The 211,286-nt window shown below is 60.3% G+C and overlaps 9 protein-coding genes across 10 annotated transcripts; 6 read left to right on the top strand and 3 right to left on the bottom strand.

The window, feature by feature from the left end:
• The first annotated feature begins 28,503 nt into the window (after nucleotides 1-28,503).
• Nucleotides 28,504-40,183, top strand: LOC117651347 (carbonic anhydrase-related protein 10-like). 2 transcript variants are annotated; one of them, XM_034395308.1, is made up of 10 exons: nucleotides 28,504-28,549; nucleotides 30,716-30,787; nucleotides 33,169-33,216; nucleotides 34,986-35,122; nucleotides 35,193-35,384; nucleotides 36,566-36,661; nucleotides 38,842-39,063; nucleotides 39,140-39,271; nucleotides 39,349-39,391; nucleotides 39,464-40,183. In XM_034395308.1, exons 2-10 carry the CDS (start codon nucleotides 30,739-30,741, stop codon nucleotides 39,520-39,522), a joined length of 978 nt encoding a protein of 325 aa, XP_034251199.1. In that variant the 5' UTR covers nucleotides 28,504-28,549; nucleotides 30,716-30,738; the 3' UTR covers nucleotides 39,523-40,183. The 2 variants fall into 2 exon arrangements, with proteins under 2 accessions (XP_034251199.1, XP_034251198.1); XM_034395307.1 differs by lacking the exon at nucleotides 28,504-28,549 and adding an exon at nucleotides 28,559-28,647.
• A 22,593-nt stretch (nucleotides 40,184-62,776) lies between these two features.
• LOC117651205 (anionic trypsin-1-like) lies at nucleotides 62,777-64,220 on the top strand (the record flags this gene model as incomplete). Its single annotated transcript, XM_034395017.1, has 5 exons — nucleotides 62,777-62,949; nucleotides 63,025-63,185; nucleotides 63,596-63,697; nucleotides 63,773-63,918; nucleotides 64,044-64,220. Coding segments are annotated over 5 exons (759 nt in total), but the record flags the coding sequence as incomplete, so codon positions are not given.
• Nucleotides 64,221-82,156: 17,936 nt separating this feature from the next.
• Nucleotides 82,157-85,907, bottom strand: LOC117651349 (carbonic anhydrase-related protein 10-like). The gene is made up of 9 exons (XM_034395310.1): nucleotides 85,674-85,907; nucleotides 85,546-85,593; nucleotides 85,212-85,348; nucleotides 84,830-85,117; nucleotides 83,104-83,170; nucleotides 82,849-83,003; nucleotides 82,651-82,782; nucleotides 82,535-82,577; nucleotides 82,157-82,453 (listed from the first exon to the last, which is right to left on the bottom strand). Exons 1-9 carry the CDS (start codon nucleotides 85,714-85,716, stop codon nucleotides 82,422-82,424), a joined length of 945 nt encoding a protein of 314 aa, XP_034251201.1. The 5' UTR covers nucleotides 85,717-85,907; the 3' UTR covers nucleotides 82,157-82,421.
• Nucleotides 85,908-93,666: 7,759 nt separating this feature from the next.
• LOC117651204 (paired mesoderm homeobox protein 2B-like) lies at nucleotides 93,667-122,978 on the top strand. The gene is made up of 9 exons (XM_034395016.1): nucleotides 93,667-93,763; nucleotides 102,892-102,982; nucleotides 106,745-106,845; nucleotides 106,951-107,052; nucleotides 113,171-113,272; nucleotides 113,873-113,933; nucleotides 122,543-122,559; nucleotides 122,652-122,738; nucleotides 122,955-122,978. Exons 2-9 carry the CDS (start codon nucleotides 102,910-102,912, stop codon nucleotides 122,976-122,978), a joined length of 567 nt encoding a protein of 188 aa, XP_034250907.1. The 5' UTR covers nucleotides 93,667-93,763; nucleotides 102,892-102,909.
• Nucleotides 122,979-134,375: 11,397 nt separating this feature from the next.
• LOC117651203 lies at nucleotides 134,376-137,670 on the top strand. Its single transcript, XM_034395015.1, has 8 exons — nucleotides 134,376-134,450; nucleotides 134,533-134,648; nucleotides 134,781-134,859; nucleotides 134,937-135,037; nucleotides 135,116-135,393; nucleotides 135,502-135,710; nucleotides 135,896-136,176; nucleotides 137,382-137,670. The coding sequence occupies exons 1-8, from the start codon at nucleotides 134,448-134,450 to the stop codon at nucleotides 137,668-137,670; spliced, it is 1,356 nt and encodes a 451-aa protein (XP_034250906.1). The 5' UTR covers nucleotides 134,376-134,447.
• Nucleotides 137,671-150,229: 12,559 nt separating this feature from the next.
• On the top strand, nucleotides 150,230-183,522 carry LOC117651342 (ras association domain-containing protein 10-like). The gene is made up of 7 exons (XM_034395293.1): nucleotides 150,230-150,382; nucleotides 168,507-168,556; nucleotides 180,525-180,861; nucleotides 180,955-181,238; nucleotides 181,361-181,555; nucleotides 181,828-182,260; nucleotides 182,346-183,522. The coding sequence occupies exons 3-7, from the start codon at nucleotides 180,577-180,579 to the stop codon at nucleotides 182,781-182,783; spliced, it is 1,635 nt and encodes a 544-aa protein (XP_034251184.1). The 5' UTR covers nucleotides 150,230-150,382; nucleotides 168,507-168,556; nucleotides 180,525-180,576; the 3' UTR covers nucleotides 182,784-183,522.
• On the bottom strand, nucleotides 183,514-184,907 carry LOC117651350 (39S ribosomal protein S18a, mitochondrial). Its single transcript, XM_034395311.1, has 4 exons — nucleotides 184,701-184,907; nucleotides 184,151-184,290; nucleotides 183,947-184,070; nucleotides 183,514-183,854 (listed from the first exon to the last, which is right to left on the bottom strand). The coding sequence occupies exons 1-4, from the start codon at nucleotides 184,807-184,809 to the stop codon at nucleotides 183,604-183,606; spliced, it is 624 nt and encodes a 207-aa protein (XP_034251202.1). The 5' UTR covers nucleotides 184,810-184,907; the 3' UTR covers nucleotides 183,514-183,603.
• Nucleotides 184,908-185,078: 171 nt separating this feature from the next.
• Nucleotides 185,079-187,976, top strand: LOC117651202 (DNA topoisomerase 2-binding protein 1). Its single transcript, XM_034395014.1, has 10 exons — nucleotides 185,079-185,250; nucleotides 185,382-185,659; nucleotides 185,799-185,934; nucleotides 186,008-186,115; nucleotides 186,218-186,419; nucleotides 186,503-186,718; nucleotides 186,833-187,119; nucleotides 187,203-187,366; nucleotides 187,444-187,576; nucleotides 187,668-187,976. Exons 2-10 carry the CDS (start codon nucleotides 185,397-185,399, stop codon nucleotides 187,974-187,976), a joined length of 1,818 nt encoding a protein of 605 aa, XP_034250905.1. The 5' UTR covers nucleotides 185,079-185,250; nucleotides 185,382-185,396.
• A 612-nt stretch (nucleotides 187,977-188,588) lies between these two features.
• LOC117651348 (paired box protein Pax-1) lies at nucleotides 188,589-204,362 on the bottom strand. The gene is made up of 3 exons (XM_034395309.1): nucleotides 203,982-204,362; nucleotides 190,420-190,688; nucleotides 188,589-190,113 (listed from the first exon to the last, which is right to left on the bottom strand). Exons 1-3 carry the CDS (start codon nucleotides 203,989-203,991, stop codon nucleotides 189,394-189,396), a joined length of 999 nt encoding a protein of 332 aa, XP_034251200.1. The 5' UTR covers nucleotides 203,992-204,362; the 3' UTR covers nucleotides 188,589-189,393.
• Nucleotides 204,363-211,286: the final 6,924 nt, after the last annotated feature.

Here is a 211,286-nt window from a genome sequence, read left to right as displayed (position 1 = left end):
CAACAGCGAGGCTGTGCCAGCGTCAAACAGCGAGGCTGTGCCAGCGTCAAACAGCGAGGCTGTGCCCCCTCAAACAGCGAGGCTGTGCCAGCGTCAAACAGCGAGGCTGTGCCAGCGTCAAAGCGAGGCTGTGCCGGGTAAACAGCGGGGGCCCAGCGTCAAACAGCGAGGCTGTGCCAGCGTCAAACAGCGAGGCTGTGCCACCCTCAAACAGCGAGGCTGTGCCAGCGTAAAACAGCGAGGCTGTGCCACCCTCAACAGCGAGGCTGTGCCACCCTCAAACAGCGAGGCTGTGCCAGCGTCAAACAAAAAAGGCTGTGCCAGCGTCAAACAGCGAGGCTGTGCCAGCGTCAAACGCGAGGCTGTGCCACCCTCACACAGCGAGGCTGTGCCAGCGTCAAACAGCGAGGCTGTGCCAGCGTCAAACAGCGAGGCTGTGCCACCCTCAAAACAGCGAGGCTGTGCCAGCGTCAAACAGCGAGGCTGTGCCAGCGTCAAACAGCGAGGCTGTGCCAGCGTCAAACAGCGAGGCTGTGCCAGCGTCAAACAGCGAGGCTGTGCCAGCGTAAAACAGCGAGGCTGTGCCACCCTAAAACCAGCGAGGCTGTGCCACCCTAAAACAGCGAGGCTGTGCCAGCTCAAACAGCGAGGCTGTGCCAGCGTAAACAGCGAGGCTGTGCCAGCGTCAAACAGCGAGGCTGTGCCACCCTCAAACAGCGAGGCTGTGCCAGCGTCAAACAGCGAGGCTGTGCCAGCGTCAAACAGCGAGGCTGTGCCACCCTCAAACAGCGAGGCTGTGCCAGCGTCAAACAGCGAGGCTGTGCCCCCTCAACAGCGAGGCTGTGCCACCCTCAAACAGCGAGGCTGTGCCAGCGTAAAACAGCGAGGCTGTCCCAGCGTCAAACAGCGAGGCTGTGCCACCCTCAAACAGCGAGGCTGTGCCACCCTCAAACAGCGAGGCTGGGGCCAAAGGGGTCAAACAGCGAGGCTGTGCCAGCGTAAAACCAGCGAGGCTGTGCCACCCTCAAACAGCGAGGCTGTGCCAGCGTCAAACAGCGAGGCTGTGCCAGCGTCAAACAGCGAGGCTGTGCCACCTCAAACAGCGAGGCTGTGCCAGCGTCAAACAGCGAGGCTGTGCCAGCGTCAAACAGCGAGGCTGTGCCACCCTCAAACAGCGAGGCTGTGCCACCCTCAAACAGCGAGGCTGTGCCAGCGTCAAACAGCGAGGCTGTGCCAGCGTAAAACAGCGAGGCTGTGCCAGCCTCACACAGCGAGGCTGGGGCCAGCGTCAAACAGCGAGGCTGGGGAGCGTCAAACAGCGAGGCTGTGCCACCCTCACACAGCGAGGCTGTGCCAGCGTCAAACAGCGAGGCTGTGCCAGCGTCAAACAGCGAGGCTGTGCCACCCTCAAACAGCGAGGCTGTGCCAGCTCACACAGCGAGGCTGTGCCAGCGTCAAACAGCGAGGCTGTGCCAGCGTAAAACAGCGAGGCTGTGCCAGCGTAAAACAGCGAGGCTGTGCCAGCGTCAAACAGCGAGGCTGTGCCAGCGTCAAACAGCGAGGCTGTGCCAGCGTCAAACAGCGAGGCTGTCCAGCGTCAAACAGCGAGGCTGTGGCAGCGTCAAACAGCGAGGCTGTGCCAGCGTCAAACAGCGAGGCTGGGGCCAGCGTCAAACAGCGAGGCTGTGCCAGCGTCAAACAGCGGGGCTGTGCCAGCGTCAAACAGCGAGGCTGTGCCAGCGTCAAACAGCGAGGCTGTGCCAGCCTCACACAGCGAGGCTGTGCCAGCGTCAAACAGCGAGGCTGTGCCAGCCTCAACAGCGAGGCTGTGCCAGCGTCAAACAGCGAGGCTGTGCCAGCGTCAAACAGCGAGGCTGTGCCAGCGTCAAACAGCGAGGCTGTGCCAGCGTCAAACAGCGAGGCTGTGCCAGCGTCAAACAGCGAGGCTGTGCCAGCTTTCAAACAGCGAGGCTGGGGGGGCCAGCTCAAACAGCGAGGCTGTGCCAGCGTAAAACAGCGAGGCTGTGCCACCCTAAAACCAGCGAGGCTGTGCCAGCTCAAACAGCGAGGCTGTGCCGCGTAAAACAGCGAGGCTGTGCCAGCGTAAAACAGCGAGGCTGTGCCGGGCTAAAACAGCGAGGCTGTGCCAGCGTAAAACAGCGAGGCTGTGCCAGCGTAAAACAGCGAGGCTGTGCCAGCGTCAAACAGCGAGGCTGTGCCAGCGTCAAACAGCGAGGCTGTGCCAGCGTCAAACAGCGAGGCTGTGCCAGCGTCAAACAGCGAGGCTGTGCCAGCGTCAAACAGCGAGGCTGTGCCAGCGTCAAACGGCGAGGCTGTGCCAGCCTCACACAGCGAGGCTGTGCCAGCGTCAAACAGCGAGGCTGTGCCAGCGTCAAACAGCGAGGCTGTGCCACCCCGGTTCAACAGCGAGGCTGGGCCAGGGTCAAACAGGAGGCGTGCCAGCGTCCGCGGCGGGGGAAAGCGCGAGGGCCCCTCGCGGAAAGGAAAGCGCGGCAGTGCGCGGCAAAGGAAGCGCGACAGTGTCGCGGCGGGGGAAGCGCGACAGTGTCGCGGCAGGGGAAGCGCGACAGTGTCGCGGAAAAGGAAGCGCGACAGTGTCGCGTCAGGGGAAGCGCGACAGTGTCGCGGCGGGGGAAGGGGGCGCGACAGTGTCGCGGCAAAGGAAGTGCGACAGTGTCGCGGCGGGGGAAGCGCGACAGGGGGCCGGGGGGGCCCCCCGGGGGGGGAAGCGCGACGGCCTCGCGGCAGGGGAAGCGCGACAGTGTCGCGTCGGGGGAAGCGCGACAGTGTCGCGGCGGGGGAAGCGCGACAGTGTCGCGGCAAAGGAAGTGCGACAGTGTCGCGGCAGGGGAAGCGCGACAGTGTCGCGGCAGGGGAAGCGCGACGGCTTCGCAGCAGGGGAAGCGCGACAGTGTCGCGGCAGGGGAAGAGCGACAGTGTCACGGCAGGGGAAGCGCGATGACGTCGCGGCAGGTGAAGCGTGACAGTGTCCCAGTGTCAGTAGACGATACTTCAAAAAAATTTATAATAAAAATATGGGGTAGGTCAACTGTGGGGTAGGTCAACCTTTTTTGTTAATATTTATTACACTATTATTTAAAGTCCCATATTTTTATTCAAATATTTATATTTATATTTTTTATTAGAAATATTGGTATGTCAACTGTGAGGTAGGTCTAATGAACAGCCCCGAAAACGCGGAGCCCTGAGTCCTCGCGGTGTATGGTATCTGCCGCCTTGGATAGCATTGCAGGTAGCCCTCGACCGCGAGGACCCAGGGCTCTTCGTTTTCTGGTCAAAGTATAGTGAGTGGAAGGAAAAACTGGGTGAAAAAAAACGCTGTCCAGGTATTATTCACAGACACCACGCGAGGCGCGTGGAGCTGGAAGCGTTGGGCGTGGATGCTGGAGCTGGGCCGCGACCAGGCCCGCCAGGCCAGTGCACTACATCAGCCCATTCCGAAGTTGTGACACTCCCCTCGCCTCCCCTGCCGGCCATCTGATGGAGTGGCTGTGGACACTGAAGACCAGCCGGCCCACCATAACCCCGCGCCAGAGCTGCCTCAGCCACTGGAGTGGTGCTGGTCTACTGCGCTGCGCGTTGCTGCGCGTTGCTGCGCGTTGCTGCGCGTTGCTGCGCGTTGCTGCGCGCTGCCTCCACTTCGGCCGCCGCCCCCACATCCATAATAAACGCAACCGTATCAATTTATCCGTGCGATTTCGGGAACAACTACTCAAGAAAGGAAAGCGGTCGTCGTTTCGGAGCGGCGAAACAACAGTGGCCCGGCGGCCCCGCGGCGCAGCTCCCCGACAACAACGAGGGCGAGGACGAGGGCCTCTCGCTGTCCACTCCGCGCCACTCCAGGCCAGGGCGCTGCAATGGTTGTTTACCTCAACGCGTCACCCCGGCCGATTTGAAAGGGCGTCTGGGAGGCCGAGGCTGGCGGAGGCCTGGCGAGGCCGCCCCCCTCGCCGAGGGCCTGGCGAGGGCCCCGCTCGAGGAGGGGGAGGCCGGCGAGTGTTACAGATTACGCGCCAAAAGGCCCTCCGTATTGTCCCCGGCGGAGGGGAGGGGGAGTGAGAGGGGCGGCACAACGCTCTTTGCTATATCCCCGAAGGCCTCCCTGGAGTGACTAATTCCGCGATAGCCAACGCCTGCGAAGGTGAGCGGCGGCACGCTGGGCGCGTCAGCCAGCGGCAGCGGTGCGGCAAAACGGAAAACAATCTGCGAGCGAGATCGAGGATCGAACGGTCAATTATATCAATTCTGTCAGTTGTAATCGACTGAAAACGGGGGCGCATGGTGACTTTGGAGCATCATCATCGCATACGCAAATTTCTGGGGTCACGCCCAACCCTCGTTACGCCACATCATCATCATCCACTCAAAATCTATCGGCGTGACTTCGTGCCGCTGCAGGGGCGTGAATAAAGTGTCACGCCCATAAACGGCATGACAGAAAAGTCACGCCAAAAATCGGCGTGACTCAAAAATTCGCGCCAATTTTTGGTGTGAATTTCTTGTCATCATCACATCATCATCATCATCACCACCACTATAATCACTATCATTATCATCATCGCTGTAAGCCCTGCAGACCCTTAGCGGTTCGAGTCGGCCGCGGCCCCTTTTTGCGGCCAAGCCGCGTCTCAGGGCCTTGCGGCCAGGGACGAGGACGAGGGCCCGTGGCCGAAGCCGCGGCACCCTCGGGAAGAAGCGCGAAGCAGTGAGTCCTATCAATTCATGACGACGATCTCGGCCTCGGCCGGGTGGGGCGGTGCGGGCGGCGCGGGCCTACACCAACAACAACAATCGGTGCGACATCTGCGTCGCTGCGTCGCTGTGTCGCCGCGTTGCTGTGTCGCCGCGTCGCTGGCGCACCCCGCGCTGCCGCCTGCCGCTCATAAATAAATATGAGGCTTTGCGAGCGAGGCAGCCACGTCAGGCCTCGGCCCCGGCGTGGCCCGGCCTCGCCGGAAGTGCCGCTTTTCATGTCAATCATTTGCTTGTTTCCGGCTGCTGCTGGATGCCGTAAGACGCTGCGCCGTGCCGTGCCGTGCCGCGTCGTGCCACGCCTCTCTCCCGGCGGGGATTTGTCTCCTCGCTGCTCTCCCCGCCGCCGAGTCGTCGAGTTAAGTAAGCGAGGGGCGCTTCCTCGAGATGCAGCGCGGTCCTTGGCGTGGCGTGGCGTGGCGTGGCGTGCCGTGGCGTGCCGTGCCGTGCCGTACCCGGGAGTGCCCCATCCCGCAGCGCGCAGCGGGTGCACCTGTCAGGGAAAACAATAAACGCCGCCCCCCGGCCCCCGGTTCCTCCGGTCGCCCCCGGCCTTGGCGCGCTAAGAAAGAATAAATTGAAGGGGAGGGGGAAAGTTTAGGTCGCACAGATGGGGAAGATGTTGCTGCCTCTTGACGAGTACCTTCGTAATGAGGGCTGGGCGCGCCGGAGAGGGGGAAAGGGGGGGGGGGCTGTTGGTCAGGACAATTGTTCATCCGAGCACTCCGAGCGCGGGGCTGGGAGGGGACCCTTGATTCAGCCACTCCGGGAACATCAGAGGCCCCGTGCAAAACAGAATCGCGACGATCACGGAGTGGGAAATAAAGAATTCTTTTTTTCGGGAAGTGCAGCTGTGAATAAAACTATTGCATTCCGGGTGTGAAAATGTGCCGAGACCATGACATCCACAAACATTTTGGATCATTAAGATTTAGGAGGTTGAGCGCGAGACAGCGACGCGAATAATGTGGTGCCTAACCGAGCCGATCCGTGACCATTTGATTGTTTGTGAGCCAAAGTTTGGTGCCGAATCTTTTTGTGACCGTGGCCCGCCCCGGCCACCGCCTGTCTGGTTAACGTTTCACGGCACCGCGTAAATGTTGCGTGCTTCGGAACCCGCGTTCCTTGGCAACGACTCCGTTCGACTTCTCGGCCTTTCGGTTCGTCGGGGCTGTCTCCGACGCGGCGGGCCCGGGCCCAGGCGCCAGACCGCCAGACCGGCCGCCCGACGCCGAGGGCAGTCGAGAGGGCGGCGGGGAGGCTGTGGCGGGGAGGCTGTGGCGGGGGAGGGGGAGAGAGATCACGCTCCGTGGCCGAGGCGCGGCTGAGGCGGAAAGTAAGAAGAAGAGAAAAACTTTGGAGTTGTGATTAGGGCGTGGCGGCGCGTGGCGGCGCGTTTGATGGGGGCCGACGGCAAACACGAGGCCGAAGGGAAGGCCGAAGGGAAGGCCGAAGGGAAGACCGAAGGGAGGCCGAAGGGAAGGCCGCAGGGCGCAGGGCGCGCGGCCTCTCGAAGCGGACCGCCAGTGCGGTGGTTGCGGCCAGTGCGGCGGACCATCCCGGGGCTAATGATTGAGTTGGCCGGTTCAGAGTAGGCCGCAGCGACGCGGCAAGGCTGCCGGCCCCGCCAGCCCCGCCAGCCCCGCCATAGAGCATGGCCGACTGTCACGGCGGCGTGCCGCTTGCGTGCTGACTGTCGGAGCACGTCGGATGAAGCTTATAGGTACAAGGCCCGATGCAAGGTTTCTCCATTTGCTGGCCTCCTGGTCCGCCCGTCAGCGCACTCAGCAATGCAGTTCCTTCAACGCAAATTAGACTTTTTTCAGTTCCGGCAAAAAAAAGTTTCTGGAATGAACGATGTTTTGTTGATTTAAAAAAACTGTATTGCTGAGCTGAGAGAAATTTCTCGGAGTCAATACAAAAATTCAGAGAAAAGCGTGACGAAGAAATGGTTTCATGGGGGAAGACGGCCAGCAGAAACTTAGGAACGGAATGGTGCGGTCCAAGGTCAAAGTAAACAGCAGGGAGGCAGGGGCAGTCGCGGCGGGCTTGCTCGGCGACACTCCCGGCGTGGTTGTCACGCTGCGCGGAGACCACGGGGGAGAGAGAGGGAGAGAGGGGTGGGCGGCAGTCTCTCCACGCTCTCCAACGGCCCTCGCGCTCATAACGGCGTCCATTCATCAGGAAAAGGGAAATGATAGAAAAAACTTTTGGTTAACTCCCTCATCTTTCGCAGCCGTGCACTGGATCCCCCCTCCCTCGGCGCGCGCGGCCACACGCACACACCACACAGCCGAATGTCGGTGTGCTGTGAACGCTGTGAAAGGCAGGGCGCGAGAGGGCAGTCCTTTCTTTGGCGTGCTTTGGCGGCAGTTTGAAGTTGATCCTGTCCGCTCTGCCTGGCCCGCCCAGTGGGAATGGAGGCGGGGCAGCGGCCTTTCATTTGAATTGATGGCGCGAACACGCGTCAATCGGCGCTCTCGCATTGTGGTTTCGACCCCCGCTGCAGGGTGGCTCCGAACCGCCGCCCGCCTCTCTCACGCTGCCGGGCACTCCCGGCGCGCAGCACGGGTGCGAGAGAGACGGCGGAGCGGCGGCTCGGCCTGCTCGGCCTGCTCGGCCTGCTGGCCGTGACACCCGCCGTCATCAATAAAGCCATCCCCTTTGACCGTCAGTCAGTTAAATACAGCGGCGCATTATCGGCGGGAAAGCGAAAACCGCTGCGCTGCGGACGGGACGAACACGAACCACCCCGCTGAGGGGCCGGCCGAGCGCCCGGAGGTAGGCCACCGAGCGAGCGCGGCGCAGCGCTGTGCAGCGGGACGGCCCGCCCGCCGTACTGCAGGCGCGAGGCGTGTGGACGCACGGCACTCCAGTAGCCTCGCGGCCTCGACCATGTCGGCGTCGTCGACCACCTCGGCGTCGACCACCTCGGCGTCAACCACCTTGGGCGTCCGTGCAGTCGGCTTTGTTCCGGAATACCGCCGTTTAACGGCGGCGCCAGCCCGGCCGCCACGCCACTCGGGCGGCGCGGCAAGAGGCGGCACGGCGGCAGCGGCACGGCGGCTGGCCGCGCGGCATGCTCCAGGTGTGCGGTATAAATCTGGAGGCAGGCTGCGCCGGGGCGGCCGGGGCGGCCGGAGGGCCCCGGAGGAGAAGATTGGGGTCGAGCACCACGGGGGTGGGGGTCAGCGCGAGATTTAGTGCAGCGCCGAGCAGTGCAGCAGCTTGATGGACCCTCCGGCCGGCAGCCCCGCAGTGGAGAGCGTGCGTGGCGCGGCGTGCGTGTTGGCGCGCTCGGCACGGCCCGGCCGCCACGGCCGCCACGACCCCAGTCCGCGCACGTAGCCGCACGGAGCTCGGCATGCCTCTCTCGGCGGCCAGCAAGGCTGTTGCTGTTGTTGTTGGGGCTGGTGTTGTTGATGTGGAAGCGCGCGCCGTCCTGCCAGACACGCCGGTCCATTGTCTGGTGTCATTATGCTAATTAGCAAGTGCGGGGGCGTTTGTCTGGTGTTTGCACACGCACGCCCGCACACACACACACACACACACACACACATCAGGGGATCATCTTGGAGGAAAGGGGGAAATGTAAGCGGGTTACGGGTTGTAGTTTGAGGGTTGTGGTTCGCATAACTACTTGTGCCATCGGAGGGAGGGGGAAAGAATAAGAAGGAGACGAAGGAGAAAGGAGAAAAGAAGAAGAAGAGAGAGAAGAAGAAGAAGAGAGAAGAAGAAGAAGAAGAAGAAGAAGAAGAAGAAGAAGAAGAAGAAGAAGAAGAAGAAGAAGAAGAAGTCGTAAAGGAGCAGGCCGGGTCGAACCGCACTGCAATCAGACCTTATCAGCGGTAGGCGCACCTTTGTGACTCCCTCTCTATCAGCACCCCGCCCCACCCCGCCCCGCGCCGCCCCGCGCCGCCCCAGCGCACCTCACACACGTGCCTGCCCGTGACGCGCGGTGCGGTGTGAGGCGCCATCCTGGGCGGGCAACTCGGCCAATAAAACCGGCCTGCATATTAGCCGCGCTTCCTGCCGCGACTTGGTGACTTGGGCGCAGCTGGCGTCGTCACGGAGGCCCCCTCCCCCCTCCCACTCCTCCGCGGCCCAAGCTTTCTTTGGCGTGTTCGGCGTCTGCGTGCAATTTCCGGCGCGGCCTCTCCGAGTCTTCCCTTCCGTCTCGACGGCCTCTCCAGTCTCTACCGTCTAGTCCCGCATGTCTCTCCAGTCACCTCTCTAGTCTCTCTTCCTAATCTTTGCAATCCTTTCCGTCTCTCTAAGTCCACCAGTTTCTCTAGTTCCTCATTCGGGGTAAAGTCCATTGGCGGGGTCACACGTTCGTTTTGAGCCCCGTTTAGTGACCCTGGAGCTCGAAACGCGCCTGGTGTTTTTCCGGCCTTCTGGCCCACAGTGCGTCGGCAGGCGAGGCGTGTGGAATCATTCCGCTGGATTGGCAAGCACTGCCTCCGGTGCAGCCACAGCGCAGCCACTCGCTCGAGGCCGCCCGATCAGTGGAGGCGCCTGGCGGGGGCCGCGCTGCTTGGGACCATTGCCTCGCCTTTGTTCACGAGAGTAGCGGGTGCGGCGGGGCGCGGCGGGGCGCGGCGGGCTCCATTCCACCTGTCGGCGGGAAGCACCCTGCACCGCGCGGCCCGCGACGCGAAGTCAGCCCGCATGTGAGTGGCACGCCACTGGCATGCCACTGGCACGCCAGCCTGCTGGCCCCGCAAAAAAAAATTCCCGAGCATTAAAAAATAACTGATTGCAGGGATACCAATTGCTTATCGAGTGTAAATATGACGCACATTTCCGAAAACAAATCCACAAAAAAAAAGAATGATAGCAAAAAGAACGTGCCACCTTTCCTCTTTCATTTTCTTTCGCAAAAAAAATCCCTGTAACGTGCGCGGCAAACTGGGCGGCGAATGTCTCACCAACTCTCCGAATACATCTGAATTGTCTCCCCGCGCGGTGCGCGCGGTAACGGGGCCTATCTCTGCGGGGCGGGGAGGGGCGGGCGGCGGTCGCATTACGGCTAAAAGGGAGTTTACAAAGAGGTGCTCGCCGTTTATCAGGTGGAGGAGGCCGGGCGGGGCGCAGATAAAGACAGGTGGGGAACCGGCGAGGGAACCGCCGGGCGACCGCCGCCTCCCCTCGCCGTGTTGCTCAGCGGGGCGGGGCGGGCACCGGGCTGACGGTGTGAACGCCGCCGAGAAAATGACACGCGAGCACAGGCGTGCCTCACACGGATCGCATTAGGCGCCGCTCTCCCCGCTGTCGCCTTTCCACGGTGGCTGAGGGTGACGCTCGCTACACCGCAAGCGGTGAAATCTTTTTCTTCCCGGCGGACGAGGACCTCCTCAATACCAAAGACTCCCCAGCCGCCCCTCGGCCTCGGCACGCTCATCCCCAATTCAACGGCCGATTTCCCAATCGCCTTTGACACCCCCACCCCTTCCGGTGATCGGCTCGCCCGGATTCATTCCCCGTGTGATTCTGTCCGCAGAGATATCCCGAGATGTAATTAACGGTGGCGCCTCCGAGCTCTGGGGCAGGCAGGCAGGCAGGCAGGCAGGCAGGCAGGCAGGCCCCTCCGCAGCTGGGACCCCGGTGGCAAGCCCAGCGCCGGCCGCCCCGGCCAAAAATGTCTTTCTTCCAGCGAAGGCGGCGAGGCTCGAGGCAAGCCTTGGCAAGCCTTGTCCCCTCCAGGGCTGTCCTCGCCGCGCCGATGATTGCACCGCTATGCCGACAATCCGCGCCAGTCGCAATCACTGCCGAGGTCGTCGAGGTTTCCTCCGTGCCCCTGCAGGCTGATTCCGAGAGTCGTTTTCGTCGCTCTGTTTCGCTTGCACGACGCACTGTGGGCCAGAAAGACCGGTGGAGGTGGCCAATATTTTAAACGCGTTGTGAGCTCCAGAGTGCTAGAGAGACAGTGCGACACTGCAGGGGCACGTTTCCCTGAAGCGAAACTGGAGCACGGGCTCGGCCTGGCAAGGCCGTGGGCCGAGACGGCCGCCACGCCTCCCCGCGGATGTCGCCGACTTGGCCGCGGATGCAGATGCGGGTCGGGCCGCCGTCGGCCGCCGTCGGCCGCCGTCACGGCAAGACGTTTCCAATCCTGCCGAGTAATTCATCTGCTGCATTTTGCAGGCCAGGTGCTGTCGAGCCGTCTCACCCGGCCTTGCCCACGTCCAGCGTGGCGGCGGGCCGAGGCGGGCCGAGGCGGGCCAGCCACTCCGGGCTGCTCATCGACAGCTATCAAATATTCAACGTTGATTTATTAAGACGTCAGAGAAGCTGGGCAGCCTGACGAATCACCTGGGAGGGGCGGGGGCTACTCGCCCTGCCGCGCCCTGCCGTGCCCTGCCGTGCCCTGCCCTGCCCTGCCCTGCCCTGCCCTGCCCTGCCCTGCCGTGCCCTGCCCTGCCCTGCCCTGCCGTGCCCTGCCCTGCCCTGCCGTGCCCTGCCCTGCCGTGCCCTGCCCTGCCCTGCCCTGCCGTGCCCTGCCCTGCCCTGCCGTGCCATGCCGTGCCCTGCCTTGCGGCTGGGGCCGTACTTCTGGGCTGCCGTTCCGTCCCCGCGGGAAACGACGGCCACGGCCACAACCTAGGCCCACAGCCCCACCGCCTCGGCTCGGCCGGCCGGGGCTCTGGGCCGGGGCTCTGGGCCGAGCGGGGAGGGGCGGGGCGAGGTCTGCGAAGCGAGTGACGCACTGACTCGGACACGCGGGTATCGGTCACTCGTGTTTTTTCAGATTGTCAGAAAGTCTACTAGCCAGGGGAAGGCCTTCGGCCTCGATGCTGAGCTGGATTCTGCTGGAGATGGAAATGCATTTTCATCAGTAGTAAATTTGGATGTGTTTATTTTGAAAATGAGCCTCTTTTCTTTTTGGGGGGTGATAGCCAGGAAGTATGCTTTTGCGCAAAGGATTGTGATTCGGCAATGGTTGGTTTCGCCTTGAATCGACGGAAGGCTATTTAATAATCTAAAACTAAATGTTCCAACCAATCCTAACCTAACCTAACGGGCTCGTGACAGATCTTACTCTACTCGTGACAGATCTTACCCTACTCTCGACAGATTTTATTCTCAAACTAAATGGTCCAACCAAACCTAACCTAACGGGCTCGTGACAGATCTTTCTCTACTCGTGACAGATCTTACCCTACTCTCGACAGATTTTATTCTCAAACTAAATGGTCCAACCAAACCTAACCTAACGGGCTCGTGACAGATCTTTCTCTACTCGTGACAGATCTTTCCCTACTCTCGACCGATCTTATTCTCAAACTAAATGATCCAACCAATCCTAACCTAACCTAACGGGCTCGTGACAGATCTTACTCTACTCGTGACAGATCTTACCCTACTCTCGACAGATCTTATTCTCAAACTAAATGGTCCAACCAATCCTAACCTAACCTAACGGGCTCGTGACAGATCTTTCTCTACTCGTGACAGATCTTTCCCTACTCTCGACCGATCTTATTCTCAAACTAAATGGTCCAACCAATCCTAACCTAACCTAACGGGCTCGTGACAGATCTTCCTCTACTCGCGAAAGATCATACCCTACTCGCGACAGATCTTATTCTCAAACTAAATGGCCTATGAAGCTTGGCGTACGACTATGGAGCTTGGAATATGGACTATGGAGCTTAGACTATGGAGCTTAGACTATGGAGCTTGGAATATGGAGCTTGGACTATGGAGCTTGGACTATAGAGTTTGGACTATGGAGCTTGGACTATGGAGCTTCGACTATGTATACGCATATGAATATAGTAAAAATAAACAGAGGAAGATACCTCTTGTAAACTAAAGGTATCAGGGGGGGGGGGGGTCGGACAAATGAGCTATTCAAAATCCCAAACAGGGTGCTTCGCTTCGCTCAGCAAAAATCCTGTCCAAAATTCGCGCACATTTAAAAGCTTAAATTTTGAAAACTTATTATGATACTGATTGCCTGAATTCTGAAGAATGTCAGAATAAGTTTTCAGCATTTAGAGGTGCGTGAAATTTGATAAGGATTTCAAACACTTTTCTGCTCGGTTTTCTGACACTGACAAAATTTGCACGAGTGGTCCTCCAGCGGGGCATGGCTTGCGGTGCACTCTTAAAACCTTACGAAGTATTTTGAGCATACATATAACAAACTAAAATACTTTGTTAAACGAAGAAATAGTTCGTAAATTACGAAGTATTTTCTTTGTAAGCTTACGTATGCTCAAAATACTTTGTTATACAAACTACTTTTCTTTGTAAGGCCCAAAATAGTTTGTAAGGTTTTCTCAGTGTGCCGCCATGGGCCTGGCGATGCACTGCGTGACCTTGTCAGGCTGCTTGCAGCACTTGCAGTGTGAGGCCCGAAGAGTGCGGCATTCCTGGGGCCGTGGTCGGCCGCGGGTGGCGCGCCAGTCGTCCTCAATTCACTTAGGCACTGCGTGTCGGGCGGCTCGCCCGCCCCGCCCCAGTGACCCCCGGAGGAGCGCTTAGACACAACAAGGGACCGCTTTCCCCTTAAATCACAGAGCAAATAAAGCGCCCTCTTTATTATGCCACTTTGTCCGGTGTTCCAGCGCCGTCCCAGAGTTTTCCAGTGCTCCCTCGGCCGATGCTTATCTGGCCAGTGCTGCGCGGTGCTGCGCGGTGGAGCGTCGCGGACTTGAGGCTGTCCTGGACGACCGGCAGGGCAGCAGGGCCAGCAGGGCCGGGATCGTCCCCGCGAGATGAGGAGATGAGCCTGATGCCTCGCCAAATTAAACGGTGCTGCTTGCCCCACTGCAAGGCGGGCCCCACTCCACCGGCCCCGCATCGCACGCTCCGCAGCTTTTCCCCTTTTTCGCTTTCCCGACGCGAGGAATTTTCCACACCATTTAATAAACCGGCCTGCGCGCTGCGCGTGTGGCTGTGCGGCCTGCTGCAGGCTGCAGACTGATCCCGAGAACCGTTTTCTTCGCACCCGTGTGGGACGCCCCGAGAGTGCGAGAGAGACGGGGCGACGACCGCTGCAGCGCGCTGGACGCGATACCGACGGCCTCCATCAGCGCGGCCAGCGCGGCGTCAGATTGAACGCGTCTCGGCCTGCCTCGGGGCCTCGGCCTGGATTCCGAACTGAACCGCCACACTGTCTCTCTCGCACTCGTGGAGCAGCGCGTGAAGGTGCGAGAGAGACACCGTACCGCTCGCAGTCTGCCTGCGGCCGGCCCTAGGGCCTCGACCCAAGGCGGCCTCCGGCTCGCCATTTCAGCCGATTCCGGTGGAACGATTCCACTCCGTCCGTCCGTCTCCCTCGCACCACGGACCACGCGGAGGGTGTGCGAGGGAGACGGGCAGCACTCCGCACGCGGCACGCCAAACGGGGAATGACAGTGCGGCACTTCACTTTGAAAAGGCGCAACCTGCTTTCTAACTTCGCGCGTCAGCTGGCCGTCGGGTGAAAAGGACCCAAAACGCCGTCAATATTCACCTCACGGCGGGGGGACTTGTGCCTTCCCAGTATACCTGGAAGACACTTGCGGGGGCATCTCGTCCATTGGCCCGTTTAACACGGTTTAACACTGCAGCGGTGCTTCGTGGACAATTGCGCTCATTACTGCATGAAAACTGTCCCCTGGGGGGAGAGAGAGAGAGAGAGAGAGAGAGAGAGAGAGAGAGAGAGAGAGAGAGAGAGAGAGAGAGAGGGACGCCTGGAAGAGCGAGAGAGAAGTGAAAGCGAGAAAAAAAGGGCAAGAGGAAAACCGCGCGGCGCGAGGGGCGGAGAGAGTTTTTGGGAGTCGGGCAGCTAGCCACATTCCCTGCCCTGCCCTGGCCCTGCCCTGCCCTGCCGGGCTGCGGGCAACGAGGCGTTGTAAAACATGGCATGCCGACACACGTCCCCGGCCGTTATCACCCGCCGTCTCGCCCAGAGGATAAAAGCTCAGCGCTTTTTCTGCAGCGAGGAGCGCACCCAGCTTTATTAATCACTCTGCGCTCTCTCTCTCTCTCTCTCTCTCTCTCTCTCTCTCTCTCTCTCTCTCTCTCTCTCTCTCTCTCTCTCTCTCTCAGCGCCCATCTCAGCGTCAAGCAGCGGCGGCGGCGTGGCACGCGCTGCACGCGCCAGGAACCGCCGGGAGTCCTTTCAGCACGCAGCAGATCGTCGGAAAGGCCAAGCCGGCGACCGAACACCCCAAAACTTCCTTGTGGTTGTAGCAACGGCCCGACCTCGAGGGACTGCCTGAAAGGTGCAACCACTAGCCAAATGAGCCTTATTTTGAATTGAATTGCTGTGGGGACAACAAATGTTCCAAATTTACCAAACTGAGTAAGACGGGAAAAATTGTTGTATCCATGTCGGTTGGTACCCATGCCTGTAACAGTTAATCAAGAACTTGGAGTGTCGATTACACCTCAAGTAACTTCAGCAGCTCTCGAGTCTCGCAGCGCACACTCACTAAAACAGTGAGAGGGAACCAGTAAGGGAGGTCACCGTCCCAGCGGGATCTTTTTTTCCCCCGTCTCTTTTTCTGTTGGACCAGTTTCCCTCTTGGTGTGGTGCGCAGTCTTCCTCCAGCCCGCGAATCTCCCTCTCTCTCCCTCCCCCTCCCTCTCTCTTCTCCCTCCCTAATAAGCCCTTCGCAAGAAGAATTCCTCTTAATTGTGGAATTTGCGGGGGTCGCGACCACAGGTGGGGGAGGGGCCGCAAGATGTTTGACAGTTGAAAGCAGGAAGCGGGATGCTTGGGGCGGCTGCGGCCGGGCCTCGGCCAGGGCCGCCAGGGCCGCCAGGGCCGCCAGCCCAGCGTGTGTTTAATTTGGCCGACCCGTTTAATATCCGAGAGCTGCGTGGAGCGCCGGCACCGCGCTGTAGCCCGCCCCAGCCCGCCAAATGACACCGCGTCCCGCCCGGCACGGCCCGCCTAGTGCTTAGTGTCCTTCTTGTTTTAAATGAAGTCTCTACGCGCTTTATTAAAAACGCGCGTCACCGGGTCACTGTGGCGTCACCGCGTCACCGCGGCACAGTGGATTTGCCACAAGACTGGCGGAGGCGGCCAAAATTGGAGATGCCTTTCGAGCTCTATGCAGAGTCGCTTAATAGGACGCGAACTAAACGTGTGACCCCACCAATGGATTCCTCTCCGAACGAGGAATTCATTGGTGGGGTCACACGTTCGGTTCGAGTCCTGTTTAGCGACTCTGGGGCTCAAAACGCGTCTAGAATTCTGGCCGCCTCCGCCAGTCTTCTGGCCCACTGTGCGCGGGCCGCTGGGTAGACTGGCGCGGGCGAGGGGGATGGGGAGGCGGGGACCGACCTTACCAACTTGACGTCGTCTGGCGGCGTGGCGGCCAGAGGGAAAGGCCTTGGTTGGCAGCGGATCGCAGCGCATCGCGGCTCGCAACAACCGTCGCACTCTCTTCGACGGTGTTCGGCAGGCCCGGCCTCGCGATTGACGAATCAATTAGAAAGTTGCCGCCAGACACAAGCCGAAGGGCCCCATCGACCCCTCGGCGTCGAGGGCCGCGTGCGTGCATCCCGCCCATCGGCCCGCCCGGCCCGCCCGGCTCTAGTGGGCCCGCACCGCAGCGCGGAGCAGCGTCTAATTATTTACAGCGCCCTGGTCGAGAAGCCGAAAAGCCGTAAACGCGGAAGCAACAACGAGACTTCTCGCAGAAATAATTTGGGGCATCCCGCGTCGCACGGAGAAATCGTCACATACAGGCCAGATAGAGACAACACTCTGGAGCGAAAGGCCTGCTGCTGGACCAGTGCAGAATTTTTAAAGAGCATTGATGTTTTGCAAGAAAGTCTTAGTGCACCGCAGAGGAGCAGCGCACCGACGGCCGAGCCTACACGGTAAAGCCATCTTCTCTGCTTTCCGGTTTATTTCCGGATGACGCGTCCCGGCGAGTGAGCAGCGCGCCACGTGGCAACTGGCTCACGGGGTCGAATGTCGCCCTCGTAAAACGAACAAATTAAAACTTGTATAGTTTTTATTAGTTTTTTTTTAGTAAATTTTGTTAAATTTTAAAAATTGAATTAAATTTGACTAAACTTAAGTATTTTTAATTAATTTTCATTTGCAAAACTAGAATTTGTTAATCTTTGTAAGCTGCTTTGATTAAATCTTAAATTAAATTGAATAAATGCAGCTTACAAAGATTAACAAATTCTAGTTTTGCAAATGAAAATTAATTAAAAATACTTAAGTTTAGTCAAATTTAATTCAATTTTTAAAATTTAACAAAATTTACTAAAAAACTAATAAAAAATATACAAGTTTTAATTTGTTTGTTTTACGAGGGCGAACAGGTGCGAGAGAGACCGAGACACAACGAGGGACACGACAACCGCGCCAGCAGGCAGATTCCATTTCGAGAGTACATTCCTGCAGTACCTTGTCCAAACTTTTCGAACGACGAGGAACGAAGAATCATCTTCGACTTTGCCGACTGCAACGCACGGCTGCGCGTGAAAGTCGCTCCCGTTTTTGTCGCTCGGTCTCTCTTGCACCTATGGGATGCCTGATGTGTGCAAGAGAGACAGAGCGACGGAAACGACTCACCAGTCTGTAGCCACGGTGTATGCGGCAGTGCCTCGGCACTGTACAGACGTGGCGCGCGGGGAGGGAGGGGAAGGGGGGAAAGGGAAGGGACTTCCAAAATCCGACGAGAAAAAGAGTTTGCTTGAGTTGACTTCTCGCTGCGCTGTGGCGACATCCAAGTGGATTACCGTGTATAAGTGTGTTCCGAAGTTGTTTCGCGAGGCGAGGGACGGCGGAGGGGGTGGGCCGGCCGTGGCCTCGCCAAGGGCCTCGCCCAAGCCGAGGGGAAAACCTTGCAGTACCTTGTCCAAACTTTTCGAACGACGAGGAGCGAATCATCTTCGACTTTGCCGACTGCACCGCACGGCGCGCACGGCTACGCGCGACAGTCAAGCAGGGCCAATTACAACGAAACACCCTGCCGCTCCAAACCAAATGAAAACAACTCACTTGCATTCCTTCTTTTGCTGTGAGTTTGGCGTTCGTTTTCTGTGTTTTTGTGCAGCGTCATTTGGAGCGAATTTGCAAGATGCGCTGCTTGGGGGTGCTCGGCGCTGCTCGGCGCGGCGATGGCGGAAGGGGCGGGGGCCGCTTTTGTGTGAGTGCAGCTCGACTTTCAATCGCCCCTCGGCCTCGGCGCGCGCTGCCCTGTGCCCCCGGGCTTGACGGCGGTCTACCGGCCCGGCCCGGCCGGCCCAGCGGCCCCGTCCCTCCTTCTTCAGGCCCTGCTCGAGGTGCTCGAGGCGCTCGAGGCGGGCACCGCGTCGGCACACGGCAAGTATGCCGAGCATGCAAAGCTCAGTGGCTGTCACGCCCCCCGGCCGCATACTGATGAAGTGTGCTGTCGTCAAAGACAGGCCGTGCGTCGCGTGGCCTGGCCCTGCCCGCCCTGCCCGCCCCGGCCCTATGCTGGCCCACACAGTTTTCGGCTGGCTGCGTCTCAACAAGTCGTGCTTTTCAAACTACCAAGTCACCATGCTACAGAGTCGTTGGTCGCTTCCCGCGCTCTCGTGGGCCGAGAGAGACGGGACGACGAAATGAGAGGCCAGTGAGTGGCCCGAGAGGCGCGGACAAGTGGAGTGGGCCGGGGCCGAGGCCGGGGCACAGCCGTGGGCTGAGCCACCGCCAAGCCGTGCGCGGGGCACGCGGAGCAGCAGGTCGCAAAGAAAGGGTCGCCGATACGCCTCACTCTTTCGGCTCCGTTTTTTAATCAACGTCCCCGGCGATAGAGGGCACTTTTTATCACTGCTGAAAGTTAAATTGGATGCGCGGCCCACGCCGAGGCGCACGCCGAGCCGCGGCACGGCCCTGCCGATGGGTTGGTACGGGAAACGGCGGCAAACCGAGGAAGCCTCTCGAGGGGAGTGGAGTAGAGGACGATCCACGGGCCGGAAAGTTGGTCCGGAAGAAAGCGAGAGACGGCCTTTTTTGAAACAGTGCCAAAATGACTCGTAAAACAGCATTCGGGGTGGAGGGCCCGCGCCAGCCCTGGCTGCCCTGGCTGCCCTGCAGCCCCGACCTGATTGGTCCGGGCCTATCACTTTCATTACCGCCCCTCAATCCGCCCGAGCAGCCTTGGCAGCCTTGAGCAGCCGAGCCAGAGCAGCCAGCGGGCAGCCCTCTCACCTCGATCCGCTTTTAGATGCAGATTTTCCGTCCCGGCTTTTTGCGTCGAGGGGGTCATTGGAGCCGATACGATAGCGGGGGATGAGTTCCGGAGAGGAGCCTGCCCCGCCCCGCCCCGCCACGCCCCGCCCTGCCCCACCCCGCCACGCCCCGCCACGCCCCGCCACGCCACGCCGCTCCCCGGACATCGGCCGCGGTGGTGATTCCTTCAAAGTTTTAATGGCGCCGAGTGTTTGATTGCTGGTGGCGTGGCGACGCGTGCAAGAGAGAGAGAGAGAGAGAGAGAGAGAGAGAGAGAGAGAGAGAGAGAGAGAGAGAGAGAGAGAGAGAGAGAGAGCAGCCGTTCCGGTTAATTAAAACAGTGGAGCAGGAGGCGGACAGGCCCTAACGACTCGTCGCGGCTTCGACTTCCGCGGCCCACCGCGGCTCGTCGTCTGTCTCTCTCGCACACACACGCGTCGCCGGATGAGGGAGAGAGACAGCGATGAAAGCATGGTGCGGAATCAATCAGCAGCGGCCTTGACGCGACGGTGGCGACCAGCGGACTGCGTGGGGGATGTCTCTCTCTCCCGCACTCATGGAGCGCTTCGTACGGGTGCGAGAGAGAGAGAGGACCTTCCGCGTCACTTCCCCGGTGTTTCTTTATCCTGTCAGGCCGCGTCGCGCGCAGCCGGCTGCTCCCTCTCTCTCTCCGGAGCCGGCCGACAGGGAGGGACAGAGAGGGACAGAGCGTTGAGGCGAGACCTCACCTGCCTGCGGAGTGTGCCTGACAGCGCTTTGCCGTCGGCCTTGCGCGGCTCTGCCGTCCGCGACGTCCGCGTCGTCAGCGAGGCCGTCGTCGTCGTGGCCCCGGATCACCACTGTCATTTTCGTCGCTCTGTCTTTGTCGACCTGCACGGGACGCCCCACGAGTGCGAGAGAGACGGGACGACGAAACACTCCACAAAAAATGTCCTGTCAACGCCGTTAATTTATTACCAATGTTTGCTGTTATGCAATTCACGGCGTTTGCTGTGAACTTGTTCACGGCGTTCATTGTGATCTCGGTTACAGTGGCCACAGTAAACGCCGTGAATTGGGGCCTGATTTGCAGTACTTCGGTGCTCAGCGGCGTCAAACTCACAGTGTTTACTGTAGACCAGATCACAGTGAACACCGTGAACGAGATCCCAGTGAATCACGTGAGCAGATCACAGTAAACGCCGTGAATGGACCTACAGTGGAAACTGGTAATAAATTAACGGCATTGACAGGACATTTTTGGTAGAGTGAAGCGACCCTCGACCCTCAGTCAGGCGCCGCGCCGTCCTGCCGCGCCGCCCCGACGCCGCGTGCGTCAGAAGGAGGAGCAGCGTGGCGCGGCAGACGGAGACGGCATGAAAAAGGAAGGCGACCCCGTCTCGCCGCCCCTCGCCGCCGTGAGTGAACCCCACCTGCCGCCGCAACCACACTACGCCTCGAAGGGCACGCAGCAGGTTTGCGTCACGCGGCTGCCCAGTGTACTGATCCGAGCCGCTGTCCCTCTCACACTCTACGGGATGCTCCAGGAGTGCGTGAGAGAGATAGAAAGAGAGAAAGGGGGGGGGGCGACGGGTACGGAGTACGGAGTGCAATTTGTGGGCTGCGCCAAGGCTGCGCTCCCAATGCGCTTCCAATGCGCTCCCCGGGCCGATACTGATAGTGGCCCGGATGTTACGACGGACGGAGGGGAGGGAGGGGCGGGGAAGGCGGGCTGCACGCGGGGCCGATACGCGCTGTCTCAAGTATTCCCCGAGGCCTTCTTCTCCTGGCCGGGCGGTCCGGGTGGTCCGGGCGGTCCGGGCGGTCCGGCGGTCCACCGGGGCCAGCCTCTCTCCGCGAAGCCCTCGGCGAAGCCCTCGGCGAAGCCCCAGCCCAGAGGCAGCGCCGAGTCTGTCTTGGCCCAGCCCGGCCAGCCCGGCCAGCCCACGGGGACGATCGACTTTTTGTATCTCTCGACCTTATGCTCTTGTCTGGGTTCCGAGTCCTCTCTGGCGACCGGGCGGCGCGCTTTGGCCTCGGCCAGTCCTCGGACAAGTCATCCCGCGCCACTGTCACCCGGGCCGGGGCGGCCGAGACCAAAGCCTGCCGACGAGGCCGAGGAGGCGGTGCGCGGCGTGTCCAGCCCGGCCAGCCTGGCAGAGGGGACGGAGCGGCCTGCCAAGCCTGCCACTAACCCTCAGCCCGGCCAGAAAAAAATTTGGCCCCGCAGTCATAAAGGTTCAAGAGTGGTGTAAGCTCAACTGACTCAGTCACCCTCCCTCGCCGGCCAGAGTCCCTGGCCCCTGGTCCCTGGCCCCTGGTCCCCGGTCCCCAGTCCGGCTGCGGCCCTTGGCTGCGACTCGGGCCCTGTTTACATTGGACGATCTTGATTTTTGTTGCCGGGGGAAAAACGGTGGTCTCGGTCCATGGAGAGAGCGTGTGTATGGGCGCGGGGAGAGGGGACGGGCGGCCCATCAGGCGTGGAGGGGGGGGGGGGAACTTCCGCCATCCTCGCGCTCCTCCTTCTTCCTGTCCCTGCAGTGGTCGCGGGCAAAGTGCTGCTGGTGAAGCCGGCACGGAAAAAAAAAGAAAAATGCACCGTACTTAGTAGAGTATGGACCAAAACATGGACGGTCTTAGACGAATCCTCGAACGAACCAGTACGAAGAGAGACAAAAGCGCTGCAGGAGTTCATTCAAATCGCTAGACAGTTCAGCATTAAAATCCTCTTCGGTGGTAAAAATAAAGCATGAACAAAAATGAAAATCAATCGCTGCTTGTTTCCGTTCCTTTCGTCGTTTGCAGATCTTCCATCATGGCCGTCCACTGCACCGCGTATTCCTCAAGTGCTTCGGCGCACTACCTCCAAGCCGTTCCTTCTCTGAAAAAAATAATAAGAGAAGTAAAGAGAGGATCACCGTGTTGGTGGCGGCGCGGGGTGACGGGTTGGCGGGGCCCAGGGCGTTGGGTCGCGGTTGCGAGTCTAGCCGCTGTCTGCGCGGCGTCAAACTGAGGGGGAGGGGGCGGGGCACTGCTGCATTAGTTAGACTCGTGTTTGCTGATTTATAACCAGTATAGCGGACTGTCACCGGGCGGCGCCACTACCTTGCCGTGCGTGCGGTGCGGCGTGCCGGAAGGTGGCGGCTCAAGCTGCCACGCCACGGGGCGGGCAAAGGGCGCACCACAGTGGGCCAGCAGGCGGCCAAAACTCTAGACGCGTTCAGCTCCAGAGTCACCCGCGGCGAGGAGTCTCAATCGGCGTGAGGCAACGGTTTTCGATGACAGTTGGCCCTTGGCCCGGGGACAGCAACTTGCCAAACGCCCGCAGGCTGAGCGGCAACCGAAGCGGCAACCGAAGCGGCAACCGAAGCGGCGCGGCAGGCCCGGAAGGCAGCGGGGCGGCGGGGCCGACGGCGCACCCGGATTGCATTCCGACCTTGGCGGCGGCGGCGGCGGCGCGGGAACGGTTTTCCCCGGCAGGGCAGCGGGGTGCGGGCCACCGTGTCGCCGCTGCGCGCCGCCAGATACGATTGAACGGCAGCAAGCCAGCCGCGCTCCATGGGGATGAGTGGCGAGGCGTGCTGGCTGCCTCTGGCCGCCTTTGGCCGCCTTTGGCCGCCTTTCGCCTCGGCCGTTAATTGTTTCCACTGGCCGATAATGCACGGATTTATCTTCGTTCGTCCCGGCGCCACGCGACCCCCTCCCCTCCCCCTCCCCTCCACTAATCTCCATCGTTCTGCATTTTGGCCGCTTCCTCCCCTCCCCGCTCGCCCCGCTCCCGGCCGAGATTCGGTGGGCCGTCGCCCCGCGGAAGTCAAAATGTGATATTTCTGCACAGATAAATATTTTAATGAAAGGCTCTTTCTGACACCAGAGTCGCCGGGATGAGATGAAAAGAGAATGAGAGAGAGAGAGAGAGAGAGTGAGAGAGAGAGAGAGAGAGAGAGAATTGGGGAGGGGGGGGGGGTCGTGGACCTCGCAGTGGGGTGGGGATGGAGTTCGAGGGGATAACCTTAGTCGAGCCCGAGGCCTGCAGCCACAGGACGTACCTTTGCTGTCAACACGATCCAAAACAGGATGGATATGAAATGCACCTGAGCGACAACTTTCTCTTTGTCGAACGAAACATTTAAAATTTTTATCCCCCGTTTTCTACTGGGCAAAACCAGTATGCCCCCCCCCCCTCAAAAAAAATTCTTTGCTCAATCTGCAATAAAGTTTTCTGTCGCACTTTCTGGGGCCTCGATGTAACACATTCATGTCGACGTCCTGGGCCCCAGCACCCCAGCGCCCCCCGGCCCGACGCCCCGACGCCCTCCACGCCCCGAGGCCCCACGCGAGCCCCCGGCCTTGTGGTGCATCCAGACGACTGGCTTTTTACATCCCGGGGATGCTAAGAAGTTGGCGCCCTTTGGGGGAGGGGGCGGAAAGTGAAAGGGGGAGGGGGGGCAGTGAAAGCGGCGGAGGTGTAATAGTGCTGTAAACTAGGGGCGTGTTTTATTGAGTCGTTCCAGTTTTACACAATATCGGAAAACACTTCTTTGGCGGCGCGGGGTCGCGGGTTGTAGGCCTAGAGGGTCGCCGCGGACGTCGTCGCCTAGCCGGCCTCGTATCGTCCGCCCCGCCGGCAGTGTGGCCACATGCAAAAACTGCCGCGATGCACCGACGGGCTCGGCAACATCCTCAGCCTTGTTGTCGACAAGGCAACTCCTGAGGGCGGGGGCCAGATAGTGCCTTGTGCCACTCGGCCCAGTTTGAAACGTGTTGACGCGTTTACAAACCGCGAACAAGGTTTCCTCTAAAAACGGCGTAAGAATCCCGAATACATTTCACGACGGCCTCCGGCGCCACCGCGCGCTCCTTCGAAGAGAGAGAGAGAGAGAGAGAGAGAGAGAGAGTGAAAGTGCGTGAGAGAGAGAGATTGGGGAGGGAGAGAGAGAGGGGGAGGGAGGGGGGTCGTCTGGCCGTGCTGCAGCAGCGCGTCGTGCGAGTGCGGCGACGGCATCCGTCTCGCGAATCCCTGCACCGCCACTTTGCAGGGCAAACAACGCCCCGGACGGACGGACAGACAGACGGACAGACAGACGGGCGGACAGAGGGGTATCAATTGGGGAGAGGGGGTTGGGGTCGTCCCGCACCCCGCCCCGCCCCGCCCCGCCCCGCCCCGGCCGGCGGTAGCGAGCGGGGCGCCGCCCGAGGCCCGAGGGGCAGTTCCCCGACAATACATAAAAATCCGCCGCCAGAGCACTAGCGGCACTAGCACGGCGGCTCGGCTCCGGAGCTAGGCGTCGTCGGGAAGGCGGCGCGACACGCGAAGCACGCGAAGGGAGGGACAGAGATAGATGAGCGCGACTGCAGATAAACAGTGATAGCGCGGGAGGGGGTGGTTGTCCGCCGCGTCCGCCGCGTCGCCGGGCTTCCTTCCCGGCCCGCCAGCCTGCCAGCCCCGCCAGGCCCGAGGCCAGGCCCCAACAAGGCTGGCTTTACCGCGCCGATCAGATTACGGCGGGACAAGCTAATATGTGCGGAGTGGATGTCACGCCGTGTCGCGCACCGTGTGCTGAGCCGTGTCGCGCCGTGCCGCGCCGTGCCGCGCCGTGCCGCGCCGTGCCGCGCCGTGCCGCGCCGCGCTGTGCAAGGTGGACGACGATTCACGAACATACATCATCGCAAGGTGGAACGCGTTCACCGCGGCCTGACGGCCGTACGCTCCACGCTTTCTCGGGCAATATCGCGGTTCCCGACGACGGTGACTCCGGGAATGCTTTTTATTACACACGGGCGCAGCCACCAACAACCAGGAAGCAGTGGCAACCAACACGACGTGCTGTCACTTTGTTCACCCCGTTGGGGTGGCCTCCCCCGTGCATCGGCAGGCAAAGTGTTGGACGTCGACGATGCTTCCAAGGCTTTCGAGTTTCGGACGTAGTAAGGCAGTGTGGGCGATTCGGGCTTGCCTCCGATTCCCTCCCTTCACCGACGCCATGCAGTGTGTTGGCGCGGCGCCTCGTCGCGGGCCGCCTCCGGAGCGACACGCCCCGGAGCGCCCTGACACACCCCGCAACGCCCCGGAGCGCCCCGCCGCTGCGCCAGCCAGGCTGCCCCGAACGCGGCCCGGCGGCGCGGCGGCCCGGCGCCAGTCTGGCTGGCGCCTCTGAGTCATAACCATCCCGGATCCACCCTCCGCCCGGGCCAACCGCCCGCCTGCCCGCCTCGCCCGGTCCAGCGTCCCCGAGAGCGTCCCCGCTCCGAATCGATCCGCATTGGCGGAGCAGCGGAGCACGCGGTACGGCCCGCCAGTGCCTGGTTCGAACCCAGATCAGCGAGTGGCAAACGAGTGCTGCCCCAGGAGGCCCTCGCCTTCGGGAAAGCCCCACCACCAAACCAGCGCTGAAGGCACAAGCTTCTTACGCTTGTCGGCAGCCTCAATGCACTTGTACAGAATGCACACCTTCAAGTAAGCTTTAAGTGGCACATCCGGTTTCTTTCTTTTTTTCGCCTTTTAGTTTGGGCTTGAAGTGCGCGAGAAATTGACGCATTCCAACACGGGAGCTCTTGGGGAGTGCCCCAAGAGCCACGCTGCCTTCATTTAGTTCATGTCACATTTCACCTGGATTCGGAGCTTCCTGAAGCCCTGCCCGCCAATCATCCTACACGTAGGTATTGCTCGGCAGGGAAAGGCAGAAGGCGGGTGAGTGGCAGCAGGGGTAGCGCCTGAGAGGAAGGCAACGGCTCTCTGAGATCCACTCCAGTGTAGCGGGCTTGCCTACCCGACCGCGGGTAGCACTCCCATCCTAAACCGAAAGACGTTTTCAGACTTGGGCACAATGAAGTCAGTCTCGTGTTGTCAGTGTTGAATAAAGGGTAGACTTCCACAACGATCACCGTGATCAATTTTATTTTGCCGGCGTGGCAGTGCAGCAGAGTGTCTGTTTTGCTTTCTCGGCGTTCGGGTCGCGAGTGACGCCCCCTGGGGCCGCGGCGTGGCCGAGGCAGGGCCCAGGCATGGACACGCCGGCCACTCGGATGCCTAATGGGGATGGATGATGAAGGAGCGAACTGGCCTGCCAGCCCTGGCTGCCGGCTGACCCAGACCGACCAGTCAGGGCTGCCAGCTCGGGCTGGCTACCGAGGAACCACCACGGCCTTGCCACAGGGCCTGTGTGGCCGTGCTGTGCGCGCACTGCCTCAACTTTGACCTGCCAGGAGCAGGTAGTTGTTGAGCATAGCACGCACTGGTCAGTCGGGTCAGTGGCGGGCAGGGTCTGTCCACGAGCTTCTTGCTAGCCGCCACGAAGTAGAAAACACATAATCATCTATCAATGCCCAATACTTCTATCGCGCAGGCCGTACTCGCGTTGCCCACGCTGGGGGCGCATTCACACGCATTCACACGCATTCGCACGTTATGGCGCGCTCACACACGGTGCCCACACTGCGGCAGCAATAGCACACTACAAGTTCTTTATTAAAGTTGTCGTCGATACTTTTGAAAGTAGCGGTGAAGTATTGAGCTAACCACTTGCAAAATGTATCAGTACAGTAATGCGATACCGAAAATTTCGATTGTGGTAGGTAACGTGACGCGATTTTAGCGGCCTTGGGCATGCCTGCCCGTACCGCACTGACACAAAACCCTTCCCTTTTTAGGAGTCTGGGGCCAACGCCTGCCTCCACGGCGTAAGTCATACACTCAGGTCGGTAAACGGGTTGGGTGGGGGGCAAGGAGGGAGGCCGGGTGAAGTGATTCCGAAAAAAAGGGACCAAACCAGCGAGAGGCACGGGAAAGTGCGGGTGAGGAAAATGTAGGTGGAGAGAGAGAGAGAGAGAGAGAGAGTGTTGCCAGATAAGAAGGCCGGAAAAGAGAGAGGGAGAGAGGGAGAGGGGGAGCTCGGCTGCAAACAGAGAAGAAGTGTCGCTGACAGAACACATAGGGAACTAAATTGCCCACAAACTCGTTCGGAGTGGTTTTTAACTTGGTGGCGCGGTCCCGCGTGCCGCCACACGGGGCAGGAGGCAGGAAAAGGGGGTGGGTTGGAGTTGACACGGCGGGTTTGTTTGCGTGGGTCCAGCAGGGTCCAGCCACTCAACTTCACCGACCCACCCGGCCGGCCCCCGAGGGCATTCACGTGTACACGACCTATTCCTGAGAATCCTGGAATATTGTAATATTCTGATACTCTCTAAGATTGCGATTTTTGCACCAAGTTTAAATATTTTGAACCCATTGAGAGTATTTGCGACAAGACTTTTCCCAAACCAAAGGGGGTAGAAGCACTTTGCAGAAAAGATATGCCAACGTCTCTAGATTTCAATAACCACACAACAATACGTGCTCTTTGAAATTCATCAGTATTTAGACAAACATGTGGATATTCGTATTCAGTAGAACTCTTAGTGGTATTCATGATACCAACACAAAAAGTAACGAGTGATTTTTCCCTCGTCCCACCGTTTGCCCTACCCTCAGTTTTTTCCGAGTAAAGTGGTCTTCAGTGAATTGATGATATGCTTGCGTCATATAGATTGAGAGGAAACCAAAGGATTTTCGCTCAAAATCAAATTCCACAAGTTTTTCGAATTCCTCAGTCACAGTGGCACCTTAAATTCTGAAGCACGCCGAACGACCTCGGCGTGTCTATGAGAGGGCGACGCCCCCGTTCTTCTACCCGCCGGTACCGAGATGGCATCGACAACAAGACGCTGAACACTTCCTGGACCGCCAGGACCGCCAGGGACACCCATTCATTTTACCTCGCCACTTTTTGTCCTCGAAAATGAGGCGGATTTGCGTGGCGTCTCCTTCCTCCGCAAAGAACGACCGCCAGAGACCGTCTGGCCGTCCGCCTGCCAGGAAGTCCCACATCGGGGAGGGAAGGGGGCGTCCAAGGACAACGCCTTTCATTTCCTGGCAGCGCCTAAACCCGGCCCGGCCCGGCCCGGGCCGCCACCGCACTGCATGATGGATGGCAGGTGGCGATCGGCTTCGAGGCCGTCATTAGGCGCTGGAGTGGCTCAGCGTTCCCGACAGTGCTTCCGTGGCCCCGCGCCCCTCGCACTCGCGGAGAGGGCCGCAGAGTGCGGAGCGAGGTGCCCGGCAGGGTGCCGGTAGCACTGAACCCGAAAAGGAGCAGCTACCCTCGGGGCCTTGAGGTCCGCGAGGCGACGGCCAGCTCTGCAACGGCACTGTGACGGCAGTGCGACAGCACGCAGGGTACCCGCGACGGCCCACGCTGGCCCAGGCTGGCCGTGGCGGCGCCGGTCCCGAACGGCGATAGGGTGCAGGGAGCGCAGGCCACTCCCCCGCTTGCTCGGGGGGGCCAGTGGCTGCCTCCGGCGGGGCCCGGCGTGCCCCTGGTTTGGCGTGGTGGGGGGCGGGGGCGGCGCCACGGGGCCTGGCTGCTGCCGGCGTCGCGTCGCGGCGCCAGTCTCCGCGGAACCGGCGGCCCGCGAGCCACTGCGAGCACCACCCCGTCGCCCCGCCGCGCGCCGCCGCCCAGTACGAGAGAGAGCTCGCCGGCAGCGGACGCGCTGCGCCGCGCAGCGCAGCACGCGCACCGGCATGCTGTAGGAGCCAGCGCAGAAACAGCGCGGAGACAGCGCGCCGCAGCGGTGGGTGTCGCCAGAGTGTCCACCGACGTGAATGTCGCGTGTCGGCCCCGAGTTCCCGACCTCCTCTTCACCGAATTCACTTTTGGGCCAGAAGATGCGTGCGTGTATCGGCCGTCATCTGCCCTCGCAGGAGGCGGCGAGCAGTGCAAACATGCACGGCAAAAGTACCGCCTGGGATTCCCAGGCGGTGCCTGGAAAATAGGCCCTTTTCCCCATGATGCGCCTGGGAATCCCAGGCGGTACTTTTGCCGTGATGGTGCATCGGTCCGGGCAGCCTCCAGCGGTCCCTCGGCCAGCATTCCTCCGTCAACAATGAAAATGGCGCCAAACGAATCCTGTCAGCGGGACCGCCGCTCGCGGGACCGCCACCGCTCTCGGCTGCCCGGACCGATGCACCATGTTTGCGTGCATTCTAGGCACAACGCTCCGCAGGACGTAGTCCTTGGTGGCGGCGCACTGCCATTTATAAGCAAAATCCACAAGCAGCGTGTCGTTAAGGATTTGAATTTTGAAATTTTCAACTAGATTTTTTTTTAAATTAAATTTTTATTAATTTTTTTTTTAAATAATTAATTTTTGGTCATTGCTTAGTAAACAATTAACGGGAGGGAAAAAGGGCGTGGAAAATAGGGGGGCAGGGTAGTTGCAGTTTACAGTTAATTAAAAAAAGGAAGACCTGTGTGCTTCCACGTTGACGTCAACGTTTGGTTAAAGAAACAAAGTTGAGTGTGCTATTTTCTGTGTAATTTCTCTGAAAATTGCCATAGTAGCTTTATTGTTTTCACGCGTCGGCCGCTGGGTGACAGTAATTTGATTAAAAACTATTATTGTCGGTGCTGCTTGTGGGTTTGGCATGATCAGCAACGCCAGAGCATCCAGTCTTGTTTTAAGATACTGAAAGTACTGAAACCCTTGGCACTGGCACGAAATTTTCCAACATAGTTGTTACTAGTTTTGTGGGTTCTGTTCACAACGCGTGTGGGTACTGACGGACTTCGACAGCGGAAAGCCCGGACGGGAACGTACACCATCTCCCTCAAGGCAAGCAGGTGGCATTGCATTCAGATTGCGTTCCCTAACGAACGGGGAGGAAATTAACTAGAGGCACATCTGAAACATGTTTTAGAATTGAGTCACCAAAGGGTGTTTTTTTAACAGAAGTGGGTACCTAAACTTTCTTTATGCTCGTTAAAATTTTGGGCGTGTAGCATTTAAAATGTAGTCCAGGAGAGGAGGAGAAATATCAAAACTTATCGGCGGTCTTTTGAGGTTCCGTATCGAGTTGCTAAAATACACGAATGATGTGTGCAATGAGCAAAGTGGCGACCCGCCGCCCCTGCGACCGACTGAAAGTCCTTCCTCGGCACGCAATCAATCGCGAAAACAAGGCGCCTTTACGGCGGCGCGCCGCGGCGGGGCGGCCGGGCGGCGCAGCGGCGCCATACAGCCAATACACGAAACTGCACAGCGACGCACAGCGGGGCACTTGTTCAGAAATATCACTCTGCCGTAAAATCACGGCTCTTTTTATGGCGGGACGCGGGATCGTCGCCGACGTGCTCGAGGGATAGAGGGGGAGAGAGAAGAGAGGGGGGAGGGAGGAGGAGGGCCTTTGTCGGGGAGTGGCAGCGCGGCAGCGAAGCGCAAGGGAAAAGTCCGAGCATGATAATCCCAAATCGCGCGGGAGACGGGGAACAGAGAGGAGAAGAAAGGATCGGAACATGTCTGGCTTTATGATTTACCTGGACCGTCCGCGCCTTGCCCGCCCCGGAGGTTTCAAAACGTGTTTTCCGAGCAGTTTACTCGTTTACACGCAATCCTCACGGGGACTACCAAAGGACCAGTGCCGAGGTGCGTTCTTATTTTTCCGGACCCTTCCGTACATTTTCCGAATTTTCCAAACCAAACTACAAACATGCACCGATACGCTGCACCAACATGGCGAGGAATTTTTTCACGAAACATGTAGATTTCGCTGTAAATGCCCGTCGAGAAACAGATGCTGAGTCGCGTTACCGGAAAGTTTTCAGACAAACTGTATTCGATGATAAAGGACATGGGTATACAGCCGCAAGCTGTGGATGGATCCCAATCCGATGCACGAGGAAAAGACTTGCCCCTTCACCACACCAGTGTTTGCGTCTAAGCCCCTGTTTTGCTCTGCAGGTCCGCCGCTCGTCGCCGCCAGGATGAGGCTGCCGCTCGTCGCCGTCGTCGCGCTGCTGGCCTTCATCCCAGGTAGGCAGTACCGAGGCTCGTGAATTCGCATTAAAAGTACGACTGGGCTGGGGCGAGGTCCGCGGCAGGGCAGTGCCGGCTCGCCCTCCACGCCCCTTGGCAGTCTCCTCACGTGCCTGGCGGCGGCCTGCGGAGCCTGCGGAGCCTGCGCCACAGTCCGGAGTGACCCCGCGAGTAAATAACTTCTCGGGCCACCTGCTCCCCCCTCCCGCACTAACATGCGGGCAGCAGCGCGGCTTTGGCGAGGGGGAGGGGGCTGTAAGCAGATATTCAAAGTCTTGCGGAGAAACTAGTCCGCGGCGCCGCGGGCACCGCGAGCTAGGCGACGAGGGAGTCGCTAAGCGCATTGTCCAGGCCGTTTGTCTCTCCACCGCGAGAGCCCCGCCCCGCTTACCCCTCGCAGCCATCCCGCCCCACCCCGCCCTGCCCAGCCGGCCCGCAGATTGTTTGCGACTTGCTAATTTCTTGCGAAAACAACAAAAGTCGCCTCAGAGACTCACAGCTTCACAGACGGCGTGCGGCTCCCCTCGTCAGTGGCCGAGGGCACGCCGAAGGCACGCCGAGGGCCGAAGCACTGGCCTCGGGGAATCCACTCCCCGCCGCCGGACCGCCATGCGGACACCCTAGCTGCCGGCACGCCTAGTCCCGCCTAGTCTCACAATTGCTTTCGCAGACAAACTTTTTCACTCCAAAAGGAATTTGAGGGATTTTTGGAAAACGGCCAGCCTTGTCTGGGGGGGGGGGAGGGGGATGCAGCTCGTGTGGCTTGGGGGGGGGCATTAGTGCGGCGGAATAATAACTCGGGGTTCATCAACGTCTTGCGGATTAATTACCCCCAGGCCGGGGCTGGGCCTGATCCCCCCGACACCCTGGAGCCCCACGCGGCACGGCGCGGCACGGCACGGCACGGCCCGCCGGGCCGCCTCCTCGTGTCACTTTCCCACACGTCGCCTGGAGCAACGGCCTCGTTCGCCTCTTTGCATGAGTGGCGCGCGCGGTGCGTCGGGGGAAGCGGGTTCGTTGTAGCCACGCTGGGGGACAGCCGCGCGTCGGTGGTGAGGGAACTCTATCCAGTCCCCCGAATGAGAATGGGGTTTTAAAAGTAACAACGTGAAGCAAAATAAGTATCGTGAACTAAAAGCATTGCCGGCCGACGGAGAGTAACTCTCGTTGCACTTTGTTTGTAACCTTTTCATTACGTTTGAGTCTTAAAGTTGTTTTCATATTTCCTTGTGGAAAGAAAGCAAAAAAAAAAAATTAAAAAAAAAATGGCCGCGTAATTTTTGTGCTGGCTTGTCTTGCTACTTTCCAAGCTGCGTAAGGCCAAAAGACCAGCGTCGGGGTCAAAACTCTCGACGCGTTTTGAGCTCTAAAATCGCTGAATGAGACTCGAAAGAGCACGTTCGATTCGAGTTTCATTTAGCGACTCTAAAGCTCGAAACGCGTCTGGAGTTTTGGCCGCCGACGTCGGCCTTCTGGCCCACTGCGCGGCGTCCACGAGGTCGGACGCATGGCCGCGTGCACCCGGGCCGGCCGAGGCCAAGCCGTGCCCGAAGCCATCCATAACGTCATTACGCCATTTGGGCGTGCCTGGAGGCGGAGGTCGCGGTGGTGGCCGTGGTGGCGGCGGGGTCGGCGGGGTCGGCACGCCACGCACCCCACTGTCACTTTGGGCACCTCCTTGACCCCGCGCCCCGTGTGAATGATGAAGTTGTAATGACAGGCGCCCTTCCTTGCTTTGCTTCGCTTTGCTTAAACCTCCCCCTCGCCTCCACTGCCTTCCTTCCTCGTTTTCTGCGCCCTCCTCGTCCTGCCTCTGATGTCGCCAAGACACGCGTCCGTGGGGCCGTGGGCGGGGCGCGGCGGCCGTCGCGCAGGGGCAGGGGCAGCCCCGCGGCCGCGCCCCGCAGAGTCGTTTCGTCTTATCTCTTTGCGGGTCTCGGCCGGGCATTTGCACTCCAATTGGTGTTGATGAAAGCCCCCGCGTCGACCTGACGTCGCGCCGACGTGGCCGCCAAAGTTTCGCGCCAATTAGAAGTGGGCGGGGAAATATGCGCCACGCCATGGTGCTGCCGTGCTGCACTGGCGAACCATGGGCACGCCGACGAACCATGGGCATGCCGGCGAACTATGGGCTGGCTGACGAACCATGGGCAGGCTGACGAACCATGGGCAGGTGACGAACCATGGACACGCTGACGAACCATTGGCAGGTGACGAACCATGGACACGCTGACGAACCATTGGCAGGTGACGAACCATGGACACGCTGACGAACCATTGGCAGGTGACGAACCATGGGCACGCTGCTGAACCAAGGGTACACTAACAAACCTTGGCTGCTCTACCGCTGGACTCAACACGTCTGATTTCTGTTGCAGAGAGCCTCACGAGCTGGGAGGAGTGGTGGACCTACGATGGCATCTCAGGTAAGGCTACACATGGTTACATTCCCGCTTGAGTGGCGGCGCGTGGCCATGGCTGTCGCGGCCGGCGCACCGCGTGCCTCGCTCTGTGTGCCTGGCCGTCTCCGGCCTTCCCTGGCAATCCCTAGGTCCTCTCCTGGATTCACCTTGATGTTTCTGATTTCCTTCAAGTCCGCACAGACGCTTGCGCTTGCGTCTCGAGGAAGAAGGGAATAAGGCATGAGTGGGGGCAGCGCCTGGGCGAGCGCCTGGGCAGTGTCCTTTGTCCCTGCCCGCCCCTCGCTCGTCCTTCGCGGAGCGGCGACGGCTCTTTCCCCTTTCGCGTGTTCGCGTTCCGGCATGAGTCTCGTGGTTCCGGAATGCCTGAATTTCCTGCGGAAAGTTGGCAACATAGAAGGAAATCAACGCGCAACAGAGGGATCTTCCCACCTTGACAACATCCTTCCCAGGTAAAAATGGGCTTTATAAAGGCCATTATAAGGTTTTTTATGATTTTATAAGGATTTTTTATCCAATTTTATAAATTTTAATAATGTCATATGAATAAAGATTTATACAATCACACGGAAGTTTTATAAAGGGATATGTGTGCAGTTATATAAAGTTTTATGCAGAAGGATGTATATGGCCGTATAAAACATAATGGATTCCCATATAATCATAGCTAAAGAGCTTCTCCTTATAGAGATATATATGGACACATATAAACAGTTTTATATAACTATATAAGGCCATCCCTATAAAACATTATATTTCCTTATAAAAGTTCATAAAATCATATGTATGAACGTATATATATACTTATAAGTTTTTATAAGCCTTTTGATATGGTTTTATAAATGTGTATAAAAACTCCCGTCTGACTTTATAAAACTCATTTTTACCTGGGTTGTTGCGTGATGATGTACACCTTTTTGGAGGGATATTCTGGTTCATTTACTTGGAAGAGCAGAACGTTGAGAGTAAGCATGGAGGAAGTAAATCAGAATGTGTCATTTGTTGACAACGAATGTTTTCGCTCTGGTGAGCGTTGGTTGCTTCGAATCCAAAATCAAAATAGTTTGACGTGGTGTACTTATTAAAAACCCACTATCTGTTGGGTGCCGCGCTGGAGTAGAGAAAAAAAAGAGAAAAAGCTCGAGAGACTGCAAAGAAGAAGGCATTAGGCTGGGCCGGTGAAGTCAAAGATCCGTGGGTGTGTTTCGTTTTATTGAAAGCATGTCTGATTGGAGAGGGCCGGAGGTAAACAACCCTTCCAGCGGGACCCTCCGCCCTTCCCGGCCCTTGCAGGGGACTCGATTCCCGCAGGAGTCGACGGCGCGAGTCCTGACTCACTGCCTGGCTGACTCGCCGTGACGGGGTGCACGAGCGCGGCGCCGCGTGGCACAGTGGGCCAGAAGACCGGTGGAGGCGGCAAGAATTCTAGACGCGTTTTGAGCTCGAGAGTCGCCAAATCGGACTTAAACCAAACGTGTTTCCCCACCGGTGGATTGCTCTCTAAACGAGCAGTCCATTGGTGGGGTCACACGTTTGGTCCGAGTCCTGCTTGGCAACTGGATCGCAAACCGCGTCTAGAATTTTTGCCGCCTCTGCCGGTCCTCTCGCTCACTGTGCGTGGCGCGGCGTAGAGGCCCCTGCACTTCAGGGAGAGGGTGGCAGCCTGGGAGGCTTCTTCAAAAAGAACGCCTTGCCACATTTGATTGGGAGCTACTGTCGACTGCAGAGCCCAGATGATCGCCACTGATTTGCCATTCACGCTCCGCTCGTTGCAGGGCCCAGCTTCTGGGGGCTCATCAACCCCCAGTGGGGCCTCTGCAGCAAGGGCCGCCGCCAGTCGCCCGTCAACATCGAGGCCGAGAAGCTGCTGTTCGACCCGCGGCTGCGGCCGCTGCACGTCGACAAGCACATGGTGGGTGGAAAGCTTGTCGAAGGAGCCTCTGTCGTCCGAGGAGAGAAACACAACTGAACCCACCTTCCAGATAAGCGGCTCGCTGCACAACACGGGCCAGTCGCTAGTGCTGCGCGTCAACCAGGACTCCAAGCACCACGTCAACATCTCGGGCGGGCCGCTGGACTACCGCTACCAGCTGCAGGAGGGCTACATCCACTACGGCAACACCGACGGCCAAGGCTCCGAGCACCGCGTCAACGGCTACCAGTTCCCCGCAGAGGTAACAGTCGTCGGTGTTTGAGGGCCACGGGCCACCTGGCATGCGCACCGGGCACTGAGAACTAAAACCCTTGATCAATACCAAATTTTGCGTCGTGTGAATCATTTATTTTTAGCAGATGATACCTTTACTTAAAAACATACCTGAAACTACAACTACAAGATACATAAAGGTGTCAGCTAGCTTTTACTCGAGAGTCCAAAAACCAAGTACATATCCTAACAATATAATAGGGGCTGGCTGCCGGGGCGGGATGGTGCGGCTGTCTGTGGCTGGCTGCGGCGCAGCCTGCGCGGAATTCGCGACAATGGCACCCCCCTCGCGCGCGACGGCCTGCGAGCAACATTGACAATCCCTCCCTGCTACAGCCCAGGGGCACCGGGTGCTCGCAATCCAACGGACACGCCGCGGCGGTGCAGGCCAAGGCACAAAGGGCTCAGTTTTTAAATAATATCTTTGGAATGAGCCCATACTACCCCGTAGAAGAAAACCAAACGAGTATCATCTGCTTTCATTAACGTTCGTTGAATGAGATTTTTTCTCCTCAAGTCGGGTGAGAAAGGTTTCCTCGCCCAAATTTGAGCGATGACAGGTGCATCGGCCACCTATCGCCCAAATTTACGTGACATAGAAAGGAAGATCCAGTTGCAGCGGCCCGTCCGAGAAAGACTTTGATAGCAGCAGCTGAGTCGTTCTCGAGCGGGCCGCTGCAGCAACTCAGCTTCGTTAGTTATCGATTTCAGTCCTGACCATGACTCTTTCATTCTCACTGGACAACCCAGTGTATGCTAGCAATGCCACTTTCCTCGGTGTCCACCTACTGCGCTGCTGTCGAATACGCTTAATGCTTGATGAGGGGATCTGGTTGTGGCCTGACCCAGTTCCGAGAGCGTCACACCTCCAGGTCGACACACAGGCCGAGCCACACCGCGGCACAACTCGTGAATCAGTCGAGTTCTTGTCAGGAAGTCAGAAACATGCCTGGAAATCCTGATCAAAATTCGCACACCTCTGGACGCTGGGATTCCGAACATTTATTCTGATATTGATGGCCTGAGTTCCTTAGAATGTCAGAATAAGTTTTCAGAGCTTTCAGAAGTGCGTGAACGTTTAGAGAAGTTTTCAGATAGGTTTCTGACATTTTGCCAAAGCTAACAAGAGTCTACCGCTGTCTGTTGCAGATCCAGCTGTACGGCTTTAACGCCGAGCTGTACCACAACATGTCGGAGGCGCAGCACAAGTCGCAGGGCATCGTGGCCATCTCCCTCATGCTGCAGGTCAGTGGTCCGACGAGCTGGCTCCAAGCGAAAGCGCGGTCATGGACAGAAAGAACCTAACCTAATCAGCTCCTAGCGGCCCCAACCTAAGGAACAGATTTGTTGATACTACTAAAAGCTAGTTGGTTTAACCAATCGTTTAGTTGTGGAAACTTAAGCGTTTTTCTTACGAGAAATAATTTTTGGATGTCAACTAAAATGTTCTTTGGGTCCTCTGACAATTAATTTGTTGTTTTTTTCGTGCGCTGGCCAAAAAAGTGTCGTTTAAAAAAAAACTTTTTCACATTATTTTTCGTCGTGTCGGCACTTATGTGCGTGGCGGGGAAAGGGGTGGGGGTGAGCTGCTGGCGGCGGGACGCGGTGGAATGCGGGGACGTCAATTAAGGCAACTCCGACAATAACTTGACAATAAACAAGCGGCTCGGCGCAGACGGCCTGGCCCGGCCTGGCCTCGCCGCTCCCCTCCCCGCCACAGATCAAGTCATCGGGGTAATGCGCTAAATATTTGTATCCTCCTGAATATTCATAGCGTCGCTCCAGCCACGGCCGGAGACTGGCTGGAGAGGACTGAGGTGGCACCGATTTAGAGGGGGGGGGGGGAGAGAGAGAGAGCAGAAATCTGCTGAGGCAGAATCATTGGCAGGGGAGGCCCAGGCAGCCATGCACACGCTTCGTAAAAGTGATTCCGAACCAGAGGGAACGACCAGTATTTGTTTCCTAAAGTCTCTCACTTGCGGTGGGTTTGCTCTTCGGAGCGTTTTTTTTCTTTTCCCTGCCGTACCATCCCCTATTTGTCCGGTCAGACTTGGCAGCGGCTCGAATCGCCGCAGCTTGCGTGTCTGCGCGGCGTGCCCCCCGCGTGCGAGCGCGCGTGCCGCCGGCAGCTTTACTGCCCGTGTGTACTCACGCCAGCCGAGCCCTCCGTGCCCTCCGTGACAGTATAAAAGATCGCAAGTCAAGCTGCGCCGCTGCGCGCTCCCCTGAGCCATCGGCCAGCCGGGCCGGCCCAGCGCCAGCCCAGCGCCAGCCGAGCGCCCGGCACTCTCCGGCTACGCCAGGCGTGGGCACGCGAGTGCTTCGGGTTGCCTACCCTGCTGACTACAGGGGCTGAGGCCGTCTTGACGCGACCTCCTCCGCCTCCCCCTTCCCCCCCCAGTTTGTCTCTCTCTCTCTCTCTCTCTCTCTCTCTCTCTCTCTCTCTCTCTCTCTCTCTCTCTCTCTCTCTCTCTCTCTCTCTCTCTCTCTCTCTCTCTCTCTCTTCACTCTCTTCCTCTCTTTCTCTCTCCAGCGCGATTTAATTAGCGTTCTGCCATGAATGAAATTTGCGCACGTTACAAGCGCGCTTCGTAGGATTCGCGCGCGAGCCGGCGTGGGAGCACTGTGTGTGCCCGAGAGAGACAGCACTACGTGTGGAGAGGGAGAGGAGAAGAGAGAGAGAGAGAGAGAAGAGAGAGAGAGAGAGAGAGAGAGAGAGAGAGAGAGAGAGAGGCGGTGTGGAAAACACTTCCGTTTGATTTCCCCCTAATTACTCCGCACCAGAGGTCGGGTCGGCTGCGTGATTTATTCCGCAGCGCTTTGCATCCATTTTGTTTGTTTTTGCGAATGAAAAACGTTTACTTCGGTTATTATTTATTCGCCGGGAGGTGCCCCATTTACTGCACAGGCCCGTCGGCCCCCCGCCCCCGCGGCCCCGCCCCAGTGATGTCTTCAAATTTGTTTACTCTCTTTGTTCGCAAATGAGGTCTCTTAATTTCTCTCCGGCTAATTATAACACTTTTCTTGAGTTTATTATATTTTCTTTCTTTTTCCTGTAGAGTCCTTTTCTCGTTTTCTCTCCTTGCCTGCTGTCTCGCGTCTGAAGGCCGGGCCAAAACGGCCAAAACGAATGCGATTCAATTTCCAACGAATGCCCAACGAACGTAACATTCCTGGACTCGCGAAGCGCATGCGAGTTGTCTTTGAGGAGGGTGTGGCAGCCTTCGTGCCGTTGCAGCGTCGCTTAACGGGACATTCCGGAGGTCTTTGGGCGTCCATTCCATCACTGCATTGTCAGTGACCTCGTGTTGCAGGCAGACAGGTCAAATTTGCACTCGATTTTTGGGCAACACAGAAAAGAAAAAGTTCCGGAATTTCCGAAGGAACATTTCTTTCGGCAACAAGTTGAGTGTGTTCTGCTGCAGATCAGGGACAAGCCCAACCCGGAGCTCCACGTGCTGACCAGCTCGTTCGGCCAGGTGGCCTACCGCGGCCAGTCCGCGCCGTTCCGCCACCTGTCGGTGCGCGCGCTGCTGCCCGACACCAACCACTACATGACCTACGAGGGCAGCACCACGCACCCGGGCTGCTGGGAGACCACCGTGTGGATCATCCTCAACAAGCCCATCTACATCACGAGGCAGGAGGTGAGGGGTGCGGCAATAACGCGGAAAAAATTGTGGAACAAAACAAAATTACGGTTCTGATTGGCTTCTTCCCCAGCTGTATGCGCTGCGCAAGCTGATGCAGGGCTCCCCCGAGACCCCCAAGGCCCCCCTCGGCAACAACGCCCGGCCGCTGCAGCCGCTGCACCACCGCACCGTGCGGACCAACATCGACTTCTTCCGCGAGCAGGTAGGCCAGGCCGCATTCTAGCACACCACGGTTTTTCTTTCCAAAAGTGGGTTTCAGCGAAATTTTCTTTTTTCCAGGGGAAAAATTGCCCTAAGATGTACAAAGACCACTACTACAGAGGTAAGGTCATCGCAAGTGCTTGATTCCAGTCCCCTTGACTCGCCCTTCCTAACTCGTTGTCTTCCTTGGCAGCCAATCCGTGGAGCGAAGACAACCGATCGCAGGGCCGCAACAGCGGTGACATGCCCTGACTCCACCGCCCTCTTCTGACTGATCTTCTTTTCGTACTTTTTGCCGGTCGTTCCCACGGCCACCCCCTGTCTGAAGCCTTCGGGTTAGCCGACTAGGGGACTCTCTGCTCCTCTCGGATGCGGGATGCCGCGGCAAGTTCCGCGAGGACTCAAGGGCCACTGCTGTCCTCTCTGACCACCGTCTTCCCGAGAGTATCCAATCTCTAGCCCACATATCGCATCTGCGCTGTTTTTCCCATTCCTCTCTTGCGTTGCATGAATTGTGCTCGTTGCTACGAACTGTTCTGTCAAAAATTTCAGGTCTTCCGTCCTCCAAAACTTATAAAAAAACTTGTGGAGGGCTAAGTTTTGTCCCGGCACGTTTTCTTTGAGGCTCGTGCTTCGAGAAGCTGGCTATTGTCTTGAACTTAAGTATTCCAATAGAACCCTAGTTTGTGTGTCTTAGCGTGGTACTTTGGGGATTAGCGATTACGTTGCTTCGTAGGCGCTCGGGAAGCTGAGAGAACCTAAACCCTGACATGTTTGTGATAGGCTTTCGATTTACTTGTTTTTCTGTGCTTTGCTGTAGAACATTTTTTTTACGGTGGTAAACAACAAAGTGAAGAAGAATTCAATAGTGTGATTGTTGGTTAAATAATAGAGTACGTTTATAAAACAGTTTCACCGTCGTCCCATTTCTTGCCCGCTTTCCTCCATTGGACCTTCCTCAAGTGGAGGGCGACTCACAGCACGAGACACTCCGTCACTCCAAGGCAGAAGGTGTGAGGCAACTACTCTGCTGCGACGATTCGTACAAATCTTGCACCAAAAATTAACTAAAAGTCCAAATATACAAAGTTTCCTTTGCAGAGTTGTGCGCTCTGTCCTAAACTCGGCATGGGAGTCCGGCGAACGTAGCGCAGACCAACAACAAAAACTCCCCCCCCCCCTTTCCAATGACGCACAGAACCGAAACCAAATCAGAATTAATAAAATGACAATTCTAATTGTCCGGCGTGCACGGGCGTTGCAACTCGGCGTGCTTTCGCACAATGCGTCGATTGTGTGCGTCCGAGGCCGCGGTCGGTCGGTGGTCGGTCGGTCGCTGCCGCCCCAAAGCTGCCCAAAGCCCACAAAGCCCCGGGGCGGGCCAGGCTCGGCCAGGCAAGGCATTGTCGCGCCACTACACCTTGGCACCTTGGAGGGCCAGGGCAGCTCTTCAATACAGCGATTTAATTGTTGTCTGGCGCGACCCTCCAGCCGCACCCCTCCATTATTAATGGTCCCTCAAACAAGGCGGTGCGAACAAAGTGCTGGAGAGCTCCGCGCTGACAGGTGTAACTTTTGTGCCGAGGACTGTTTTGGCGGCGACAGCGCGGTGCTTCAGCATGGCTGGCAGGGCCTCAGGACAAACGGTGTTAAATTCGGCTGAAGGCCTGGTTCGTGTGGCTGCCCGCGCGTCGCGCTGTCACTCCGCACTTAACAGTGCGGCCGCAGTGCTTGGCAGAATCCGGGGGAGAGGGCTCCGCACTCCCCCTCAAGGCCTGGCACAGTTGTTTGTTTGACCCCGGATTCAGTCATCGCTGGCTTCCTCAGACACACGTGACACTGTTGTCGTCGTGCTCCAGAGCTGACCCTGAGTTATATGTGAGGGATGAGAGTGTGAGAACCACGAAGGGCACTAGCAGTTTTCTCAGGGATGCACTAATAGGGCGACACCTCAAACAAATCAAAACAATGATAATTTAAAAAAAAACACACACACACTAACGCTTAGAGAAAAATGTCAGCGCTCCAAATGAAGCAGAAATCGAAAGTCTTTTACCTAGAAGCCCGTTCCGTCCACAGGCACGGCCGGGTCGCTACAGGGGGCTACGGCACGGAAAAAAAACACGCCAGGAAAAAGGTAAATGCCGCACAAACCAAGGGCAGGCGGCCAGCGCCCCGTTGGCAAAATTATGTCGTCTAGCGAGTCTGTTAATGGGGCCTTGACGCCCACCTACACTGTCAGCAGCGAAAAGGTGGGGGGGGGGGGGGGCTGCGAAAAAGACAAACGCCCCGGGCGCCGCGGAGACAGTCGACACAAAAGAGAGGAGGAGCGGGAGGCGCCCGCGAATCCGCTTGTAGTTTCGCATCATCATTGCCTTTCGCCCGAGGCGGGGCGGCGCGGGGTGGGGCGGCGCGGGGCGGGGCGGGGCGCGCAGCCCGACGAAATAACGCCCTCCTCGTCCGTCACGTTGTCTCCTCTCGCCGCTTCTTCTCCAACGACATGACGAAGTTGATCTCGCTGTTCGGTTCATCGGGTTCATCCATCGTAGCGCCACGCCACGCCCCGGCATGATCTACCTCCCGGCGCCCTGTCTCTCTCCCACCGGCCCCGCGAGTGGGCCCCGCGAGTGGGAGGGAGACAGGGCGCCGAGTGCGCCGGTCGCGTCTTTGTTTACGGCGCGGCACGGAGTCGTTATCGTCGCTCTGTCTCTCTCGCACCGTCACGGTACGCCCGGTGAGCGCGAGAGAGACCGAGTGATGAAAACGACTCTCGGAACCAGTCAGCAGGGGCACGCCACCGGCACGCCACCGGCACGCCACCGGCACGCCACGGCGGGACTTTCGAACCGGGGAAGGCGAGGGGCGGAGCGGCGGACAAAGGGGGCGGCGGGCGGGCTGGCCGCGCTGGCCGGGGGAGTCGCGGACAGCGCCGACTGATTTATGCCAGGCCGGGCAGCCAGGCCGGGCAGCCAGGCCGCTGGCTAGTGCCAGACACTACGGCCGCACGCGATGCTGCGCGCCGTCCGTCTGTCTGCCTGTCCGTCCGTCCGCCCGGCCCAGGTTCCCCAGGTGAGCCGCGGGGCCGCGGCAAGACGCGGCGAGACGCGGCCTCGCAAGGAGCAGGGTTATGTTTTTGTAATGCTTTATTTGCAGTTATTTGGGCGGAGCACCGCGCTGCCGTGCGCTGCCTGGCCTGGAAGCATGCTGGAGGCTTGCCTGGAGGCCTGAATGTTGCATGTGGGACGATTGCCACAATAGCGCTGCTGCCGGCACAGCCAGCACAGCCAGCGCTGCCGGAGTGGCGTGTACAGTGTGCCGTTGTTGGAGCCGGTAGCCCGCCCCGCCCCACCAGCCAGGCCACGCGCTACGCGCCGCGCGCCTCGAACTGCCTCCAACACACCGACACGCGGGGGAACATCCCATCCCAGCCCGCTGCCGCTAGTCCGCGCGCGTCGGCCTGCTGGGGCTGCGGGGCAGGGCTGGGGCCAGGCAGGCCAGACCGCCCCAGAGTGCCCCGGTCCCGGGAACAACGGCAGCGGCCCGGAGGGCTTCGGAGCATCCGCTGGAGTGGGGCGGGGCGGGCGGGGCGCCACTCGCAAAGGTATTTCGGACTGAATACCCCAGTTCTACCGAAACCCTTGGAGCCTCCGGCTGATTCCTCGTTCCTCGAACAGGGCTTTCGTCGCTCTATCTGTTATCACCCACCAGGCAGCTCCCCGTGTCCCGTGGGAGTGCGAGAGAGACAGAATGACAATGCACTGGTCTGGTGGCCCGAAGGCAGCCCGAAGGCAGCCCGAAGGCAGCCCGAAGGCAGCCCGAAGGCAGCCCGAAGGCAGCCCGAAGGCAGCCCGAAGGCAGCCCGAAGGCAGCCCGAAGGCAGCCCGAAGCAGCCAACAGGCCCCGAAGGCAGCGCACAAGGACCCAGCCCGGCCCCGAAGGCACCCGAAGGCAGGGCCCCAAGGGCCCGGGGAGGGCCCGTTTTTGCCTAGTCCCGGTTTCCCATCGGCAGCCCAAGGCAGCCCGAAGGCAGCCGAAGGCAGCCCGAAGGCAGCCCGAAGGCAGCCCGAAGGCAGCCCGAAGGCAGCCCGAAGGCAGCCCGAAGGCAGCCCGAAGGCAGCCCGAAGGCAGCCCGAAGGCAGCCCGAAGGCAGCCCGAAGGCAGCCCGAAGGCAGCCCGAAGGCAGCCCGAAAAGGCAGCCCGAAGGCAGCCCGAAGGCAGCCCGAAGGCAGCCCGAAGGCAGCCCGAAGGCAGCCCGAAAAGGCAGCCCGAAGACAGCGGGACACCCTGACCCAGCCCTCCCAAATTGCATTACTTCGGCTCTTGGTCCGGCGGCCTCGTTTTTGACCTCGTCCCGCTTTTTCCTCACTCGGAATGCACAATGGCTCTCTCCTTGGCCGCATGTATAAGTACGCGGCGAGGCGCAGGGGAAAGGAGAGAGTGAGCGGAGAGAGAGGGAGAGAGAGAGAGGGAGAGAGGGAAAGACGAGTCTCCGACGGAGACGGACGGCAAACACAGTGTCCGCACTCACGGGGCCACGGAGGCTCGGCGACGACGCGACGGTGAGATCGCGGAGGGGCTCGAGGCAAGATCGTCTCGCCCCGCGAGTGCGACAGAGCCAGAAACGAAACCACTCTTCGAAAATGGGAATCAGCCTGCCGGCAGAGTACTAAGTTTCAGCCTGAGGCCAGTGCATCGCGAGGCTTCGTGCTGCCGAATGGCGCCTCTCTCTCCCTCTCTTTCTGTCGCACTGTCGCGTCTCGACGGAACACTCCAATCGGCGGCAAGTGCTGAGGCAGCGCCCCGCGTCGCCCCGCGCCTCCGCCTCCGTCTCGGGCCGCGGGGACGGCGCGGGGACGGCGCGGCGCGGCCCGGGGCAATCGGCAATGGAGCCCCTATTACGTTACTAAGTCAACGTTCGAGATGCCGGGCCGTCGGGGCGTCGGGCCTCCGGGCCCCGGTGTGGATGGCCGGGTTGGCCCTGATGGCCTGGATGGCCCGGCCGGCGCGGGGCGATGGCGGTGGCGGTCGTTCGCTGCGCCGGGCCGAGCCACCCGAGTGCGCGGAGTGGCGGCAGTGCGGCCGAAGACACAATCGAGTCGGTAATGGGAAAGCGAAGGCCCCCAGGCAGCCCGGCAGCCTGGGGGGGCAGTCAGCCTCATTCAATTATTTATTTCGAGATGGCGCTCGTGTGATACCACCCGCCCGCGGCCCCGCCGCCCGGAAGCCCCGCCGACTCGGCCACCGCGGCGGGAGTCTGCGGGGAAGGGCAGCCGAGCGGAAATGAAGGTGTGAAGAGCGGGCCGATAGGAGGGAGCGACGCCAGGCGACGCCAGACGACGCCAGGCAGGACAGCTGTTAAGTGGCTCGGAGCGCAAAGTCGTCAGTCACGCCGTTGTCGTCGCCAACCCCCTCTTGACCCCCGGGAGGGTGGCTTTGTTTTAGGTCGGACCTTTCGGGGCCGACCCGTCCGAGGAGCGGTTGGAGCGGGCCGCTTTCTCCGCGCCGCACAGTGGGCCAGAAGACCGGTGGAGGCGGTCAAAATCGCAGACCCGTTTCGAGCTCCAGAGTCGCTAGTAGGGGCTCGAACCAAACGTGTGACCGCACTAATGGATTGCTCTCCGATCGAGGGATCCATTAGTGGGGGTCACACGCTCGGTTCGAGTCCTGTTTAGCGACTTCGGATCTCAAAACCCGTCCGGGGTTTTGTCCGCCAGTCCGCCTCCACCGATCCAGTGCACGCGGAGTGCACGCACTGCCGTGCTGGCCGGCAGTGAGGCGAGGGGCGAAGGGGCGAGGGGGTGAGGGGGGTGACGGTGGTTAGGGGGGGGGGGGCGCCGGTCTTCCACTCTCCAGTGAGTGGCGAGAACGGCCGCGATGCTATTGAGTGGACTGTGTGGGCTGACTTGGCGATCAAATTGAATAACCACCCGGCCGCCGCGCCCCGCCTCGCCACGCCCCGCCCCGCCACGCCCCGCCACGCCCCTTTGATGGATGGCCGGCGCCACCTGTCACGTGCACGGCCACCTCCTGCGGCACCTGAACGCCGCCTCCACGCCGCGCACCTGGCAAAGCAAATGGGATCCGAGTCGACGTGGGTCTTGCCTCGCCTAATGGACACTGTGATTGGCCGTCGAGGGACGATTCGGTTACGGTCGCCGCCTGGTCCCCTCGCCATCAATCCTAGCCAGGCTTCGGCCTTCGCGCTTCTCGCGCGGCTGCCCCGCCCCGCCTCGGTTGCCACACTGCACGGCGCGGTGCCGACTCCTCTCCCTTCCGCCGGGCTGGGGTGAAAGTATACAGATTTCTCAGTGTCTGGTTGTGAGTGAAAAGGAAGGCTGTCACCTGCCGCTCGCTCCCGCAGCGATACCAACCCTCGTACCGAGGGCGAGAGGGGCGGGGGCAGTGGGGGTGGCGGAGGCGGCATGCAGGGGCCGACCCCCCGAGTGAAAGAGAGAGTCCGTGAATGGAAGAGGGATGGTGGTAAGCCGTGGCATGCAGACTGATTTCTCTCTCTCTCTCTCTCTCTCTCTCTCTCTCTCTCTCTCTCTCTCTCTCTCTCTCTCTCTCTCTCTCTCTCTCGCCGCAGAAACCAGGCCGGTTGCCACGCAGCAAATTTGATGCGTGGGGCGAACTTTTGTTAAGTGATACTCTAGCCTATTTTAGGTTCACCACCGACAGGAATCGTTCCTTCGAATGTTTTTTTCTTTTCAGCAGGAAGTGAAAATGGAATTTCGTCACGTCGTTAGGGTTTTCCTTTGTTTACTGGCTCTGCGTTGAAAGGGCCTCGGAGGCAGTGGCGGCCAAGGAGACGGCGGAGACGGCGGAGACGGTACTCCAAGGCACTCCGCGGCACTCGGCGCTGACCTGCCAGACGCGAGGCGGCCAGGCCGGAGGAAGATTCTCTGCTTCTCCACTCGCCTTCCGTCAATTATTCAAAAGTGCAGCCAACTTCACAGCAAAACGACAGAATAACAAAACTGGGTTTGGAAATGAAGGGGCACCGGCTTTGCGTGGGCGGAGCGGGGCGGGGCGGGACGGGGGCCCGTTCCTCCGCGAACCGCAGCAAGAGAGGAAGTTATAGCTGTTAAGGCTTAAGCGGCTCGGCTGGGCTCCGCGAGGCTCCGCCATTTAATATCGGCACTCGGGCCCGTAAATCAGAGCAGGGCTACAATTAGCAAGTCGGCTGATCCTCCTTCCCGCCCGCTCCGCTCCGCCCCGCCCCACCCCGCCAAGCCGCGGCCGGAAGGCGGCGTGCTCAAAGGGTGCAGCCAGCAGCGCTGGCAGCGCGCTTCCTCGCAGCGACGCGGGGTAGGCACCGAATACTTCGCAGGCACTGCAGGCAGCGCGTCCAAACGAATCGCACGGGGTTGATTGCACGTGATTTCGCCTCGCCTCTTGAGAAGTTTTCGGGCAGCGTCGCCAAGGCAGTGCCGCCGAACAGCAAGGCGCTGATTGGAAAGGGCAATTCGAACAACCCCGCCTGGAGTCCGGCCAGCCAGCGCGCCGCGCCACTGCCCTGCCAGGAAGCCGCACCGCGAGAACTAGCCGGCAGTGACAGATTCCGAAAATCGTTTTCGTCGCTTTGTCTCTTTCGCACTCGCAGGGGAGAACCCATGTAGGTGCAAGATGGAGCGAGAAAACGACTCTTGAAACCAGTCTGATGTTACAAAAAAAAAGCAACGGATTAAGTACCACAGAAATAAAACAAGCCTGCCGAATAAAACCCTGAAACCTTCACAACCCGGCCACACTGGTGAAACAAAGGCATAAAAATTATGCCCTTAAAGGGCGTAAACGATTTACGCCCTTAAAGGGCATAAATCGTTAATGCCTTTGGGAAGGGCATTAAAATTTTGCTTGAAATTCCTATACCATTTACGCCCTTCCCAAGGGCATAGAACGATTTATGCCCTTGCAAGGGCGTAAAAGAGTATTTATGCCCTAAAGGGCGTAATTTTTATGCCTTTGTTTTACCAGTGCACTTCTGCAAAAAACAAAAATTCGGTCTAAGTACGAAGCAGAGGCTGCTACGCTGAAATAACTTTTGTTTGTCCTCGACAAACTGACGCAACTCTAATAAACACTGTTTGTCGAGTTCTATCATCAAAAATAATGAAAGAGGAGACACAGAGAGAGAGAGAGAGAGAGAGAGAGAGAGAGAGAGAGAGAGAGAGAGAGAGAGAGAGAGAGAGAGAGAGAGAGAGAGAGAGGCAAGGGGTTAAATGAAGGATCTGCGGTGATGACAAAGGACAAACGTCTCACTCTAGTGATAATAATTGTCCCGCTTGCCGCAAAACGCCGCCACAGGCCTCTTAAACTTTGACGTCCTCCGAGGGGGGCAGGCGGCCGGGCGAGACTCCGCGAAGCCCAACGGAGCGGCGATCCCCCTGCTTCTGCTGACGACTGCCCGTGCCTCCAGCCTCCTGCAGACTGAGAGTCGTTTTCGTCGCTCTGTCTCTCTCGCACCCATGCGGGACGCCTCATGAGTGCGAGGGAGACAGAGCGACGAAAACGACTCTAGCCTCCACGCCACAGATCACTGTGCGGGACTGGCTCGGACTGGCGGCACTAATAAACGTCACGCTCAGTGGCGAGGGGCCCGAAGGGGCGGGGGGGGAGGGGGGGGGGAGGCGGTCACCAGGCTCAAGCGGCGAGGTCCTTATCTGCCGCCGCCGAAATGAGTCTCCACCTGTGCGGGATGAAACGTGAGGCGCGCCCAGCCTGGATGCCAAGTTTTGATGGCGCCTCAAAACTTGCGCTGTTTTCAAGAAGCGGCAGCCTGTCGCAGCGCGGCCCGGCGACTCCGCCTCTCTCCGCGGCGGCGGCAGATGCTGCATTCCGAAAGTCGTTTCCTGTCTCACTCGCACACAACGGGACTGAGTGGGAGGGAGACGGAGCGACGAAAGCGACTTTCGGGACGGGCATGAGAAATCGGAATCGCGTCGCTTTACCGTGCGTGCACAGCACCGTGGCGCCACCGCCGCTGTCGAGCGCTCTGCGAATACCGTTTAAATGCGTGCGAATACGGTCGTGTGACGCGGCAAGCGAGCGGTCTCTCATAATCTGCCGTCGCGTGAGGATGCGACTTCGCTGTCAAATCGCAAGCAAATCTCGCTCAAAAAGTGGTCCTCAGCGAAGTGGAGTAGCCCTCTGAAAATGCCGTGGTGGCGTGGCGCGGCGTGGCGCGGCGTGGCGCGGCACAGTGCTCGGTGCCCTGCACTGCAAGGAGGCCTTGAAGGAGGCGGCGAGGCTCCGCAGGCGAAATGAAAACGCACGGCATATGAAGCCAACACGACAGCGAGTGGTCCGAAAGCCGCTCGCATATTGCTTCCGCAGCTTGCCGCTCCCAACTGTATACAGTGTCGCACAGTCTGGTACCTACACTCGAAGGAAGCGCGGGCACGCCACGCCTGGCCAGACATTTTACCGAGGAAGCCCACAGAGAAGTTAAGGGAGTAGCAAAGGCACTCCTCTCTCCCTCTCTCTCTCCCTCTCCCCCCTCTCTCTCTCTCCCCCTCTCTCCCTCTCCCTCTCTCCCCCCCCCCTCTCGTCACGCGGCGAAGCACCACTTGGCCGCCACTATTTCACGGCCCGCCGCGCGGCCGGCCAATCCCGTTAATTCCCAAACCCGCAGCCGAAATCTGAATTTCAAATCGCATTATTATTACAATTTAAAAAATATGTATGCAAAGTTTTGATTCACGCTGCGGCTGGCCCCGCGGCGTGGCGCGGCGGTCCAGCACGGGCAGCATCGTTAGGACGGCATGCAGTATTCAACGGCGGCTGTGCAGACGGTGTGGACCGACGAGTAGTCGCCGGGCCGCCTGTGTCGCTTGTCACAGGACACACCGCTCTCTCTCTCTCTCTCTCTCTCTCTCTCTCTCTCTCTCTCTCTCTCTCTCTCTCTCTCTCTCTCTCTCTCTGGGAGACATAGGGATGAAAACACTTTTCCAAGTCAGCCTGCCGGACACGGACACTCATGCCTATGCATCGTGCATGCTAACTAAGGCGCGTGTTGGCCGGGGCTGCCGGGGCTGCCGGGGCAGGCCGAGACCCAGACGGTGAGGCGCGCCGCGCGCAGTCGCCCGCGAAAAGCTGCAGGCCGGCAGGACCCCCAGGACCGTCCAACCTTTCGGCCCTGGTTTTCCCGGGACACGCTTTTACTGTGCGACTCTGGAGCTTGGAGTTTTGGCCGCCCAGCCCCGGTCTTCTGGCAATCCACTGCTGCTTCTTCGTTGGCTTCGCCGGCCCCGCGACCGGCGTGCCCCTCCGAGTGACTCCCATAAGGCCGTTCACATGCTGTTTGCTTGCGGGTGATCTGGAGTCGCGGCCCCCGCCGTTAAGAGTGCGATAAAACACTCAAAGCGTGATATACTGGCGAGCCTGCCGCGACGCCGCGCCACGCCACGCCACGCCACGCCGCCCCGACGCCCTCCAGTACCGGCGAACCGGCGTCCGGGTTATGGCGCCATATTTTCGTCGGCAACGACCCGAAATTGAATGTGGACAGCGTTCGGGACTCGGAGCGGCTTGCTTGGGGTGGCGGCAAGGCGGCGGCAACACGGCGGCGCGGCAAAATATGCGGATGAGTGACCGTAACTTATGCCGCGGGTCAGGGCGCTGCCGCCACCGGCCGCCTCGGCCGCCACGGCGGGCACGTTCAGGGCGGAGGGGTCGCGACATGGAGGGCGCCAAGTCGCCACGGGCACCAGCATCAAAGAGACTGGCTAAGGCGTGCGTGCGGCGAGCAGGCACTCTCTCTCCCTCTCTGACACACTCTCTCTTTCTGCCATTCGTCATAACCCGCCGTAGAGCCCCTTTGAGGGCCGTTCAAAGTATGAGGCGTTTCGCAGCGTCGTAAATCCCTGACGCAGGAGAACTCGAATCGGACGAGAAGAAGGCGCACCTTCCAGCTCGCCGAGCGCACTGAAAATCGTGTCGACAAGTGAACCGAGTTATGAGGGACGTGTTGCATCGATCCTTGCACTATGGGAGACCGGTGCCGGTGGATTAAACTCTAGACGCGTTTTAAGCTCCAGAGTCACCAAGAGGACTCGAACCAAGAGTTTAGTACCCTACCAACAGATTCCTCGACCGGAGAGCAATCCAAGGGTGGGGTCAAACGTTCGGTTCGAGTCCATCTGGTGACTCTGGAGCTAGCCCGTTCCGCGGTATGGCTCGTGCAGTGTCGTCCTGCGCGCCAAATTTGCCTGTTGAGAATCAGTGTTATTTGTCGAGCGAAGCCTTCACCGCGACAGGTGCGGTGGGCCGCGAGGGAGGCGCGACGAAGGGTGGGGCGGGGAGGGGAGGGGAGGGGAGGGGGGGGAGGGAGGGGAGGGGAGGGGAGGGGAGGGGAGGGGCGCCGCGAGCAGGCGCGGCGGGGCGGGCTGGGTGCCAGAGCCAGTATAAGTAAGAGGAAATCCTCGAAAAGACGTAAGCCGCCACCTACTTGCCATAACAGTGTGCGCGAAGGACGGCGAAGGAAGGGGCCGCGCTGGGGGCTGCTGGCTGGCTGCGCGTCTGCGCGGTCTGCGAACCCATATCATCCCGCCTTGCCGGAAGCCCTCGCCTGCAGGCAGGCAAGGCAGGCAGGCAGGGAAGGGAGACCGGGAAACACTCCCCATCTGCACTTTATCCACGCCTTTATCCGCGGCCAGCCTCCGATAGCTCCCCCCGACACCTTGGCCTTATCCGCGCACCTTAATTTGAAAGAAGGGAAAGGGGCGACGGCGGAAAGGAGCGGCACAATATTTTTCGGCTTAGAGACCCTCTGCGCCGTGGCGGCCTGGAGCTTTCCTGCCGTCGCGGCCGTCACGGTCGGCCCCGTGTGTGGGGCATCACTCTCCGAAGTCGCACCCGCAGCATCGGCACTTCACCCCGCGTGGGACCATGGACGTGCACGCCAGAAGACTTGGAGTCGCTCCGTTTCCCTCGCACCCTCACGGAGTGCCGCGCGGTGCCGCGTGAGTGCGAGAGAGACAGAGCGATGCGTCTGGCGGACGGCCGGCATTCCGGGCCATCGCATTCCAGGGTTCCAGGTCATCCTCGCCAAGGACAAGCACGGCGAGTTTTCGCGGCGACGGCATAACAGGCCGCCTGGCTCCCCGATTGGCTTTCAAAAAGCAAAAATTAAAAAGTTTTAGAGAATTCATGAAAACAGAATGAACCTTCGTGTAGGGGTGACACTTCGGGGCCGATGCGATTGGACGCGATACACGGCTCCGTCTTCGGAGAGTCCCGTGCTGCCCCTTCGGAGGCTCAAGTTCGGCCTTCGGACTCGTCCGAGGACACGTCCGAGGACACGTCCGAGGACACGTCCGAGGACACGTCCGAGGACACGTCGCCGCAGCGCGTGGCTGGCGAGGGCGTGCCAGGATTCCTGTGGCGGCCAGGTTGCTCGGCCCTTGTGCCCAAGCTTGTGCCTCAGCCTGGCCCAGGGCCTCGGCCAAGGAATGCGCGCCCCAAAGGAGAGGCCTCGGTCACCGTGAGCCCGCTGGCGCGGCGCGCGCGGCGCGTGGCGGAGTTCGGGGAATATTCGGTGTGAGGGCCGCCATGGCGCGCCATGCCGTGTAATACCTCGGGCGAGGCCGTTGTTGGGGACACGACCAACCCTCGCGCACAGCCCGCACCAAGCCGCCAAAGTCGCCGAGTCTGCCATAGTCGACCATGGAGTGCGGTGTCGCCCGGACGGCAGCCTCGGTGGCCGAGCACGCCGCGAAGCACGCACGGACGAGGCGCCCTGGTTAACTTGCAGCCCCGACCGCGTGCCGCTGGCTGGGGCGTAAGACACGTCGGCTTACCCGGGGCAGGGCGGGGCGGGGAGGCGGCTCGAGTTCATCAGCGGCCCCCTCCCCCCTCAGGCTCAACATCTTTATTTTCGTTATCGCCTGCCTCGCTTCGCCCCGCTCCGCCCCGTCGTGCCGGTCGTGTGGTGCGCCCCGCCCAGGGCGGCTCAGGGCGCCCCAGGCCCAGGGCGGCGCGGCGGGGCGCGGCGGGCCCAGGTGCAAGGCCGGCAAGCCCCCTCCAACGCCCTCGACCTCGACGCCCCCGACGCCCCGAGCTTTCAATTAGATTCTGCAACGCGGCGTGCTTCGGCCGCGCCTTGCCCCACCCCCACGGCGTGGGCCGTGTGTGGTCCACTCACCCACACACCACGCGACGGGACCAGCGGCCACCAGCGCGGCAGCGGCAGCGGAAGGTGGTCGTCCTTCGCCCGCGGCTCCACTCAAAACGTTATCAGACTGGACGCCGTCCCTGCCCGTGTCCGGGCGGGCGCGGCCTGTGCCCCGCGGAGCGGTTCGGACCGATTCGGCGAACGACGCGCCTGCAGCGGCCTGCCGCCGCCGTGCAAGGTGGTCATTGAGAGAGAGAGAGAGAGAGAGAGAGAGAGAGAGAGAGAGAGAGAGAGAGGGGGGGGAGACAGGCGTATACCCATTATATCAGCACCCTTCAATAACCCTCACCGCCAGACGGAGAGAAAAAAACGAAGCGAGCATGATAAAATAAATCTAGAGAGAGAGGGAGAGAGAGAGAGCGAGAGCTGAGAAACACAAGGGTGGTAATGTGCGTTAGCGGGGCTTAGGTGGGGCCGGGCGCTAACACGACACGAAAACGATCAAAGCAGACAATGGGATAACCGGCAGGGGAGGGCGATTTGCTGGGGGCCACGCGATTTTGTGAAAAAGTGGTCGAGAAGGCAGCGAAAGAGGGGGAGGGGAGAGGCGTGGCGTGTGGTGCCCCCCCCCCCCCCCCCCCCCCCCGGTGTCGTCCGGCCCTGCTGGCCTCCGGTTATAAAAGCGACGTATATTGTCGTGTAGGCGGCTTTGGCTGCTCCGGGTGCTTTGGCGTGTCCAGGCGTGGGCGGGCCGGGGCAGCCTTACTGCTGTCGCCTCGTGGACCGACCGACCTGGGCCCGAGGGTGCTGTAACCACCCAAGGGGCTCGCTCAGTCAACGATCGTTCGGTTGACTGGCTTTCGCTTGATCGGACTGCAAGCGAAAGGCGACAGAGGCGACAGGCAACCAGACGGCTAGACGATCCGATTCAATCTTTAACATGACCACGTCCACGACGGAGCGGTGGTGCCGCAAGCAGACGGGCGTCGAGCTTACTCGGGTGGCCGCGGAGACGAGACGACGCGGCGTCCGAGGAAGCGTCCGAGGAAGCGCCTGGGCATGGCCATTCGTCAGCCAGCCTCCAATAAGGCCGAGTAGCCCCGCATTAGCGCCCCCCGTTCCGACCAACTGGCGGTAAATTCGACCCCCGGGCCGGGCCGGCCCGGGCCGTGTTGTGTGTGTAGTGGGGTCCCGCGTGGACCGCCGCTCCGCCCCTCCCCCGGCCCGCCCTGGCGCCCTGGCCGGCCCGGGGCGCGTCGGGCCTTGAAATACGGCGGCCGGCCGGGCGGCCTCCTTATTTATGGCGGCGCCCTATCGCCGATTATGCCTCCCTTCCGCCTTCACCTGTCCGGCAGCTCGCACGCACCGGTCGCGCAGCGGTGTGGGCACTGGACACGCCGGCGCATCGAGCCGAAGGCAGGGCCCAAGGCGCGGCTGAAGGCGCAAGGGGCTTTTGGCTTTTCTGCCAAAAGTATTTCGCTCCAGCGGGTTTTGACCGACGCCGCCACCTTGCTGCCTGCCCGGTGCTTGCCCAATGAATGGCGCGGCCTCGGTGTCGGCGAACCAGACGGCAGTCTGCAGCGGCCGGCCGAACGGGCCGAACGGGCCGAACCTTTTGAAGCAAGGCGCGCGGCGTTTGATTTGCGGTTTGCGATCGGCAATGACCTCATTGAGTGGGCCGCACTGGCGAGCCAGTCACGGACAGACTGCGCGGCTTTGACGCTTTGACCTGTGGACCGAACGAGTGTGCCGCCGCGCTGGGGAACGATGCAAGGGGAAGCCTACGGTCCTCTTCTCGGAACTGATCCATTTCCACTTGCACTACTCTCTCTCTCTCTCACACACACACACACACACACACACGCGGCGCTGCGTGACTGCGTGACGCGGGCCTCGCGGCGTGCTGCGCTCCGATATGCCGGCGAGCAAACATCACTGGCGTGCGCTCCGCTCCACTGCCCCGCTGCTCCGCCCAGTGCCGTGACGGACAGTCACGTCACGAACAGCAGTAAGCAAACGCCCTCCAGGGAGCCGAACGGCGGAGCGGAACTCGCGCCGCGGACGGACGGCCACGCGATGCAACGCATGCAGCACAAGCAGCGCCGGCATCAAGACCCGCCGCCACCAGCATCGCCTGGCGCACTGCCAGGCGGGCAGGCAGGCAGGCAGGCAGGCAGGCAGGCAGGCAGGCAGGCAGGCGGGCAGGCAGGCAGGCAGGCAGGCAGGCAGGCAGGCAGGCAGGCAGGCAGGCAGGCAGGCGGCAGGCAGGCGGGCAGGCAGGCAGCAGGCAGGCAGGCAGGCAGGCAGGGGCAGGCAGGCAGGCAGGCAGGCAGGCAGGCAGGCAGGCAGGCAGGCAGGGGCAGGCAGGCAGGCAGGCAGGGAGGCAGGCAGGCAGGCAGGCGGCAGGCAGGCAGGCAGGGAGGCAGGCGGCAGGCAGGCAGGCAGGCAGGCAGGCGGCAGGCAGGCAGGGCAGGCAGGCAGGGGGAGGGAGGCAGGCAGGCAGGCAGGCAGGCACGGCAGGCGGGGCAGGCAGCGGCAGGCAGGCAGGGAGGCAGGCGGGCAGGCAGCGGCAGGCAGGCAGGGGGAGGCAGGCAGGCAGGCACAGGCAGGCAGCGGCAGGCGGAGGCAGGCAGGCAGGCAGGCAGGCAGGCAGGCAGACTGGCAGGTTGCGGGGCCCGGCAGGCAGGGGCAGGCAAGGCAGCTGCGACCAGGTTGCGCCAGGCCAATGCGCCTGGCTGCAGCCGCCGTCCGCCTGCCTGCTGCTGGCCGCCGCGGTGGCCGTGGGCTCCTTCGCGCACCGCGGCGTCACAAAGGAAGGGTGAAAGAGGTCCTGCGCCCCAACCGGCCGTCCTGGTCCCGGGCCTCGGCCTTCTCGGCTGGCCGCGCAGCAGTGGCCACAACGAACTGAGGCGCGAAGAGCGAAATGCCATTTCGAAACAGTTCCAGACGTTGTCGTCACGGCCATGCAAAAGTAAGGATGAACATGTCATGTATCATGATGATGACTTCGCCATAAATGAATGACATGTTAAAGCTCCCATATTCATGCATGGGCGTGGCAACAATGTCATGAACTGTTTCGAGATGCCATGCTTGTAGGCAACTGACCGCAGAGTTCCACAGTGTAGGGGTGCCGGGGTCCACAGTCCGTATTTCGAACTTCGCGCTTCATTTCGCTGTGGCATGGCGCTTGGCGGGTTATAAAGACTCGGTGACGCGTCGCCTTTTATATAGCCGTGGTGAGGGGACCTGTTGCCGGCCGGACCCGCTCGGCGACCCCGCCCCGCCACGCCACGCCACGCCCCGGCCCGCCCCGCCCCGGCGCGCTGCTAAGCGCCAGTAATTGTTTTTCCGCCAACTTTCCGCAGACCGCGGCACTGCGGCGCGGCGGTCCCCGCGCGCTGTGCGCTGCGACGCTCCCGCCGGACGGCAACAAGCAGGCCAACAAGCAGGCCGCCCAGCGTGTCGCAGTGTGTCCGACGCGGGTCCGGCAGGCACGCCGCATTGTGGCCGCAAAACGCGGTCTGCCGGACCGTATAGAAATAACGCCATGTCGGGCGGGGCGGGGCGGGGCGGGGCGTACTGCGGGTGCCCCATTGCGCATAGTCACGGCAGAGCGCGGTGCGGTGCGGGGCGCCCTTCGGCTCCTGGCGGCATTCGCAGCGGCTTCCCAATAGCCCGTTAATTGCTGGCGGCGAGCTGAAAGGCATCGCCCCGCCCCGCCCCACCCCGCCCCGCCCCCCCGCCCCGCCCCGCCCCGCCCCGCCCCGCCCCGCCCCGCCCCGCCCCGCCCCGCCCCACCCCGCCCGCCCTGACTCGCAACGCGCGGCCCGACCTTCCCCTCGCCTTCCAGCTCGCCTGAATCATCGCGGATCAACTTTCAGCACCGCCGTCTGCGAGGCTGCACTTTTCGTTGCTCTCAGGAAGGCGCACCGCGTGTTTGCCGCGCTGCCCCCGCATTCCAGCTTGCGCTCATCGAACCCCCGCCGGCCAGACCGAGAGCCAGACCGAGGGCCAGACAGTGGCGAAGGGATAATACCGGGGGATAAATTCTCCCCCTGGACCCGGTGCTGCCGGTGCGGACCCTGAACCCAGCCGCGTGCCAGCCAGGCTGATTCCAAAACAGTCTCTCTCGCACTCGAGTGTGCCGCCGAGGGGGCGCGAGAGAGACGAGTACCGTTCGGAATGCCTTCGCACCTGAGCACACTGCGCGGTCCTCGGCCCCCTTACAAAGGCCGGGCATATTGAATGCGATTGTCCCAGCCCAGCCCGGCCCAGCCCTCAGCCGGGTGCTTAGGCCGCACGCCGCCACCCGCGCGCTGCGGGCCTGCCTACCCGGGCCGCTGCAGGCGGCGAGCGGGCGGCGCGCTGCCAGAGGCCGTGAGGTCAGCCGAGTGGTGCGCCGTTTCCTTCGAGTGTGCTAAACGTGGCGAACGCTCACGTATTTAGACACGGCGACATTTTTCAAAGAACAGAGACGTGGGCGTGTGGAGAAAAAATTTTAATATGTTGTCGGTGATTCCGTGCGTGTATTTGCTCCCCCCCCTTCTCTGTCTCTCTGTTTCTCTCTCTCTACCTCCCTCTCCATCTCCCTCTCCCCCCCTCTCGTGTGTGTTTGAGTGTGAGAGCTGACGACGTGCCGGCTGGCCTTTGAATGCACTCCACAGCCCCCCCGCCCCTGAAGGGCCTGAAGGCCGCCTGAAGGGCCTCAAGCAGCCGACCTTGCTTCGCCTGCTTCGGTCCGCGCCGAGTGGATTCATAAATCCACTGACGATTATGTTAATGGGTCGCTCCGTGCCGCGCGCTAGTGAGGCCAATCAGGCATCCCCCCTCTCCTTTTCCACAGTCCACTCACCTACTCATCGCGCACCCCCCCCCTCCCCTGCGCCCGTCGAAATAATTATGATGCTCTCGACAGCCACGAACTGAACTCCAAGCGCACTGCTCGCCGGTGCAGGGCGGCGGGGCGGCCAGGTGATGGCGGGGCGGTAGCGGCGGTGGCAAGGACCGACGTGACACCCAGAAAATGGTCTCTTGATTTGGAATTTTCTTGGTGTTTGTAAAGCAAAAACCGCGACACAAGAATTGTTTTTTATACAGTTTGATTAAAAAAAATTTAAAAAATGTTGAGTTTATTTTCGTTCTAAGAAGTCATTTTTTGAGGGGTGTACTACCAGTAAGAGCAAAGCATCACATCAAAAAAAAAGGAAACGAAGATGTTGGAAAAAAATCTACGACGCGGTGCTTCGTGTTAATTCTGACGCTGAATCCTTCGCAATACGACGCATTTCTTCTTCTTCATACGACTCAGTAGCAAGGACCTCAATTATCTTTGATGAAACCAATACTTGGTTATACCTCTTTGAGTGTCAGTGGCGGCGTCTTTCTCTGCGCATTGCTCGAGTGTCTTTTCCTCGCTCCGTTTAATCCTTCCGCTGCGGCAGCGGCACTTAGGGAGCGCAGTGCAGTGTAGCCGCCGCTGCAGTGCGCCGCGCTGCCACACTGAAGGGCTTTACCGCGATTCGCACCGGCAGCGTGCCTTGCCGGCCGTCCCTGCGGAGGGTGCTGGTCCCGACAGGACACGTGTGCATGTGTGTGTGAGGCACACAGATGTGGCACTGCTTGTACATTCAGGCAACGCTCCCAATTAGAGCCACGTAATTCGATGAGAGCAGATAGCGAGAGGTGCCCCCCCCCCCCCTCGCTCGGCCACCCCGCCACTGCGAAGCCAAAGCCACCGGCATTCATATTTATTAGCCGCGACACTCCTTTAATTCGGCCGCGCATTGTTTCGAGGGCGGGGCGGGGCGGGGCGGGGCAGAGGTTCGTTTTATTCATCGCATCGGCCGTGGAGTGCCTGTTGGCGACCGGCGACATCTCCAAAGTCAAAGGCCCTCCTCGCGCCGCCCGACGCGACTCGGTGACGGGACTTGCACGACTGGACTGGTGCGTCGCGCGGGGACACAAAGGAGCCCATCAATATCAGAATAAGTTTGCGCAATCTCCGCTTTTCGAGGTGCGTGAACATTTTGACAAAATTTACACGAGTGTTTAAATTTTTCCTTCTACTTTAGGCCTCGCAAAGAAAATAATTGCATCATGTTTCCTACGAACGACAGACATCAACCTGTCCATTCGACGAATGTGAAGTCAGTGTACTATGAGCGAGCGCGCCCACAGAAAATGTACTTCGTAATTTACGCGGCAAATCTTCGTCGAACAAAATGAATACCTACAGTCCTCGATGTACTGGGACAGGTCTCTTCCGTGCGTCGGGACAGAGGGGCACACTGTGGGAAAAAATCACAGTAAATCCTGTAGTGATTAGTACAGCGGTCACTGTAGTTCAGAGTACAGGATTTACTGTACTTTTTTAACAGGATCTACTGTACTTTCTACGGGATTTACTGTACCACGGGAGTGGAGTACGGAATATCCTGTACCTGGTACAGTAGATACCGTAGCCAGGCACGGAATGTCCTGTGTTCTGAACTACAGTAAATCCCGGCAAAAAAATTAACGGGATTCACTGTGGTTTTTTCGCACAGTGCAGGGAAGACAGTGCTCTGCGCGACGCCCCCGGACACGGCTCTTGGCTCACCTGCCCGGCCGATGCCCGGCCGGCCGACCTGGCCGCCTGCGTCAGCAAGCCCTTAAGACGGTAGTAGGCTGGCCAAAGTGATTCATTTGACCGAGATTGCTAAGCGCGCCCCCTCCTGGGGCGGGGCTGGGGCTGGGGCTACCGGTGGAGGGAGCCAGGGGACGCCATGGGGCCAGCCGGGCCAGCCCAGCCGCACGAGCACTTGCTAATGGACTGTGCTCGAGCCTGTCTGCGTCATTTTAACAGTGGAATCGAGTTAGTTGCCAATCGGCGAATCAGCTCAACCAGTCTTCCTTTCATCAAAGAGCAGAGAAATCGTTTCACGCGAAATGGCTGGCCGCTTTGCAGTCCTCAGAAAAACACGTGCACCGTATAGTCCACACCCAAAGAAATGACTTCTTGGATCAAGAAAAATTTAACTTATCTTGGTTTTTGCAAAAAAAAATTTCTTAGCCCAATTATTTTTTTTCTTGATTAAAGAAAATTTCTCTTGTGCCACGATTATTTTTCTTACAAAAAACCAAGAAAATCAAAAATTAAGAAACCATTTCTTTGGGTGCAGCGCCAGCTCGGAACGCGCCTCTCCGGCCGAAAGCGGGGTCGTCGACGACCAGCAAGGAAGCAGCGAGTGTCCGCCGCGAAAACGATACGAAAAAGTGGCGCGTGAAGCCCACCACACTGGGATTGAAATGATGGCGTTAGTCGCGGACGTCACCGCCACCGCGTCCAAAAATTGAGGCGGGGACAAGGGCGTGGAAAGGGGGGGGGGATGAGGGAGGCCGGACGCGAATCTGGCATGCCAGTCAGCCTGCATTCGACTAATTCAACTTGGCGCTCTTCCTGTCCATACAAAAGTTAACAGTTCGACACCCGCAGAATACGAAGTACGGAGAGGACGGCGCCGCTCTGTGTTCTTTTCACGCTCAGCACCCAGTCGCCCACCCCTCCCCTCCCCCTCCCCTCCCTCTCCTCCCCTCCCCCTCCCCTCCCCCTCCCCCTCCCCTCCCCTCCTCCTCCCCCTCCCCTCCCTCCCCCCCTCCCCCTCCCCCTCCCCTCCCCCTCCCCTCCCCCTCCCCCTCCCTACCCCTCCTCCTCCCCCTCCCCTCCCTCTCCTCCCTCCCCTCCCCCCCCCTCCCCTCCCCTCCCCTCCCCCTCCCCTACCCACGTCGCCGAGCTCCTTCCCTGCGCGGCCGCCAACAAACTCGAATAAAATGTCACTCACGAATTCTTTTTCAGTGGCAAAAAATTTAAGTTGAATCTGCGCGCGGTTTGAAAGGGCGGCGGCGGGGCGGCGGGGCGGGCCGTCCCCCGCGGCGGACGCGGCACTGCGCGTCGATGCCGCGCGCTGTCTCTCTCGCACTGACGGCGCGCCCCGCAGGGGGTGCGAGAGAGACAGCGACGAGGCACCGTCGTTCGGGAGAGTTGTTTTCGTCGCTCTGTCTCTCTCGCACCTCTACGGGACGCCCTGCGAGAGCAAGAGAGACAGAGCGACGACAACGACGCCGGAATCAGTCCGCTGGCGGCACGAGGGCGGCCAGGGGATAGTCCGAGCTGCTAACGAGCGCATTGTTCCTGGACAAGAGGCCATCAGGCCACGGCGGCACGGCACTGTGCGGCGACACACGCACTGCCTGCCGGTGGGGCCGTGCCGCGCCGTGCCGTGCCGCGCCACGCCGTACTGTGCCACGCCGTGCCGTGCCGTGATCGGGCCGACCTCTTTAACGCAATAAAAAGCGCGTGATGACGAGGCGCCCCGAGTCCTCATTAGAACATGCTCTGCAGGGATGCGGCGCCGAGGATGCAGCCGCCCAGTGATTCAGTGGTGCCGCTTCGCCACGCTGCCTCCCTCGCACTCACGGGGCTCTCCGTGAGGGTGTGAGAGAGACAGAGCGCTCGGCAGCCCAGCGGGCGTGCAGTGCAGGCCGCGGGTGAGGGGTTCTGCCGCTCAACTGGTTGCTTGCCGGGATATCACCCCTAGCAAGCGCCCGCACAAAAAAAATCAATACTTTCCCCCAGAAGACAAAAAAAAAAAAATGATGGCATCCAGGATCATTTACAACCACTATAAATTTATTTCTGTCACTTGTAGTTACTTTGGCGAGGAGGCTCAACGAAACCAACTACGTTGCAGACACCTTCGTGACTCTTGTCTTGTATACTTGTCTCCGTATGTTTGCTAGTAAATCAATTTTCATGTGCCAAACGCCTCTTCGGAGAAGCGACTTTCCTGCAGGTTCGTTCCAGGGGCGTGGCGGCGTGGTGCGGCGTGGCGTGGCGCGGCGTGGCGGCATGCACTTGGCCAGACCGCGAGGAGGTAAAGGTGGCGTCCCTATTGCCTATTACTTGGGGAATCGGGAATTTCACGCATGCGTCGCGAGGTTAATTGGCTGTCAGGCCCTCCTGTCTCTTTCTCGGCGCCACCCGCCACCCTTCTGCCGCCCCCGCGCCGCCCCCGCGGCTCCAGGGACCGCCACCTGCCAGCCGCCCCGCGTCGCCCCCGCGTCGCGCCGGTGGACCGGGTCTAGTCCCGAACCGGGAGCGGAAGAAAGAGGGAGAGCGAAAGAAACCGGTGACAACAAATAAAGCAAACTAAAAGAAAGACACGAGAAGAAGAGAATGGGAGGGGCTGCCCGCGACGCGGCGTCGTCCGTGCTTTCAGGTGCTCGTGCATTATTCAATCATCACGAATGTCGAGTGCATCGTAAATATTATTTGAATTCTGAAAACGTGTCGGGCCGCGTTCAAATATTCGCGCGCTGTCTCGCCCCCACGAGCCAGGCAGGCAGGCCAGCCCCAGGTCGAGGTTGGAGCGAGGCGGTGCCGGGGCGGCGCGGCGGCGTGCCGGTGCCTGGGGAGCACGTTGACGGCAAAACAAACTTGTCTGCCCTCGAGCAGCCCCGGGGGCGCTCCCCCTCCACCTCGCCCCGCTCCACTTTGCCAGTCCTTTCGAGTCGCCACTCCGAACTAGATTCTCTCGCCTCGACCCAGCCCTGCCCTGCCCTGCCCTGCCCGGTCTCACCTTCCGATCGATGCAGGTCGAATCCTATAATCCAGCCCCTGACCAATGACGGGACAATATCCATAATTGCTGGGCTACGCGAAGCATCCTCTGAGGGGTCAATGCTCAGGGCGTCCCGCACCGCCCCCGGTGAGGAATAAAGTGCGAACTATGTACTCCAAACCAAGCCAAGGCAGCCAGGCGGGCTCAGCAGCAAGGCCAAGGTGTTGGGTGGTAATGAAGCAAACTTGGTTCTCTGCCTCATGCACCGCGAGGTGGCACCCAAGGTGGCACCGCTGGATGTCTCGGTGCGACGGGTGCGACGGGTGCGACCCAGCCGCCTCGACAACAGGACGTTTTGTTCGTTGCCTGGCAACCTGTGGCGGCCTTGCGAGGCGGCCAGGCCTGCCCAGGCCCCGCTGGGGGTCCTGGGCCGTCCTGGGCCGTCGCGGGCGCCCCTCCGGCCACCTTTGAAGACATGAAGCGGCGCAGGCGAGACAGGGGCCGCGAAGAGGGGGACGACGGCGAGGACATCCCCGGCAAAGGTGCGCAGCATATGCTAGGCCCAAGTGCTCACTCCCAGCAGAGCCATGGAAATTCAACCTGCATGCAGAATCTCGGACCGGGCCACGGAGCACCATCTCTCCCCCCACGGAGTTTTTCCTATTTATTCCCGTGCTACCGTGTGACACAAATTCCAGGCTGCCGTTCTAGAATCGAGTTAGTCGGGCCCAACTTACTTGTAGCTCCCTGGGAGCCCGGCGTGCCCGACGAGCCTGGCCTGCCCGGCGTGCGGTCCCTGGTGGTGGGGGGCGCGGAGGCTGCGCCGGGGCAGTTCCCGTACCAGGCGGGGCTGCTGGTGACGCGGCGCGGCGCGGCGGGCGGCGCGGCCGGCGTGGGGCTGTGCGGCGCCACCCTGCTGTCCGACCGCTGGCTCATCACGGCGGCGCACTGCTGTCGCGAAGGGTCAGGTCCAGGGTTCAACACCGGCCGGTGTTTCACTTTTTCTCCGACGTGTCATGTCGTCCTCGCCTGCCACAGGCACAAGATCCAGGTGTTTCTCGGCTCGCACCCCACGATGCGCGACGCGCAGCAGCGCGCCGAGACGGGCCTGGTGCTGCTGCACCCCATGTACTCCCAGGGCCAGCCCGGCCACCACGACCTCGCCCTCATCCGCCTGGAGCGGCCCGTGCGCCTCAACGGTGAGCGCGCCGTCTGTCCCTCGGGCGTCTGTCCCTCCGGGCCCCTGCCTCTGCCCCACCAGGGCGCCGAACAAAGCACCACAACGCTCCACGCAGGGCGTGTTCCGATAGGTCAGTGGGCGGCCTTCTTCCTGATCGTGCCGCTAACGTTGGGCCTTTCGACATGTCAACACTCGTGGAGCACGTCGAGCCCGTGACATTGACTCCAACTGTAAAAGAAAAAAAGGATCTTGGTGAAACCGCTCTGTTGGGCACCCTGTGGGGTCTTTTGAACGTGCGAAATGTTAGCCCTCCCCACCCCACCCACCGTGGCGGTGCTGGAGGGGGCTACAAAAGGCGCCTAGCTTCAGGGCGTGCCACATCTTAAGTTGGAGTGGCTCTGGTCGTCATCGCCGTCCTCGCCGTCCTAGACAGGGTGCGGCCCGTCCGCCTGCCCGCCTGGCGGCACCGCGCCGAGGACTTCGCCGGCACGGTGGCCACCCTGAGCGGCTGGGGGAAGACCTCCGACGAGGGTAGGTGCGCTTGCTTGCTGCTGGCCGCCGAGGACGCCGCCGAGGACGCCGCCGCCAACCGCCCGGATGTTGCAGACCAGCGGCCCGTCAAGGGCACGGCCGTGCTGCGCTTCGCCAGGGAGCGCGTGCTGCACGCCGAGGAGGCCGAGGCCATCCTGAAGCGCAAGCTGCCGCCCCACTTCCTGTGCGTCCGCGGCCTCCGGGGCGAGGTCTCCTGCAACGTGAGTGGCTCGCACAGAGTCCGTGTCGCCGCCCGCGGCGTCCGCTTGAACAATGGCCCTATGCTGGCGGCCTGTTTGGGTGCGGCGTGTCCAGGGCGTGTCCTAGTGTGCCCGGTGTGCCGCAGGGCGACAGCGGCGGCCCCCTCACAGTGGAGGCGGCCGACGGGCGGCCCATGCTGGTGGGGGTGGTGTCCCACCGCTACGGACACCTGTGCGGGCTGAGCAAGGCCCACGTGTGCACCCGGATCACGAGCTTCCTGCCCTGGATCGCCGCCGTCACCAGGGTGCCCGTCGAGCACTGAGGCGGACTCGGAGCGTTGCTGCGCGCGGTGTGCACTGCTGTTCCACCTGCCCCGGGGACGGCGGCACGGTGGCACGGCGGCACGGCGGAGAAGCCCTGAATGTTGCATCGCGCGTCTGGCGTGCCGTTATGATGGTCCGCGCACAAATAAACCATGCTGACGCCGCGCCAGTGTTGTCGCTCTGTCTCTCTCGCACTCCAACCGCACGGCCCACGAGTGCGAGAGAGACAGCCTGCCGGGCGGCCGGGCCACTCGGCGTCGCGCCGGACGCATGCTCCCTGTGTCCCTCTCTCTTTTTTCGCAAGGAAACGCAGATTCGCGTTCCAGATCCACGTTCGGATTTCGTTTCGGCTTGACGGCGCGGTGCTCGTCGGATGTGGGGCCGGAAGGAGGCGCCGGAAACAGCCCCCCCCCCTCCCCCTTTCCGTGCAGATTGCTGCTCTGTCTCTGGAATCAATGCGGCTCGTCAGTCAGGCACAGAAACACAGCAAAAACACCTCATAACAACACGCGCACGCTTCAAGCCTTACGAAATGTTTTGAGCATAGCTAATTTACTTTGTTATACGAAGAAATAGTTCGTAAATTTGTTATAACAAGCTGGTTTTCTTTGTAAGGCCTAAATCAGTTTGTAAGGTTTTCACAGTGTGCGTTTGTCCGGCGTGATTCATAACGGAATATTCCCCCTTCTTGCGTCATAAGTAGGTAGTGTGGAGCGAAGTCGACTCATAAACGGTTCGCTTGTGTTCCGAGAGTCTTATTCTCGGTTTGCGAGACCACCGCGCGCTCATGTCTCACAAAATTAATGGGGCAGATCGTTAAAAACCGCCATCCATTGCGCATTGCGACGCATCGGAGATGAACGAATCGGAGATCGCGTCGAAAGCGGAGCGACTGGGCGGGAAATCCAAACCAGAACCAGGACCAGAGGGAGAGGGAGGGAGACAATAGGGAGGGAAGCGAGTTTGCGCCCAATGTTACATCAGCAGGCCATGCAGCCAGGAACGGTTGGGCAGGTGTTACACAACAGGCACGCCTTCCCCCTTTTGCACACACACACACACACACACACACACACACACACACACACACAAATACGTAAGGTCGAGCAAGGCGATGGAAATAAAAGCTCGTTTCGATTTTCGGGCGACACACACGCAGCGCGGCTCGCTGGCCACGCAGCCCGGCAGCAGGCAGGCAGGCAGGCAGGCAGGCAGGCGAGCCATCAATCACAATATTCACCAGTCGGAAGATGAAATGCTGGGAAAGCAGAGCAGAGCAAAGCGAAGTCGGTGGCGCTGCGGCCGAGGCCGGCCGATACCCTTCCAGCCCGGCCTGGTGCCGGCTGGCTCACTGGCCCACTACACTGGCCCACTACACTGGCACACTTCACTAGCACCTTCGCTGCGGATGGAATAGACGACCGGACGGTTGCGTCGGCCATCGTCGCCATCGGTTTATCGGGCATGAACGGCGCCATTCAAGAAAAACACACGCCCAAGCACACGTGTGTGTTCAAATCGCGAGTGGCAGAGGTGCGCAACCCCAACATCTTTCAGGCGCGCGCGTGTGTGAGCGCTGCTGCGTGTGACTTGGGGTGCGAGCGCGCTCGTGTTTGTGTGTGTGTGTGTGTGTGTGTGTGTGAGTGTGTGTTTGCCGGCGTGTGTCTGCGTGTGAGGGACGCGCGTTGTGCGCAGCATTACTCCGCACTGTATCGCGTTCCTCTGCGGATTGTGAAAAATCATCTTTGGCTGGAGAGAGTGGTGCTGGCGCCTCCCCGCCGCCCCCGCCGCCCCCGCCGCCCCCGCCGCCCAGCAAGTGATAAATGTAGCCGGCGGGCCAGGAGTGTACCGCCGCTGCGGGCGGCGCCTGGGCAGCGGGGCGGCGAGGCAGCGAGGCAGCGGGGCAGGGCCCGGGGCAGCGACGTGGCTGTGATTCATCATCACCTCCAACCTCGATCCGCTGCGCCGCTTTGCCGCTTTGCCGCTTTCCGATCCACGCGGCCACACAGTGTGCCTCACACGGGCCGAGTCACACAGTGGATTCACCAGAAGACTGGTGGAGGCGGTCGAAATCCCGGACGCGTTTTGAGCTTCAGAGTCGCTAAATGGGACTCGAATCGAACCTGCGCACTTGAGGTACCAGGACTCACCGGGTTGGGAGACCAACACCCCTACACTCTCAGCCACCGCGGCTCATGGAAACCGATCGGTAAGGCAGTTCGCATTTATTTAAATTTGCATAAGACCGCGTGCAAAACTGTGCAAATATTAGGCGTGTACCCTCCAACTTTTCAGCGTTTGAATGGTTTTCATTCGGCTTCTGGACAATACGTCCCGCGGCACATCGTCCCTGGTGTGTGTGTGTGTGTGTGTGTGTGTGTGTGTGTGTGTTTGTCCGCACACGCTCCGCCGACTGCAGTCACGTGTGGTGCAATGTAGTCTCCTCCAATCGATGAAAACAACAGGAACCAGTGAAACATTTAAGTGCCCGTGTGTCCGCCCCCCCCCGGTCCAAAAACAAAAGTATAACGCTCGCGAGTGTGCGTGTGTGTGTGTGTGCAGGGGTGTGTGTGTGCGACCGCGCGCGATTCTGAATGGCGCGTGTGCGTGCGCGGGGCCGATGACAAAGGTTCGTAAACAATCCAGAGACAAATAATTTGATTGCGTCGGCAGTCTGCCCCGACGCAGGCCACGCCGAGCGAGAGAGAGAGAGAGAGAGAGAGAGAGAGAGAGAGAGAGAGAGAGAGAGAGAGAGAGAGAGAGAGAGAGAGAGAGAGAGGCACATGAATGCCGCAGCCTCGGTCTCCCAGCAGCATGCATGCATGCGCAGTCAAGCAGACCTGCGGCCGGTAGGCCGCTCTGCACCCGGGAAAGCCGTTTCTGGAATAGCATAATGTACTCGCATTGAGCGATTCAATGTTTCAAGTAAACTCACTTATTGCAAAAGTCAATTTTTTTGGTTCAGGGAACAGACTTTTTCTCAGGTCAAGCTTACTCGATAAATTTGCGAGTCTCCGTGTCTTCGCAAAGCGTGCGAGGCTCCGCGTTGCTATAGTTCGTCAGAGGCATAGGCTTGAAAGCTACGACGCGCGCGCCGCGGGCCGGTGTCGGCGTGTAAGTGTACCCCCCGACCCAGAGTACCCCCGGGAACACAACGCCTAGGGCCATAGTACCCCGGGGTACATTTCGCCTAGGCTTATTGTATCCCCCGCCGGCCGGAGGAGGGTGCACGTCGCCTAGGCGCAATGCATCACCCCGGATACAAAGAGCCTAGGCGAGGAGTATCCCCTCGGCCGGCCGGAGGGGGATACAGAAAGCCTAGGCGCAATGCATCCCCCCCCCCCGGATACAAAAATCGGAAAAAAAAAGAAGAAAAAAGGGGGGCCCTTCTCCCACCTCCGCACACAGGTCGGAGGGCCGCCTGCAACTTCGGTGGATCGGGGGAACCGGTGCTTTACAGGCGGCGACCCCAGGGGTTCTCGTCTGTATATGGGCCGGGCTTGAAGGGCGGGTTTGACAGTCTCTCTCTGCCTTGAGAGCCTTTGCTTTTCGCGGGGTGGTCTGTACCAAATGTACACCCGCTGTCCGGCGCTCTCTACCAAACATACAGCTTGTTTAAGGGCCAGCTTCAAAGGACTTATCATCTCCTCCCGACGAATCAAGGAGGACCCACCCGCGACCAATTACGGGTGGCTGGATTGACGGATCAAAATACTCCGTCGCTCCAGTGCCGAGGCCAACCCGCCGAAGCGCAGCTGCTTTTTAGACACCCCAGCGGAGTGGCCAGGTGAATGTGACTCTGACCACTACGCTATCAAGCTTGTACGTCTGGCGTCGTGTTGGACGACGGGTTTGAGTTGCAGTGGAAGGAAGCCAGTCGAAAAATGTAATGAAATGATGGGAGTCGATCCCAGGACCCTACTGCCGGGACCGCACGACTTTTGCCGCTCGCCCACCACGGCCCATGACGAATGGAGCGGCGTGAGGCGGGCTCTTGACGCGACAGTAATGGACCGACCCGGTCAAAATTTCACAAGAAGTTTGGGGAGTCGAACCGCCGACCTCAGCACGGAGAAGCGACGCCTCTACTCCCTAGACCACCACGGCACACGCAGTTCGTTGGCTGAAGTCACGGTTTTCAACCACACTGGGCGAGGCAGTAAAATTAAATGTTAATGGTTGTCAGGAATCGAACCCCCGACGTGTGGGACTGTTCTACACGGCTCCGCTCTGATGGCCTCGAACCGTTCCACAAAGGAAAGGCAATCGAAAAAAAAATTGAGATGCCGGTATTCGAACACCGCACTGTGCAAATGCGATCGAACGTCTCTAACATTTGCACAGTGCGGTATTCGAATACCGGCATCTCAAATTTTTTTTCGATTGCGGACGAGAGAGAGAAGGTCCCCGAGAGGACCCAGATTCTGGGCGAGCGTAACGAGGCAGTGCAGCAGAGCGGCTCGACTCGCTGTAAGGAACTGCTGTCTCTTTCTGGAGTTTCTCGGAGTCTCTCGGAGTCGCTCTGAGTCTCCTGGATGGCTTCTTTCGGCGCGTCTCGCAGGAAATAACGGCGCCAATTTGATTGCGGCTCCCAAGAGTGAGAGGGGGTGCCACTGGTGCCGCTCCACTCTCAAATCGAATCAGCCGGTTTCCCGCCACCTTGTGGATGTTGTCACCAGATCGCTGGGTCGCGTCGGGTCGCGTCGCGGTGGACGGGAGCGCGGGGCGGGGGCAAGGGATGGGCCTGGAGATGCCCCCATTCGCGTGAAATGAAGTTACTTTTCGGATACTGACTTGCCCGCTTCACCGCGGGGAAGAGAAGAGGCTTCGCATCGGGCCCCGCACTGGCCCGTGCTGGCCGTGCTGCAGACTGAGAAAGTCGTTGCGGTCGCATCTCTCTCACTCACGGGGCGTCCCGTGTTGGTGCGAGTGAGACAGCGCGCCGGAAACGACTCTCGGAATCAGTCTGCTGGCCGGGGTAGACCCTGGTTATTGTCGCACGCCGCGGGGGGCACGGCCGGCACGGGGGCCACGCCACGCCACACCTCGGCCCGCCCTGGCCCGCCAGGAGTCCTCGGCGCGCTTCGGCGTTATTGAGGTCATGAAGACCCTTCCACATCGCCCGCCCCGCCCCGCCCCGCCCCGCCCCGCCCGGCCCCGCCCCGCCCCGCCCCGCCCCCAGTGGCGCGGCGAGGGACGGCCGGAGTCGTGCAAACAGGACGACGGCGGCGACCTCGCCTCGCGACGTCGTCATTCCGCGGCCCATTGGCGACGCCGCGGCTTAGCGGATGAGAAACAATCTGGCCGCGGCGGAGGGGGAGGGGGGCGCGGCGCGGTCGCGGTATTGGACCGCTAAATGTTTGCTTTTTTTTCTGGTCCGGATTAAGGCAGGATTACTCCTTCAATATCTCCGGACTGCACACCGCCGGGTCGGGGATTTCAGGGGGTGGCCGTGCCGGAGTTGCAATTAGAAGGTGTTGGCGGCCGGCCGCGCCACGGCACGCCACGGCACGCCACGGCACGGCAGGGCTCGGCAGGAAGGCGCGGCTCAAGGCGGCCTCGCGCACCTGCCTTCCTGAAGCTCGCACGCTCCGGGCTCGCACGCGGAGCTTGGAGCTTTGAGCAATTTGCCAAACAGCATTACTACTGGGCGGGGCGGGCTCACGTTCCGAATGAGGGAGGCAGGGCAGGGCGCGGCGAGGCACGTAGCAAGTGCCTTCTTTGATCACCTCGCTGCAGCCCCGGCCAAGGCCCCGGCGCGCTCGCGGTGCCCGGCGACCTGCTCGTCAGGGGGATTGGACGTGGCCGTCGAACCCACTCAATCGCGGACCCCGCCGGCCCCGCCAGCCCCGCCAGCCCCGGCCCGCGCCGATGACTCGGAAGGCCCCGGCGCCTTCACCCGGAGAATGCCGAGTCGGCCCGAGTTAGCATTGAGACGCAGCAGCCTTCGCGAGCGTGGCGTGGCCTGGCGTGGCCTGGCGTGGCGCGGCGTGGCGCGGCGTGGCGCGGCGTGGCGCGGCGCGGCGCTGCTGTCTTTGCTCATTTTTCGCGACCGGCTGGCGGTCGGCTGGCGGGGGGGAGTCGAGATCCCCCACAGTTAATTGCGAGCTCTGTCGAGATGAATAAGTTGAGAGATCTTTAATCAGTTGGCGCACTTTTGCCCCGGCGCCATGGCGCGACGGCGGGACAGCAGCTGCTTGCTCGGCCAGCACGACGGCGGCCTCGAGGGCCTCGACGTCAGCGGGGAGGGGACACCTGCGGAGAGACACGGAGGCCTCGCCTAGGAGGGCGGCCAGCATTAACTCTGATTCACTGATTCGACTAATTGCTCTATGGCGTGGGAGTGGGGCGCTCTCCACACCTTGGGGCGGGGCAGGGCGCGGTGAGGCGGGGCGGGGCGGGGCGGGGCGGGGCAGGGCGGGGCGCCTCGTCGGCCCGCAGTGGGACCCACGGCGCTGCAAACTTTTCCCATTTATTGAATTCCATCAAAGCGCGCGGGCCGCTGCAATGAATGCTCCTCGGCACGGCGGCACGGCAAGCACGGCCAGGCCCCGGAGGCCGTCGGCACGCACGCAGAGCGGCCAGGGTGGCCAGAGCGACGAGGGCGGAGGACGCGGGCTGCCGTCGGAACCGTCCTCGGCCCCGCCCCGCCTTTGCCCCGCACAGCGCTTCTGCCGCCGCGGTCGCGCGCACAGCGGTCGCAATAGAGTCGCGATGAGCTTTCTCTGTTGACTCGGGCCGTTCGCACAGCCTGCAGGCTCTCGTCCCTCTGGTCGCTCCGTCTCCGTCGCGAGGCGGCACGCCCTGCCTGGGGGTACGAGAGAGAGAGACAGCGCGGGGAAGCACTCTGCCGCCCATCCGGGTCCGGTCGGCCGGGCTCACTAACGTGTCGGCCTGTTTGACCGGGAGACGCGAAAGTTGGAACGAGTGACTCCAGAAAGCAAACGCCACACACACACACACACACACACACACACACGCGGACGCACACCTCGCTAGCGCCGCTTCGAGGTACTTGGTTTGCGCTGCCTTGCCCTGCCCTGCCGCCAGCCAGGTGCGAGAGTGTTGGTGTGTGTCTGCCCGTAAGTGTGTGACTTTCCTCCGACACACTCACTGTTTGGTGGACGCCCCCTGCCTCCCCCGGGAGCGGCACTGCCTCGGCCCGCCTCAGCCCCTCGTGGGCAGCCCAGCCAGCCCAGCCAGCCCAGCCAGCCCAGCCAGCCCTGTTGGCCGAGTTGGAGACCTCCGAGACCTCCGCCTTGCGACTAATAGATAATATCCGCTCGCCGTGATTGAGATTGATTGTTGTGGAGAGAGAGAGAGACAGGCCAGGCGTTGGCCTGCGTTGGTCGCGGTGGTGAGAGAGAGAGAGAGAGAGAGAGAGAGAGAGAGAGAGAGAGAGAGAGAGAGAGAGAGAGAGAGAGAGGAGTGAGGAGGCGGCGGCACTGGATGGCGTAAACAACCACTGGCAAAGAGGCTTGCGTCGGCCGCCTCCGCTCGAGTGAGGTGACAAACTGATTGAGACGCATCGTTTGCCGACCTGTCCCTCTGCTTTCTCTCCTGTTGGGGGCTTAAAGACGGGGACGGGGGGCAGACAGACAGACAGACAGACAGACAGACAGACAGACAGACAGACAGACAGACAGACAGAACAGACAAGCAACAGACAAACACAAGAGAACAGTCTAGCAGGCAACAGATTTAGAAAATTTATAGTAATATAAAGGGGGTCCCTACACTAGAAGACACCCCGAGCAGGACGCCTGCGGCGTGGAACTGTCTTCGCAACACATAGCAGAGCACTTTCAACGACAGACGACGACAGCAGCAGACAGACAGACAGACAGACAGACAGGTCGCAGCGGAGCAGACAAACACCAAGAGATGCAGTTCTAGCTCGGCAAAGTGGATTTGAGAAATATTTTTTTTTAGTTGAATATAAAATGGGCGGTCCTCGTGCCGTGTGCCCCCGGGGCCCCCGGGGACGGCCGTGCGGCGTGGCGGCGTGGCCGGCTGGCGGGGGCACTTCCGCGGCTACAGCTGCTGCCAGCCGAACTTGGTGCTGCCGCGCTGCCGCGCTGATTTACCTATTCAGAACTCGGCGACTCTTCATTATTGTAAGCTTTATTGGATGCCGCCCTCTCTGCTCTCTGCCTATCGAGGCTCGTCCGAGCGTGCCGGGGCGGGGCGGGGGCGGGCGGGGTCGGGCGGGGTAGGGGCAGGTGGGGTGGGGTGGAGCGGCGCCCCGAAACTCCCCGTAAGTCGCGGCAAAAGGAAATTCAACGCGGCCCCTTGAATTTGTTAATCTCAACTAGAGAGCCGCGCATTCTTTGAAGTGTTCTCGAAATTTCAACGAGTTAGACGCGCACAGTCCAGGCGCGATGCGAAAAGATTGAAGCTTCCTTTTTTTCCGACTCACCAAAAGTCATTGAAATCAGCCAGGACGCCGCAAATTGGATTTACTTGACACCACACGAGGTGATGACTCAGTGTAATCGGTAATCCCCTACCCTCCCCGCCCCGCCCCGCCCCGCCTCGCCCCGCCACGCCCCGCCACGCCTCGCATCGCCCGACGCAGACACCGTAATCCGGGACATAGACAACAATAATGCGAGGCAGGCATAAGGGGTGCGGCAGGTCGGCTTGGTGGCCAATCACCATGGATCCACAACACCGTCAAAAGGAAAACAGCCGCAGTGCGACGAACTGGCCCACTGCTAATTCGAAACAGGCGTGTGTAAATGCAGGGATCTCAACCATTTGTGAGAACGAAATAAAGTATTGTGCGCGGCGAATCGCATGCGCGATAACTTGGCGCGAAGGAAGCAAACAATCTTCCGTGCTGAACAGGGCGGGCAGGGCTCGGGGCAGGGCCGGGCGCCGCCCGAGTGGATTCCAAATCTAATCCAGCCGACTTGGCGTGGCTTCCCGCTCGCTCCGCAAACTTGACCCGGATAAAAAGGGCGGGAAAATGTCGAAAAGTGAGCGAAGAGACTGATGAGAACGCTTTGTGCCTGAAATCCCTCATGTCAGACAGCCCGTTGTGGGCCACGCGAGGGTGTGTGCGGCCCGCGGCCCCGAGGAAGGGAGGTTGGGGGCCTTGGCTGGGGCCTTGGATGGGTCTTGGCTCACGCCCAACTCGTGCTCGCCGCGTCCTCCGACACCGACCCCAAGAGGCTTATCGTATTCATGTAAGAGCCGGGCAGAGCACGGTCGAGCCCTCCGCGGACACCCCGAACCGAACCGGCGAACAGCTCAAGGCGTCATTCGTGTGGGGAGGGGGCAAGGCGACGAGCAAGGCGACGAGCAAGGCGACGAGCAAGGCGACGAGCAAGGCGACGAGCAAGGCGACGAGCAAGGCGACGAGCAAGGCGACGAGCAAGGCGACGAGCAAGGCGACGAGCAAGGCGACGAGCAAGGCGACGAGCAAGGCGACGAGCAAGGCGACAGGCAAGGCGACTTAGTAGCCCCCACTGCCGGGTACGCCGCGCTATCTGGGATTGAGCTATTCGTTACCGCGCGATGACTGGCTGCACAAAAACGGCGTGCTCCGCTCCGCTCCACTACGGCGCTGTGCAGCGGCTCGGTTTCGAGCGGGCCGCGCGGGGCCGGGCACAGCCAGGGCGCAGCCACGGCCAGGATACACATAAAACACTCGCCGGCTTATCTGATCACGCCTGCATTGTAACGAGCGACTCACCAGTGGCCCGCGGGGCCCCTTCTTCTCTCTCTCTCTCTCTCTCTCTCTCTCTCTCTCTCTCTCTCTCTCTCTCTCTCTCTCTCTCTCTCTCTCTCCCTCCCTCCCCAGGGCCTGAAAGGCTGGCTTAGCCCCGGAGTAGTCTTCCCCCGCCGTGGCTCACCACGAGCAATACGGCTGCGCGCGCTCTGGGCTTTCAATTTCGCGAAAGAGCCTCGAAAGCTGAGGTTTCGTGGAATTTTTTTCAGAAAATGCTCGGCGAGTGTGGGCAGTAAGTTTCCATAATTTGGGCGTCGAGTTACGAGCCGCTGCTGTTCTCAACGTGAGGCCGGGCTGGGCTGGACTGGGCCGGGTGGGCTGGGATGCGTGATGGAGGCTGGGCCGCTACACTTGGAGAACTCCTCCCCGCGGCGGGGCCGGCGAGGCGGGCCTCCTTGGTTATCGTCTTCACACGCCACGAGGCGGGCACAATGACAGACTCGCTAATCGCTCGGCCCGTTCCGCTGCCGCCGCCACTGGCCATCGAGCGTGGGCTGGCGTGGCGTGGCGTGGCGTGGCGTGGCGTGGCGCGGCGTGGCGTGGCGTGGCGTGGCGTGGCGCGGCGTGGCGTGGCTTAGCGCGGCGTAGCGATCGCAGAGTGGCGTTCTCGAAGTGCTCGATGTAGTCGCCGTGTCGTTGTGTCCATCTTCATTACTCGACATAACTGGACCTAACCTAAACTAACACGATCGGTCGCTGAGTGGACAGTATTCCTCCTATTCCTCCGCCGCACAGCGCGCGCTGGCAGTGCCTTGCACCGCTGCAACATTGTTGTTGCCGCGCCGAGGCCACACGGTGGGGCCACACGTGGCGCCGCACGAGGCGTGAAGGCGGAAACAGAAAGCAGCCGAGCCCGGCCTGCACTGGTCGCGTGCCCTAACCGGGACGCCGGCAAATGCAGGAGTGACTTCACTGAGTTCCGGCACAGTCCCCAGTTCGAACATCAGACTACACGAAGGGTCGTTCACAGTTCACAGTCATTCAAAATCGGTATGCATAGGTGTTTACCGGTCGAAATTAGTTTTCAAAAACCTCTTTCAAATCAATGAGGCGGGGCCGCACCAGCACGGCGCCTTGCGGACGGCGGGTAGGCCGCACGGTGCGCAGCCATGCCGGCGGCTTGCCTGCCGGGCACGGCGCTCTGGCCTCAGCCCCTGGCCGCGGCCGAAACAACTCGGTTCTCCGCAGTTCCCAGCGTTCTACCCCCACCCCGGCCCCGTCGTCGTGGACGTCAAGGAATGCCGCGGGAAATTCCACGGACCGCCTCGGACACATCGACAGCCACGAATCAAATAAGCAGAGGGGAAGCCCCAAGGCCGAGCAATAAGGCGGCCTCACCGTCCAGCAGCCCCGAGCAGCCCGCCTCCAAGACCATGGTGTCAGAGCGGGCCTCCTCCGCACAGTGGGCCGGACAACCGGTGGAGGCTGCCACAATCCCGGACGCGCTTTGAGCTCCAGAGTCGCAAAATGGAACTCGAACCGAAAGCGCGACCCCACCAATGGCTTGCTCTCCCATTGATAGGGTCACACGTTCGGTTCGAGTAGCGAGTCTCTCGCTCATCGCGTGGGCTCATCAGGTCACAGCGTAACCTGGATAGTCAAGCCCCCGCTCTCATTCTATCTCCTCCCTCTGTGCGGCCCCAGCTATTACACCTCGATACCCACGGTGTCTCGCAGGCTACTATCAGCAACAACAACAACACACAAGAACAAGAGCCCTGTGTCAATAACGAAAAATAATGTCCCTCGTACCTGACCTCGGCCGAGAGCGCGCTGCGGGCCGATACGATACCGCTGTTTGGGGATTGGCCAGCAAGGCCAGCAAGCCGCACGACCTGGGCGCCGGCCCGCCCAGTCCGCCTGGCCCGCCCGGCCGCAGGACAGCGGTCGAGGGCCCGGGAAGGGCTTATCACCCAAAACTAAGTTAGGGCAACCTTTATGTTGGGGTCCAGCTTCCGAGGTATTTCACTTCCACATGGGGAATAACAGGCAGAAAACCAGTCAACTGTGTGTGTGTGCGTGTGTGTGTGTGTGTTCGTGTGAGTGCGTGCGTGTGTAACGGGGGAGAGAAAGAAAGAGTGGTGCGTCGGTGTGCGTGCTTGTGCGTGCGTGTGCGTGTGCGTGCGTGTGTGTGCGTGGCTGGGTTGTGTGCGAGCGAGTTTGCGGGGAGCCGGGGAGCCCGGGCGGGCATGGGATGGGGGTTAAGAAAAACAGACGCAGCAGGGTTAAGTGTCAGCGGCAGCGTGGCGAGTTGTAATGTCTCCCCCGGCGGTGTTAATATCCCTTAGCAGCGTCTGAGCAGCAGTGCAGTGTTTTGACGAAGGGGTCTCCGCGCACGTGCGGCGGCAAGCGGCAAAGTCAAGGAAAATACGCCGGCAACTTGTCGAAACTCTCTCCGGGAACAGTTTAGCTCCTCCTGCTGCTCGTGCTGCTGCCTCTCCTGCTCCTCGTCTCCGGCCACACCTGACTACGCCCCCCGCTGCCCACACGTCGGCCAGACCGCGCCAGACCGCGCCAGACCGCCACGCCGGGCGGCCACAGACAGGCGCGTCACAACAGGAAGGCACCGAGCCGAGTTCGCGACTCTTCGATGCGAGAGACCACTTCTCGGGGGGAAGGGGGTCCACCGCAGCAAGCCCAGTGAGCCAAGCGAGCGAGCCGCCAAGTCCCTCGTTTGCCTGGAAATAAGTAATCAGGAAGCCGAGCCTTGTTTGCAGTGGAGGCCCCAGGCCCCGGTCAAGGAGCGCCGCTTGAGAGTGTGCGTGTGTGTGTGTGTGCGTGTGTGTGGAGGACGGCGGCATTAGTATGTGGCCCTGGACTCTTTGTTCAGTTGGAATGAAACTTGGCGTGTTTTGTTTGGGGGCGCTCCCATCCCTTGTGTGGTCCAGACCTCAGGGGTGTGGCGGGGTGTGGCGGGGCGGGGGTACCGCTGGACCAGCGGGCTAACTTTAACAAGATCATTTTCCACCTTGCACTTAATGAAGTTGGCCACGGGTCTAGGCCCGTCGAGGGGGTGGGGGCTGATGAGCCGTCGAGGGCCACTCGGCCGTCCGAGACAGCGGGGCGAGCGGGGCCGGCCAGCGGGCAGCCCAGTGCCGCCCCGCCACCCGACGGCCCGACGGCTCAAAGTGTCATATTCGTTGCTTACGGCCCCGTAATTTGTTTCGCACTCGTAAAGGCGCCAAGGCGCAGTGCCTTCGAGCGGCCGCCGCCGCGTGTGAGCCCGGCGGAGACGCCGGCGGGGAGGCGCACAGTTTCCATCGCAACTTTTGGGCTGTATAAAGGCGAGGTGCATCTGATAAGGGGATTTGGCGGCAAGTGCCGTGTTGCGGCTTGGAGGGCCTGGGACCGGGGTGACCGGGGACCGCCGGGGACCGAGGCAGCTCATTAAACTTTTTGACGAGATAATTGGCAAGATGGGCCGCCTTTGATTGGGCCCGGCTGCGTCGTTCGGACAGCATTTTGGGCGCTGATCTCGCTCGCCTGCCCCGAAGGAGCTTCGCAGATTTTGACGATGAATGGAACTTGCAGTGGAGGGCCGGCTGTCCAGTGTACTCGCCTCAGCAACGGCGAGCTCCTTATCGAGAAGGCCGACTCCACAAAGTCTAATTTTTGTTTGTTTTTTTCCACAGCTCTGGCGATTTGACGGTGCACGAGCTCCGAACTACTGCGAGGAGCCCTGGGAAGGTTCTGGCCTGAATCTGAGGACCACCCCCCTGCGTGCCCACAGGGCCGAGGTGGCTGCACGGCGAAGCAGTGCACTGGAACAAGGCCACGTGGCGCGTTGCTGAGACCTGCTTCGGGGGCCAGCGCTGGCTGTGCTACCTGAAACAAAAAAAAAACATCCATCGAAGCCCAAAGCGTGGAGCCCGGCCGCTGCCTGCGTGCCAAGGTGAGACAATCACGTCGGCCAGCCTCGAGTGCGTCACCTTTGTTGTCTGTCACTTTTGTCTCGCCAAAAGTTTTGTCCGTGCGTCTCACCTTTAGATTTTCAGTGTGTTCCAGGGACCCTGCCAGTCTTGCCATCACCCCAAATGCGGCCCTATTTGCTCTCAATTTGTGCCATGTCAACACGAACAGGCGAATGAGGCCTGCAAGGGGAGGACAAACAAGCGGCATCTCAAAGAATGCCAGCGCCAGCCGCGCCGGCCGCGCAGCCCGCCTGCACAAACAGGCAGTATAAATACTTTCGCCGCGCTTGCCTGCCTGCCCGCCTGGCCCGGACGCAACTCAGCAAGGAGCCATCGACGACAAGCCACTTTGAGGAAATCAATGCACTGGATCGTTTTATTTCGTCCCGTTATTTCCACATCGTTTTTTTTTTGCTTAAAGTAGAGGAAATTATTTATAGGTGAACCCTGAAAACGTTTCTGCGCTCCTGGACTCACTGCTGCCACGCTCTTGTTTTCTCTGCGGAAATCACTCTGTCTGTCTGTCTGTCTGTCTGTCTGTCTGTCTGTCTGTCTGTCTGTCTGTCTGTGTGTCTGTCTTTGTCTCTCTCTCTCTCTCTCTCTCTCTCTCTCTCTCTCTCTCTCTCTCTCTCTCTCTCTCTCTCTCTCCCCCTCTCTCTCCCCTGTCACCGAGTTGATTTTGTGCCGCTGCGGCTGGAGGCCCTGCCCCGAGCGCGGGGACTGCGGCACTAATACCCGTAGAGGGGCTGGCGCCCTGGCGGCGCGGCGGGGCCTTCCGTGAGAGCGCCTACAGGTGTGCTGGCTGTGCCTGGGTGTGGCGTGCCGCACCTTGTCGCGACACTCACGTGGCCGGCGGGGGATTTAGCAGAAATAACACGGGGATTAGTGCTCCCTCTGAAAATAAAAGTTGGCTGCCTTGCGGATCAGCCGGAGCCTGCCGCGGGGCGCAGGGCGCTCCTTCGGCAGGGGGAGGAAGTGTGCGTTCCACTCTCACACTGCGAAAAAAAAAACAGCAGTTTGGTGTGGAAAATGGAGTACGGAGTACATACCTCCCGTTTTCCGGCTGTCCGTAGTCCCCGTTACGATCTGGTGCGGATGCGCACAAAAACCGGTTCGGTTGACCCGGGAACTCTCTAAAAACCGCCCGTATCTCTTAACTGTGGGCTTCTCTGGGAAAAGCAGGAATGTTTGTCGAGTTTAACGGAAGGTGGCCAGGCCCGGACGGTCGAGTCACGGCGTTCTCTGCACAGCGGCCCGGATTAATAATGGACCAGACATGTCCCGTACTTTTCGTACTTGCTTTTCCTACCAGTGACCTCCATCCGGGCCGGCACGTCAGCACGGGACCCGGGATGAGGGCGGCACGGCCCGGCACGGCCAAACTGCACTGCGGGGCGGCGAAAGTCGGCTCGCTGATTCGGCCGTGTTTACCGACCAGCTTGTAAAAGGGGAGTGCAGCCACTGCAAGTTGGCCGAGTTACCTCGGGCAGCGCGGCAGCGGCGCGGCAGCAGCGGGCCCAGAGCCGCCTTGTGTGAGCATCGCCAGCTCAATTGAGCAGAGGCCAAGTTTATTAATCAAAGTTTGGATTCGGGGACGCCGGGCCGCCGCTCCGCGCGTCGCACCAGGTGCACCAGGCCGCCCCCGCCCCGCCCCGCCCCGCCCTGCTCCACCGCCCCACCCCACCCTGCCCCGCCCCGTCCCACCGCGCCCCACCTTGCCTCGCCCCGCTCTGCCCTTGTGTGCGTGCGTGAGTGCGTGTGGGCGCGCACGTACAAATGTCTGGTCTTGAATGTTCCCCCCGTCTTGGCTTCAAGTTTCTTCTTTAATCTATCCAGAGACTCCAGACCGCCCCTTTCCCCTGCCTTCCCCTCATCCTGCCACAAGGCTCAGATGCTGTCCATTCCGCTATGTCGCAGGATCGTTGAAAATTGCGCACTTTCCGAACAGATTTTTGGCGCACCGGGACCATACAAACCTGACCTAGCCTAACCAAGTTTGAAAAGCGTGCAGGGTTTATAGACCCTGACGGCCACTGCACAGTGGGCCAGAATACCCATGGAGGCGGCCAAACTCCTAGGCGTGTTTTGAGCTCCAGAGTCGCTACATGAGACTCGAACTGAGCGTTTGTTCCCACCAATGCATTCTTCTTCCGGGGAGCACTCCATTGCGGTGGGATAGACGTTCGGTTCGAGTTCCCTCTGGTGCTCTGTGCCGTGCTATGGCAGTGTGCAGTGCCTTGCATGGAGAGCCGTCCAGTGCCTTGTGATGCTCGTGATGCAGCGCCTTCCGCAGTGCACTGCCTCGCAGTGCAGGACGCAGCGATACACATCGGACCGATTCCCCTGCGCACGCGACCCTGCCATTCGGCCAGTCAGCTCGCTGTGGCGGGGCGGTGCGGGGCTGGGCGGGGCGGGGCGGGGCGGGGGGCGGGGCGGGGCGGGGCGGGGCGGGGCGGGGCGGGGCGGGGCGGGGCGCGGGTCGAGTGGAGGGCTTTCGGCTTGTCAGATCCCTCGCCGGGTCCGAGAGGTCCGAGATGTCCGTGGGTCATCAGGCCGTGGCCGTCCGCCCCGACTCCGCACTCTCGACCCCCGCGCCAGGCCGCCCAGGCCGAGCCAGGCGGTCGGACAACCGGCGCTCTCGGAGAGCTCCCCAGCAGATGATGCATCATCCACCAAATGAAAAGACGACGGAAGCATCCATGCCAGGTGGGATTGCAGCACTCCCGACAAAGACAAGGCCGACTGCGTCGCGTGCGTCGCGTGCGTCGCGTGCGGCGTGGGCGTGCCGGGCCAGACCGCCTCGAGCGAGGCCTCGAGTATGGACGTCACGCCCGCCAACCCTCAACTAATTCAACTTTGTCAGTAGGGCGACGAGTCTCGCCTGCGGTCGGGGCGCACTAGCGCAGCAGCGCGCCCCGTCCACGTCGCCAGTGCTACCACACTGCCACCACAGTGCCACCACAGTGCTACCCGGAAGGGGAGGCTGGCAGCACACCGCTAAACCATCTGATTATGCAAACGAGCGCTGCAATGGCGCCGCTATCGCGGCGTTTTGCGCTAATCGACATCTGTTCGCCGCCACCGGTCGCTTCGGCCAGGCGGAGTGGCGCTCAGAGAGGCAGTGCTGTCCTTGGCCACAGGCAAGGTGTCCTCGTGGCCGTGCAGCCAACCCACGACCGATGTCAATCATTGAGCTCACTGCCGTCTCGCTTCCAAGGGCACAGCGACACCGCGTCGGCGTGCTGCAGCGTGAAACGCAACGCGCGACCGAGGTTCGCAGGTTCAGCGATCAGTCAAGACTGCAGAGACAGCCGGAGCGGCGAGTGGTGCGCCATTACTCACCGCGTCCAATTAAAACTATGGCAGCTTATTGATGAATCCGTGGGACGCTCTCTCGGCCTCGCCTCTCACCTGCGCCGCGCTCGGCGCCTTCACTGCAGGGCGGCCTCTGGTTTTCCCAGGCAGCCTCCGGTACAGCTAGTGAAAGATGCAGGGAGTTCCTGGGAAAACCAGGAAGCCCTTTTGGCCGTGTATAAGGTGGGATACTGATATTATTCCGATTTATTCTCAAGTTGTTTGTAATAGTGTTGGTTCTGTTTCTGAGGTTTTTGGGTATTGTTAATTTTCTTTACCGAGGACTCAGAGTGCACGCTCCATGAACGCCTGGGCAATAATTCAACAGCTCTAGTGGCCTTTCCACGTCTAGGACGTCCCGTTGTCCGATAAAAGAAAAATCGGAGGCAAGGGTTGCGTCACAGTTTTGTCGTATGCACCCTTTATGACCCCGCCGGTCTAGGAACGAAATTTGTGACAGGTTCGTACGAAAAGAGAGATTCTCGACCCCTGCGCGAATACTACCTAATATGATTACTGGCAATCTCATTCGTGGCGCATTGATCGTGTGTGTAGTGTTTGCCGTTGGTGGGAGGGGCGCGGCGGGCCGCACCACCGCAATAAAAGTATACTGCCGCGGAAGTCGGCCTGGTCGTGACTTGGTGCCGCGTGTCCCCGCCTCGTCCTCGCCCCCCCCCCCCTCCCCCCTCCGGCCCCCGGCACCGCCTTGCTCGCGGTAATCGTCCTCCGAATGACAAAGCAACGCAATCAAAGTGGCTGGCTTCTTGCTTTACTTCTCTGGGCCCGGGAAGGGCCTGGGCCTGGACGCGGAAATGGCGTTTGCGGGCCTAATGGGTGCTGGCACAGATCTGAGGGTCACCGCTTGGCTTGTGCGAATGAGGAAGGACAGGGGAAGAAAAACAATTCGTCAAATAATACAATAATGTTATGCACAGTCATATGATACATCCACTACGACGACGAAACCATAGTTATGGCATATAACGTTTTTGATGGTACCAGGACCAACTTATATAGAATAATAATACTTTCTTAGCACAGTCTGGTTTCCTAAACACTCCATTCTACAACTAATGTCCAAAAGTACACTACGATATGTTTTCTTGAGCAGCAATTTTTTTCTGTAGGCAGGAAGTATTGATATGTATCGTTGCTTTGTCGATGCTCTACGAATGGCATCTGTGGTATTCGTAAGCTTTCTACAAGATCTCGTTGTCGGCCCAGGTAGTCGCTGCGAGGGAAAATAGAGGACATTTGTGAAACCGAGCTGTGAATTAAAGATTAGTTTGTCTTGGCGAGGTTGCCTGCCTACCTTGGTAGTGCATGTCTCTGTACATGCTCGGACAGTTTTTCCCCTGAACAAAAGATAACAAGACTTTAAATGTTTTGCTTCAGGCGGTGCTCTCAGGGAACCGTTGCTGGTCGTACCTGCTCGCGGAAGAAGTCGATGTTGGTCCGCACGGTGCGGTGGTGCAGCGGCTGCAGCGGCCGGGCGTTGTTGCCGAGGGGGGCCTTGGGGGTCTCGGGGGAGCCCTGCATCAGCTTGCGCAGCGAATACAGCTGGAGGAGCAGATTGTCAGCGACGCACAAACACACATCAACATGTACCAGTGCCGTGACGCTCACCTCCTGCCTGGTGATGTAGATGGGCTTGTTGAGCAGGATCCAGACGGTGGTCTCCCAGCAGCCCGGGTGCGTGGTGCTGCCCTCGTAGGTCATGTAGTGGTTGGTGTCGGGCAGCAGCGCGCGCACCGACAGGTGGCGGATGGGCGTGGTCTGACCTGAAGGCAGCAGCGGGAGGGTTCAGTTCGCCCTTCAAGATCCACGGGCATTGCCTTCAGCAATCAGTGAAACAATTGGAGAAACTCTGTCCTCGCTCACCTCGGTGATGCACTTTGTTGAACACCGACGTGATGAGCCGCAGCTCCGGGTTCGGCGTCTCCCCGATCTGCAACAGGTCACCGCCAAACAGCCACACAGTCAGACACCGATTCGCACTGGGCTGGTCCAGCGCGGCGCTCGGACGGGTAGTCGGGGCAGCCCCCCCTCCCTCCCCCAACCCAGCCCCGCACAGTGGGCCAAAGCACGGCGCGACCGAAGCTCTACACGCGTTAAGCAGGACACGAACCGGCGTGTGACCCCACCAATGGATTCCTCGTTCGGAGACAATCCATTGATGGGGTCACAAGTTCGATTCTGGTCCCATTTAAGGACTCTGGAGCTCAAAACACGTCTCAAATTTTGGCCCTCTCCACCGGCCCTCTGGGTCACTGTGCGCCGTCTCGCTTCACCGAGCCGAGAGACTCGCCCGGCCGATCCCTAACCCTTTTTCGGGGCAAACTCGGATGACGCCCGCCGCGGCCACGTGGCCGCCTCCACCGGTCTTCTGGCCCGGTGCACTTGTCCCGGGCGCGGCGTGACGGCGACGTGGCGCGATGTGACGCGACGTAACGCGACGTGACGGCGACGTGACGGCGACGTGACGGCGACGTGACGGCGACGTGACGGCGCCGCGAGAAAAAGACGGCAACGCGACACGCCGCATCGGGAGCGCCATCGGGGCACGCCGGGGCACCGTCGGGGCACCGACGGCCACCAAAGGCAACCCAATTAAAAATAATTGCGCGACGCATTTCTCCCGTTGCCAGAGCGAAGGGGGCGAGGAAAGGGGCGATGGAAGGTGGAGAGGGGCGGCGGATTAGAAAGAGACTCGAGGGGCGTCGGGCCGCGGCGGCTGAGGCGGCCGAGGCGCGGCCTAACGCCGAGTGAGTGAGTGAAAGTGAGTGGCCGACACCGCCGTGCCGGCGGGGCCGACACACACCAGCCAACCGAACCCGCCACAGAACGAGCTCGACGTGTCGCTTCTTTTCACACCTTCTTGAACATCCACATCGCCCCACCGCCCCGGCTCCTTCGCGGGAACCGTGATCCACTGTGAGGCGGGCGGCACCCTGGGTCACCCGCACCCCTCCGCCACGCCCTGGCCACGCCGCACAAGCAGGACAGGAAGGGCACGCGTCCGCGGCTGAGTGATGGCGGCCTGGTTGTCTGGCGGCCCGGCCTGGCGGCCTGACGGCCCGGCGGCGCGCGGTCGCCAGATTGGACACCGGAGAGGACGCGATGCAGGCCTGGACCGCGCCGGCCGCGGCCGCGCGTGGCTCGGGTTGCTAACGATGGCACGGCGACCCGCGCGGCCTGCAATACAACACGCAGCCTTCCCACACGATCCATCCCGAAAAAGGGGAAGCAGAAAGGCAATGCGCTGCCACCTGCCGAGCCTGCCCGGCCTGCCGTGCTGCCTGTGGATGATGGATGGCCCCGCCTTATTGAGATTAATGCATCATTACCCCGTGCCTACACCGCCAAATGCAATTGGAATATCAACCCTTGCTCAGTGCGCCCTAAGCTCTACACGCCTTTTCAGCTCGAGGGTCGCTAAATGGGACTTGAACCGAACGTGTGACCCCCACCAATCGATTCCTCATTTGCAATTCACGGGTGGGGACAGACGTTCGGTTCGAGTCCATTTAGCGACTCTGGAGCTCAAAACGGGTCTGGGATTTTGACCGCCTCCACCGGTCTTGTGGCCCGCTGTGCGCCGTCCCACCTGCAGCATGAGGGAGATGGCCACGATGCCCTGCGACTTGTGCTGCGCCTCGGACATGTTGTGGTACAGCTCGGCGTTGAAGCCGTACAGCTGCAGCTCGCCGGGGAAGGCCTGGCCGCCGACGCGGTGCTCGGAGCCCTGGCCGTCGTGGGTGCCGTAGTGGATGTAGCCCTCCTGCAGCTGGTAGCGGTACGCCAGCGGCCCGCCCGAGATGTTGACGTGGTGCTTGGAGTCCTGGTCGACGCGCAGCATGAGCGACTGGCCCGTGTTGTGCAGCGAGCCGCTTATCTGAGGGGGACAGAGATGTCAGCTCAATTTTAAAAGATTAGAATTCGCGCCCCGCAGGCAAGGCCAAGCTTTCCCGCGCTGTGACGACGCCCACCTTGTGCTTGTCGACGTGCAGCGGCCGCAGCCGCGGATCGAACAGCAGCTTGTCGGCCTCGATGTTGACGGGCGACTGCCGGCGACCTTTGCTGCAGAGGCCCCACTGGGGGTTGATGAGCCCCCAGAAGCCCGGCCCTGCACCACAAGGCGGTCAACGCTGCACTTAATGGAGCCTCACAGTGTACTGTTCTCTCACTACTACCAGTAAAAAAGCAATTTCTAGTGAGGAAATCGGACGCAAAGAAGTCAGTCATATGCTTTAAGTTTGCAACTTTTTAAAATTTTCGGAAACGGCAGAGAGCGAGGATAGAGCGCAAATGCATGCCGTTTACCTGAAATTCCATCGTATGTCCACCATTCTTCCCAGCTCGTTCGGCCCTCTGGAGAAACAATAAATTAAATCACAGCGAATCGCACACACGGCAATAGAGCGAGGGCCTCGCGAGGTCCGCCCCCTCACCGTGAACCAGCGCCAGCAGCAGGAGCAGACCGACGCGCCGCATCGTGGCTACCGCTTCAGGACACTTCACGCCGCTTCACACCACTTCACGCCGCCCTAGCGCACTTCACACCACTTCACGACACTTGACACAGCTTCACGTCACTTCACACCGCTTCACACCGCTTGACGCCGCTTGACGCCGCTTCAGGTGCAGCATGGCACTGCGCGGCACTCGGCCGACGGCACGACCTTGGACGCGGCGCGGCGCGCGGCCTTGGAGGCCCCTCAGCGGCACGCGGCACGGCACGCGGCACAGCCCAGCGGGCTGCCCAGTGCTCCGGGTCGAGCGCGGCGAGACAGTGAGGGCACCATGGTGGGCACCGCGAGGGCACCGCCGGGGCACCCGCCGGCGGCGCTGCGCGGGGTCGAGCGGGGAGGCAGGGAAGGCCCACGCGAGCGAAGCGCGGCAAGACGCCCCGGCGGCGTCGGGACGCTCGGGGGCGGGGGCGCCACGCTGGCTGCGCTGGCTGCGGAGAGACGCCGCGCGTCGGGGAGCGCAGGGCGCGCAGAGCGTCGCGGCCGCGCAGCGCGCGCCATCTCGCGGAGGGGACGCCACTGCAGAGGACGGGCCGACGCGCCTCGCCACGGCACGGCTAGCGCGCCAACAGTTTGAACGGCGGCGCGGCGGGGATGGGCGCGTCTCGGGCGCGTCGCGACGCCGCGCTGCAGGGGTGAGGGGTAGCGCCGCGGCGATACCCCGCGCGCCTAGGCAGCGCGGCAGCGTGGGGTGGAGCGGCCATACCCCACGCCAAGGGTGCGAGAGGGTTGGATGCAGCGCCTCACAACAGATGGTGCGCGACGCTGCGCGTGGTGGAGGCCAGAGGGGGCGCTTGCAGTAGACGTTGTAACTCGCCCGGGGCGAATAGAGCAAGATAGAGGCGTGTGCATTATGCCTCATGCTCTGCGACGAGGCTCCACTGGGAAAACAAGCGAGGTGGTGCGATGCGGTCAATGTTCTGTTTGAAGGAAGGGGTTGCCAACTCGAGGGAATCAGTGCGGTAACCGGCAATCAGGTGCGTGGGTTCATCCCGACGGCGACACGACTGTTCGCCGGGGGCCCCAGTGGCCCCAGCCCGCACTCGGCAAGCCACTGCCTGGTACAATGGAGTCATACGCCACCCGTCACCTTCTGCACGATGGGCGACTGCCGAGAGGTTGTATACGTCACGGAGTGAGCGGAGTCATCACCGCGAGGGAAGCGCCCGTCGACGCAAAATTGCGAAGCCGGAATGTGGTCCGAAAATTGCGGACCCAGCGGGCGTCGATCCCCGGTCCACCAGGTTGGGAGAACAACGCCTCTACGCTCTCAGCCTCCGCAGCTCATGGTGACCTGGCGGTAAGGCGGTGTGTATGAGGCCAGGCTTGATCGCTTCGCCCTGTTAGCGTGCAGAAAAGAGCAAAGAAACGGCGGGACTCGAACAACCAACCTCGTTGTTACGTGTCAATGCCTCTACGCTCTCGCCTTCCAACGACTTTGGAATGCGACTCCACCTGAGAGGAGTCGTGTACAACAAGCCCACACGTCGGAGGTTCGACTCCCAACACATATTATTTAATTTTACTGCCGCACTCAGTGCGGCTCAAACCCGTGACATCGGCCACCCAGGACCATATGAGCCGTGGTGGTCTAGGGTGTACAGGCGTCGGTTCGACTCCTTCTGGCGAAATTTTGACCAGGTCGACGCGTACGTAGGACACCATCGTCTACAGCTTTTTCAACTGTTCTCGGGTCAGGAAGAAAGTCATTTTCACACCAAGGACAGTTTATTGAGAGCGGCACTGTACCGAAGTAACTGCAGTCAACGCGTCCTTATTGGGACCTGCTGCACCTGAAGGAAAAACATTTACACTGTCGAGGGCTTCTGGTTCCCCCTACCCTTCCTCTCCCCGCCGCGGTGCCGCAGTGCAAGTGGCTCGTTTATCACGCTTTTGATTTGGTAGTGTGGAGGCAAACAACAGCACGCGAACAAGCCGCCCAGGCTGAGTGCGTGTGTGTGCAAAGTGTGTGTGTATAGCAGCAGTGCCGTAGGGGAGCGCTGCTCCGAGCGAAGGGGTGGAAGAGGTTCTCAACCTTAAACCGTGGAGTGGATCGGATCATTAGAAGCACGCAACAATGTAGCGAGGCTGGCGAGGCGGCGAGGCGGCGAGGCTACCCGCAGAGGCCGTGGTGGCCGTGCTGCACCCCGGCCGCCTGCCGCACCCCGCCACGCAGCCCGACACCCCGCCGCGCCCCGCGCCGCCGCTGCTGCCCGCTGGCCGCCTCCCCCGCCGAGGCTAGCTGGGGCTAGCTGAGGCTAGCTGGGGCTAGCTGAGGCTAGCCGGCCTGGCTGGCCGAAGCCTGCCGACGCCCCCGAGTGGCTGGGAGGGACCCGAAGGCCCGAAGGGGGTAGCGACGCAGCGAAGGGAGGGGGTAGGTAAGGAGGGGCAGCATCTGATTTCCAGACGGCGTGAAAAGCGCGCCCGGAAGCCGTTGAAGCTTAAACTACTCCGGAAGCACGGCGCCACCCCGCCCCGCCCCGCCCCGCCCCGCCCCTCCTTCCGCACTATCTTCCTGTTTTGCCAAACGGGCCGGGGGAAGGGGAAGGGGGATATAAATGACCAGCAGGCTGATTCCGAATCGCAGTGCTCACGTCGTTCCCTCCCTCTCTCTCGCGCGTGTAGTCCTGGGGCGTGCCGCCGGGGTGCGAGAGAGACAGACCGACGAGGCGCCGAGTCGCTCTGCCGGGCCGCGCGCCGAGCTCGCACTCGATCCATTAGCGTGGTTTATATTGCGGATCAGAGACAATCGGAGATTCTCTTTCATCCGGCGAGGAGTGAGTTACTGCGCCCCGCCGCCCCGCCACCCCGAGAGGGAGGCAGGGGGAGGGGGAGGCAGGGGGAGCGCGTCGTCGCCGAGGAGTCGCGCCGACAAATGAGGATGAGAGCGAGAGCTCTGCAAGCACCAATTAGGAGTCATTCCATTCGCATGCGTGGAAACACTGCGGGCACTGTGTCGCGCCGCGCCGGCTCACGTCGCTGTCTCTCTCGCACTCGCGGCGGGGCCCGGCCCGTCGTGCGAGTGAGACAGGGCGACGAATTAACGCCGCGCCGGCACGTCGTCTTGGCGTCGTTCTCGGCATGTCTCAAATCAGGTTGTTCCGCAGCATTCTGTGGGTGGGGACGCGACACCCTCCCCTCCCCGCGGCGCCGTTTCCCCGCCACCCCGCAAACTCTTCCCGAAGACCGGCCAGGAACTGATAGGGAATCCCCCAACGAGGTGACCCGCCCTAATTCGCTGCTGAGTCGATTCGGCGTTTGCTCGCGCCCACTGTGCGACAGAGACCGAGCGGGCCTGGCCTGGCGGCGCCTGCCGGGGACTACACTGCTAGCTCTGCACGGCACGGCGCCACCTAATTGCCTTTGGCCGGGCCGTGATTGCTGCTGGCGCGGCGCAGCGGCGCGGCCAAGCACTGAGGCACTGCGAAGCACCCCACCGCGATGGCGGCACGGCAAGCCGGGCGGCAAGCCGATTCCCTTGCATCGGCATTCGGCAAGATGGCGCCGCGCGTGCGCCGCCGCACCGCACAGTGGGACAGGAGACCGGTCGAGGCGGCCAAACTCTCGACGCGTTTTGAGCTCAGAGTCGCTAAGCAGGACTCGAACCGAACGTGTGACCCCACCAATGGATTGCTCTCCCATCCCATCAGCGGCTCTGCTGCTCAAAACGGGTCGCGACGTAGGTTCGGTTAGGTCCCGGAAAAGAGTCGGGTCTCCGTTTGCATCAAGCACTGCAAATTGAATTGCCCGGGCGTCTTGCTTGCGACGGAGGAGTGGCGGTGCCGCCACGCAGTTTGGACGCCGTCCTGACGAGATAACCCCGTCAGGCGCGGCGCCGCGAGCGTCGGGGCGGCTCGGCCGGGCACGGCCGGGCGGCGTTGCAGGGACGGGGGACGCCACTCCACCACACTCCACTCGCCGAGTTGGCTCACGTCGCCGTGTTGGACGGCTGGACGAGCCGACCAGGGAATTTGATTGGCCGAATCGCGACGCTGAGGCCCGGGCTGGCCACGCCAGGGCACGGCACGGCACGGCATGGCACGGCACGGCACGGCAAGGCACGGCAAGGCAGGGCACGGCAGGGCAAGGCAGGACAAGGCAGGGCAAGGGCACGGATCGATTTCGCTCCACCGTAAGGCGGCCCACTGGGCAGGCCAGGCAGGCGGAGGCGCCGCTGCAGCCAGCACACGTTTCTCACGCCTTCTTAAATTCCAAGTGCCGCCGTGCCGTGCCGTGCCGTGCCGCCTCGCCGTGCCGCCTCGCCGTGCCGCCGGTCGTAAGTGGCAAGCGGCCGTGCGCGCCGCGCCGCGCCCGCCGCCGTCATGGCGTTTGGGGAGGGGGGAGGGGTGCGGTCCCGGGGGAGGAAAGATGAGATCCGTGGAGCTGGAGGCGCTGGAGGCGCTGGAGGCCCTGCAGGCGCCCAGCGCTCGTACTTACTTACTGCGAGTACTTCCCCGCCGTTTGTCACGCCGATTGGCTCATCGCTCTTCTTTCCGGTCTCACTTCCGGAAACTGGATTCGACGGCAAGACGCTACTCGTTATTCGGCACGCCACTGCTAAGAAATGGCACAAAAGTTTGGCTTCTTTCAGCTCCCTTACGGCGTTTCGTTCTAGGTTTCTGCGGGGTTGGCATTACGTTCTGACGTTACAGATGTACCGACCTGCTGCGTTTAAGCGTAAGCGCGTTTGCACAGCGACTACAGTCAGGGCCAAGATCCAACGAGTGCTTGAAACAGAGTAAAAGGGGTGCTTGAAAGTAAAGCTCCAGCGCCTGCGTGCGAAAACCGGGCGGACTTTGTTGGCGGCCGCGGCAGCGCCTCGCAGTGCAGCAGCGCAGCACGACAGCCTGAATGGGGAGCCACCTCGACCTGCAGTGCGTCGCCCTTGCAGTCCTCGACTGCCGCTCCAGCCGGCCGGGGCGAGCACGCCGAGCCGAGGGTGTCGGGCCGGACTAACCTTTCATTTGTTTTCAATTAGCGACCGATTTGCACGATAGCACACAAGGGGAGCCGGGTGCGTGTAGCGGTGTCAAAGAGTTCAACAACTACTTTCTGCTTTCACTGCTTTAAAAAAACGGGTACAGAAAAAAATTCATTGAGTATTTTTGTTGTGGGCCCTGGATTTGAGGTCAGCAGACGCCATAGCCAATCCTCGCCTCTCCAGATCCCAACGCGTAAGTAAGCGGTGCAAATTAATTCGGAGCAGCAACACAAATGCATTGCAAATCAAATCTAAGCAACTTTCTTTTCTGACTGTTTCATTCGACTGCTGTCTCGCGCAACAGGAGTCTGGTCACTTCCGGTTAATGATTCCCGAAAATGCCCGCCGTGGCCTTGTTTTTCCTTTACTTCCAGACTGTGGTGCGGCTCGGGGCGTATGGGGGCGGGTCTGCCATCTTGTTCTTCGCGCGGCTCGGCAATCCGCCGATTGCCAATACCGGCAGTCAATACGATCCTCACGCGGTAACTTTTCGATATCGCCTGCGCGCCCCGCAGGGCCTATGGGCCGCCCTGGGATGCCCTGGGCCGCCCTGGGCACAGTCACAATGCACGCGCCAACTTCTTACTTCGCCGCCCTTGGAAACAACATTGTTTTCTTATGCATTATTACCGCACGACCGCGAAAACAGTGTGTGTTCGGCCAAGGTGCCGAAAGCAAAGAAAAACTGAAGGGCGAGTAGACTGCCTAAAGCTGAGAAAAGTGGAAAAGACGAATAGACCACCTGAAGCAAGGGCAACCTGTAAAGGACGAAGAAGACCAACAAAGAATTGAAATCTCTCTGACAGCAGCAAAAACGAGGAAACACCAACACTCTGATCATTAAAATATTAACTCACTCAAGTGGAAAGGAATCGGAGCCGACGTGCCCTTCGAAGGCAAAACAGGCAAAGCGAGCGAAGCGGCGTAAACCTCCTTTTTCCTCTCATTCCTCGCCGTGCCTCTTCGAGTCCCCCTTCATCCCCGACATGCCGCAAGCCGAGATGGAACGCCTCCCGGCCCTGACGTGATCTCCTTGGCTCCTTCGCTCCGCCGAGACGCTGAGCCGCGGAGCGCGCGCTATAGAAACCTCACCTCTCGCGATTGATTTGAAATGGATGAGATTTCGCTGGCAGCGCTGGCAGCGCCGGCAGCGCGCTCTGGCGGGGACTCGCGGCACTACTCTTTCACTTTGGCGGGAAATTCATTCCAGCAGTGCCTGGCGTTGCCTGGCGTTGCCTGGCTGCCTCGCGCAGCGTGCCGCCCCAACCCCCACCCACCCGTATTTTACTCGCTTCAAATATTCAGTGCTCGTCGTGTATGGGCAGGTCGTAAACCAATTTTTATCTGCGTGCGCACGGCACGGCGGCACGGCACGGCACGGCGGCACGGCACGGCGGCACGGCGAGGCCAGAATTTACTCCTCGAGTGGCTGAGACGCGCTGCCACGCCGACGGGCGGGTCGGGCTCGGCGTAAACCGCATGCCGGGGCGCGACAGGGCGGTGGAACTGCCTTCATCTAGTGCCAAATTGCCTCACTTTTTCGCTTTTCTTGCAATGTTCGTGGTGTTTTCTTTGTTTTACTTGGATTATTTTCGTTGCGTGGAGTAATTGATGGAGTAATTTAGTAAATTTGTAATTTTATTTTTGGTGTTGGATTTACTTTACTTTACTTTTTGAAAAGTCCCTCGGTAATCTGGTACCAACAAAACAAATAGTGTAGCCACGACATTTTTACGCGGGAAAAACTGACCTGAGGTTTAGTGTCGTCAGACAGGTTTGGTGTCGTCTTAACAAGCAGCTTTTGGTCATTGCTTTATTAGATTTTCGTTGGCATGTGTCGGAGTTTTTGTGTCATGTATCGTATCTTTAGTGGCATGGATCGAATTTTCGTTGGCATGAATCGGATGTTTGATCGCAGCTAGCGTTTAGCCCATCGAACAAAACAAATTCTTTTTTTTTGTCTCGAGTGTGTCTCAATGGCGCGCGCATGTGACACGCCGCGCACCCCATCAAAGTTTAGACACGGGCTTTTCATTCGTTAGCCTGTTAGGGTGGCTGCCTCCCGGTGCCGGTCCCCGTCCCGGGGCTCGTGGCTTAGTGGCTGCCTCGCACACGCGGCGACTTTGTCCTGGAGTTCTGGAGACGCTGAGGGGGGCGGTGAGATGCACTGGGGGCGGGGGCGGGGCGGGGAGGGGCGGAGAAAAAGCACACACAATAAAGCGAGTAAACAAGAGCGAAACAAACCAAACCCGGGGAGACAGTGCGCCAAGCCGCGCTAGGCCGCACCAGCAAGCGGGGCGAGCCGAGCGTATCAAGCCCTCGGCCCGCGCCTCCCCGCCCCCGCGCCGCCCCCGCGCCGCCCCCGCGCCGCCGCGACGCCATCCCCTCCACGGCCGTAGCTCCTCCCACTTCCTCCCGCCTGGCTCCTCCCCAGCCGCTGGACCAGCCAGCCTCCCCTCCCGGCACAGCCTCACTCACTACGCCACCGCACGTCGCGCTCCACGCAGTGCACTCCGCGCGCGACGCTCTCGCTCCAGACGGCCACGTGGACGACGCGGCGACGCGGCGACGCGACGACTGTCTTTCGCGCCACGTTCGGCGCGTGTAACGCCGGCTTGTGACGAGTGTTTTGCTGGGCGGGCTGCTGGCGCTGCCGCGGTCCGCGTGGCGAGGGGGCCTCGTTGGCGGGGCCCTGGTTGGCGGGGCCCTGGTTGGCGGGGCCCTGGTTGGCGGGGCCCTGGTTGGCGGGGCCCTGGTTGGCGGGGCCCTGGTTGGCGGGGCCCTGGTTGGCGGGGCCCTGGGGGGCCCGGCAGGCAGCGCGCTGTTCCCCAGAGGCGCGCCCTCGTCCAGCGCTACGGCCGGCTCGGCCGCCTTCTACTCCCAGGCCGGCCTGCTCGCCTGCGAGGACGGCGTCGGCGGCGTCGGCGGCGTCGGTCCCCCAGGCCCGCTGCCCACCCTGTCCTCCGGCCTGGCGTGCCTCGGATCGGCGGGGCCGCTGTCCGTGCTGCACTCGCAGCAGCTGGCCCACAAGGTGAGAGAGTGTTGCTGTTCACTTCCCACGCAGAGAAACACGGCTATCTCAGTGGCGTCGCTCTCAGAAAAGGGTTGCATTCATTAGAACAGAGTGCCGCATTGTCCGGGCCGAATTAACACTCGATTCGCGAATGAAACGAGTAAATATTCGACGTGAGTGCCACGGGGTACATTCACATAACACTCGAGTCACTCTGTCCGTCCGTGAGCACCCGAGATTGTGTGCGTAACAGGAGAAATTCTCGAAATTTTGCCCATTCTTGGAGTTGTTTTGGGCAGTTTTCAGCAGAACCTCGATAATTTTTGGCGTGCGTTATAGTCGGGTCACAGGTTTCGAGAGTGTACACCCTTTCGACCCAATGTTAAATGACCCATTCCCGAAGCAGTGTTGTTGTTTTGACCGATGCATGCGGCAAATCATACCTACGCTTGCGAGTCTTGACTCAAGTTGGGGGAAAAGGGGGGGGGGTCTTTTGTTTTCTGCAATCTCTCGTAATCACCGCGTTTTCAATATCTTGAGAGTGCCACTGGATGAATGAAAGGAGACACTGCTTGGCCTTGGGCGGCAGGGCATAGTAGCCATTGCTCTGCTGGTCGCTGAGATTCCGCTCGCAGCTGGAACGCATCGGCCCCGTGAATGTCAACACATGCCGCCCGCTCCGGTCCGCCCAGTCCAGTCGGGCCGGCCGATGCAGGGATGCTGTCAGTGCGAATCGTTTTGCGAGGCCGCGGAGACGTTAACGCGAGGCGGGCCCGGCCGTGGGGCCGCGGGCCGTGGGGCGTGGAGGGCAGGGGGCGGATCCAGGGGAGGGGTAAACTCTCCCGTCATCGGGTTCACTGCCTGGAAGCTAGTCTAAAAACACTAAACTTTGCGCCTGAAAATCGGCAAAAAGTAATGCTTCGCGCCCTCCTTACAAAAATCCCGGATCCAGGCCTGGTGCAGGGCGGCCCCGTAGGTGTTCGCAGTCGTCGTCCGCTCCGAACCATGCGCAGTGCCGCGGATGCCGCGGAGGGCCGCAGCGTCGTGGAGCGCCTGGCAGCCCGACCGGCCCGCCGAACACAGGTGTTCCCGCGGTGCCTGCCTGCCGGGCGCCAGGCTGCCCCAGGGCTGCCCCCGACCCGCTGCGCGTCGCTGCGCCTCCGGCGAGCCCGGCAAGGCCGCCATACACAAACAGGGCCTCCCCGCCAAATTAGAAACGAATCTAGGGTCCGCCGCTCGGGACCCGCACGGCGGCCTTGGGAACATCGGGCCGATCCGTGTGATTGAAAATTAATGATTTCGAGTGCGGAGCAAAGGGAGGCGGGAGAGGCAAGGGGAGGGGAGGGGGAGGGCCCGCAAGCGTCACTTGATATTTTATTATGTGGGCAATTAGGGTGCTCGACGTTAATTACACAACAGCGAGTCTCTCACTCGGACAGAGAGAGAGAGAGAGAGAGAGAGAGAGAGAGAGAGAGAGAGAGAGAGAGAGAGCAGAGAGAGAGAGAGAGAGACAGAGAGAGACAGACAGAGAGAGAGAGAGAGAGAGAGAGAGAGAGAGAGAGAGAGAGAGAGAGAGAGAGAGTGCATGCATTGTCTGCGTGCCCCCATCCGCTTCCGATCGGACTCAAAGCGTATGGTGACGTCATTTTGAATTAATGAATAATTAAGATTTCCTTTTGCGAGCGGCGTTAATTCGTTTAACAGTTTTCCTCTGGTCATTCACGATACAGTTATTTGTGAAGAAAAAAAAGCGCGGTGATAGACGGAGAGAGGAGGAGCGGAGTTGATGCGTTTTATTATTCTCGGAATGAAATCTAACCGACGCGAGGCATTACGTATTGACCCACAAGCGATCAAAACTGGCACTGGATACTCGGCTAATAGGCCGTGAGTGACAGCAGCGGCGTCCCCGCCAGCGTCCCCGCGCCGCCGCTCCACTCCCTAATATAAAACTTAATAAACGTCACTTGTTCGGGGCCGGGCCCCCTCTGCTCTCCCTGCCCGTCCGTCCGTCCGCCCGTCCGTCCCGGCATCTGCCCGTCTCTCTCGCGCTTTCTCCGTTGTCCGACCGACATCCTTTGGAAGCGGTTTGAAAACACTCAGTGGAGTGCGTCCGAGGACTTTGCTGCGCTCGCGGCGTGCTCGCAGCGTGGCCGTCGGCGTCTTTAAGGGGCTCCCGCCCGAGAAGGCCGCATCTGGCGCCGGGCCGGCTGGAGTTGCGGCGCTGCGAACCGGACCCGGCAAAGGGGTAGCCTAACCGAATTACGGGTTGCAGTGGATGATCCTGTTGGTGGCATCATCCCACCCGGCCCCAGCCCCTGCCGACCCGTCGTGTCCCATCCCGGCGCGGCCTCGGACTCCCTCCGAACTGCGCCGTCGTCGCTCTGCGTCGCTCTCGTGGCGCGTCCCGCGTGGGTGCGAGGGAGACAGTCAGCCCTGCTGCACCGGAGTGGAGTGAGCCGCGCTGGAACCGAAACCGGATCCGGCTCAGACGTCACCAATCGGACATATGACAAAATCGATTTGTTTCCATGTCCAAAGTGACTTTTAACTGTTGCAATCGCACCAGAACGACAAAATGGTGCGTTTGCCGTGTTTGATGGGGCGGTGATGGGAAGGGCTACCCCGTCGCGCGCACTGCGAGGCATTACAGGGCGCAGGACCTAGACCTCGGCCCTAGTGCCGGCGGCCCTGCACCGCGTCGAGGGCCGTGGGGGCCGTGGGGGCCGCGGGGGCGAAACCTCATGACACACATTAGGGGCCATGTAATGCCGCCCAGGATGTGAGCCATTACGAGGGGATCGCGTGGCGGGTGCTGGGCGCGTCGCAGAGCCTAGGCTGGAAAAGCAACGGGTTTCCGAAGCAGTGGGTCAGAAGACAGAGCCCCGCAACGAGCGGGTTCACGACCCCGTATCATAGCAGTGCGTGTGGGTGGGTAGCGCTGGGCCCTGCAGCTACAACTGCAGCGCGCTCCAGCGGCCAAAACTCCAGACGCGTTTTGAGCTCCAGAGTCGCTTCATCTCGAACCGAGCGTGTGACCCCACCAATGGATTCCTCGTTCGGAACGCAATCCATTGGTGGGATTCGGTTCAGTTCGGGTGCTATTCACCGACTCTGGTGCTCAAAACGCGTCTAGAATTTTGGCCACTCCACCGTCCTCTGGCCCACTGTGCACCGCCAGCAGAGCCAAGGCAGAGCGGAACACCGCGACCCCCATGCACCTCGGCTCGGCGCATCACAACCAATTGATTTCATTAAACCAGAGCGACGCACGCCGCGCGCGTGTTGTCAACCATCACTTGTTTTTTCCTTGCTTTTTTTCGGGGCACGCTCTTCAGTTCGGCCCACTAGCGCCACTGGCGGCCCGGCGGCCAGTTAAGCGAGTTAGCCGTTATTCGCGTGTGTGGCCGGCCAAGCTGACGCGGCGTGGAGGCGCCCCTCCTCTGTGTGCACTTATCGTCACGGTGCGACGTTACCGCGTTACACGTCACACTGTTACGCTGTTGGGCCGCTGGGACCGGCAAGTACCGCTAACTCGCTTGACACGGAATTATCGCAGCCTCGCGCTCGGCGTGCCCGGCTTGCTTCGCTTGCTTCGCTTGCTCGGCGCGCTGCGCCAAGTTTTCTGCCGCCACTCCCCCCTCCACCGGCGCCGCGGTGTTGACACGCCCCGGCGGTTTATTTGCGCCCACTGATTCTCGGCGTATTGACAGTCTCGGTGGCGGCGGCTCGCAGAACCGCTCAAATAATCAAATTATAATCTGTTTGGCCCGGCCGATCGAATTACGGTGAGGGCCACGGCCGTGCTGCCGGCGCGCGCCGCCCAAAATAGACGAAAAGGAAACTTTTTTGCACGGGTTCGCGAGAATGTGGGGGAGTTGATTTAAGAGCTCATTTTCCCCATCGACAAATAATCGGTGCGGACAGCAAGCCAGCGTGCCAGAGCGAGCCCTGCCGGGGGGTCCTGATTGCGTCCATCGACGTCTTCTTTTTGCGCCTGACAGAGGAGCGTGCCGAATGGCCTACCGCCCGTCGAACAAAACTCGACCGCCGGATCGCCAGCATCGCCATCGCGACGCCGAGGCCGAGGCCGCGCGGCGAGGCGGGGCCCTGGTGTGACAATTTGCATTAATTTACAGCATAAACCCAAATTAAAGGCAATAAAGCGAGAGCCACACCACAGCTGCTGTGCTGGTACAGCGGCGAGCAGCGGGGACACACGAGCCGCCTCGGCCCGAGCCGAGCCGAGCCGAGCCGAGCCGAGCCGAGCCGAGCCGTGCCGAGTCGAGCGCGTCCGTCGGCAGTCACCTTCCAGTCCATCGCCGAGGGCATTCCTAGCGGATCACTGCAGTCTCGGCTGTTTCCCAGCGCCGTCCCGCTGCTGTATTCTGAATCTTCCATTCGACGCGAAGGAAGGACTCTACAGTAAAAACGGTACCTGGTTTTCCCAGGAACCCTATGGCGAAAGATATAGGCGATTTCCAGGGTGTTCCTGCTCACTAAAAAGTTTCTAGCTGATTCGCTCCTAGTGGTGCAAATTTCACACTTTCACAGTGCGAAAATGGACCACTCCTGGAGGTGCTAATTTTGCACTACAGAGTGCAAAGTAGTAAGTCGATAGCACTCCCCAGTGCAAAAGTGAAACCAGGGGTGAAAAACGCCAAAAGTGCTAATTTTACCCCCCATAGTGTGATTTTTACTCTTTGAAGTGCAATTCTTCATTTCAGAGTGTGTTAAAACAGCAAGTTCTCTTTGGGGAAATGTTCAATAGACTAAAGAAGAATGGCTTATGGTATGTCAAGTTTAATTAAATCCATAAAATTAAACAGAGTCAAAGCTACTGAGGCTTTAATTTCACAAATTCAAAACTATCCATGAGGAAATAAAAACAATAAGTTTTTATTACAGAAGAGTAACTCCACCCCAAGGAGGACCGAGAACTGGGATTGGGTCACGGATTCGGTTCAAACTTTGTGGGTTCAATAGGTACCACTAGGACATATCAACCCCCAAAGGAAAGTTGGCTAGCTCAAACAGAACCTGAGATATTTGCATTTTTCTAAATTTGACTAATTTAGCGAAAAATTGTCGCTTTCTGACTTTTTTTATGGTAAAAGTTGTTCGCTTAGTTCTGGCTTATGTTTCTTCTTTCTAGTCGTAAAAAAAGAAGAAAAATGGTGGTAGGCCAAGTTTTGTACGTTGCTTGGTTTGGCCTACTCTAGCAATTTTGTCGAATTCATCGAAACTCTCATACCCAAAATACTCCACCTTGGATTTGACCCTGGTACGTCTCATTTCACTTCTTTTACTCTAATAAACAATTGCTATGTAGTCCTTAGCACCAACAATTCCATGTAAGCCAGAAAAATCAAAAACACCATTTTTCAATTTTCTACTTTGACCTATTTTGGGCACTTTTGTTAAGATTAGGGCTTCTACATGATCTTGGGTGACAGGAAAGATCCTCCCTGCCCTCAAATTAGATAGTATCAACACAAACAAAGAGACCCAAACTCTAGGTGCACTAAAAATTTATAAGGAAATTGTTTCGAGCAAATTTTGCAGGTTTACGAGGGGTGTGAGAAATTTAAATCGGAGGAAAATGTAATGCTTCAGCCAAAAGTGGATTTGTGGTTCATTAGTTAGCTTTCTCAAGTAGGTTTGGTGCCCTTTTAACCCTGAGAATGTTCCTCCTTGATAATCAGAGTTAAAACCCTGTTTTGGTATGGGGTTGTTGGACTTACGATTTCAACTCATCAACAAAGTAATGATCCATTTATTTAGGTTGCTTGCAATATTTAAGTTCAACCGCTTAGTCTCAATAACTGAGCCTGGTTCCATTTGGTTTGTAAATTTTTGAGACCAGCCAGATGACCAAGACTAAGCGGTTGAACTTACACGTTGCAAGCAACCTTAGTAAATGGATCATTACTTTGTTTATGAGTTGAAATCGTAAGTCCAACAACCCCATACCAAAACAGGGTTTTAACACTGATTATCAAGGTGGCACATTCTCAGGGTTAAAAGGGCACCAAACCTACTTGAGAAAGCTAACTAATGAACCACAAATCCACTTTTGGCTGAAGCATTACATTTTCCTCCGATTTAAATTTCTCACACCCCTCGTAATCTTGCAAAATTTGCTCGAAACAATTTCCTTATCAATTTCTAGTGCAACTTGAGTTTGGGTCTCTTTGTTTGTGTTGATACTATCTAAATTGAGGGTAGGGAGGATCTTTCCTGTCACCCAAGATCATGTAGAAGCCCTTATCTTGACAAAAGTGCCCAAAATAGGTCAAAGTAGAAAATTGAAAAATTGAGTTTTTGATTTTTCTGGCTTTTATGGAATTGTTGGTGCTAGGGACTCTATAGCAATTGTTTATTAGAGTAAAAGAAGTGAAATGAGACGTACCAGGGTCAAATCCAAGGTGGAGTATTTTGGGTATGAGAGTTTCGATGAATTCGACAAAATTGCTCGAATAGGCCAAACCAAGCAACGTACAAATCTTGACCTACCAACATTTTTCTTCTTTTTTTACGACTAGAAAGAAGAAACATAAGCCAGAACTAAGCAAACAACTTTTACCAATAAAAAATCAGAAAGCGACATTTTGCCGCTTCATTAGTCAAATTTAGAAAAATGCAAATATCTCAGGTTCTATTTGAGCTAGCCAACTTTCCTTTGAGGGTTGATAGGTCCTAGTGATACCTATTGAACCCACAAAGTTTGAACCGAATCCGTGACCCAATCCCAGATCTCGGTCCACCTTGGGGTGGAGTTACTCCTGGGATATTTCGCGATGTTAGGTTCTTAAGTAACCGGTCGTTTTCGCCCGCCAAACCAACATTTTTCGTGCCCTTGACGCGCGTAATTCAAACTTACGCGCCGCATGGGAACCAATGAGAGGCGAGAAACTTCGCACTTTTCCCGGGTGAAACATTTTTGCACTTACAAGTGCACTCACTCACCGACTTAGCACTTTTGGGTCCATTTTCGCACTTAGAAGTGCAAACAAGCGCTGATTGCACCGTCGAGAGTGATTTTGGCAGTTCGCACTGGCGAAGTGCGAATTTAGCACTGTCGGGAGTGAAATTTGGAAGGGAACTTTTTAGTGAGTGGGAAAACCAGGAACCGCTTTTACCGTGTAGGGAAGGCCCCCCGGCCGGCGTGCAGGGCAGTCTGGCCGCTCGGCGTTCCGCTCGGCGTTCTTCGGCGTGCCTCGGCCTTGCGTCCGCTTGCGTCCCATCGTCCATCCCAATTGCGGGCTGATCAAGTTTGGCCGATCGGCGATCGCCATCGAAATTGATCGGGCGGCGCTTCCTGGCGCCCATGGCTGCCCATGGCTGCCCATGGCGGACGGACGGGACCCCCCAGGAACAACACAAAACAGCCTTTGCGGCGAGCGTCAATGTCGGCGCTGTTTGCGCTAAACGGGCTTCCCAGAAAGTAGGCCGGCAGTGGAAATCCGATCCACTATAACCACAGCGACTGTCATTGCCGTTTCGAAGCCGTGTTTTTTGCTTGCGAGCTTCATCGAATGGTGGTTGCGGCTGCACTACGCCGCCGCCCCCAGCCACAGCCACAGCGAGGCAGCAAATCGGGCTCGCTCCCACCGGGGACGGCCCGTTTGGTAAATAGTGCAGGCGCGTACTACTCCACCGAGTTAGCCCATGTTGATAGCTTCGGCAAACAGCCGCGCCCACACGTTTCTTTGAGAACCACGCAAAGGGACTGGGTCAGGCGTGTTCGGAAAACAGAGTTTTCAGCTCGCAGAACAAAACGGTGTAAGTTAAGTAAAAATCGTGGTGAAAAGAAAGTGTTTGGCATTATTTTTTGTGACCTCGATGCATTAGTGGAAATTCTCGAAGGTGCCGTCGCCAAGTGCATCATGACCGCCCTCATTGGTTTGACACTGCATGCAGTGCACCAACCGACTTGGCCGTAACGCGTTACGCCAATTGAAGCGAAGCCGCGCCAAGCGGCGAGCCAAGCGGCCTCGACGAGACAGCCTCGCCGGCCGCGACGAGCGCACCAACCCTCTGCCGACTGCGCGAGCGGCAGGTGGCGGGACTGTTCGCGCGAAGCGATTTGGGTGTCAAAGGTTACAAAACTTGAGCCTCGAATTAATGAAAGAACATGCAGCCCATGCCGTCACGAAACGTAAGGTCGCCACTTGGCCTCGCACCCTGGCGTCGCGACCCAGCGACCTCCGCGACCTCCCGTGTGCGCGGCACCCCAAGGCACCCCAAGGCACCCCGACGGCCCCGCGGGGGGTGCTGGCGATGCTGGCCGACCCCAATGACTGTCGTTCGGCCACTCGCAGCGACTCGCAGCGTGGCGGCCGAAATCGCCAAATGAGGCGCACTGCTGGCCTTTTGTCGGGGCGTCGGCCGCGGCCTCACCCCGCCCTCTTCCACGTCATCACCCTGCAGGCCGCGGCGTGCCAGGCGTGCCGCCCTCCCCGACCGCACGCTGGGGTTTACTCTGCGGCTACTTGGCTGGCTGGTGTTCGCGGACATCTGTTTGCGCGGCCGCGGGAGTGTTTGCCCCGCAGTGTAGCGATCGCACTGCCATTGTAAACACGCGGGGATTGGACCGCTGGGAGGGCGATTGCGCGTGCCACTCGTACCTTTGCCGAGGCCATCATGGCGGTATGAAAAATGGATCGGCGCCAAGGTCCTTCCTGGGGCCGTGATGAAGGGCCGGCGTGGTCCGCACTCCGCACCGCCCGGCACGGCACAGACGCGAACCCACTTTACAATCTCCCCGACGTCAAATCGAGTTACGGGCGTCCGCCTCAAAGAATGCGCATCCAGGCGGCGGGCCGGCGGGGCAGCAGCCTCATAAGACATTAAACGATTCCTCTGTAATTCGCCGGGAGGCGCCGCGCAGACGAAATGGAATAACGCACTGCAAAGTAAGGGGTGTCCGAGGCGGGCTGCCCGTCCGGGCGGGGCGGGGCGAGGCGGGGCGGGGCGGCCGCTCTGACCTTACAGCCCCTCCCAGGCGCAACTCCCAGGGCCGAGGGCCAAGGAAGGAAATTTGCACTCGGCCGAACCGCAAAAATACTATTGCCTGTGGAACTTGCCTTGCCTTGGTTCATTGTGATGAAAGCGTTTTTCATGCTGTCCTGCCTGTGTTCCAGGTCTCTGGGGTTCCCAGGATGTTCCTGCAGGGCTTTTGCTGCCCACAGCCCGTGGACCCCCGCATCAGCTACGGCACCCAGTCCAACCCCTGTAAGTACTGCAGCCCTGCGTTGCGGCTGGTTGCGGCGGCCCGGTGCCCGGCCTGCCCGGCGGCGGCCCGGGGAATCATACCGTCGTGATGCAAATTGCTGCTATCAGGATCCAGAATAAAACGGCGTCGAACAAGCTGCAGCCTCGCGGCCAGCCCGCCCCGCTCTCCCCGCCCTCCCCCCGGGCCGCCCCCCGGGACGCGCGACCCCTGGGAGCCGAGGGGGAGGCGCAGGGAGGCGGCAGACGCGAGATTTCTTGTGCTGCGTCTAGACCGCCGGCGGGGAATCCGGGTGGACCAACTTGCAGTACGGATATCACAACGCCATGAATTAAAAGCAGAAAGCAAGAATGTTTGAGCGCATCCTAGATTCCTGCATTGCCATTCGAGTCGTCCTTCTCACAAAGCGGTCACCGGCGGTCACCGCGATTCGAGGGCGAGCGAGGCGCTCGCCGGCCTGCGTCCAACACGGAGCCCTGGCAGCATCGCGACGGGCACCGCCTGGGCGCGACGGAAAACGCGGCAAAAACACCGCCAATCCGGCCCAGCCGACGGGCAGGCGGACGGACGGGCGGACTGAGGGACGGACGGGCTTCTAGCGGGGGGAGGGAGCCAAGCCTGGCCTGGCTGCCAGGCTGGCCGTCCTCCAGGGATGGGCTGCTATTTGATTAGGCTACTCTGCCATCGGCACTCTGCAGTCCGGCCGGCCAGCAGCCAGGCAGGCAGCCAGGCAGCCAGGCAGCCCGGCCCATGATTATCTTCCCTGAGGCGTGAGCCCATTAGGGTCACGGGGCTGCGATTAGTACGCTAGTACGTGAGCAGAGGCCGCTGCGGATCAACCCTTCAGACGTGTTTGCCGACACGTCCCTCGACAGGGAGCGCTCCGAGTTTGCTTAGTACGCTCACCGACTCCGAAACCAAACGTTTTCGTAGATGCAATAACAATGTTTCCAGTTGTTGATCTTCTTTTTGAAAAATAGGCGTAACGGAGTGAGAAGATATTGGCCAAGTTTTTGGCATTTGTTTGCTCTGAGTGCGGTGGCTCCTCTGGTTCTTCGCTGCGGTGGTCACGGTCCGGTTGCTCGCGGCGCGCGTCCTCGTCCTCGCTCGCGTCACTGTCGGCCCGTTTGATCTGACTCGTCACCGGCTGGGAGCGCAGTGCGCAGCGCGCAGTGCGCAGCGAGCAGCGCGTCAGGCGGCGACAGATTAACAGTCTGACATGCCGGCTCGCTCCGAGGCCCTGCCTTGCTCTGCCTCGCTCTGCCTCGCACCCCAACACGCCGTAATCCCATCGCAGTCATTAGGGCGGGATCAGCCCGACAAGTGTCCGGTCTCGTCTTGCTGCTGCCTGGCTGTTGCCCACGCCAGACACTCGGACGCCTTTCAACCATCACGGTTAATAAACCGGGGACACCATCGAAGAATTTGAGTAAAGGTATTGCTAGAGCGCACATCCGACTTCTCGTCCCGTGACTTTTCATTTCTGAATGCTGTGTTGCTTCCGGCAGTCGCTCCATCGCCGCACCTTCCGAAGTGTCCAATCTTTTCGAGACTCCCTGCTCCCCGCGGCACGCAGCGGGACTGCGTGTGTGCTGCGCCCCTCCGCGCCACTCGGCGAGGCGACCGCAGGGGACGCCGGGGACGGGCCCGAGAGACAACAGGTCCTGATAGAATTATCCGGTTTATTCAATGGACACAAGCACCGGGCGGGGGGGCATAGTGGACTGGGGCAAAGAACATGCGCTCTCCGCGCGGAAACTTTGAGGAAGCCGCGCAAGGTGCGTTCGCAAAGACGACTCCGACAGAAGGCTGTACCCCGTGAAACTGTGCACTGGTTCTGAAACCGATGGGGAGGCGCTCGGTGTGACGTGCGTCCTCGGGGCGGGGTGCGTTGAAATGGATGTGTGGAGGGTGGGTGGAGGGTGCGAGGAAAGGGTAGCGGGGAGTGCTGCCGGCCCGGCATTCGCCATTCCGTTTGATCGGTAATGGACCCTCATAACAGGTTGCGCACTGGTTTTCCAGGATAGGGTTGCGGGTCCCACATTTTGCCGTGTGGCGCCGCCACGCACGCATTGATTCAAACCAGATTAGCGCGACGATCGATATGATGAGGCTCGATATTAATTCAAAGTGGGAGTAGGGGGATCTGTCGCGCCGCGTGATATTACTGCAACAGCCACTGGGCCTGGGAGTCTGCCACGCCTCTGACTCATTTCATGGCACGACCGAAATGCACACGTGATCTGCTCACAGAGGAGATCGGTAACCTGGGGTGTCCATACTACTCACATAAGAAGAATGGACCTGTGGCCTGGGGGGTTCCATACTACTCCGAAGAGATAGGTAATCTGCGGGGCCTATGCTACTCACCAAAGTAGAACCTGGGGGTCCATACTACTCACAGAATAGATCGGTAACTTGGAGAGTCCATACTACTCCAAATATGAGTAGGTCACTGACCTGGGGAGTCCATACCACTCAGAGACCAGATAGGTAACCTGAGGCGTCCATAGTCCATACTACTCACTAACCAACAGAGGTCAGTGACCCGGGGGGCCCATACCACACATTACTTGCAGCAACACCCTCGCCCCCCTGTGCGCCACCAAACGGCCTGCCCGTGCCGAGCAGTGCCGCGCTGTACGGCCAATCTGCGGGGCGCGTACACTGCACGCCGGCCGCAACGCCACGCCGTATCACGCGGATTAGTTATAATAATTGCTCTGCAAATTATTTAAGGGCCAAACGAGGCGAAGAGCGGTTTATAATGTGCACGGCTTTTGTTGCCTGAATATTTGATGTCAGAAAGTGGGACGGAGACGGGCGAGGCCGGGGCGAGGCTGAGGCCCGGGAGCGAGCGAGAGCCCAGAGCGACCTCTAATGGAAGCTCAGACAGACACAAGGCGGAGAAGCGAGGGAGCGAGTGAGAGAGAGGCAGAGAAAGGGAGAGAAGGGGTTGAGAGCCGGCGGTAGCAACCCAAGCCACTGCGCCCCCCAGCACAATAAATTAAACGGAAAAGCATCATTCTATGAAAACGCAATTTCCGCTACGCTAAAAGATGGCCTAAGCGCGTTACGTCCATTTGCGGCGTCTAGTGCAAAGCCCCGCCCAGCGCGCTGTGTTGTGTGCGTGTGTGTGTGTATGTGTGCGCGCGCGCGCGTGTGTGTGTGTGTTCAAATGAAGTGCTCGGCCGCAGTAAGTGGCTTTAAAGTAATTGCCGGGCAGCATTTTAATTGGGGCTGTTTCCCTCGGGGCCGTGCTAGATGAGGATATACCTAGAACGCTCGCGAAAAAGGAAGAAAACAATTTACTTCTGGATGGAAATGTTATGTTAATTATTATTTATTTCCATATTATTTTATGTACAAAGTACAATTACTTAGCGCTGGCAAATAAATTCAAGAGCATATCCCTCCAACAAAATTATTTTGCTGCAGAGGCCGACCATGGAGGCGTGGTTGCCAGAGCATTTTGGCAATCCTAATTAGTTTGAGCAGCTCGCCACGCGGGCCTAGTCAAAGGCCGGGCAGTTTGCATCGTTTTCCCTTTCTACTTCGGCCAATAGTACGATGCGAAGCGCCTTTTCTGCATCTCATTGCCGTGGTCGGTCCGCGGCCTCCAACCGTCATTCTAACGAGCAGGTTCTCATGGATGTACTGGCACTAATGCTTAAGAAAGAAGAGGGCATAGGTGAAACTGCCAGTCAAAGAATTCACTCTGAGCAGCTCAAACGAGTGTTTGATACCATTGTACCATGTTGCAGACTCGACGTACGAGGGATACCCGCAGGCCATCCACGACGACCACTTCCACACCTACAGACGCAAGCAGCGACGGAACCGTACCACATTCAGCGCCGAACAGGTACCAGAAGATTTTAAACAAAGTGCAACCGTCACGCCATTTGTTGTGTATCGTAGCCATGTTGCGAACTGCGGCGCCTCCTGATGGAGTTGTTCCATGTTCCAGCTGAAGGAGCTGGAGAGGGCGTTCACCATGACCCACTACCCCGACGTCTTCGTTCGGGAAGCGCTGGCCAACAAGATCAACTTGACGGAGGCGCGAGTGCAGGTGAGTTTGCAGTGGGGGTACTTTTGGAGGAGGGACGTCAGGGGGTGTGGGGGTTCCGCACCCCCTGATCAGAGCCGCAGAGGTCGGCAGCGCCCCCGCAGCACCGCACGCGAGTAAGCTTATAACTCAATCAGCTGGTGGGGGTCCGCACGCCACTCGAAGTGGGGAGGAGAAAGCTTACCGCTCACTCGCGACCATTAGCGCCAGTCGACATGCCGTGAGATTCACCCGAACAACATGAGGTCAGTCGCAGGCCTCGAGGGGGTGCGGTGCTGTCGTTTGCGTCGTCCTCTGGAGGGTGGCAAGCCGCCAGGGTCTTTCTTTGCTCCTGTAAGAAGAGTACTCTGCAAAATCACCTCCTGTTATCCGCCCTTGGTTGCGGTAAATACTAGGCGGCAGTAGCACCTGGTGTGCCTTGATATGCTCCTTGAGAAGCCGCCATGCTAGAACGCGGGTGCAACAATTCCACGTCACGTCCTGCGGTGGAGTGGGTTTGCGCCGATACCCTGAGCTGATGCGACTTACACCTCGTAACAGCATCACTAAGTCATAAGGCAGCACGGAGCATGAACCCCGTTACACGCACTAGCCGACTAATCCCCAAAACTCGGGGAGGCGGCGCCGAGGCACGCCGCACGCCGCTGAAGCACGCTGAAGCACGCCAAAGCACGCTGAAGCACGCCGATCCGATTGGCCACGAAATCAGACTAGTTTCGCTGGACCGCGTGCGTTGCACACTCCCCCACCGGCAAGGCGGAGAAACAACAAGAACAGCAGCAAGCGCGTGGACGGGGTCGGGCCGAGAGAGGCCATGAAAAGGGAATTTGTGAGAAGTGTCGGAACGGAATCCTGAATGGATACTCGATTTGGAAGCCGCTGGGACGGCGTGGGACGGTGGGAGAGGGGGAGACGGGTCGAGACGGAGGGCGCCTCTGCCTCGGTGGGGCGAAGGCGCATCCGTGCGGCCCGGCGTGGCCTTCGAAAGGAACAACAAGCCATTCGATGGAACGAAATCGCCGGCAAGCGAGAAACCTGCGCAGGCGTTTCTCTTGGTCCCGCCGTCCTGGTTCCTGGTTCCCACGTCGCGCGGTGCAGTGGCGGCATTGCTGTTTGGCACGGTAATTGCAAAGCACTCGGCGAGACGACGCGCCCACGCTTGCGTCGCTTGTCACATTTCCACTTTTCCACTTTTCAATTTCCCGGAGGCCGGCCGCGCCAGTCAGGAAGCCGCCTCCTTCAGGCGGACCGTCGGCCTCCGATGTCACCAGTCTCGGCTCCCTAACCAAATTCCCCGCGAGGGGCGCGGCGTGTGTTCGTGCCCTAACCTTGTAACTCGACCTGTCCTCAGTCACGGCGACGCGGCGTCGCGACGCAGTGGGACGCGCCGCGCCGCGCGGCCACCCGCCTCGAGCACCGGGCACTTGGTGTCGTCCTCACGCGCGCACGCGACCGCCACGCGGCCGCCGCGTGCAGGACCACCGTGCCGGGCGTGGCCGGGCGGCGATACCCCTCGCGTCTCTCCACGACGCCGGGATCCGCGAGGCGTTTAGCGGCCGAGCGTGTGGAAGTACACGGAGCCCTTTATTGCCGCAATTTCCGGCAAAAATAATAGCGGGGGAGGACGACGCCAAGCGAGGCAAGCGAGGGAAAGCGAGGCGAGGCGTGCGCGCTTTGTTCGAGCTTCTGTTTTCCTCGGTGAATGAGGCGGGCGTCACCGCGGGGAGCTCGAGGACGCACGCTGCCGAGGAGTCGCGGCGCGGCGCCACTTCCCCGAAGCTTCTGCTTCTTCCACCGACGCGTAAGGGTTAGGCCGGCCGGAGCTGTTTGGAAGAAAGAATCATTTGGATGCAAATGCGGCAAACGAGCCCATCATCGCGGCCATGATGAGGCTCCTGGCGACGTCGCCGAGGCCGCGGTGACGCAGTGACCCAGTGGCGAGCCAGAAGGGGACAATAGCCACCAGCACATTAAATATGTAGGGTACTCGAAATCGCATTATCACCCTATTCGGCGAGGGTAGGGCAGGGCGAGGGAACGGTGGGAGGGAGGGAGGGTCGGCCGCCTCGGGAGGAGTGGCTCCAGGGGATGAGGCTTGTCACAACCTAATGACGATAAATTTACTCACAGTTTCAATCTTGGTTGGATTCCACTCGGATCCCCTCGTTATATGAGGAAAAGCTACTTTTAAAAATTGAGAGTGTCTCCAGGAATCACCCCGGGGGCCGCGGTAAGCCCCCTGGCTGGCTGCGGCGCCCACCCTCGCCGGATGTCGTGGAGGCCGAGGCGGCGCGGCCATATATCCAGGAGCAACGGATTACGCGAGACTCGCCGTGCTTCTTCCTTGTCTTTGGCATTGACTCTAATGCTGGCTGTTATCACGGCCGCCACGATGGCGACCAGGCACGGCCAGCACACTGCAGGGAGCGCGGACAGCGGGAGTCTTTAGCCTGAACGGGCAAAGGTAGAAAAAGGGCTAAAACGTATCTAAAAAGTTGAATTTCAAATGTAACTTGTTCAATATGGCAAAATTGTTCTAGTTCCCACATTCCAGCAGCGCCCAGCGTCATGGGTGACAGCGGAAACATTCGAGCGCGAAATGTGAATAACAACTGTGGCGTGTTCGCGTGGCTTCGCGCCAGCCGATTAGCTCGCTGTATCGGGCGACCGCAGTGTGCCGCGCAGCCCTGACAATGAGTGGGTAATGACGTGGCGAATCAATCCCCAGTCGCCCTCTCCCTCGCACTCGGCAAAGGCCCGTCCCGGTGCGAGGGCGGCAGCAAGCAGCCGCGGGGGGCGCCGCATCGCGCCGCGCTACCAGGGTGTCATTCGATGATGGCAGTTGTTTCACGCTGCGAAGGAACGCGTCGGGCCATGCTGTTGGTTTTAGTGTTGTTTATTGTCCTGATGACACGCGGGGGATTTGGGCAATACTGCGAGGTCGGGTGGCGGAGTCCTGGGGGATGCCCCACTTGGCTCCCGTGAGGAGTGTCGCGAGGAAAATTTGGTCTATCTTTCAACAATGAAGTTCAAAGTATGAGAGACATCTGACTAATTTCGGGTGATACGGAGACTTATCACCGATAAAGGGTGACCCATCAAGGTATGTCTGAAAAAAGGTCAGACATCAGCGAGACTGGCCCTTGCTTTCCTTGAAGAAATATTCCCCTTCGTTGAGCGTTGATTGCGCACCGCGTCGCACCGCGCGCGGCACCCAAGGGGTACCAAACTCAAGATAATCATTGCACGTAGCTGGTAATCAGTGAAATAATCAACATTGTCCGATAAAATCACAAACATACTTTTGGGGATTCAATCACTTTTGACCATTTTTGCGAGGGCACTGCTCACAAACTATCAGCGGTCAAAGCCTTCCCGAGGCAGGGCATGAAAGAGTACGGTCTTAAGAATACTAGCGCGTTGAGGGAGGCCTTTGACCGCAACTAAATTGGACGCAGTGGCGGCCCAAAGTCAGCAAAATTTGATTTCCGACACTCAAACAGCTTTCTGAGGTCGGCGCTCAAGCAATCCCCAAACTTGACCAATAAACAACATAATCTCTTATGATCTCCTGTGATCAGTGATAAATAATAAAAGAATCAAAAGAAACCACATGTAATGCTACTCAGTGTTCGTCAGTGTACGTGAAAATCTTGAGTTTGTTACCCCTTGGTTGCACCTGCCGTGCTGGACGAACCGCGCCTCAGGCAGCACTGCGTTATAACTCTTTCATAGCCCGCCACCGCAAGCGCGCCAGGGGGTGAGCGCTAAGCGGTTTCATTCATTGGCCTGTAAAGCAAGCTCCTGTGCATGTGTTCGTGTGTGTGTGTGTGTGTGTGTTTACGGGTGAGTCGTGCTGACGCGTCCCACCAGCGCTGAACAAAAGCCACCTGAGTGGCTCGCATAAGAGTGTGTGTTTTTGCGCATGTTACTTCTTTCTGCATGCCCCCTGGATCTCGCAGAACGATTATACGGGACGCAACAACGGAAACGGGCAGAAACACTTATTCGTTGGGAAGCACCGCCGGCCGACGGTCTGATGAAAAGACTCCCTTGGGTGAGAAAAGCAGCGGTTCGAGGCTCGCGGCCAGCAGGTTGTGTGTGATGGGAGCACAGCCTCACACAGTCACTGAAACGAAACTCCACTGCAGTCGCAACTAGCAACCAAAATTAAGACAAATTTATTTCCCCAAAAATATTATGAAAGAGGCAAGGTGGGTAACGAATTGGAATTGAGATCCGCGTGTCAGCCGGCATTGTAATTCTTTTTATTGCAAACAACATGGCGCTGTGCTCTTCTAGCCCGGGGCGGGGGCGGCGGGGGCGGCGGGGGGCGGGGTAGCGACATCGCAGACATCGTCACACATGCATGAGCTCCTCAATCTTGTTGCTTTGTGGGATTCACGCGGGGCTCGGCTCGGCTGGGCTCGACGGGGACTAACAAGCAAACGAGGTTCGGGACCGGCGCCGCCTCCCCCCGCCCCACCCCGCCCCACCCGCCCGGTGTCGGCGCGGCACACTACGGTTCAATTAAGGGTGCTGCCGGCTTTCTGCCTTCCGATTCGTTTCCGGTGGCGTTGGAACAACGGCAACCCGCACCAAACCAACAAAATATTTTCAGGCTTTGCAAAGGCAAATTCTTTCGGGAGTCTGGCAACTTATATTTTTTCCGTGATGGTGACGGTTGAAGACTGCGTTCCGAATCTGCCGCTTTGCGAACCACTGCCGACGCGGCAGTAGTTACCTCCCGCCAGACTCGCCTCGGCCCTCGGCCTGGCCTGCGCTCGGCTGCCCCACTCGAAAACAATGCCGGCGTCCAGTCCGCGGCGCGCGCGCAATTTTGACAGCTGCTCCTTGAGGTGGTCCTCTGGCCCTCGGCGAGGGCGTCCTCTCCGTGCCTCGCCGCCTCCACTTGCACATCGACGCGACGACCGTGCTAATGAGCTAGGCCAGCCCGGCCAGCAGTGCGACAAAGAGGAGCAAACTGCAGTGCCTGCAAATCCATGCCGTGTCTGCGGCATCGCAGCAGCCAAGCCGCGGCGCGGGCAGCCGATCGGGGATGGGAAACGGGAACGGCTGGGCGAACGGCCTGGCTCCGCGAGACTGGGGTACTCGCACGGCACAGGGACTGCAGTGTAGCGGTCCACAGCACGGCGTCCCGGGCGTGACAATGGAATCTTGACGGCTGGGCGCGCCGGGCCAGGCCGGGCGCTAACAAACAGCAAACAACGACAAGCCCCCTTTAATCGCACATTTGGCTCGTGTTTACTTCTCTTTAGAGAAGCAAAAGCAAGTTTCGCTCGACAATGCGACGCCGAGTGGGGTTGGATGGCGACTCTATTTTTGCGTCTAATTGCCCGTCCGAGTCGGGGTGGGGGGAGGAGGGGGATCCAGCGCCTGGGGTGGAGCGTCACAGCGGGACACGCACGCACGCGTGCCAAACAATGCGTGCGGAGTACTCTTTCTTATTGTTTCGCGTCCAGCGGCTCTTCGTCGTCGCAGCGCCGCGCGGGAACCTCTGCGGAAACCGACGCCAAGTTTCGCCACTCCGAGCAGAGCCAGACGGAGCCAGAACGCCCAGAATGGTCGGAAACAGCAGGAAAACAGAGGTGGCCTGGAGACGCGCGTGGTGCGCGGTGGAGTCGTCCGTTGCGACTCATTTCACGGCTAATTGGATCTCTACTCGTCGGGCTCGTCGGCGCCCCGAGCGAGTGGGGCAGGCAGGGCAGGCAGGGCAGGGCGTCCACGGGGCCGTGCCGCGCCGCGCCGGGGCTGCCTCGAGTGCTGGGGTGGAGCGCCGTCTCAGAGGCACGCCGCACCGCACCGTGCCGCACAGTCTGCAGAGATCACTCACTCCGTGTGTTTCGGCGCGACAACACAGCATTAAGGTGGATCCGCCGGCCGTGCCGGGCCACGCTCGGCGCCAAGGCGTGCCAAGGCGTCCCACGGCGTGCCGAGGCCGGCAGGAGTGGTGCTCGAGCCTCGCCGCCTGCGCCGAGGCCGCCACCGCCCCCGGGGACCGCTAATAAGACAACTGGGATGGCCAGGCCAGGCCAGGGCCAGGCCGGGGCCTGGGTGGTTGGTTCCACCCGAAAGTAACACGCCGTCTCTCTGTTGGCAGGTTTGGTTCCAGAACCGGCGCGCCAAGTTCCGCAAGAACGAGAAGGTGAAGGACGCGCTGCGGCGAGAGGAGGACGGCAAGGACGACCAGAAGGACGACAAGGTAATAGGCTGCCGCCACATAGTGCCGCCACACAGTGCCGCCAGTGCCTCGCATCCAACATGCACGCCGTCTCGCGTGGCGCGACTCGCGCGGGCTGACGGCATAAAGCGCTTTACGGCGGCCAGGCAGGCAGCCAGGCAGGCAGGCAGGCAGGCAGGCACCAGCCAGCGACACACGGCGCAGCCCGGCCAGGCGCAGCAGCAGCAGCGGGCCGCCTATCAAATTTGAATGGCAAATGCAACAATAAAACACACCGTTTGAAGCGCGCTTTCTTCCTGCTTGTGTCGCTGCTTTTCTTTGGCTGGTGCATTATGGATGCGCGCTCGGCTCGCTGGGCTCGCTGGGGGGCTCCGCCCGCCCGGCGCCGCCCCCACGCCGCCTTGGGTCCGCCTTGCGTCCGCGGAGCGCGGCCGGGTTATTATATTGCGGGCACAGGCAACGGCGCCTTGTTCGTCGCCACGACGGCAAAGAGTGCGGACTAAAAAATGGAAGTCGCCAGCTTTATGACTTATTGCTCGCCATAGGCGAATTAAAGATTAATGTCCGAAGGCGGCAAAGGCGCCGAAGGCATCCGCAAAGTGAGACCGTGCTGTGCCGCAGATGGAGGTTGACGGCGAGCGCAGCGTGGCCGGGGACTCCGAGGCCGCCGACGACGGCGTGGACGTGGCGGTCGACGCGGAGGGCGCGGCGCGGCCGCCGTCCAGCACGCGCACGCCCCTGCCGCCCGACAGCAGCTCGTCGCCGCACAGCGACCAGGTGACCGAGGTGCAGGTCCGCGTCGACACCAGGGTGCGCTCCGTCGAGGAGCACCTGCACCACGACGTCAAGGCAGCGCGCGGCCACCACGACCTGGACGCAAGCAGGAGGTCCAGGAGTGTCAGGTAACAGCAGCGACATGCCGAATCGAAACCGAAAGTGTGGTGAATTGCCTGGCGTGATTGGTTTGATCGCTCTGCAGCCGGTCCCCCGAGCCGATTCGGCCCTCCAGCGCGCCGGGCGAGGCCGAGGCCAGCGCCTCCCCGCCCACCGAGGCCGAGGCCCGCGGACTGGCCGAGCCCACGACGTCCTCCCCCGAGGCCTCGGGCACGCTCTCGAGGTCCCCGCAAGCCCACAACTTCCATCACCTGTTCCAGAGCTTCCCTGAAGGGTGAGTGCCAGGTATCTCATTTCCGCTGCAGTTGGTGACACGATACGGGCACCATGCGACTTCAGTTGTCTCCAACGGGTGAGTGTGTGAAAGAAGAGGAAGGTATGGAGGACCAGCGGTAAGAGACGATGAATGATGTAGAGGAGCCATGAAAAGGAAGGGTGCGCTGCCTGGGAGAATGGCAGACTGCGAGTCCAGGAAGAGGTTCGGTGCGGATGAAAAGTTGATCATTGCCGATCTGGCAAGTTGGAGGATGTGCTGCGGCGTTGCGGCGCGGCCGCCGCTCACCTGTGCCGCGCCGAGGCGGAGGCGTGGCGGAGGCGAGCGCAGAGGCGGCCTCCTTTAGAGGATTACTTTCCTAACTTGGTTACTCTTTTTTTATCCCATTTCCGTCTGTGGTAACGTAATTTCTCAAACTTTCCCTTCTATCAAAAATTCATCTACGTTTTAAAAGTTTTTATCAACCTTGTCCCGTGCGCCGCACGGCGCCGCGCCGCGCTCCTGGCTCCGGGCGACTCCCTGCCTTATTGGTGACTGCTACGGTAGATTTTATTACCATATTTTGCCTCGCCAAGACTTTAAATTACAAATTCGCAAAGTGATTATTTTTTTTTTTTGCCGCGCTGGTAGTGCATTTGAAGGCGGGCAGGACGCATGCTAAGAGGCTGGACCCGACGGGGCCGACCGGGCCGACCGCACTCCAAGGCGCCGGCATTAGAATCGCAAAAAAGAAAACGCCTCAAACACAACGCCACGTTCGGTCCGATTCAGCCGCACCGACATACTTAGCGCGCCCGTCTCACTTCCCGGAGCGGACGCCGCGGCGACGCGCGCTTCAGCGCTGCGGTGTAGCGCCCCAGCGCCCGACACGATGACGAATTTCTCATCAGCAATCGCACAAGCGCGGCCTTAACGAGGTACAGCGATGGCCGCCGCCACGGCTGCGCCTAGCTTGGGCTGGCTGAGCCTAGCTTGGGCCTGGCTGGGGCCTCGAGAACCGCCATTACGCTTTGGCCAATTGTTTTAATTGTTGTCCGCAATGTTATGGCGCCAACTAACCGAGTGATGCGAGGAGGGGCGGCGGAGGCAGGCAGACCGAGGCAGACATGGCGGAGTGGGAGGCCGCCAGCCCCGCCGGCCCCGCCAGGCCCGCCCCCAGGCCGCGCCGCCACCCCACGCCCATCCCCGCCCCAACCTGCCCGCCCGCCCGCCTGCCTGCCCGGCCGTCTTGGCCGAGGGCTGGCGGCCGCAGCACTGAATTAGTTGCTGCAAATGAAGTTGGTGTAGTGTAGTGAGATCGCAGCTTCCCTCTGCATCCTCTGCCCCTCGCCTCCGTCCCCCTTCCCCCTCTCTCACTGCTCTCTCCCGCCTCCTCTTCTGTCATGTCCTCTCTTCCGCCACTGTCGACCAGCCAAGGTGCTGGCTGGCGTTCTCGGCACAGCGTGCTCCAGGCAGCCTCCTCCAGGCCGCGTCCCTGCACAGTCCCTGCACAGTCCGCGGACAGTCCCTGGACACTGGCCAGGCCCTCGGTAAAATAGTGCCCGGAAGCTCGCGACTCGACTTGCCTCGCGTCATTAGCTTCCGGAAGTGGCCGCCAGGGTGCGCGATAGGGGCGGCGCCACTTCCGAGTGCGACAACGTCCAAGCGGGAAAAAACAGGAACCTTAGGAAAAATCTTGACATATTTTTTTTCGTGATTTTTTTTTTTTTTTGCATGGTGATGTTATTGTGAATGAGATTCTGAACGTAGCCGTAAAATAAAATGGGACTGGAATGAAAAGATGATAACTCCGGTCTGTGAGGGGAACCGAATTTACGGGGAAATAATAACCACCGAATCAGCGTAAGCATTGAGGGATGTACTCATTCTGTTTTTAAAAAAACGACATACGCGAAAAAAGGACTTCTAGCCGAACGAAGAGCGTTCCAAACGTACGCGACGTATAACGATGGAAAGGGAATCGGCAGAAAACACTCTCTCTCTCTCTCTCTCTCTCTCTCTCTCTCTCTCTCTCTCTCTCTCTCTCTCATACACACACGCACACACCATCGGGTGGGCTGCGTTGGAATCGTTGGTACTAAAACTGGCCGCAAAGTTCCTCTCCTCTGTCCGTAAATTGAATCGGCCCGCCTTTTTTTATTTTGTTCTCGTTCCTTCCGCACATAATTCCCTTTCCACTGAAAATACCATCGCAGAGAGCAGCAAAAGCGAGGCAACCCGATGATGTTCCGAACCTATCACACCCTCTGGCTGTGGCGCGCTGTGGCGTGGGGGAGGGGGCCGAGGCGGGCTGACGAGGTTACCGCGCGGGGAAAGGGGTTTGGAGTCGGTACACACGCGCTGCCCAATGAACGCAAATAAAATGGAATATGAAACGATATTATGTCGAACATTTGCGTTTGATATGCTGATGAGCGTTGTGTTGTACCTAACGCGATGAGGCTCCACCGAATTAGGCAGCATTAAGCCCGTTGCCGGCCGGCCGAGGCCGACTCCAGGTCTTGCTGCTCCGCGGCGAGTGGCCGACCGCTCCAGTGACGTGTTCAAATTGGGTGGGTCCTATGAACAAAGACCGATGTCCTTTGGGTCGCTTGAACAAAGAGCGACCTCCATTTCCTAATTTCTCAACGCGATCATTTTGAAGTCCCAGAACAATCATCACGTTTTTATTCTGAGTTTTTAAATGAGTTTCAGATAATCATTCTCATTTCAAACAAAACCTGCAAACCATGATTTGACTTGGATGTCCATTCCAAGAACCACAAGGAGAAGAAATGGCGAATGCAGAATCGTCCGAAATGGAGATCGGTCTTTGTTGGAGCGACCCGAAGGAGATAGGTGCTTGTTCGAGCGACCCAGAGGGCATCGGTCTTTGTTGAAAGGACCCGTCGAAATGCGCGTTATCTCCGTTCACGGCAAAACCAACGTCCGGGTTTCCCAGGCGCACCCTGGAAAAATGCCCTGTTTTTCCAGGGTGCGCCTGGGAAACCCGGACGTTGGTTTTGCCGTGTTTAGGACAGGCGCCACCGCGCGGCCGGAGCTTTGAGCGCCTGCGGCCGTCAGGTAGGCCGTCCCGCCGAGCAGGGCCGCATCCGGGATGCCTACCTGGCGGCCAGCGGGCGCCGTCGCACAGTCGAGTCTCACCAACTGCAGAGCTGCAAACTACTAGCCATCTTGGACAGAGAATACTTCCACTTTCTTGAACTTTGCTTCGTCCCTGCCAGAGTGTTGGAAGAGTGCTTCGTCTGTGTTGCAGCGGAGGCCTGCGCTCACTGGACAGCCCGCTGCCGCCGCTGCCGCCGCTGGGACAGGCGCTGGGCCAGGCCGGCCACCGGGGCAGCCCACCATTCTTCTTCCCGCCGCACTTCGGACCGCACCTCGGCTCGCAGTTCTCCTCCCACCCGCTGGGCTTCCACGGCGTCCACGGACTCAAGGGTGAGTCTGGGCCTACACTCACTCAGTCCGCCCCGCCCCGCCCCGCCCGGCTCGCCCTACCTGCCATAACCAGGTTATTGTTTTTCAGCCGGGCCGGGCCCACCACCCCGCCCCGCCCACCCCTCAGGGTTCCACGCAAATTGGTAAAAGGAAACTTGAGAAGTACTTGGCCGGGCGGGGCGGGGCGGGGCGGGGCGGGGCGGGGCGGGCGGCCGAACTGAGGCGTTCCCCGCCCCACCGCCAGGCAGCGCCACGAGCGCGCACTGCCAGCGCTGGTTTTCATAATTCATCCACTATAATCCGGTTACCCCATCTCTCTCACAGTCATGATACAAATTTCATAGCGCATAATTCGATTCTGCAATTCCGGCCGTTGCTTACACACGGCACCTCTCAAGTCGCAGCTGAGGCGCCTGGCGGCTGCGAGTGGCACTAAAGGGGAAGGGAGGGGGCAGGGCCGGGCAGAGCGCAGAGCCCAGGCCGAGCCGTGACGCCAGAGTGAGGTCAGCAAACCGAATTAGCCACTCCACGTCAAGCGTGTTGCGATGGCAGCATCAAGTTGACTCGACTCCCAGTTAAAGAAGTCCTTCCACACGCAGCCTTCAGCCAGAGGCAGCCAGAGACAGCCAGAGGGCCCAGCGTCCGTCCGAGGGTTGGACCGTCGGTTCGTCAGCCAATTTTAGTAATTGCGCTTAAGAACCATTCACACTGTTCCTCCAGAGGCCCTCCGAGTTCTGGCGGGACCCTTGTCTCCCTGTCCGGTACGAGTTCCACGAATCTCAATTCCACAGATCGACGGATAATTTTGACCACCGATGAAAAACTCCTTGAAAACGGCCTTGATGCTCAACCAGTTTCGAGGAAGGTGCGCAGTGCAAACGGCCGGGTTCTGCGGTTCGATTTGACGCGTCAATAAGTGGTGCGTAGCCAGCCACGCGGGGCGCGGTGGGGCGGGGCGGGGCGGGGCGGGGCGCGGCGGGGTGCGGCGACTTTGAGCAGGGGAGGCCTCCCTTCCCAGCCCTCCCGGCCCGCACGCAGGTCCGCAGAGACCAGCAGAAAGAGGCCGAGTGATGGATGCAATAAGCGGTAGTGAAACTGAACACCGCCACGGCACCGCGCATTACATTAAAGTGTAATTCTCTGAGCCGCCTCCAGCGCGGCTTCACTTTATTTCGCCGCAAAGTGGATGGATGCATCACGGCGACGTACTGCACCACCGCACTCGGAGGCCGCTAGCCGACGCCGTCCCGGCGGCAAGTCGCTAGGCCCGCCAACAACGCCGTGGCAATCGCGGCGAGGGACGGCCTGCGGTGTTGCTCGCGACAGGTTGGGGTGGGCCGCGCCGGCAGGGCTGGGGCACAGCCTAGCCGCCCAGAGCGAGACGAGAATTTATGATAATATGGGTCGGACGAGCTGCCGCCATGGTTTCCGCCGGCAACCCACCGCGCCGCCGTGCTCCGAGGTGCGTTCTATTGCGTTACGCGGCTAGATTACATTGTGCTGCCCCGCCTCGGCTCAGCTTGCGCGACTCCCGACCTGCCGCCTTGCTCGGCTCGGCAAAGAAAAAAGAGTGAGGCTCATCGCGCGCACCTGATGCCTGGCCTAATCGAGTGAGCGCGGCCCGACCCAAGACTGCCAAGGCCTTGGCCAAGGCCCCGTCGCGCCGCGCCGTCACTGAGCGGCCAGCCTGTCGAGGCCGGTCGAGGCCCAGGCCGTGGCGGCCCTGGCGGTCAAGGCTGGACGGGAAGACAGAGCAAACCTGACGGCTGTCTCCGGGGGGTCTAGGCCTTCGAGACACGCCCGCACTTCTTCATGTACGCGGCTTGCCGGCCGACAGTCCCTCGCTTGGCCGCGACGGGCAGCCTGGCAGCCACGGAGCCCCCCAGCCACAAATACAGGCGGGGCCCTGGGAGCCTGGAAGTCTGGAAGCAGGCACTGCCAGGCAGCCGGCGCGGCCACCAACCCTTCCTCCCCCACGGCGCGCATAAAAATGAAATTTGCCGCGCCGCTGCCTCCTCGGCTGCTCCCCGGCTGCCCCCTCCCCACCTCCCGGCTTCGGGGAATGGCAGGCGATTCCCGCCGTGTCAGGGATAAATCGGGCCGGGGCGGGCAGCGGCAGGGCAGCGCGGCGCTCACGGGGCCAGGCTCAGGCCGGGCCGATCCACCGCGAGTTCACCTGTCGGGGAGCGGCAGAGCGAGGCAGAGCGAGGCAGAGCGAGGCAGAGCGAGGCAGAGCGAGGCGCCAGCGGTGGGTTTCCAAGCACACCCCGAGCCAGGCCTGGGCCCGGCCCCGCCCTGGCCGCCTCCAAGCACTCCGTGTTTGCACATCCAGCCCGGCGCGGCCCCGCTCGGCCCAGGTGTGATGCCGGGTCGTAAGTTGATTCGCACAGCGAGGCAGCGAGAATTAATTTCCTCCTCCCCCTCCCCCTTCCTCCTCGGCGCCATCTTTCAGCAATTGTAACGCAGACTAATGGTGGTGCCTAATGGGCTGGATGAGGGCCTCTCCCCCCCTCCCCCTGCCCCCTTTCCGCAGCTCGATACGCCACCACTGGTAGGCAGAACTTGTTCTCGGGGTGCAGGTGCCAACAGCCACGCGACGACTGCCAGGCAGGCTGCCAGGCGGGCTGCCAGCGCTAACAGGGACGTCGCGGCTCGACACGGCGCGGCTCAAAGAAGCACGTCGTAAATTTCCATTTGCCGGCTGGGAATGCGGCCGGGCCTCACCTGGGACTCAGTGCGCCAGTGTGTCTGAGTGTGTGTGGGCGCGCTCACTTAGCGGATGGCTCATTAGGTTTTCCACTTGCGCGCGCCACGCGGTTTGTTGTGGCCGAGACGTGAAGCTAATTGGCGCGTTGCTCGGTGTTGCAGCCTTCCCGGGGCTGTGCGCGTGCTGCCCCATGAAGCCGCTGGGACTGCTGCCGCCGCCCACCAGCCCCACCGCCTCGCAGGGAGCGGCCCCGCCGGGCCACCAGGCCCACCAGGGCCTCCAGGGCCACCAGAGCCACCAGAGCCTCCAGGGCCACCAGCCCGACCAGGGCCGGCCGGCGGCCGCCTCGCCGGACCAGCAACGGTCGTCCTCCGTGGCGGAGCTACGGCGCAAGGCGCAGGAACACCAGGCCGCGCTGCTGCAGGTAAGGCCGCGCACAGTGGGCCAGAGGACCGGTGGGGCTGCCAAAACTCTAGACGCGTTTTGAGCTCTGGAGTCGCTAAATGGCACTCGAACCAAACGTGTGACCCCACCAATGGATTGCTCTCCGGACGATGAATCCATTGGTGGGGACGCACGTTTGGTTCGAGTTGTGTAAAGCGACTCTGACATGCAAAACTGGTTTAGAGTTTCGGCCGCCTACTGGTCTGTGCACTGTCGCATGCAACCACACTGCGTGCACGCGCCTCTCGCTGCGGCGCGGGGACTCCTCTCAACGACCACACTCTCGACCACACTCAAGAAGGCGTGCTTGTTCCCACAGAGCCTGCACACCATGGCGGCGTACCAGCTGCCGCAGCTGCCCCTGTCCGCGCTGGGCCTCTTCAACGGGTCGCTCGGCGGGTCGCTGGGCAGCTCGCTGAGCGGGTCGCTCGGAGGGTCGCTGGGACTGCAGTACTCCGCGCTGCACCGGCCCGCCGCACAGGACAGCACGTCGGCCGCCGCCACGACGCACACCCCCACTCCGGGGTCGTCGCCGCCGCTGCGGGCGTAGCGAGGCGCGGCGTGTGGAGCGGCGTGGCGGGGCGGCGCCTAAGCCGCCGCGGGTAACGCAAAAACCTTGACGCTGACAGCGTGCGGCGCCCCGGCCCCAGCCCACTTCACTTGGCTAGTTTTGGCGCCGCAAATGCGATTACTGATTGATCCGATTGGAGCTGATGGACGGGCCGGCGTGGCGGGGCGTGGCGGGGCGTGGCGTGGCGGGGCGTGGCGGGGCGTGGCGTGGCGGGCGTCGGCGAGGCTCTCATCCCTTCGCTGGCCGCGGCGGCGCCAACATCACGCCAGGGAAAGCAGCCCATCGGAGAGCAAAAAGCGTTGCACCGCGTTGCCGCGCTGAGTGCAGGCTGAGCCGCGGGCCGCGGGAATGAGGGATGTGCCGATACAACAACGGGACGGGAAATGTTTCGACCGGCTCGGCTTCGGCTCGCCATTTCCGCGTCGACTGGAGAAGCGCCTTCTTGGTTTGTTTCACCACATCGAAGCACACTTCGCCTTTTCGTGTCCATGTTTATTATTTACGATCAGATGAATACTTCTTAGTTCTTCAGACACAAAAAAGGAACTTATGTTGTGCAGGCAGATTCTTACTCTAAGGACCAAGAAGGGAAGTTCTCTCTCTTTGTAGTTGTGTTAGCACGGATTCTGCCGGGTAGACGCTGAGACCACCAGCCTCTTAAATATACCAAAGAAACCAAAATCGGGTCGAGCTGTTGCACCAGACACGGAAGACTCGCAAAGTCAGTTTAAAAGACGTGCAATTTCTTGACAACTTTCAATTATTTTGGTGTGTTAAACAAATTTTATTTGGGTGTATTTCAGCTCATTCCTGAAGTTTTGTTGACTTTAATTTTCTGAGACGATTTGTATGGTGTACACCGAAACGGCTACTTGCCTTTTCCCTCCCATTGACAAATGCTGTTTGTATGTGATATGTAGTTGTGATGAATGTTATTTATAGTTGTTATTTGTCTAACTGTTACAGTACCCAAAAGTGCTTTGGTAAATTTGCAAAGTTTTCTTGATAGTTTTCAGTCATAATTGTTAGAAATGTACCCCTACATTATGTAATAATTTATACATCCTGTGTTTAGAGAACTTCTCTTGTAACAGGAATGGAAGGTGCTTCATGCGCCTTAAGCAATTTTCTGGACCAGAATTTTCTCAGGAGAAGCGGTCATGTAGGTCATCTTGTGCTGCAGCCTTGAGGGCCCATTTATTAATAAACTAAGCTAAGCCCCAATTAGCACCATTTTTTGTGATAATAATATTCAGCTACTATAGTACTTGCTACGACCTCACCTGATTTAAAAACTCAAAATAGACAGAAATTTTTGTAGCTGCTGCGCTGTATGTCTTTGTCTACTGATGCTTTTGTTTCTGTTTGTCTCTTTAAGGAGGCCTCTGCACAAACTGTATAAAATTTATAACAAACAATACCAAAGAGAATATTAAACACAGTAAAACCAATCTTGATATGACGATATTTTATTCCTGAACCAACATCTACCTTCCCTGGGTTCCAACATGCTGGTCTGAGGGGACTAAGCATTCCCCCCACCCCACCCCACTCCCCACCACCCACCTACCTCCCACAAAAACAATCTGCGTGTAAGAAAGGAGGAAACAAATCCCACAATCTGGAATCAGAGGCACCTGCAGGTGGCAAAAATCATCCCAAACAATCCGAGACAATCGAGCAATCTGTGTACAGCAAAGTGAGGACCCCTTGAAGTGGACCACTTTACCCTGAGGGCCGGAACCGAGGTATGCGGTGAAGGGACGAAGGGAAGGGAAGACCAGACGGAGGAAGAGGAGAGGGGTGAATCACTCAGCGAGTACGAGTACAGGTGTTACACCCTACAAAACTCGTAAACTTAAAGTTTGCAAACGTTTTAAGACTTAAGCGTTTAAGACGACACACAGACCCGAATCGAGCAAAACAATTGCAAATTCATCCCTTTTTCAACTTGTGAACACATTGAGTACGGGTTAATTCGTAGTGATTGACCCGTCGAGAGGAGGTGCCGCATTCGCTGAGCCGAATCGGGGTGACCCGGTCCGGTCCCAAGTCTGCCTGGTGCTCCCTCCCCTTTCCCGAACTCCGGGCCCCTCCTCCGTCTGGACGCAGGGGACCGGTAGTGTGCTCGTTATGGACGCCTTTTCCGAGTAGCAGTCCCCAGGCAGCGTGGAGAGCCGGCCACTCGCCTTAGCTGTATTAGCTCCATCCATGGACCATAATAAAGCATTTTCAATTTTTCATTTCTCTCTTTCTCTTTCTCTCTCTCTTCCCAGCAGAAAACAGGGAATTGGGAATCACCGAGGAATCAGGAGAGCATAAAAAGGCAGCCAGATTAAGGGCGACCGGCGGACGAACAGGGCGGCCAGGGAAAGCCACTCTCGCATCGAACATTGTTGGAGCGTGCCGCGCTGGCAGCCGTTCGACTGGAACCATTCGGGCATTCTCGGGATGAACCGCCACGCCGCGCCGCACCACGCCGGACTACAGCGACGAGGTAGGTAGGCCCCACCCCCACCGGCAAGTGATTGGTGATCCTTGCTTTCAAGGAGGACACATGCCAGCGGAAAGAGGTCGGTGGGACGGAAATGAACCGGGACTCGGAAATGCATGCAAGAGGCAAGGCGAGACAATTTGGTGGCGGGATAATCCATCCAGGCCCACGTCTTACCTCCCTAGGCTCCCTTGGCTGCCTTGGCTTGCGTCGGCTCTGCCGGGAGCTCATGTGCGCAGGCCGGGCAGGCTGGGCAGGCTGCGAGGGCTAATGGCGAACAGCATGCAATGCAAATCGCGTTAACATGCGCTAAATTATTCAGCGCGTGCGGTGGGGCCGCGGGGCCGCCATCGCCAAGACCGCCCTGCAGGGCCCTGGAGGCGGCCCCGCCATGGGCCGCGCGCCCCGCACGCCCCGCCCGTCGCCATGGAGACGGGACGGACTCTTCGCGCGGCCACTGGGTGCAGGCCCTGAAGGGGCAGCATGCAAGTTCCGAGGCTGCCAGCCTTCAGCTCGGCCTCCGGTCAGAAAACGCTCTTTTATATTTGTTTCTCCTGTTTACGAAAGCCACCAATGCGATTTGCTGACCTCGGCGGTTCAACAGCCGTGTAACTAGATCACTCGAAACTTGGCCGGTGCCGGTAATCGAACCAAAGCCACTTCGGAGTCGGCCAGGCCGACAGCGAGGCACAGCGAGGCACAGCCCGACAACTCAAACTCAATTTCTAGTTGGACTTGACGGCCAGAGGCGGCGGCGCCCCGGCAGGCCCAAGCCGGCGGCGCGCTGGGTCCCAAGTGGCCACGCTGTCCTGAGGACTCGCAAAGGGAGCACACGACACGCCTTTGATTGGCAATTGTGCGCAAGCACGCCAAGCGCGGCGACAATGATGGCAATGATACACAAACAGGACACTCAAATCCTTTCAACAAAGCGTTGTCTCGCAAATGCGTGCATCTTTTCGTAAAAATAAGTACAAAATTTGGCACGAACTTGTGCGGCTCTGCGTGAAAAAAAATTAAGAACGGTGGTGTACAAAACACTGTGTGAGACCGAGACCTACAAAAACTGTGAAATTATGGCGTCGTTGACATGCGCGGCGACCGAAGAGTTCGATGTTGTGGCAGCACGCCTGCACCCCCCTCACAAACTGAGGGCCAGGTCAACTCGGGGGTAACTCGGGGGTAACTCAGGGGTTACTCGGGGTAACTCAGGGGAAGTTGGGGGAAGTTGGGGGAGGTCGGGGGGAACTCGGGGGGAAGTCGGGGGGAACTCGGGGGTAACTCGGGGGTAACTCAAGGGGAAGTTGGGGGAAGTTGGGGGAGGTCGGGGGGAACTCGGGGGAAGTCGGGGGGAACTCGGGGGGAAGTCGGGGGGAACTCAGGGGCAAGTCGGGGGGAACTCGGGGGGAACTCGGGGGGAACTCGGGGGCAAGTCGGGGGAACTTGATCGACTTGCCCAAACACTAGAAATACGCTCCAAACTAGCACCGTTGCCTTTGTCTCGTTGCCCCGATTCTAAAAGTGCCCCTACTTGCCCCTCTAGCTCACCGAAAAAATTTTGAGGGGTCGCGGCGAGGTGGCTGGGGTCGCCTGGGGTCGCGGTGGTTTCCCGGCTGGCCCACACGCCGAGCACTGGCTGCTTAAATGCCGCAAAGTTGATCAAAACGGTCACAAATGTGTGTAAAAGATCGTGTTTTGGGTCGACTTTAAGCATCCACTGCTTCTGATCCGAGGCGGTAAATCGCCCTCCCTCAACGGGCAATTGGTCTTTGGACCTTCCTTTTGCATGCCTTTGTTACGGAGTGTGATTATCTGCCTTAGTTTGGGAGCAGTTTTGCCGCAAAGTTGATTAAAACGGTCAAAAATGTCTGAAAAATCGTGTTTTGGGCCGACTTTAAGCATCCACTGCGTCTGATCCGAGGCGGTAAATCGTCATCCCTCAACGAGCAATTGGTCTTTAGACCTTTCTTTAGCATGCTTTTGTTACGGAGTGCGATTATCTGCCTTAGTTTGGGAGCAGTTATGCCACAAAGTTGATCAAAACACGATTTTTCAGACATTTGTGACCGTTTTGATCAACTTTGCGGCAAAACTGCTCCCAAACTAAAGCAGATAATCGCACTCCGTAACAAAGGCATGCTAAAGGAAGGTCTAAAGACCAATTGACCGTTGAGGGATGACGATTTACCGCCTCGGATCAGACGCAGTGGATGCTTAAAGCCGGCTCAAAACACGATTTTTCACAGACATTTGTGACTGTTTAGACCAACTTTGCGGCAGTACTGCTTCCAAACTGAGGCAGATAATTGCACTCCGTAACAAAGGCATGCAAAAGGAAGGTCCAAAGACCAATTGCCCGTTGAGGTAGGGCGATTTACCGCCTCGGATCAGAAGCAGTGGATGCTTAAAGTCGACCCAAAACACGATCTTTTACACACATTTGTGACCGTTTTGATCAACTTTGCGGCATTTAAGCAGCCAGTGCTCGGCGTGTGGGCTAGCCGGGAAACTACCGCGACCCCAGGCGACCCCAGCCACCTCGCCGCGACCCCTCAAAATTTTTTCGCGACCCCATTTGGGTCGCGACCCCAAGGTTGGAACCGCTGAGCTAGAGGGGCAAGTATGGGCACTTTTGGAATCGGGGCAACGAGACAAAGGCAACGGTGCTAGTTTGGAGCGCATTTCTAGTGTTTGGGCGAGTCGATCAAGTTCCCCCCGACTTGCCCCCGAGTTACCCCTGAGTTCCCCCCGACTTGCCCCCGAGTTCCCCCCGAGTTCCCCCCGACTTGCCCCTGAGTTCCCCCTGACTTCCCCCCGAGTTCCCCCGACTTCCCCCCGAGTTCCCCCCGAGTTCCCCCCGACTTCCCCTTAAGTTACCCCCGAGTTGCCCCCGAGTTACCCCCGAGTTACCCCCGAGTTGACCTGGCCCTCAGTTTGTCAGGGCCACGCGAAGGACGCGAAGCACGTGCTGGATTCGTGGTCCGATTGCCCCGTCGCGCCTTTGCACCCTAGTGGTGATCACAGACAGACAGACAGACAGACAGACAGACAGGCAGACGGACATGCGGACGGGTGGACGGAGAGGGGGGAAGGTGCAGAGCCAACGGAGGCACCGGAAGAGGATTGGCGAAACCAACACCCACATAAATCTTGTTGGTCCGGTTGCGGCAGATTGCTCCCGCTCTCCTCCGTGTCCCCCGCCATCCCCGTCCCCCCGACCGCCTTCCGCAGCCCCGCCCCGCCGGGCAGCGCTAGGGCGCCGGTGCTACATTTCCAGGACGTGATAATTCTTGGAATCGCGCGACCAAACAGTTTACTGGCGGCCTGCCTCGAGCCCCGCCTTGACTTGAGCCCCACCCCGCCCCACCCCGCCCCGCTCGGACTGGTGGGCGGCACCGCGCCCCGCCCCGGGAAGGGCCCACAGGCTTCCCTGCAGGGCGGCCGCGAGCCTTACACAGCCAAACCGTGCCCAAATCTTGAACCTCAACTCTGCTTTCAGAAATGCGCATGTCGTTTTACGTTGACGCTCGTAATTATTTTAGCAAACTGTGTGTGGGATGCGCTTTTGTCCGAGCCGGTAGTCAATGCCCTCGATTTGCAGCACGGCGTTTTGAGCCGCACAGTCCGACTCACCAGAAGCTGGCTTGTCTTCCCGGTTCAAGGAGCGCAACGCGCCACCCCGCCGGGCCGGCAGGAACCTCTCCGCTCCTCCTCCAACCCCCACACGCTCTGTTAGCGCGCGCCAGGACCGCTTTTATGTTTTGTTTTTCACTTTGGTCCGTCATTTTGTTTCTCTCGCCTCGTAAAGCAGCATTTCCGCGCGTTTCCAGACTAAAGCAGCGTCGGCTCCGTCTTATTGTGTTTCAAGGCAGCGGAAGAGAGCCTCTCTCTCTCTCTCTCTCTCTCTCTCTCTCTCTCTCTCTCTCTCTCTCTCTCTCTCTCTCTCTCTCTCTCTTCTCTGGCGCCTAATGTCCCCTAATCGAGCGCCAGCGTCGCATTAAAGCGTCGCTGTTTGCGGCGCTTGCAGCAGCTCTGGGCAGCCCCGGGCGGCCCCGGGCAGCCTCGGGCCGGCACGGCGAATTGCATCCCGTCGAACGAAACAAAGTTCGCCGAGAGCCGCCGCCCAGCGCCCAGGCCGCGCGCCGAAGAGCGCGCCGAAGAGCGCGCCGAAGAGCGCGCCACGCGGCGTCGTCACTGGTCGCCAAGCCGCGTCGGCGAGCCGGGCGGAGACTGCTCCTCGAATCCGTGACACTCCTCCTTCACTTATTCGGTCCTTTCATTACAGTTCCCGCCGCCGCGCTGTCGGAAAGAAGCAAACTAAAACCGAGCAGAATAGTGGCATTTTTGGGTGTGCCTGCAGTAAATGTGGCGCGCTACCCCGTTTGGCTCGCGATATGCTGCACGCCGCTCCGCGTCCACCTCAGCGTGAAGGGCGCCGAGGCGGCCGACACCCCGCCCGGCACCGCCCGGCACCGCCCGCCAATGCGAGCAATTCGATACGGCGGACATGAAATTTTACGACGCCACCGGAAATATGCGGCAATAAGACGGATTCGCTAATGGCCTGGAGGAACCGGAAGTCCATTGGGCCGAGCCGCTCTCTCTCTCTCTCTCTCTCTCTCTCTCTCTCTCTCTCTCTCTCTCTCTCTCTCTCTCTCTCTCTCTCTCTCTCTCACACACACACACACACACACACACACGGGCGTGATGCCATCAATCATGTACTCCGCGGAAAGTGAAGCGCCACTGCAAGGGCCGAGAGCGGCCGAGGGCTGCCCGGCCAGACACTTTGCCCTTTCCATAACCATGAAGAAGGCGAGGGCGCCCAGCTAAAGGGCCCAAAGGGCCGCAACCAGAGTGCACCATAAGAGAGAAACACTCCGCCACTGGTAATATATTGTTGCAGCCTCGTAAGCGACCGCAAAATTTGTCATATCGCGTTGACGTCCGCGGCTTCGTCTCGCAGCGGCCCTTGCGGCGCAGCGGCCGCCATTGTCGCGCTGCGAATTATGGCGTGGCGCCCCGACTTCACGGGCCGTGGGCAGCGGGGCGGGGCGGGGCGGGGCGGGGCGGCCACACATCGCCAAGACGGCCAGGAACGAGATCGTAGCCGCCTCGCCTTTCAGCGCCACCGCGCCCCACCACGCCACGCCCCGCTGGCCCCGCCCTGCCCCGCCCTGCCCCGCCCTGCCCCGCCCCCCGAGTTGTAGCTACATTGTTGTTCCGGAATCGTGCCGTCCCTCTCTCTCTCTGTGTGTCTCTCTCTCTCACACACACACACTTGGGGCCCTGGCGCGGCCCTCTGCCCCGCTTTGTCGCCGGATCGGCGCCCAGCCCTATGCTTTGCTTGCCCGGAACGACGGCGAGTAAAATGTAAAACGCTCAAGCCTGATCTAAACGTCTACTGCGTGTTTAGTGCGTGCCGGTGTGCATACCCATACCAAAGAAATCTGACATTTTGAGAAGACTGTGTACTGACTTTCTGCACTATGAGGGTTCTTGGTCTTACAAGGGATGTCGCCTCTATAAGGGAATTCCACCATCTGGGCTGAATCAAATTCGATTAAATTCTATTTTCTGGTGACTAAATCTCGCTAAATTTGCTTTTAAATATCATCATCATCATCACCATCATCATCATCGCTAGGCCTATGCAGACCTTTAGTGGTTCGAGTGACTGGCAAATGGCAAGTCAATCTTGAAATAATGACAGTAATAACAAAGTCGAAATGGTTCAATCCATGAAGTGGGGGCAGTCGGTGAGCGGATGAGTGACGTGCAGAGAGGACAGTAGCAAAGTTGCAGTCTTCCAGAAGCAAACACGCGAGGCGCCGCCCACTCTCTCCCGCGGCGCCGTCCTCCACCTCACAGTGGCGTGCCGAGCCGCGCCGAGTCGGGGAGGGAGAAATTGAGAAAGTCATCCAGTTTGGCTCGAGGCGCTCTTTGTAATCCGCGGTTAAAGAGGCGTAAAGCCGCCTGACTGTGTTTGGACAGACGCAGCCCCCGCCCCGCCCCGCCCCGCTCCGCCACGGACAACAGGGGGAGGGGAGGACAAACATGCGGCGCGCATTACAAGAACAGATTGCTAGCCAGCGAGTAGACGGCCACGGCGGCACGGCGGCACGGCCATGTTGGCCTCGACGCCCTGCTCTACATGCGCTGCAGGACAGTGCGCTTGCTGCACGCGTGAGGCGGACAAGGCCTAGGCGAGCACGTCTCGAGGAGCGTCTCGGCTCAACAGGATTGCCGCTGCAGTCTGCGTTCTCTGCGTTAGCCGGATTACCCTCCGACCCAGAGAGCCATGAACGTAAACAAACGCGAAGTATCATCTCTGCGAATCTGCTGCCGTTGTGGGCGAGCTGGGGGTGGGGGTGGGGGTGGGGGTGGGGGTGGGGGCAAGGGTTGAGCGAGGCGGGCCTGGAACAATAGCGTTTACCGCTGCCCAAATATTGGCGCAGCGATCTCCAGCGAGCCGTGTCGAGCCGAGCCGAGCCGCACCGCACCAGCGGGACCACACCAGACCAGCGTCAACAAATCTTATCAGTTTTGACGAGCCCGGAATTGCTATGAATTTGGAATGAAGACGCGTGCAGCTCGAGGAGAACGCCGTGAACGCCGTGACCGACGACGACGTGGCGGAGTGATGGGGGCGACTTCCAGCCTGCGGGAAAAACGCAGGCATCCACGGATCACACTGTGTTTTTACGAGTGTCCATGCTCCCCATTGATAAAACCGTTCTGTTTCAAAATCAAACGTCTTATTTTCTAAGTGTCCTCGGTGTGTCCTCGCCGTGTCCTCGCCGTGTCCCCACCCCAGCGCCCTGCCCGCCCTGCCCGCCCTAGGGCTAGTTACGCCATGAATGGTTCGCGCGCTCATCAATTCACCACACTGTAATTTCACTTGGCTCACATCTTTTCAGGCCGAGCCTCCGTGCCTCCGAGGTCTCGAGGCCGTGGAGAGGAGGACGGCCAGGTCCACACTCTCCTGCATCTTGATTGAAAAATTCTCGTTAGGCCGTGATGAGGCTCGCCACGGCCCGGCCCTTTGTGCCGCCCTGTGTGCGCAACATCTTTTGTTCTTGAATCAAGGCGGAGGGGAAGGGGGCGCATTGCAGTGCATTGTCGCCTCCCAAGTGCCTGCCGAGGTAAACGGGCGCGTGGTCAGTGGACAACCACCTCAACGAGACACACTTTTCAAAAAATGTGTTTGCCGAGCTCCTTGCTTTTCCTCCCATTCCTTTTTCGAAGAAGTTTGCGAGTGACTTGCTGCTCGGCGGCGCAGGTGCGGCGGTGCGCAGGGCGTCGCCTGGCGTCGCGTCGCGTCGCGGCGCAGGTGGAGGGGAAGACGCACTGTAACGTCTGTTTGTTGTTTGTAATTGCGCCTTACATGCCTGGAAATTACTCGCGGGGATAAATCAGCCCCAAGTTCCTTCCACCTGCGAGTCGCGCTAATTTGAAACGCGGTGCAAGCCTTTCCGAAGGCGGTGGAGTAAATCACCCGGGAGTCGGCGCTGCTGTGGCGTGCTCCGCGCGCTCTGGCGCCAAAAGACTGTTTGGAGTTGAAGCAGCGCTTCTTTTGAACAACGGCCGCCAAAATAAATCAACTCGCGCGTCCCGCTCCGAGTCCCGCCCCGAGTAACTGCCTTAGAGCGGAGCGTGGCGTCGTCGCGGTTCCAGCGGTTCCAGCGGTCGGGGACGCTAAAACGGCAGGTCGGTTTTGGCCGCGTTTGTCGCTCTCGCGTGTTCCGTCGGTCCAGAGGCTCCAGAGGCCGTCGTTGCTCAGCCAGCGCGCTAGCGCAACGAATGCGCAGGCATGCGCAGGCCGCGGCGCCGCGGCGCGCCTCGCCACGCACGCCGGGGTGCTTCCTCGCCGGGTTAATAAGCCGCTTAATTGATAAATTAAGCGGGCGGTAATGAAATGGGGCATGCATACGGGACGGCTGCACTGGGCGGCACTGGGCGGCACGCACTGCCGCGAGGCCGAGCCAGCTGGCGGCACCACAACAAACACACTGTGCTCTGGACGCCCCGGGACGGCGGTCACCTCGCCGGGCAAGTCGGGGGCGGATTGAGTTTGGCGACGCGTCCTGGACGGCCCGTCCTTGGCGAAAGGCTGCGTACGTAGTCCGAGCCGCGTGCCGCCGGCCGTTGCGTGACAACAGCTCCAATTGGCCTATCAATTTGGCTTACTCCGTCGAACCGGGCGCACTCGCGCACGCCCGGCGCCCGGCCCAGCGCACGACAGCCCACAGTGGGCCAGAAGACCGGCGGAGGCGGCCAAAATCCCGGACGCGTTTTGAGCTCCAGAGTCGCTGAATGGGACTCAAACCGAATGTGTGACCCCACCAATGGATTGCTCTCCGAACGGGGAATCTGTTGGTGGGGTCACACGTTCCATTCGAGTCCCACTCAGCGACTCTGGAGCTCAAAACGCGTTCGGAATTTTGGCCGCCCCCACCGATCTTCTGGCCCACCGCGCAGCCCGGCTGGCGAGCACGCGGGGCGCGCGGAGCCCCCATTAGGTACAGGGCACGGTGACCGACGTTTCGCCACAGACCTTCTCGATCGACCGGAGACTCCAGACAACAAGCAAGAAGTGGTTGGGAAAGGCGCGATCAAGAGTACCAGACAGGGGTGGGGCGGCTGTGCCCTGCAAACCTCCGCACTGCCTACTAATGTTATTAGGATGTGGCTAGGAATTCCAAGCAGTAAGTTAGGTAGACATGCTCATAACGATCGTAATGTTTCAGCGCTTCCCAAAACATGGTCGAGTTCAGAGAGGACCCCAGAGGCTACCTGCGTGGTGCGATGGCTTTGCATGATAAGGTTGACCATCGAGTTTACTGTAGTTGTGACTCCAGTTTGTGAATGGGCACACGACTGCTCTTTAGGCAACGTATTGAGCTGCATGTCAGCTGGTAAAAATGACGAGATCGAACGCCGATCTGAAGCACGCGAGGACGCAGGCTGCCTGTCAGGTGCACCAGCATTTTTGTGTTTCGCTGTAAACGGCTGGCGGCCGGCGGGCCGGGTAGGACATCGTGTTGCCAAAGTGTGGTAGGTCTGGATTCGCCATGGGATTATCGATGCCTCGAAGGGCCTCATCCCCGAGTTTGCCCGAGTCGCTTACCCTTGTCGAGACGCGCAGTCACTGGCCGTCCACCCGCCACTTAGAATAAACGGCTCGCATTACAGGTGCCTCGCAGCGAGCTGGCGGCGAGCAGCCCCAACGGTGTGCCAGTCGCCGGAGGTAAAAGGAGGAAATCCCGCTGGGGTTCGTCCAGTCTTGCCCGCGAGCTGGCCATGGCGCGACTGCAGCTCCTGGGCCTGGCCCTGGTGGCCCTGGGCTTGGTGCTCACGGCGGCCGTCGGGCTGGTGGAGGCGCAGGCAGCCCCCACGGCCCAGCAGCACGGCGCCAACCTGGCGGACGACACCGTGGCCGCCGTCGTGAAGCACCTGGTGCACGCGGGCAGGACGCCGTCGGCCGTGGCCGCGCTGCTGTGCACACCAAGTAAGCCGCGTCTGTGGCGCTCGAGGGCCTCTCCACGTTACCACTTCACTGTTGTTCAGGCCGATGAGTCTTGCTCATGTTCCCGGCGGCCCGCAGGCAGGGGCCGCGCGCTGGGGCGCGCCCTCACGGCGCAGGGCCTGCAGGTCCTGGTGGCGGACCGGCGCGAGGCGTGGCTGGCGGCGCTGCCCGCCCGCCGCGAGGCCATCACCGTGGTGCTGGACGCCGCCTGCCCGGGAGCAGTGCCACTGCTTGCCGCGGTGAGGCGAGAAGCCGATGGAGGAGACGGGCTTCTACAGTGCAGGAGGCAGCAATGGGGTTGTTCTTCCCCCAGGCGGACGGGCTGGACCACTTCCGATTCCGCGCGCGCTGGGTGCTGATCCGCGCGGACGGCGGCACCGGCCTCGGCCAGGACGCCGCCAACCAAACTGCGGTGGTGTCCGAGGCCGGGGCAGCGAAGCCCCTCCGCGCCGAGGCGGCGGTGCCTCGCAGCGCAGAGCTGGACGCCTGCTACGCGGGCATCGACGGCGTCCTGGACGGCCTGGGCGTGCTCCTGGACAGCGACGTCACCACCGTGTGCGCCGAGTAGGTTGCGTTCTCGTTGGCGGCCAGGACGAGGACGAGGGCCAGGCACGGCACGGTGGCGTGGTAACGATGACTGACGCGCTGGCGGTGCCGGTGTCCCCAGCAAGGACGTCGTGGTGGCCGTGGCCGCGTACCGCGCCCGCCGAGGCTTGGGACTGCGGCTGCAGCTGCTGGCGAGGTGGCCCCGGGAGGCCCCCTTGCCGTCGGCGAGGGTGCAGGCCGACCAGCGGCCGCTGGCAGGCCGCAGGGTCGACCTGGAGCAGTCCGTCATCAACGTTGGCTTCATGGTCGGTGCTGGCGAAGGTTCGTTTGGGGCTTACACTCGTTTTCGAGGGCTTGACCCATGTCCTCGTTCGCTGTCCGGGGCAGGTGGAGTTCCCGGAGAAGTTCAAGGACCTCGTCGCCCACGGAGGAGCTTCGCCGGACCTCTTGGCCGCCTTCTCTTTCGAAATGATTCACTACGTGACTGAGATGATGAACGCCAGGTGAACCAAAATGGAACTACTCTTATTAGTTAAATACCGACAACAGAAGCGATGAGGCACAACACGCGTTCTTCTACCGCAAGTTTTTTCCAAGGATTTCATGAATTGCTGGAATAAATACTTTTTGATCAGAATTAACATAACCTACCAATCGTCCTACGGCCAAGTCTCGGGCAAGACCGTACCTACGCAGGGCCTGTTCGGGATGACGGTAGGTACACTGACACGCATTCGCAAATTGCAATAACATTGCGGTTTCCTCACAAAATACTTTTATTTCCCGCTCAGGTTCGGAAGGAAGTGGAGATTTGCGGGTCTCCCGTGGCGATGTTCCTCGACCCTGTTCGATTGAAGTATTTCGAATACACCAACGTGTTCGTGCCGGTGGAGTGAGTTTTGTTCGACGGCAAGGTGACGTGACGTCGTCTGGACGTCCACGACGTTGCTTTGGGTGCGTTGCGTTGCAGAGGCGTCATCGTGTTCCGCGCGCCGCCCCTCTCGTACGAGACCAACGTGTTCTCGCTGCCCTTCCCGGTCACGCTGTGGGCCGCGGCGGCCGCCGTGATGCTGCTGTGCGCGGGCCTCCTCACCCTGGTGACGCACTCGGAGCGCTCCCTGGCCGCCGCGAAGGCCGGGACGGCCGGGAAGGCCGGCCCCGACTTCGGCGACGACCACGCCGAGGACCACGCCCTGCACTCGGGCGCCGACGCGCTGCTCATGACCGTGGCCGCCGTGTGCCAGCAAGGTGGGGAGGGCTTTGACTTCACTGTCTTCACCCCACGACACTGTTGAATGATGGCATCTTTCACTCAAATCGGTGAGTCAAAGCTGAAGGGGGCGTGGGTGACGCCAGGGTACTCGACGGACCTGCGCAGCGTCCCCGGCCGCATCATCGTGCTCATGATGCTGATGCTGCTGCTGCTGCTGTACACGTGCTACTCCGCCTCCATCGTGGTGCTCATGCAGAGCACCAGCACCAAGATCACCCACTACAAGGACCTGCTCGACACGCAGATGAAGTTCGGGCTCGTCAACACCCCGTACATCGTCTTCTACGTTTCCGTAAGTCAGCCAAATGTGACTGTAGTGACCTGTCACTTGAAGAAAGTTTTTACTGTCCCAAAAAATGAATTTTCCCGGAATTGAAAAAAAATAATGGCTCAAATTTGCTCGCGGGAATTTTAGGACAGTGGCTTTATCAATGTCAGTTTGTGGATTGGGTAAAATAGGCAAGGTGGTTCTGACAGAAAGAGACGGAACCAGTGCGCCGCAAGCTGTACACGGACAAGGTCCTGGAGAACGGGCGCGCCAAGCACCTGTACAACGTGACGGAGGCCGTGCGCAAGGTGCAGCACGAGTACTTCGCCCTCAACGGCTTCAAAAACCTCATCTATGGCGCCATCAGCCGCACCTGGACCGAGGACGAGAAGTGCGGCCTGGTGACCCTCGGCAGGGACTTCGTGAGCGTCAAGGACCCGCAGATCGCCCTGGCCAAGCACACGCACAACGCCGAGGCCATAAGGATCATGTGAGTGTCAGAGCGCACCGAGCGCCGTGGCGGTAGGCAACCCATCGTGCACCGGGACACGACGGGCGGCCCGTGGCATCATTACCATTACCATTGCGGGCTACATCACGCCGCTGGCTCGTCCCACGGGGTGCCCTTAAGGGGGCACACCAGTGAAAATTGTCAAATTTTTGCATTCTTTTTTATTTTATCTTATTTTTCTGCTATTCATTCCGAGTCGAATGCCGCAAACCCCACCCCAAAATTCCAATTACTTTGGCTTGTGCACATTTTTGAAGTTGCTAAAAGGGTTATTATTTTTGGCTATTTTAGACCAATTGTGAACGTTCAGGTTTTTCACTAAAAGTTTAATTACAAAACCCTTGAACCACCCAAACGCAGTTAAAAAGAGGGACATTTTGGCGCAACACGAACTTAAATACTTCAAAAGGCGCATTTATAATCCGAAAAAACACGTCAAATCTATGTTTCTACTAAAAGGACTTTTTCTCAAAACACCTTTTTTGTACCTTTGTGCCACTCTCACGGGCGCAAAAATTGAGATAAATTAATGCGGTTTGCGGCAAAATGTTCGTTAAACTTGCGTCTATGGTCTGAACCTCGGAAATGATGATCCCATAAATAGGACGTGAGCTGCAGCCATGAAAGCGCAAAAAAATTGGTCAAAAAATTTGTTTCTATTTTTGCCTTTTGAAAAAACAAATTCAAAATCATTCTTTTTGCATGCCCGTGGTTCAGACCATAGCCACATGTGTCCTGTTGAGAAATTTTCAAACCCCGTCCTCGAGGCTCAATCCAGAGAGGCGGAATCGTGGCAGGAGTGAGACGAGGTCGCAGAAAAATGAAGTGCACTGGCGCTCCGTCGTGCCATCGCTACCCCACCCTCCCATACTGATTTTTCTTTTCTTTGATATAATTTTGAGCCACGAATAAAATATCAATCGAATACGTAGGTTACTTTTCTCAGAATGATCGTTTTTCAAAACCTCTACATTTTCACTGGTGTGCCCCCTTAAGGTCTACATCGTTTGTACGACCTCTTCTTGTCCGATCTGCCAAAATTCGCCCGACTTAAATACTTACTTCCCGCTGTTAGATTTTTGTACGACCTCCTTTTGTCCGACCTTACCTCTCACTCGTGTAAATTTTGTCAGAACGACAGAAACATGTCGGAGTACATCGTTAACCCCCTTTGCCTCGGTCAGGCTGCGGCGGATCGTGGAGCGGGGCATCCGGAACCGCTTCGACCGCAAGTTCACCCACGCCAGGCCCACCTGCTCCAACAACGCGGCCAGGTTCAACTCGGTGTCGCTGACGGACGTGCGCGCGCCCTTCCAAATCCTGCTCTCCCTCATGGCGGCCTCCGTGGCCGTGCTGCTGGCCGAGCTGGCGTGGCACCGCCGCCAGGACGCCGTTCGCCAGCGCAGGGCCGGCGAGCGAAGGCCGGCGTTCGTCGAGGCGATGGCCCCCGTCGCGGTCCCTGCCCGCGACTAGAACGCCGAGAACGTAGTCAGGGAGCCGAGTAGAGTAAAGGACGTTCGGGTAGCGACGCGGGACTAATCACTGATTCCGTAGCTGTCAAGGTGTCACCCATCAGCACGCAGTTCAACCACCCCGCCGGGACAGCAGAGCGGCACTGCGACACGCCGCGAGCACGCCCTGCACGCGAAACGCATCACACTGAGAGTTTGGTTCAATCCCGCGCCGGAGTGCCAGTTTGCCGCAGTTTGCCGCTGCAGGGCGCCGCCGGGCCTAGCCGGGCCTGGAAGGGCCGCCGCCGCATCGCCAAGCATCATCGCATCAGGAGGAGATTGGTGTCCATTTCTCCGGTGGGTGGTTGGCGGCGTGGCCGCCAGGGCGCGCCAGAGGTCGCGTGGCGCGCCCTGGCGCGGCAGGACGCCGGCATACTCCGCGCGCCAGAGACTCTACGCGGGGAATGCTCTGGAGCGGCGTCTCTACTCCAGCTGGGCGGGCCGTCGCCGTCGCCGCCATACTCCGCGCGCCAGAGACTTCACGCGAGGAGTGCTCTGATCTGAGTCCAGCCGCTTAAGAGGGTTTTCACTGAGACTCACAGCAAATGCGGTCAAAATGTTCTAGCAACCTCCAAATTCGAAAGCAGAGTAAAGGTGCCGGCTCGCCAGTTGGCCTTGCGAGGGAAATAGCTCTTGATTTTCAGAGCGACCTGCCAGCGTTTTCGTCGCCGCCGCGGCGACTTCGCTGCCATCGTCAGTCGCTATTTTCTCCTTGACAACAGAGTAAGCAATCCTAAGAAAAATCTTGTCCCAGCGTCGCTCGTCCGCGCAGCCAGGTCGCGTGTCCTCGACGAGCACGTGTCGCGTGTCTATTTCCGCGGCGTGCAGTGGCGGCACTTCTGATTCCGAAGACCGCTGTCTGTCTCCCTCACACTGGTGGGGCGTTCCGCGGGGTGCAAGAGAGACAGAGCGACGTCGAGCCGCTGGCAGCGCAACAAAGGCCCGGGACTTCCCTGGGAGTGATAGTAATTATCGTGCGGTGAGCGAGGAGAAATGGAAGAGAGAGGCCGTGTCACGGCACGCCGTACACGCCACGCCGTACACGCCACGCTGTGGCGGGGCACGCCCCGACGGCCAGCCTGCCAGCAGCACGAGTTGTCGCAAGGCATCGCAAGGCATCGCATGGCCGCCCAGAGAGCACCGCGCCTTGGAGCGACTACTGTTGTTAGCGGACCGGTGGACCGTGGCGGGGCGGTTCACGGGGCGGTTCACGACGACGGCATAGAAGACGACGCCGCCCTAGGGAAGGGCTTATTCCTTCCGCCGAGGACCTCACAGTGGGCCAGAAGCCCGGTGAAGGCGGCCAAAACTCTAGACGCGTTTTGAGCTTTAGAGTCGCTAACATAGGACTCGAACCGAAAGTGTGACCCCCACCTGTGACCCTCGTTCGGAGAGCAATGTATTAGTGGGTTCACGCGTTCGGTTCGATTTTTTTTTTGTTGTCTCTGGAGCTCAAAACGCGTCACGAATTTTGGCCGCCTCCCCCCGGTCGTCTGGCCCAGAGCATAACCCCCCATGACCGACTCCCCATCTTACAAGGAGAACGACAACTTTGGACCACAAAACTGAATCGACGCCGACGCCTCCACTCCAAACGCCGGGCGTAACCACTGTTGTCGGTGTGGACGAGGCTGGGCGAGGACGGATGGGGTTTCTCGGCCGCGACGCCGCGACGCCGCGACGGCCGTCCCAGCCGCCACAATGGAGCGCGCTAACCAGGACGCCGGTTCATGTCCAGCCAGCGGCAGCCAGGCCAGGCGGGCCAGGCCAGGCGACTAGGCCGCTAGGTAGCGGGAGTCGTAAGCAACAAGGTGTGACAGCCATGGGCCATCGAGCCATTCCCAGTCCCAAAAACCCATGGAGCATCCCATGAGTCATGGGACGCCATGGGACACCATGGACCGATTTTTCCCATGGGGAAGATATCCCATTGATTTTTTGCACCATTTCCCATGGTGTTGAGCAACCCATGGGGAGATGCCCCATGGTGTGTCCCATGGGAGCACTTCCTTGCCATGACAGAGTGTCTAGAAAGATCATTGTTTGAAGTGCCTCCGTCTGCGAGGGTCATCACCCACATTCATGTCAGCCTCAGGTGAACTTTTCACGATACAACCGATTTTGGAACTAGATTTTGTCTACAAGTCACCGTTGACATGATATTACCTAAACGTAAAAATTAGACGGAGACTTCAACGCACGGGCAGGAATTCCATCCCATGGGAATGGCGACGCCATGGAAAAGTTCACACCATGGAGAGGCCCTCCCATGGTGTTCATCCCGCGCCATGGGAAATCACCTCTATTTTCCATGGGAGGACACTTACCCATGGTGCTGACCCGCGTTCTCATGGGATTTCAGTTAGGTCCCATGGAATATGACTCATGGGATCCCATGCGACCCATGGTTTTTTGGGACTGGGTTGTGAGCAGCACTAGTTTACCTCAAATAGGAGAGGCGGCCCGGCCCGGCCCCGGTCGGCTCCACGGCACGGCGAGCTCCCCGGGGCCCCGCGGTGGGGTGTCCCGGGTGCCGTGGGTCCCTCACTCCGTCCACTCCGTCCACTCCGTCCGCGGGGTCCCCAAACTTGCCTGAAACGGGGTTCAAAACGCGGCCACCGCACTACCGGCCCGGCGGTCTTGACCTCGACACGGACAACTTGGAGCGGCGAAAATTTGTCATGTTGTTTGCCGCCACACAGTGATATGCGTCACAGCGGTTCGCTCTTCTGCCCCCCGCGGGGCCGGCCTTGTCTAATATGCGAAGTCGCATCGAGTCAGGGAGCCCCCGTCAGCCCCACTGCTAATTCCGCGACGTCCGCGACGTCCGCGTCGTCCGCGTCGTCCGCGTCGTCCGCGGCGTGCTGCCGCTTCATTAGGCGGCCGGCCAATTCAGCAATCAGGCGCCGGACAAAGTGGCGGCAAGCAAAAAAGAGAAAGAAGCGGCGATTGAGGTAACTGGCTGGGCGTCGCGGCGGTCGCGGCGGAGGGGGAGGGGGAAGGGGAAGCAGTATCTGATCGGCATGTGGCAACGCCGGCCCGACCGGTGTGGGTGGATGCCGGCACTGGCGGCGCTGCGTCGCTCTGGACGACTACCTTTCTCTCAGGGGAATGACTATTGTGAAAGAGCGGGGCCGGCCAGGGACCGCGGCGGCCCGGGCCGTGCAGGCGTCAGAGGATATGACAACACGAAATTTCCCCGCGGCCCGGAGCTGCAGTGTGAGGCGTGCGGCCCGCGTGCCGACTCTTCCGACTGGCTGCTCGTGTGTCCGGCCGGGTGAGCCGGCCAGCCAGGCTGGCAGCCAGGGCTCGGTGCTCCGGGTGCTCGTTGTGCCCGGACGTAGGCAAAGTGGCCGACTGGCGGCCGCAGCCCCGCAGCCCCGCGGCCGGACAAAGGCGTCGTATCGACGGCCAGTCCACTTCCCGGGGTTCCAGTTCCGCCGAGGCTCATTCTGGACGTCGCTCCGTCTCTCTCGCACTCGTGGGGCACTGGGCAGGAGTGCGAGAGAGAGAGATAGACAACGCGACAAGCGCTGTTCGGCCCTTCCGCCCAGAGCGGCACGGTCAAGGCGCGGGGCCTTCGTGATGCTCGCGGCGGCGGTGTGGCCTGTTGGCTCGCTCGCCCGGACGACCGCGGGGCACCCCACGGGTGAGTGTGAGAGAGAGAGAGAGAGAGAGAGAGATACCAAGCCCTGATCGGGGCGTGCTGGAGCAGGTCCTCGATCGCCATCAGTGTGTGGTTACCGCGCTGTGGCGCTACTCTGGCGCTACCCCAGCGTTTCTCAACCTTTTTCGGTTCGCGACCCCAAATTTGGAGCGAAAAATTTCCGCGACCCCCAGGAAAAATTTCGCGACCCCACGCGACCCCTCCTTTAGCATGCCTTTGATACAAAGTGCGATAATCCACCTTAGTTTGGAAGCAGTATTGCAGGAAAAATGATCAAAACGGTCACAAATGTCTTTGAAAAATCGTGTTTTGGGCCGACTTTAAGCAGCCACTGCGTCTAATCCGGGGCGGTATTTCATCCTCCCTTAACGGGCAATTGGTCTTTGGGCCTTCCTTTCGCATGCCTTTGTTACGGAGTGCGATTATCTGCCTTAGTTTGGGAGCAGTATTGCCGCAAAGTTGATCAATACACGATTTTTCAGACATTTGTGACCGTTTGTGACCTATGCGTGCGAGAGAGACAGAGCGAGACAGAGCGACCCCCGGCCGGCCGTTCTGCTTCCCGCCCTGCTTCTCGTTCTGCCCGGCGCGCACCGCGCCACGCGCTGGGGCGTGCGACGCTGCAGGCAGGCCGAGTCCAAACAGAGCTTCGTCGCTCTCTCTCTCTCTCTCGCATGCATCCTTGGGGCGCGACCCTGGAGGCGGTTAGACAGAGAGAGAACGACGAAAGCGCGCCGTGTGTGTCACGGCGTGTAGTTCGGTCTTCCGCCTATTCATTCCGGCCATCGCGTCGACCATTGTCTGGGCGATCCAGATCGGATCCAGATCGGATCCAGGCCGGCCACCGCGGGCCGTTCGCAAACCACGTAACGCAGCGAGGCGGCGATGCGGCGAGGTGCAGTCCGGGCCGGGCAGGTCACGCGGGGGCAGAAGAAACCACTGCCGCAGCAGCATGCACGGACATAACAGAGAGGGCGACGGCCCGCGGCGCCAGCAACACCCCCAACATTCGGACGAGTTTGCCAGTTTTCGCGAGTTTAATCAATTACTTCGGATCCTTGCTGCGGCAATCTTTCCCTTTATATCAGTAGCTCTTCTCCGAAAGTCGCCGTGTTGCTTCTAGTCCGAATCCGGTTCCGCGGGCAAAATTGAATGCGAAGATGTTCGCCTAATGGTTCCTCGGCGCCGCCACGCCAAACAACAACAACAACTTGCGAGGAATTAAACGCATCAGGCACGATCGCTTGATGAGCGGCTCCAGCATTGGTTCTCCTGGCCGCACCTCGCCAAACGCGCGTCGCGCCAATCGAACCATCGAAACTCGAATCGAACCTCGAATCGATACCAAGAGACCTAGCGACGCGAGGAACCACTCCTCCGCCTCGCGACGAGCACTTCCGCGCTGCCAAAGTGGCGATCCGTATCGGCTCACGTTCGGCCGTTTCTTTGAGGAGGCGCGAGGCGAGGCGGGGCGGGGCGGGGCGGGGCGGGGCGGGGCGGGGCGGGGCGGGGCGGGGCGGGCGGGGCGGGGCGGGTCATGCCCCCCTCGGAACGTCCTTGTCTCCGGGTTTCACTAATGCACCGACGTGCTTTAGCGAATTGGCGTTTGATTGCCTCGTCTCGTCCCTCCAGTGGCGGGCTGCGCCTGCGAGTGAAGATTGGAAAGCAGTGACCCTGGACAGGCCGAGCGGGTCACCGCAGCCGAAAAGCAATTCCCACCGCCTCCGCCTCCACGACGAGGATTTGCATTGGCCATTGACGGCTAGCCCAGGCAGCCCGGCCAGCTCCGATAGTCCTTCCTCGCCTTTCCCAGCGCGCTGATTGCTTGGCCTATCTTGCCAGAGATGAACGCGGGGCGCGGCGGCGCGGCGGCGCGGCGGCGCGGCCAAGGCGAGCTCATTCCGAGCGGAGCGTCGTCGCCCCGTCTCTCTCGCACCCCTCCATCCACGAGTGCGAGAGAGACGGCCGAGCCTGCAGGCGGCGCGCAGTGCGGGCACTGGCCGTCGTCGCCGTGCCGCGCGGTGCCGCGCCCACAGCGCACCTCACGCGTGGGCGGCCACCGCCACGGCACCGCCACGGCCTGCTCCGCCACGCTGGGGGCGCCGTCGTCGTCTTCGGCCGCATCGCGCCGCCCACAGCCCGGCCGCCGTGCCGACTGTTTAAAAACGGCCGAGTGCGCGCATCGAGGCGGATTCGATCCCGTTTCCAGACGGATCCGTGCGACAGGTGTCCCAAGGCCTCCGCCTCCACGACAGCAGCCCCAGTACGTAGTGCGCTGCGTGGTGCACTGGGCAGGGAGGTCGCACTCCGCCACTCGGCGCATGACTGCACTGCCCGCCTACACGGCGTGGCGCGGCGTGGCGGCCGTTGGCGCTCGCAGCAGATTATTTCGTTGCGCGGCTCCGCGGCTCGGTGGTGCAACGGGCAGGCCGCGAGCCAGCATGGAGCCAGCAGCACACTACTTGCACGCCACGGCGCGGCGTGGCACGTCCTGCAAATAGGCTTTCCTGGTGGGACTGCCAATGCCGCAAAGTGTGCCACTCCACTGTCGCGGTGTCGCTGCTCGTCATCCATCGCGGTGCTGCTCACGATTGCGCAACGCCACGCCCAACCAGAGCAGAGCTACCCGTCTCTCTCGCACTCGAGGAGCGTCCCGCAGGCCGGCGGCAAGGCCCGCGGCAGTGCGAGGGAGACGGGGAGTCATTCGGTTCGTTCCGAGACAAAGTGGCGCGATGGCGTCCCGTTCCCACACGCCGCGCGACGCCGGAGAAAGCATTAGGCACAATGCGCCATTCCGCGGACAGGCGGCCAGCCAATGGCAGCGCGGCGCAGCGACCAGCGACCACCGCGACGATCCCTATCGCCGTCATCCTTCCCGGCCGAGCCCGGCAGCAGACGCATTCCGACATCGTCTCTCTCTCACCCACACGGCACGCCGCGGCACGCCGCGGCACGCCCCACGAGTGCGAGAGAGACAGCGACAGCCGTACTGCAGTGCTTTGCAGTGCTTTGCAGTGCCGCAGTCGCCCACGCCGCGACAAGTAGAGCACTAACGTGGCAGCGCCCACCGCGGCGTGCAAGGCCGCCGGCCAACGCCCCGCGCCTCGGACATGACCCCCGACACGCTGGCTTGCGCTGCCTGGCCTCTCTCTGTCTCTCTCGCACTGCTATGGGACGCTCCGAAGCGGTGCGAGAGAGACAGGGCGACGAAAGCCACTATCCGTCGCGGCGGCAAAGAGGCGAAGCGGTGCACCGGGCAGCTCTGCCGGTCCGATTGGGGCTTCGACACCTGCCCGGCGTGATGAGCTGCGTTCCCTTGTCGGCCTGCACGGCGTGCCCCAGCCGCCGGGACACGCTCCGACGGCCGCGGCAGCCAGTAGCCGTCGGCAGCCGGCAGCCGCGGCGTCGCTGGTGGCACCTTCAAGCCCTCCGCGATCAAGTCACGCCACCCTCGAGTACTTGCTGGTACTTACGGTGTGGCGCGGAGCCTGCAGGGCGGCCGGCGGGCCGATGCCCCGTCCGGCAGGACCAGCAGCGTCCGGGAGCCGTTCGCGTCGCTCTGTCTCTCTCGCACTCACGGGGCGTCCCGCGTGGGTGCGAGAGAGACGGCACGGACCGCGCTGTGTGAGTGATGCGAGGGAAGCCCTGCGCGCCCAGCCCCCGGCCCAGCCCCTCCCACGCACTTACCTGCGCATCAAGCCCTACTCCGGCAGTAACGCCGCTCCGCCGCTCGGCCGCTTCACGAGCGCGGCACGCCCAGCGCGCCCAGCACGGCCAGGCCGCTGTCTCCCTCGCACCCCTTCGGGACGCCACTGGAGTGCGAGAGGGACAGAGCGTGTCGCGGGCACAGTTCGGCGAGGCCATGCCGGCGCGGGCAGCAGGGGGCGGCAGGAAGTCAACAGGTGAACGTTGAACAGGTGCGCCACGCCGCGCTCCGCGGGCTGGCTGAGGGGAAGGGGAGGGGGGGAGAGACCGCAACGGACATCGCGTTTTAAATGGGGAGCCAGCCTAGGGACGGCAGTGGAGCGGAACGGGCGACGCGACGCACTTGTAACGACCTTGGCAAGACGACTCGGAAGCCTCCCCTTTCCCCGTTTCGGAACCCCGACTGAGCCTTCTCAGGCGGTTCAGCCACGCAGTTCGTGAAAGCACAACTTCGACATCTTACCCCTCACGGCCTGCATTTAAAAGTTTGCGGGAGCGGGAAATTGTGTGTGTGTGTGGGGGGGGGAGAGGAAATGAAGGAATGTAGACGTTTGATGGGGACGCCTGATGTTGGTAGGGTCTGGCGGAGGGTCTAGGTCACGCTGCACGTGCCCGTCTGCCCGGGTCGCCGCTGCTGCACGCCGCAGCGCAGGCCAACGACAGGCCAACGGGAACGGAGATGATGCGCCCTGCCCTGCCGCCGCTGCCGCAGACGCTGCCGCGCGACCGCACGCTGCCCTGCGGACTGGGAGTCGTTTTCGTCGCTCTGTCTCTCTCGCACCTATACGGAACGCCTCTTGAGTGCGAGAGAGACAGAGCGACGAAAACGAACTCTCAGTGTGCTGCTGGTCCAGGCCTCCGGGCACTCTAACGGACCATTAAGACATCAAAGCCGTTTTTACCCAACTCCCATTCCAACAGGATTTTTTTCGCATGACATGTAACATTCACCGTCGCACAGTCGAGGTGCCCGTCCCGCCACACGCTCTGCGCTGCCCTGCACTGGGCGGAGCCGAGGGCCGGCAACGGTAGGAAGTACTCAAGAGGTGCTTCAACTGCACCCAAAAAAGTCGTTTCTTGAACCAAGATAATACGTGACAGTATACTAATGATGTTTCAAGCAAATCTCCCGCATGGCAAGTAAATCATTTTCTTGGTCGAAGAAACGACCTTTATTTGCATGTACCCCTTCCAAAGAAAAAACAAAAAAATGCGACTGTTACAAGAGATTTTCTTTAAACAAATTTGAGCGGGAGAGAGAGGAATGGCGGTTGGTTGGACGTGCTTCAATGGCTGCGCCTCTTCCCAGTGGATTGGAATTAAGTCTAATTGATCCAAAGCAGCCCGAAAGCGGCGAAAGGCCGCCAAGTGGCCACGGCCAGGCCTCGGCGTCGTGTGCGGGCGGCCGAAGCCATGACAACCGATGGAGCGGCGCGACTCAGGAACTACCCTCTCCCTATATTTATTTTTCCAGCCGTACCTGTGCATTTGAGTAAGCCTCTGCAGCCGCAGTCCTCGATCCATTTCGAACGCTCGTGAATGAAAACGTTGTCGGCTCTGAATTCTGGAGCTCAGGCGCCGTCCCGCGACGCGAGACACGCTGACAATGAGATGACGGATAGCCCCGTCCTAGATAGATACATGGCTGCGTCCGTCCGTCCGTCTTTCCAGCACGCCAATCCAGCAGAGGAAGCGTGGAAGACGCGTCTCGCGTTACCAGCCAACCAAGTGACGGTGTCGCCTTTCAGAACCTTTCAGGACTTTTCAAGGGCTTTCAGGACCTTTCAGGGCATCACAGGCTATTTCAGGATCTTCCAAGACCCTTCAGAACCTCTCAGACCCTTTCAAGACCCTTCAGCTTCAACTTTCAGGACCTTTCAAGACCCTTCAGAACCTTTCAGGACCTTTCAGAACAATTCAGGGACTTTCAGGACCGTTCCAGACCCTTATAAACCTTTCAGAACATTTCAGGACATTTCAAGATCCTTCAGAACCATTCAAGACCCTTCAGAACCCTTCCGGACATCGCAGGCGAGGAAGCGACGTATTCGTCATGTAGGTGCGCGGCAAAAAAGAGGTAGTCTTCCTTCCCACCAGGCGGCGCGCGTTCGCGCCGAAAAAGGCAGCCCTTTGAGCGTTGACCTTTGAGACCATGAGAAGAGATCCCAATCAGCGCAGTGCGTGTCGGAGGATACCTCGGGGGTGCCCGGACGGATACCGACCCGGCCCGCAGAGCCAGCAGAGCCAGCACCAGGCTGTGCACCGCCGCCTCAAATTAATGATGATTCCTATCGAAACACTGTCAGCGCCTTTTCAATAAGGAATCAGCGCGCCCGTCCATAAATATAGGGCCGCTAACGCCGCCTCGCCGCGCCGCCTCGCCGCCGTGCCGCGGCCCCTGGGTGCGTGTGGGTGCGAGAGTGCGTGCGTGAGTCCCGCCAAAACCGCGCCAAACGAACGGCCCCGCCCCGCCCCGCCCCGCCCCGCCACAGTAAAACGGCCGCCGCGCCCGGCGGACGTCCGACCGGCCGGCCGGCCGAAAGCGAGAAAATCGTTACTCACTCCGCAAAGTCGACGGCAACGATGTACGCGTTCCAAAGAGGTCGTGCGCGCGGGGCCATGGCGGGGCGGGGCGGGGCGGGGCCGCCTGCACAGCAATGCAGCGGCACAGCAAAGGTGTTGGGGCCGCGCCGCCGCGCCACTTTGGGCCCAGGGCAGCCCAGGGCAGTGCACTAACAATGTGCGTCAATTTGTCTGCATGCGAAAGTAGCGCCACGCACACACACACTCGTACGCGACAGACAGCGGCACTTTTACTCCCCCCTCCAACTACCTGTCTTCAACCGTCTTTCCCTTCCTCTCTTGCACCCATACAAAACACTTGTTCTCATGATAATCGCTTCCTGAGCGTTGTGCTGCGCGCGTGCGAGAGAGACGGCGATGACGGTCTGGGAAGGCGTGGGGAGGGAGAGGGGGCCTGGTGTTACCTGGTGGCGGTGTCGAGTGTCATCCCGGCCAGGATGAAGACCACCTAATGTGGATGAATGGGCACCAAACGGGCTGGCACGCACGAAAATAAGGATTCCCGATCGGCTGGCGGAGGAGAGAAGCAAGTTTGGGCGATAGTATCGAGAAACGGGCCATCGGCGGTCGCGCCACTGTACTCAATGGGAGTGCTCGGTGGTAATTTTCGTAATAAAGTACGTCGCTCTTCGTCTGAGAAACTAGATGAACTGGGCGGGCAACCCCGTCGGACTGAGATGTTTGTTCCCCGCGCTGATTGAGGCTTGCAACAACAAGGATGTCGGCTCGCCACGGCTCGCCCTCTTCGCTGTCATGCGGGTCCTCCTTTGTCATTATCCGGCCGGGTTGCCCCTTTAGCCGCTCGCTGATCCGCGCCGCCCCGCCCCGCCCCGCCCCGCCCCGCCCCGCCCCAGCGCTTCCGCCCGCCTTTGGGCCGGATGCACGGGGGGTTGCGTGTCCTTCGGCTCCTTCGGCTCCCTGCATTCCCGGCGACGCGGCCACATTTTTTCCAGGCAGCTCCCCGTTGCGACGCGTTGCGATGATGAGGACACTTCACTCGATCGGAATGCCGCAGGCGATGTCGCGAATGCGCCGCGACGCCGGTCCGTAAACAAAACGGCCGAGTGCCGTCGCCAAGTCGGACAGCGGACTGATTCCGAGATCGTCGCTCTGTCTCTCTCGTACCTGCGCGGGAGGCCCCATGGGTGCGAGAGAGACAGAACGACGAAAACGACTCCCGGAATCAGTTTCGTCGCCAAACCATCCCAGCAAAGGCCATTCCATGAGGCCGGCCAGCACTCCGAGCGCCACAACTTTGTGGTCGCCAGCAGCGGGTTGTTGCCCAGAAGAGGCCCGTTGTGATCCGCGAGCCCGGGGCACCGCAGGGCAGGCACCGCAGGCAGGCAACGCCGAGGAGGGACGATCGACACGTCGATACGACCAACAACAACATCTCAATCCGGGGGACAACAAGGAAAACAATCGCTTTGCACCACTTTCACTCACTTGTTTATGTCCGTGGCCGCAGAACGCCGCAGAGCGTCCTCCCGACGCGGCCCCGCGCGGCCCCGCCGAACACACAGCACGGCTGTCTGGACGAGCCGATACCGAGCACACGCCAGCTACCCAGCCAGTCCCCGGAGACGGCGGACGCGGCACGGCACGGCACGGCGACATTGTTGGGATGTTCGGCAGCAGCCGACGCTCGCCCGGCAAGTGGCTCTGCCTTGCTCTGCCTTGCTCTGCCTGCGTTGCCGTCCAATCTCCAGCCCGAATCCTGTCTCGACTCGTTCGTCACCACTTTCGGGCAGTCCCGCCGAGGACAGGCCGATGACGGATTCCCGAAACAGTTTCATGTCGTAATCCGCTGCCCATCCATTCGCAGAACAACACGATTGCACGGATCGCGCACATCAACTCTGTAGGCCAGGAGATAAGTAATGAATCGACACAGCGTTCTGTAATAGGGTGCTCCAATGAATCTTGAAACGGAAAGAAAAAGAATAAAAATAAGCTCTAAACACAGCTTCGGCGCATGCGCGGACGTTTCCCCACTACCCGGTACGCATGCGCAGCAGCTGTTTTTAGGGCTTACTTTTGTTCTTTTTCTTCCCGTTTCAAGATTCATTGGAGTACCCTGTTCGCCTCATGCAAAAACATACATAAGCGACATGTGAATCCCTTGAACACCACTTTATACGTAAATACATAATCATTCTTGTGCGTCTCCGCGGGGCGATGCCGTATCTGCGTAATTTTTGTGGCGCTATTCGGTGAGTACAAAAACGCGTCTAGCTCGGTCGGTGCCCCAGTCGGCGCCCCAGTCGGTGTCCACAACAGGGTACGTCGTCGGCGCGGCTATAGCGCGGCTGGACGGGCGGCTCGAGCCCCGCCGGAGGCGCTGCAGGCCGCATGGCAGGCCGCTGGGGCGGACACACTACGTAGGGCGGACGGACCCGAACGCAGACGGCCGGACCCGGCGCGGCCGGTGGGGCGGCGTAGGGACCCTCTCTGTGCTGGGCCGTGGCTGGGCGCGGCGGAGGGGCGCGTCGGGCGCGGTGCCGCGGTGCGGCGTCGCTGCCGCCGCTTCAGCCTCGCCTTCCTCCGGCTCAGTCGTACTCTGGCCGCCGAGACGCGCGCACCTGGCCCGGCCGCCCCGTGGTTCTCGACGCTCTCAACGTCGCGACTCAACTCGCGTGGCGAACGACGCGGTGCGGTGTTCAGTGCAGTGTAGTGGATTTTAACGCCCAGCTAAGGAATACTTCACCCCTGGTGACCGGTGAGTGTCGTGGTGGTTGGGATTCAAGCGGCTGGGTGACCAACAGAGAGCCACTTCATGCCTTGCCCAAGTCGTGTGGTGGTCATGGTGTCGATAAGATTCTACTTTGTTCGAAATTACGTGTGAGTTTCTGTTTACCTGGGGTTGTCGGAGTTTTGAGTGCAGTACATACATGCAAACGTGCCGCAGTAATCCAGTGTCACAGAGGCAGAAAGGCGGGTGGGTGCACGTCACTTTGTCAAGAAGGCAGCTTAGTGAAGGCAGTGCAGTTAGTGCTCCCATGGCCCCATGGCCCTGAGAGACTTGAATGCGCGCCGGGGTCGCCATGAGGCTCCAGAGGCTCCAGAGGCTCCAAAGGCTTGCCGAGGCTCCCAAAGGCAGGCCGGCCTCGGCGCCGTGAGTCACGGTCAAGCACAATCAATTTGTACAAAGGCGTTGCACTTAGGCCCCTGTCACTGTCACAGGATGACTCATATGTAGCGAGCTTCTCACGACGCAGAGGAATGGGACAGGCTGGCGGGCCGACAGACGGACGGACGGGCAGGCAAGCAGACAGACGGACAGACAGGGAGGCAGAGACAAGAGATTCAAATCGGAAATGCTCTCAGAGAAGCAGGCAAAACAGGCGGGGACGCTACCCTTTTTTCCCCGCTTCCTCCTCGCCTCAGGGGAAGCAACACCTCCGCAACTATCCCACAGGACGAAAAGACAACATGTGTGTGACGCGGGGCGAGCGCGGCGAGCGGGGCGCAGAGGCACAGCCCTACATTCCGACCATTTCACGCGCCGCCTGGTGTGCGCCTGGGTGAGTGAGTGTGCGTTTGTGTGTGGGTATGCACGCGTGGATCTGGGACAGCCGTCTGCATATATGTCGCCTCAGCCTTGGCCACTTTGGGCAGACGGACATGTACGTCATGTGAGTGCCTGTGTGTGTGTGAGTGAGTGAATGCCCGTGATCGTCGAGGCAAAGGAGGGTGCGTGGATGAGTGGCAGATGTGCCCCGCTTGGCGCGCGCTTGGCACGGCACCTGATACTCAGCCGCACGCGCCGTGCCGTGCCGTGCCGTGCCTGCCCCGCATCGCCGTGGTGGCACTGCGCCGGGCCGTGTGCCCCGGGCGGGCAGGCGCACAAGGGCCTTGCCCCCCAGGTGCCCCGAGATGTCCAGATGGCTCGGCTGCTCGGCTCGGCTCGTCGCCGCCGCACCTGCGGAGACTTCATCATCATACGAGATGAGGATCGGAGATCTGAGACGCCCCGCACCCGCCGCGCCGCCGGCCTAGGCCGCCCCCGGGACATCCAGGGCCTCCCCCGGGACATCCACGACGACGCGCTCCCCTCCCCGACGCGAGGACGCGCATCCGGTTGGTGCGCTCCGCGTGCACCGTGTGCACCCAGGTCGTCGGCCTGGCCCTTTAAAAAAGAGCAGAGGGCACCTGGGAGAGCACCGAAGGGCACGCTGAGACGTGTTTCACCAGCTGATGACGCACACAGGGACATAAGTCTGCTAAACTCGTGCGCTATGATGGATACCGCCAAGAAAAATAGCACCAGTCGGAGAAGTGCGAATAATAATACAGTCCAATTTCTGTGCTAGGCCTGTGCAGGGATCAGTTACGTGTCGGTGTGAAAGGAATGTGTCGAGCCTCGCCTCCATGCCCCATGACGGGGCTAAGCACACAAAGCTAGCGGTACGGCCACACAAACACACAGGCACTGCACCCCATTTCGCTGCGACATGGAACGGTATATTATTCTTCTTTAATGCCATTAACCCACAAATGCAAAATGCCGATTGTAGTGGGCCCGGCTGGCGCTGGCAGGCGCGAGGCTGGCGTGGCTGCGTTTTGAATGGGGCGGACCGTGCCGTATGAATCATTGAAGCTTATCGAGCCACGCCCTGTGTGAGTTACTCTCACTTCGAAGCAAAACGAAACCCTTTTTTTTAGCGGCGTCGTCCTTTATTGTTGCAAATTACTTGTCCCCGGAGATTCCCACCGCCCGGCCGCCTCGCTCCAGCCTTGCTCCGTGGACGGCGTGGTGATGGCGCGGGCCTCAGCCCAAACTGATTGTGGCGTCGATCCTACTGCTGGAGTTTCCAGCGCTGGAACAAAGCCTGCTGGCCCTGTCGCTCCAAGCCGGGCCAAGCTGGGCCAAGCGTGGCGTAGCAAGCGTAGCGCACACTGTTGAGCAATTGCCCTCAGCGGTGGGAAAACATGTCTCCATAATGGATGGTTGGCGGAGTCGCAGCCGCGCAGCCGCAGAGTAAGGTTGGCAACTCTCGTCTCATCACCATGCCGTGCCTAGAGCGCCGTGCCCCGCCGCGCGCCGCGTCCCTTTTCGCCCTCCAGCTCCAAATGGGCTGATGACAAGCCGATAGTGCGGGGGCGCGGGAAAAGACTCGGTTTTTGCGAAACAGCGGTGCGGCGGGCGGCGAACCGAGGACCTCAGGACGAAAGACGCAAGACACGCGTGCGGGCGACCGTCCACGCCGCGACGCTCCGCTGGCTGCTCTACAGTGCTTCATTGAACGCCCATATCAATGTGGACTGAAACTAGGTGGTTTGCGAACGGTGTGTCACCCATCCACGTCCGGTGAGGTATGATAACAGCTGGGCTGCTATCGTTTTGAGAGTTCGGTGGCGGGTGAAACGATGGCTGTTGTTTCCTCGTGGCAGCGGGCGTTCCCCTCAATAAAACGCCGGGACTGGCCCGCACCCATTCCCGTTGCGTAAAAAACATAATTCAAATCATTATCGAATCATTATTATGATGGGGATGCGCGCCGCGTTGCGTACACCGGGGCCGTCCGTCAATGAACCGAGGCGTAACCTCCCAAGGAGTCTCGTGGATCTCACTCCGTTCGAAAGGTAGAAATAACCACCGAGAATTGTGAACGTCATTGCTCTTAAGGGCAGTGCTTCTGTCTTGGGTTCGGCGGGTTTCGCAACACGGTTGGCATCACTGGGTCTGCGTAGTTGGTGAAAACTCGTCAAAACCGCACCTGAATACTGTCGATATTTTTCGTCATTTTCACGTTCTCGTGACGCGGTCCGCCCACTACCTGTGTTGGCGGCTCACGCCACTGCCACGCCACTGCCACGCCACTGCCACGCTACGTCACGCCACTGCCACGTCACGCCACGCGGCAGGCTGCGTCTCCTCACGGCGCGGTCGCGGCGCGTGCGTTGTCTTGTCGAGGTGAGTCAGGTGAGGTTTCGTGGGAATTCATTTCGGAGTGTCGGCCGGCGTGTGTGAAACGAAACGGTACGGCGCTAGGACCGCGGCTGTCCTTGCGTGCGTGAGAGAGAGAGAGAGAGAGAGAGAGAGAGAGAGAGAGAGAGAGAGAGAGAGAGAGAGAGAGAGGGGGCAATAACAGTCTTGGGGGACGAGAGCGCGGGCGTCGAGGTCTCCCTCATGCCGGTCGCGCTGGCGGACCAAGGTGAGGAGTAAATCCTCCACAACAACGCCATCTTGGTAGGCCGGAAGCGCTCAGGCCCAAATTTACAGTCGTTTGCTTGCTAGCGTCGCTCGAACGGGAGGCCTGGCCGCCACTTCGACGGAGTCATGAATATGTGCTTGGAAGCCTTTTCTCTCATGGCGCTCTTAGAGGCGTTTGTTGGCTCGTTTTTCACCGTCCTTGAAGTGCTGCTCACCGGCGCTTGACATGACACGTGGGCAGGGGCGGACTTTCAAACTGCTCAACATCAAGGTCTCGCGGAAAAATAAAACCTAAAGCGAGCGCAGGTAACTTGACAACACCTGAGCAGGAACACCGTCTTCCGCAGTGTACCGAATACCACCGCCGAGAGATTTCAACGACTCAGGGCTCTCTTTGCCTGAGGGTCGGTGTCCAGTCCAGCACACTGCAGCACGCCGGCCGGCCGGCTTGGACTGATGAAACGCTTCGGTAATTATAATCCAGTTACCAGGGAAGGCCCAGGCCCTGGGCCAGAGGCTATGAGGAAATAGATTCCAGGCGCCGATAAGGCCGGCGAGCGCCCACTCATAAGGGCTGCCCTGTCCGCCAGCAGCGCCAGCAGTCCGGCCGCGGAGGAAAAGGAAGGGACAACTTGATTTCCCTCAGCCAAGTGGGCGTTCAGTTCTTCTTCAACCACGGAACTGGTAGACAATCAGCTTCAACCAGTACGGTGTTTTGGGGGTACAGAGTACGGTTTTGGGGGTACACGGTATGGTTTTTCGTAACCGGGGCTCCTAGGGAAGGCTGGGGCACCGCTTTTCCAAGCATCGCGAGGTATGGTGGCCATGGAAACAAGCGACCACCGACTAGCGAGGAAACTTGTTTAAACGTACACACGAGCCGGCCCCCGCGGCACCGGCCGCCTTTCACCGCCTTGTCCTTGAGTGCATTTGTGCAAGGCGGTGCCTGCAGGCGGTGTTGCGGGGCCTTCCTCGCGGTGCGCGCTGGCCGCGTAATCTGATGATGCTGTAAAGATGTGTTGCGGTCGCGGCCTAAACGAGGCAGGACGTTGCGGCCTTCCGGCAGTGCGAGGGTCCTGGAAACGAGGCGGTCGCTGGCAGCCAGCGAGGGAGCCACGCACGGCCAAGGGGTCGCACCCAAAGTACCCAAAAATTTACATGCAATAGATTGACTCGAAACATTGAAGTGAATTGGTTCACGAAAGGACGTTCTAAGGTGCGTTCCGAGTCCGCCGAGTGCCAGGCAGTGCCGGGCCAAACCAAGCGGGGCAGATCGGCCCTCCCGGCAAGTCACGCGGGATTGAGTCATTGGGTGGCGGAGGGTGTCGCAGGCGGGCCCTAGCGGTGGCCCTAGCGGTGGCCACGTCCCTGGAAGAGAAAGAGTCGTGAGGAAGATTGCCGCCGCGAAGGAAACCATTAACTAGAGTTCCGAGCTCTTAGCCGTCATTACTGAGTGTGTCTGGAGGTACGCCCGGCCCCGGGTACGCCACCGCGGGGGGCAGGGCGGGGCGGGGCGGCGTGCTCGCGGCCCGTTGCTTGTGACGATCCGAGCGTGTTGCCACCGTTATGGTGACCTCGGCGCCCTCCTAGTGTGGAGTTCAACGCACAGAGGGAAAAGGGCCCTCCAGTTCTTCGTTCCATTCCCCACTATCGAGTGACAAAACTCGTTACCAAAAGCAATTTGTGTGTCTCCTTGAGGGCCTTGCACTAGCCGTTCGCATGTAACAATCTGTCACAAAGGCACTGCGAGCAGGTCGAGCCCACTCCACCTCCCAAGTCGTTTTTCGTGCTTATAAGAGCTCTTTCAGAAGGCCCCCGTCGATCGAGAGCAAGACGGCCTTCCGGTGGAGATTGTTGGCTGTGGGTCCAGCACGCTGCAGACACGGAGCTGGAGCCGACTTTCCCGGCCAGGGTTTCCCATTTCCCCCGGCACGCCGTGCACGGTAGCCGGCGAGTAGCCGCGGCAATCCTACTCGCTTATTTATCCGCACCCTAATTTCCATTCTCGCGTTTGAGCGTCGAGGCGCCCAAATGATTTTATCCCGGAGCCGGCCGGCCGGATCGGCCAAATTACTCGCCGCGATGGCTGTATTTAAAGTAAATCACTTTCCCAGTGCCGGCCCTCGGGGCCATGCCCGCCACGCCGATGGGCCATCGCTCGCATTAACAAATGAGCGCGGCCTTTTTGAAGCGAGTCGCTATAAACAACGACCACTTTGGCCGATGAGTCCGTTTGCACGGCCCGGGGAGGCCCGGGGACGCCCGGTGGTCCTCTCTGCCAGCGACCCCCACTGGACGTTGGCCAGTCAAAACGTTTGTCCTCAGTTATCAAACCGTGGCTTTCCCGAAACACCGAAGGGACATTCTAATTTCCCGAGATTCTGTTAGGACAACATATGGGAAGTTTTAACGGTAGTATCTCATAGATTGGTAAATTGTTGCAACAGTTTCCAGGCCCTTTCTTAGCTGCCCACTGTGGGTGTAGCGACGTGCGCGCTCAAGGCCGCGTTCACGAAAGCAGCCGCCCTGCCGCCCTGCTCGAATCTGAGCTGCTCAGCCGTGACGAGGAAGGGGCGGGCTGCGCGGCACCGCCAGCAGGCTGTCTCTCTCGCACCCCCTCGGGACGCCCCGTGAGGTGCGACAGAGACTCGCCGCTCCAGGCCCGGCAGTGGGGCGCTGTTCATGGCCAATCAGAATCCTTTCGTTACTTTATGTCCCTATCGCGCCTCGAAGAAGTATGCGGCTACCCGTCTTGCGTGTCTTGTTGTTGTTTTGTTGCGTTTAATCGAGGCATTTGGCTTGGAGGCGAAATGGGCCGTTCTTGCTCCTACGCGCGTCGGACAGCTAGCCAGGGCCATGGCCAGGAGGCACAGCACCGAGCCTCGACGCGCTGCGATGCTCGCACTGTTTGCTCAAGTTATTAGAAGCCAGAGCCCCATGCCGCGCCGTGCCGTGCCGCGCCGTGCCGTGCCGTGCAGCATCGCGCCGCATCTAGAATATTTATGACGCATCGAGCAGCAAGAATGGCCCGTGGCTGCCTGCCTGCCCGCCTGCCTGCCTGCCTGCCTGCCCGGCTGCCCATGGCGCGGACACGGCCCAGACATCGCGGCCCACGGACGATGTTCTTCGGATCGCGGGTAGAAGAACACACCGCTCAATTTTCGGTTGCACAACCTACGGAACACGCGGGGAATTTCGTTGCTTGTGTTTAATGGGCAACCATCAACCTAATGAACAACACTTGAATCAGAATAGTTCGAAACAAGCTCTTGTTTTTCTTCACAGACGTATCACGGATGGGCTGGAAAATGAAAATTGAGCGTCTGGATGGCGCGAGCCTGGGGGCGTGGCGGCTTTTGCGCTATCCAGGCAATCGGGTCCGCGCGACGCAACGCAGCAACGCACTGCACCACCGCGGCCGTGCGAACAGTCTCGACTTGAACTTGGCGGGCGGGTTGCTGCGCGTTGGCCGTCGTGGCGGCGGGTCGCAAGGCGGGGTGGTTGAAACAACGTGGCGGTGACCGGGTGGAGTGTCTGTCAAGGGACACGCCGTGCCCGCGGGGCAGAGTGTGTGGTTTGCCCTCCTTTCTGCCGCACGAACGACACCTACGATCTGGCTGTGCTGCAGACTGATTTCGAGGGGCCTGTTCGTCGCTCTGTCTCCCTCGCTCTCACGGGGCGTCCCGTGTAGGTGCGAGAGAGACAGCCGACTCTCGGCAATCAGTGTGCTGGCGGGGCACGCCGATCAGCGAGACTTGGGCGGCGCGCCGCCGCGGGCGCTGCGCTGAGCGTGCTGCGCGCCCTGTGCTGTGCGCCCCATTGTCTCGCGCCTTGTCGGATTCGACGAAATGCGGTTTGCACGGCCTGACTGCCTGACGGCGTCCTGGGCGACCCCGGCGGGCGGAGGGCGTAGGGGCGCCCGGAACACGCAACGGGTTGCCTCACACACCGCCTCCGGCCGCGCGGCGCAGAGACACTGCAAGTCCGCTCGGCGGCACTGCTCTGCACGCGCGCGCGCGGGGGAGCAACTTAGTCTCAGCTTCGAACTTGTGCGGAGCGCGGAGCCACCTCCTCCCTGTCGATTCGCTGGACAGAAGCCCCGCCGCGGTGGGTCCGCCAAACAGAACCAGCAGTGCCGTGACCAAAGCGTCACGGTCCAGCCGCGGCTCTGCATTGTGGTGTTGCCAAGCATGATTGTAGTAGCGGGCGAATATCGCGTCGTTAGCCAGGGTGGCCAACATGGCTGACCGCGCCAAACGCCTCGCCTCGGACTTTATTGAGCCGTTGTTGGCTGCCCTGGCTCTGCCCTGGATGTGACAGCAGCACGGCCTTCCTGATTGGCCGGCTCGCGGCGGCAAGGTCAACGGCTATCCAGACGCTTTATGGCACCCGGAATACACCTGTGTGTGCGCGCGCCCGCTTGCTGACGATGGATGTCGGGCAAGGCTGCCAAATGAGACGACAGGCACAACACCTCCACCGCCCCACACGGACCACTTTTTTCCCGCCGCATCGTTATGGACCTCGTAATGATGCCAAGAGAGCCACAATGGAAACAACCTCGATTGCCGATTCGACATTTATTTCCCCCATTCCCCTTTGGGCCATAACTTGGCGCCTCGCAAAAGAGTCGCCTAGTACAGCGGTTCCCAACCTTGGGGTCGCGACCCCAAATGGGGTCGCGAAAAAATTTTGAGGGGTCGCGGCGAGGTGGCTGGGGTCGCCTGGGGTCGTGGTGGTTTCCCGGCTGGCCCACACGCCGAGCACTGGCTGCTTAAATGCCGCAAAGTTGATCAAAACGGTCACAAATGTGTGTAAAAGATCGTGTTTTGGGTCGACTTTAAGCATCCACTGCTTCTGATCCGAGGCGGTAAATCGCCCTCCCTCAACGGGCAATTGGTCTTTGGACCTTCCTTTTGCATGCCTTTGTTACGGAGTGCAATTATCTGCCTCAGTTTGGAAGCAGTACTGCCGCAAAGTTGGTCTAAACAGTCACAAATGTCTGTGAAAAATCGTGTTTTGAGCCGACTTTAAGCATCCACTGCGTCTGATCCGAGGCGGTAAATCGTCATCCCTCAACGGGCAATTGGTCTTTAGACCTTTCTTTAGCATGCCTTTGTTACGGAGTGCGATTATCTGCCTTAGTTTGGGAGCAGTTTTGCCGCAAAGTTGATCAAAACGGTCACAAATGTCTGAAAAATCGTGTTTTGATCAACTTTGCGGCAAAACTGCTCCCAAACTAAGGCAGATAATCGCACTCCGTAACAAAGGCATGCCAAAGAAAGGTCTAAAGACCAATTGCCCGTTGAGGGATGACGATTTACCGCCTCGGATCAGCCGCAGTGGATGCTTAAAGTCGGCCCAAAACACGATTTTTCACAGACATTTGTGACTGTTTAGACCAACTTTGCGGCAGTACTGCTTCCAAACTGAGGCAGATAATTGCACTCCGTAACAAAGGCATGCAAAAGGAAGGTCCAAAGACCAATTGCCCGTTGAGGGAGGGCGATTTACCGCCTCGGATCAGAAGCAGTGGATGCTTAAAGTCGACCCAAAACACGATCTTTTACACACATTTGTGACCGTTTTGATCAACTTTGCGGCATTTAAGCAGCCAGTGCTCGGCCTGTGGGCCAGCCGGGAAACCACCGCGACCCCAGGCGACCCCAGCCACCTCGCCGCGACCCCTCAAAATTTTTTCGCGACCCAATTTGGGGTCGCGACCCCAAGGTTGGGAACCGCTGGCCTAGTACCAGGACGTCCCAGGCCCCCGAGAAGAGTGTCTCTGCACTGGTCCCCGCCCGGCAGCGTCGTCACCGCTAGCCTCTGTATGTGGTTCCCGGTTCCCGGTCGGGTCATGTGTGGCACACTGTGTGGCACTCTGTGTGCTTTCTCACGGAAACGTCCATACAAGTCTAGCCGTGCCGAGGCACCGAGAGGCACCGAGGTACCGCAAGTCATTCGGAACTAATCCGTGGGAAAGGGCGGGAATCGGGGCACGCACGAGACGCCTTGTCGACGCCATGCCACTCACTTCCCACGCGGAAGGCAATGGAAAAGGTCCTTTTCCATTTCGTCCGTTTCCGGCAGTTCGACTGCTTTCTTGGCGCCGTCCGCGAGGGCCGTCCGCGAGGGCCGGCAGCAGCCACTCTCTTCCGTTCAGCCGCGTTCAGCCCTGTCGACTGGGCCGAGCCGGTAGCGGCGTCGCGCGGGGGCTAATTCACTCACAACGTTTTGCTCGTCGTCGTGTACCCAGTGTACCCGCCCCGGTCTCCGCGGACAGCCTTGTCGTTCAGTTTACTGGCGGCGAGTTTATTTCGCCGCCTCCGTGCAGCCCGAGTGTTTCCAATCCCGATCCGACATTGACACACACAGCGCAGCGCCAAGGGCAGCAGCCGTGGACTCACAACCTGTTCGCGTGGCGGCCGCCTCGTAGCGGTCCTCGCTCGGGCCCTCGCGGTCCTCCGTGAGTGCTTGCTTCTCTAACGACCTTCGAGGGCTCTATCACAGTCCTCGCGCGGTCTTCAAGGGAGGGCCTCAGTGATGGCTCTCCTCGCTCGGTCTTCAAAGAGAGCCTCAGGGAGTGCTCTCTCTGCCGGTGGCAGCCTGTGGCAGCCCCATAGGGCGCCTGCGGGTCGGATTACACGCGTTGCAGTGCAACAACAACAACAACAACGTCGTCGTCTCGGCCAATCGGCTCGTCGTGCGATGCGCGCTGTGCGATACGACTCCGGGCTGCCGTGCCAGGCAGCGCCAGTGCCAGTCACGTCGGGGCGTCGTCACAGCACGGCGGTAGCTAATCACCTCAGCAGTCTCATTCCGTCTCTCTCTCTAACCCGAGCGACGCCCCGAGAGTGCGCGAGAGACTGCGACAGCAGCGGCGCTCTGCTCGCTCCCCCGCGTGCAAGTCTCCGCGCCGCGCCGCGTGCTGCCCGCCTGCCCGCAACGCGCATCAATTTGATTGTGGTGCCGGCCTGTGGGGCCTGCAGGGCCGAAGGGCCTGACCGTCGGCAGCGGTATCCTCCCCGCCTCGGCTGGGTGGTCCTCGCCGTTCTGCGGAGCCGGAGCCGTAATCTTCCTTTCCAACTTGATCGCGGCTCCGCGCTCCGTGTCTCTGTCCCTTCGTGGTCGTTGGCACTGCGATGAGAGAGGGGCAGGTCGCGGCTAGACCGTCCTTCTTCACACCTGCACACGCAGGCCGCGCGGCGCCACTGCAATATCGGGCGGCTTCTGCGCTTCAAGTCTTGCACTTTTTTATAAAATCAGCGCGAAGCGCTTCCTTCATTTCCCGCAGCGGTATCTCCTTGCGCCCGGGGCAGGAGCCTCGCGGGCCTCGCGTCACCGGGACGCTGACTGGAGAGACAGAGAGAGAGAGAGAAGGAGAGAGGCCGAAAGCGGTTGCGGTTGGCTAATGCAGCCACTTGGCGGAAGGATCGTGGAGGAGGACTTCGACCTTCACACACACACTCTCCTCACACTCACACACACACACACACACGGCGCGGTCCAGAGGCAGGAGGCCTCCCGCATCCCGCGCAGTGGGCCAGCTCGTAAGTCCGGCGGAGGACGGGCTGCGGGAGGCTAGCCCGTCGCGGCCTCGGTGCAGCGCGGCGCAGCGCGGTGCAGGGAGTTGGTGAGACGGGAGGCACTACTTCAAGTCCTGGGCGTGCGTGCCGCATGCCTAGCCCGCTTCATGGTCCAAGCGGCACGCCGGTCGTTGCTTCGGCCTCGTCCGCGGCGTTCATTCACCGTGCTCAGCGACGCTCAGCGTGTTCACCGTGTTCACCGCCACGGCTGGCGGGGCAGCGCGACGGCACCGCACCGCACCGCGCGCCAGCCGAGTGCAGCGAGTGCACCGCGCGCGAGCAGAGCAGTCGTCGGGGCGCCGCCGATGAGCGGTTCTTCCGGGCGGGTGTCCACCGTGTCTATTTCCACCGCCAACTGCATTCTCGGAGCCGCGCGCCTCGCTCGCGTGTTTGAGGAGCAAAAGTGATGAACGGGGCTCGGCGCGGCCAGGCCGGCGGGGGCCTTGGCCGAGCCCGGGACGGCCCAGCCCGGGACGGCCCAGCCCGCACGTAACACCGCGCGGCACGACGCTGTTATCTTTTTCCGGTCTAGAAGACAAGAGCAGGCCAAGGGCTGCGCTAGGCTGCGCCATGGCTGCGCTAGGGACACAACGCCGCAAGTCGACCGCCGCGGCCGGCAGTCACGGCGTTGTAGCGCCGCCCGGTCACTGCCCTCGGCCCTCGGCCCTCCGCGGGGCGCGCGGCGGCCACGGATCAAAACACGAAAAAATATGACGCGTCTCGGAGGCTGCAGGCAGAGCGGGCAGCGCGGCCCGAAGCGCGCAGGCCGTGCAGGCCGCATTCAAAATTGGGGCCGCATTGCCGCCTGCCTTTTTTGCCGTGGATAGCGCGACACTCCAGATGGAGACGCCGCCATTTTCATAACGGAAGCGACGAATTTGCCGCACAGCGCGCCCGCCCGATTTGTTTGCCTCTTTCTTCGCGCTTCGCGCCGAGACCGAGCGAAGCGCGACGCGACTTACAGTGCGCAGCCCCCGCGCCACGCCGCCACGCCGCGTCCACCCGTTGTGTTGCGCATTTCATGTCATTTTATTGGTCCACTTGGCGGCGCGTGTCGCGGGCAAGGCGTGTCGGGAAACAACGCCGCCAGACGTCAAATCCAAATACTGCAAAGTGGAATCCGAGCGCGATATTTTCGAGCATTATCTTTCCTGTTTCACGTTCGTGATTGTTACAACAAGTCTTGCTTCGAGTGTGACACCGACAAAGTGCCTTTTCCGCCTTGCCGTTGTCCTTCCCCGCGACACAGTGGCGCCATTTCTCATCGGCGTGACGGTGTCTTTGGCGGGGGACGGCCCGGACGGCCCGGGTGCGAGGCGGACCGGGGCGGACCGGGGCGGTGCGAGTTGACCTGCTTGTTTGTCCGGACCGTCTGGCCCCCTGACTGTCCCCCCGGTTGGCTGGCTGGCCCCTGACCCGGCCCGGACTTGCTGCCCGTCGTGCCAACGGTCCATATGGAGCTGGACCAGCCCGGCCCGCCAGCCCAGGCCAGCCCGGGCAGGCCGGATCGTTTTATAGGCGCGTGGTGCCAGCACGGTGCCAGCACTGCACAGGACTTTAGTATCTCGACACCTCGCGGACTCATCGACCTATCTCCCAAAGCGAGCGAGGCGTGCGTGTGTTCGCGCGCCTCTGTGTGTGTGTTCGCGTGTGTGCGTGTGTGTTGCGAGCGCCTGGACTCCGGCCAGCGACTGCAGCCGGCCCAACGGGACGCTGCTACCCTAGAATCTGGTGATGGCATGCCCTAAACTGTCACGATGCACGGCTGGTCAGGCTGGCCGGGCTGGGCACCCCAAACCGCCTCCAGCAGCCTCTAGCCTCCAGACGACGGGCAACTGGTTGCCCTATCCGACGTCCACGGCGGCGCAGAGTCCGCGGCCACGCCGGCCATGCCTTCTTAGCCAGCCGACCGGCCGGCAACCCGATCCAGCTAAACGGCGGCCTCGCCGACCTGGCCGAGGGCCGGGCAATGGGCACGCCGTGGCACGCCGCGGCACGCCGTCATGCATTAGGGCGGCGCCAGTGGCTGCTCGCTGCCGAGTGCGTAATGGCGGTAATGCAGTCAACCCGGCAAAGCGGCCAAAACGCGCCGATCACGCCGAGATCACGGAGCAGGCCGTCGGCGAGGCCGTCGGCGCCGCGACCGACGCGAGGCCGCATGGCCGCAGCAATCACGCTGATGAACGAGATGAGCAGCGAGTAGCGAGCCACGGCAGTTCTTTAGTTCCACAAGCTGGACGGTCCCATGTCGGCGCAGTCTCTTGCTTTACGTTAGCCCAGTGACTGGGAGCTTCGCAGCTCTCCCTCTCTCTCCCTGCTACGACGCGCCCGGCCCGTGAGAGGGAGAGAGACGTCGTGCAGGTCCCCCAAGGCTGCTGCTGGCGGGGTCGCGGCGCTACCCACAGCCAAACCGCAAAAGGGTTTTCGAGTCGCGCTGTGTCGCTTCAAACCCCCGACCGAACGGCGAGGAGCGCGGAGCAGGTGCTGTAGGGCCCCGCCCCGCCCCGCCCCGCTGCGCACTACTTTCCCTCAATGTTTGTCGGCCAGGTGCAAATTATTTGTCGCCGCAACCTCCTCCCCTCCCTCCACGGAGCCAGCCGGTGCCGCGGCAGCCTGCCCAGCGCGCCCAGGGCACCCAGTGCCAGGCGGTGCCAGGGCACTCAAAGGAGAGTCGTCTCGTGAGGAACGCGCAGCGTGTTGTGTTGCAATCCCTCACAATCTCTCATTCTGGATGGTTGGGTCCATTGGCACGTTCCGACGATCTTGAGCCTATAGCAGCGGTTCTCAACCTTTCTCGGCTCGCGACCCCAAATTTGTAGCCAAAAATTTCCGCGACCCCCAGGAAAAGTTTCACAACCCCACGGGACCCCTCCTTTAGCATGCCACTGCGTCTGATCCGAGCCGGGCATTTTGCTCCCTCAACGGGCAATTGGTCTTTGGACTTTCCTTTAGCATGCCTCTGTTACGGAGTGCGATTATCAGTCTTAGTTTGGGGGCAGTATTGTCTCAAAGTTGGCCAAAACGCTCAGAAATGTCTTTGAAAAATCATGTTTTGGGTCGATTTTAAGCAGCCACTGCGTCTGATCCGAGCCGGGCATTTTGCTCCCTCAACGGGCAATTGATCTTTGGACTTTCCTTTAGCATGCCTCTGTTACGGAGTGCGATTATCAGTCTTAGTTTGGGGGCAGTATTGTCTCAAAGTTGGCCAAAACGCTCAGAAATGTCTTTGAAAAATCATGTTTTGGGTCGATTTTAAGCAGCCACTGCGTCTGATCCGAGGCGGGCATTTTGCTCCCTCAACGGGCAATTGATCTTTGGACTTTCCTTTAGCATGCCTCTGTTACGGAGTGCGATTATCAGTCTTAGTTTGGGGGCAGTATTGTCTCAAAGTTGGCCAAAACGCTCAGAAATGTCTTTGAAAAATCATGTTTTGGGTCGATTTTAAGCAGCCACTGCGTCTGATCCGAGGCGGGCATTTTGCTCCCTCAACGGGCAATTGATCTTTGGACTTTCCTTTAGCATGCCTCTGTTACGGAGTGCGATTATCAGTCTTAGTTTGGGGGCAGTATTGTCTCAAAGTTGGCCAAAACGCTCAGAAATGTCTTTGAAAAATCATGTTTTGGGTCGATTTTAAGCAGCCACTGCGTCTGATCCGAGGCGGGCATTTTGCTCCCTCAACGGGCAATTGGTCTTTGGACTTTCCTTTAGCATGCCTCTGTTACGGAGTGCGATTATCAGTCTTAGTTTGGGGGCAGTATTGTCTCAAAGTTGGCCAAAACGCTCAGAAATGTCTTTGAAAAATCATGTTTTGGGTCGATTTTAAGCAGCCACTGCGTCTGATCCGAGCCGGGCATTTTGCTCCCTCAACGGGCAATTGTTCTTTGGACCTTCCTTTAGCATGCCTCTGTTACGGAATGCGATTATCAGTCTTAGTTTGGGAGCAGTATTGTCTCAAAGTTGACCAAAACAGTCACAACGGTTTTTCAAAGACATTTCTGAGCGTTTCGGCCAACTTTGAGACAATACTGCTCCCAAACTAAGACTGATAATCACACTCCGTAACAAAGGCATGCTAAAGGAAGGTCCAAAGACCAATTTCCCGTTGAAGGAGGACGAAATACCGCCTCGGGTCAGACGCAGTGGCTGCTTAAAATCGGCCCAAAACACGATTTTTCAAAGACATTTCTGACCGTTTTGGTAAACTTTGAGACAGTACTGCTCCCAAACTAAGACTGATAATCACACTCCGTAACAAAGGCATGCTAAAGGAAGGTTCAAAGACCAATTGCCCGTTGAGGGAGCAAAATGCCCGCCTCGGATCAGACGCAGTGGCTGCTTAAAATCGGCCCAAAACACGACCCCAGCTACCTCGCCGCGACCGCTTAAAATTTTTTCGCGACCCCACTTGGGGTCGCGACCCTAAGGTTGAGAACCACTGGCCTATAGCGCACTCTTATTACTCTCTTGATTTTGGCAAGAGCATCAAGTTGACACTCTGTCGGCGTTGTACGTAACTTTTGACAGCAAAGCCCCAGAGAGCGTAGGTTTGGCTCGCAGCTTGCGAGTCGGGGGGCCGGGCCGGCGAACTAGGGCGTCAGGGCGCTGCCAGGGCGCCAGGCGGGGACTGGGGACGCGGCGGGACAGGCTGCCAGGCTACCGAACCCGCTGCGCCACGCTGCGCCATCAGGCCATCAGCGACACTCCGCCGCTAGGGCTTTACGGCGTCGTGGTCCCCGCGGGGGTCACTCTCCGCGCCACTAGTGGCGAGCTCGCTGAAGGCCGGTAGCGGCGAGGCACGGCAAGGCCGGTAGCGGGGCCGGTGGCACCCAATGGACTGGAATCAACGCCGCCCGGTTCGACACTCTGGACACTCTGGACAGGCCGCGGACTTCAGCTAGGCGTATCTTAACCCAGACAAACTCCGCGCCACTACTATGGGCTAGTTGGCGCTGCCAGGCGGCGCTCACAGACATGATACCCTCGTGGTCATCGTTGCGGCGTTTACTTACTGATGTTACGCTCGTGTGTGTGTTTGTGTGTGTGTGCGTGTGTGTGTGTGTGTGTGTGTGTGTTGCGCGGTGTTTGGCTGCGTGCTGGCGGTGCAGGCCGTTAGATGGCGTGCCAGCCCCCGGCGAGCCCGGTGTGCCCGGCCTGCCCTCGTCGGGGTGCGCGGGGCTGCCGCGCTGCCGCACCCAAGACGGAAGTCTCCCGGACGCGCCCCTGCGCTGGAGACGGCGGCGCTGGGGAGAGGCAGGAGACGCGTCGGCGGCTGGGAGGGGGAGGGGAGTCCCCGCGAGGCGTCTAATGACTGTGGGAGCACGCCGCGACCCGCCCCGTAAACGGTGCGAGAGAGACAGGCAGTGATCGACGAAGGAAGCACTGTTTCGTTCGTGCTGCTGTGCGGGCCGCGCTACTTTTCTTCCTCCCCGGAAATCGGTCGCACCGACAAGACTGTGACGTCACCAAGGCGTCACGGCAGTGTGTGACTCGTCACGCCGCGGCCACACCGCGGTCACGGCCTTGATACAGTACTGCCGATGATGTATTCCGGGAAAAGGAGGTCAGCGTGCATTGGGTGGTCCCCGCTGCGCCACGCCACGCTGGGCCGGGCGGCTGGCGGCTTGGCTACCGGCGCGGCGGGCCGAGGGCCGCGGGGAAGGTGTTGGATTAGTTTATTATCGACGTCCCGCCATATATACTTCCCGGCTTTAATAAAGGGTTCATCAAGGTTGCCCGATTAAGCGGCTTTCTTGTTGCTGCTGTTTGTTGTTGTTGTTGTTGACGGCGAGCCGGCGCGCTCTTGATTTAGCCCGCACCATTAATAACGCATGATCGTTGCAAAGCCGCCGCGTGTCAAGCTTGTTGTCCCCCGGCGCCGCGCCTGCGCCGTGGGTGCGACTCACTGGCTGGGCAGGCGGGCGCCGTGAGGGTAGGCAGTTCGCACGCAGGCCTGTCGCCGGGACGGCATCCCTTGACTTAAGAGGCCAGGATCGCGTCTTGCCTGGTCGCCCGGCGTACAGAAGACAGTGGCGCCACTGTAAGAGGTACTGGGGCCAGGCGAGGCGGCCTGAGTCTCGCAGCCGGCAGCTTGGCAAGCAGCAGGCGCGACCAGATTGTGTCGAGTCAAAACGGAGGCTGCCTTGAGGCCTAACGGTGTGCCGGTCAGTCGCTAATCCCAGCACGGCGCGGCGCGGCGCTGCCCAGAGGGACCTTCCGGAAACACAGCGACTCCGGGTGCCTCCGCCGCCTCTGCCGCCTCTGCCTGCCGCGCGAACGGAAACGGAACGTCATCGGCGATGAGGAGGGCGGGGAGGGGCGCGGCTACTCGCGGAGCAAAAATACGGTGCGTTGCTCGCAGCGGCCCGGACCGGCCCGGCCCACGGGAAGGAAGCTATGTCTCGCTCGCTCTGGGGGGTGCGAGGGAGACAGCGGGGCTGATTGCGCGGCGCGCGGGGCGTGGGACGGCGTGCAATCAGGCCGCCTCGCCGGGCAGCAGCGCGGCGGTCTTGGCGTGCACTGGGCTCGGGGCTGCTCGCCTAGGCTCGATGCCCACTGACCGTTCGCTTCAGCCGAAAGAGCCCCGCTTTTCCAGCCTGCCACGCCACTGTCGGCGCGTTGTCGGCGTGCCTGGTCGCCTGTCTCTCTCGCACTCCAACGGAACGTGTCCGAGTACTACGAGTGCGAGAGAGGCAGAACTGATGACGGCCTCAGCGAGTGTTATTGAGTCACTCTCTCCGCGTCACGACGACCAAGCGACCAAACCAGGCGGACGACAAGCCGACTCACGTGCAGTACCTGCAGTGCTACCTGCAGCACAACCTGGAATACCTGCACTATTACCTGCAGAGCTATACCTAGAGTACTACCTGCAGTTCCTGGAGTACCTGACTCGAGGGGTGACCCACTGTAAAATTTTGTGTACAATGATTGTGTGAATGTGCACGAATGTGCAAGATTTCTTGCTTTTTTGCCACACATGTTGCCTACTTACAGGCGTTTTTTGCCTCCTGAATGTGGAATGTGGTCAAATTTTGTACAACGAATGTGGAAAGCTGTTCCCCCCTCGACCTGACTCACTTCTCGTTGTCTTTTTGTTCCAGCCTCATGGAGCAGCCCCCACGCTGGATTTAGCCCCCGAGACAAGCACTGTGTAAGTTGTTTTCGAAAAAAACTGAACTTTAGGAAAAGCGGCTCTGGGCGAGGCGAAATGGTGACAATGTGGCGATGTGGTGATGATGTTTCGCATACTGCACGGCGGCGGGCGCGGCGGCACGGTACAGTGCAGCGGCGGGCATGCAATTTGCGACTCGGCGAGACGAAGGAGACCGAGGCGGCGCAGCCGTCATTATTTCGGGACTTGCCATGTTCAGCGAAACGGCCAAAACGTTTGCCTTCATTACCGCCAGCGCCACTTCGCGCTGCAACGCCCTGCACCCCTGCACCGCCCTGCACCGCCCTGCACGTGCTGCGTGCAGCCGACAAAGGCGTATCACACGTCGTCAGACGGGCAAGGGGCCTCATCCCCACACAAACAAACACACACACTCACACACACACGCGCACGCACACTGGCGGGGCGGGGACCGTCTTCTTCCTTCCGTTAGGAATCTCCTATTTGGTAAATTGAGGCGATCCCTGTGCGAAAGCCAGTCATCAAGCCTTTTGCTGGGCTGCTCCTGTGCATGCGGGCGGGGCGGGGCCTCGCGACCGCCCCAGGGCCGGACCGGGACCGGGCTACTGTACCGCTGCTTGGCCCCGTGCATGCTGCACAAGATGCACCGCGTGTCCGAGGCAGCCCGGCGGGGCAGCTGGTCCAGCCATCGGGCCCGGCCAGTGCCGGAGACGTCACAAGTTCAAGTCCACACGCTGCTTCGCCTCGTTTCGGCGCTGCGAAACGAAACGGCGCGAGGCGGTGCTTCGCTTTGCAGTGTAACGCCTTGCAGTGCAGTGCCACGCACTGCCACGCACGCCGGGCGCGAAACCGGAGCCGCACTCGTCATCGGACGCCTAATTATTTTCCAGTGCCGCGGCCGCAGAGGCCGAGGCTCGCGAGGAACCGTAAACAAGCCCGGCCGGCCAGCGCGCTTGACTCCAGGCGGCGTAGCGGCGCAGCGACGCAGCCAGCCGGGCAGGCGACGCATTTTATTCGAATGAACTCTTTTCCCGCGCAGAAAAAGGAGGAAGTGAATGAAATTCATTGCGCATGGCCATGCACTGCCTCACGGAGACCAGCCCAGCCGGGCGATGCTGCGCCCCGAACGGCGCGCCGCTTTTTCGTTTCTTTTTTGCGCGCCGTGTCGTCTGCATCCCGGACCATCCCGGACGCGGCGGCGCGGCGGCCGACTTGCGCAACCAGGAGTCCGTCCCGGCCCCGTCGTTATAAAGCCTGCCTCAGCAAGACAAGGCGCAGAGCGGGGCACGCCGGCACGGCGAGGCGGCCGGGGCGCCGGGCTTTCCACTTGGCGGGGTGCCCCAGCGTGCCGCAGTGCCCAGTGGCGTGCGCAGAAATTTAGAAAGGGGGGGGTCAGGCCACGCTTTTTGCCTACTTACAGGGGGAAAGTGACGCAATTTGCCTACCTTCCAGGCGGCTGACCCCCCCTGACCCCCCCCCCCCCCCCCCCCCCGCGCACGCCACTGGCAGTGCCCCGCGAACGCCGAGGCCGCCGAGGCGACGGACGTCATTTGGTTGTGACCCGTGCCGCCGGCCATTGGATGAGCGCAAGGGCCCGCCCCGCCCCGCGTGTCACAGGCATCGCGCAGACAATGCTCCCCGACGGCCGGCGCGCTTTCTTTCTGCCTCACGTCTCGATGTCTCGATCGCTAAAGGCTAAATGCGCGCCTTGTTATTGCCAGCCTAGCCCACGTATTATCCGCCTCGGCCGGGAGGGAGAGAGAGATACAGAGAGAGTTAGTCAGTGCGAGGTCACGTAATTTCATTACGTACGCCCTTTTCTATTTACTGTTACTTTTTTAAGTTTACTTTAATTGGACTCACCGGGAGAGGCTCGGTGCTTCCCCTCGACGGGGTGCGGCCGGCCGCTGCTGCATCCCGTGCATGCTGCGAGGCGCCCTCCCCGCGACCTCACGCAACGTGCTCTCTCCCTCTCTCGCTCGCACTGGTGGGGCGTCCCGTAAGGGTGCGAGAGAGGCAGCAGTACGGAGTACGGAGGGGCCACGGTAGCGGCGGCAGCACACTGCCGAGCCCACGGCCACCCAGCCCGGCCGCGTCATCGCACGGCGGCACCGCCGGCACCGCCACTCGGCCCTCGGGACGCGCATCGCCACGCCCAGCACGCGGCAGCACGCCACTCCGTGCTCTCCGTGCTCTCGTCCTCCATCATCCGGCTTTCCAAATGGGCGGCCCGGGTCGGTGCAGCAGGCCGACAACAGCGGCAGCAGCCCCCCGGTGCAGCTTCATTTGGACGCACCTTAATGCACCTAGCGTTGCCCCAAAACGGCGGTGAGGCGGGGCGGGGCGAGGCGGGGGGAATCAGGGGGCAGGGCCGGGCTGCCAGCTTTGGCTTTCCGTCCGGGGCAAGGCGTAGGCGAGGCGAGGCGCGGGGCTTAGAGCTAGCCGCTTTGGGCGTGAAAGTCCTTCCCATTGTGGGGCTTCCCTCCCGCTGCGTCCCGCTGCGTCCACGGCCCGACGCCGACCCCGGCCCAGCCTAGCCTTTACACGGCCTACCGTGTTCACCGGGAGCGATCCCCATCCCCGGTGAGTTAAGTTCCATGCTATAGGGACGAAAAAACACAACACCACCAACTTCCAATTTTATTAAATTTTTCGGTGCTTCACGAGCGATTTCCGTGACTCGCGCGACCCCGACATGTCCCTGGGCCCTCTGGCCCCGTACCGCCCCCGCGCCCCGAGGCAACAGGGCTTTCCCCGGGACAGGCGGCAGCGTCGACGGTAGCAGGGCAGCCTGGGGGGTCCCTCTCGCACCCACGCGAGGCGCGCCACGAGTGTGACAGAGACTGCCTGCGGGAGGAGTACATTGGATTTGAGAGAGACAGCTCATCAACGCTAACGCGGGAACAGAGGGCGCCGTGACGGACAGGGCCGAGGCAGTGTGGCGGCAGTCTGGCGGCAGTCTGGCGGCACCGCGCCGCAGAGGTGTGGTTGCGTTTAGGCAAACGACGTATCATTTCGCGGGCCTGTCTGCTTTCTCGGCCAGGGCGGCCAGGGCGGCCAGGTCACTGCCCCACATTCGGAGTGGAGTGGAGCGGTGCGTACGCAGGGCCTCGGCGGGGCCTCGGCAGGGCTGACCCGGCGTTCGTTATTGGGCGGAAATCCGGCCGCCGCGCCGCCGCGACTCGCTTCGGGGTATTCAGGGGTGCCAATCACGGACCGGCGTCGACGCCGCCAGGCTGGCGCACTGTGCGCACTGCTGCCGCCGTGTCGCCGAGGCGACCACCACCGCAACGAGTGCTGAAACCATTACCGAAACGAGACCGACGTGCGAAACCATTCTCGGCGCTGGCCTCAACGCGCTGGGCTGCGCGACGTGTCACGTCGTGACGTTGATGCTGGCGGCGTTGGTGGCGTTGGCGGCGTTGGCAGCACTTGTCGGCGGCTCGGTGCTCCGCATGCTCCGCGTCTCCGCGTGCGGCGTCGAGCCTGCGCGTTGATTAAAAGCGTAGCCGCCACGTGACTGACTGCAGCCCAGCGGCCCAGCGGCCCAGCCTCCGAACGCGGCGGGCAGGGGCGGGACCGGTGTCCGTCCGTGTTCGTTTTAAACGGTTCCGCTGCGCCCCGCCTCGGCCCCGCCTGCATTTCTTCGCCATTCAGTCAGTCCATCCTCGGGAGACGAGACGGGCGGGGAGGGTCCGAGAGAGACACGGTGCCGCGCGGTGCGGTCCGGAGGCCTTTGCCGCCCAAGTCGCCCAACAATACGGCCGCCCCGCCGCCAAGCGCAGCCTAGGCGCCATCACGGTGGCCACCACGCGGGGCCGCTCTGTCTCTCTCGTACTCACGGACGCTCCCTTTAGGTGCGAGTGAGACAGGGCGACGATAAAAGACGCTGGGAATCAGTCGGCGGCTCGGCGTGGCCCGGCCGATGCGTAGATCAAGGAGGACGAGACGAGACGAGATGGAGAAAATTGGCCGCCGGGCTCAAGATGTAAGAGTGGGTAATCGGCGTGCTGGCGCCGCGGCGCGTCTCGCGGGGGGAAGGGGGGGGGCTAGCGCGTTTAAGGAGTCAAGGCCGCGGGGCGGCGATCGGAGCCGAGGCGGGCGGGCCGGAGCCGAAGGGGCAGACAATTATGTCACCTAGCCACGCCCCCGGCCAGCGCCACAGCGCCGCGAGCAGCCCGTCAAAGCGCACCGCTCCGCGGCCCTACTGCGATCGAGCTTGGGGTTAGAGGAAGGTGCCTCCCCATGGCCGCGCTCGAGGCCCTGATCGAGGCCCTACTCGATGCCGTGCTCGAGGCCCTGCTCGGGGTCTTGCTCTCCCCAGCGCGACGAATCGAACGCGTTGTTCGGCGGGCTCGCCGAGAGCAGCTCGGGGGCGTGCTTGCTGCGCGGTGCTGCGCGCCTCCGCGCACCCAAACATGGGATTAGCTTTTAGCAGGAAGGTTGCTTACGTGCGCCATCGATGCATGCCGTACTCGCGCACCTCTTGCGGCACTAGGAAGAAATTGCTTTTAATTTGATGACTTTTATCTGACCCTGCTTGCGTCACAGCCCCTCGCACCACGTCGTGCAATCATGGCTCCGCGCGGCCGGCCGGGGCGGCGGGTCGGCGTCGGCGGCGGTCGCCACCACGTATTCGCGCTGGGCGTGCTCATGGCGCTCGAGAGCTTCTTCCATTACCGCGCGGCTCCTCGACGAACTCGCCCCACAATCGGACCGGGTTGAAATCGCCGCGGCCAAACGGCCCTGCTCTCGCCGCGCCGCCGCGTCGCCCTGTCCCTCTCGCACCCGCGCCGGACGCCCCGCGAGTGCGAGAGAGACGGCGCGGCGAGAGCACTGTTGACGCCGTAACGACGCACGACAGGACGCCCCATTTGTTTGGGTTACTCGGGGCTGCACGGCCCGCATGGCCAGCACGGCCGCCACCTCCCGGGCACCTCCCGGGCACCTCCAGCGACGCAGCCAGGTCCTCAATAATGACCGTGTGTACAGTGGTTAGACACCCGGCCGCCCGCCCCGCCCGCCCCGCCCCGCCCCGCCCCGCCCCGCCCCGCCCCGCCCCGCCCCGCCCGGACGCTTCGGCCGCCGGACCACCGGGCACCGTCCTGGGAGGGGGCAGGGCCAGGCAGGGCACGCAGTCGGCGGAAGTGGGCCAGGGCGTCTGCCATCTCGCACTGTGCGGGCGTCGTGCGTGTGCGGTCATTCCCCCGCCGCTTCAGGCGAAGCAGGCCTGGCGGGGGGCACGGCATGACACGCACAGACCACTTTCGAACGTTCCCTCCCGACGCGGTTCAAATCGGGAATCGTCGTGAAGCCCTCGGTGCGCGACGGGGCCGAGCCTCACACTGGGAGGCAGAGAGGGAGGTCGCAGCAGCTAGGCCAGCTAACTAGAGGCTGTACGTCATATCGGACCCCGAGCCCTGCCTGCGCTCGCAGCCGACTGCCTATTGTCATGCGGTAGTCACTTGTTCGCCTTTTGGCGCTGCGAAGGCCCTCTGAGGACGCCGCCGCCTCTCTAGGGACGCCAGGCCGCCTCTCTAGGGCCACGCCTCCTAATCGGCCGAGGAAAGTGAGCCCGGCGACCTTGATGGCCTCCAGGGCCTCTGCGGCCGCCGCGGCCCGGATGGGCACGCGTTTAATGTAGTAATGAGTATCGGGGGAATAACTCTTCCGGGCGTCAGCGTTTGGAAAGTGTGGAGGAATACAGGGCGACGCGTGTGTGGAGTACTACGTACACGCCACGGGGGGAGGGGGGGGGACGCGCCGTGGGGTCCGAGCGACCCTGACCTCCCCGGCCACCTCCGGGCACCTCAGGGCGGCGGCGGTGGCGGCGGCGGTCCCGGACTCTCCTCCCCTCTTCCCGCGGCCGCCGTGCCTCCGACAGCCCTCCCAAAGGCGGCCGACTTTCTCAAAAATGACGAAGGGGCATGGAGACCTTGACACGCGCGGCCGACGTGGGGGACGTTGCGCCGCGCGTCCAATTCGTCCAATTCGTCCAATCCGTCCGATCGCGGCGGCCGGACGATCGATAATCGTAATCACACACAATGCCCTCCCTGTTTGCTGCTCTAGTTTTTCGTTTCTTTTTTCCCTCGACAGTAATAACAAAGTACGAGGTGCAATTAAAGCGGCACGCCGTTCTCCCGGCAGGTAATGCGCCAATAAGTAGCGAGCCGCGGCCCGGCCTGCCCCGGCCTGCCCCGGCCTGCCCCGGCCTGCCCCGGTCCGGCCGAAGAGTCGAGTCCAGAATGAAGCGGACCCAAGCCTTTAGCGGTCACGTCGACGCGTGTCCGAGTCTCCTCCTCTTCAGGCCCGCACCACTGCATTGCACTGCATCAGCTGTGGGTTGTTTTGCCGCGACAAGAAAGCACTGGACTGCGGTGATACTATGTTTTTGCGGACTTTTGGCCAAGCTTGTGGCTGTGGACTTGGGCCCACGCCCGCTGCCGCTGTATTGCCACGCATGTCGCACCTCGGTGGGTGGCAGGCAGTGGCAGGGTGGCGCTGGCGCTGACTATGGCTTGCGTGGCTTCCATTGGCACGTCCAAAACGTTTCATTGCTGTTGCATATGAAACCGCCAAAGCGACGACTAGTACTCGTTGGCGGTCTCGGGGCGGGGCGGCGCGGGGCGTCGGCCGGGCCGGGCGGGCAGGCTGGGCCGCATCGCAGCACCACAGCCTCCCACCCACGTAGCTCCCCGGCCTGCGGTACCCCGCGGTACCCTGCGGCAGCCACGACCCGACAGACATGCCGCGCCAGGCCACTGCCCCCTCCCCCATGGCCCCATGGCACCATGGCCGCATGGCCCCACGGCACAGCTTCGAAAAGCCCTCGGCGTGCCCTCGGCGTCATGACGTCTTTGGCGTCGATGTGGGTATCCGTTGCCTCTCTTTCTCCCGCCTTTCTCTTCCTGTAAGTCAAGTCTCCGGCCGGTGAGTCACCTTCCCCCCCCCCCTTCCCGTATCCTTCCCGGCCTTCCCCGCCCCGTGCGGGGGAGTCGCGCCGCTGCGACGCACCGCGAGTTGCAGCACGGCCACGGATTGCGCGTTCAAGTCACACTGCTAAAAGAGAAGCAGCGCAACCACCTGCCCCTCAGATTGTCCCTTCCTAAATGTGTGGGGTATTTCTTGTCTACGCTTCATTCCATGCGTAGCTCCTTCAAAGCGTGATTGTATGCTTGACTCAAGTACAGTTACGACTTGGTTTTGACAGGAACTGTAGGGGCCCTTCAGGCGCAGGTCGTACATTTGTCCGACTCGCTGCGCCAACAGCGGTTTCTCTTCGATTCTCTTTCTTTTTGTGTCTCCCGAGACGGTACGGCACACGCAGAGGGCCCGCTGCGCCGCGCTGCGCGAGCGGCACCGCCGGGCACCGCCGGGCACCGCGCATTTTTCACTGTGATCCCCGACGACGGGAGGTCGGCCTGTATCATGCACACACACTGACACATTCACACTCTGGCACGCACGGGGAGGTGCAAACGAAAACCGCTGCGCCGGTCCCCGCTGCATGTGGGCCTTATACGGCGGGGACGCGTTCTTCATCGAACCGGCCGCTCCGAGGGCCGCCCGCTGCCGCCGAGGATCGCTCCGTCTCTGTCGCTCTCATCGCCCACCGCAGGCACCGCCAGGCAACGCAGCGCGGAGCGAGAGAGACAGAGCGACGCGTCGATTCTTCAGAATGAGGCGGCCGGGTCCACGGCCCAAAGAGGCGCGCCTAGCGTGGCGAACGGCCAACGGACCCTGGTCGGCGTAGAGCCGGGAGAACCCCCGGAAGGCAGGCAGCGCGCTGCCCCGACGCACGGCCGCGTGGCGGGGCTGCCTACCCTCCGTCTCGCGGGCGCTCGGCGTGGAGCTCGGCGTGGAGCTCGCCGCCAGCCAGGCAGTCGGCCGCGCCATTCAGAAGGGACGTCGTTCCGTCGCCCTGTCTCTGTCGCACTCATGGGGCTCTCCGCGAGGGTGCGAGAGGGACAGAGCGATCTTCTGAATTGGCTTGTTGTCCCCGTGTCTCGCGGGGGAGATGACGGAGAGCAGCGCCGAGCGTGGCCTGTTCCCAGGACTGCGACCGGGGCACTGCGGGGCACTGTGGGGCACTCTCCGGCCGGACAGCGTCCGACTGGGCGACAATGGCCATTGTTTGCGGTGGCTCGCGGCGGGGCGCGGCGGGGCTGTGGGGGTTGCATATGTGTGCGTTGCGCGGCTCCTACTCCGCCACTATTATTCTAGGGCCGTCAATTTCCACAGCGTCCAGCTTCTGACGGGCCGGGCCTTCGTCTATCTCTCTCGCACTCATGGCGCGTCCCGTAGGCCTGCGAGAGAGAGAGAGAGAGAGACGGGGCGACGGGCCCTCCCACTCGAACTGCCCGCGCGAGTCAACAAGGCGGAACGCACGGCGCGGGCCGCTAGCGCCGCAAGGACTCCAGCCAATCCAGCGAATCGCAGCGAATGCATCAAACCAAGTGATTCGGCATCGCGGTCTAAATACCGCACAGACACGCCCCAGTAGGCTTACACTCGCACACATAAGGAACGCCCTGCGAGGCCGCGAGAGAGCGACGACGGATTTGCAGTTTGCCCGGCACCTGCGAAAGCACGGCAGGCGACCAATTTCCGGAAAAGGTGCCACCGTCACCTCGCGCGGGCCTCGCCCTCGGCCTCGCCGGAGAAGGACTTTGAGGCAAGCCTCTCCGCTGGAGCGTCCAGGACGAGTCCCATAGGTCCCATAAGGAGTGCGAGAGAGACAGGGCGACGGAAACGACTCTCGGAATCAGTCTGCAGCTGACCAACGCATTCCTGGCACGGAGCGGACCTCTTAGCTCTGCCCCAGTAGGGGCTCTCTGGGTCTCCGGGCGTCATGCCCCTCCGTCACGCCCCATCAGCTCGTGCCCGCCCCGGGGCCGCCCCGCCACAGGCCTCGCCGAGGTCCCAGGGTCCAGCACAACAAATAGGCGGCATGCCGATCCAATGAGAAATCAACACCTCCATCCAGCGGGCCGGACCGAGCCGCCGGCCGGCCGCGCCCCGAGCCCTCGGACCGCCGACTAGGGGGTCTCGGTCTGGGAGGGGCCCTGCCCGCGGCCCGGCCGGTCCGGCCGGTGGGAACAGATCGGGGCTGCATGGAGGGTTCCAGGTGCCGGGGGACGAATACTTTGGAGGCCAAGAGCGTGGCGAGCCCTCGCCCTCATGGGAGGGGCCGGCGGTCGCGCCCTTCGAGGCGGGCAGCCTTGGGCACTGGCCAGCTGGCCCATGGCGCCAGCAGAGTCGTTTCCGGCGCGCTCTCTCGCACTCATGGGGCGCCCGGTATAGGTGCGAGAGAGACGGAGTGGCGAAACCGACTGTCTGAATCAGTGTAGGGCCAGTGGCGTCGCAGGGGTGTCCACGCCGTCGTGCATTATTTGCGTCCCTTTCGGGCTTCCAGCCTCGGCGCGGGAAACATGTTACCTTCACACCCACTGTAAGTATTTGTTGAAACACGGCAGCGTCAACAAGGCAACAGCACCCCTCCGCTAAGGACCTGCAGTCCTTCAGTCCGCCACAATGGGCGGAGCGACTTGCTGGCTCGTCATCGACAAGCGCCCATTTTTTGTTGCTGCCCGTGATGGATGCGGTTGCCAGCATTGACACCTGCTTGGCGTAGCTTGGCGTGGACAGGCCGGACAGGCTCAGCGTGCGAGGCGAGGCAGTGGTGCCAACAGTGCCAACCCGCCGGCCGGTCTGATGGATGGCGCCTTGGCTGGCCGTGGCAGCGGTGCGCGCGGTGCGCGCGGTGCGCGCGGTGCGGTGTAGCGTGTAGTGGCTACGCCGTGGTCCCACCGCGGTGGCTGCCCTGCTGCCCTGCCACATCGCGTTACTTCGGCCCCGCCCGACGCGCCCGCGCGCGCCCGCGCCCCGAAGCTCGCGCTCCGTGCACAACCGGACCGGCAGGGCTGCCAACCAGACAGACAGACAGACAGGCAGACAGACAGACAGACAGACAGACAGGCGGGCGGTGGGGCGTCATCAATGAGAAGAGTGAGTAAGCATGGCGTTGAAGGGCAAAGGTCTGGCGGTCCTGCCGGTTGCCTCCTTGCCGGGGCGGGGCCGACAGCGTTTCCCCTTTTGGCGGGAAAGTCATCCGCCCCGCCCCGGCCCGCCCCGCCCCGTCCGTCAGACCGACTGGCCTGGACCGGCCGCGGATCCACGAACTGACAGTCGGCGCTAATTTGCATTTCCTCGGCTCTCTGCGGCCAGTCAATCACGAACCGCGCGTCGGGGGCGGCGAAGAGGGTGCGGCGAGCACCCCGACAGAGCACCCCGTCGAACACAGAGCGTGGCAGCAGTCCGTACTGCGACGAGCACACCCCCTCCCCCCTTACACACACGCGCACACTCACACACACCACACACACACACACACACACGCACGCACACACAGCCCCTCACTATTGCATCCAATAACACCTTGGCGGCGCACGGCGGGCCGACAAACGTGTAAAACGACGTGAGAAACTCTGTAAGGAGGGGCCGCAGTCATGTGGGAATCGGGAGGGGGCTGCGATATGCCGGACCACGCCGGGCCCGCTGTCCATTGAGCGCTGCAGCGCGGTACAGTAAAACTCCCATCCAAGCTGACAAATCGGGGGACAGATTAAGCTTCGAGAGAACAGCCCGATTCGTTGACCACATGGTGCAAGGGACGGCGAGGGTCGACCCGGTGCGCCGGGAGGGCAATAAACGCAGGTGCAGCCGGTTGCAGCAAGTTTTGGCGAAACTTTAAAAAATCATATCTCGGGAACTACTTGTCCGATCGGCCTGAGATTTTGCACAGCACGGTATCTCATGTAGTACTACACGCAAAAAAATTTGAATCGCGAGTTTGGGCTTATTTGGACCTAGACAAGTCGGGCTAGTGGAGCGGTCACTGCCGGTTTGTGGCCCTCAGCTGTCATCCCCTCGTCAAACGGCGAGCTCGCACCGAGCTGCGAAGGGACTGGCTACACAGCGAAAATAAAAAAAAAAGCTTGGAGGGGACCAGCCTAGAGGGGAGTTTTACTGTACGGGCTGGGCAGGGGGCAGGGCGGCCGGGGCAGGCTGGACTGGCTGGACACACTGATTGCTTTGTTTGCCCGGGGCGCCCGTTGGCCCGACTCGGCGCGGCTCGGCGCGGCGCTGCGCGGCTCGGCCTGCTTGCCCGCTCCGCTCGTACCTCTCTCTCGTTCAGCCCTCCAATTGATCATGAAAGAGTCCTCTCATTACCGGCGGCTTGACCTTTGACTCTCCTTCCCCTCGAAGCGTCCTTTTTTATTATTTCCCGCTCGGCCGGCCCGTGATGCTCAGGCTGCAGACCGATTCCGAGAGTCGTTCTCGCCGCTCTGTCCCTCTCGCACTCACGGGGCGTGCCGTACAGGTGCGAGAGAGACGGGGCGAATCGGTCTGCAGAGGGGCCGTGGGGTCAAGCCGGCCGGCCGACCGCGGACTCCTCATCGGCCAATCGCGGCGCCGCACCGCAACGACGGCTGCACCGCCTGCTCGGCGCATCCGTTGCATCACGCGGTGCGAGGTTACGACCAAGCGCTGCAATTTTAATTTGGTCCAATTCGCGGGGCCGTAATCAAGTCGTTCGCTCCGAGCGCCTCGGAAGAGAGAGGCACTGATGGAGAAACTGAGAGGCCCCGGATGGCTCGGGATGGCTGGCCAAAGGGACGCCGCACCTACAGCACTACAGCACTGGCACGCCGAGACGAGGCGAGGAGACTACGGAGTCGCTCGCGCAGGACAGGCTTCATTTCTAGAGCAGCTTCGATTTGACGCAGAATCTTGAGAGGCAGAATCTTGACCTGATACCATTCGATCCGACCATTCGCACATCTCCAACTTCCAACGGGTCAGGGATCGGTCCCAGACATTTCTGCAGAATACTTTCTTCTGTCTCCTGCCGCACGCGTGAGCGGGAGAGACGGAGATAGGCACAGCCTTCCTGCTGCTCACGGTGTTGTTTCTGTTGCAGGTGGACGCGCGCGCGCCGGCGGCGGCCATGCCCTGAGCCGGCCCGGGCGGCCATGCCCGGCCATCCCGGCCATGCCATGCAGGAGGCCATGACGGCTGAGTTGCCGGTGTGGGTGTTCGGCCGCTGCCGCTGGGTGAGCGGGGTGTGCCGGCGCACCACGTGCCAGGACGTGCTGGAGGCCGTGCTCGCCACCCCGGGGCCCGGCGACCACGAGCGCCACGAGCACCACGACGCGGGGGAGGGCCGAGTCACGAACATTGACCCGTCGGCCTACGTCATCGTGGAGCGCTGGAAGGGCGTGGAGCGCCGGCTGGACAGCAGGGTGCGCCTGCTCAAGGTAAAGCCGGGCGGAGTGCACGTAGTGTGTCTCTCTCGCACCCGTGGCGCCTCGCCTGCGATGACAGTGTGACAGTGTTTGCTTTGCCTACAGGTGTGGGCGGCATGGGGCGAGGCGCAGAGCGAGGTGCAGCTGCTGGTGCGGCGCGCCTGCGAGAAGGGTCGCCACGGCCACCACGCCGCGGCGGCGGCACGGGCTGGGTCGCGGGCTGGGGGGCGGCACCGCAAGCGCGCCGAGCGCAGCGCCAAGCGGCCGAGGCCCAGCCCCACCCTGCACGACCACGGCCAGGACCACGGCCGCGACCACGGCCAGGATGAGGTGCACCGCCTCATGAAGCTTATCCTGGCGCAGGGCGAGACCATCGCCGGCCAGCTCAGGTGCGTAGCGCAGCCTGCCGGACTCTGAATCTTGTCCCTCGGCCGCGTCGCTACTCCGCGCGAGGCGCGGGGCGCGGGCCACTCCGTGGAGTATCGCCACTGCACTGTCTCGTCTTCTGCAGGCGGCTCCGCGAACGCGAGGCGCAGATCGAGCGGCTGGAGACGGAGACGCACCGCGAGCGGGAGGCGCAGCACGGCAAGGACTACGTGCTGGCCGCCTACCTCGGCACCGTCGGCCAGGACGCCGAGGAGGACCCCGCCAAGGACGCCGCCAAGGACACGCCCAAGAGCAGGACGCAGCACGCCCAGCCCGGCAGGTGAGGCCCACAAGCGCGAACAGCGCGAACAGCGCGAACAGCCCCAGCGAGCCCAAGCCAAGCGACTCCGAAGGGTCATTTCGTCGCTGTCTCTGTCGCACTCGCGACTCGCGACACACCCCAGAGGGGTGCGAGAGAGACGAGCCATCGGGACCGCTCGGCAGACAGGGTTGGTTGTGAGCCGATGGTCTTCTATTGCTGCTGCGATCTGCCGAGTCTGCCGAGTGGATTTGGGCAGATGGATGAACCTAACACCCTTTTCTTTCCGGCAGGCCGGGCCGATGCGGCATCAGGCCACGGCAACTCGCGGCCCTGGACGACGTGGTGGACTGGGCGGACGAGTCGGACGACGAGCGGCGCGACGAGCGGGGCGACGAGTGGGGGCCCAAGTCACTGCCGGCCTCGCTGGCCTCGCTGGCCGCGGACGCGCCCGGCCGCCAGAAGAACAAGGACGCCGCGCGTCACCCCGAGGCCGCGGCCCCAGTGGCCGCGGGCCCTGCACCGGAGGACGGCGGCGGCGACCTCGGCGGGGACCTCGGGGCGCGCATCGCCCTGTGGGAGAAGGTGGTGAAGGTGAACAAGCGGCTGGAGCAGCAGGAGGAACGCCTGGTCCGCCTGTACGTGGGCTTCCGGCGCAGCGACCCCGACGGTGTGGCCGTGGACGACCGGGAGCAGCTGCGGACGTCCCTCGCCCGCCTGGAGCAGGTGAATGGCATGACACACTGGCATGACCACGGCCTCGCCATTTCCCGCACCCCAGAGCTTTGACAGCCCCTTTGTTGGTTTGCAGGACATCGCGGACGGCCGGAGGAGCATGGAGGCCAACGCCGACCTGCTGAGCGAGACGGACGCGCTCCTCGACGCCAAGCGGCGCCTGCTGCGACGCCTGCTCGCCGAGATGGAGGCGGCGGACTTGGACACGGCCAGGCTCATGGCGGCCAGGGACGCGGCGCGGGACGCCGCGGACGCCGCCATGGCCTCGCCGCCGCCGCCACCACCGCCGGCCGCGGTACCGCCCCCGGCACCGCCCCCGGCACGCGCGGACGCCGTCACCGTCACCGCAGTGACCGGCAGCGAGCGCATGACCGCCCTGTCTTGCGGCGGCCAGCTCGGACAGCTCCACCAGCTCGGCAAGGGGCAGGACAACGACTCCAACTCCGACACCGGGCTGAGCTCCCTGCACTCCAGCAGCGAGGAGGGCGTGTACATCCTGGACACGCTCGTCTGAAGAGCGTCGCGGCGTCGCGGCACGGAGCACGAACTGTTGGTTGCGTTTCACCTTGAGCGTCAGATGTGCTGGTCACTTTTATGTACTATGCCCAGCGTGCCTGGCCGCAATAACTCTTGGCCAAATGAAGGTCAAGTCTAAACAACTTTGTTTGCTAACGCGTGAGATTGTCTCCTTTGTGTTCTCATTTCCTTTCAATTTCAATGAAGCAGCATGAACTTCAGTCATCCAAAGAAAGAATTATCTTTCTTGTTGACAGCACACCTGTATCAGGATGAAACAGAGCGTTGAATTCTCTGTTACTGCTCTGCTCTTAAGTTAATTCAAAATTAAATCCCATTAATGGCAAGTAATTGTCCTTGTAGTCATGTCCTTGTAATCCAAAGATGCCACAGCTGGCAAATACAACGCTATTAAAATATTATAGCAAACTAGTTTAAACTTTTAAGTCACTAGCATGAGAGTGGGTAATATTGAGAATAACTTGACTCTCTCTTAGACCACATTATTTCATAGCATGTATTGGTAGCTTATGAACAAACATATATATGTAAATGACCTCACACCACAGGTAAGTGATGCTATTTCTTTTTGGAGAAAGCAAGTAGTTGTGTAAATAAAAATAAGAAAACCATTGTTGTATACCAAGCACTTTCAATCCGGGAGTACTATCTGGTATCTAGTCAGAAATAAACTGCTTGAACAAAGGAAAGAATAAATTTCTTTTATACTGATTTAACCCACATTTATTTATAACTCTTCCCTTTGAATTCATTCATTTTTATAAAACACATCAACAATCAATGACGTGAAAATACAATTAAGAAAGCTGAACAGGCTTTACACCATTAGTACTTCTCATTGCTCTTCTGGCCCTGAGCATTTCTTCATGAGCATCTTTTTCCGCTTTGGCAAGTGTGTAAGCTTCTTCGAACTCTCTATTCTTTCGTAGAGCATACTCACTCTTGGACTCAGGGATTAGTGACTCATCGTAATAAGAATTAAACTTCCTCCATCCGCGTTGATAGGCAGGCACAGTGACAGGCTGAGGTAGGAGCTGATTAATTAGACCTGAAATTCATAACAACAAAATTAATTCTCTCTGAGATTGAAAATTTCATCACATCAACCAGATATTACAAATAGATAAAGGCAAGCTTTACCTGCTCGGGTCGCCATTTCAATTAGATACTTCATTTTGCGGTGCTGCCATCTACATAAACCAGTTATGTTTCTCGGAAAAAGTTGTGCATTATGATCCAAAAACTGCTTGATGATTAAAATATCCTGAAAATGGTTTAATGAAATATAGGTTTTTTTAATTAAATGACACAACAAAAACTTGAGGAAACAAAGGTCCTACTCACTGTGTGTTTTACATCTAAACCAAGAGCACACAAGGAGCATGCCCCCCTTTCATTTTGTGTGTTTATAACTAAATCTTCTCGTGGAGACTTAACATTGACACCTTCAATTATGAGTGTATTTCCATCTTGGGTCTCCCGAACTGAAAAACAATGTAAAACACCAAACATAAGTAACAAGCAATTGTTGAATTTAGTACCAAGCCCCCAACTTTCAAAAGCAGACTTGATGTGTGTGATTATCACACAGTGTAGCTGCCAACCCCACAAAGGCTTTGAAAAGTTCAATGTGGGGTCTGGTAACCAATTAAATATCAACAGAATCTTTCGGCAAATGTTGACTCCTTTCCATGCTATTTACATCATTGGGACCTCTTGCCTTAATCACAAAACAATGACATGTATCGACATTTGAATGATGCATTATAGCATCGTATATTTAATTATTAATTTAGTTATCTTTTTATTTCTTTGATTAGTTCTAGACTTTTAAGCGCGTTGCATTGAATTAACAAAGACAAGTGCAGTTAAATTCGAAATCTACGAAACTTACTCTCTTTCAATCCCAACCAAGGAGACACACTGAAATTTCTAGCAATGGGCACGGTAGCTTTTTGAACAACCGCAACACCACGTAACGATACTGCCAAAGCCCTAATCATGGTTAAAAGGCAGAAAACACAAACAGAGGAAACCAAGAGCAAGAGCAGGAGAAAAGGTTATGGTTTCACTCTCTTCTCTTCGGAGCTCTTTTGTTTACTTGTCTGCTATAAGGTTAGCCAACAAAGAAAGTATTTGAAAAAAAAAAATCCGAAGCGTTTTCTAGTTTTGTTGATCATCATTGTTTTAAATTTTTAAGAAAACAAGGCTTAAGCCGTATATGAAACATATGATCAATCATCTGCTTGAAAGTGTGAGTTGATTTTTTAATTTTGTAGATGTTGGCGTTTGTTTACCATAGCGGTTGCAAATTTTCGGCGGGACCAAAAAGGCACCAAAGGGACGAACAGAACGAACAGAAACGAGAAACAACAGTACTTTTCTTGATTGTAAAATTCCGAAGCCTCAAGAGTTTAATGCTTTACTAAATTGTCTAATAAAGGGTACGTATTTTTTATCACCTCGTGATCCTTTTCTAATAACAGTTGAGGGACTTTCGACATAACCTCCTGTGTCTCTTGTCTACATATTTGCTTTACATGTACCCATTTTGTTTCTGATTTAAATCCTACAGATTGACCCGATCCTAATGGCATCAAAACTTCATATCCTGACCCAGACTGAGGATGATGAAGAGGTTGGTCTGTATTTTGTAGTGCCACAAAATTTAGATAAAGATGAATGTGACAATGATATGAAAGAGGCCTTCAGTACTGCAGCTGACAATGACTACACCCCGGAATGGAGAACTGAAGACAGTTGTTTGTTCTTATCCCCTTCCAAACGAAACGTTTTCGTTTTCCAAAACTTTGCAGGAGCCGCTTTTGAACATCTTCAACAATTTAAGTGTGTGTAAGTAATGTTGGAAATAATTGTTTAGAGGGCCTGAATCGGCATTGGATCATTCCTAGATCAGCCTATCTTGTTCACCTGAATTCATGCTCCATTAGTGATTGTGCTGTGTTTATCATGCTTGTGTTGTTTGTTCTAGTAGTCTCATCGGCCCCCGATGCCTCACCCATTGCATCATGCTGGGTGAGCCGATGCCCTTGGTTAGAAATCCCTCATTCACCATCGCCATGAAAGGTCTTTCTATCACCGTCAGTGGTGGTGGTGTTGAAGTAAAGGTATGTCTGCCCTCAAATCAATAATAATTTTACTAGCTTTGTGTGTGCTCCTGACCAAGGTTAATGTTTACAGAATAAAATAAGGCAGAAAGTTGAAATGATGTCAGGTGTATTTTTAAAAAGTTTGACAGATAAAACCACTCATGTTGTTGTATCATCTGTTGTTTCATCCAAATATGAGGTATGAGTTTATTTTTATCTCATCTTTAACTATTTTGTCTCCATTTATCTCTAAGTTGTCAAATGAAAACTGTAAGTTTGCCACTTTGTCTCCTTTTTACAGAAAGCTCTTGAATTGGGAGTTCCTGCACGAACTTTTGAATGGGTAGACGCAGTTTGGAAGAGAAGCCTTAAGGAATACATTTTTGCTACTGATGAGAAATTTGATGAGTACCGTTGTCCTCCTTTCCTAGATTTAAAAGTGGCCTCGACTGGACTGAATATCAGAGAGCAAGATAAACTCAAAAGAACTTTAGCTAAATATGGTTGGTATTTAAAATGATAATGATCGCAATGAGAATTTTTGAAACTAGAAAAACGGGTACACTTTTGACAAACTTACTTGCAGGTGGGCAATATGACCATTCATTGAATGGACAAGTAAATGTGCTTGTTGTCAAACAAACTAAAGGGGATAAATTCAAGCATGCTAAACTTTGGGGCGTACCTTGTGTGGAATTACGATGGATCTATGATAGTGTTGAAGCAGGAAATGCTCTACCAACAAAAGCCTATGAGGTTGACGGAAATGCTGTTTCTTCCCCAAAGTCAAGCAATGCTACTTGTAAGTATTTCAAAAATCTTGAAAAAAAAAAAAAAAGAGTTTGTCGCATGTCTCTGAAGTTAAATAATGGTCAGCAGGAGAAAGTTTTTGATCCACATGCGTGGTTTGTTTCAGTAAATTTCTCAGCCAACTTAAGCACTGTACAGTTTGACCAAAAAACACACATAGATGAAACAGTACTGAATTCCACAACATCTAGTGTGGCAAGTTATTGTCCTATTCCTAAATCTAACACTCCAGTTAAAATGCCACCACCTGCACCAAAAAGAACTCCTGTTAAATGTAGAACTCCTGTAAAGTTAATTGTCCAACCTACTGCTCCTGGAGAATTCAAGCACCTGCTCTCTGAACTGGATCTAACCCAGACAAAGCGAGCTGGCCCCTTTCTTGATGGCTGTGGGGTAACTTTCTGTTTTTACTTTGATATATTTGTATAACTTAACTTCAAGGATGATTCTTTTGTAACCCATGATTGTTTGTTCAGGTTTACATTATGGGTTGGAACACTGAAGAGGAAGAGATATTACGAAAGGTGCTGAAATGTAGTGGGGCTACTCGCTTCTCTGACCTCAATGACAGAGTGTCTCACGTTCTTGTGGGAAATCTTGAAAAGCCATTTTTACGTGTATTGAAGAATCTTTCACACACGTAAGTTTACCTCAGAGTTTGAAAAAGTAATTGTCATGTTTACCATTTCAGCATGTTGTTTTTTGTTCTTTTTTTAGGCCGCATGTCGTTAATATTAAATGGCTGATAGAAAGTGTGGCTCAGAAAAGTCCTGCAGTGGAAGAACCCTTTAACTGTATGCCAAGTGAGAATATGAATGCCTCTGAAGCACCATCTCCCCTCAGTAAAAAAGTAAATATACTTTTCCTCTGATTTGAAACAATTAAATGGGGCGGGGGAATGATTTGAATTATTTGTGAACCATGTATTTTTGTTATCCAAGGGGATGGCTCTTCTACAGCGAGAAACATTTTCTCCTAAAAAGCCCCTTGCTGTCCAGCAATCTTCCTCAAGGGTGACAGAAATGTCCCCAAACAAAGGAAAACAGCAACTTTTAGCCAAGTACACTGGAACAGATTCCTCAGATAATTCCATTTCCAAATCGATGTCCACATCCGCGCGGTGCATGCCTCCTCCACCAGTTCCCTCAGTAAAGTCCACCAAGCAACAGCATAATGTCTCATCAGCTGATGAAAGCGACTTTGTTGGGAGCCAGGACTTGATTTTTAGTGGTTTGTATTTTGGGTCTTAATTTTATCTTATGTCTTCCACATACTTATTTTCAAATTCCATTATGGTACGCAAAGAAAACTGATAAACAACCAAAATGTACTCAAAATACTTCAGGTCCAGGAGGTTGGGTTGCAGCAACAATAAAACGACCAGGTAGACACCAAATTAAAGGCGATATTCTGCTGTATTCCATTTTAGGAAAAAAAGCCTTAGGAAAATCGTCCTTAGGAAACACGGATTAGGAAAATTTGCTTTAGGAAGATTGTCTTTAGGAAAAATACACATTAGGAAAAACGGTTTAGGAAAACTGGGCGGGAACGCGCTCGCCAGCAACAACGCTGTTGACTTTACACAGAGGGACGAGGGCTGAGATGTTTTATTGCTCACTCTGAATTTATGTCGGCCACGAACGGAAAGGCGATGGAAGTGACCCAAGCCGTGCAATGTCCCCTCTCCCTCACAAACACACACACATAAAAACACACCCGTGGTACCCTGCTACAGTTTACTGCGAACGCTTACTTTGTAGCTTGGCCCGGTCGGCAAGCTGGAAAAGTCGTTCTCCGCGGTCGTGCGGCATTTTTTGGGGGTGGCGGAATCAAGGTAAAGACACAATACGGCAAAATCTTTCAACATTTTCATCAAAGCTCATACTTTACTTTATCAAAATAAGAGAGGCGTAGTTCATTTTGACAATACTGCCAGAAATCCATTGGTTTTGACACATCCAACACGGTTAAAAACATGACACCATTTTGCAGTACAAAATTATTTTATTCCAGAGGCCGAACGGCTGAAGTAACTCTGTAGGGCCCTACTGGCATCACTATGTACACGAACAACAAGCAGCTTGCCTTAAATAATAAAGTAATTGATCACAGTTTGCGCAATCTTTGGCAAGGCTCTCTCGTTTCAAAAGTCACTATCAAACGCATGCTTAGAAGGACCACACAATGTTCGGTCGGGCCTATCCGGCTCGTGAACATCGCGCACCTTCAAAGACAAAGTTCTCTTGTACTCCGATATGTTTGCATGCTGTGGTTGTTTTATTTTTTCATTTTTGACGAGAGTGGTCATTGGAGATCATGGCGCCGCGGATGCTTCCTCGCGGCATGGCGCGGCGTGGCACGGCACGGCGTGGCGCGGGGCCCCAGGGTCAGGGCACCACCACTGGCAGCGCCGCGGTGGCCGCGGGCCCTCCGAGCCCTCAGGGCCCCGACGTGGCGCTTGTCGCTTGGCGCTTGGCGCGCGCATTCTCCGCCGGGAATGCCTTTGCCTTTGTCTGCCGAGTCCGTCCCCTTCGCACAGCGCGCACCGCACAGCCAATGCAGCCCTGCACGCCCTGCACCGTCTGGGGCATGCAGCGCTACGCCCTGGCTACCGCGCTACCGCGCTACCGCGCTACCGCCGCCTCCGGGAGTCAGGGCGTCAGGGCATCAGGGCGTGGCGGCCTGTCCGGTGAGGCAGGGGTGGAGATGGTGATGGTGGTGGTGATGGTGGTGGCCGCCGTTGATGACGGCCAGGGCGGATGTGTGCATGTTGGGCACGGCGCCGGCCCCGGACGAGCAGCTCTGAAGGTACATGTAGTAGTTGTAGTTCTGCTGGGCGTCGCCCTGCGAGGCGGGCCTGCCGCCCTGGCCCGGCGGTGACCCCACGGGCGCGGACGTCCGCATGAGGTGGTGGTGGTGCGCGGCGCTCAGGATGTCCGTGACGGAGTGGCTGGAGGGCCAGTGGCCGGGGCCGGGGACGAGCGACCCCCGCGGGCCGCCGCCGCCAGCCACCGCGGCGTAGGGCGGCGACGGCGAGGGCCCTTTGTTGTTGTTGTTGCACGGCGAGGCCGGCGACGCGGCGGGCACGGCGGCGTAGGCCGAGTACTGGGGGTACAGGGAGTTGTACAGGTGGGGGTGCGCCGCGCCGCCGTGCGACGGCGAGGTGTTGCCGCCGATGCCGGCCGACAGGCTGGCCGACAGCGCGCTGCCGCCGCCGCCCCCGGAGGAGGCCATGGCGGCCACGCCGGGCAGCCCCCCGATCTTGTTGCGCAGGATGCGCGAGATGGACGACACGGAGGGCACGTTGTACTTGTCGCACACGCCGTCGGACAGCAGCCGGTCACGGATCTCCCACGCGAAGATGCCGGGGTCCTTGCTCTTGAGCCCCTGCGGAGGACAGAGAGGACAACGGGGTGTAAGGCCTGTCGAGGGAATCTCAGCGCAACGGGCCAACGTTGGGGTTCACGGGCCAGAAGACTGGTGGAGGCTGCCAAAACTCTAGACGTGATTGGAGCTCTAGTGTCGCTGAACAGGTTTCGAACCGAACGTGTGACCCCACCAATGGATATTTTTGTTCTCCGAACACGTTCGGTTTGAGTCCCATTTGACGACTCTGGAGCTCAAAACACGTCTTGGCCGCCTCCACCTGTCTGCTGGTTCTCTGCGATGGGCCAAGGTTCCGATGGGGCGCACCTTGATGTAGTGCACCACCCTGGGCGTGGTGACGCGCGGCTTGGAGCCGCCGATGGCGCCGGGCAGGATGGAGCCGGTCTCGTGGTAGCGCGCCAGGATCTTGGACACGCAGCCGTGGGACACGCGCAGCTGGCGTGAGATGTCGCACGGCCTGATGCCCAGCTGGGCCAGCTCCACGATGCGCATGCGCACCGCGTTGGGCAGCGGCCGCCCGTTCACGAACACGCCGCCGAGCTGGTTCACCTCGCCGTACTGCTGGGCCGCCGCGTCTGGAACAAGCAGAGACACTGGTGAAACTAGAGCGTGGTCGAACGCCTCAATCGCCCTTCTTGGAGCGTGCAACGTTTCCTTGACGCTACTATGACGTTCACGTTCACGGCCTCGTTTGCGGTCCGCCCGGCGCGTGGCGTGGCGTGGCGCTTCAAGCTTTGGCTTTGGGGTTGGACAAGTTTACTCCGATAATGGACTTCCGCCGCATTCCTGGCTGCGTGGCAGTGCAGTGGCAGTGCAGTGGCGGGGGCGGGGGCGGAAAAGGGGGGGGGAGGCCTCGTGCACGTGTCCCCACGCTAATTGCGTCACGTTTTGAGGCGCAAGCATTTCCCGGGGCGGCATGCCGCGGTGGCAGGCCCGGCTGACATTCCACCTCCCATTTGTAGCGACCGGCACTTCGGCACCTCGGGGAGCCAACGGGGAGCACGCCGGGGAGAGAGGGGAAGGGTTCGAACTAGCCGCAACGACAAGACGGCATTTTCGGCCGCGGTGCGTCCCCTGGCCTGCCGCTATCTCTCTCCATCTCGCGGCGGCGCGCGGCGCGGCTAGATCGGCCGGCGCCCCGTACATCACATCGCGCATCACGCCCGCGCGATCACGCCAGCCACGCCCCGCCGCCCTCGTAAATAAGCAGAAGGAGCCCCACCTAACAGGGCTCTGTCTCTCTCGCGCTCGTGCGGCTGCCGAGTGCGAGAGCCTGCGCGAGAACGCACTGTTCGGGCAGCCCGCTGCGCGGATGGGTGGAGGGTGGGGCGTGGGCGGAGCCAGGCGCCAGGCGTCCGTTTTGATACGGATTTATAGCAGTGGCGGAGGGCAATGGAGCCTCTCTGGAGCGCGGGGGCACTGGAAGGCTGGAGGCGCGCTGGAAGGGGTCGGCGGGACGCCAGGCCCCGCCTCCTCCCCCTCCCCGTCCCACTGTGGGACTCCCACTGGCGCGTGTGGCTAGGCACGCACTTAACCCCTTAATAAGCCGTGTTCCCCTTTGGCTTCATAGGGGACCTTCGGCCTCTCGGGGCGCCCTCGTGTCACTCGGGTCATTCGTCTTGCATGAGGCTCCTTGCCGAGCCGAGCCGAGGCCCCGACGCGTCGTCTGTCAATCCGTCAGCCCGCAGATCTGTCTTGCCGTTCGGTTTGCAGCATTTCAGTCAACGTGTCGTGTTGTCTCTGTCTCGTCGTGTCGTGTCGTGTCGGCCCAAATGGTGCGGCTGCGGCTGTACTCCGAGAAAACGAAGACCTCTGAGTTTTCGCGGTCGTGGGCGTCGAGGGCATCTGCCGCCTGGACAAAGTTGCCGATGTGTATCGCCACTTTTCCTGTTATTGAACTCGACAGACTCCGGCCTGCAAGGTAGGCAAACTGCAACACCTTGCGCCCGAATATAGGCAAAAGGCCTGGCTAGACCCCCGCTTCAAAACCTGTGAGCACGCCACTGCCCGCTTTAGGCCGTGCTGCGGCCACTACACTGGCCTGCACTGGCCTGGGCCACCACCGGGCGGCACGCGCACCACGCCGCACCGCGCACGCGCGTCCAGCCGCCTCTTATCGGCGTCGTCTCTCCGTCACGGAGTCACGGACGATGAAGCTGGCCAAAGCGACGATCTCGTGGACGAGCGGCGAGGCGCGGCGAGGCGTGAGACTGCGGGCCACTGCGGGTGTGGCTCGGGGTAGTGCTCGCTCGACTCGCCCACAAATCTCAGACTTCGGGTGCAGGTGCCGCGTGGTGGCCGCGCTACCGAGAAACGGGCGGCATGCGGCACTTGCAGCCCAACACATGTCAACCCGGGCCGAGCCGACGAGCCGACGGAGAGGCGCAAAGCAAACAGTTTCCCTTTCTCAAAAAATAAAACGGGGGAGGCGAATGAGAGTGATTCCGAGATCTGCCCCCGGCAGTGCTGCGCCCGCTGCGCCTGCCCTGGGGCGCGCGGCGATCATTCCAAGAAAACTTTCGGCGAACCAGAACGAATGCAAAAGCCGTTCCCCGGCGGCATCCTCGTGTTTGCCTTTCCTTCCTTTTTTTCCGAGTTGCAGACTTTGCGGTCAGGACCCCGGGCGGGGGCGGGGGGAGGGGTTGGGCAGGGACACGCAGATCACAGGGAGAGGGGCCGTGCCGCCCGCCGGTAGTCTGGGACACGCCGCCCCGCCCGCCGCCCCGCCCCGCCCCGCCCCGCCCCGCCCCGCCCCGCCCCGCCCCGCCCCGCCCCGCCCCGCCCCCCCCCCAGGGTCAGCTCCACGTGTTGCGCTGCACGTGTGGCAAGCCGACGCCAGCAGCGCAACGCCCAAGCAACGCCCAAGGCAACGCCTGTCCGATATGCAGATTCGCCATGTGCATAGGGCGGCCCCGCCCCGCCCCTTTGGCTACAGGCCGGACTGGCCGGAAGGCCCTGAATCGGCAAAGGATCATTCCTGGTTACATGGTAGCCCGGCACTCGGAGCCCCTCGCTATTCGGTGAGCTGCGGCCTACAGCCCCGACCGACCACTTCAAGCAACTGGCCGCGCCCGGCACACGCCGGTCGAGAGTGGTCGAGAGGCGGCATAGGGGGCGCGCGGCCCGGCCGGCTTTGCCACCCCTGATCAGCAACACCCAGGGCGTGAAACGACCGCCACGCCCCGCGTCGTGCACCGCTCGATGCTCGGCGGCGGCCTGACCCCGGCGCGGCCTCTGTGTCGGACGGGCATTGCGCGGCAGTGTGCAGCACGCGGAGAGGGGCGGGCACGACAGCACGGCGGCACGACGGCACGGCAGGCGCTCCAGGCACGCGCGTGTCACGGCGTTCCTGGCGCGCCGCGTCACGCCCGTCACGCCTCGCCGCTGCCAGCGGCCGGCCCGCGCCGCCCGGCGGAAGGTCCACGACGGCCACCTCCCGGCCCCGCCCCGCGCCACCCCCGGCACCTCGGCGTCGGGCAGCGCGGCCAGCACGGCGTGCACGGCGTGCTGCACCAGCTGGTTGCCTGCCGATGCCTTCGGCGGTGGCCTTTGGCCGCCTTTGGCCGCCTTTGGCGCCGGCCTTTGGCGTCGACCTTTGGCGTGCACTGAGGTGGGTCCGCGGGCCTTGCGTAGTGCTGCCATCAGATTGTGACGGGGGTGGCGGCCCCGCGCGGCCCGGCCCAGGGCCCAGGGTGGCGTCGCGTGGCTGCCCGTTTGTTGTTCAAGAATAGCCCGTCATCATCATCGCTCAGCTGCGCGGCGTCCGCCTCGCCGCGCCACGCCGCCACGCGCGCTGCCCTTCAGGCCCTCGGCTTGCCTGGCTTGCCTCGGGGCTTGCCGCTTGCCCTCGCCCGCCTGCAGCCAGGCCCTTCGGTCGGGCCCTTCGCCTTCGGCCTCGCGCGGCCCTTGCGCGGCCCTTGCGATGTCCCTACTCCTCCCTCGGCTCCTCCGTTGACAAAATTAAGGCACGCTTGATTTCGCGATCGCCACCTGCCAAAACCCGTAAAGAAGACGATTTCGCGTTTCCTGCTGTTTCCTATGTTTCGTGTTCCGTTTCCAGAGCAAACTCTGGTGGAAGTGCCTTGCGAGGCCCAATCTCACTACTGTATTTCTGGTCGCGGCGTATGAAACTGACGCGTGCCGCTCGCGTCCCAGCGATTACCGGTACGGGCCCCGCGCCCCGCGCCCCGGGTCTTGCGCAAGCGAGGCAGCACTGCTGCAGCAGTGAGGGGGAAGGGAAGGGCGTGTTTGCCGTGCAACAGAGTTGTTGTGTAGGACATGGGGAGGGGGAGGGGGAGGGGGGTGCGGCCCGGTGTCGCCCCAGAGTGAGCCTCCGAGTGTCAAACACCGCGTGTGCCTGTCAAACAACCTGCCGCGACGTCGTCCAACATACAGGCGACTAACACCACGCGGCACGGCGCGGCGCGGCCTGCAACCCTGCTGACTTATTTATGACCCACGAATTAAAGGGGGGCACGGCGATCCTCCTCCTCTTCTTCTTCCTCTTCGGCGGCACGGCCCGCGGCAGTGGCGCGGTGCTCGACTAGCCTCGGCTTGCCGCGCGTCGCGGGGTGTCATCGCATCGCGGGCCGTGCCGGGCCGTGCCGGGCCGTGCCGGGTCGGGCCGCCGCCGCAGTACAGTCTCATTCCGAACAGTGCTGTCGTCGCTCTGTCTCTCTCGCTCTCACGGGCCGCTACGTAGGGCTGAGTGAGAGAGACTGAGCGACGGTCTGCAGCAAGGACTCGCGCGCGCAGTCGTTGTGGACTGAACACCTTACCCACCCCTTTCCCCCGACTTTACTCTGTTGAAACAACTTGGACGTCCGCTTTTGGGTTCGATCGTCCGAAGCTGAACCCTGATTGGTCGCAAGCCACACACGTAGGTCTCAACGAAGTCGAAAACACTAACAGCTGCTGCTAGGCGCGCTGCTGGCTCCGAGTTCATGATAGGGCCTGCTTTTGTTCTTCACTCGGCGACGTCTGCAAGCATGCTGCAAGGCGCGAAAAGCGGAAGCAGCCCCTAGCGCTGCAGCGCTGGCGGCCTGGCGGGAGTGCCGCAGCCGCGTCGCCGTGTCCTCCGCGCGCGTCTTGTCTTGCGTCTCACTCGCTCACTCTTCGCGCGCGGCCCCTGCCGACGCCAGCACGCCAACGGCGCCAGAGAAGGGCAAGGGCGTGGGGCGGAGGGGGCTGTGGGAGCGAGAGAGACACGGGGCGATATTAATTAAGAAGTGTCGGTACTCTTCAAAAGGCGCGCCTAGACGCCTCAGACGAACGGAAGTGGCCGCTCAGGGGGAGGGGACTCCGCCCCGAGCCCCGAAAGGGTGGAGGGGCAAGTCGAGGAGGGGGCAGCTGGGCCTGGGCGCCCCCAGCACCGGCGCCACCACACCGTCAGAAACGCCCACGTGGAAAAGGCAGAGTTCGAATGGAGCCAAGGGGCCAACAACGCGAGCGAGGGGTCACCGAGTGTACAGCGGCCTGCTCGGCCTGCTCCGGGGCGCGCCACGCTGCGCCACGCCGCGCCCCACTCCGCCCGCGCTGCTCCTCGATGTGTAATCGGCCCCAAATGAGCCCCATAATAATTTCTCGCGGGAGATGAGACTGATGGAGCGGAAAGCGGCAGCAAGCGACGGCGGGCCGCGACCCGCCGCCGTCCGCGCCGTCCCGTCTACATGACGATGGTATCGGGGATCGAGGCGGGGCCGCCGTGCCGCGCCAAGCCTTGCCGCGCCAAGCCTTGCCGCCAACACGGAACACCACACTGTCTTGAAAAAAAAGCCACGCTCACCGCCAGATGCAGAAATTTGTTGTAATCAGCGGCGACTTGTTACAGCAATTTCATTTTTATTTTCATTTTGAGCCGTCTGTTTTTCTGGTTTGCTCCCCGATGTTTTTGTGTGTTCCTTTTTCTTCCGAGAGAAACAAACGTCGAGCCTTGCGGCCGAGGCGCGGCGGCCGAGGCGGAGGCGCGGGGGCACTGTGAAGGCCCGAGATAACCCCGCCGACCCGGCCTGTCGCCCCATTTATTTTTACATCCCCGTTAATGATGGCTACAATCTCGATTCGGACATTTTCTGCTCAGCCAGCTAAATTACACGTCTGTTTCATGCGTCGATAGTAACGAGACTCAGGCCTCGCCCCGGGGCGCGGCGGGGCGGTGCAGGGCGGGGCGGTGCGCAGAACCCCCCGGTCGCGCAACACTGGAGGTCACCGTTTCGCGGGCGCCTCGCCTCGCCGGGACGGCCTGCACTGCACGTCGTACACGTCGCGACCCAGCAGGCCGATTCCGAGCACTGCTCTCGTCGCTCTGTCTCTCTCGCACCCACACAGGGACGCCCCGAGTCCGAGAGAGACAGAGCGACGAGGACAGTGCAGGCTCCCGGCCGGCAGCGCCGCGGAGGCCGTTAGAGCGACTTCTAACGATGTGTTGTCCATCAGCGGGATGAAAGCCGCGTCGCTTATCACGCAAGCGGCGCGAGCGGCGCGGAGTGCCGATAGGGCCGCCTAGCAAGTAGTAGTGGAGTGGTCATACGACTAGCGGGCCGGGGCGGGGCGGTGCGGGGCGGGGCGAGCTGCCGACCGGTGACCTCCTCGTCCTCGCCGAGCACCGCGTGCAACGTGTAACGAGGCCTAGGCGGTTCGCCGCTCGCTCCATCGGCCAATCTGCCCTCCGCGGCGCCATGGCGTCGCGTCGCCGCGTCCAAGTCGCGTCTCTGCCCGTCTAGGCCGCGGCGCTGGCTGCGGCGGGGCAGTGCGGGGCACGCCGACATCAAAGGGGGCCGCGAGGCGACAATCCCAGCCATGCCAGCCCCAGCCGCCCCACCGCCCAGCCCCAGATCGAGGCGGGGCGGGGCGGGCGCTCCAACCAATTTCTTCCGAATGATGTACATGTGGTGTTGTCACCTCTCCCTTTCCCCTGCTCGGGGCGCCTCGCCTCCCCGCTCGCCCCAACAATGGCTATTTGTCGTGCAAGTGCTGCTACTACACCGGCGGCCGATCCAAAGCGAGGCAAACGCGGAGTGGCTTTTCGAAAAGTAAAGAGAAATGCGGGAACGAGGCGGAGGAAAGAGACGGAATCGAAGTTGAAGGGAGTCGAGGAGGGAGTCGTCGCTCGGCAGCCTTGGCAGCGGCACAAAACGCCGGTCGCGATGCCGACCAAATGACGAGATTTAGTGCCGTTCACATGCCGGGCCTAATTACGACGACAAGCCCGCTGAGCGCGCTGAGCGCCGGCCCCGCCCGGCCAGCCCGCCAGCCCCCACAAGACACACGCCCGCGTCACACACACACACGCACACACGCACGCACCGACGTTCACATCAGCACATCTCGCTCGCGGGGCGTCTGGCCCTGTCTGTCAGAGATGAATGAAAACACACCGCAGGTACTACACACAATGAAAAACGTTTTAAAAAATCTCATTCAACGAACGTTAATGAAAGCAGATGATACTCGTTTGGTTTTCTTGTACGGGGTAGTATGGGCTCATTCCAAAGATAGTATTTAAAAACTGAGTCCCTTGTGCCGTGGCCTGCACCGCCGCGCCGTGCCCGTTGGATTGCGAGTGCGAGCACGAGCACCCGGTGCCTCTGCGCTGTAGCGGGGAGGGATTGTCAATGCCGCGCGCAGGCCGTCGCGCGCGAGGAGGGGGTGCCATTGTCGAATTCCGCGCAGGCTGCGCCTCACCGCCAGCCAGACACACCAGCCCGCCCCGGCCGCCAGCCCCTATTATATTGTTAGGATACGCGCTTGGTTTCTGGACTCGAGAGTAAAAGCACGCTGACACCTTCATTTGTGTATAGTAGTTTTAAGTATGTTTCAAGTGTGAAGGTATCATCTGCTAAAAAAATGCAAACTGTGAAGGTGCAAAACGGGTCGATTATTATCGCTTGGAAAAACGAGATCCAGAGCAGTCTACCATCGAGATCTCGCAAAAGTTCTTGCAGATCAGGCAAAATCCGAAACAAAATGCAAAATCTCTGTTTCATTTTTTCAAAATTTTTAGGCTTGGTTACGTGGTTTAGTTTGTAAAGTTAGTGGGAGAAACAGCAGACAAACTCCTGAACGTGAAATTTTACTCTGTATTCGTTTTGCAAGTAGGCCTACTAGACCGGAAAACGTACCTAATTCATCCTCATTATTGGACACATTGCGCGCAAGAGTCACTCCTCCCGCTTTAATTGTGTGTGTGTGCGAGTCTGCTCGCGGACCGCGCCTGGCCGCGACAAGGGAGACTAATAGTGCCGCTTGCTTGCAAGCACTCGCCCGACTTCTCAAAACCCTTCCCGCGCTCCACCGCATCGCACCCACCACCACACCGCGCGCGCGAACACACGTGTTTTGAGTTTGTCCCGGCGCTGCGGCTCGTCCTATTTGCCTCCCCCTCCCCCTCCCCCTTCCCTTCGCCGTGCCGCGGCAAGCCCCGGCAGGGGAAGGTCGGCCGCACTGAGACCCGCGGTAATTAGAACCGTAAAACGGACCTCAAACCTCGAACCTCAAACCCCGAACCTCGAGGTTCGCGAAGGCGCCAGAAGGGGGATTGGCGGCGCGGCGCGGCGCTCTGGCCAGCCGACCGACCCGGATCGCAGTGCAGGCCCCTGCAGGTCCCTGTCAGAGGGACGCGCTAGAGGAGCTCCGGTTACAGAAAAATGGCGCGGTCCATCCTTGTCGCGGAGAGCCTTGTCGCCCTGACCTGGCGCAACGTGCGCAGCCTGCGCAGCGCAACAGGGGGCGTGGGGCGTGGGGGCGTGGCGCTGGGGCGGCAGGGCAGCGCGCCGGCCTGCCGACTCTGACGTCGGCGACGTCCTTTGAGGAGGCCGCCGCCCGACGACCACGACGACGACGTTACGTCCCGAACCGCCCAGTACAGCCAGATCAGAGACATAAAGGCAACAGCAAGCCAAGCCATCTCCAACCGCAAAATGCCAGTGGAACGGCAGTAAAAAAAATGCTTTATTGCTCGTTCTGCGGAGTTTTTTCAACATTTGTCACACACGCGGCGGCGGCGTATCGGCGGCGTGCAAAGCCTTTCGGGAAGAAAGTCCCCGAAGCTGCTGTGGAGGGCACCGCCCGGCACCGCCCGGCACCGCCACCGCCGGACGGACAAGCGGGGCCGCGGCTTGGGGCGCTATCGTGTGGAGCACGCCGACGACACCCCGCCAACGCCGCATGCAGTGCAGCAGCGTGCCGGTGGCGGCGGCGGCGCCAAGGGGTCGGTGCCCCGTCCGGCCCTCTCACCCTCCAACCCCCCCCCCCCCCCCCCCCCACTCGGCGCGACGCAGCAGCTGGCGGACAGGCTCGCGTGAGGTCGGCGTCGTCCTGGACGGGTCCCGGACACACAGGCACCGCAACCGCCGCCGCCGTCGTTGTGTGCCCAGGGTGGCCCAGGGCAGCCAGCGCCTCGGCCCGCACTCGGCACACAGTGTGCCACACACTTGAGTCATGCGAGGTGCCGCTTGCAGTGTGGCTACCGAAACACGGAAACACGGAGACGAAACGCCGCCGGCCGGACCCTTGAGCCGTACCGGCTCGCCGGGGCCCGCCGGCCCCCGGCTCGCCGGGGCCCGCCGGCCCCCGGCTGCCTTCGAGGGCCACTGATCCAACCAGCTATGACAATACAGCGCCGTCGCTCCGTCCCTCTCGCACTCATGGGGTGGTCCGTCGGGGTGCGAGGGAGACAGAGCAGCGAAGCACCCTTTGGAATGAACCTGCTGGATCTGTTGGAGCTGGAGCGTCGCCGAGAAACTGCCCCGTCCGACGGGGAGAGGCAAAGAGCGCGCACAAACACAAGGCCCGCTCATCCTCTTGGCCGCAGCCGACTGATGTCGCGCATCGCCATCGGCGGTAGGCCCTCGCCTTCCTGCCTGCCTCCGCCCTGGCCGCCCTGGCGCACTGCAGGACCGGCCCGGAGATTTGAACGCTGGGCCGCGGTGCGCAGTGCAGTGCCGCGCGGTGCGCACCGCGACGATGACGACGGACGACGGCAGCCTAATGCAGCCTCGCCAGTCCTCGGCAGCTGCACCTATTTGTAATCCGGACCAGAAGCCAAACACGGCGCCGGGGCAAACAGCCCACTAAGTAGTTTGCTCAGACAAACGACATTAATGTGGATCGTGCGTGTGTGTGCGTGTGTGTGTGTGTCCCTGCGTGTGTGTGTGTGTGTGTGTGTGGTGCCGGCAAGGGCGAGCGTCCTGCATCCTCCCGGCAGACGAAAAAGGAAATCGACGGGAAACAAATAGAGCATCCTGCAAAGGCCGCCAGCCCTCGGCCGGCCCGCAGGCAGCGGAGAGCAGCATCCTCCAGGACGGCCGACGCAGTGACTCCAGGGACAAGGGCTGTTTGAGTTGCTGCAGCGCTCGCAGGTGGAGGTTCGCCTCGAGGTTCCCCAGTCGATCACTCCGCACCTCGCCGAGCGGATCCTTGGATGACGCCGGCAGTGGCGCCACGCCGGCAGTGATCCCGCAGTTCGGCCGTCCATCGGTCTCCCTCGCACCGACACGGCCGGCCTTGAGTGCGAGAGAGAGGGAGAGAGGATCCTCCCGATGGACGCGCGGCGAAAGGGAAAGGGTTGCCGCGCTGCTGCCACCACACTGCCGCGGGCTGGCGGGCTGGCGGGCGGCGGGCCGCGCCGTGAGACTGATGAGCCCACAGGTGAGCCTGCCATCCGTTACGCGGGGGGGCGGCGGGGGGGGGGGGGGGGCGGGGCGGCGGCGAGGGACGCGAATACGAATACGCCCCCTCGGTATACGCGTCGCGGCTTCGCGGCTCCGAGGCTCCGAGGCTTGTGCCCATCCCCGCGACATGTTTATATTTTCGGGCTCATTTTTCTCCCGGGACGACCGGGGCCGGGCCGGGGCGTTAGCGGCCGGCCCGCTTGGCAGTGCTGGCAGCGGCGGGCGGAGGCCGCGTCACCTCGCCAGCCTCGCCAGGTAGGCGTCGCGACGCCTCGCGACGCCTCGCGACGCCTCGCGACCGACGACCCAGGTGTAATGTGGCATGCGCCGCGGCGCCGCGGTACACGACCGCCGGACAGTGGACAGTGTGCTGGTCGTTCTGTCTCCCTCGCGCCCTGAGGCGCGGCCGGGCAGCGCGAGCGCGACGGAGAGGTGCCCTCCGGAGGCAGCCTCGGGGAACAAACCGGCCGCCAATGGAACGGAACGTGAAGCCCGCGGGCCCAGGGCAGGCCCAGGGCAGGCCGCAACACGAGTCACTTTGCAACCCCATTGAGCACCGGGCAGCCGGGCACTGACTCGCATTGGCACGCATTGGCGCCCAGTTGGCGCTCCTCCCTCCCCGTCTGGAAAGCGATTTCGCCACGCAAGCAGCCAAAGTCCCACGGTGGCGGAAGGGCTGCTGGCGGCAAGGCCCGAGGCAAGGCCGGGCAAGGCTGACCTCAGCCTGCCTCCAAAGCCAAGCCTGTCTGTAGTCGGGCTCGGCAACCCTGTCCACCCAGGTCACCGCGGTGGCCTGTTTCTTCGGCAGCGCGGCTGGAAAGACTGCCCGCCACGTCGCCACGTGTCAACATGACGGACCACGGCCACGCCAGTGTAGCGGTAGGCGGTAGTGATGCGAGACGCGGGCCTCGGCCGGCACGACACTGCACGCGTTGCACCACCGGGGGGAATGCCACGAGGAATGTTCAATTACTGGCGCTGGCTAGGTGCGCGAGGCGGTGGCGGTGGCCATTGGCAGTGGCCCTGCAGTGGCCGAGTGGAGCGACGAGACCAGCCAGCAAGCCAGCGAGCCGTTGTCCCCGCCTCCCTCGAGGCCCAGCAGACTGATGCAGAGACCCCTTTTCGTCGCTCTGTCTCTCTCGCACTCATGGGGCGTCCCGTATGGGTGCGATAGAGGGTCCCTGCATCAGTCCGCAGCCAACGGCGCGATCGGCAAGCCCGGCTGCGACTTCCGCGCGTCCGTTCGACCTGTCAATCAAACTGTAATCTACTTGTCCGGCAGAGTGACACCATCAGCGCCATCAGCGCCTCCACGACGTTCTCGTCGCCGCAGCCACGCGCAGTGAATTTGACAGAAGACCGGTGAGGCGGCCAAAGACGCGTTTTGAGCAGTCGCAAAACAGGACTCGAACAGAACGTGTGACCCCACCAATGGATTGCTCTCCGAACGAGAAATCCATTGGTGGGGTCACACTTTCGGTTCGAGTCCCCTTTCGCGACTCTGGAGCTCAAAACGCGTCTTCTGGCCGCCTCACCGGTCTTTCGGCCTTCGGCCCACCAATGTGCCACGCCGCGTCAGGCGCAGTCTGGCTGGGCCGGACTGCATACTGACGTAGGGCTGACGCAGGGTAGCACCTCCCCGCCGGGCATGCTGCCCCGCCCCCGCCTCTCTCACCCTCAGCCGCTCTAGGCCCCCAAGACCTCCACGAGCCGAGTTCGCAGGAAACAAACCTGTGTTTTCGTTCGATAAGAGTCGGAAAGGTTCACGGAATTGAAATAAAAGCAAGCGGACTCGTAGTGTGGCGGCGGCATCATCGGCGCGGCGGCATAATGATGGCTTTGCAGTGTGGTGCGCCGCTAATTGCTAACGGCTCGTAATTGATTGCTGTCACCATCACGACTGTCGAGACTATCGAGCGGCCGCATCGGGAAAACAAAGACAATTTTTACTACTGGCTGTGGAATTTTTCGTGTCGGTTGGCGCAGTCGATTCAAGTCAATCCTTGTCCGCTTTGAACGTCCGCTTTGACGCATTGCGCAACCCGGCAGCCAAATTTTTGATGCGGTCAGGACGAACGTCAGTTTTTCGTTCAGAAAGACAGACCATTACACGCAGCCTTCCGCAACGTCTTTGGCCCAGGCTCGAAGTGCATGGTTAGCGTTCAGTGAACCCGTAACGCCGCACGACGCGGGCCGACACGGGCCGGCTCCGTCCATTGGCAGTCCGTCTTCGCAGAAGTGGTCGCGTTAAATCGAGCGTCTTTGCCAAGTGCAACGTGCGGCAACGCGCGGCAGTGCGCCCCGCGAAGACAATGTGACTGTTTACGCCGATCACGCTGGCGACGAGTGAAATAAATTCAATGTAACCGCCTTCCGAACGCAATTCGCTCCCCTAAGCTTTTGGTTACAAGCACTGTTGCGGATCTCCAAGGCCTCCAAAATTTTGTGAAGCAATGAAAAAGGCCGCACGTTTTGAATTTAGTTATTTACGCATGCGTGCCGGGTCGCAAACTCCGCCGAAGCGGAAATGGCAACAAACAGTGCGTCCTGCACGGTCAGGAGGCCTGAACTCTAGAGTCGCCGTATGGGACTCCAACAACAAAACGTGTGACCCCACCAATGGATTCTTCGTTCGAAGAGCAAGCCATCGGTGAGGTCACATGTTCGGTTCGAGTCCTGTTCAACGACTCTGGGGCTCAAAGCGCGTCTACAAGTTTTGCCGCCTCCACCGGTCTTCTGGCCCACTGTGCGTCCGTCCCGGTCCTGTTCTGGTCCTTTTCCGCAGCGTCCGCGCCGTCATGCCGGCTGCAGCCCTGGGCCCTGCAGCCTTATCGCCAGGCAGCCTGCAGGGCCGAAGGGCCGCCTCGCCTGCTTGTCTCGATGCATCGCTTAATCGGAGCTGGGCGAGACCGAGAACGGTCCAGAACAGGAAAAATAAAAACAGTAGCGCGTGTGGTTCCTCCGCCGATCCTCGCGCGGACCGACGCCGAGGTGCGGACGGACGGCGGCGACCGACGTGTCCCCGACGTGTCTCCCGACGTGTCTCCAGACGTGTCTCCCGACGTGTCTCCAGACGTTCGGGGGCCCTCCCTGCCAACTTCGAACCGGCATCGCACAAAGGTTCCGACGGGGAGGTTGGAAGTCGAAGAGTGGAGCTGCACTGTAGTGTGGCCCGCGCGACGCGGCGCGGGGTCGTACCTGAGTCCATGCAGGCGGCGTCCCGGAACACGTCCACGAGAGTGTCCAGCGTGGAGCCCGCTGCCCTCGGCGACGGTCCCTGGCTAGACGACGAGCAGGCCGGCGAGGAGAGGCCCGCGCCGAGAGGCCTTGGAGGCCCTGGAGGACGGGAGACCGCACCCTCAGCCCCCGCCACGAGGACGTCCCCGATGAACCGCACTTTTCACTAGCCCACTCGAGGGGCAGCCGTCAGGACTCGGCACAGTCCGTGGGCATGACACTCGCCTCCTGGCTCTGGCGCACTGTGGATTCGGCAGCAACAACACCAACACACACACTAGCACTCAGCACCAATCGGTCCGAAACGTCAAAAATTAGCTTTGTGTTCGTCACGATCGAGTAGCGGCGCGGCACTGGGGACACGCTCGGGCTGCTGGGGCTCCCCCGCCCCGGGCCCCGCCGCGCCGCCCCCCACCACGCCCCCGCGCTCCTCCCTCCACTCGGGCCTCTCGCTGGGCCTCTCGGGCCGCGGGGCGGTGGGCGGGGCCAGCGCCGGGCCGCCCCCAAGTCGAGCGTGCACAATGGTTCCGCCATGCTTATTGGCTGGGCCTGCTGCCTGCCTGCCTGCCTGCCCGCCGTCGTGATCGCGGTGCCGTTCGAGGCTGGCGTGGACGGCAGCAGACTGATTCCGACAGTCGTGTTCGTCGCTCTGCCTCTCTCGCACCTATACGGCACCCCCATGAGTGCGAGAGAGACAGAGCGAAAGGGACTGCGGGGGCGGCAGGCAGGCCCAGGGCGTGACGGCTGCCCATTGTTTTCCTGCATCGCATGCAGTGCACTCCACGTCAAGCAGACCAAGGAGAACGCCTCGCCGCCGAGGTTTACTGCGCGTGGAGACCGCGCCAAAATCGCTCCGCCCCGCTCGCGCGGCTGCAAGTCGTAACAAGGCGATAAGGCGGTACCAGAGCCGCACCGGAGCGCGCACTGGAAAAACAAAATATTTAGGGGAAATTCACTTGGATCACTCGTCTCGGATTGGGAGAATTGAATGTCCGTGCAAGAGTGGATTCATTCGGTCCGCAGGCCTCTAGGGCGCCGCCGGGCGCCGCCACATCCTCGCGGCCCAGCGGCAGCGGCCATTGCGCCACACGTGTCTCTGTCGTCTGTCTCTCTCGCACCACCACGGGGCGCCCCATGCGTGCGAGGGAGACAGACGAAAACGACTCTCAGTCTGCTGTCTCTATCTCGCTCCCGCTTTCCCAGGCAAGTCCTCAAAGTGCCGCCAGTGCCGACACCCGGCATGCGGTTGTTTTTCGAGGATCATTCCGCTTCGCCATGGCGGCAGGGAGGAAAAAGTGGTAAAGGCACCGCGATGGCATCCCTACACTCACTTCCGACGAGGAGGCTTCGCGCTTCCACTCCAAGACTCTGGTCGCCGCGCCTCGCTGCCCCCCTGGCCCCTTGCCTGGCCCGCCCCTCCCTCCACGGCCCCTTGGCCCCGTCGCGGCGTCGCGGCGTCGCGGCTCGCTGCTTGATTGGGTGCCGGCCCACCGCGGCCCCCACCAGGCGACCGGGCCTCTGGCTTGGCTGCCTCTGGCTGCCTGGCGCACCCCGGGCTGCGGGCCGCGCGGCGAGCCACTCCCACCCGCGGGCGAAGCACGCAGCGCGAAGACGCATCAAGTCTTGGGGAAAGTCGGTCTTCCGACACTTGACGCCATTCGTCGGCAATTCGTCGCCTGGAAAACTTCAATGTCACCAGCAGATAGAGTGCATGCCACGGTATGGCCTACCGAGCAACAGACACCGCCGACAGGTCTCCGGGCCGTGCCGCGCTTACAGTGCAGAGCCGGTTGCCGGTTCGCCAGCGCGTCCAGCGCGTCCAGTCCAGCGTGGAGCGCCCGGCAGGCAGGCAGTCCCGCACGCAGCCGTGTCGGCGGGCTGCCTACCCGGCGAGTGCACGGCGTCTGCGGGGCCGGGCTAGGCCGGGCCACCTCGCCGGCCACTAGCGGGGCTCCTGCACTCCTACACTGTCACTGTAAGGCGTGACGCGCGCCAAGGCCTAACGCTCCATAATGCCCGATAATGCCTGTAAATAGGTGGATAGGCGTGCTCCACATAGACTTGGAAAGGCCTAACGGAAGTACTTGTGCGGCGCTTCAGTTTTACCTGAGAGCTACGAATTTGATCTCGAAGCACTTCAAAAGACGACACTTCTGAGCGAAGAGTGCGCGTTTCCCAGCCTCCAGCCGGTGGGGCCTGGTGGGGCGCCGGCCGCGCGTGGGGCCGTGGGGCCATGGGGCCGTGGGGCCCGGAGAGCTTGGCCCGGGGCCCGGGGGGCGCCGCCTGCAACCCGAGACAGAGAGGCAGAGACAGCCCTCTCTAGTCCTCCGACACCGACACCACGCAATCATTGCCTCTCTCAGTGCCCCGCACGGTGCTACACTGCCGTCGCCCTGTCTCTCCCGCACCCCTACGGGGCGCCCCATGAGTGCGACAGAGACCGAGCCTAGCTGCCACGCGGCCCCGGCGGGGGAGCAGCACTCCGCGGCGTTAGGGGAGTGCAGTGCAGTGCCCTGGAATCCCTGTGTCGGCTGCCGTCAAAGAGGCGGCCCAGTCGGTCACCTAGCGCGCAGCGCGCCTAGCGCCGGGCCGACTAGGTCGACTGCGGGGACCGCGGCGCGCGGCGCGCGGCGTCTGCAAACTGGTTCCTCTTTCACCCCGTTTCCGCCCGGCGTCGTCGGCGGGCTCCTCGGCGTGCTCCGCGCCACGCCACTGCAAAGCCACTGCACCGCACCGGGAGCGCCTCCAGTTCCTTCAGTTCACGGACCGGGCCGCTGCACGTGCACTGCACACCCGGCATCGCGCGAGGCTCAAATTGACAGCATAAAAATCGACCATCCCATCCTCGCTACCGCAGCGAACCCGCGTGTAGAGTCTTGCCGGCGCTGAGGACGCGGCCGGGTAGCCCCCGCTTTTTGTAGGCGCCGGGCGCGCCGGGCGTCCTGGGCGCGCTGGGCGCGCTGGGCTCCCCCTGAGGGCCCCTTGTCGACCCGCTGCGGGACTCCATTTCCCACGTCCTGGGGACCCCGTTCCCCGTTTACCAGGACGGTTAGTTCCCATCGCGCTCTCAAACAATGAGAGTCGTACACAGGAAAGAAAGGAAATCGAAAAGCGAACTAGAAATGTGTGCCGGAGAAAGGCGCTTGCCGGGCCCCCCTTTCCCGTCGAGGCTCTCAAAGTGGAGGGTGCGGTGGTTCGTGGTTTGAGCAGCCGCCTGCCGCCTGCGCACCCTTCAGTGCCTGAGAGGTAGGCGCTTGCCGTCCCGCAACGCACCGGCCAGGAGACGGTGGCCTAACCTGCCCCTGAGAGGACGACAGGGGCTACCGTCTGCACACCGGTGTCTTGCCGGCCCCACCGGTCGATACAGCCTCAAAGCTGCGCGCTCTAGGAGAAGGAAGCAGCCAATCCCTCTCAGTGAAGCAGTGCTTGTGTGGCCGCAAAGATGTGGCGGCAGACCGGGACGGGGAAGGGCAGAGGCCGGAGTACATCGTTACGACCTCTTTTTGTCCGACCTGTCGAAATTCGTCCGACCTCCTTCCCACTGTTATATTTTTGTCCGACCTACCTCTTTTGCATCGTCATTTTTTCAGCAGCTACCCCTTCAACATTGCGGCACACTGCGTCGTCAACACGGGGAGACCGTGCATCACCCACGAACCTATATTGTGAATTCACTACAGTGTCTATTTTCAACGGGGTACAGTGCACCGAGCCCGCGGTAATATTAATTTTCGCGTCCGGCCTGAGTGCCGACGCGTTTTGCCACGCTACGCCACGCCCCGCCACGCCCCGCCGCGGAGCACGTGTTTGCGAAGGGGGCGCACGTCACGTCCCCGCACGCCGCAGCCGCCTCACCCCGCCCCGCCCCGCCCCGCCTCGCCCCGCCCCGCCTCGCCCCGCCCCGCCTCGCCCCGCCCCGCCCGGCTACGGCTCACTAGCCGCGCTCGTAAAGAGGTACCGCAAAAACGCTCCAGACTCTCTTTGAAGGGCCGAAGTAGCCCAAGTACAGTCCCGCCTCGAACAGCCGGCCGGGGCCCTCGCCTTGCATCCCGACGGAGGCGGACGGGGCGGACGGGGTGGACGGGGCCGAAGGGGCACGGCGACGACGTCCTCGAAGACGCGCACTTCGTGTCGTGCTGTACCGCGGCCCCACGGCACGCCGCCGCCCCCCGCCAGCTCGCCGTCGTGCTCAAAGAGTTGGAGACCGCAAGGCGCAAGGCGCTGGGTGCAGGGCGCAGGGCTGGCTGCAACGCCGGGGCGCGGCGGACGGCGAACACCCTCGCCGCCGCACCGCGCAGCGCAGCGCAAATACACTCGTCGGCGTGGGGCTCGCCGCTTGCCGCATGCCGGCGACGCTCGGAGACGTTTTTGCTGATGCTCAAATTTATTTGGCGAGTGGCTGGTGTGGCGGGGTGGCGCGGGGTGGCGCGGGGCGGCGCGGGGCGGCGTGCCCAGTTCATTGTGTCTCGGTTTTCATTTGCGGCGGCCCGTGCAGCGTCCCCGTCAACAGGCTAATCGAGCTATCGCACGTCGGGGCTGGTCGAGCCCTCCCTCACCTCCTCGTCGCGGTTCCGCCTATTACCGCTCACTGGCCTGAGGCCGCCCCTCCAACCACCGCCCCTCCGCCCCTCCGCCCCCGGCCTCTCGCGGGCCATGGACGCGGTGGGACGGATGCGGTGACTCTCCCCGATGACGACACGAACGACACGGTCGCGGCAGCGTCCTGGACCTCGTCCTGGATCCCGTCCTGAACAGACTGATCAGAGAGTCGTTTTCCTTTCTTTGTCTCTCTCACCCTCGTGCTCGTGTCACACCCTCGTGCTCCGTATAGATGCGAGAGAGACGTGGCGACGGAAACTACTCTCTGAATCAGCCTCCTGCGCCTGGACAAGTGGCATACCACGGACCCCCTGGTCGTGGCCGTGGTCGTGGTCGTCGGTCGTCGACACCGATAGCTCCGGCCCGGGCTAACCACGCTGGCGGGCTGGAGGGGGTTCGCGGGGTCCCGATTGTTCCGAGGTAGGATGCAGACATGCAGTCCTCGGGGCCTCAGCGGGCAGGGGCAGGATCCCGCGGGACCCTCTCGCCCTCTCGCGCCTCCGCTCTCAATCAAGTCATTTGTAACTCGTTATTTCTGTTGACGGCTTCGCTTCCCGCCCCATGAGCCGGCGGGGCGGGGCGGGGCGGGGCGGGCCGCGTCCTCTCTGGCTGCGTCCGGCCAGCGCCGCGCCGCGCGTCCATGGCGCGGGCCGACCGCGGGACCGCACCGCGAGACGACGTCGCCCCGCACGCGGCCGCCAGCCCGCCAGCCCGCCAGCCCGCCAGCCCGCCAGCCCGCCAGCCCGCCAGCCCGCTAGGCCTCCACTCTGGGGCCCGACGGCCCGACGGCCGGGACGGGGATTTATGGCGAGAATAAAAGTGTGCCAGTCGAGGCGGGAGTGGGGGAAGGGGGAGGGGGAGGGGGAGAAGGGCCCCGCGATGCTCGACTTGGCGGGAGTTTAGAACAAACTGCACATCGTCACGCAGAAAGCAGAGCGCGGTCCTCGTGTCGTCGGGTTTGATGGTTTGCGCACGCGGACCGGGCCGTGACGGCGGGGCACGGCGCGGGGCACGGCGCGGAGCACGGCGGCGACCTGAGAGCGATTCTGTACGTCACCGTCATCGCTCTGTCTCTCTCGCACCCGGGAGCGAGCGAGGCAGAATGACGAAATCATGCGAGAGGAATAAATATCGCGGGGAGTCATGGAAGTGTAGTGTGCGACTTGCCTTCCCAGTTCCATGAGGGCGCGGTCAGGGTCGTGGGGTGCGGTGCAAGGCGCACTCCTTGGGGTGGCCGCCCCGACGCCCCGCCCCCACGGTCCGCTTGTTTGCTTGCCGCGGCTTGCCGTGCCCGGTGTTGTCTCGATGTCACGGTGTTGTTCTGAGCAGTGGCTGCGCTAGGCCCCTCGGGGTGATGAATGCGCGGATGTGCCGAGGTCCTCCCCCTCCCCTTCAGGCGCACCAACCACCGCCACACCCACGCGATCCTCGCCGCGCCACGCCTCAGACGCCGATGGGGTGGGACGGAACCGAGGGGGCAACCACTCGAGAAATCCTGTGCCCCTTAGAGCGCTCAAAACGGCTCAAAATCTCTGGAGATCCAACATCTTCCCCCAAAAAGAAAAAAAAGCAGATTTTAGGCCTAAAATTGGACGAAATCTTGCGAAATCTGACGAAAATCTCTTCTTTTAAGAAATCTTGTGTCCCCAAACATCAAAAGTGGTTGCCCCCTCGGATGGAGCGGGACGGGTGTGGGGTAAAAAGAGGGATTTCTCATGCGGCCGAAGGGAGCCGAAGGCACTGACGATGAGTGAGATGGAGGCCATCAGCCTCCAGATTGTAACATTGTCGAGTCGAACACTTCTTTTACTTCTGCTATGCAGTTTGACTGGCACAGTCAACCATTTGGTTCTAGGACCGTACTTCAAAATGTGCTCCACAGCCAATTTACTGCAGGACCGTTGTTGTGCGTGTGTGTGTGTGTGTGTGTGAGCGAGTGTGTGAGCGTGATTTTTGCCTCCTTTTTTCAGGGGGTCGACACAGTGTACACGGTGCTGAAGAATTAAGAGGCCAGACGCGAAGGTTGGCTCCCATGGTACGCAGTACTTTCATCGCTAACGCCTTAATTGCCAGTTTAACAGCAAAGTAATTTATGCCGTGCCGCCGGGAATGTTTGCGTCCGTAATAGTGTGACCGCTCATCGCGTGTGGGCGGGGCGGAGCGGGGTGGGGCGGGGTGGGGGGGGGTGGGGCGGGGTGGGGCGGGCCGTGGCGCCATGGCTTCATTATGCACTTTGAAATGAGATGGCGGATCTCCAAGGCGCGATTTCGACTGAATTATGTCCCCGAAAGAGACTCGCACGCCGAGTCCACCGAATAGCGGGCACTGCAGCAACTGTCATTTTGTCACCACATTCACTAGGTTCACCAGGCTCACCAGGTTCACCCAGTTCACCACATTCACCTGGTTCACCCAGTTTCCCATATTCACCAGGTTCACCCACTTAGACTTCACCACATTCACCAGGTTCACCCACTTCACCACATGCACCAGGTTCACCACCTTCAGCATGTTCACCAGGTTCACTAGGTTCAGGCAAACGTTCCTGGCGCGGCGGGAGAGCAAATTCGCTGACCACGGCGGGGGATGGCTGAGCTTTGTTCTTTTATCTCGTAAGAGATTTTTTTTCGGTTGGAAGGTGAGACTGGCGTGACCCTTTCTCCCTCC

Source organism: Thrips palmi, unplaced genomic scaffold (genome assembly GCF_012932325.1).
Source record: "Thrips palmi isolate BJ-2018 unplaced genomic scaffold, TpBJ-2018v1 HiC_scaffold_5, whole genome shotgun sequence".
Lineage (NCBI taxonomy): Eukaryota > Metazoa > Arthropoda > Insecta > Thysanoptera > Thripidae > Thrips > Thrips palmi.
Note: the sequence above shows the minus strand (reverse complement) of the source record. Positions and strands in the feature narration are given on the sequence as shown.

What these genes read in the sequence shown, in the direction of transcription:
- LOC117651204 (XM_034395016.1), top strand. Translation starts at nt 102,910, where the DNA reads ATGTTCCTGCAGGGCTTTTGCTGCCCACAGCCCGTGGACCCCCGCATC. An exon ending in TGACGGAGGCGCGAGTGCAG is followed by an intron (nt 107,053 to 113,170) that starts GTGAGTTTGCAG and finishes CTCTGTTGGCAG; the next exon opens with GTTTGGTTCCAGAACCGGCG. An exon ending in ACGACCAGAAGGACGACAAG is followed by an intron (nt 113,273 to 113,872) that starts GTAATAGGCTGC and finishes GCTGTGCCGCAG; the next exon opens with ATGGAGGTTGACGGCGAGCG.
- LOC117651348 (XM_034395309.1), bottom strand. An exon ending in GGGTGGTGCACTACATCAAG is followed by an intron (nt 190,114 to 190,419) that starts GTGCGCCCCATC and finishes TGTCCTCCGCAG; the next exon opens with GGGCTCAAGAGCAAGGACCC.
- LOC117651202 (XM_034395014.1), top strand. Translation starts at nt 185,397, where the DNA reads ATGGCATCAAAACTTCATATCCTGACCCAGACTGAGGATGATGAAGAG. An exon ending in GTGGTGGTGTTGAAGTAAAG is followed by an intron (nt 185,935 to 186,007) that starts GTATGTCTGCCC and finishes TAATGTTTACAG; the next exon opens with AATAAAATAAGGCAGAAAGT. An exon ending in CCTTTCTTGATGGCTGTGGG is followed by an intron (nt 187,120 to 187,202) that starts GTAACTTTCTGT and finishes TTGTTTGTTCAG; the next exon opens with GTTTACATTATGGGTTGGAA.
- LOC117651342 (XM_034395293.1), top strand. Translation starts at nt 180,577, where the DNA reads ATGCCCGGCCATCCCGGCCATGCCATGCAGGAGGCCATGACGGCTGAG. An exon ending in GCAGGGTGCGCCTGCTCAAG is followed by an intron (nt 180,862 to 180,954) that starts GTAAAGCCGGGC and finishes CTTTGCCTACAG; the next exon opens with GTGTGGGCGGCATGGGGCGA. An exon ending in CCCTCGCCCGCCTGGAGCAG is followed by an intron (nt 182,261 to 182,345) that starts GTGAATGGCATG and finishes GTTGGTTTGCAG; the next exon opens with GACATCGCGGACGGCCGGAG.
- LOC117651350 (XM_034395311.1), bottom strand. Translation starts at nt 184,809, where the DNA reads ATGATTAGGGCTTTGGCAGTATCGTTACGTGGTGTTGCGGTTGTTCAA. An exon ending in TTGGTTGGGATTGAAAGAGA is followed by an intron (nt 184,291 to 184,700) that starts GTAAGTTTCGTA and finishes ATTGTTTTTCAG; the next exon opens with TTCGGGAGACCCAAGATGGA. An exon ending in TGAAATGGCGACCCGAGCAG is followed by an intron (nt 183,855 to 183,946) that starts GTAAAGCTTGCC and finishes TATGAATTTCAG; the next exon opens with GTCTAATTAATCAGCTCCTA.
- LOC117651349 (XM_034395310.1), bottom strand. Translation starts at nt 85,716, where the DNA reads ATGCGGCGCGTCGGTCTGCTCCTGCTGCTGGCGCTGGTTCACG. An exon ending in CCATCTCCCTCATGCTGCAG is followed by an intron (nt 83,171 to 84,829) that starts GTGGGACGGCGC and finishes GACCTGTTGCAG; the next exon opens with ATCGGGGAGACGCCGAACCC. An exon ending in CAGAGACATGCACTACCAAG is followed by an intron (nt 82,454 to 82,534) that starts GTAGGCAGGCAA and finishes TTTCCCTCGCAG; the next exon opens with CGACTACCTGGGCCGACAAC.
- LOC117651347 (XM_034395307.1), top strand. Translation starts at nt 28,581, where the DNA reads ATGTCGCGTGTCGGCCCCGAGTTCCCGACCTCCTCTTCACCGAATTCA. An exon ending in GCTACCAGTTCCCCGCAGAG is followed by an intron (nt 35,385 to 36,565) that starts GTAACAGTCGTC and finishes TGTCTGTTGCAG; the next exon opens with ATCCAGCTGTACGGCTTTAA. An exon ending in CCATCTCCCTCATGCTGCAG is followed by an intron (nt 36,662 to 38,841) that starts GTCAGTGGTCCG and finishes GTTCTGCTGCAG; the next exon opens with ATCAGGGACAAGCCCAACCC.
- LOC117651203 (XM_034395015.1), top strand. An exon ending in ACTGAGATGATGAACGCCAG is followed by an intron (nt 134,649 to 134,780) that starts GTGAACCAAAAT and finishes CTTTTTGATCAG; the next exon opens with AATTAACATAACCTACCAAT. An exon ending in ACATCGTCTTCTACGTTTCC is followed by an intron (nt 135,711 to 135,895) that starts GTAAGTCAGCCA and finishes TGGTTCTGACAG; the next exon opens with AAAGAGACGGAACCAGTGCG.